Here is a 268,204-nt window from a genome sequence, read left to right as displayed (position 1 = left end):
GGACCCGGAACGCAGCCGGGCTGCCGGCCGGGTGTTGCCCCCACGTAGTGATCTGGGAGATCAAAACACAGTGAATGCTGCTTTGTGCAGAGCTGTTGTTTTCAAGGAATCACAGAATGGTTTGGGTTGAAAGGAACCTCAAAACCCACTCTGTCCCACCCCAGCCACAGGCAGGGCTGCCCCCCAGCAGCTCAGCTGCTCAGGGACCCCATCCAACCTGGCCCTGAACACCTTCAGGGATGGGGCACCACAGCTTACATGGGCAGCTGTGCCAGCGCCTCACCACCCTCTGAAGGGAGAATTTCCTCCCAACATCTAACCTAAACCTTCCCCTTGTGCTATTGCTATCAGCATCCGTGTAAAAAGTCAGACCTCTTCTTTTTATAATCTCTCTTTAAGTACTGGAAGGCCACAATGAGATCTCTCTGGAGCCTCCTCCAAGCTGAAGAAACCCAGCTTCAGTGCCTTTCTTCATAAGACAGGTGCTCCAGCCCTCTGATCATCTCTTTGGCCCCCTCCTGGACCTGCTCCAACATCTCCATGTCCTTCTTGTGCTGGGGCTCCCAGGCCTGGATGCAGTACTCTAGATGGGTTCCCCCAAAAGCAGAGCAGAGGGCAACAATCCCCTCCCTCTCCCTGCTTGCCACCCCTCTCCTGATGCAGCCCAGGATACTGCAGGAGTACACTACTGGCTCACGTCTAGCTTTTCATCCACCATTACTCCCAAATACTTCTCTGCAGGGCTGTTTTCACTGTATTCTTCTCCCAGTCTGTATACATACATACCTGTGACTGCCTCAACCCAAGTGCAACAAGACCGAAGTAATGTGTTTCATCCCTGGAGGAAAACCCAGGAGGAACTCAGCAGCGCCTGGCTTTCCTGGAAGTAGCTGTCCCTCAGGAGGGAGAAGCAATGCTACGTGGCAGCCATCCCTCACACTCAGCTCCAACTTGCATTGCTTGGTGGAAATATTGGAAATACACTCTGGAGATCATACTGCAGCACAAACCTGGAAAAGCACAACTGGAACACAGCTTGGATCCATGTCACAGAGAGCAGGAGAGTGTGTGGTGTATGGGACCACAATGTGGGTGCCAACACTTTGGACACTGGGATGTTCAGTAGTTGGCATCAACTGAAAACAACCTGTGTGAAATGGTTAATAGGAAGTTATCTCTCCTTGTTCAGGAAACACAGGCAAGCTAAACCTGACAAATAACCAGATTCAGACCTCCTCATAAGGTAAATTGTCAATTTTAATTAACCAAAAAATGTGTAATCCTTTCATTTGTCATGCTGTGAACTGCCTTACTCCAGCCAGCTCCGATGCTTACATTTGCAATTCCCTTACTCTGTTTGGTTCTATGGTATCAGTAGGGTGGTCTTGCATAAAAGCAGGAGCTTCCCCTTCCTCCAGGACCTAGCAAATTAAAAGTGGGGGGGGAAAAAAGAGCTTCAGGGCAGGAGCTACCTGTGAATTTGTGCTTAATCCAGTATTACTGCGCTCGTGTTACTATCACTTTATTCTTGACTGCAGCCTGCAGTGACGTGCAGCTGGAAGGAGTCTGTTGTCCACAGCCTCTAGCTCAGCATCAAAATGAAGGAGTCCTGGGCGTTCACATAAGCACAAGGAGCAGCAGTTCACCTGGTATTTAAAAATCAGTTCAGAGCAAGTACTTTAATCTCTTTTGCAGGTAACCATCCCTCTTCCATAAAGCCCCATTTCTTCCTGAAGTAATTTCACAGACATCAGATCCCAAGCACTCTTGAATAATTGATGGCCTAGGTTGTAACAAATCTTTTTCATGAATATCTATAACCTCCTGCCAATAAATAATTAACTGTTCATTAACAATACTAGGGATACAAAAATGTTAAAACAAAAGCTTTTCATTTCTTTAGTTTTTAATTGATTCTCCCTACATATTTCCTATCACGGGAATGATGAAATTTGATCATAGTACCAAGTGTTACAATATTAAAAAATTCCAACCAGTAACATGACCAATAAAATTTATTAAACATTATATTTACAACTATTTACATATCCTTCCATAGATTAATATTAAAATAGACAATATACAATTTAGAATTTTCATTCAAAGGCATTTTGTTGGAAAAAATAGGCTCTATTACGAGACCACCATATAAGAGGAAAAAAAGTTGTTGCTTTTTTTTTTTCTTCTTTGTTTGCTTTGTCTTTGTTTTACACAAAAATATTTTCAGCATAGTAAGTCATAGGTATGGCGTTACAACAGCAGACTAACATGAAATATGGTTTTGTAAATGCTACAGTTGTTCAGGTTTCGGTTATTGAAGTCAAGGAGCTCAGGGTTCTGTGAAGCATGCAATACGGGTCAGTTTCAACTCTTTTACAGTTATGGTGATGAAACAAGCAGCTAAATCAAACACATGCCATAGTAAAAGAACTGCCAACCAGGAACACACTACACTTAATAAAAACGACAACTTTGGTCCAATAAAACATTAGACAAAAACAGTTTTACAGTTAAAATATCTATTTTGTACAGGTTTGAACATTAATTACAAGACTATTTACATTTGCACAATATGTATAAAATAAATTATTTAAAAATGAAGACAATATTACATCTTTTTCCAAAAAGAAAAAAACTATACAGTAATTTACAAAATACAATAAGATTAATAGACTATTTTCCTCCAAGTCTGATTTTTCTTCTACAGACTTTTCATCTTATTTTTCCCCCCCCTGTAGCAGTCCCACTGTTACCCAAGTTTCATGATACAAAGCTTCCTAGCAGATTTTAGGTATCATTTTGTTTTGGTGGCTGTTTGTGTTACAGCTGCCAGCGCTGTTAACTCACCATGTTTCATCATCCTTGTCAGCAGTAAGCCCTGAAGCCATAGGCAATTTTGTAATACAGGTAATGCTATTTTCTAGGAAACTGACTTCAGAATAAGCGTCCATCTCTGTGTTGTGAACAAGACCCCGTGCCACATTTCTCTGAATAGTTATTGGGAAAGGCAGTATTCTACATTAAGTGTTCATTAATAAAGTGTTCTGTCTTAAAAGAAAAATACCTTTGTGAATCGCTGCACCTCAGTCTCTGGCAGTCCAAAGGCAAAAGCCAGTAGGTACTGGTTGTCATATTGGTGTCAATTCAAAGTCGTCATTAACATCAACAAGAGGAACGTAGAATTCCTGAATTTCATAAATGCTGATGGATTTGTACGTAGCAGGATCGAGTTCTTGTAGTTTAAGCTGCCACTCCAGTCTTTGTACTGCATTTAAAGCTGCTGCTTCATGCTGCTGCCTCATCAAAAGGCACGTCTGTTTTGGAATGCAGAAGGAAGTTATTTCAATATCAGAAAATGCTGCAGCACGAGCTTCAAAACAGAAAAGACATCTACGAGCCTCTTTGGTGGCAGCACCTGCCCCAAGTCTCTATTTAAATAATCAGATTATTCCATCACAAAGCTCGTTTTTTTGTTCTGTTTTTGTTTTTAATATTAGCAGACCTTCTTTCATGTTGCCTTTATAATGTGGAATCATGGAATCATTTGAGTTGGAAGGCATCTTTAAAAGCCATCCAAGTCCAACCCCCCTACAACAAACAGGGATATCTACAATAACTTATGATACTGCATATCACACATCAAGTGCTTATCACATAACAGATGTATTTATTCATGTACTGATTCACATTTACTCCTGTCATCTTTGCAGTGACATCAAAGGCACTATTTCCCCTAAAGATAGGGAAAGACAAAGAGCAATACCTTTAATTTGTCAAACTTATCATCGACATCCTGTAACCATGACATAAACTGTCGCGCGTTGAATCGATCCCTCACTGATGTTTTGCTGTCATCAGTCTGCAAAAAGAACAAAAAAAAACCCCACCACCTGTAAGTTGTTTGATAACTCGTATCAGACGTGCTTTAAAACATGAAAACATACTTTGTGGCACCTTCATAAACAGCACTTCCTTGGAAAACTCAACTCCAAGTCAATGTATCAAGGTACATGCAAGCATATGTCTTGATCTCCCTTCCCTCAGCTAGCTGCTCTCCAGAAATGGTTATTCCCAGATCCCCTCAGGTTAAAGCTAATCACTGCCCTCTATTTTTAAAATTGGAGTAGGAGGCGTCAAGATTTATGCCTTAAAATCTTAATCAGTAGAAGGCAGATCTTCCACAACATTCTCTTTTTGTTCTTTTTAAAATTCAGTAACAAATCAAACAAATGTCCCCGCAGGGAAAAGCAAAACATTCATCAAGAAAATCTTAAGCAATCCGAGTTAACTGGCCACACAAGTATTCAAAACCAATTTAAGTAAAAATTACCACAGAAATTTGCAAAAGGGATTTTAAAAAGCAAGAAGGCATATCTTATTTGTCCTGCCCAGTTAAATCCATTCATGTATTTAAAAGCTACTTAATGAGTCTGGAACACCAAATTTGTCCATTGTGAGAAAGTAGACTGTATAGTTTTTGCATAGCCAGATCATGCCCCTGTAATACTTCAATAACCATCACTAACCAGCACAGGCCCCTGTTGCATTTTTAGAAAAGAAAGCCTCCCCTTTTGCACGCTGCAGGAGAAAGCAGCAATGAGAAAGAATGGGGGAAAAAACTGCAAATGCTCTGAGGTCTCTAGAAAACTGCTGGCTAAGATTACAGATATTCCCCAAAGGAAATGCAAACAGAAGGAGCCCTCAGCAACACAGGTTTCGTGATCCTGAACTGCAGGTGTTTTGCTGGGCTGTAACCAGCCTGCTCACCACAAATGAGGGCCTTTTTCTTCCCTATCTCTGCTCTGCTGCAAATGACCACAGGGAATGGTCCTTAAGGTCTGCATAACATTAGCAGTTATAAAAGCAAGCCTCAAAACACCAAGAAATCGCTCAGAAGCAGTTGTGAGAGTGTCATTTTCCTACAAAATAAACCAGATATTTGCTTACAAATCTTTGTCAGCTATTTGCTCAAGTAAAAGAAAACCGAAATGAGAATTTATTTTTTTTTTAAATCACAGAACACAATTAAGAGGTAGTGAGAGTTGTAGTATTTTACTACAACTGCTGTAGCGAATAAAAATGGCCAGAACAGCTGCAACACTTTGTGAAAGAAAAATAACCTCTCCTCCCATATAGATCCCTTTTGTTTTGCAGAATTCAAATACAAAAATCAGCTTTTTCAAAATCAATTGCAACATGACAATATAAAAATGCAGATCCATGCAGAGCTCAGATGCACCCTCAAATTCTAAAGAGGGTGCATCTCAAAAAGGGACAAAATACTCCCAAGGACACTAAACTCCAAAACCAATAATGACATTTTGCTCATTAACAAAAGAGAAAAATCTCTTTTGAAGATGATGACTTAAAAATTTGGCAGTACAAAGCTTTAAATGGGCAAAAACCACAATCTTCATAAACCTGGTATTTTCTACTGAGTTGCTTTGTTCTGCATGGTTCTTTAAAGGTAGAAAAAAAGTAATGGCACAGGTAGAGGAAACACTGGAAGCTGTAATTAACATGTAAAGAGTTACAGCACTAAAGTAGAATTCCACACACGTCTGACACGTAGGTGTTTCTTTGTATAATGCTCAGCATTCAATGCATCCAAATGTTTATTACATCTGTAATAGCAAATTTCTTCCTTGTGTTATGTCTCCTCAGTTACCTAACCAGGTTCTGAGTGCAGTTTCTACTCCTCTTAGTTAGTAAACCTGTTCACAAAACACTGATGCCATCAAACCATCTTCTAGATAGCTACAGTAAACTGGAATGGCAATGGAATTCTCTCCAAACACTCATTTTAAGTCAGACTAGAAAGGTACATTGGTCTGAAATTTACCTGAGCATCCAGGGGCACATTGTAAACTTCGGCATCCAGCAGAACAGTGCAGGCACTGAATGGTAGTGTTTGATTAGCTAGAGTTCTTGCTGCTCGGTAATGAACACGGAGGACTTCTTGCTCATTAGAAACAATAAGCTTTTCCTAATTAAAAAAAAATAATACATCATATATATCAACATATAAACATTTCAGTTTGATTCATAAAAACGCTTTTGCATTTAAACTCATTGAGAACTTCCTGTAGGGACCTACAGCAAGCTGGAGAGGGATTACTTACCAGGGAGCGTGGCAGTAGGACAAGCAGTAATGGCTTTAAACTAAGAAAGGGTCGATTTAGGTTAGATATTTGGAATAAACTTGTCACTATTAGGGTGGCAAGACACTGGAACAAGTCACCCAGAGAAAGTGTGGATGCCCCATCCCCAGAGGTGTTCAAGGCCAGGCTGGACAGGGCTTTAAGTGACCTGGTCTAATATGAGGTGTTCCTTCCCATAGCAGGGGAATTGGAACTAGATGATCCTTATGGTCTCTTCCAACCCAAACCATTCTATTATTTTAACTATGTGTCTTCTACCAATACAGCATTTATTGTTGCTTAAATTCTTTTAATTCAGATGCTTTGATTCTGAGATTGCTAACACTCCTTAGCCTTCAGAACTAGAGTCTACAGCTTTCTTCCCACACTCTGCTGCCCCTAGGAAAAATCTGAGCCACATCTTAGAGCAATTAAGAAGAAAAAGCCGCTGTCTTACTGGCACAAGTATTCAGTTAACAATCGTTCAAACTATCGCTGAATTTGTCATTACCTTTTTTCTCTTTTTTGTATTTACAAGTTCTTTCAATTCAGAAATTTAGTTAAAAGGCAGTGTAGTTCTAAAGCAGTGTTCAACTGAGCAAAGCCTATTCACTGAAAAATGAAAACCCAAGATTGAGAAATGATAGAGAAAAGTAGTTCAGTCTTACCCTTTCAATACTGTGCTGTAAACGTAGTTTCATCCTTACAACCTCCTGTTGTTTAAATAGTTCCTTAAGTGGGTCTGACAGCGAGGGAGGAGGTGTAATCTGTGGAAAATGTTTTATAAATAGTATAACGAGTATGTATTTCATGTATGTTTAACACTGCCTGAATGATTTGACCATCTATTAAAAAAATAAAGGGGGGGGGGGGTTCCTAGGGAAAAATAGGAGTTTTGTACATTAATTATATAACTTTAAATCATTTGCAATGAAAAGTTTTAAGGCTTCTTTACCAAAAAGTTAATAAACTTGCCTGCTTGCAATGGCATTTCAAACTGTTAATGCTTTTAACCAGTCACAGCCAACATATCACAGCTATTTTTTAAAAGGTCTATGCATTAGAAGATACAACTTGCTTTCAATTTTCTATAGCACAGCTGTTCATTTTGAAAATAAGGTAAAAACTGCCTAACCAGCCAGTTTCAAACTGCTACACAACACACACTTCACCTCTCTCCTAATGAAAATTGTTTGGCTCCCACAGTACTGAGTGAGGTTTGACATCTCTTGCCCCTTTGTGCAAGCCATCATTATTAAAAGCAAACCCCACACTGACTACAATAACCTGCCTCAGCTGTAGTCAATTTCAGCATGTTTAATGTTCAGTCTGAGGTATTTTGCAATCTAGATTTGCCAAGAAACTTTGTATTCATGACACACTACCACACTGTTGTCCCATCTTTTCACTGAAGTAAGACAAGATGGTCATAATTACACCAAGCTTTGATGTAGCTAATATTACTAAAAGTGAATCGATCTTTCAGAAAACTCAGTGCTTCAGCTAATAGAGAAACACACAGCTTAAGCAACACAAGCAGACTGCCTATAAAGTTATCCAGAAATAGAAATTTCACAGTTGACAAGCATCTGTATCACCTGAACAATATAAAATTTCATTATCAACTGTTTTTCCTTTGAATTCAAACACCACGTAATTTTGCAGGAGAAAGAAGAATTAACACCACTGGAAATTACTGGAAAGAATTTAATTACACAGGCAGCTAACTTGTATGGACTTCTATTAATAAATGTAAGAGAACTCTGCGCCTGTGAAGCTGCTATTGTACAATAGCTTCTATTGAAAGTAAAAGCATTTTTCAGGTCCCAGAACTCTTCCATTACGTTACTGATCAACAACAGATATATTTTCTAACCAGTACTCAGAAAGAAAATTAAAGTTTCACTTAATCTAGCAATTAGCAGCTTTTCAGTAGCCTGTATCACTAAAACCCATGGCACAAAATGTTGTTTCAAGCAGCAGGTGGCAGCCTAAAACTGTAAATCAAAATGCACTGATGTTAAGCTCTTGCTGACTGAGATTTCTTTTGAAGGGCTCCCGATGTTAGCTAACCATGCCTCGATTCTGTTTCAAAACTAAAATTTTGTTTCTTGCTTTCAGGAGTTAAGTATGCATTCTAGAAATTCAACCACGCTAGAAGAAGCCACCCCGCACTGAGGGCTTCTAAACTGCAGTAATAGTGGTCTTCCAGCAAAGGCTGAATCCCAAATACCCCAAAGCTACTCTCTGCAAACACTATTAGCAGTATGAAAGGCAACAGAAGGTTCTTCTGACCTCAGAGATTACTACAGCCTCTGTCTTTGAAAACATTAAACTAAGCACAGGACTGAATTTGCTTACTGTAATTTTCCCAAACAGTATGTTTTTCTGTCTTCTTGGAAAGTTTGGAAGAGCCTCAGCTACCCAGCTCTGCAAACTTGATCCCAGCAGTCTGACACCACCTACTGGAAAATCCCAGACTGGGAACCAACGCTGGATTTGCACAAGAGAAATAACCTTCACAGCCTGAAGGGAAACTGAAATAAAAGGTTTTGAGGGAAACTGAGGAATGAGTCTCACTCATCTTTGAGTCAAAGAGACTGCTAGGAATGAGTCAATTAAGAATGTGTAGGGAAGAGATGAACCTGTATGGTGGAAACACAAGAACAGAGCACGAAACTGGATGCCACAAGCAAAAAGTGGCCTCAGTTTCCTGCACAACCTGAGTAAGTTATCAAACAAGTTTTTTAAGGGGTCCAGGCTCCATATAGAGCATGATGGACAAGTGACTGCTGCCTTCTCGCGTGTTCTCTAACCCTGAACAAATGTCCAAGAAAAATTCAATGGTGCTCAGCCCTTCAACACTCTGATCCACTGCATGAGAAGGCAGCCTCCTGAACAGTTTTGTTCAGTAATAGTTAGGCAGCAAGATGTATCTGCAACATCTCCAGCACATAAAAATAAATTACAAGTTCCCTGCATGTTTTGCATCCTTCAGATCAACAAGAATATTGATGCTTCATGCTGTAAAACCTGTAATTCTCATTTGCGATTGCTACAAGAGCACTAACTCAGATTCACACATATACAGCATTTCCAAGATTATTTTTGTGTGCCCCTCTTGCTATCCAAGTCAACTGGCTTACTATGCTATTTAACATTTAATTAATTTAGGAAGTAAGTATCTGATAACATCACTAAAACAAGCAATACCAGAGAGACTGGACAGAATTCCATTTGTTGGAAATACGTCTGTTAGATAGTCAGGGGAAGCTGGAAATCTTGGCATCTCTCCTCAGGAGGCAGTACAGACAAAGCTGACAGAACACCATTGAATACACTGATGCAGCAGTCCAAAGACACCATAGCTAAGTATGATTTAAATCTATTCTTAGAACATTCAGATGTATCCTTCCATTTTGAATTGACCTCATGTCACTGTCTTATATTTGCACTGGCAGAGGGAAGCCACAGTTCATATTAACTATCACTACTGCAACCTCAGGTGATCTGGGTCATAAATTACTGTATATAAACAAAGCAGAGCAAAATCAAACTTGAAAGCACCATCTCCTGGTTCCCACCTACAGGATGTTTGAAGTTCCTCAGACAAACAACAGCTTATCATTAAAATCTCAATGCAGAGAACAAGCAGTACATTATGTGAACTACTCTGAGTCTCAGAGCTAAATAAATTTTCTTCTTGTAGACATTCACACAATGATACAGCAATAACTTAAGAAAAAATATCTGCCTTCCTACCTATGAGTGAAGCAAAAATCAGGTTAACAGAGAATCATTAAAGAACTACTTAAGGAAAAACATAAAAGCAATTCCGACAGAAAGGTCATTTTATTGTTGCACATCACATTATGCATCGAGTCACTTACACTCAAATGACTCAAAACTATGAGGGTAGCTGATGTGCCAGAAGGTGTGCTGCTGCTATCCAGAGGGAGAGGATGGAGAAACGAAGTGGCAGAACCCTCATGAAATTCAGCAAGGAGAAGTGCAGAGTCCTGCACGTACAGAGGAGCAATCTCAGGCACCAGTATGTGCTGGGGAACTGCCCAGCTGAAAAGCAGCACTGGAGTCCTGTTGAACACCAAATTGAACATGAGCCAGCAAAGTCCCCTTGCTGTGAAGAAGGCTAATGGTGTCCTGGGCTGCCCCAGGGCAAGTACTGCCAGCAGTACCGGTAGGGCCACATTTGGAGTGCTGGGTCCAGTTCTGGGTTCTCCAGCTCAAGGGAAACATGAACATATTAGAGACATTCTTACAAAGGACCACATGATGATGACAAAGGGACTGGAGCATCTCTGTTATGAAGAGAGGCTGAAAGATATGGAGCTATTCAGCCTGAAGAAGAAACAGCTAAGGGGAATCTCAGCAATACCTGAAGGGAGGGTGCAAAGAGGATGGAGCTACACTCTTACCCGTGCTACCCAGTGCGAGCACAAGAGGCCATGGGCACAGACTGGAGCACAGGAGGTTCCCTCTGAGCAGCAGGCAGCACTTCTGTGCTGCGCAGGTGACGGAGCACTGGCACAGGCTGCACAGAGGCTATGGGGTCTCCTCCTTGGGGATCTTTATAAACCACCTGGATGTGGACTTGGACTCCCTGCTCTGGGTGACCCTGCTGCAGTGGGACTGGGAACCCAGAGGGCCCTGCCTGCCTCAGCCATGCTGCGATTCGATGATTAACATTCCATTTGGCATAAGTTACCTAAGAAATTACACTACACAATCATCTAAATTTATTCTCATGAACTAAAGAATCCCTACTACACATAGTCAGAGAGACAGGAAGGAGGTATGAGGAAGTACTTAGAAGTTCTTCCTTCTAGTCCCATTTGTGATGGGGAAATGAGCTTATTGCCAGGGTAGAAGGGCCATTGAAAAATATAAACTACACTTCTTCATTTCCCAATAATCTCAAACTAAGCATTGACATTTAATGCCAAACCTGTAAGCTGTAGCTTGGAAACTGCATGTAGTTGGCTAGTAGCTGCCATAAAAAAACAAATACATCTCTGCTTCTGGTGATAAAAATACACTACAAAAGCTGAAACAGCAACTGAGAAAGATTTCTAGACCAAGGAAGGCCTGGTATATTGTAGCAAAGTTTAGGATACATCCTAGGTCACTTGCAGATCAAATATAATAGTAACCTTATGCGCATCTTTCCTCCCATAGTTTTCTCACAGCTAACTTGCTAATTTCAAAGAAATCCATCAGCTCCTATCTGAGAGAGAAAATGTTACAGGATATACATACTCCCTCATGCAGACATGGGGCATATATGGTGGAAAAAAATGAGAGGAAAGAGCTTCCACAGTAACAATGACTACCTCTGGAATGAAGCAACACAAATTTTAAAATGTATTTTTATATACATTAAATTTCATTTACAAATTTACAAATTTAATATACATTGAAGTGTTCACTGCTTAATCAAAAAGGATCTTCAGCTCTACTGGAAAAAGCTATACTGCATCTCAGGTAGGAAGTTATCTTCAGTGAGTCAACAGAATAGCTGGTCCATTCAGAAGTACAGAGCCCCAAACCAGGTTGCTTACAGAGCTATTTCATATGCACAGACCAATCAGTTTAGCAGGTATTTCTGCTATCAAGGGTTTACAATATTCTCCCTACTCCTCCTAAAATTGGATTTTTCCTTGACACATCCTAAGTAACGTACATACAATCCAATACTATTGAATTCTGACATTATCAAGATACTGTATGTCAGCCAAACAACTGCTTTAGGTAATCAATGATCTCTCACTATTCCAGCTATTAAGTGTATCAACTGAAACCATTCAAACAGGTTCAAGCTCCTTTTACTTCTATACTAGACAAGGTTAACTCTGGGTTAATCTCTAATCAGTTAAACTCTTAAAACTCTAATCAGTTAAAGTACATCAAATGAAAACCACCTTCTATTCCCAGGAGCAAGAATGTGGCTAGCAAAAAGCCCCCAGTGCACAATGTATTGGGTCTTCTCCATCCCCTCCACCTAGAACAACAAGCACAAGTGTGCTGAAGAACAAAGAGCTACCCTGATTGCACTGACTTCAAACAGAGACTAGCAGTAACCAAACCACTGTTACACTGTTATCTTTGATCTTTGAGGTGTAGTGCCACAGTAAAAAGTGATACTGACTACACTTCAGCCAATTCTGCGCTATACTGCACAGAGGACTCCCAAATTACAGGCCTCTTTCACAGCTGTCATTAGGAATATGCCCAGCAAATCTATAGAGAGCTTAGAACTAAACAAGTGTCCCCGGACTACAAATGGTCTTCAACAGAAAGGACTTCACATGAACTACAATTCAGAACACTTTAAATTGATGGATGACAACAGCTGGGACACAGCATATTATATTCGCTGCTTTGGTGAGTATTAAGGAGACTGCAACAGCTAGCAGGCACTCTCCTGCTTAAAACACTGGTAATAGACTTAGTATCTTAAAACACTGCACTTCCACCACTCTCCAAATAAAACAGCTTTGAATAATTAGTTTTACCCACACTATTGTTGGTAGAAATTTGGAGAAGCTCTAAACAGCTGCTTCAGTTTTAAAAGCGTAGGCATTATAGTAGCAAATACTTTGAAATATTTGTGTGTCTTTTACAGGTACTATACACGATGGTTTATCTTGTAATGACTTTGACACCATTGCTTGTATGTCCATCAAACGCTGCTTTTAAATTCGTCGTTACCAGTAAATGTTAATTTGACATATTGCAACTTAAGATTTTTTAGCTCTGGTAATCAGAAGCAAGTTAGGAAGAAAATGAAAGTGACAAAAACAAACAAAAAAACCCAGTGTCTTTCCTTGAAGTGCATATTTAAAGAACACGTTACTTACAGTTGGAATGCATATCTTGCTCAGGGGATTGCCATCCAGTAGATAAGATCCGTTGAAGGTCACATATTCATCATAATATTGAGGTGCCTGAGGAATAACACTGCACAGTAACTTACGCTTCTCTTCTATCTTTTTTCGTATGTGCAAGTATTCAAAATATGGATTTGCTCTCTCAGAACAATACGGCTGGATCTCTTCAAGTTTCAAAGAATCAACAACAGCTGCCAGTGACTGCTGGGTTTTCTCTTTAGCCTGCAGTAAAGAAGGGTTCGCTTGCACAGGCTGAGGTACACGAGACACCTTTCTTTTACGTGGATGATGTACCTGACCATCATCATCTTCAGTTAATCTAATCCTTCCTTTCATAGATGCTAATAATTCAGACTCCTTTTCTAATGTCTGCATGCAGCCAACAGGATTCTGTTTGCCCTGGTTTGCCAGTACATTTGCTCTATTTCTTGTGATTCTTTGAGGTACTTCTTGCTGTTCCATCTTCTGATCCTCAGCAATTTCTTCTTCTAGTTTAACTATTTGACTGTATTTATGCACCTCTTCTTGTATAATCTCTTGTGAACTATTTTCTGCATTAGATAAAGAGTACTGCAGTGCTTCATCTGTCAACACATTCTCTCCGTCGGCAGTGCAGGGCTTTTTATTAGATGAATCGTTCATAATTCCCTTTGACATTGCTGAACGTAGATCACAGAGATCAGTGTCAGCTTTACTGTTAACAACATGCACAGAAATCAAATTTTCTTGCTGGTCTTTTTCATTCCTGATGTTCGAAGTATCCACTGTGTTACCATCCACTTCAAACTGAGTATTCCTGCAAACAAGTTTATTGAACGCATATGAATTTACATTTAACTGTGAACTGCCATCGGATTCAGGAATATCTTTTTCTAACACCACCACAGGTAAATCATTCACCCTTTCACAGGTCTGTGAAATATCCTTCACAGAGCTCTCAGAATATACAGCATGTGGTGCATCAGCCTTGTGAATGTTGGAAGGGATGAAAACATTTTCCGTCTCTCTGGTGCTACTAGCATCTGTATTGATGGCAGAACTTACAGTTTGAGCTACATTTTGTTGTACAAGTAAGGAATCTTGATTGCTAATGCCTGGTAAAGAAATGTGTTTAGATCCATCTGGAAGTGGCTGGATGGGTAAGGAACAAGGTGACTGTGAAGGCAAAAACGATGCAGATTCTTGAGAACTGGAATTTCCCTTGATCTCAGCATGCTGGGGCAAATATTCAGCTACTTTTTGCTCTTTTAATGTCCGGTTTTCAGAATTATGCATTGCTACAAAATTATTATTATCTTGCTCCGATACATCATAACCTGAGCTGCTACACTCATTGTTTATTGAATTAAGTTTGTCAAAAGGCACATCCCAAGGTTTGGTTTGCTGAGTCACACTACTTTGACTACATGGTTGTAAATGAATATTGTATTCTTCTGAGGGATTCATCTGAGCAATATTTTTAGTGGTACTCGTACCCACTGTTACCTGCTTGTTGCTAAAAGCTCCAGTTGGAGACGACTGCAAACCAGAAAAACTGCTTTGAATATCTCTTTCAACCATGCTACACGGGAGTTCTGGTTTAGGAGAAGTGCTGGGATAAGTCTGAACTGACATCTGAGCATTCTGGTTATTTTCCTCTGATGTTCGAGGCGGTTTGCTGTGTTCAGAAACAGAAGCAGGCATGCTGCATCTTCGAACCTCTACAACAGGTCTACACTCATTTAAAACCAGTTTGAAGTCTTCAAAAGATGCTGATCTGATGTATGCTGGTGGAAGCCTGTTTGCAAAAGATGGCTTCATCCGATCAGGCAATTCGGCGACACCATCGGTCTCTCTTTCAAGAGGGGCTGGTGATTTGGCAGCTGGCAAAAACGATGGTTGTGAAAAAGACATTTGGGAATCAGCGCCTTCTAGCACAAAATCTGAGTCATGTTCCATTGAAGGTCTTGGAGTAGTTACTGTGGTATGGCAGGAATCCTCAGAACTTGCAACTGAAATGATGGACACTGATCTGGAGCTCTTGTCACCTTCTGATTTGGGGGATTTATTTGAATTATCCAAAACCAATAAAGACTTTATAACATTTACATTTCTTGTATCTACCGACTGGGATCTACTACTCGTAGCTTCTTTCTGCTGTTTCTCCTTCACACAAAAATCTGGCAACTCTGAGCTTTTTGAACGAGTAAGTTCTTTGTTTTTTACTTCAGGTAATGACTGCCTTTGTTTTTCTTTTATCTTGCTAAGTTCTAAACAAGCTCGACTTCGTAAACGTTCCTTCTCCTTCTGTTTTATTTTTTCTTTATGTTTTCTATGCCACTGCTCAATTTCCAGATCTTTAAGGCTAAGCATTCTTTCAAAACTAGTTTGCATTAAATCATCATTGACTAACCTTTTTTCTTTAGGTCGAACATCCTTTGGTGCAGGAGATGTTTTAGGCTTAAGTTTCTCATGCTCGAGTTTTAGCTTAAGTAAACTACTTTGATGCTGTTTATGCTTGTCTCTCTCTTTGTATCTGTCTATATCTTTATCTTTTTTATCCTTCTCTCTACCATCTGGAGTTTTCAAGAAATCATCTTTTTGCTTTTCTTTCAAAGACGTCAGTTTGTCATGCATTGATTTATTGCTGTCTGTAATGTTGCACCTTCTTTCTTCTTGCACGTGTTTTGAGCTCACTACTGTTGAACTCTCTTTGTCTCTGGATTTGTCTCTTCTTTCAGGCTCCTTTTCCTTGTCTTTAGTTCTGTTTTTTTCTGACTTAGTATATTCAGGTTCTTTTTCAGACTGTTTGACTTTTCTTTCAATGCTGTGCTTTTCCTTGCTGTCAGCCAAATGTCTGTCTTTATCAACCTTTTCTTTGTCATGCTTCTTTTCCGTCTTTTCTTTATTTTTTTCTTTGTCATCAAGTTTCTTAAGAGTACCTGTGCTTTTAATTTTATCGTTTTCCTTATGGCATCTTTCAGCTTGCTGGGAACTGGTCTTTTCCTTTACTTTCTCTATATTTTCATTCACTTCTGCTTTCTCTGTCTTACACTCGTGTTTTATTTTTTTCTCTTTTTCCCCGCTTTTTCTTTCTGTCTTTTCAACATCTTTTTCTTTGGCTGAGGTTCGTTTTTCTTTATTTTCCTTTAAATTCTTTTCATGCTTTTCAGTATCTGTTTCTTTTTCTATTAAGTGCATGCTAATCACCTCATCTTTAACACTTAAGCAGAACAATTCCATTTCTTTATCTGCAAGTATAGTTTCTTTTTCTTCTTTCGCGTCTTTCATTTTCTCATCCTTAAGAAACTTCTCATTTTCCTTTTTGTTCTTCTCTCTCTCCTCTCTAGCATTTCTCTCCTTGTGGAACTGTCTCTCCTTAGCTAACCTGTCTTCCTTTGCCACAGCTTTATCCAACTTCGATTTTCTGTCTGAAGGAAGAGTTTCATGTTCTATATTTAACAGTGTTTCTTCACTTTCATCACTTTTGAAAAAATTTTCTTTCCAAAATTCTCTGTCAAACTCAATACTTCTTTGGGACTCTTTAATATTGTGTTTATGTTTTTCCTTTTCCCCATCCTGTTCCTTCTTGTCCTTATCTTTTTCTCTTTCTTTGTGCTTTAATTTATGCTTTTTAAGTGCTTTACCTTCCTTGTCAATCTTTCTCAGAGTATACTCTGAGTTCTCAAACGTAGGGCTATTATCTTCATCTTTAACTTTAGAGCTAGATTTTTCACCAAATTCTAACTGAAAATCTTTCTGATGATGCTTGCTTTTTTCTTTATGCTTACAAGATTTGCCACTAGAGCTTTCTACTAGATACTCAGCATCCGCACTGTGATCGCACCGAACCAATTCAGGCTGTAATGCTATTTCAGAGCCTCCCGGTGATAAGCAGGTTTTGGTGTTTTCTTGCTTTAATGCTGTTGCTTGCTTTTCACTTAATCCACAGGGATGCTTAGGAGATTTGCCAGCAGCAATATGAAATAGTTGTAAAGAAGAATCTTCTTTTTGGCTGAAAGACTTCTTAAATGTTTCTTCATCTCTAGGTTTATCTAAAGAATCTAACCCCGAAGTAGTGATATTTGTTACTCTAGCATTTTCTTTTTCTTGTTTTAGTTCCTGATTCTCTTTATTTTTACTTTGATTTTTTACTTTCTTTTTAACTTTGCCTTTTTGCTTGTGTTCATTTGTAACAACACATTCTTTCTTTGCTCTTACATCAGAACTTGAGGTCTCTGAAACAGAACAAGGAGAGACTACCTTTTTGTCCTGGAGTATTTCTTCATCTGAGCTTTCAGAACTTGAATACAAAACTCTCGATGGCTTTTGTTTCTTGTTTTTAAGTGATTTTGAAAACGTAACTTTTTCTTGTTTCGCAAATAAGCTGTTCTTTTCAACTTCTGTTTCATCCTCTTTCCTTACATCTTTTCTAAGAATATGTCTGTTATCAATCATTTTCTTCACTTCATCTTCATCATCATCTTTAAACTCATATTCATCAAGTGCAGGTGGATGTGGTGCCTTACTGTGAACAATTTGTTTGCTGCCGTTGGCTACAGAATCTTTTTCCACTTCTGAATCAACATTTCCCTCTACACTGGAAGGATTTACAGATGGAGCTTCTTCAGAATCTACATGGAGAAAACCAGAAATTAGCTGAATGTCAATGGAACGTTCTCATTAAGTTCAGGACAAAAGGACAAAACTGGCAAACTTACAGAAAATAACAAATAACAGAATATAATTAGAAATGTGGCCTATTCAAAACAGCGAGCAACACTGCCTTGGTCCCTACCACATAACAGACTGCCCTGACAGAAACTATAACCAAACAAATACAAAGATTTCATAATGTACAGTTCCTACCAATATCCTCAGATATCTTTAAATACACATTTTTAAATCCATTAAGGCCTTTTGTATGCAGCAAGATTCTTAGTTTTTATAAATTAGGATTATTAATTTTTCAAAATAATTGCAAAACAATTAAGATTGAAGACGCAGATGATAGACAGCGAAATCTTAGGCAACAGAAGTCAAGTTTATAATTCACAAGTTCCTGTACATTTTATAAAAACACTACCCTTACTTTAATCTTCACTTGTAACCATAAGATGCTTACCACATCAACAAAAGGGCATAAACATCAGTTACACTGCTTTACAACTGAAAGAAGACAAATCCTCAAAACACATTACATATGTTCTTTCTAGAATTAAGCTTTTCAAGAAAAATCAAAAGAGAAACCAATGTTCTCACAATTTACAAACGTCACGCAGGTACATAAGCACATGGATTACCATTTATATCCCAATCAAATAAAAGTAACACTCTAAGTTTAGTAAACCTCATCTTTAATGTGTAGTACCTGCATAACCCCTTTCTCAAGTGTGTCTTTCTGCTGATGACTCATTCCTCAAGGAATTAATCAACTTTTACACTTTCCAACAACTAAACGATATTCTCCTTCACATGAACTGTCAAAGTACCTTGTTTCAACAGTAGGTGAACTTTAATTCTTAAAAGACAAAGAGCTCCTATTGTAAAGAAATTCCCCTATGAATTTTTAAGCACCTGATGTAGACAGTCAGAAGTCTGCTGGGCTTTCATTCACTGCAACTGGTCTCTAGTATGTAAGTGCACGGCATGAAACAAATATGCTGTACTGACTGTCCTGATTTGCAAGTTCAAAATTGCAAGCTGAACTTGCAATTCTAGCTGAACTTGAATTCAGTTATTCAGTAATTGTACAACTGAACAATGGAAATCTCTCAACTGTTTGCGAAGTTAGATTTTACACAACATACGCAGTGCTATCACCACTTGATCATGACAAAATCAGTACTAAAAAGTCTTTCAGAAATATTTCTGGATATATTGTTCCCTCCAAATAAGGTTCTTCCAACTCAAGTCTCTCCAGCTGAATTTATCATTTTGTTGTTTTTCTTAAAGGAAGAGAAATCACAATATCAATAAAACAGAACTAAGAAGATCCTATTATCTTCCTTATTATCTGTAGCATTCAGAACGTGTTACTTGTTTGTGCTATCAGTTTTTTTTTATTCCTGGTTTCTTAGGAAGCTGCAGAGAAAGCTCTGTTCCTCCTGGAAACTATATTCCCAACTAAGAAACACCCTGAACAGACAACCATTGATGAAACAATTAGTAAGTAGTAGCAAGTTTCTATTACACATGTGGAAAAATATTCTTCTTAAGATCAATAGTTAGGGCAAGCTTTAGTAAATTCTGTGACAAAATGCCATGACTATCCCTTAAAACAGGATAACTATGCTTTGCTTTTCAAGCTATTTTTTTTTCAAGCTATTCTTTCAATATGCAAAAAAGTCACAACTACATAGGTCAACATGACTACTGTGCTTCAAGTATAGAAAAACACTGAATAAAAAGCTTGCTTTTAAAGAAAATGAAGTTTGTCAGGGAAAACTAAAATGACTCTAACAATCATGTGGCATGAGTACCTCCTCACGTAACTTTACTTGAAAAAATATGAATTCCTTCCTCTGTGATAAAGAAAAGTTTGTGCATAGCACTCGAGCAAGTTACTCATGGTCAAGAGTCTCCTGTTTCCAAGGAGACAACAGTTCTTTCCATACCCCAAGAGGGGATACCTTTCCGTGACATGGCAGAAATAAAATAGGGGTCAAGAATCCCTGCCTGCACTTAAACAAAATACTATCTGGTCACCTTTACAAGTCAGTGATTCCTCCATGAGCAAGAACTTGTTTACTGAGCAAGTATTATGAAGTCACCCCCACGTGAAATTCTTGCTCCCAGTTCCTCTACTGAGGATACAAAGTGACTATGGGAATATTTTTCCCAATAAGACCTCTTGAAAACATCTCTGTACTCCAAATAAAATAAATTAATAAGTAAAATTAACACAATAAATAAAACTGATAATATAAATACTGTATTATCTCATATTTTGCTCCAACAAAATCATACTGAGATAGAGTTGATTTGGAGGGTGGAAAGGGATTAATGGAGAGAAAAAAAAAACCACAAATACATTATGGATAATTCAATTCAGTAGAAAGATCTGAAAATTATTTCTAAAAGTAGAAAACAATCTTAAAAATTGCACTTGCTATCTGCAGCAAGTCTTCCTAGGTAACACTATGCAAAAGATTAAAACCATCAAATTTCAGATTAATTGATGCACTGAAAGAAGTATGCAGTGAAATGGGTATTGTTACCTGAGCAACTGTCCTCATCATCAGAGATAGGTACCTCCCTTTTCAATAGCATTTCCAGCTCTTCAGTTTCAGCTACATCAACTGGCCTCTCTCCGTGCTTATTGGCCTGAAATGGATTTCCACCATGTCGAAGCAACAACTTCACAATCTGCAGCATTAAATAAAGGAACATTTAGGTTTTCCAAAAGCATTAATTAACCAGCATAAAAATGGCTCCACTGGTCACAAAAGGTGAATAATGTGAAACTGAACTCCAAACTTCTCTCTGTGAAGTTGGTATCATAAATGAAGACTTCAACAACTAAAACGCAAAGACCAAATATCCATAATCAGCTTGTTAGAAGAGCAAATGGAGAAGAAAGTTGTCTGTAATTAAACGGATACAGTAACATCAGAAAGAAACAACATGACCCTTTTTATTCTCACTGTTCTGGGATCACTTCACAGAAATCACCTGGTTTCTCACCTACCAAACTCTCTATTCATCTGAACTTAACCCACCTCATCGCTACAAAATGCGTACCACTGAAATCTAACAGGACAAGTTTTTCAAGTAGCAATATTACAAGTTTCCACGGCATTTCAGAAAAGTTCTGTTAGAATCTATGTGTCATTGGAGGAATAAATTATCCCTTGTCCCCAACTGAATATCATAGAGTGACATTATCAGTGTCTGTCATTAAGAGCAGAATTATTAAAGTTGCAGTGATACTAAGGCTGCTGCATCTTCATCACATATCCAATATCAGTTACTTTTTATTGTTTTCTTTTGTTGTTTTTTTTTTTGTCTACATGATAAAAATGTGAAAATTTAGCAGACAGTAATATGGTTGCAAGACACATCAGCATTTTTTTGACACGTAACGTCACTGAGACAATCAGAGATTCCAAGGCCAGACCATGCTGTACTATCTCAAGCAAGCTCTATCTAAAGGCCCACTTTTGTTTTGATATCCATCAGATATGATTACTAAATCATTAATAAAACTTTCACAAATCTTATTCTTGTATTTCTCTTCTCTAACATTTCCACAAAACCTTTCCAAACTGGATAGCTTGTTTGAAAGGTACATTTTATCTATACGTAGTTTATACTTTCAATTTTATAAAGCAAATCACGCACAGTAATTAAATGAAGGAGACATAAAAAGAGAGAAGACTCATTGTTGCACCTAGTTTACAGAGAACAAATTTGGAAGCATGTAGAATGTCTATGATACTCCCTTTATCTTCTCTAACTCACCATGTGTGAGTACTGAAAAAAATAGTAAGCATATACATAACATCGTTCTGTTTCAAAGTCCATAAACATAAAAATAACTGTTAATTTTTATATGTATATATAAAATATATATAGTAAAACTATGCATATAACAAACAACATAATAAATACATAGTATTATTATAATGCATAAAATATAGAATTGTTTATAATTCACAAATATTATACAGATTAAAATAATATTATGCAAAATATCACATACTATTATCAGATATATAGAAGGATAGATGATTATAAATAAAAGCATGTCTTACACTCTTGTATGAACTGAAATAAAAATCATTTCTTTAAACTCGCAGTATATGGTTTGGAAACATTTTGTTATTGAGAATTCTACATGATATAAATCTCTTAAAAATCATTAAGATATCTATTTAAAAAGTAAAAGTGAAATTTAAAGCATTTAAGAAAGCAGATACTGGCAGAAAATACCTCACAATAGAGTTATGATGAAAGCAGGATGGAAAAGCAAACCAAAAATGCTTTAAGATGTCCCCAAGACAGCAGAAACAGTATTACAAAACCCCATGAGACTAGTCAGAATAGTAAGGATTTGTTCTAATGATTCAGCATTTCAAGCCACTTATTTGCTTCCCTTACTCTCACAGCACACTCACATTTCTATGCCCACTACTAGCAGAATCATGAAGTGGTGTATCATCATCCAAACCCTGCGTGTTCACGTCAGCTCCTGCTGCAATCAGGACTTTAGCAACATCATAGTAACCAACATTACAAGCTTCATGCAGTGGGGTCCAACCTACAATAAAGAGTGGTAAATATAAGTTTGAAATTTAGGAATTAGTTTGGTTTTGCTTTCTCCTGTACTGTAGAGCTCTATGTCCTTGAAACACTTCAAAATATACTCATAGACTAGTGCGGGAAAGGGTAACACCATCCATCCAGTGAGCACATGCTTTACCAGTCTTACCCCTCACAATGAGCTATAGATTTTTATTTCCACATCAATAATCTTAAATTTAGTTGCTTCCCATTTTCTGCAGTAGAGCCTCAAGCGAAGATGATAAATCTGTATTTTCTACACTCCATACTTCAATCTCCTCTCCTCCACTTAATTCCTCCCATTTCATAGATACCCTAAACTTCCAGGCTGTTCTTCAATAACTTTCTGAAGTCTAATTCTGAAAGGAGACTCAACTTCCACTCTATAACACAGCCAGTGCAAGTCTGGAAGAGTTTATTCACTTCAACTCTACATTCTGTAAGTCATGGTCTCATACCTCTGTTCAGAAACTCATGATTTATCTAGTCCTTCTTTAAGGAAATTTCTTACCTTCATCTCTCACTCAACTTCTGATACTTATTTAAAAATATATTTTTATATATGTTTTATTTTATATTACTTATTTTTATTTTATATTACTTATTTTATATAACTTATACTTATTTAAAAAATAAACAAAAAAATAAAAATCAAACCAACAACCAACAAAACAACAAAAAAAATCAACCATCACCACCAAAAAAACCCAAGGCTTCTAACTTCTTCTGTAGTAAAACACATCTTCCTGATCTTCAAAAACTATTATTTTTTCCATCATCACTTGGTTCATTCACTTCTAGCACTGCCTGGCTACAACCACTTCTTTCCATTTTCTTGACATTTGTCTTTTTTCCACTCATCCACACCAAAAACATTATTTTTCTCTCAATCTTTCGATCTCTGTCTTCTTCCTCCTAACAGTGACATACTTAATTCTCTCCACAGTTCATACTTCTGAGTGTTTTATTGCTTTGCCTTTCTATCCTATCAAAATATCTAGCACGCCAACCCTAGTCCTGGCTTTCTCTCAACATCTGTTCCCTTTACTCCAGTTCTCACACAGCAACATTATTCTGGCAGATACTGCATGAGCAGGGTACTTCCTCCATTACTAATTCATTTTCTCCTCCTTTCGTTCCACCAACTTCTTAGCTAAAAAACTCTTTATTCTCTGGGCTTTACTACACCCCGAATTCTTACTTTTCTCCACTCATGACTTACTCCTCAAATCTTCTCCTTCTTCTTGACTTCTTCCTTTACACAGGAATTTCAAGCTCAGCCACCTCTTCTTCTCACTTTGGATTACCAAATAGAGATGATCCCACTTGATCTATTTCTATGATTCCTTGATCTATTATATTATCTATTCACATCTATTCCAGTGCTCTGAACAAAATTCCCAATGACTTGCTCCTAATTGATTTCCAGAACAAGCTCTCAAGCGTTCTCATCTTTTCTCCTACATCTAAAATTAGTTATATGTCTGTGCTGGATCTGCCTGGAATGAAGTTATGAAGTTAACTTATAGCAGCCCATATGGTGCTGTGCTTTGCACACACCAGTGGTTTGACTACTGCTGACAGGTGCTTGCAGTATTAAGGCTTTCTCTCTCTCTTTGCCCTTCTCCCCCACATAAACAAACTGGGAGTGGGTAAGAAGCTGGGAGGGGACACAGCCAGGACAGCTGACCCAAGTGGACCAAAGAGACATTCCATATTTATGAAGTAATGGTCAGCAATAAAAACCTCAACAAAAGGAGTAAGAAATTAGGGATATTTGTGGCTATAGCAGTTATCATCCAAAGCAAATACGTTGAGGTCCAGGTTCTCAGGAACTTGTAGGACATCGCAAAATAGTGAAAGAATTCCTTTTTCCTTTGCTTGCACATCCAGCTTTTGCTTTTCCTATTAATCTTTTTCCCTATCTTCTTGGATCTTCTTGATTCAAGATGTTTTTTCCTTATCTTTCTCTATTGTTCTTCAAAAAGGGGCAGTGAGAGAGTGGCTGGCTGGGCATCAGGCAGCTGGTCAAAGTTAATCCGTAACATCTCCTTTTCGAACTGTTTCTATTCCCCTTGTGATTCTATGGTTCTGCCTTCTTCTGAATATCCTCGTCTCCCCTCACAGCTTCTCCAAAGATCCCACTGGATTCTGCTTCTGCTTCCTTTCTCTTCCTCTATAAAGCAGCCCTGGGCAGCCTCATCTTCAAATACAAATTCAGTCACCCCAAGAAATCACTGATCTGTTTCTTATCTACAATAAAAAGTTCAATCCATCTCAATAATATTTTCTCTTGATGTTAGCTAATCATATCACACCATTCTTAACTTTACTGAGACCTGCAACTTTACCTCATCTCATTATTCCCATAGAGAATATAACTCTCCTTAGAACCATTCAGGCTTACAATCTGAGCATCTGTAGCAGGCTGCTCCACAGATTTAGTTAAAATTCTAATTCAGACTTCCATTGTATTTTTGCTTCCATTATGCAATGACTATAAAAACTCTAAACTGGTTATTCTGCTAGCTCTGCCAGTTAACAATACCAGCAAGCACTCTCAGTATTTTCTTTATTCCCTTGGGATGCCATGAACTTTGTCACATTTCCTTCAAGTTTTATCCTCCATATCGAGAGCACAGCCTTTTTGGAAGAAAAAAAAAAAACAAACCACCAATGACGTTACTCTTTTTCTTATTTCCCTGCCTTCCCATAATCCACTTACTCCCACTGTGAATGTAAAAAAAAACCCAACACTTAATGGCTAGAGATGAGAAGCAGACAATTGGGGCAGTTCATGATGCTGCTTGTATAACGTGCACTTACCATTCATGTTTCTAATTTTTTTAGCAGTTGTCTTTGCATGCAAGAGAAAAGCAACTACTGAAACCTACCTTTTACAGAAGCCTCTTAGATCCCAACCCCACAATAACCCTCTCATCTCACCCAATCCCACATGCCCTGGTTTATTCTTTCATTCCCTTCACTGTTTCAATCCCTCCTAATTACCACAACCCCCTTCAAAGCTATACATCTCTATCCAATACACGGCTTCTTACATCTTTTCATAGTGGCCAAGGTAAAACAGCAAGTACTTATCTCAGTATGTAAATGCATTTCATTTGGTATCTGGCCAATCAACAACTGGCAATTACTGAACTCTAACTACAGATTGTATCTTCTGCGGAGATATTACTCGGGGGGTCTCACATTTACTCTGCTGTTGTTTGTTGGTTGGTTTTTTTTTGGTCTGTTTTGTTTGTTTTTGTTTTGTTTTAGAGATGCAATTACCAGGAGACTGTGAAAAGGAAAATACGCAAAAACTCGCCATCAGGTTCTAAAAAATCATTTAGGAGGTCTTACAAAGAGACAGGCAGTACCGACATTTCTGTATCAAAAGGTTACTAAAAGAATACCAAAAAAAGGTAAAATATCAAATAAAGGGCACTACAAAAATACGTTACAGGTTACAACTTATCCTAACATTTATCAATCAGTGATGAAATCAGATACTTACGTACCAAAACTAGTGTTAAGCCTCGATGACAACTGTAACGTACCCCACATTGGTTCCGCTTTGGTGCATATTAGCTGTTCCAGTAAGACAATGTACATTACATGCTACCCTTTGTTAGTCTTTGCTTGTCTTCACATGTTCTATAATCCCATTATCAGTCATAGACTTTGCCTAGTATAATTCTTCAAAATTCAGCAAGCATGCACACATTTTTATACGGAAAGGTCCTATCCACAACTGAAATCTCCACATATTAACACCATATTAGTAAGGAACCATGTACTAGCAACCAAGTATCACCATTACTATCAGAAAAAAATAAATTTAAACTTTTCTTTTATTTGCATACAGCATGTCAACTTAAACCTGTGTTAAGAGCTTCAGCATTAATTTTGAATTTGTACAGTTAGGCAAACATATATCAACTTACCTGCAAAATCTTTTACATTCACATTTGCACCTAAACTGATAAGCTCCTTAACTTGTTTAACATCCCCTCTAATTGCTGCCATATGTAAAGGAGTTTCCCCTCGTTCATTTCTCTTGTTAACTTTGTCTTTCTGTCTTGAAGAGGAGCTTGGAGTTTTCTTTTGTGCTGGTGTTGTTTGCAGAGGATGATTCAAGTTGGAATCTACAAAGTAAGTTTTTAAATGGTCATTTATACTTACTCAGCAGTGTTTTTGCTTCATTTTAATGCTTGTATTCAAAGATTATAATTACTAGTGAATAATAAGGGATGTGATTGACACTTCAGATGTATCAACACAATGACTACTTGCAATGTAAAAAAAATGCCTTGCAAAGTTTTACCATTTTAAATATAGGTTTCAAGAACAGATGAATCCTATCCAAACTACAAAAGTTCACATACTCTGATACAATTTTTTTCTAAAACAAGACAAAGCACCACCAGTATTTCATATATGAATAGACTTTTCCAGCATGAGAGAATAAAGAATATGCATTGGTCCCATACAGTACTCCAGAGGAGCCTTATAAAGACACCTCCTTTTGCCATGAAACTGTCTTCCCCTTCTCTACATATAAACAGTTTTAAATATAGTGGGACACAGCTATCTGGCTCTCTTTCTTAAAAAAAAAAATAAAAAATAGAAAATTAATAACTAACTAACTAACTAAATAATGCAGCTTCTCACTTTCAAATGCAGATTTTGTAAAAGCACCTGTAAAACATCATCATGCATAAAGATTTTTTTATTTACAACTGAGCCATGGACAGTTTGAAATTCCAAGTCAAAAAACAATGCATCTCCTTCCCCCATTAAATCCTGAAGAGATTATTCAGCTTCCTTCCAAATGAAAATAAAAATAGATATTATTTCACCTTAAATAAATGTATGGTACTATATCCGGGTAAATAATCAAAGGAAGAAAACTCATTTTCAGCTTCTACAGCTATCATAATGCAAACATTTACACACAACAAATACAGAAGGTCAAGACTTTTTTAGCAAGTTTCTCTTCTACAGAAGATAGAGTTCTACCAGAATTAGTAATAATTCAAAAGTCTTCCAATCAAAATCAAGGATTGTAGGAAAACTGCTGGGTTCATAGTATTCTAATGGGGACAGAATTAGACAAGGAGAAAGAAGAAGTGTTAGCTTTGTAGGATCACCTGGACTGTTGTCTCTTGCTGTCATCTGCATAAGAAGTGCCATCTGTTTGCGCTCTGACAGAGGATAACCAAAAAGAATGCTAACTGGCGTTGATTTCTTATTTCCAGCATCCTTCTTCACTTTCTTTTTCTCCGGACCTTCCTTCTCTGGAAATATTAATGTTAAGAGACTCAAACTGCTGTTATACTACGACATTTTTCTAGAAATAAAACCATCCTTTCAACATATGCGAACTGGAGACTGATGACAGCTGGTAAAAAGCAGAAACTGCACCTCTGAACTGCTGCATTTGCATTACATTTGGTTAACTGCTTCAATCATACCAAGATAAAAAGCTAACAAGGAAAAAGAAGGAATGAATAAAAAAATTATAAAAGATGAAAAACCTGTTTCACAGCAGTAAGACTATCTAAGTCACAATTCTAATTTTCAGAGTATCAAGTCAGATACTTAACAAAATATTTAAGATCAGCTTTTTTACTTTCAGCCTCAAATACAGATTTGACACTCTCCTTTAGTTTTCCTCTCTTAAGACACCATGTTAAAAAGTGAGTAAAACTTCATACTTAGATCTGTTAGATAATGGATAAATCATTGTTTTTCTTAAGCTTATTCTGCTAGTTGAAGCCAGAGCAATTTCTTCTCTAAAATACATATCCTTCAAAAACATACAGCAATTTCATATATTTTATATACATAACTTCTTTCATTTTATCAATACTTACTAAAGCTCTTTAACAATACTCCATGCCTAAGCTTTCAGCCAGGAGCTAAAATCACACGTTTGAATAAACAGATAATTTCTAAAGCTGTTCAGTACCTATGAATTCTCACTGATCTCCAGATCAGTTAAGCGTGCTCTGAAATCGGATAACTTTTTAATACCCTAACAAAAACTAGAACTTTGTGCAAATTAGAAACTTTGGTCTGTCTTCCATCCTTTTCAAATATTCTTCCTTCATTCTTCCATATCAGTTTCTCCTATACCAATCAGAAGCATTTAGCTTGAAGTACAGCAAAACAGCTGATTTGTGAGTAGTGACTAGACAGCTTTTAAGTGGAACATCTCATGATCTTAATATAAGACAAGCACAATACATCTCAATCCATCATATTTCTTGTACAACTATTCCACACATCTCCCTGTCTGGTAAGTATTTTTTGTCTGTGTTTTCTGGATATAGATATTAGCTTGCATTTATTTAAGTCAAGACCATTGATTTCTTCCAGTTATCTCAGCTTTCCAGGCAATTGCTCTTTTGCTATCTTGAAAAATTCTTGTTTCTATTTTCCAAGTAGCTTACATTACTTACATGTTAGATCTATAATATATAACTTTTTCTTCAGCACCACTATTGCTTGAAAAGCAGACTTGGTGTTTTGGATGCTTGGTGATTTGGAATTAAAACTTTTGAAAGAGTTTTTTTTTTTTTTTAAAGTCTAACTGATACTGACAAGAAGAAAAACCCTGGAGATTATTCTAAAATAGACTCAAATTAACAGAAACAACATCTCAAAATTCTGAGTAAATAATTCCCTTGGTTGCTTTCTGTAAACACCAGGTTCATGATTAGATCTTTTCCATAGATCATGTTCATTCTGCCATAACCTCTACTTTTGGCAGATTTTCCATCTCCCTGCTTCCCAATGGGCCTGTAAAAAGTCAGACATGACTCCACACCCTACAGTGATATGCAACACCATTGCACCCTCCAGACTTGACTACAACTCACAAAGAAATAGGCAGAATTTAATAAGGAAGAAGAACCGCTGTTGTCCACTTCGTCTTCTGTGACTGGCTGAGGTGCTTGACAGTACTTAAGTACTAAAATGTGGTTATAGATTGTTAATTATTAGTTAAATAAGTGCAATCGCCACACTGATCTTTTTAGTTCTTAGCAAAACATCTTGCATTTATTCTTGCTGTAACTGATTTACCATTTGCTAGGTACTGTTCATCCAATTTTCATTAACGTTAGTATTTTGGGTGTATCAAGGCTGGGGGAGGACGCTAGCAGCAACCTTATTTCATTATTATCCCTATAATCTACATTGGTCTTTCAGCTTCCTGTCCTACATCTCAACCTCAAAATACTTGTGTGACAAAAGCTTTATTGAAAGCCTGCCATCTGCGAAGAATGAAAGTCTTGCCAGACTCTCTGAAGTAGACTTTGCTAACTTTCTGCAGAGAAGGAAAAATTAACAGACACAGCATATAAGAAGCTTAAGTCCCATTGAGGTCCCTAAGTATGAGCCATTCCATATTTCATTAAGTCCTGAACCGATCCTTGTTATCATCTGCTTTTCTGCACTTCCGTCTTCAGCCCTCTCTGTGCTTCTCTTTGTTTCATTTATTTCCCTTTAACTCATTTTCCGCCTTCCTTGCTCTCTCTCTAAATCTCATCTTCTAAGCTTGATTACATAGAAAGGCTGCAGTAATGCAATGCTCTTCAGGCACAGGAAGGCAGGTAGGGAGTGCACATCCTAAATTACAAAGTAACCAAATATAAACAATTATGACCAAAATCATTTAAGAATGGAAAGCTACAGACCTATGTACGTATTAAAGAACCCCTAAAAATATATCCATCATGGTTAAAAGGACGCAAGGAGACAATGAGATCCCTTTTACATATGTGAACGTTGAGATTTTTATAACCTGTGTGCATTTCACATTTCTGAACATCTAAAAATACATTCGACGCTGCTACCCTATTTGTAGAAAATCTGCATATAGGAGAACTTAAAGGAAAAACTACAATGAAACGAAAAAGTTTCAGCTTTTCACTGTCATTACGCCATTGCCTCTCTAAGGATAACATGATCTGTATCCTTCATCATTTAATGTAGTACTTCCATCAAAAGAATGCATTTCTGTTTGTCTGGCATGATTTGCTGTTTCATAGCTTATGCTATTTAGTGCTCATGATTCTCTTCCAGAAAAATGCATTCATTTTCTTTCTGAATTAACTCCTTGCAATTTTGGAGGTACATTCAGCTTGGAAAAATAACATATCAACAAAATAGTGAAATAAATATTTTGATTTTTTGTTTTGTTTTTTAATATGTGTATTATACAGGTCTTTATCTGTTTTCCTTTCTTTTCTAATCAATTTTCTAGAAATATTACAAGTGCAATTTACTCACATATCATATTAAGCTTTGCCAAACAACCTCAAGGTCCTACTCAATAATCCAACTCACTAATGGATTAGGCTTTTGCAAAACATTTCTAGATGTCACCAATTACAACTACCAAATAAAAATGCAGTTGTTCTCACCAAGTTATGGGACCTTACCGGCCAAGGGACACAACTATTAAAATTCATATTAGAACTCATAGGTGTTTTCAGAAAGCCTGCAAAGCTCAACACACAAAATGAATACAATCAATAACAAAGCAAAAATAAAAGCGTCTCAAGACTGCAGCAGGTGCACCTGATAATTCATTTGCCACAGTCCATCCTGTAAGAAGATATTCTCTGCAATGATCAGGAACTTCCATTGAACTTACTGCAAAATATATTTAAGATTTGTTCTCACTGCTCCAAGACCATCATCTCACAGAACACTATGCTTCAATCAGCAGGAAAATTCCAACTTAATCTGGAGCCCTGACCATTTAGATACTCTTTATCTTGTAGCAGAGAACATTTCACAGCTGTCTTCTTGATGTCTGTATGATTTTAACGATAATAACCTCCTTAACAGGCAGATATTATCAGTTTATAGAGAATTTCACTGTAAAACTGCTGAAGCCTTAAAAAAACAAAACAAAACAAAACAAACAAAAAAACCCAACATCAGAAGGTTACTGTTATTATTATCATTATTTAGATTTTGATTACTTTCTGTTTTCAAACCCTATACCCCAATATATATCCTTATATCCCCTATATATAACTTACGTATCTTCCTTCATATTCGCTTTCTTGCCACTTTTTGGTGTTTGTCAGTGGTTAGAACACCAGGGAATTTCTTACTTGTTATTAAAAAAAAATCAAAATTCTTCAAATGGATTCATGGTTAATTAAATTAAGTTAATTAAATAGCCTTCATAAAATGCAGCCAAATCTACATGGATAACACTCCTTGTAGGAAAGTAATCTTTCAATCCAATGTTTACAAAATAAAGTTTAAAAGTAATATATTTACGTGGAACAGGGCTTTAGGTGCTTTTAATTTTAGGACAATTTAAGCATGATAGATTATATCCCAAGATAACTAATATACCTATTTTTCTGGATTTAAATAACTTACAAATTCTGGGTCAACTAATTTCTAAATATTTTAGGAAAACAAATTGGTAAATAGCAGAAGTTATAAGAGAGCTACGTGAAACATACATACAACAGTTTTTTCTAGTTGCCATTTAAAGGTCCAAAGACATGACTGCATTGTGTCTGGATTATCTTAGAGAAAAAAACTGAAGTAGTCAGAAAACAAAATTGACTTCCTACTGTAAACAGAAAATCTGGAAGACAATTTCCAAGGAAAGACAGACAAATTAGTGTCTAATTGTAACTCTTGCTGGTCAACTGTGTAACAAGATTACAAAAATTAAAAAAAAAAAAGAAACACTTGCGCTTATCTTCATAATGGAAAGATTTTTTCCAATCTGCAGTTACATTCATTACCCTAACACATTTTTTTTCTCTTCAGGTTAGTAAAATGGAGTGAGCAAACAAACTTCTTTGAACAGCAGCACTTGCTTCTTGTTCTCACTCTGATGCAAACATGAGTTATTTAAAAACAATCTGACCAATTACATTACTGAAAATTAAAAAACGACATTTAAGTATTGTGAGTGATGGTATTTCCATCAAATGATGGCTTTTTATTGGACAAATTCTGATCAAAGAATTTATTAAAGAAGGTATGAAAAATGTTTCTTCTTCTGCTATCAATCTCACCAGTTTTATACAAAGCTGGCATGTAGAATGTTTTGTAAGATTATTGGAGATTAGCTTCAATAAGGGCTAAAGCTACACTGCAATTAAATTTGGTATCTATTCATCATACCTATCTAGCTCCATAGCATTAGCTTTTTTGTGGCAGCTTTTGATCACAGAACAGGGATGTAGCAAGAGAGACATCAACTTAGGATTCAAACAAGGACAATACATTCAACATTCGGGGGTTGGACTCGATGATCTCTGGAGGTCCCTTCCAACCCCTACAATTCTGTGAACATAGATCTGCTCAAACAAATAATAGCAACATACATAATAGACACAGCCTGCACAATAAAAGAAACTAAGACTAGATTGCTGTTGACTGCAGATAGGCATATAGTGCCATTCAGTAGTTGTCTCGTTGGCCCTTTCAGAAGGCCACAGATCTTGCATGGCTCGTGCTAGATGTCAGCTCTTGGCAGACAGCCACCAGAGGCATCTGAACTGGCATTGCATGACTGCATTAGACAGCAAGATTTGGTCCTAACTTGTATGAAATTATTAAGGAAGTAACCTAAAATCTAGACTTGAAAGTATTTTCCATTAGTTTACTACAGCAGTTTCTTAAGCAAAAGAAGTCTTAAGTCTTCCTAACTCAACAGCAATGCATTCAGAAATTTGCAATGTGTCAACAAAGAATCAGAGAACAAGCAGCAATGTTTGCTACGCAGTGGTTAAAGCTAAGTGCCCTCTATTATTCTATTAAGTATTTCTCACCGTGCTTGAACTGCTTTCATAATATCATTCATGAGATAAAAGCTAAAATGACTTCCAAATATATTTAGTTCCATGAAGAGAAAGAATTACGATATAATATCAAGCAATAAAATCAACAAATCAAATGTTGGAAGTGTGCTTGTAAATTAAATATGGTCCTTTCAGAACCAACTGGTATTATGAATAGTGTAAGACATCAGAATTCTATAAACACGCTAAAAACTGAACTCTAAATCCAGAAGTATTGTTTTTATAATGCAGCTATTTTTAATTTGGATTTCATAGCACATTTTCTTAAACAGAGATATGTATGTAACAACAAAGAGCCAAACCATCTGCATGAAACCAATCCTAGACAAAACTTCAGCATGTACATCAGTATTTACTTCTACCTTGCATTTAATTCTACGCATGTTAACAGAACTTTTCTTAAAAAAAATTAAAATTGTATAATAAGCACCATATGAGAAACTGCTGTACCGAACCTACAAGAACACATCTTCTGGTGGCCTTACAAGAGGGCATGGTCATTGTCTTGCTGGCAAAGGAATTCTTGCTGGACTGTGGCATATATCTGATCACTTAACCTAAGAAGTAACAGTACTCTTGGACTTACAACACCCAGATTCTTTCATTATAACTAGAAAAGAGCCATATTTTGAAGCCCTGAAATCCATTCTAATAGAATATACAAAAGTCAGGAAAAACAATTTGCCTGTGCAGAAGAAGCATCCTGAATTGATCGAAGGAGATTAAACTGAAATAAACGTTTGCTCTCCATGGGTAGTTCAGATAGTTCCATAAACTTAGCAACTTCTTTTACACAGAGGACAGAGCATCTCCCCTTCTTTCCCACTCTCCCAAAAATGCTACAGAAGGCTTCAAATGAAGGCACTTACATTATATTTTCATCTGTTTACTCGCTTAAGCAAATGGACTTACAGAGATGACAATAAAAAGAAAGACTTATGAATAAAATAGAAACAAAAGAATGAGGCTAGGAAAGAACTAGAAAATACAGATAAACTACACTAGCACACAAGCTCTTGGTAATACTTGAAAGGAAAAACTTATCAGACAGAGATGGAACAATCAGAAACAACAGCTGTACTTACTATCCTTTTCTATAGGAAAAAAAAATCATTATAAAAACATAATACACAATTGATTAAATTAAGATGTGTTTTATCAATAAATAATTAGTCAAAGAAATAAAAAGGTTCTACCTGTGTCTGAATTGCGATCTTCATTTCTGGATGGACTAATAGTAAAAGGAAGTTTACGTTTCATGGAAGACTTTTCTTTCATCTCCTTCCCCACATCACTCCTATCCACTTTTGGAGATTTGCTGTAGGATGCAATCTTGTCCTTGCTCTAATGTAAATAAAAAGTATACTAAGTAATTTTTGCATATACCAGAATAGTCTCATAATGCATACAGACTGCAAAGAGTGCTACATAGAAGTGTATGTGTATGCAAGAGTGTGTATTACATAGTAGATCATTTCAAAACGTTTTAAAGTATTTTTACTAAAATAACCAATGACAATTCTTTCTTTTTAAAGTGAGAATCTTCTGTGTTATATGCATTTCCAGATACATCATTGTGGAACTGCTGTTCATTATTAGAGCCTTGACTAAATGCAAAGGAACAATACAAATTGGATAAGAGTTTGCTAAGTCTTACAGTCTTTAATGACCACCCCAGTTTGCTTCTCTGACGATAGCACAGTAATCACATTAAAAACACCTTAAAAGCTCACACTTCAATTCAGACTGTGAACTGTAGTACAGTAACAAAAACCTCTAAGAGCTTTCCCCTGCCTCCACCCTATCCACAAATTCACCCCTGTACAAAGCTCTCCATTTCAATAAGGATAATAGCGTAGTGTATCAACTTCTGAAACAAAATTTACTAAGATCGTAGAAAACCTATGAGAAAATTATTCAAACTGGTATCACGTTCAGAAAAAAACAAGTAAAAGTTATTTGGAATGTTCAGATGCAGAACACTGGGATTTCAAACTTATAAAGCATACTTTATGAGAAAAACAGGATGGGCACAACAGCAACATCAAATATTTCATAATCTAGGAGGTTGAACTATGAGGAAAAAAAGCAAGTTAGTGAGACGACTGCTTGGGAGAAACCTCTGCAAAGCCCAAAGTTTTTGCTTACTAATCAAGAGACAACACAGACAGCATTTTCTCTCCACCATGTACTAGCTGCATCATCTACTCCATAGCTCTATTAGTCAACAGATGATTGAGTAAATACACTAGTAAATTAATTTTCGAAAGGTGGAAAAGGAACATCCCCTCACTTGACAATCTGAAAAACAAAAGGCTGCTGCTTCTCTGATTAGAGAAAACTAGAAGCAACCCCAGGTAACAGACACTGTGAATATGTACACGTAATAAAGCATACTGAACAGACTAAAGGGCCTCTGAGAATGACAGTAATAACCAGTGGCTGACTTTCCAACCCACACAACTGGGCAAGAGAGAGAAGAAAAGAAAATTAGCAAGTGAATAACAAAACAACTAGCAGATATGAAATGTGGTCTAATTTGAATAACAGTCTAAGCAGAAAACAAAAGGAATAGAATTGAAAAAAGGTTACCCAAACTGTTAGAAGTAATTTACTATACAATCACAAGACTGCACATTAAAATTAGCTCTTAACAGCTTCTTGGATTAAACTTCCAGTAAAGGAAGGCGAGAAGATGTAACAAGTGCTATGGGTTAGAACATGCTCTTCAGCTTGAAGAGTGAGTATTCACTGTTTCACCTACTTCTGGTCCTGTAACAGCACAGACATCTCTTCTGTAGCATTCAAGCAAGGTACAAAATTCAGCCAGAACAAATCTATTAATTAGTTTCAGGTGATCTGTGAAATGAAACTACAACAAAGCTAGCATCTTTTCTACATGTGATTTAGAACATTCGTGGATTTTCTAAGGAAGGTCAGAAAACTACTAAGCAAATAAAATACGGAATAAAAACAAAATAACGTTGAGATACATAAACTATTGCTCCAAAAAGAAAGGCATTGTACATTCTCATGTTCGCTACACTTACAGAACATCTAACGGTTTTAGACTGCAACAAGAGACAAGGAAAGGTTATTTATCCTCCCACTTAGCATCTAACTCCACATCAGTCACCATAATTAAGTATCAGAACAAACAGCCCAAGGAGACTGTGAAATTTCCACCAGTTAAAGCTTTACAGAAAAGATCTGGCCAAGGTTTGTCAAGAATCAAGCACAACTTACTCTGCTCTGGGGCAAATGGATGAACTAGAGCTGCACATCTCAACATTTAATGCATGCCTCATTGGAAGGTGTAGCAACAAGAAGAATTTTTGGTGTTAGCAAAACCATCCTAGATGCTATGAAAAGGACATCTGTAATCCGTTTAACAGAAACAGAAGGCTAACAGCAATCAGTACAATCTCTTGATATCCTATTCCAGCTCTATTTTCTGGTACATCTACAATCAATGGCAATACACAAGAGGAGACAACACAGTCCCATATAATCTGTAAACTAGCACATATACTAAGCCTCAGAAGAAAGTGTTTCTTTTCATCTATCAAAGATAATTACATACTGAAACACATTCTGCATGGTATTAAAATGGTTTTGGGAACAAATATTGTTGGAGTCCTCTGAGATGAAATTTGCTTCTTACAGAATGATGTTTTTCTGCTTTGAACCACAGATCTACCATTTACTTCCCGATTTCCATTTAAGTTCTAAAGTACAAATTCAGATAAATTAAAGTTTCCTTATGTTCTCACCTTTATAAAGTATTTCATGCAAACACTGAGTGGAACGCCTGCTGTACACACTCTAGCCAGTTTTTCATTTAAGCTCCCAAGACAAGCAATCAAAACAGAAATACATGTACCCTGAAGCATATTTGATATAAGCTTCTTTTTTGTTATTGTGGATGTTACTCAATTACTTTTTTAAGCTCTGAAAAGACCTGAAAATATAACTAATTCACATAGCAATGTACTGGTTGTTAGAACAGCATAGTAAGCATAGTATCAACTTTCACTGGACAAGTATTAAAGATTAAGTCTTGTAACAACAGAAACTTCAGTACATTCCTCTGTTCAGGAGCTAAGCTAATTTCATAGCCAATAAAAGCTAAACATTTTATCAGCTGTGAAAGGAAAAACAAATCCTAAAAGCATTTTTCTTTTGTCTTAATATACTAACCCCTGGAATACATTTATACCATATCTTCTGGCCATTACTTAGGGAGGTTAGTCACAGCCAGCGTGGGTTGACAAGGGGAAAGTCCTGTTTAACAAATATAATCTCCTTTCATGACAAGGTTACACACCTAGTTGACTAAGGGAAGCTGGCTGATGTAATTCTTTGGATTTCAACAAACCTTTTAATAGTGCTTCTCACAGTATCTTCCTGAAAAAAAAAAAGCCAGCACACAGCAAGAAAAAAACATAATATAATGGGTGAGCAGTTGGCAAATGGGTCAGATGCAAAAAAATATAGTAAATGAGGTTACATCAGGCTGGTGGGCATCACTAGTGGGGTGCTGCAGGCCTCTATTTTAGAGCCAGTTCTCTTTAATGTTTTCATCAATGACTTGGATGTGGGACTTGAAGATATACCGAGTAAGTATGTGGATGACGCTAAACTGGGAGGAGCTGTTGACTCCCTCAAGGGCAGAGAGACTTTGTAGAGAGATCTTGGCAGATGGGAGGAGTGGGCAATCACCAATCATGTGAAGCTGAACAAGAGAATGCCGAATGCTGCACATGGGATGGAGTCACCCCAGATAGATGTACAGCCTGTGGACAAGAGGCAGGAGGGCAGCCCCACAGAAAGGGATCTGGGGTTATGGCTGACAGCAACTCAGACCTGAGCCAGCAGCGTGCCCTGGCTGCCAGAAGGGCCACCCACAGCCTGGGCTGCACCAGGCCCAGCACTGCCACCAGGCAACGGGTTGTGTGCTCTGTGCTGTGCCACCTCACCTCCAGCACTGGCTGCGGGTTTGGCCCCACTGTATAAAAAGGGCATCAAACCATTCAAGGGCATCCAGAGGAGGGCTACAGTAACAGTGAAGGGTCTAGAGTGCACCGTGTAAGTTTAGGTCCCTGTGTTTGCTCAGCACAGAGCAGAGGAGCTGAGGGGAGGCCTGACGGTGGCTGCAGCTCCTGACAGGGAGCGGAGGGGCAGCGCTGAGCTCTGCTGTGTGTGACAGCGACAGGGCCTGAGGGAACGGCATGGAGCTGTGTGAGGGGAGGGCAGCTGGGGGTGAGGGACAGGGGCTGCAGCACAGGGCGGTGGGCATGGAACGGGCTGCACAGGGCTGTGGGCACGGCCCTGAGTGCTGGAGTTCAAGGAGCGCTTGGACAATGCTCTCAAACACTTTGAATTATGGGTGGGCTGTGTGGAGCCAGGAGTTGGTCTTTGTGGGTCCAACTAAGGGTATTCTACAGTAGTTTTTCAGGGAGTGGGGTCATTTAACATTACTGTTCATTTCAGAGATAAACTGTTACATGTGAAAATAATTTTATATCAGGACTCCTTTGCCCACAATGCATTTATGAGCACATAGGAGAACATCTGTAATTGAACTACTTATTTTCTGTTCATTTACAGTCACTGAGATTAAGCTCCAGAAGTAGCTCAGAGATATTTCTGCACCAATAACAAACATGTATAATGGGACACAGAAACAAATAAAAAGACATTTAAATGCCAAAGTGCGGAAGTAGCTTGATTGCACTGTTCTATAAAAAAATTAAAGAAAAAAGCCAAAGCTACGTGCAAAGTAGTTAGAATGTTTTTGGTTTTTTTTCCTTCCTGTTTTAAGGACCACTGATCATCTGAATGTTGAAGACCTCAGGGTCCTTTAATGCTAATACTAGACAGTGACATCCCTCACAGCAGTATAAATGGTCATTCATTAGTCACACAGCACTAAGAATACTGGACAGACAAGAAATTGTTCAGATTCATCAAAATACTTCCTTGTGAAAATACTGCACTAAAGCAAAACTTTTGCTTTAGTATTCTTTATACCTGGATCATCATCCCCTCCCTTTCATTAGGTTAACTAACCTGTAACATTTTAATGAAGTTTTTAAAATCAATGTTTTAATCATTAAATTAACAGTCGCGAATATTCACATACTAGGAAAAATCTATTCTACAGAAATTACCACTACTTTCTAAAGATACTTCACTTAAAATTATCACTATAAATTCAGCCTTTGCCACTTTTATGTTTTCATACAATATAGATTTGCCTTCACAATTTTCTCTGGTTGAAGCACAAATTTCAGTGTTATCCTGTTGAATTTCAAATAACATAAAAGGCTGAATCAAAAAAAAAAACAACACACATTTTAGCAACATTTTGTCTGTTTGTTTCCTAATACAAGTGAAAATCCTCAGATTATTCTAGTGCCAGCTAAATACTTCTGCCAGTTGTCTATTAATGTGTTAAACAGCACGTGTGACTGTTAAGTGACTGTTTAATATCTTTGCCATACATTCAATTTTTCTCAAAATAAAGGTAAAGCTACCAAACTGTATTTATTACACTAAAAATGTGGACACAAGGATGTTAAGTGCAACACAGATTTATGTAATTTTACTTAACATCTCACATTTTCCATATTATGTGTTATTTGTAGTAGTATTGTATCATACAATCCCAAGCCAAAACCTACATTTTGCTCATCTCATGCTACACAGTGTTCCAGGATGGATAATAAGACTGAATGTAAAAATGCAAGCAGTTTACCAGTTTATTTTTTGGTATCGATGTAATTAGTTCATCATTATGTTTCCATAGCCGTATTTTTGGTCAGATTCCCACCTCCTCCTGGTCTTTAACTAGCCAGTGAATGCAGCATTTCTTTGAAAATTAATCTCAAATACTGAAGAATGTAGAATCTGAACTCAGCACACTTATGCATATTTCTATCTCATGTACTGTAGTCTTTAATAACACACCTTTCTTTTTTACAAACCTTTCATCAGAACCAAAGTGACAATGAAAGGGGTTTATATGACTACTAAAAATAGAATGTTACTTTATTCCTTTCTAAAACAAATAAAAATTTGCCATATTTTTGCCACCTCTACTACCTGCTGACAAATAAAGGACACCATGTCCATTTTTCTGATCCCCAGAAAAATTATCAACTTTGTGCAAAAGGTCTGTTACTTATGCACAGTTCTCTTTTGCCAGAATGCATCCGTGTTTCAGAAGCTTTGCTATGCTTTACGCAGTTGATGGGATATGGAGGTTAAATGATCCAGCAGATGCGTGCTGCTACTGTTAGTAGCAGAAATGGAACAACTTATGGGGATCACAGGCAGGAGATTCCTGGAGAAGAAGGTCTCAAGGCAATCAGCAAATACTGAACTGGGAGCAAGCGTCACTATTAAGGCAGCTCCTTTGGCAGTGGCTGCAGATTCAATGGCCACTTCAGGACACTGGCATCATTTACCCACTACAGTAACATGCAAGAGGGAGAGGAGGTGAGAGTCAGATATAGAGCACAGAAGAGGAAAAGGAGCCTGAGAAGTAAACTCATTTTGACCAACTGATCTATTTTTAACTTAGACTGTAGAGCTGTTTGTATGCAAAATTCAAAGCTGATGAAGAAAAAAAATGCAATATGCACTATAAAAATATGAATACATATATTTCTATATATTTTTATAAGCAAATGCATTTCATTTATAAGAAAAAGCTTTTCAAACCATATATTTAGCAAAGAAATACAGAAAAAAGAAATTTAGAAAACCCTCTATTTTTGCTTAGATGAAAGTGAAAAGATGAAAACTCATTTTAATCTGTTATAGATTTTTTTTTCCTCTTAAACTCACAAAATTTGAGAGGGAGTTGTTTTTCTAGCAATTGCAGTTGTTACTTGTACCATCAAGATTTTCAAGGGTGTCAGAAGGTTGTTTGTTGTTGTTTTTTTCAGAAGTACTTCATTGACAAGATACTATGCCAGAAAATACTTTTATCAGATTGATTATTTAACTAATAAAAACCAAGAGCTTGCCAAAATGCATCTTACTTCCAAGAAAGTAAATAAAAAGACAATACTATCCACTAGATTTGACTGCAGTAGCCTTTCTATTCGTTCCAGTTTTAGGCCCCCAGAATTCCCTTCTTTTTCTAAGTGTTAAATTTCCCAGTATTTCAGTTAACTTGACCATATGCCAAACAGAAACAAGAAGGGAATAAATAAATATTTTTATTCCACCTGTTTAGTAGAAAGCCAATTTCCTTTCTGCATTTTACTCCGCAGTCTTCCTCTTCATCTAAGTAATTTATTAGAGCTAGCAGAAACGTCTGCCTTTGCCTCACTTTACTGGGGCCCATAAAACAAACTGAGAAGAGACTAAAAAGTCTAATGCTCTGTATAAATCTTTTCCCATTTTTTCATCTCCCTATCTTGTATGCACTCATCAAGTGGTCTTACAGGAAACATGGACTTCAACATAACAGTAAGTATGAATACAGACACAGTCTCCATTTATAAACATAGCTTTAAACATTGCTTTGGAGAGAAATGGATTGTCTCCACTGGGCAAAACACAACTTAGAGTAATGTTTCTTATTGTGAACTGTATCTTTTGTTATACAATAGAGCTAAACTATAGCAGTAACTGAGTTATTTGCAACATGATTCAAGAAGTTACAAAGTGATGGGATACTTTACATTTATGAACAAACTATTTTCACTAGTGTTACTAGGTCTCACATATCCTTTCATTTTCCATCACTCAAAACTGGACTGTACAGTTTTAACACAAACTCACTTGCACAGGTGTTACTCTTAACCCTTCCACAGCATTTGGCTTTCAAATCATCCTAGCAGAGGGAACAAGTTCCTGTCTTACAAAGGAACCTAAGACACTTGTTTGCTCTTTGGTCTGCACTGTCACAACCCTTCAAAAATGTTTCATGCGTTTGTTACAGAGTAAAGCATTGTAAATTTAAATTAGATATGAATCCTTGTTCTTGCAAGTGTATAAAGACTTCATACGATATAAGATATGAAAACCATGCATTAACTTACATTAAAAAAAAATTCAGTTTCCTTTTGAACTAAGTTGCAAGCTGCAACAAAAGACTTATATTCTGTTCCCAAATTTACATGTGAAGGCATGTAAAAAACTGCATTAGATTTTTTTTTTTCTGTGCATTCAGAATGAGAATATAGATAAGTATTTATTTTTCATGACAGCAGGAAAAGCTGTGATGCAATACATGTTCTTTATTTCACCAAACTTAAACAGACATGAATATAATTTTATTACCTTTCTTGCAGTTGGTTTTTCCACCATGGTGCTATCACTGTCAGAATTTTCTATTTGAGCTGTTTTTGCAGATCCAGATTTGGGCATTTTATAGCTGTTTACTAGCTGTATCTTGTATCAGTGGGTTCATCGTGTGTCTGGAAAAAGAAAAAAAAACAACTACTAAAACCAATTCTATAAATAATTATATAAATTACAACGTCATACCAGAAAATAATGTTGTTACAGCAAATGATAGCAGAGTTAAATACTGCTCCAAAAAACCAGACTAACAACCATATCTGACTCCAAGTACCCTGTTCAGCGACAGCTCCCACCCTAGAGTGAAAACCAAAACCAGAAACACAGCTACCGGTGGAGACAGTAGCATCAGAAAACCACAAAGTCAGATGCTGAAGTGCCTCATACTTCTAACCTATGTTTCTGACAGACAGACAAAAGCTTTCAGGTATTTGACCTCTCTCTGCAGTTCAACATGTCACTTTGTTTTATAGGCAATAAGACCAACAGAACACATAAAATCATTTTTGGCCAAACAGTCAACAAAAGCTTATCTTTCTAGCCCAGGAAACTGAAATATTGTCTATCTAAAACATTTTAGAAAAGTGGTCCATCTTGGTGAAGTGCTGATGGACCAAGAGATATATCAGAAGAAAAATATGTTAAACGTTTCAGAATGTTAAAAGGTTAAAAATGATTTTAAAATGCTTCTGGAAGTAGAAACTTTAATTTCCACTGTCTAGCATATTAATTACATAATCCATCATTATAGGTACCTGTGTACGAAACTAAAAGCTCTGTGGTATTTCAACTCTGTGTCACACCAAGTGTCACAGAACGGAATTCTGAGTTTTCTACGTTACTTGCTGTTATACTTTGCTGCTTCAATACAAGCTAAGCGCTTTTAAAACCTGACAGGAAAGTCAAGTTGTCCTAAAAACTTATGTCAGGAACATCACAGAAAACTGCTTTTCACTTACAACACTGCCAGCAGTATCTAGTCTGGTGCTTTCTAGTATCATTTATTATCTCTTTAGGAGACACAAAGATTTTAATACAAAGAAAAAAGTTATGATAAGCTGAAGGGCCAAAATATCCTGTCAGCACACTAGAATTTTTACTACACAAGCCATGAAGCACTATGATAAGAAAGAAAGTCAAGACAAAAAAAAAAAAAAGAGGAAGAAATATTGCAAACACTATGAATTCTGAATTGCAAAAAAATAAAAATAAAAAAATAGAGAAGATCTAACACTTCTCTTCATGTTCTCTGGTTAAGGCAGTTGCCAAGGCATGAGCTACAATGAGCGGTGAATAAGCAGGGCAAACTCAGCTCTCCACTTAAACAAAAGGCTAGAAGGAAATCTGGCAAATAACATTAGAAATTTAACCTAAAGAAATGTGTATCAAGATCTCTCATCTGACTTGGAGAAGGTCATGAGCACTCATTTCAACTCTCTGGAGGTGTGCTGTTGGTTCTTTCACTCTGCTCAGGCTTGTTAAGAGTCAAGCACATTGCTAAGCCACTATGGACTGCTCCTCATAAATCCCACAGAGTGGTAACATTTGTGGCTTAGCTAAAACTCAAAAGCCAATTCCAGCTCCGAGTGAAAACCAAGAGATCTAACAAAAAAAGTATGTCCTACAGCAAGAAGTGTCATGACCAAAAACCCCTACAAAATCATCTGCTGAACTCATTCGTCTGACTTGCACTTGTAGGAGTGCCAAGAGGAAAAGGTCATGTGAAAATTAAAACTGCATTTGACTTCATTTTAAAAAGACCCATGAAACACCCCGAGCTTTGAGCTGACGTATCGCGCTATAAATATTTTGAGGATCACACTCTTACTGAATCTAGTAGTAATTATTTAGCTAATGTCAGCTAGGTTGTTTCAGGTGTGATGTTTTCTTGCTGCTTCACAGCTAAGATTTTTGGGAACATCGTGAAGAGAATTTGCCACTGTAATAGGACCAGGGCTGCTGTTTTGGTTTGATGCAGGTAAATAACTGGTATATTCTAGCATATTATGTGCTGGACCTGCCACTCAAAACTTCCAGATTTAAACATATTTCTACCCCTCCACTCCCTCCAGAAGACCTAAATGTATGAGAAATTGTCTTGCAGAGTACTTGGTTAAGACGAATATGAAGTACATTACAAAGTATCATCTTACTTCCTTATTCCTGCATAACAGGGGAGGAAGAAAAGTTCAAAATGCCCAATTTACATGTCAGAAAACAGTAAATGCCATGCTAAGTAAAGTATGCTCCTTTCCTTCCTTTCTCCACACTTAAGCATTTTCTTTCAATATTAACCATAAGCTTATAAAAAACAGGAAGTTTCTAATTAAACTCACACCTACAATAACCTGAATCTCGACCTCAGAAAAAGGAAACCTGGGGAGAGACTTTTTATGAGGGCAGACAGCAAGGGGAAATGGCTTTAAACTGGCAGAGGGTAGATTCAGACTAGATATTAGGAAGAAATTCTTTACTGTGAGGGTGGTGAGACACTGGAACAGGTTGCTCAGTGAGGCTGTAAATGCCTCCCTGGAAGCATTCAAGGCCAGGGCTGGACCAGGCTGTGAGCAACCTGGTCTGGAGAGAGGTGTCCCTGCATATAGCAGGGAGGTTGGAAGTAGAAGATCTTAAAGGTCTCTTCCAACCCACACCATTCTATGAGTCTATGACTATGTCAATATAAAAAATAAATACAGTGAAATTCCTACTACTCTGCTCCTACCCAAGACACAACAGAGTAGCGTACCTCCTCATTTAGGGAAGTGTCAGTATGCAGCACTAGTGGCAAAGAAAATTATTGAAGTAATTATTAAAGCATACTTCCATGCCTTTCATTCTTTGTAGGTTGGTGTTGTTTTTTTGTTTTTGCTTTTTTTTTTTTTTAACAGTTGCAGGAACAAAAAAGGTTATCAAGTCAGTGGAGAGCACACTAAAATTAATCTATTTCACAAAAAACATTTCTTAATCCTACAATATGCAGTGAGTTAGTATCCTCACTGACAGCGACTGCTGGTTATCCAACACCCACAGTACTACCCTTAACAGCAAGTATTTTTGCTGTTTTGCTGGGCTTATGAAGAAAACATATGCTACAAATATGCTTTTGCTCAGTTAGTCTCTCAAATCCTAACCTTCGGTTGCAAAACCTCCAAAAATCACTGTTTCAGTAACCACTTTGCAAATAAATTAAAAATAAAATAAAATCATTTCAGTAACAGTACTGCTCATAAACTGAAACTGCCATTTATTTTGATAATGTAACAAAAGGGCCTCCTTCCTGTCAATATTTTCATATACCATAATGACAACTACCTTCAAACTTTTCAGTATGTAAAAACTATTACATTAATTATTTCTGACTGCATATTCTGCCTTCCTTTCATTGCATTTTCTTTCCTTCCTTTATACCTACACTACTTGACTCCCTGAAGTTACCTCCATTCTTGCTTTGATTATCCTTCCTTCCTGGCTTGAAATGCCCTTCCCTATATCCTTCTGCTTATGACAGTGAGAAGCCCAACTAAGTGACAGCTTAGTAACATTTATTAACATCAGCTTGGCTCCATTCCTCTTACAAGTCTTTCTCACAGTAGGGGCTGAACCACATGAGCTGAATAAGAGCTCTGCCTTCATGAAAGGCATGGCATCCCTATGTGTCCTTTCAAGTCTTGCTACACAGGAATTTTTTTTTCTGCTGGTTTTTTTTTTTTCCCTTTTTTTTTTTTTTTTTTAAATTTGTTTTGTTTTTAAATAGTGTCATTTTAACTCGTGTTCTGAACACAGTCACATTTGCATTCAAAGTGAAAATGTAGAACATTAGCAGGTTTTTCTAGGGAAACCTATAACTGCCTGCTTTGAGCTTCCTTCAGTGATGTTTCTTAATTTAATTACCGGTTCAGCAAGGAAGTCTTGATGGCCCATTTCAAATCATCAGAATCCTACATTTGAAAGTTACATTCTTTACATCCAAATTGTTCTTCTTTGTCACAACACCATCAAAACAAGCAGTTCAACACTTGGTCAGATAGAGAGCACAACTGCACTTTTCCTCTTACAAATGGATCCTTCTCATGCTTTCAATAAAACACAAGAACTTCCTCCTGCTTAATAAACTTCCCTGCATATAACAAAATCAGATACTCTGACTGCTTGGTCTTTATGACTGGATGTCTTTCCAGCCCATTTATTATCCACTGTCAGCATCCAATTACTCATAATACCGCATTAAATTTTTCTCTTAATTTTCCTTAAAGTAAGTTAAAAAAAAATCCCTATTTTTCTCATTAAAGTACCAAGGATACGCATTTTAACAGATCTACAAATTATCTAGGATTGTTTGACCTAAACAAGATTTTCAGTTAACCAGCTACAGAAAACTGAAGTTACATGAAATCCCCAATACCTTCAAATCACTATATTAGCTTTGTATAAACTTACACTTAGCACTAAGGCAAGGGCATGCCTTCACACATGAGAAACAAGGAAAGTATGCAGAATTCCAACAGAGCTGCTGCTGTTGCTCAAACCCTTTGAAACCCTTCTTACCTTCAGCTCAGTTTCTTGAGAAACTGAGGCCCATGTGATTGAGCTGCACCCATGTGGGTGATTCACCAATGGCTTTCAAACTCAAACACTACACCTATCCTTGAGCTCTAGAAGGCATATGCATAAAAAAAAAAACACAAACAAGGAAGCTACCATAAGGCGCCTTTACTCTTCTGCATCTCCCTTCTTTTATCTGCAGAAGGGAAAGAAAAACAAAAACCAAACCACCTCTCTTCCAGTAAGGATTTACTCCAGACTGGAAAACAGTGAATCAACTGTACAAAATTTCTGCTATAAATATTTGACAGGAGTAGTCCAGAATGTTTTGCTAAAATTAGACTTTCAAAAATGACAGCTGAGGCTACAACTCCATTACTGAGAAATGCTGCATTTCAAGAGCAGATCTGTAGAGTAGCACAAATTTAACATTTGCCACATGTAGCAGTTTTGCTCTGGACTAGGCCTAGTGCAATCCCATGTACTAAACACACTTCAAAGGCTGAAGCCCATTCAGCACATTCCTGAGTGCATCTCTCAGTTTAGCTTTGGCTAGGAGAAATCAAGCACCAAAGCTACTCCATAGAGCAAACTGAACTACAGCAAGGAGAAACGCTGCAGACAGTTATTCTACAAGTACAGTCCTGATTCACCCCAAGGCACTGATACAGATATCTTCTTAGACATCATCTCCTCCTTCCCACACCTCAAGACTTTCTCTCTTTCAAATTTATTTCAAAATGACTGATCTGACCTAGATCTCAGTGATACTGAAAGTCTGTTAAAGAAAGGAAGACAAAAAGTTGGTGGATGAGCGCAAGAGAGAAGCCCAAGAACAGCCAGGGCATGGTAGGAAAAAGTCAACATTCAGTATTTTGCTCGAAGAAATCCAATCTGTATGTACATATTGGCTAATTATGAAGCATGTTGGTAGCCCCAGCCCAGCCACACCAAATGTTATCAGTATGCTGGTGGGAGTGACAAAGGCGGTAGAGGCCAGTTGCTCTCGGCAAAAAGGAAGAGAAACAGCACAAAGGAACAAAAGCCACAGAAAACTGTGCATTAAATACACACACACACAGGGTAAGGAGCAGAATTTAACCAAAAAGTTATTACCAAAACATATTAATTTCACTAAGTTGAATGCCTTCTGGCTTCTTGCAGTTTCTCCTCCTCCCTACTCACTTTCCATCAGGAAAGGGCAAATGGCTTAAGCATTTCATTTCACAGTAATAGCATCTCTAAGCAAACAATTTAGAGAAGTGCTTTCTCCAAAGGAGAGATTAACAAACTAGCAGTGCCAGTGATACACGAAATATCACGTAGAGACATGTAGCAGCACTGTCAGTTTTCTTCTTCCAGAAGTCATTATAAACTCTATACAGTTACTCCAGCACAACCCTCTGCTATACAACAAAACACATTCCAGTCAGATTTCAGTGCATGCCTTAACTGAGATCATTAGTAACTGCTTTGTCATCCCTGATGTCCAATAAGAAGGCAGAACAAGAGCATTATTTGAGATATTTTAGTATGGATTTGGAGACGTGCTAAGAGGAACAAGACCAAGAAAATGGGACAGCGGAGAAAGAGCATTCAGGTCCAAATATGCAAAGACACAGCATTTACTAGGAGCAGAGGAAAGCCCAGCAGATCAGAACGGTGCTTTTCTGGCTCAGCAAGTTAAGCATCGCACCTATGAAAGGAACAGCTGTAGTTCAACCTGATAATTCCCACACAGTATGCCTGCGAGCAAGCAAAGGTTCAGACTATCATAACAAGAGAATACAGCTGTGATGAGGAAATAGCAGACATACAAACCTGAGAGGATAGGTAGGAAAGGACCAGTAGGAAGGAGAGCACAGTACATCCCCATGATCAGCACACAAGATTATTTTCCCCTCAATGTGGAACACAAGCCAGAAATACCTACGTCTTGGCATTCCTGTGGCTCTGTAAAAAATCTCAAGTATTGCATCCACTTTCAATTTGAACGGAGAATGACCAACTCAACCACTGTCATCAGCTTCCCAATAACTCCTTGGATAGACGTAGAGAAACGAAGGCTTAGATGCTGCTTGTGTTTTATGGAAAGGACAAGACAAAAGCAGAGGACAGGATGCTGCCCAGAGCATGGAACATATCTACCAACAACCGCACTTCAGAGCTTAAGAACGGAACTTACACATGGTTCAGTGTTTCAAACCTACTAATCTCCATCAAGATAACAACTGGACTTCATGTCACAACCAATAACTGCAACTAGCAGGAGGCAAGTGCTGGAAGAAGGTGTGAGCGGCATTATCAGAAGACAGAAATAACACTGGGAATAAAGTCAGGAGGAAGGCAAGTGAGAAATGACACAAAAACCGAGAAGATGGAAGTCATGCCTGCCTTAAGAAGGTGCAGCAGAGGCTTAACAGACCTAGACACAGCATTCTGCTGGTTCCACCCAACCTGTCCTTTTCTGTCTGTTCCTATCCCACTCCCCCGTCCATTTTCTTCACACGCACAGCTACACCACCCACTTCATCTCACACTTTTTATCTCTTTGCCATAGTAGAGAAAGCTCAGATCCAAAAACAGGGTATATGGAGGGACATCTTCCAGATAAGAGTTATAATTTCACTCAAAGACATACTGTGACATTCTCACAATTTGTATACTCTTTGATCACCTGGAAATTAACAAGTTCTACAGAAAGCAGGCATCAATCAATGTCAGCCAGTCAAGAAACAGACAGATTCCCCGAATTATGCTCTCTAATACAGCTCACTTCAGAAAAGAGGAAGAAGATCCTTCCAATAGGTGGCCAAGCCCTTTCCTTCTTCAAAAGGATCAGGTACAAACCTGCTATGAAAAATGGCCTTCGAATAGTAAGCCTATCCCATTTAAAGATCTCATTAGAACATTATACAAAATACTATTCTGTGATTTCAAAGTGAATGGTGACCGTAGCCACAAAAGTACTAGCCTCTGTATCAAGGTTTTATTCAGCAGCCAAGGTTGAATGTGCTGCACACATTCCTTCTGAGAAGGTTTACTGAACAATCAAACTCCCAAGATGCTCAAGTCAAAGCTGACTAGGTTCTCTACACTAACAGATTTTTTCCAAAAACATGCAACGTGTTAGACAGCTAGAATGGACTAAATATACACTTATGTACGTCCAACCTGGCAAGCCTGCCTCCGGCTACAGGCCAGAAACATGCTGCCCTTTATAAGCTTAAAGGAAAACTTATTTAGGATACACTTCTTGTATACGGTGCATACTAAAGGACCATCAAATACAATGAACAGAACAATTTACCAGGCCCTTTTTTGACTTTCACTGTGTGGTGTCTCATTATACTGGCAGCTCTGCTCTCTAGCAGTAACCAGTGGATGAACACCACTGGCTTTAAACAGCACACCAGTTCTATTTGTTGGAGAGAGCGGCGCCTAAAAGTCACTGTACGCATCTTTTACAGGCAAAAGATGGCAGAACATTCTCATTTCTGAAATATTCACAAGCTCTTTTCACACGTAATCACAACAGTTCAGCCCATGCAGATTCCAATGTCAGAGTTACAGTGAAAGAACTGCCATCTAACACATATTCTCAAACTAACAGTGCCTAAGGCAACAGTCTGTTGCAGAATTAATTGTAAATGCAGTAGCCAGTACGGACATGAGTCACAAATTTGGCAGATTTTGCAGAATTTGATGACAAAATGACAAAACACTTTTGGTCTAGAAATGGGGAAATCTTCATTATTAGAATCTTCCTTTAAAACCTGCACCGTATTTGAAACGACTGTGGCTAGAACATGCAACACTGAGATCAGTTTTACTCCATTGCTACAACTATTTTGCAACCTCTTAAGAAGTGCCTTACTCCCTTCTCTCCACAGTAATTCTCTCTGTTTTACACAAGCTGCTAGAAGCAAAAAAGCAACCATCTAACACAAACACACCTTTTCCAAATGCTGTGAGAAGACTTGAATGTGTATTTGGAGACTCCTCAGATCCTAGTTAATATATGGAACAGATCAAAGGACTTTATCCTATCAGAGTGCATTTCTACACTTGAATTTGAATTGTAGAAATATTTGAGATTCAAATACATTACAGAAAGACTTGTATAACTCCTAAGAAAAACAAAATATTTTAATCTCATTTTAAAAAGGTGCCCTTGCACAGTGAAATAGGAATGGGCAGTGACTACTCACTATCTCCAAAACAGCTTTATATATATGCTCTAAAGTATCTTCTCATAGCATGCCAGAGTGCACTACACAGGGAAAGGATGAAGTCCCCAAAAACAGCTGACACTCAGGCAGCAAGAAAGATTTTCCAGTACTTCAGCTGGAACTAACCACTACTTCCTACCAAAATAAAGAATGTATCTAATAGTCTAGGAATTTCTACTAGGAAGAGCAAAAAAATGAGGACGTACAACTCAGCCCTATTCAGAAAAGAAACTAGAATCTCTGCTGAGATTTTGTTGCACTTGGTTGTATTCCTACCCAGAATGTCTTCAACTCTGTGTTTTAAAAGCCTGAGTTTACCTATGCTTAGTTTCAAGTTGCAGACACTTCACAATACCCTACAACTTATTTTCAATGCATTTAAAACTTCATAGCCTCTAACAAATACTCTGTATTAAAGTGCATGACTGTATCCACAGATAGACTTTTAAGAAGTGAGAAATTTATAATGAAATACATACTTACTGAAGAATACAAAAGCTTAAGCAATTATGGAATATTTGGTGTTAGAAGAAATATTGAGAGGTCATTTAAGTCCTGTAGTTGACTGGTCAGTCAGATGTTTGCAGCTCCTCTCATACCTTACAAAGAGCAGGCTACTACCTAAGGAGGAAAAAATTGCTAACAGAAACCCTGGCAAATACAAGCCTTCCTCTTCTTGACCAACTGCAGGCACCTATAAATCACGCAACAGGGTTATTATGCGAGTAGCATAACATGAGAAAGAGAGAACACTGGCCCCAAATTTCATTTACAACATCTTATTCACTCATCTAAAATACCACCCATGAACATGCCTTAGAGATTTGTTGGAGGCATGGAGTAGAATTTTAAAGGTACTACAGATAACACCATCCTCCCATAACAGGTGAATCAGAGCAAGAGATTGCTCCTGTCACAGTACATCTCATCATTAGAAAGATGCCTCTGACCCTTTCAGTTTGGATGGCTGGAATATTTACTTAGGACAACACTTAAACACCAACCAAGAAAGAGCCGAAACACCTATTGCAGTAGTGCTGCGCATCACAGTTTTACTTCCATAATCTACCTGTTAGAATTAAACCAACAGACTGACACTGATTTGCTTCTGGAAGTTAATAAATAAATAAATAAATAAATAAATAAATAAAAAAGATGAAACAAAACAGCTCTATAGTATCCAGTAACTCCAAGTTGGTCTTTGGCCTTCAGCAATACTTTCATTTGCTAAAAATTCCCTCTGAACTGAGACACTACCTTGGCCCGAGTGCCCCTACTGAAGTATTTTAAGTAACACTCAAGGCAAAATGTGGACTTCAACCTTCTGTGATCACTCTTACTACTGGCAATTGCAGCGCTGTCACAGCAACTGAAGAAACTTGCTTCTTTTGCCATACAAAAATCGTTGACAAATTGATGAGGAACCACCAGCCAGAAACACACAGAAAGATTCATTTGCTTCTAGAGGAAAATAACCTATTTGTCACTCAGACTTTGAGTATTCCTTGCTATTTCAGACTGCCTTGACTACTGCTTTCCTAGAGGGAAGGAAAGAACGTTCAAACAAAAAACAAACAACCTCACAAAGAAAATCAAACCAAAAAAAGCCCCTTTTTCAAGAAGGAACCTTATATTGGACAGCACCACAGACATACTAGCCATAAATTAAAACAGAAACTAAGAAGTTTCAGGCTCCTCCTGCCTTCATAGGCGTTAACTTATTTCCATTACTCTGCTGGAAGATCAGAACACTTTATTTCTTCCATTTTACAGATAGCAACTTCGGTTCACAGAAAAATTTAAGTTTTAGTAACTTGTTACATGCACCACATACCGACGACTTGATTTTTCAGAGTATTTCTTCTTACACAGCACTTCATACTTGGTTAGAACAAAAACAACTACTAGTTACTAGTTTCAACTTCTGTAAGCAGCTGCTGCAAAACAGAAAAGGTAGAAGAGGGTATCCACAGGTGAGAAGAACACTTACCAAATATTCCTAAAAAGCCTGTACCTTATAGTTTTTCCAAAACAGATGACAAAACCATCAACTTTCAGGGATCCTCTCCCTGCAACCTCTTCCTAAATTAGAACCTTTCCAATCTCTACTTCACTAGGACTCCTCTCGAACAGTATTTGACACTTTGTGATTTAACCCAGAGACCCACTCTACCCATCAAACAACGTGGAGTCTCACCAAAAAAGTCAAAGCATAAACACGACCCACCACCTCAGAAAGACAAACCATCAATGCTAGTCCAGCATATGGCAGACAGCACTTCTGACACAGTGTAACATGAAGGTCAGTGATACTGAACTAAAAAGAAGACATCCAGATCGGGACAAAAAGCACTTGTTTCACTTTTGTAACACGCTCCCATTTCCTTCCTTCACCCTCTTCAAAAAAACCCAAGAATCAAAAAGATTCTGAGGTCTTCCCACTGCAAATGTCACTCTGCACATCAAGGTTATGAAAAACTAAAACCAATTTGTTGATATCAGATGTCCAAGCTCACATGGAATTAATAACTATTATTTCTTTACAAAGCACTGAAAATCAGAAAATTATCAAAATATCCTCACAGGTGCTGTGCTTAGCATATAAAAGCCAAAAATTATAAACAGAATATAACAGAGGAAAAGGTTCCCAGCTATCCATAAATGATCTTTTATGTCCTCCCACGTAGATAAGTGAAAATAGAAGAAATAAAGAAAGCAAACATGTTAGACTCTAGTTGGTTCACATCTACTTTAGTGCCTCACAAAAGCATACTAACTGTTACAGCCTAAGTATCCAAAAAGGTGTCATTATCAAAGGACTGGATGCTCAACAATTCTACTTAGTTGTTTACTAAAAGAAATCTACAGAGCCAGGGAAACGTCTGTACAACAGGTAGCCTCTGATTTATACCTCAATTCTATAGACACTTCTATTGAGGACATACTTCCAGAATGCAAGTCCTACCAACATTAGATTACAACACTATCTATTCCTTCAGAAAAGCCTCTGCTATACTGTAGGTTTGCTTAATAATAAAGCACGAGGACTGAATAAGCACATTGCAAATGAACTTTCAAAACCATAATCTTAAGTAATATAATTTTTGCAAAGAAACTGAAAAAGCATAAGATGATGAAATCTGTTGCATAAAAATGGCATACCAGAGGGTTCCAAGAATGGCAGAATCATTATCAGTAATTCAGTACTGTCTCACTTTCTAAAAACAACAAAGAGATAAAGGAGGCAGATGCTTCTACTGACACTATCTTTTCTCCTATTTAATTTAATTTACTTTTAATATCTGAGAAAAGTGCTGCATTCAAAGCATTTGAGTTAACACCTTATTGCAAAACTGATTTTAAGTGAAGCAGGTTAAAATACTAAAGCTGAAAGTTTATGGTACCTGCATAGCACTGACCAGATGACGTTTACTTCAAAGAACAGCTTGGAATGATTCAGAAGCAAAATATCCTCCCTGATCTCAAAAGACTTGTGTAAAAGTTTCTTTTTATGCATATAGGTAGGTGCACAACCTCTCCCTGCCTAGGAGATACAAGGCGTAAGCAGCATACATTTAAGAACAGGGATATCTCTACCAGCATCAACAACAAAACAGAAAGAAGCCAACAAAAGCATTCCCTCTCCCCAGAACAGTGACAAACCTGCTTAACAGAAGTCACTGATACTGACACCCATTCCAGTCGGGCTGGAGCAGCTCCCACCTAGCGACACCAGATATCACTCCTTCACAGACACCATCCTTACAGCATTTCTCCCTGTGGGCCAGTAGGGAACTGCAGCCGGCTGAACCTGAAGGATGCTTGTCAGCACTGCTTACTCTCACACCCATTTCTCTGCTCCAAGACCAACCCCACATCTGTTCACAGAAGACACAAGCATTACTGGTTTTACATATGGCTGATCGTTCTGCCAGGAAGTGCTGGCAAGAAAGCAGATGACAATGAGAATCACAAATACAACTGCTGGAAGAAATACTTGTTTTTCTCCTTGAGAGGATTCTGCTGGATCAAAAACATTATAAGCTTCTTTTCAAGTATTATCAATATTCGGATGAATATATCAGAAGAAATACTCTTATCAGTATTTACGCTCTAGATATTTATTGTTTATCTTCTTCTGCAGTAGAAAATAAGGTCCTTTCACTTTCAGTTTTCCACTCAGAAGCTTAGTGTGAGTTGCAGGCACTGCAAGAGACTTACCTTAGTTATGTGCCAATACAAACAACACAGAGAATAAATACAGGTGTTTGTCTTCTTGGAGGAGGAGGGAAAGGGGGAGAGAAACTGCAGACTGCATATTTAATAAGCAAGATGAAGTGCAAAGAAGTCTTTCTTATAAAAGTGCAAGCACTTTGTCATTTATATTAAAAAAAAAAAAAAAAAAAAGACTTCACTGAGAAATAGAACTCAGCAGAACGTACCACAGCTTGACAAGACTACCACAAAAGAAGTAATGCAACGAGGCTGCATCCTCTGGTGACTAAAAATGTATTTTTCCTGACTAATTTCATTACCTATAACAGTTGGGCAGGGAGGAAGGGAGACGGAGGAAGAGTTCTATTTGAAAGAAAGCCACTTGACAGGGTTAGAATCTATCAAGCTTTCAGCAAGGAATCCCAACAGGCTAACTAAACCTAGCAGCATTTTATTCACACAGTTAGGCTGAATTCCAGGTTCAACTAGACACAGCTCTGAGCAATCCACTCTGCCGGCCCTTCTCTGAGCAGGGGGACGGACTGGATGCCCTCCAGAAGTGCCTTCCAATCTCAGCAAGGCTACGATTCCGTTCCGTGAATTAGAAACACAGCTGTTCTTTAACTCAGAGGCTGCATGTCCACCGGCAGTTCTCTCCTCCTGCCGATATGCTCAGCATATTAAAAGGTTTAAGTCTGTTACATTCTCCAGCAACTTATGCCATGAAGTCAGGGCAGCATTTATTCCAACAAAGAACCCATGCAGCTTCTGAGCACTGATGGCAGAGTCAAGTTAAATCACATCATTAAGACAGCTGTGTAGAATACACATCGGGAAGCATCCTATTTTTATCGAGGCCCATACTTGCTGTCAAAATAAACATCTACGTGGAAAAACCTTCATCTCCTTACTCTGAGAAGCAGACATACACAAGCTCTAGAGTGCCTGATGGGCTTTCTCTTCATTCTAGACAGTCTCTCTAAATAAAGGAATTTCTTGATCCTATAAAGAGGAAACCTAGTCTGGGAGAGAAAAGGAAGGAGTCATGCTTGCCCAAGCATCAGGAGCTGAAGACACTTATTGCAAAATCCATGATGAGTCTTGCCTTTTGATCTACAAAGTCTAAAAAACTTGCATGTTCACAGGTGCTTCCTCTTGACTCTTATTTAGGATGAGCTCCGGGCTCAAAGGAAGCACCTGCACAGATGCTGAACATAATGATACTCCCTTTAAGCTAAATGGAGAAGTGGAGTTGTAAGCTTCAGTTTTGATCTACTGCCTATTCCCTAAAGATGCAACAAAATAAATCTTGGTCAGCTAAGGCTGTTCCATCAGCACAATGTTTGCCAAAGAAAAGCTTAAAGCAAGTCGATGACCAAGTTTAAATTTCCTCTACAAGGATCTACAATCCCTTTAGAAACTTAGTAAAGACCTGCAAGCCCAGAGATTTCAGGTCCATTCTAAACAATATTCCTAGAATCTCTGTAATTTCCATTTAAGCCTTCATTAGCTTCTCTGATAATTAGCTAATATAGAAACAGGAAGACCCACAACTGACCTGCAGCATTCCAGAAGAAACACCACCTAAAGCACACAGAAGCCCTTCATGGTCTAAAAGCAGATAACTGCCCAACCCATTCCTTGTCCTTCAACTTCAGCAGGATCCAGCACAGTAAATGGCTTGTTCATGTGCGTCTGATTATTGGTGACATCTCAAACAGCAGATGAAGGGAAAAAAAAATAATCTTCTGGCTAGACTTACAGCTCTCCCTGTATAATTGAGGTTTTTGTTCTGGCTATTTTGTGAAGGCATGCAAAACTTCCAGCAGCCTTTACTGCCGTCTCATGGCCATCACCATGTATCATATAAGCAACAGAATAAAGTAAGTTCCCTTACGGAAATAATTTTTCTTGGTGGAAGAGAAAGTGGTGGAACAGATGGAGAGGAAAGGAGATTAGTTAGAACTTCATTTGCATACAGTGTAACTATTCAGAGCTGCAAAACTACAGTGAGTAACGCACTCAACCCTCACTAATGTTCCTATGTCACTGGGAAGTTGAAGGGTAGGAAGACATAGAACAAGCTATTTTCAAGACAAGATTTTATATTTATTTATTAAGTTTTAAAAAGTAATATGACTGTCAATATCATATTAGAGTTCGCTCTTCTCAAAAGAAAATACTAGGAAACAATTTTTCCCCTTTTTCTCTTATCTGCAAACTATAAGAACCCAAATTAGATTGCTAGAAAAACACAGAGCACCACAGAAAGCTGATTTCTGTCAGTTAGCATTCTTTGTTGAACAAGATCTTGAAGCGAATGTAAACAAGAGAAAGATATTTCTGCAGCACAGCTCATGAAGCTATCTGTCTAATCAGAGCTTGAATAGTTTGAAAGGCCAGATATCCATTAAGTAGGATGTAAAAGAAAGAGGTGGGAAACTACTGGAAGTGTCTTAATGCAAGCAAGCTCGTTGCTGCTGTCATCAAGTGATGGGAATTCATTCAGATTTCTCCCAGAACAATATTCCACGAACAACAAAACGCTACTTTCTGCAACCTGAAGGCAGGGGAAAAGTGCTTTCTATCTCTATTATTTTCCAGCCTCACTGATGCAAGATGGGGCAAGAAGAAGGTGGTTCCAGTATCCTTAGCTTTTGCCACTAACATAAATCATATTTATGTCTCTGTATGGATTATGACTTTTCTTGGCATAAAACGGAGTGAAACCAATTGCCTTGCAACACTGTATGCTCAGCTGCTTCAGATAGCTCTGTGAAGCTGAGCAGAGTTTCTTCATTTGCTGCTTGCAAAAGATAAAAGTACAAGCTGCAGATAAAAGGACGCTTTGTCAGACCCAGGCAGATAACCCAAAATAAGCCACAGTGAAGTCATACCAGCTCTCAATGGCTCTCAGCCTCTCTTTAAATTAATGTTTAGGTTTTATAGAAGGCAACAGTAAAGGTCCTCAACTCCATAGCTGAGCTACCAAGCACAGCTCAGGGATCTGCTTGAGGATCTTCCCAGGATTTCTCCAGGTTCTGGAAGAATAACTAACTTGTAAGGAAAAAAAAAGACTATGTTAGCTGGGCTCTGACTTCTGCTATTCTGTTAATAAAACTATTCAGTGTCATAATGCAAAATGCAAGATAGAGTTTGTGCTAATATTTATTTCATGCCATCTGTCACTGGAGTCTAAGTAGAATCTAATGATGTAGCTAAAACATAAGAATCTGGAGACTAAATGACCAATCAACATTTATACTGCTCCATCTGCAAAAGAACATGCAAGAGAAAGAAATGCCAAACACTCACATCTAGCTTATTTCTTCATAAGATTAAAAAAAAGTCAGAGGTAATTTGTTCTGGATGTGAATATTAACACTGGTAGCAGGTTAATCATTACATATTTGGTGATCAATAGCTCTTTCCAATTGTAAAAGAGGACCAACGACACTGGTCTTTCAGGCAATTTCACCATACTAAGATAGTCTGAACATGGCAAATGACTTCAACAAGCAGAACTTATTTTCAGGCACCTGAAAGCTCAGCACTGAGGAAGAAACTCTAGCTCAGCTATTCCCAGGTGCCAGTGCTTCAGCAAGAGTATGCCCAGGACCCCCCTACCTTGCAAAGTTAGAGCTGCAGGTTTCTGAGTTTTGTAGCAATTTAAACAGATCCCCAGTGACACAAATGAACTGCTGCTTGAGCCTGCAACCGATCATCTGTGTTAATAAAGATGGGCATTTCATTTTCAGTATATGTTATTAATTCTAACTTAAGTGGTAACAAAGTAACACCCCCAACTAACACCAAATAAACCCTGATGCTTCATACAGGCAGCATTCAGGCTGCTTATTAAAAGTCCTTTTCCTCAAAGAAGCTGCCTATTGCGCAAGCCTGGTTGGAATAAACCTTACATGAATGTTGCTTGTTGCATGCAGCTTGCTTTCTTACACAACATCTGTCCTAAGTTTTGCTGTCTGTAGTATTCAGAGTTCACAAATAATTTTGAATAATCATCTGAGTGGGCGAAGAACACACAAAGAGATGGCAATGGATATGCAGAAATCCTTCTATCTTTCAGATCCAGATGTCATCCTTCTGAAAGGATGAACGGCTCTCTGACCACCCTCTGGCGCACCAGCCAGCCTCACAGCTTACTAGGAAGCAAATCAGAGAAGGGACTCGCACACCATACAGCAAAACACTGACACCACCACGGTCCTCTGGGTACTGAGAAAAACAACTGTACTCCTCGACTTTTTAAGCTTACAAGATGTGTGCAGGAAAGACAAAGCTTTTAGGGGAAAAAAAAAGAAAGGACAGTGAATGGGTTTAGTGCTGCCTTCCCAAAGCAGCATTCTGCCATAGCTCAAACCCTGCAATTTCACCTGAACAGTTCTTCAAGCTCACACTGTGACCTACAGAACTGACACAGGATGAGACGAAGACTGGCTGAGAATCTGCAGTTTTAGCTAAAGAATTAAGAGCGGCGAGTAACCTCCAACGTCTGCACAAGCCTGAAGAAGTCACAACAGGTGAGATGCCCTGAAGTCTCACATTATTTTAAAGACCTACTACTCCAGGGACCCCATCCCACTGAACTTGAGTTGGCAGTGGGTGCTAAGCCCTTCCCAGCTGCACAACCCCTGTGGGCAGCTCACCACATCCAGCCCTAGGGGCTGAGATGTGAGCAGGCTGCTGACAAGCTGCATGCTGAAATCTACCCAAGTGCTTCAGAACCAGGATAGTGTCTTCCCTCAAATCTTCTCACATTGATAACGGTGGATTATTGTAATGAACACTAATGATTTCTTATAGACACGATGACCTCACCCTTCCCCCTCATTCCAAGATTAAACAGTTTTTCCTGGAACGCTGTGACACTTGGGCTGCCGCACATCTGTCTGATAGCTTTGTGTTCCTGCGAGCATCACAACTCACTCGCTGCTCTTTATTAGTGCTGCTTTATCCCATCGGCTCTTCTGGAACTCAGAGGCATGAAATTCCCATCTCCTTCCACACCCACAAAACAAAGGTGCAGAATACGGCAAGGGCTACCGGGCTGCTTCCACAAAACACCCAGCCGGTCGTGTGGGAAGATAAACGGAATAAAAGGCAATAAAAGGAGTAAAGCGGAATTAAATGGAATAAAATAAATGGAATAAACGGAATAAAACGGGATTATTTCGCTCCCTACCAGCAGCCCGGTCCTTAAAAGCGAACAAAAGCACGCACACGAGCCGAATCCGGCAGTGTCACAAGCCGCCCGCCGCCGTGCCCGCCGCTCTCGCCCTCCCTTTGTTGCCCGGTGCCACCTGTGCCGCGCCACGCGCGGGCTCCACCTCACCGTGGCCGCGCTCCGCTGACAGCCGCCCGCAGGGCGCCGCGGCCGCCGTCAACGGAAGCCCCGGCTCCGAGACGGGCAGCGCGGCGCGGCCCCGGCGCCGCTCCCCGGGCGGGCAGCGCCCCGCCGCCTCTCTCCCTCTCTCTCTCTCCTTCTCCCCGCCTGCCTCCCCCCGGAGAACCGCCGCCCGCCGGCCCTCGGCCAGCCCGGCGGCGGGTGACAGCGGCGGCCATGGCTCCGCGCGGCGCCGACGGGCTGACAGCCGCCGCGCCGAGCAGGGCAGCACCTGAGGGTTGCCCCGCCGAGAGGAGAGCGAGGGGCGCGGCCGAGCCTTACCTCCTCCCGGCCCGCAGCTCCGCCGCCGCCGCCTCCCGCCGCGCGCAGCCGCTCAGCCCCGGCCCCGCTGTGGCCGTCGGGTTTGAAAACAGCCCTCCTCCTACTCCTCCTCCTCTTCCTCCGCCCGCTCCCTCCCTCCCGCCCGGAGCAGCCGTTCCCTTCCCCCGCCCGCCCTTTGCACAGCGCCGCTCCCGGAGCGCAGCTCCGTGCGGTGCTGTTGGCCGCGCCCCGCCCACGTGGCCTCGGCCCAGGCACGGGACGGGGGGCGGCCGTTGGGCTGGCGGGGGGCGGGCGCGCGGCACTCCGCTGCCTGGCGGGGTAACGGGACCCGGGGCTGGGGCGCGGGGGAGATCGGCGAAGAGAGGGACGGGGCGAGCGGCGCGCAGGCGTCGCGCCGTTCCGGGCAGCTACAGCCGCGGAACGTTCTGGAAACGGCGGCGGTGTGGCCGGTACCGGGCGGGGATGGGGTAAACGGACGGGGCACAAGCACGGCCACGGAACGAGGAGCCGCCCCGGACCGGCGGCCGCCTCCTCCCGCCCCAGAGGCGCGGCCGCTCCTTCTCCAGGGAGGGGTTTTCCGGCGGCGATGGCGCAGTGAGTTTTAACAGCCGGCGCAGTGAGCATGCGCGACCCGGAGGGCGCCGCGCATCCAAATGAGGCGGTGCGGAGCGCGGTGCTGGCGGCTCGTGGGCACGGGGCGGGCTGTCAGTGCGGGTGCCTGAGGGAGCTGGGCCTCTGTCCACCTCCGCCCACCTCCGCCTGGCCGGTGCCTCGCTTCGTTTCCGTCACCCATCCCGCTCCTCCGGGTCTTCATCTCGTGAGGGAGCTACGGGTCTACGCTCCGGAGCCGGGCATGCACTGCAGTGTGAAGCTCGAGCCCGCTGCTGGTCTTTAAACAGAAATATCCCTTAAGAATTCCTTCGTGTATACTATCCACAAATATGACTTATTCAGAATCAAAGGATGCTTTGAAAATTTAAACATTTTTAAATTGAATGGGCAGGTGTTCTGTTACTTTACTTGAGCAATCTATGGGGTATAGCAAGGAGTAGTAATGTGTCTCTGTGATAAAAAGAATAATTGAAAATACGGTTCTATTGCTCTTTCCTAGAACCAAAGGTGTGTCAGAATGGCTTAGGTTGGAGGGGACCAACCCCATGCCATGGGCAGGGCTGCCACCCAGCAGCTCAGCTGCCCAGGGCCCCGTCCAACCTGGCCCTGAGCACCTCCAGGAATGGGGCACCACAGCTTACATGGCAGCTGTGCCAGCGTCTCACTGCCCTCTGGGGGATTTTCTTACTAACTTAAATCTCTTTTAGTTTAAAGCCATTCCCCCTTGTCCTGTCGCTCTCAGACTGTGTCCTGTTCCTCGTGCCCCCCATTTCTGATGGGCAGAAGTGCTGGCACAAATAGAGAGGCAGCTAAGAAGCAGGTGCTTACCTCCTGTGCAACGTGCTATGGGTAATCATAGAGCCATAGGAGTTGGGAGGGACCTCTGGGATTCAAGCCCAATCCCCTGCTAAAGCGGATTCCCTCCGGTAGGTTCCTCAGGAAAGTTTCCAGGTGGGCCCTGAATATCTCCAGATGAGACTCCACAACCTGTGCAGGAATGCCTTACTTTCATGAAGGCTAACTATTGTTGCGCATCCCCTACATGGCCTGCTGCTGGTAGAGGCTGGCATCACATAGCCCAAATGCTCCCATGCTGCACGTCATGTTGTTGTTTAGGTAAATGTGTCTAATTTGCTTTCAGGAGTTTATTGTACTGGTCATGTTTTGTAACACAGCTGCACAATCCTTTCCTCTCTGATGCAAGCAATGCATCATGTGCTGTCAGCTGACCAGAAGCAGGTAAGCAGATGCCAGTGACCATGCAATAAAAGGGAGCTGCATTTACCTCATGTTCTTTTATGTTTGGTTGATTACAGAGGTCATTGCTTGAGGTGCAGGCAGGCTGACGTGCAGGCAAGCTACAGACTGTCAGCCCGAGTGGAGTATTTCCCAAGGCAGTAAGTATTTCCCAAGACAGAGTGTTTGTTCTTCTCACAGTACTATATAAGGCACAGTATGATTCATCCTCCAGCAATGACAGGCTGCAGGTGTAGTGCATGCTGTAATACTGCATACTCCTTGTACAGGTATCGTGCAGCTCCAAGAGCTCCATTTAAGTTGGTGGGTATTCACAGGGAAGAATCTTGGAATAGCTGCCTTTACATTTGTTTCTTCTCCTTGGCTCCAGAGACCCTCCTTTCCACATAGCACAGCTGCAAAACTCCTTTGTAGCTGAACTGTGTTGACTTGTGCAGTACTTCCCTTGATCTGCCTTCCCAAGCCAAACATCTTCTATCATCAGCTGTGAAAACTACTGGGCTGAATCAAGATAAGCATTGCAGCAGCTGGTCAAACTGTCGTGGCTGTAACTGAAAGACTGCAAATCTCAAACTGAAGTACTAAAATCTGAAGATAGGAACCTTTTGCAAATTCTTAGAACAGTGTCACGCCACTGAATGCACGTGTGCTGGCATCTAGCAGATAACCAGCAAATCAGTTCATAAGCCCACTTTAATTTACTCTACAGACAGAACTGAATATCATTGCTTCTTCCTATTTGACAGGATAGTTCCAGGTAACATTTTTCAGTTATGGAGGTCACAGAAATCCTTTCCATTATCCAGTGTCAACTAGTGGAGTTTCCTATTACTCCTAACTTTATTCCATCTTTACCAAAGGAAAAAACTACCACCCACTCTCTGCCCAATGGATTCTTTGTGTGTCTTCTGCTTCCATGTTAGAAAACTCCAGTTTTCTTTCCCAAGACTCAACCTATTTTTCTTAAAACTTTCTTTGCTCTAAGTTGTCTCTTTTCCCCACCACAGTTAAAGTGCTTTTACTTGTACAGAATGAGTACAGCATGTAAATTCTTTCATCTTTCCCTCAGAAATAGGTTCTGTTACTGCAGCTTTACTAGCTTAAGGAACACATACTGGCTTTTGTTGTAGTTAACTCATTTTTCATTTAAGTCACCAGCCATGACTTTTACAGTTCAAGGTACTGAATAGTAGAATTGAAACTGCAGAGCTGTTTTATTTATTTGGCATGTTAGTGTCAGCTGCCTGGAATTATTATCAGTAATCTACTATTTAGGGTTGAGAATAGTGGAAACTGTCTCTATAGTATCTGTATAATCTAAAATCCTTAATACTACTAGCAAAAGCAAAAAATGTACCTAGAGCTATTCAAGGATATTGAAGAGGATATGGAAATATTAATTACTGCACTATTCTAGAACTCTTCTGCAACAATCATTTTTAAAATCCTCACATCCCTGCATAAATTATTGTGAAATTCACTGTGTATTCTGTGATTGGATTTACTATTAGTGTAAAATTCTAATAATTTTGTAGCTAGTAAGCAATTGCACATAACCAGTATTGCAGTAGCATGTATATTTCTAGTTGAGATATTTGAAATTTTTAAATGCTTAAATTTCATCAAAACCTGAACTTGAGATGGTGACAGAGTAGGAGTTACTTGCTTTATTCCTCTTCAAATTATTTCAGTTCTATAGCTGCCCCTACACTATTCAATTTGAGCAGTGGTGTATTGGGTTTGCATCTGGCAATAAAGAAGTTATTCTTTTTCAGGCAAATGATTTGCAGATCAGTCTTTTTTTTTTAATTGCCTTTAGCATTTTTTAATCAGGAGATATACTTCAATTTCACACTTCTATATGGGTTCTTAAAAATAGCTTGCCAAATTTGGAATTTGGCCAGCTTTATTACTTTTTCCAAAGTAACTCAAAAGTAGTTATAAGAATTTTTAGTGGTAAATGAAAAGCTGACTGATGCATCACTGATCACAAATGGACTCATTCAGCAAGTCCCTTTGCGGTCTACAGAAGCACTTTTTGATAATCTGAATGATGATTAAGCATCGCAGCAGTTCAGATCATGGTAACCAATTCCTTTTGCTTCCTCCCTCTTCCCTCCCAAATATTAACCTTACGTCATTTTACTGTGATTACAATTACTTTATTTCCAGACAGTTTAACATATATTACAAAACTCCTCAGAGGTCAGCTCGAACTCCAAAACCTGGTCCTTTGGGTGGTTCAGTCAGAGATGTTAGGCCACCAGCTGGCTCACAAGAAAAACGTCCGCTCCTGAAAAACAACAGCAGTTTCACTCGCTGCTGGTATTTGTATGATATTGTATTCATTCACTACTGGTATTTGGATACTGTTTAATCACTGGATAGAATACAGTTACAAAATGGCTTCAGGCTGAAGCCACTTTTTTCATTTGTTCTCATTCATGCTTCAGAAATGTGGGATGCTACCCTTAAAACAAAAGGCTTCCAAATTCAAGTAGTGTCAAATAGCTTTGCAAATGAAATGCAAGATAGGATTTTTTATTTATTTATAGATATGCAGAAAAGCAATGTTGGTTCCAGTAATCCCAAAAGCAAAATCCAATTGTATCAGTCATATTTTTGTTAAAGATGCATCCCTGTATTTAGAAAATGTAACTTCAAGATTATCCTCGTACTCTAAAAAAAATAAAGTTATAGCAGTAGGAATAAAAAAGACACCTAAGTCAAAAGTGCCAATTAATTCTGCCATTCATACACCTGTGTATTTGGACTAACACTGAACAATAGGAAATAATAAGTATGTAAAGCTCCATAATAAGCCTTTCACAGATGTCAGATCTTTCTGGTATTTGTTGACTTCCATCATCTAGGCAAAAAAACAACCAAACAAACAGAAAACAATGGGCAATGCCATTCACCTATTAGGTAATAAGTCAAAACTGATGCGTTCCCATTTGATTATCCTGTAGTCTGTCATCAGGAACATCACATTAGTCCATCCACTGCTCTTTCTACATATTCTAAGTCAAAAAGATCTGCAAAGGCAAATAGCTTTAACAGGAATTTAGTTTTCATTCTCGAGAGGAGAAGCCTTCAAGTAGTTGGCCACTGTTATACAAATATGGCGTACCTTGGGCCGGGTTTGGGAACTTTACCAGCCTTTAGCTCATCAATTATGTCTTCAATATCTTTGGGAGTTAAATCTTCCTGTTAAAGAAAAAAAAGACGATAAAGAGTCAGCAAATTTGTTAATTGTATTAATTGCAGCATTTACAATTAACCAGATTAGTGGTTCTCATAGCTGAGATCCTATCATAGGTAACTTTGATCCTGTCCATTAACATACATGTAACGGGTTTGAAGAATCAGAAGGGCTAACACCTTAATTACGACTTAAAATATAAACTTCAATATTGTTATTATGTATAGTTGCAGAAATTATATTAAAACAAACTGTTCACAGTGGTCGTCTCTAACATGGGCTTGAGGTTTTGGCTTCCTTAGTATATTAGTGAGCTGGATCTTTAGCTACCCATTATATGCAGTGTTGTTGCACATACTGCAAACTGGCACTGGTTATGACAAAAAAAAAAAATACTGGGTGCAGTATAACAGAACAGTTCTAAAGAAATTAAATAACCCTTATTTAAATGCTCTATTTATTCAATGCATAAATTCCTTTGGCATCCAAGTGGGCCATAATTCAGAAGTCTAAAGCTCAAAAATAGCATTCAGCCAGGATCATACTTTCCAACCGACCATTCTAAACTTACTACATATCTAATGAAAAATTCCAGATTTAGAGGTAGGCAACTATTAAAAATAAATAATAAAATAAATAAATTTAACTTCACACATCATTGTGGAAGTAAAGACAGTATCCAAAATGAAAAATACATGCATTTCATTTTACTCTTATTATCATGTTCCCTTTTTCCTACTATGTCAAAGTAGGAAAAAAGTAGTTTAACATACTGGAAAGAACACACTGACCTAACCACAGATTCATTGATGGCCTGTGAAAAGACTGTTGCCATGTCGTAACAGCACTCCCAGTGTTTATCTCTGCTCAGAAACGATGGAGCTATTAGAAAACATGGCTTTTGTTCTCTGCAAACACATGGCCTTCATATACACTGGAAATTGTAGATGTTGTAGAAGAGAAGGAACAACCATCAGTGTGAACAGCATCAGTGATATGTCATCCAAAACTATTACAGAAGGCTTTGAAGAAGAGGCTGATAAGAAAAGACTTCCAAATCATAGAATCATAGAATTGCTTAGGTTGGAGAAGACCTTAAAGATCATCAAGTCCAACCATAACCTAACTATTCTACACTAACTCTAACAACCCTCTGCTAAATCATGTCTCTAAGCACCACATCCAAATGGTTTCTAAACACATCCAGGCATGGTGGCTCAACCACCTCCCTGGGGAGCCTATTCCAGTGCTTAACAACTCTTTCTGTAATGAAGTTTCTCCTGATATCCAACATAAGCTTACCGTGACGCAACTGGCTTTGAACAGATGCCCAGAATAAGTATGGCCATTACTTTACAAATGCAAATAAAGGAAGGCTTGATAAAAGAAAAATCTGAATTTGCTTTCCATCACTTGGTAATTAAGTAGTATTGTGTAGCAGATACTTCAGAAATGCAACACCACACATCTTCTAATACTTTTTTTTTTAACTCTTCAGCAGAAGTCATCACTTCCAGCTAACAAGTATTGGGAACTAACCCTCTAGATAATATTGTAGAATTTCAGTGATTTCTATTCTTAAGCTATGAAGTAAGAAATTTTGCCTCTTACAATTCTTTGTATAGATAAGATATTCTGAAGAGGATCAAAATTTTAAAGTGGTACACCTGAAGAGAGGCTCTGAAGAAGAGAAACAATGCAACTTCCATTCAGCATTTATATTAGCATTCAGCAGAACCAAATAGTTGTTAAATGGGAGAAATGGCACACACGATATAACAACCTCATGCTTAAAAAAAATGAAATACCAAAATCAGTGTTTAGGTGTGATGCAGTGAGTTAGACACACACTGCCATTCTGTATGGTTATCCATACTGGTAACATGTTCAATCCGTGCTATGAACTAACAATAAGCTTCCTACTTCTGTACAGTAAAAACCAACTGGCTGCCCAAGTGACTGTCAGTAGAAATTGTATGCTGTCAAGCACTACATTTTAGAGCTTTAGTAATCATTTATTAATGCTAACGTTCCATAATCTTAGCTCTGAGCATCCTGCTTAGTGGTAGTTTGGACTTTTGTTAACTTTACATTCTTGCAAAGCCTTTAAAAACATGACTGACACAAAGTTTTTCTTTGCAGCAGGAAAAAAGCACTACAGAAAATAACATTTTGCTTTATGCCACCAAATGCAATACTTTCTGGACTTTCTTCACAGTGTCTATACAACCCTATGCAGCAGAAATCTTTTTCTTCCATTCCATTATAACACTGCTGAATGACAAAAGCAGGCTGTTGGTGCATCGAGAGTATAAACTGTCTGCATTATTTCAAATGACCAAAACAACAACACAGAAAACCTACAGCAAAACATATACAGAATCTTGTTGAATCTATACATTTTAGGAGAGCTGGTTTCACTGTGTGGAAGTGCAAAAACAAGCTGACTTTCCAGCAGATGATGCATTTTAGTGACTTGTTGAGTGAACGATATAAATTAAAATTTGGAAACTACAGTGCAAGGCTGTGATATACAGCTGCTTAAAAAAAACCAAAAGGAAAAAACAACAGTCTCAGTCTGAAAGCCACCTGTGAGAAAGTTCATTCTACTGTCTAAGTATGCCAAAACACTACTTCCACAAGAATATCCATGATCTCATCATCTCATTACAAAAACAGAAGCATTAACACAGTGTGTTTGTATAGAAAGCAGGAGGCACCAGTACATTATCATACAGATGAAGCGTTCTAGGAAGAAGCCAAGAAAGTAAAAGATACTGAGTTAAAAGCTGTCCCTGCCAATAGGAATTCAAAATAAGAAAACCAGAATCTGAAAGAATGGAAACAGCCTACCAAAGAATTTTAGTTTCTTTATATATATATATATATACACTTACATATACACTTATACATACTATGTATAGTACTTACGTAATAGTTGTCATTTATTTGTACCATTGGTGCATTTACACAAGCACCTAAGCATTCCACTTCTATCAGTGTGAAGAGTTTATCAGGTGTTGTTTCCCCAACTTTAATACCTTAAAAAAAAAAATAATTAGGTTCAGCAATGGGTATGGAACAACATTAGAATGTTCATTATTGATCCCATCATAATTTTCTCATTATTTGTACTTCAGCTACCAAAGCACTGATACAGTTAAATCCTCTTAGACAAGTCCAAAAGTTTTCTGTTAAAGGTTCTAATAAACTGTGAAGTCAGTCTTTGGACACATTTTTGAGAGCAGACTTACAGGTTTGTTTTATTGAAAAATAATCTTAAAATGACAGTTCTGAAAAACAAAACAGCTCTACTCAGGAAGAACTGATATGCAGAATGGAAAAATAAGGAAGACAGAGCTTTCATGTGTTGTTGATATTAAACACATTCATATTCATTACTGGATCTCCAAGTTAACCAAGATGTAAGCAGTAAGACTTGGTACAAATTCATAAACAACGTCCAAGTTATTACACAGAAGCTTCTTTCCTGAACAACTCTGTACACATGCTTAGCTTCCATGACGTGTTTCTGTCCTAGTGATATCACCACTAAAGATACAGAACTTGCCAGAGGGCAGGTTACCAAAAATAACATCTGAGTCTGAGCTTGCCAGAATAGTCTGTGGAACACCAAGCTGCAAATTTCCTCCACAGTTAATAGAAAGGAGCAAAAACTAGTAAATGTTTGATTGCAAATCAGTAAGAACTACACAAACGACCTTAATTACAAGAAGTTGCCCTTCCTTTGATTTTTCAAACCAAGTTTTAATTAAAATTAAACAATTTATGCAACAACAAACCAGGACAAATTTAATCTGAAGATGCCTTTTCCAGACAACAACATAGGAGGAGGAATATTACAAGCAACTGCTCTGCAGCTCTTAGCACCGTGGTTCTAATGAAACATCAGCACAGCTTCTAAATGTATAGAATGGGAAAAGTTGTTAGTTGTTGACCTTACCCTCTCTTTCCCTCATAATCATTCAGTGAGAGAAAAAACACAAACCCGAGAGTTCTCCTTACACCTTATATGATGCAGAACTCTCAACTCACTTCTCCCATGAGAAATTTATAAATTCTATTCACTATTTATTTATAAATTCACTATTTATTTATAAATTCTATTCAAGTAGGTTGAAGAAAAAGACTCATAAATAAGTTTCATATAGCATGTGCCTTAAAAATCTCATTTTGCATATAAAGTGATACAGCTTTTAGAGTCTTCTTCTGTATATCGGATAGGGCTTAATTCTCAGTCCAAGAGTCATATTAGAATAATTCATTTCCTAGCAAACTGCTTTAAAACCACTTGAAGACCACTAATTGACACTCTTGACAATGGCCTTATTTGTCCTACTGTACTGAAGTATTTGGATTTGGCATTTCTTCTTCATTTTTGAATGTGTTCAAGTGCTTATTTGATGATAATTTCACTCCAAATACTAAATATTCTTGCACTGCCCCCACCATATGAAGACTTTTGCTTCAGTTAGATAGCAACGCAAACCAGTGTAAAAAATACATACGCGTATATAAAGAAGGATATTACAAATGTGTATCATACCAAGTTTCTTCTTTATGGCTTCTAAAATGCTGTCAGAGTCTCGCAGCATACAAGGTGTGGTAGTGCAGACCTGGATATGGTATTTCCCAACAGGTTTACGATTATACATTGTATAGAAGGTTGCTACTTCATACACTCTCATGGGAGGCATTTCTAAAATTTCTGCGACCTATAATAAGGGGAAAACAGACACTATTTGAATTCTCAGAGGGCATCAATAAGGCATTTATGAAATCATTTCAGTCAGGTCACCTGTTCTGTATGTGCAGTAACAGGGGCTTTGGTACTCCAAGTAAATAGAAAAATGGGGATGTGTATCAAAGCACAACTTTGTGCACTTTTCTTAAGTGCTAAGAGAAAACACCGGAGTTACTCTGATTGGAGTCAACTTTGTCTGAGCACAAGCTCCACTAAGCCAAGGATTAGCACAGTAAGAAACTCAGGTCAGTCCTCGTCCAGCATCATAAACAGGCTAGTTTCAAGGATCAGCTGGATTCCAGCTTTCATTGTCAGCTCCAGCTTGTAGCGTACGTGCACTCTTGCTGTATGAATGAATGAACTCATATGAATCTGCCCACACTAACCCACTTCAGCTTTTTATCAAAGGAAACACGTAGAGGCAGTACTACACTCACCTAATTTAGAGACAGCAGGCTGCCTGGGGTACCTGGGGTACTGTAACAATAGCAGGCCTGGCCCTAAAAACACCACTGAATCACAGCTAGCAAATACACAGTGATGCACTACTCGTGAGCCAGTTCTGGTGCAAGTATCCTTTATCTCATTAACCTGGAACTCTGGCAGACTGTTCAGGTTGAGAACTGACTGTATTTCCTAAAATGTAGCTGTTTTATATTCCAGTACCAAGCCACAGAAAACATGTGATTGTTTTAAAGCCTTGCTTCAAAGGTCATTCCAACATAATACCACTCACAAAATTAACAAACAAGACTTATCCCATTCAGTAGTGATGGAGATTTGTGGCTTTATCCTATGTAGTAGGAACAGTAGCAGACAATTTGCCCTTTTATATGAGTACTTCACTCATACTCAGTAACTTCTATAATGATCACAACCCTCTTTTAGCTTATCTTGACTGAACTTCAAACATTTCATTTGAAAACTGATATGCCAGCCTGTAACACAAAGTGAGAGTAATTTGTATGAACAGAAAAACTGAATTATTTATTGCTATTTACTGTCACTGTGGAACACTGCAGCTGCTTGCTTTTTTTTTTAAACAATATTAATAGATAATTTGATAAGAAACTAGTCTTACTGATATTTGCTATGAAGCATTATGAAATGCACATTCCAAACACTACATCACTGCATGCTTCGTGGATCTTTCTACAGGCCTTGAGATGAAGTACAATCCTGGCCGTGCATAGCACCACTGATGTAAAGGGGACATGAAAAAGCATTGTCATCATCACCCTTCTCTTTCCTCCAAATTCAGCATGAATGTCTTTCAAGTTTCTGATGCTACATTCAGGATAATTCTGGGAAGAGCCTGTCTCATTTAGGCCCACATAATTTTTGTTCTGTTCAGTTCCTAGCAGTGAGGTAGCATCACATAAACAGACCCAAGAGTTTCATGCATTATTTTCCCTATTTTTTTTTACTGCAGTCTCAGAGGGAATTCTTGCAATTCTGTGCCAAGTGTAAATTCCTGCATAAGAACACTTCAATTAGAAAAAACCAAACAGTTGTATTCTACTATTACAAGTCAGATTTTATGCTTGAAAGATAATTCAGCACTAAATACCTTGTTCATAGCCGATATGGGCAACCATCCATGCTGTCTCTGAGCCAGATCTAGCACTGCCATGACAGCTGCAGATTTGTGTCCCCCTGGGTAACTGCTTACGATTGCTTCTATTCTCTTTAGAAAGATTAAAAAGCAAAAAACAATCAGTGATAAGCTAAACACAAAGTTTGCATATTTATGTTTTTGGGTTTTTTTTGTCTGCCTACCTTCTTGTTTTCAGGTGTGAACTCAAAGGGAGTATCTGGATTATTCTCAGGACTATCTCTGTGCTTCAGAAGAAGAAGAAATAGTGTTGTCAGGAAATTATTCAGGACAGATTTACCATTACAAATTATTTCATTAGACAATTACAGTGGAGTTACCTCAATAAAACTCATTTGATACATTCCAGATAAAAATTTAATAGTACTTAATCATAAATGACTAACCATCTGTAAGAAAGTCATCAGAAACATTCATAATTACTTCATCACTCTTAAATAAGAAAATATTAACTTATTCCTGTTATTTCCTATTCAAGTAATTATTTCTTCTGCAAAGTGGTGTCACTTTCAAAACAGACATTTGGAACAGTTGATGTATTTTGGCAATTGCGTTCAAACTCATCACAAGCAGATTTAGGAGTCCTTTAGTTAATACCTTAATAAACAATAATTGCCTATTTTCCTTTTCTCATAAGACACAAAATGCCAAAAACTTAAAAAAAAAAAAAAAAAAAACACCAACAACAACAACAAAAAAAAACTACCAAGTATCTTGCTACATAAATAGAATGGCTGAATGTACTAGTAAGCTATCTTCACATTTTCAATTTTTTTTTTAATGGATTTCAACTTCTTAGATAGATTTCATGGAATCACAGAATGTCCTGGGCTGAAAAGGACCACAACGATCATCCAGATTCAACCCCCTGCTGTGTGCAGGGTCGCCAACCAGCAGACCAGGCTGCCCAGAGCCACATCCAGCCTGGCCTTGAATGCCTCCAGGGATGGGGCATCCACAGCCTCCTTGGGCAACCTGTTCAGAATGGAATCAGAATGGAACAAGCAGAACCTTCAATTCATAGTTCCAAAATATGGCAGTTTATCATATTACTTGTAAGGTGGTCTTCTTAAAAAGCATCAAATGGAAATCAGTTCTAATTTGTGTGTTTAGAAAATACAAGTTTGGAAGTCTTGAAAAAAGTGACATTTTACTACAGCACAGTTTTAGTTCTGATCCTTACTCCCTAGAGAAGCCTATGCAGAACACAAAGTTGCTCATTATGGTATCTTTGACATACCCATAGCTGAGATTAATTCCAAGCTTTACGCTGTTTTCAAACTGTGAACATTTCAAATTAAATGGAAAGCGTACACAAAAACAAGCTGTACTCAAGGTTTATAACTAAAAGAAATACATGATCAACTAACAATTCAAGCCTTTAAGGAAATGTATTTAGGAGGAAAAAAAGAGACCTACTTTGACATTCACTTTAATTCTCAAACAACCCAAATTTTATAATTCCCACATTACTTTCTCTTTTCCTTTTTAAGAACTGAAGGATTTCATGAACGATTTAACATTGCAAGAAACTGACAATACAATAAGATCTATCAGCAGTCAGAATTTGTATGGTTCATAGCTATTCCTGGATTTAGAAATTTTAACATAGAAAAACCCCAAACCCAACTTCCATTTCTCTCTGGTGTTCCAGTGATTAATTCCCCTGGCTTATCCTGTCCATATGCTCAAGCAAACAGTACTACTGCCACTGTCAAGTTACAGAATGGGTATCCCTTCTGCAGCTGGGAGCCTTACAAAAACGCTGTCAGTACGTACTTCTCTACCTAGAATGACTTGCCTTAATAACTTAATTACCAGAAATAACTGATTTGCTTTGAACAGTGTAAGCTGTTACAAAGTATGAATGTGCTGTTTGTGTTGTCTAGAAGATAACATAAAACAACTTTTAGGAAGATGTTGCCTCTATTTTAGACTGAATGTTCAAGATAAAGGATTTGACTCATCTTATGTATTGCTGAAGAGGGTTTTTATCCCAGACATCCATACAGACTGGAAGAAGCCATCCTTGAGAGCAGCCCTGCAGAGAAAGACCTGGGGTTCCTAATGGATGAAAAGCTTAACATGAGGCAGCAGTGTGCTCTTGCTGCTCGAAAAGCAAATGGTATCCTGGGCTCCATCAGAAGAGGGGTGGCCAGCAGGGACAGGGAGGTGATTGTCCCCCTCTACTCTGCACCTGTGAGGCCCCATCTGGAGTACTGTGTCCAGGTCTGGAGCTCCCAGTACAAGAAAGACAGAGCTGTTGGAGAGGGTCCAGAGGAGAGCCACGAAGATGATCAGGAGCACCTTTCCTACAAAGACAGGCTGAGGGAGCTGGACTTGTTCAGCCTGAAGAAAGGAAGGCTGCAGGGTGACCTCATTGCAGCCTTTCAGTACCTAAAGGGAGCCTACAAAGAGGAGGGGAATCAACTCTCTAAAAGGGTTGATAACTGCAGGACAAGAGGAAATGGTTTTAAGTTCAGAGAGGAAAGATTTGGGTTGGATATCAGGGGGAAATTCTTTACAGAGAGAGTGATGAGGTGGTGGAACAGGCTGCCCAGAGAGGTTGTGGATGCCCCATCCCTGGAGGTGTTCAAGGCCAGGTTGGATGGGGCCCTGGGCAGCCTGGTCTAGTATTAAATGTGGAGGTTGGTGGCCCTGCATGTGGCAGGGGGTTGGAGATTCATGATCCTCGAGGTCCCTTCCAACTCTGGCCATTCTGTGATTCTACCGGCTTCAATAAAAATTCTTAAAAAAAGAGACTGATGCAAAGTACTTCCAGTCTATTTTTTTTCCTCCAGCTCATAATTTCTTTCCCTTACAGATCTGCTCTAGGTCTTAGCTGCACAGATAATCCATGATTCATGAGAAGTTCTTCCATAACTTAACTTTTCCTCTTGAATGTGCATGCCCATTTTATCTCAAGCTGCTGTTTTGCCTTCCACAGTTACTGGACTTGCACTTCAACTCAATTTCTTTAGCAGATAAGTGTATTTGATTAATTAAACACTTCTCTTATTGTCTCGAACGCTTACTTCATGTGCACCTTTTCTAAACTGATATTCCTTAAATGCCCCCCACATATGAATAAGTACAATAAAGGCTTGATATCTGAATCTACAGGCTGCCACAAGTGCTGATTCTGTGCAGGTGTACACTATAAACAAAATGTCACAGCTTTTTGCACGCTAGTCTCCAAAATGGGCTTTGCCTAATTCAGTACTGTGAACAGTCTGCTAGAGCTTATAGTTCCAGACCTTCTGAGCTGCTACAAATTTGTCAATCACACGTTCCCTCATCTTCCATTTATCCATGTGACACGATTTATCTGGGACTTCCAGTAGCTGATGAGCTCCAAAACTGTAAGGGTGCTTTCCTGCCTTTGTTAGGATACAGACTGTGAAGAACAAACTCAGACTTAACACATGACATTGAGTCCAGAAGAACTGAGGCTGGCGGAGCCCAGCCGTGGCTCCAGCAGGGCCACCCAGAGCAGGCCCACATCAAGACAGCTTCTGAAGATCTCCAGGGAGGAGACATCAGAGCCTCTGAACCACCTGTGCCAGTGCTCCTTTACCCACACAGCACTGTGTGCTCCTGGTGTTCAGAGGGAACCTCCTGTTTGCCACCGAAAAGAGCATGGCTTTGTCTTTCTTACATTCTCCTGTCAGGCATTTACATACACTCAGATGTCTTCAACAGTTCCAGCTCTCTAAGCCTTCCTCATAAGAGAAATGCTCAAAAAAAGAAAATACGTTAAATCTTCCTCCTGTACACAGATAAGTACAAACTATTATGCAAGTATCAGCTAAAGCTATTTCCTGAAAACCAAGGCCAAACTCTACCCAGGACCACCAGGTCCTTCTCTGTAGAGCTCCTTTCCAGCAGATCATCTCCTAACCGGTACTGATACATATGGTTATTCCTCCTCAGGTGTAGGACTCTACACTTGTTCTTGTTGAACCTCATCAGGTTCCTCCATGCCCAGCTCCACAGTCTGTCCAAGTCTTGTTGAATGGCAGCACAGCCTTCAGGTGTGTCAGCAAATCCTCCCAGCTTTGTATCATCAGCACACTTGCTGAGGGAGAACTCTATCCCTTCATCCTGGTCACTGATGAAGACATTGAGCAAGACCAGACCCAGCACCAACCCCTGGGGAACACCACTAGTTACAGGCTTCCAAGCAGACTCTGCACCACTAAGAACAACCCTCTGAGCTCTGAAGGTCAGCCAGTTCTCAAACTACCATGCTGCCCACTCATCTATCCCACATTTTCTAAGTTTCATAACATGGATGTTGTGGGAGATGATGTCAAACACTTGCTGAAGCCAAGGTACATAATACCCACTGCTCTCCTGCCAACTACTGAGCTAGTGATGACATCATAGGAGGCTATGAGGTTGATCAAATGTGATTTGCCCTTGGTGAATTCATGTTGATTACTCCTGATAAGAAAGTAACTAGAATAATATAGTTTTCCATGTACACTACAAAGAAGTTGATATATTACCTAAAAGAAACCTGACAATTGATGTATGCCCTGTGGTAAACATGGTTTAAGTGCCTATGAACCAAAATGAGAAAACTGTATCATTTGCAGGCAAGAGGATGTTTAAGATTGTTATAAATTTGTATTAAATCAGCAATAAAAAGAAATTCATCACTTCTTTTCCAAAGAGAGAATACCCTATACTCACTATTGTAGCAGAACTCAAGATATAAACATCCCCTAAATAAAGAATGGTGTAAGTGCTCTTAGATCTAAGTATTTCACTGACCATCATCACAAGCTAAGCAGTAACACAGCAGTCAAACCTTCTGTACAGAATAGCCCTGTGACAAAGTCCACACCAATGCAGTTGATGTGTTGAGGAATCTGGGCCCTTGTGCTGATGGCCAGAAAGTAACAAAATGTAAGAACTAAGGTTTAGCTGTTACAGAGGATGAAGACAATAAATTAAGTCAAGACTGAGATGGTGTATGTGAAGAAAACAGGTAACTATTGTAAATAAAAGCATTTCTGAAAGTAGCCCTTCCCCTGCTATCAGAAATAGGGTAGATTTGGATTACCTTCCTTAGGCTAAGTGCAAACAATCCATCTCATTTAAAATTTGACATATTCTTTCTGGAAGTGCGATACAGTTGCCTGTGATGGTACCAGATTGGATTTAATGATTGAGTAATCTCCCCTTGGCTGTTTCACAATCAGCATTCTTTGCAAAACAAAACCAGGTGCTCCTATGTAAACTGACATACAAAGAAGACCATCACAACAGGAGGTTGGAATTTCTCCCAGGTACACCCACTGTTCCTCCACAATCACATTTTAACAACTTTTGACACTGCAGAAATCACAGCAGACATCTTCAGTATCTTTCAGTAACTAAAGGAGAAAGGAGTAAGAAAGAAGGGGACAGGCTCTTTAGCAGGGTCTGTTGTGATACCACAAGAGGAAAAGGGGAGATTTAGATTGGACACAAGGAAGTTTTTTAAGATAAGAGTGGTGAGCCACTGGAACAGGTTGCCCAGAGGGTGATGCCCCATCCCTGAAGACATTCCAGATTAGGTAGGACCAGGCTATAAGCAACCTGATCTACCTGTGTGTGTCCTGGGGACCTGCACCTGCCCTGGGGACAGTTGGACTAGATGATCTTAAAGGTCCCTTCCAACTCAAACAATTCTGTGATTCTATGGTCTTCTTGTGATATTCTAGAAAATAAGGTATTTATGTTTCCTCCTCCCCAGAATCTGGAAAAAAACAATCTTGAAATTTCTTGTGTTAAATTACATCATAACTTTGCACTAAAAATTGCTCTGAAGATTTTAGTTGTATTTAGGGCAAACAGTAACGTTCACACAGAATGACATGCAGCTATCTACCTCCCATAGCCTTATGGCCATCACAAAAACAAACAAGTCCATCGCCCCACAATTTTCTACGCTCTTCTAGAAAAAAATACATATATGATGGAGAGTGGAAGATAATATTAAATAAAACAGTTACAAATCATAAGCTTACTAAAGCACAAAACTTTTCTACCTCTCTTTTGCTCTTTCTGTGCTCCCCCCTCCAGCAAATCGTTAACACAGTAAGATAAATCTTGCAAAAAGCTGAAGACATTACAGAGCATCTAGCATCATACTCCAAACACCAACATTTATTAGTGTGCCAAAGACACCTTTTGCTTTCTTCACCCACCTCAGACTACTCTTAAGGTTTCCTAACTTGTCAGCCTACACTCATGTTTTCTGTACTTCTTGAGTAACAGCTCTCACTCCATACATTACCAATGCCTGTTCAGGGTTTGGAAAAGCCTACAAAGCATGTACTATAACCTCATTAACTTCATCCAAAGTGAAAGCTGTGGAGACAGCTGCAGAAAGACCAAAAAAACAATCCAGCCAAAAACACTGAACACCTGCTTCCAACAAATCAGTTGATTCTCCAGTACAGTGCTGATTTCCAATAAACAGAGGAAAAACAGTAAATTTGAACTTTTGAACAGCTGTTGAACTGAATTCTAGGTGCAGTTTCAAATGCAGCAGAGTGGGAGAGAACACTCCTCTCAGAGATGCTTCAGGTTCTCTTCAGAAGTAGACACACAATATACCTGCTTTTCATGTTTGTATACACACACTTTTATTTATGCAATTACTGTTACTGTATGTATAACAGTAATGTCTAATTGCCTCAATTATGAATCACTACTCAACTTATTGTATGTCATAAAGCATTAACAACAACTGCACTTTTCAGCAGCTAGTGAAGGTGGCCGGACATGGACTTATGGGTAATTCTGTGGCAAACTGCAGAAGCCAAGAAACTGGGTCCACAGGAAGTTTAGTGTCAAGTTACAAATTAAATTAATTTCAATTGGAAAAAAAGAGGAAATATTGTGATAAATTTAAACAAAAAAATCAAACATTATACAAATAAGTAATCCAAGTACTGCTAGCATTGCTAGTACAGAAGTTTTCACTACATAAAATAGGAAACACTATGCCAAGAACTACAGTACAACCTTTTGACAACATATCACAACTCTAATAACAATTATAGAATCACAGAACTGCTCAGATTGGAAAAGACCTGAAAGATCATCAAGCCCAACTGCAACCTAATCAGATTGCCCTAAGTTGCACCCATCAGAAACTTCCAGGAGGATTAAGAAAAGCATATGCTAACCTCTTGTTACACATCCCCTTTCCAGCAAGGTAGAAGATGACTTACCACAAATAAGGCTCCTCCACTTGAACTGCATGCTGGTGTTCTATGTAAGTATCGGATTTGTCTCATCTACAAACAAAACAAAGTTGATGGTATTGATAGCCCATAACTTGCATATCCTTTTTCAGAACCAGTTTGAGTTCTATTTTAGTTGTAAGCCACTCATTATTTTGCCATCCCTAATCAATTTAAATCAAATCAAGAGAAGAATACAATGACTTCTACTGTACTGCAAGAGAGCATATTTACTACACTGCCCGAAGCTATCACAGTGTATCAAGAGAATTTAAAGGACTGAACTTCAAACTGGTAAATGTTCCACCAGTTTGAATACAAATCCTCATCAAACTCTTTATGAAGAATTTTTCAGTTTGTTACTCTGTACCACTGGTGAGCCAAACATCTGGCAAAGGTACCAACAGTACTGAGGCTTTTCTCATTTACACCTTACTACAGCTCTCTCTGCTGACTAACAGTGACATCAGACAAAAGACGATACACAAAACTAAGCACCTTAAATACAAGAAGAGAGACCAATAATACAAGTCACTCTCACTTTTTATAGTCTCTGCCTGTGTCTGCGATGATGAAACAGATCTGTTTTGCTGTAAAAGCAAATGAAACATTCCAGCATTACACGGTCCCACCTGCCATGTGACAGCAGCGGTTTCCCCCGTCACACAATGACTCCTTGCAGGTGGGTGGATGTGCCGTGCAGCCTTACAGGTACTTCGCAGCACGCACCCATTTCCCTTTTGCTCTCCAGTTCTGGCTCGCCTGCGAGCATCAGGCAGGAAAACAATTCGCTTCCTGCTGTTGTCAGAGACCAAAAGGCACTCTTGAATCCACAAATAACTGTAGTGCAGATCACTCCTGCATCCCTTATAGAGTGCACTGCACCAGCCCGAGTGCTCACAGGGAGCCACATGACAGGGCACACTCGGGCAAAACCCTCAAGGCCGCAAGGGGAGCACAGTGAGAGGAATGGACCGCAGCCCTCGCACTGTGCGCTCCATCCCCGAGGCCAGGCCTTACCGCTCTCCTCTGCGAGGGCAGCGCCGAGACCCTGCCCGCGGCCTCCCGCACCGCGCGGCCGGCCGGCTACCCCGCCACTACCACACCCTGCAACCGCCCCCTTACCGAGCGCGCGGCTGCGGCCCGCAGAGCAGCGCACAGGAACATGGCGGCGGCAGCGAAAGGCGCCCCGGCCCGACCCGGCCCTCTCCTTGAAGCCTGCGGTGCCCTCCGCGCAGCCACAAGGGGAGCGACACTGCGCATGCGCCAGCACCACCCGCCTGCGCGCGCCTGTCTGTTGCGGCTGTGGCTTGAAGCGTCTCGGCTGGGGTGCGGGACTGGGTGGGAAGGGAGCGGCTGGTCAGTGCGTACGCAGTGCCTATTTGTCGCTGGTACAAACGGGAATTCAGTGCTAAATCCGTCCCTCGTTAATACTTCACAGAATCACAGGGGTTGGAAGGGCAATGGTTTTAAACTGAGACAGGGGAGGTTTGGGTTAGATATTAGGAAGAAGTTTTTCACACAGAGGATGGTGACGCACTGGAACAGGTTGCCCAAGGAGGCTGTGGATGCCCCATCCCTGGAGGCATTCAAGGCCAGGCTGGATGTGGCTCTGGGCAGCCTGGTCTGGTGGTTGGCGACCCTGCACACAGCAGGGGGTTGAAACCAGATGATCATTGTGCCATTCTGTGATTCTGTGACCTCAACAGATCAAATTCCCTGCTAAAGCACGTACCTATGGGTGGCACAGACAGGTGTCCAGAGAAGTCTTGCAGAGCTCTGTAAAGGGAGATTCCACAGCCTCTCTGGGCATCCTGTTCCAATGCTCCAGCACCCTTACTGTAACGAGGTTCTTCCACATGTTAGTACAGAATTTCCTGTGTTCTAGTTTTACTCCTTGTCCTATTGCTACACACTACCAAGAAGAGCCTGACTTCATCCATTTGCCTCCCACCTCCCATTAGGCATTGTATAACCAAGATGTTATAATTGCAATATACTCAAAAGAGTAAGGCAAAGCTGTATAACCAAGATATTATAATTGCAATATAATCAAAAGAGTGAGGCAAAGCAAACAAGGATCACAAAAGAGAATAAGTAGAAGAGCTTACCCTTGGGTTGAGCTCACTAGAAGATATCAAAGAGGAGGATCTCCAGAAGAGATCCTTCCCCTCTGGTAGCCAGCTCTTAAATAGGTCCAGGAGGGGTGGAGCCTGGCTCCACCCCTTCCGGCAGCACAGGTGAATTGCCTTCACCTGTGCTCCTCTGGCTGACTCATGGCTCACCTCAGGTGATCAATCAGAGGTTCAGGCCGTGACTCAGCAGTTCCCATACAGGCATTATTACAGACATATCTGTAATAAAATAGGGGAACATTTCAGGATCTCTGATGAGTTTTTTTGGTCTTCAGACTTCCTTTCTTCCCAAAAGAAGCTTGGTTGATTGGGCTATGTAATGTTAGGACCATTTGTATCTATGTTTTGACCTCCCTTGGTCAGAAAAAGCAATACTAAACATTTTATTGTCTTGGTCTTCAATAAACATTTTCATTTTACAATATGATACAGTACAAATATTGGAACTGAAGAAAAAAAATAATGGTTCTTCCTAGGTTAAAACAAGTTGTTAGAAACATTGAAGACCCTGTAATGTTGAGATCTTCAAGTGAAGAATGCAGAATTAGTCCTTTCACTACAAAGAAAATCCATGTATTTCAAATAATAATTCAGAAGAAAGTATTTTATACCGTTGAGTACTCAAGAGCTGTAGATTTGCCAAGCATCAGCCGATGTGCTGACATCTCTCACCATATGTTGTGATGTGCTTATTTAAGCTTGTGATAGTGATAAAGGTACATATATTACTTAGGATCATTGAATCTTAGATGTATTTTCAGCTGCATAGTTTTCAAAGATAGACTGCTCATTTTCTGTGTTTTGAGTGGTACTAATGTAAGTTATGGCCAAGCTACATGTTCAGAAATCCCATTTCTGCTTTGTTCATAGAGACGTTCATCTCACTGAACAATAACATATCTACACAGCATTCTGTGAACACACTAATCTCCATAGATAGAATGAAAATCAAGTGGTCATATTAGAAGGCATGTGCTTACATCACTTATGAATACCTTGAGCTGGAAAATGAAAAGATTGATTCCACCATCTTTCCTCCCTCCACCCAGATTGTTAATTCTGTGAAGACTCCAGCCAAGGTGCCGGGGAAATATGGCCTGTCATGAGAGATGCAGTCTGGCTGGAGAGCTCTGTCCCTGGAGGGAATGAAACACTGACCTCAGAGGAAGTGACTAAGGACAGATGGTACTGAAACAACATTGTCTGGGTCACTTTAAAAAAAGAAAAACATTTAGATTTTATTTGAAATGTAAGAATTATTTTTACTTATTAATGAAAACATGAAAGCTTTCTAGTAGATAAAGTGGCAGAGCCTTCTAATCTAATACAAATTCAATGGTGGAGTCTCATTCTTGGAGGTATTTAAGAGACACTTAGACATGGCACTAAGGGACGTGGTTTAGTGTTGGGACTCTGTAGGGTAGGTTGGCACTTGGTCTTGGTAATCTTGGTATTCCAGCTTAGATGATTCTATGATTCCATATCCTCCTTCCCTCCGTGGAGGAAACTCCCCTGCACTCTTCACTCTGTCCTGTACTGTGTTGCTCAGTGATGCAGCCTTATGAAATTCACTCCCTCATATGTTGCCCAGTGAAAATCTATCTACCTGTATGTCATTGTGGCAACAATTGTAATCTCTAGTTGACAATATGAGTATCAAGCATTCTCTATCTGTTTTTTTATGACGTTTTCCTTCATCTAAAATGCTAATGAACTTTCTTTCATGTGCTTATTTCTGTAGGATGACCCTTTTTAATTCATGTAAGCATTCAGAAAGGCAAGATAAGCTACACTAGAATAGACTGAATTTTATTAAAATAGTTTAATCATTATGTTATGGGTTTGTACTGCTAAAAGACCCAGACATACAGGCATAAACATATGCATGTATGTATTTGGCAACTGTTAATGTAATTTAACAGATAATTTTCCATTTGCACAAAGCAACTAGAATGCAGTACTAACTGTCTGGTGAGATTACCTCCTTTTACATTTGGGTTTACTGTAATCAGTGCTTGTCTTACTGCTCCTTCACTTCCTCAAAGCTGAGAGCTGCTACCAACGTTTGTAATTTAATTACTACTGCTGGTAGTTCATATTTTTGTTGATATGTTTTCACTAATTCCTAGGCCTCTTTTAAACCTCATTTCCGTGTTCCTCTTTTACTCTGAGATGAATTCTTCAAGCACTGCAAATACAGGCTGAAACAGAGCAAGTATCACAGTGCAGCAATGTTCAGGAACAGATTAGAGATTCTGTTGCTAAGCCAAATTTTTAGATCCTGTTGAGAATCTGCCCTAGGCGTATGGTCTAAGAATAGTGAAGGCTGTGTATAATTAGAACCAGGGACTGTTCCTGTGCAGATAAATTTATAAACATTTACTTGTACGATATAAATTGCAAATACATGATCACAGTCATTTATTAATTACCAGAGTTAGCCCAGCATCCTTTTTTCAGCTGGACTTCAAGAGTGTGTCAATAGAGTAGAAATAAATGCAATTGGAAGCATTTATAATTTAAACTCAGTCTATTTATCAGATGGCAATACTAAAAAAAAATAAATGAGAAACAGCATGACCTTGAAGGGGAGTCCAGCATCTGCAGACTTGCCCTTTGGCTGTGTGTATTCTGTCTTCTGCACACTGAAGTGAAGTGCCAACACTGTCCACTCAGTCCCTAATGCATCATCACAAAGCACGCACGTGTAACTATTCACATGGACACCAATACCCACGAGGGTCTTCTTTGGACCACAGCTATGCTAGACAACTCCTTTTCCAGTATGACCTGTTAATAAGAGAAGCTGCATAGGGAAAAAAAATGCCCTGTGTTTACTGTTCTGATAAGGGTCTGGAAATTCAGCAGGTGTGCATCCTGCAGCTTCACAAGCTCCAATTGCATGCACTGTTACAGAAGAGATGGAGAATGCTATCATTTGCTGCAAATATAAACTAGATAATTATTCTTGCAATCAAATAATTATTTGCTGTGTCATCAAATTTCTTTATTAGTGCATGCGTTATGCCAAGTAATTGCTGTTAGGCTTTTGTTTCAAATGGAGGCATAGTAGGGACATTTAACAACTATTATACTACTCTGCATCTTGCAATACAAAAATAAACAAATCAGCTTTAATTAATCTTCAAACCATTATTCAAGTACAGGTGTTTGCTGTATAATTTCTGACACTCAAAAGCAGTACTTCCAGCTATAGCAGAGCAAGTAGTATTGACCAATCTTCCTTGAAAACATTAAATTTTAACTATTTTATGATGAATGGTCCAGTATTAAATAATATTAACAGTAAGCAACTTGCAGTGTGGAGACTGTTAATGTTAACAAGCCATTTGAAGAGATTCTCCTGAAAACAGGTCATCTGGAGAGAACATAAATACATCAAATGGTATCACAGACTTCTAACCACATTAAAAAACCTTCAATCAACTCTTCAGTTCTACTGTCAACTGTGAAGAAAAAAAAAGACAAAAAGAAGGGAGGAAGGGAGGAAAAGGCTATTAAGATCTTTCTAAAACTTCAGCACCATACACTAGTAGGTATATATTTAACCAGTACAGTGTTCTATTTTAGAAAGTGTGAAAACTTGGGGGCAAACAGAAGAGATCATATTCAGTAGTGGAGACTGAAAAACACTGGAAAACAACCACTCTCCATTGCAAGCCTCACATTTCAACACTCTGCAAAAACCTGGCTTACATATCTAACAGTGCTTTGGATGAAAATAATTTTGCTGTCCATGCAATAGTTTAGATTTGGTTCATTAATAATTCACGTGTACTACAGAACATGATCTAAGACCCATTTCCAAAGCAAAATAGTAGCAAGGCAAACAATGAGCAGCCTGCTCATTTAATACACCTCAGAACTATAAATATTAGAATATCCATTTATTAAATCATTATTATTATTATTTATTATAAGGAGCTCTTCCAACAAAAGATGACTATATGGGCTGTGGGAAGGTTTTACATGGAGGTGACTCAGCAAAGCATTTTTTGTTAGAGAAGCAGCTGTGGAAGGACTGAGAATGGAAAGAAAATGGGAAGTATTGTGGAACAAGAAAAAAAGAATGCAAATGCAATGGCTTAACCACAGCACTGAACAGCTATTGAGAACCACACTGGAAGTAAGCACCAGAGATTAATGCTGTAGGGTGAGGCTGTCCAGAATGGCAGTAACCCTCACTATACCACAAGAACCTGGAAGGTGTAGTGCATGTTACAGTGTCTGAAAATACACTTCTGAAGAAGGGGCACAACACTGCCACAGATAACCGGCCATATCTGTGCTGGTGGAAAGTGATACAGTTCCACTGGAGGAGAAGGAGCTAAAGTGATTTTCCTTATCTGAGGACCTGTTCACCAGTTTGTAAGATATGAGCTTTCATGGCCTATTGACATGTTTCAGTTCTTTTGTTCACGATCACTTTGCTTCCATGGCTTCTGTGCTGCAGATGGCAAACTTGCATCTCTCTTTACAGTCCATGCAGACTAAATGGTATCAATACCAGTGAACAGTGGAGAAAAATGATGAAAATAAGGTCAAGAAGTATTGTCTACCTAATATGGGTAAAATGCTTGCATCCTTTATACAATACCCTCTGCATGAGCAAGGAAGATTTACACTAGCTGTGAGGCCATGAATTCAGTGAAACACTGATACATGGTGCAGCCAGTTACTTCATTTTATATAATAAAGTCTAAGATATATTTAAAAGCAGTATCATCTGTGCTTAAATTCAAAGTGGGCTTCCTTCATAATGCAGTCTGTTCTGTATACAGGTGGCATTTCATAGGATTAGCAACAACATGCAGTATGTTTTATTTTATTTTAAGATGTGCTTTTAATGACACACTGCACCATATACAACATGTCTGCACAATGCACAATCAGGGGGAAATTCTTTACCCAGAGAATGGTGAGGTGCTGGAACAGGCTGCCCAGAGAGGTTGTGGATGCCCCGTCCTTGGAGGTGTTCAAGGCCAGGTTGGATGGGGCTTGCTTGGGCAGCCTGGTTTAGCATTAAACGTGGAGGCTGGTGGCCCTGCATGTGGCAGGGAGGTTGGAGGTTCATGATCCTTGAGGTGCCTTCCAACCCTGGCCATTCTGTGATTCTGTGAATACGTATGTTCCCATATGTAGTTTTAGTGTTACTAAGGTCTCTTGGGCAAGCCCACAGTATAATTTGAAACATTCTTCAACCAATAGATTAAGTGATGGAGAAAGATAACTTAATGGTGTTAGTATTTGCTCAAAGGCTTTGTGCAATCATTTATGTCCGTCGATTACATTAATACTTTCTGCAAATTGCAAGGGCAGTTGTTTCAATATGCTGTAGCTGTTTAAACTTTACCTTTCTGTGGAAGTGTATTTTATACCATGTATCGAAGTGGAAATGTTGTTTAAGTTTTAAAAGAATCCCTGAACTTTATACTTCCATTTCCACTACTCACATTAGTTAGAAATATGTAACAATCACATAAATGTGCCCAAGCAGTTATTTGTCCTGGGAATGAAATAATCATACTCGGTATACAACTAAGACTTTGCTTTCCAAAAATTATTTTTTCAAACATGATTAGGAATTATTATCTTTATTTTACAGATAGGAAAATATGAAGTAAACATGCACTGACCACTGGGCAGCCCAGAGAAACCTGCTGGTGTGTGAGCTGTGTCCATGCACCATGCTGTTGTTGTAGTCTGAGAGAAACTCTGTTCCCAGAGATCAGGCATTCATAAGCCCCAGGCTGTAGCATGGAAAGGGCACTAGGAGCAAATTATTCCCAATTAAACGATTAATGGAAAGGGATGAGGAGGTGAATGTGTTCACACACAATATTAGATACTTAAACAGGCTAAGAACATGAGCTCCTGTATTTGTCTGAGTCTCTCCTATGTGTAGAACATGCAAAAGCTGCAAGGAATAACAACCTCCAAATGGTCTACGCAATTCAATTCTACATTTTTCATTGCTTCTGTATTCAGGTTAATTTAAACTGAAGAATGCTGTGTAAATAAGCAAACTGTTGTAAGAGACACTGCTTTTCTCTTCAACTATGAAAAACTGGTTTGACTTCCATTGGCATCTCCTGACTTTCTCATGTTAATCATCTGTGAAGTGCAAACACCAGGCGGAAAAAGGATCTGCATCTTTCAGCATCAGCTTTGAACTTTCTTTATTCAACAGGACAGCTAGAACTGTAATTAGGTGCAGCTAGTCTTCATTATTTAGCTCATTTATTATTTATTTATGTCTTTTCCCACAGTGCCTTTGAATCTCACATCTTGTGCTGACTGAGTGTTCTGTTTGCTTCCACAAGATCCAGGTAACATAGCAGTCACAGTGGCATGACCCTTGATTCATAAACTGGGATTAGAGTGCTAAGCAAATGCAAGTGAAATGGCAGCCCATAGCATCCCAAGGAAAAATGAATTATGAATACACTCTCTCTGCCTTTTAGTCAAGCAGAAATGAGCCCCCACGTTCACAGTTACTACCTGAATGTATTGTAATTCTTGTCACTGCCTCACGGCAGTCTCTCCCTGCCTCATGCTGGACAATTTTTTTTTTTTTTTTTGTCATTTTGTGGGTAGTTTTATAAGCAAGTTCTTCAGGTCTTCTAGGAAGCAAGGAAGGCAGGTATAATTTTCAGTGGAGATAGAAGCAGGAAGGACATGATGAGATAGAGTTTGGGGCTATTGTGTTGTTAGCTCCTGAGAGTCTGTGTACTTCAGGTTTATGTTGGTTGGTTTTTTTTTTTTTTCACAAAAATCATGTATGACCAAAATGGGGACATCTTCAGTAACAGGGTGCTTTGCTTTGCCGTACTCTGCAAGAAAGAAATCTATTCTGCAACATGCAACTTCCATCTTTCCTTTCAAGGAGGAGACGCTTTCCTCCTTGAATCCTTGTCTGTGAAGAACTAGCAGAAGGAAAGGCAAGAACTTGAAAACACCCTGGTGAGTTTTGAGAGGGTGAGGTTGAAGTGGAGTATAATATAATTGTTAAAGTAGATTTTCAGTTTCAGCAGTGCTTTTTTTTATTTGTTTTATTCTAAAGAGACTAACTAAAGATTTAGACTACAAATTGACTTAGAATTAGGGCAGTGCAAAAAAAAGGAAACCAGTGACCTACTTAAAAGAAATTAAAATGCATTAAATCTCTTGGGGTTGAGGTTACAAAAAAAAAAACAAAAAACAGACTCATAACAAAATAAACCCAACACAATAAATGTGTGCGTGGAAGGAGACAACATCTTCATTTCTTCCCTAGAGGCAGCAAAATTCTACCAGCAGAATCTGACTCCTAGTCAAATTATTATTATGCAGTTATTATTATGCACTTTGTACGGATATTTTTACTTTGCCCAGACTTTTAGGTCACTGACTTTCTAATGTGTTAGTATCTAGTCTAAAAACAGATGATTCTCACCCTGAAAAGTATCCTAGGGCACAAATAAGTTTCTGCCATCTTTGTTTATTATCCTGTTTATTCAAGCAGTTGCACCGTATTTCAATAGCATTTGCTGTTTTTATCTTTTATCTTTTGTTTGGGTTTTTGGTTTTATAATTTGCTTTCACATAGTCCTCAATCTGCAAGACCAGAATATCTTTTTCATTTCTCCTTTTGCCTTGGATGGTCCTTCCAGGGCTTAGTGCTTCTGTTAGCATGGCTCTTGCTATCACCATGTCGTATCAGTCTTCCATTGCATCCAAGTGCATCTCTAGGGAAGGAATCTATTTCATATAATGCAAATCAAAGCATGTACATCTTCTCAGAGCTACCTGCACAACTCTATGGATAATAATTACAAGCACAGGAATTACATTGGTCTTATATTCATATCTTTGAAAGTAATTAAGTCTGCTGGGGACAGGCTAATTTGATACCTCTGTGGATCACTAGATCCAGCTGTTCCACATGTCGATACCCGTGCTGAAACAAATGCCTGCCCTGTTGGCAGCAGTGTCCTGGTGCACAGATTCTGCTTACTGCATGAGAGCCTCTCATGGCTGTGTCTCCTGCAGGCTCACACCTTTCCAAGATCCAGCACCAAACCCGGGTGACAATAGTGTGACTGTACTAGAGCCTGTGCCATTCTTTCACCACGAAAAGTGTTGTGTGACTTAATATCACCACACTGGGACAGAAAAAAGAAACAATTCACCAAACTCAAAGTTCTTACTTGGCTGCAATACGCTATTCCAGCTGTGATAGACACTTAATTTTCAAATTTAATGTTTGTTTTCTACTTTTAATCATGTCCCTAATGAGTTCATCTCATCTTCTCTTTCTTATGCCCACTGTCTTTATTCATCTTCAGTCTCTTCCTTACCCCCGCACTCTTCTTCGGTTTATCCTCTTCATAAACCCAAGCATAATTTAAACTCTTCCATCTTAATCAAAACAGCATCCTCAAACTTACCTACCTTTCCTATTTATTGCCTCATCATCCTTTCTTCACTCAGCTTACTTAACAAACAACTTACAACTGCTATCTGAAGTTTCATCAAAAAAACACTTTTAGGCACCTTCTGATCTTGTTCTTCTCTGACATCTGGGTTTATTATTTATCTCAGTAACTATCACATTCTTTGCTCTGTAAATCTTTCCCCGTTCACAGCCATTGAGAGTACTGTAGCATAATGCTGTTTTTCCAAATGTGGGCATAAAATTCCTGCAATTATTTGCCTTTATATTTCACAGAATCAAAGATGGGCTGCCCAAGCCATGTGGAGAGTGACTGCTGGGCAAGAGAGGAGCCTGCTGGCAGTGGAAGAAGGCACAGAGAATGGCATTCCGGAGAGATCAGAGCAGGAGGATCTTTGTGCCCTCCTTACCTCATCCCTTAAAATGGTCGTGCTGGCAGCAGCCATGCTGATGCCACCTGATAGGCAGTCCCTCATAACCTTGTGCAGCCCAGAGTTCACATGCAACTCTAACAGGGCACATGCAGGTGATGGGCTGGCACCCTAGTGCCAGACCCATGGCAAGCAGCGGGAACAGGAGCACAGTTATAATGTCATAAGTTGAGAGGTCATAGGTAGATGCTTCTGGAAAGATATTCGACTACTAGACCTTTTCCATTGTCATATCCTTTTATTTATTTATTTATTTATTTATTTATTAAATAGTTCTGGAAATAAAATGTTTGAATAATGAACCTTGTCAGTTGTCACATCCTTTTCATCATTCATTCATTCAGATAGAATTTTGTCTCTCAAAATGATGTAGTTGGTTGTTAGATGGTTCTAACATCAATTTGATAATTTTCTGTAAAAATCAAGATCTGGATTCTTAGCTCTAGAGACAGACAAAGAAATAACAACAGTAAAATAGTAACTGTTTATTTCAAGAAATAGCTTCCCTTATGAAGCCTTATAAGTACTTCCTGATTCATAAAGCTATCAAGCATGAGTTGTACAACTTTTCAATATTTTATGAAGTCAGAAGGTCACATTAGATATGCAATAAATTGCCAGTGAGTGATATCTTGTTGACAGGAAATCAAAGTGTGATTCTCCTTGCAATACACAGGTGATATCAAGGAAAACAGCATTGAATCAGTATAGCCAGAGAAATGAGTCAAAGCAATCTTGCTATACAAGAACACTTTTCTGCACATTAAGCAGAAGATGAACAGCTGTTTGGACTTGGAGATGATACAACCCTATTGTGGGCCAGCTTCCACATATGGCCAAGGAGAGAAGATACGCTTCTTACTTTTTGCTGGTTACAGTTTCCAGGATACTGGGTAAATCCTGATCCCAGTGTCAGCCTCAACAACAAGAAGAAATTTCTAGCCCCTGAATCAAAATGTTAATTCCTGAGAGCTGAGGTGGAAAAGCTTTAAGCACTACTTGTGGCCAAAACTTCAGAAAACAACCCTTGTTGTGAACAAAACATAAAGCAAAACACTGTCCGTTCATGTATATTTGTTACCATTGTTACCATTGACTTACCCATTTAAGTGACTTATATTCATATTCAAGGCCTCTTTCCCTATATACAGCTGTGTTAGTAACATTTAAATTTCTTCTATTCAATCTCCATTATGACTCAACTGCACAACAGCTATTTCTATGTCAGAAACTGAATGACAGTGGGAACTATGGGACCCACAAACACACCAGGTACCATATTATCACATAGACCCTGCTCGATGAAATCCGTGGCCCAATCTGCACTGTGCTGTAGATACTCCCCTGTGGTAGGCAGGAACATACCTTGACACTACGCATCAGCAGAAATACTCATCTCCACTGCAGGCATAGAAGAATGCTCTCTTCATCCTGAATGTTGTCCTCATGTAGAGCACAACATTCTCAACAAGAGATTGCTTGGCTTTAAACTGCCATCTTGTATTTCCTACAAATTCAGCCATCTCAGCTGAAGGATGGCAAGGTATGCAGCAAGGCCAAACAGATGGGAATCAATGGGTTAGCCTCGTGTGATTCTTGTGCAGACAGGGCTGTGGTTCTATGGAAAATCAGCTCGTCAGGTACTGCTGATCTGCCAGGATACTTTCAATCCCTTTGTGTGTATTTTAATTCTTTTGTTACGCTAGGATACCAGTCTGCACTATGCACTCATTTCATTTTCAGATGAATACCTTCATGTTTCTTTGTTCTGAGCAGAAATTTCCTATATGTATGAATATCTAAAACAACAACATTTCAATTCTTTGTTACGGTTCTTTGCACTGATCTAAAAAAAAAAAAAAAAAGAAAAAGTGTAACAGTTAGGACTGCTGGAACAGATACCAGCCACGCTGATACGTACTGTTGTGTCACCTCCCTGTGCTACCCCATCTGTCCCATATGTACTTCTGTCCTCTCTTGCTTAATATTTAGATTTAAGCTCCTGAGAAAAAAGATAAGAGGTAAGAAAGGCTTTATTCAGAGAAACTACCCCAGAAACAAAAATAGTTCTAATTGTGTATTTAGGTCCTTGAAAAAAAAGGATTTTGGAAATTACTGTAAAGGCTTAAGTGGAAGAGTGGCATAAAGGGAAGGGGAGACAAATCCCAGTCCTATCATAGATTCATTCTTTTCTCACTCAGTTTTTCATCCGTTCGTGGTATGGATGATTCTAAGGTGCCAAATGTAATATTTATAATCTCAAAATCTGCTCAAATCACTAGCTGTTCAGCACTTTCAATGCTGTCTTTCCCATTTTGCATGATCTGTAATTGGTGTTAAGATATTCCTATTTATTCTGGAAATACAAAATGTGTTACTTTGCTCTTAATCTGCATAGACTGAAACCATCTGCTGTGGCTCACAGTTGAAGAACAGTAGATTACATATTCAGTCTAGTACCTACATCCAGCCCTCATTAAACAAATAATCATTACTGCTATCAAGTTGTAAGCTAGAGCAGTGTACAATTACAATCTTATATTTAAGCACATAAACCATTCATTCTTTTTAAAACAACTACAAACAAACAAACAAACAAACAAAACCAGAAAAAGTAAACTCAGTGAAATACATATTTGTTTTTTTGCTGATGCTCCTGATGCTCAAAAGGCAGCTTTCAGTGGCTCAGGTAGAGGATCAGTGGAGGTTCCCCTCAGGTGTAGTAGTGGTTCTGACTGCCACACTGAGCAAAAGGTGATCTGACAAAAGAAAGTCAGTCTGTACCCACTAGCAGGATTAGCTACTTTGCCTCCACATGGGCAGGAAGCTGGAGTCACCAGGAATAGCTGTGCAGTAAGAAAACCAATTTGTAAAATAAATTTGTTTGCATTGCACCCAAGCAAAAAAAAAAATATGCCCCAAGCTGACTTGATTTAAAACAGAAACATGAGGAATCCTGTTTGCCTTGTACGCAGACATAGCACCAGATAGTTTGCTCTAGGGTAGCAAGTGAAATATTGTGTAATGACTCTTTACTAGGTATAGTTAGACAAAAATAGTAGAGCTAAGATATCCGTTCCTGGCCTGCAAAAACTTGAAGGAATCAGATGGCCAGCACACAGTCTGCACTACTGTCCACAACAAATGGACTAGAGGAATAAGTAGGAGCAGAAAGGCTAAATGTTTTAGAGCAGCATTTAATCCCCATTTAGTTTTTTCCCATGATGCAAGTATTTCTCCAGCTACCCTTATGTCTTCTAGAACATATTTTGGATGATGATGATGCATTCTTTCTGGAATTATTTCCTTAATTCATTCATTAATTATTTCATTAATATTCATTCATTAATTAATTCAAATATTTCCATAATTCATTTGTCATATTTGTCATATTTGTACAACTTTTTATAAACACGATACGTCAAATTGTTCTCCTGTTGATGTAATTTAGCAGACTTCAGTTAGTTTTAGCTTGAAGGATTTTGGTCCAGTCCATTTTGTTTACAGATTTATTCAAAATTAGGGAATATTTTTAAAACCAGATCTGTGCCTAGCTTCTGGCTGGCTGACCTTATGACTGGAAAATGCCAAGGCCTGTTTTTCACTTGTGAAATATGGCATTTATGCATAAATGTAGGAAACGTAGGAAACTTCCAGCTCCTTATCTTGAGGTTTTTGTTGTACGTTCTATATGAAATCTTTCAACCATCAATTTTTAGCCTAAGATCTCCAAGGAAAATGTTTTCCCATCCTTTAATAATGCAGGTTTCCACATAGTAATATTGGTCTGACTTCCTGGGGAAGCAACACACAAGGATTTAATTGTTGAAAGGAGGAACTACAAACCTTCTTAGTGGAATCAATCTACAGTCAGCGTAAAGATGCCAAAACTTGTGCTGTCTCTACATATAGTATTGTAATCCTTGGGATGTCCCACGGTGATTTAAACAGTTTAAGCTATGGGCAGATCTCAGATTTAGATCCCTTAAAACTGCCTTAAAATCCAAAGGTACTGTAGGATCATTCTCACACAGCACAGCATCTCACCTCAGCACTTATATCACTGCATTTCTTATGTGTCATTATGAATATAACGCCTTCTCCTCAGTCTGGAAAGTCCTGAGATATTGAGCTTTATCTTCACAGCATTTTAATGATTGGATTAACTTTATGCTAGTTGGGTTCTAGAGGTCTGAGTCTTTACAGCTGAGCCATACAGCTGCTGTCATTGTAGGAATAAGGTCACTTGACTTCAGAAAGTATATAAAAAATAATCTCAGCTCTTTTTATCTCATATGGTACAAGCAGCATGCTTGGTAAGGCAGCCTCACATCTGACTTACAAACACGTAACTGATACCATACTCAACAGGCAAAACTGTAAAGACTGAAACTCAGTGAGGACATTTGTAAGATGCCCAGTTCACTTCAAAAGCCACAAGAGGGAAAGTTAAAAGCCTCGGGGTTACTTCCTCTTAACGACCATGTGAGAGTTAAAGAAAGTGGTGGTTCAAAAGCTGACATCTTTAAGACTGCACTATAACCTAGTAGCAGACGTCAGCTCTTCCTAGAGGTGATGCACTTACCTTTCTTTGATCTTTACGGTGAATACTGCATTCAAAACATCTGGTAACCAGTTCGTGTATGGGGGAATGGCTCCTCAGCCTTGTTATCTAGTGCCACCCAGTGGTCATCTATGCCAATTGCTCGGGTGTGTGGTCTCCACAAGATGCCGAATTTGAACTCACCAGACAAGGCGATGCCTGTTTTCTAAACGTGAATCTCCCTTCTTGTAGGCGAGGAAAGAGAGGAAGAAACTGACCTATGTAGCTAAGTACAGAATCAAAGCATATTGGCATACCGGGCTGGTAGAGCTGACTTTGGTGGTTGTTGGAAAGTTGATTTTTTTCAGTGATATTTAATGGGATGGCAGATATTACATTTTAAAAATTATTATTTATGTCTTACATTAAAAAAACAACAAACAAACAAACAAACAAACAAAAAACATGCACAATTGCAGGAAATAAATGGTAGCATGAACTGCTATCCGAAGGGCTCTTGACATGGACTTGCAAAGAGCATTTTGCCGACAGTGGTTGCGTGAGTTATGCCCATTGCCCTAGTGAATGTCATGGAATATTTTGCACTTTTCTGTTATGTATATACTAGACCATACATCTGATAGAAGAAAATGCAACTTCCATAAATTTGTGAATGTCCCAGTTAAACAGCTCAGAACTCCTGATTTTAATCTGAAATATCCTGGATAGATTGGATGGCAGCAAAATGGTGTACTACACAAAAATTCTGTTGGCATTCCTTTCTTCACTGATGTCTAATTTGGGGTTCATTGTTGTGTTGGATACACTCATTTTAAATTATTGGAAATGAACTAATTTAACCTTTGTAGCATGGCGTACTGATAGTCAGCTGAATATGAGCCAGCAGTGTGCCCAGGTGGCCAAGAAGGCCAATGGCATCCTGGCTTGTATCAGGAATAGCGTGGGGAACAGGACTAGGGAAGGAATCCTGCCCCTGTACTTGGCACTGGTGAGGCTTCACCTCAAGTAGTGTGTTGTTTTGGTCACCGCAGTACAGAAAGGACACTGAGGTGCTGAAGCAAGTCCAAAGAAGGGCAACAAGGCTGGTGAAGGGCTTGCAGAATTGCCCTATGAGGAGAGATTGAAGGAACTGGGGATGTTCAGTCTGGGGAAATGGAGGCTGAGGGAAGACCTTATTGATCTCTTCCAATATCTGAAAGGTGCTTACAGTGAGAGCGGGGTTGGTGTCTTCCCACTGGTGACAGGATGAGGGAAAACAGCCTCAAGTTGTGCCAGGGTAAGTTTAGGTTGGATATCAGGAAAAACTTCTTTATAGTAAGGGGTTGTTAAGCACTGGAATAGGCTCCCCAGGGAGGTGGTTGAGTCACCATCCCTGGATGCGTTTAAAAAGCATTTGGATGTGGTGCTCAGGGACATGATTTAGCAGAGGGTTGTTAGTTCGGGAAGTATGGTTGGCTCGTGGTTGGACTCACTGATCTTTAAGGTCTTCTCCAATCTGAGCAATTCTATGATTCTATGAAGTGTCCAGATGTGTACAAGAGGAAACAAAGGGGCCTTGCTTCCATCTGCTTAGTAAACAAAATTTATGTGTGAGAGTAGATAATTCTGTTTATTATATGCATCTGCATTTTGTTATTTAGCTACAAAGTCAAATACCAGAAAGGACCTAAGTCGAATATTGGGAAGAAATAACTGAAAGGCCTTTTTTCTCCCCTGCCCCATGTTTTAGATTGCAGTGCTTAAAAGCATCACACTTGAGTTAAGGGCAGTAGCTATTTTCTATCTCGGGAACGTGTCACCGAAGCATGGTGCATCAAAGCAGGAACTTAGGAACGCTACTGGGTGTTCTGAAGCATTCCCAAACTGCCAAAACACTTTAAATGTCAGAAGAAGCGTTATGCAGCGACCCAGTCGATAGATGGCAGTGCTCTCTCCTGCTCTGAGAGACGAAGTCGGTCAATTCCACTGCATTCTGGAAAGTCAGCTGAAGGTGGGAACCGTCCCCATTCAAAAATCCTCCTTTTTACATTTCTGATCATGTATTGAAATGCAAAACAGATGTCAACAGTAGACAGTGTGCAGTCTTTCCAAAGGGCAGAACACGTGACTAGAAGGAGGATGGAGATAATACCATGCTTTGCAAATCTGAAATACACCCTGAAAAATCTTTGTTTATAAAATTACTCTCTAATGACAGTGTGCAAGTTAGAATGGAGAAGGCACCAGGTGCTCCTCCTCATCCTGTGCCATCCTCCTTTGTCAGAAAGGTGTCAGCAGAAATCGCTGCAAGAAAAAAGGTCTGTTTGCACAGCTTGAATTTCGCCAGGAAAGTGGACAGCTTTTTGCTTATTCTTTAGCCAGAAAGCTGAGGTAACTTTTGCCACAATCTATATCAGCTGACATATTATATAGAGGAACCTGTCTGCCCTGACAGGCAAGAAGAGCAGCTCTGGGAAGCTAGTGCCCTAACTACAGGTGTCCTGCTGCTGGGCAGTTGGACTAGATGGCCTTTGAAGGCTCCTTCCAACCCAAATGATTCTGTGATCCTGTGGAAGAGCTGGGAGTACCACCAACTGTTACGAACGAACTTTATAACTTTAAAGAGAATGTGTCCACATTTCCCTCACTCTGCAAGGCTGGAGCAAGATATTTTATGCTGAGGAGGAACTTCATGCAAAATGAAAACTGGCAAACAAAGTTTTCCATATAACAGAGGGAGAGCTGTGTGTCAGATACGTCTATTTGCAAAGCTTACTCTTTTCTTATTGCTTCCCTGTAACCAGAGTGATAACGTGTAACAGGTCTGCAAGAAGAAGAGCATGCTGAGGAGTCCCTGCAAAATATGCTGCCTGAAGCAATCCAACACATCTTTTGTGGTTCAGGGAATGAGTGCAATGACACCGCAGTGTTTCAAGACAGAAAATTACGTTTGGGTGCCTGATCATTTAAATGATAAGGAGCTTCTCAACTGCAGAGCCAGTGTCTCTCACTTGAATATGCCCAAAGAGAGATAACATATCAATGGATATATTGTTCATATAAATTTGAATTCATACGCTCAAATTTCCCAGGAAACTGAGACTTATAATTTGGCACAAAACATACTTGTGTTTTTACCCCTGTCTGCAACATTTACATTCAAGTAACAGACATCAAAACATTTGGCTACAAGGATAGCTTTGGGATTTGCACACGTAAGTACAGATATATATCTACGGAGCTCAACTTACTGAAAATATGGCTCAATTATTGCTTTCTTTCACGTGGAAGGAAGAATCATGAGGCACCAATTTGTGTGTAAAATTCTGGGGATGTGCATTTTCACACAATAAAAATATGAAATAAACTGTATAATAGGAACATACTACCATCATTTTAGAATCCTGTATCTCCAGGAGAAATTAATGACATTTTCTTTATCATTTTAACATGTTAATGACTCCCATAATATCTGAATGCATCCATGAGACTTCAGACCACTTAATCATCTGTAAAGATTCTTTTCCACATGATTTTTGTGTTTTAGAACTTAAAGTGTGGTCAGAAGACTATAAAGTCTGGCAAAGCAATTACCTCAGCATTGGATCTTTCCATCTTCTCCTCCAGTCCTGTAGATAAGCAAGTGGATGTCTTGCAAAACGTTAGAAGATGAGTACTGAGCCCCAGCACTGCTTTTACTTGCCTGGCTCATAAACCTCTAGTTTCCTGCTGCTGCATTCCTTTGTCATTCCTACTCCAAAAAAGAATTCTCATCAGTAGGCCAAGCTCTCTGTGTAGATGTTGGATATTTGATTATTCCAGGATAGCTTGAATTTGACAAAGAACTAGCAATCTTGACTCACTCATTTCATCAGTGCTATGGCCTGTCCTTGGAAGATGGCTCTGATGAAGTACTGTGTGAATATCCAATGACCTACTGAAAAATAATTTTTCTTAAGACAAATATAGATATTATAAGCTTCCACCCCCCGCCCCCCCCCCATTTTCACAACTCTAAGAGATTCCTAAACTTCTCCAAGCAAACTTGATTTATTTTCAGAACTCGGCAGCTCCTCTTATTCATACATGTGAGGACAGTTTCGAACAAGTAAGAAATCTTAATGTAACCAAACCTTCCTTCACCAAAATGAGAATGAAGAGCAGTGCCAAAGCCAGCAGACATTTTTATAAGCTAACTTTTGCAAAGCAGTAGCTTGTTAATGGTAATTTCTCATCTCCCTTGCTATCTTGCAATTTATTCCTCTGCAAAGACATTTTTGGTAAATTTACCCAAAGCAAATGTAATGATGATGTTATATTAAAAGCTGCCAAGCTGGTTAATCTTCAGAGGTGATGGAAAGTTTATGGAGAGAAATAGAGCCAGTGCTAGCCTCTGGTCACAAAATATAAAGGTGTTTATTTTTAACAACATGATTGAAGGTTGTGCTTCACAGCCTATTTTCCACACTATTGCACTGAGGTGTTAGACAGGGAAAAGGCAACAACCTACATGCCCAGTGCTCCCTGAGTGGTATTAGGATCTCAATGTCAGAACTGAAATAATATTCCCCAGTACTTTTTGCTAGGGAGGAACTGTTCTTCTGAGATACTCATACTCAGAATCGTGTCCTGATAACATAACCAAATATGATGCTGGCCTGACCCACTGTTGAGCCTTCTCATTCAATAGGCACCATGAGGTATAGCAGCTTATTCAATTGTGCTTTTGTGTTTTGTTATTAGTGGGGAAAAAAAATATGCTATTGCAGAACTAGAGTTTATTTAAGGATGTTTACCTCCGGGGAAGTTTATCATCTCTACCGGCTTAATTACATCACTGAGAGTAAGCTAATTTTAGTCCCTTTGTGAACCTCTATGTGCTTTCAAGCATGTTTTCGTTTTTGGCTTAAAATGGTTTTGAAGATACATATGCTAAACTGAGAAGTGACATTCTAAATACAGTGAAAAGCTACCTACATATGTTGCTACACTGTTTCAGTAATAGCTGTTTAACAGTATTCCTGTGGATGTATTTCCCTTCACAGGCAAATTTTGACTTTATAACAGAGACTCTATCCAAAAACACTCCTTTTTTATTTCCCTGTTGTAGCAGTGCCATGAATTGTGTGCCTGTTCCAAGGCAGGAAGGGAGAGGAGTGTTGATCCAACACGTAATAGATGGTTATGTTGGCTGTATAACTAATTTCACTAATGGAAATTTCACTAATGGAACATAAAATCTCACTGATGGATTCCCACTGGTGATTTTTTTAATAGACAGCAGCTCTTTGTAATACACCATTTCTGACTGCAAGCATTTGCAAATTACAGGAGAACCAGAAAATACACTGAGACACCTGATTCTCAATCACCACAAAGATACCCAGTACAATTACTTGCACAAAAATACATAAAAGGAAATGGAAACATAATTTACCTTTAGACCTTTACTCCATCAGAGTGACATGATTGACCTGAGAGCATGTGGAGCCGAGTTTAGAACAGAAACGGCTGTGAATAAAGAGAGAAAACCCAGTATTACTTGGAAAGGTGCTAACAATTGAGAAAAGATATAACTCCAGAATTGCACTCAGTACAGAAAAGGGATGCTGAAAAGGGCAACAATTTTGCACTCTGCAGTGGTGAGGCTGCATCTTGAGCGCTGTGTTGAGATGTAGGGCCCTCACGACAAAAAAGACATTGAAGTTCTGGAGCATGCCCAGAGAAGTGCAGTGAAGCTGTGAAGAGTCTGGAGCACAAGGCTTATTGGTCTTATCTGGGGGAACTAGGATTGTTCAATCACATTGACAAAAGATTCAGCATGAGCTAGCAATGCGTGCTTACAGCCCAGAAGGCCAACTATACTCTAGGTTGCATAAAGAGAAGTGTGACCAGCAGATTGAGGGACGTGATTCTGCCCCTTTACTCCAGCCTTGTGGGACCCCACCTGGAATACTGCATCCAGTTCTGGGGCTCCCAGCACAAGAAGGATACAGGACTGTTGGAGAGGGTCCAGAGGAGGGCCATGAAGATGATCGGAGGGCTGAAGCACCTCCCCTATGAGGACAGGCTGAGAGAGTCAGGGCTCTTCAGCCTGGAGAAGAGAAGGCTACAGTAGGACCTCGTAGCAGCCTTTCAGTCCCTGAAGGGGACAGGAAAGCTGGGGAGAGACTCCAAAGCACATGTAGCAACAGGACAAGGGGAAAAGGCTTTAAACTGGAAGACAGTAATTTCAAACTAGATATTAGGAAGAAATCTTCACTGTGAGGGTGGTGAGACACTGGAACAGGTTGCTCAGTGAGGTTACAAATGCCCCCTCCTTGGAAGTATTCAAGGCCAGGCTGGACAGGGCTTTGAGCAATCTGGTGTAGAGGGAGGTGTCCCTGCACATAGCAGGGAGGTTGGAACTAGTTGATCTTAAAGATCCCTTCCAACTCAAACAATTTATAGTTCTGCAAGTTTGCAGAAAAAGAGGGGAGAACTTATCACCCTACAGTTCCCTGAAAGGAAATCATGGCAAGGTAGGGATCAGCTTCTTCTCTGAGGTGACAGCAATGGAATGAGAGAGAAGGGCCTTACACTGCAAAAGGGGAGATTCAGGTTGGAAATTGGCCAAAAAAAAAAAAAGTCTTCTCTAAAAGAGCAGCAATGCAGTGGCACAGGCTGCCACAGCCCAGGGTGTGTGGTAGAGTCACTGTCCCAGAAGATGTTCAAGAACCATGTGGATGTGGCACTGATGGACATGGACAGTGAGCATGGTGGGGGTGGGCTGATGGTTGGACTAGGTTGTCTTAGTGGTTGTTTCTAACTTCAATAATCCTCTGATTCCTTGAATTTTAGATATCTCATCTATAAAAACTTTACTTCTCTACTTAGAAGTTACGGTGTTTTAATATCTTGCACCAGATTTCTGCTAAGCCCAAGAAGAATATTACTATGTGTCTGGTAAAAGGCATATTTTACTGTCCCTTGTTTGTGATTGGGGGTGCAGTATATACATATAGATATTTCTGTGTTTTTATGTATATTTACATACCCAGTGATAACACTTTGCAAACTAATAGCAACATCAAGACACTACTATTGAAATATCAGACTTCAAGGACAGCTTTGATGTCTGGGTATATAAATACAGATGCACATGAAGCTCTAGCTTCCCAGAATCTGGCATTGACAAAATTTTAGGTCAGAAGAAAGGAAGAACTAGAGAAGCACAAGACTTAGCACAAAACCCTAGGGAAATACAGCCCTTACAGCAGAAGTGTAGACTGTGCTGCAGGTATCTGGAGGGCCAAAATTAGGGTGAACAGAGGCCATCAATACAGCTGTTTCCCATCACAACACGGAATATGGATGCAGTGGCTTTAAATTCAAACAACTCAGGGATCTGTTGCTATGGCAGCATCAGATGTCCACTGCAGAACTCCAAATAAAGATGATGCCATTCCAGTCCTTCCACAAGTGCCCATTCTATTTCAGAATAAAACATTGGAAAGCCATCAGATGTCAATGCTAACACAGCCCCTGCACTGAGTAAAGGTATTGTTTTCAGGAAATACAGTTCACAGCACTTAGCCTGATGAGAAAAAGCATGACTCATAACACTGAAAAATGTTTTCCAGGGCTTATAATAGACTGCAATTAATATTGTTCCTGGAAAACAGCTTCTATTGTTACGTAAGTCTGCAGTTGATGATTTTAGGGATAACATAATATTTCTGTTTCAGTAAGATGAGAAAATGTTCTGTAAAAAGAAAAGGAAATGAACGGTGTTTTATTTATACTTATGCTAGTCCAACTGCTAGCAGAGCATCTTTAGCATCTTCATCCTCTTACTGCCCTAAGCTCTTTTAATCCCAGGGATCTTGCTTGTCATCACTGCAAACATTTTTTGCAAAGTAGGATGTTATTTGTGTATGGCTGTTGATTTAACCATGAAGACCAGCTCACTCTTTTTTTTTCCTCCAGCTTGTCACTTTACTAACCTGTTTCTTGCCACATGGAACTCAAAGAGGAGTTTAAAAAAAAAAAAATTTCTGCATGGCCATGGAAGCCTGTGAGCAGGAAGGTTGATCCCTTTAGGTTAGGAAAAAAGAAATAAATCCATTCAGTGCTGTGACACCAGATTTCTTGAAAATTCTGAGATGTTTCAGGCTTACAGACTGTTGTGTACATTTTGTTCTGAGTAAGGACCACAGGGTAGGAATAAATAATTTGTACATACATATGAGCAGCCTGAAAGCGTCTCCTGATTAATCACTAAGTAAATAAATTCTTTACTTCCAGAATCAGATTTTAGTATATAAATATATTCTCTTCTGTATAAAGTTCATTCCCAGAACTTGGCAGGTCTCTGTGAATGCAATGAAGACAACATGAGTATCTCATCACATTCACGTTAAGACTGTACCCCACATTTCTTCTATCTCCATAGGAGAAGAATGACATTTGCCTTCATGTTATGGTGGAAAGAACTGCCAGCAACCTCTCTCCAAGACCAGAATTACTCAAGTTAAAGGGAAAATAAATCCCCAAACACATGCATTATTAGTGTTGCTCTGGAAATAATATTCTTTTCTTGAGAACCAAGTCTAAGACTCGAGTATAAGGGAAGTAAAGGGAAAGTAAAAGAAAAATGAATGGTTCACTGAAAACTATTTCTTGCTATGTTTACCTGAAACTTTTCCAGCATTGAACTGTATAGTGTCTTATTGGTTAATTCATATTCTTAAATCTACATGCTTCTTTTAACAAATATAAGGGTTGAGCTGGATGTATCCATGATAGGTCCTTCTATATATTAAAATAAAAGCAGAGCTGTCAAGAGTCCCAAGAGGATCTACAGAGCTTGTTCAGAGGCAGGTAAGCCTCATTTTTTGTACCAAAAAAAATTTGTAGAAACTATAACAGACTAAAAATCAGTGACTGAAGTGTAAATATGAGATAGAGGAAACTCAGCACATATTTCATTTACAAACTTATTATGGTCTTTTGAAGGTGTCAATGAGCAGATAATTACAGCTGTTTAAACACATGGATATTCAAAAATCTTTCAGAAAAAAAAAATCCTTGCAGAAGACACGTAAAGCTGTCACAGTCTAAGACAGGGATTAACACTGTGTCAAAAAATAGGAAAAAAATGCCAAGAATTAACATTTTGTTTTTACAGTCAGATTTCCCATTTCATTAAGTTCTTGATATTCATCTCATAAGGGTTGCACCTGAGCAAGGAATCCAAGAAAGGCAGAGTTGATATGCAAAAACTGAATAACTTCCACATGAAAAGAGTAAGTAGTCCTGACCTCTTCAACTTGGAAAACAGTTGTGAGAGGGAAGGAGGAAATGTGATAAGTATGATACCATAAGTGATGCAAAGAGGATGATTAAGGAGTGACAAATCATTATTTCTCACAGTATGGGAGCTACAGAACACTCAGGGAAATTATTAGGTATCAAATTCAAGATCAAACAAAAGCAAGTTCTCTTTCTATGGAGGTCTTAATTAAGTCATTAAACTCAAATTTGCAGAACATCATTGAGCTAGACTTTAAGTGGCTTCAAAAGTAATTTAGAAACAATTATTAGTGACCCTTCAGCTCATTACATCCTAAATACTAGGATTTCTCTCCCATGATTCATTGCCATTGGCTGGTGTGGCAAACAGAAACCTTGGCTAAAAGGACCTAAGCAGATATGACACTTTGTTTGAATCTGCCTAACAAACAAGCCCTTCAGAGCATCCCAAATGAGCTAGAATTGCATGAACAGCAAACAAAATGTTAGTATACAGTATCTTGACAGAGTATTGTGGTAAGTTTGGCACTGTGCTACTTTGAACCGATTTCCAGATAGTACCCAAAAATTAAAGGTTCACATGAAGAATCTCCTGACTCAAGGACTTGACTTTTGTGTTGAGACTTGCTGATGTCTCAAGCACTTGAGTGGTCCCAGGCAGGTGGAGTTATAGCAGCACAGTTTGGGTGAGAAGTAGCCTCACAGGTAAGCAGCTCTAAAGTACTGGGAAGCAAAAGCCAGCTGAGAGCAGCCAGAGCAGGCAGGGACAAAGGACAGCTGTCCCAAGCAAATAAAATGCCATGCTTGGATCAGCTGGCAGCTCCAGCAGTTGGCATAGTACCAGTTTTGTGGAGATTTGGTTTGCTACTCAATTAGAAGCATGGTTACTCTGAAAGAATTTTAAGATTAAAAAAAAAAATCCTTCTGGTTGGGCCCAGTAACAGATTATTAATGACTTTGAAGACACTAAGTTGAGGATCTGACTTCTGATACTTATGCCCTGGTAGTCAGACATTTTGATCTGGATGTGACATATTAATTTCTTAACTGTTTCCCAAAGAGATCTAAGCATTGTAGATGAAAAACAACTACAGTAAGACAATATCATTTTGGCAAACACCTCTAATTAAGAACCCAGAGAATTTTGATTGTCCTTATGGACATTATGACTCACTGCTTGTGCCTTATTGCTATGAATAAATAAACAGATGCTAGTTGCTCAGATTAGCTTCACAAATATATCTTCCCACACAGCTACATAAGAGAGATGGTATGGATTCCTGGGTTATTTATCATGTACATGCACTCTGCTCACAAAGAAGCAACGTTGCTTTTGACAGATCCTTGAAGATAGCAGGCAAAGTATTCACAGGTAGGCCAATAACCACATACAGAAGGAAGAGCTGAACTCACCCTATTGATGAAGGGGCCACTTCTCTAGCTGCACAGCACTCCCTCTCAAGAAGCAGCACAGGCACAAGAGCTGTTTTCTCTCCAGTGGCTGTCCTTAAAGGAGCACAGAGTGGCTCCACCCTGGGTGCACTCCTTCCAGGCACAGGTGCAAACAATGTGCCTGTGTTCCCTGGGCCAGGCACACCCCTTCACAGGATGCTCCATCACCAGCTCAAGCCCTGAGCTAACAGGTCCCATATAACATGAAAGGCTACACGCTATCCCAATCTTTTGAAGGGAAGACTAGTTCTTTTAGCTAAGAAATGACGAGAGGAAGTTTCAAAGGCAGCATCTGTGGTATCTTTTTCAGGCAGACTAGCAAAAACCCACTTTCAGATAGTCACAGCAAACAAACACAAGTACATAAAGCTGCTTTTTTTCCCCCCACTCTTGGTTCAGCACTCCTTTCTTCCCTAATCTAGTCCAGAAAGGTGGTACTGGGCCCAGCATCACTTTACATTCAGTCTCATCAGCCTACTGTAGTTTGACCCTTTATCAGGTATCATCTAATGTGAGCAACACTCCTTCCTGTTAAGTGGATCATGTCTAAATAAATCTCAGTGCACCATCTGGCACCTGAGTCAGCAGCAGGCACTGGCTTCCTCTTGAGAGGAAGAGTACCATTTGAAATAAGCAAACACTTTCCTTTTTCTGGGGATAAAACTAAGTGAAGTCCACAGACTAGTTAAAACCTTGGTGACCAAATTTGCTCTGGGAATTGAAAGCAAAAGACAGTGGGACAACGTTTAGAGTATGGTTGACTTATCTTGTGCAAGTCTATACATTAGGATGCTAGAATGTTCTTATCACTGAGTTTTTCTCATATGTATATGAAAAACAACTCCCTGAATTGTCAGATTTCTATCTGAGCTCAAGCTCCCTTCTCCCTACTTTTGGTTCAGTCCAGCTTTCTTTCCTTTATTTTTACTCATCTCAATCATGTAGGATTATGAATCATGTATTCCCCACTCTATATGTTCCTCCATTTCCCCCCATTCTATTTTACCATGGTCAGAGCAAGTCTGCATTCTAGATTTTACTTTCCTTTCCCTTCAATTTCACTTGCAACTCCTGGCTCTGAGAAGTTTGTAGTCTGCTCTCAAGGTGTATATAAGAAACAGTGCTCCTTCATTTTCCTCAGTATGATCTAGGGAGGTAGACTTGATTTCTTAATGGTAGTAAAGTACTGTATACAAGAGAGGAAGAAAGAAAGTCCACACTCATACTGCAGAGCCCACTCCCAGAACCAGGTTTGAATGCAGCCACAACATGCTGTAGTGCCATCCTAACGTGATTCTGAAAATGTTCTGAAGAAGATATGGCCATATTCACTTATCACCTCCAACCCTGAAAGTAAGATTGCCTTCTGCACAGCTTGGTGCAGGGAGTGCTAGTCCCTTCTGACAGCTCGGTGCTAGTCATCTAGGGACAGAACTGGTCCCTAGGTGACTAGCAGATGCAACTGTAACACGCTGCAGTGCAGAATGTGTGGAGTTGCAGCCTCAATAGCCATAATCACAATATGAGGTGGAATGGGGAATGAGGGAGCTGGCAGAGGAGAACAGAAGAGTTTCGTTCTTGCTTCTAGTTCACCCTGGCACCTTCCCCATTTTCTCCTCTAAAGGATTTTAAAGTGGAATGGGTTTTTGATGAAGTTGTTAGTGCTGAGAAATTAGCAACAAATGCTGAACAAGCATTCCATCCTGTTAGCTTAATGCCCTAGAAAATTTTGAAGCAGAAGCCCTCAGGTTTTCATTTTAGATAAATGTGACCCAGGTGAGATCTTTATCCTTGGACTGCAGGCTTCAGTTCAGGCTGCCAGCATGCAGGGAACATAAGAATTGATTGTTCCTTCTGTCTGGAGAATTAAGACTTATGTGCAAGGAACAGTTGAAGTGCCATCCTAAAGCCAGGGTAGCAACTGCAGTAGTTTCTTCCCATTCAGTTATAAACCCACAGAGGTTTGCCCTGCATAATATAGTAATCTCAGATAAGATTTCTGATTAGCTACCTATTCCTTCTGCTGTAAATATATGTTGTTCTGCCAGATTTACAGAGTTGTAAAATGCATGTATATAAAAGGAAAATTTAGGATGTAAGCCTCTAATAGAGACGATGTATTCTGGCTCACTTTGGGAATAAGTATATGGATAAAGTTACAATCAAAGAGCTAAATGAACAGTTTATTCCTGTGGTTCTCACAGATGATCTTCCTAATACATTTCAACATAATTATTTTTTACTTGTAGAGCACAAATCTCACAGGAGTGCCACCGAACTCAGTGCTACCCCAGATCCTCTCTGCCTCTGATTCTTTTACTGCAGTTAAGTAAAGTGTTGGAATTTTCTGAGGAGGAATCATGGACTTTAAGATATCTGACATGCTTCCCAAACCTCTTTGAACTTAAGTAAAAACAATATCCTAGATTAGATTTGAACCTATTATTACCAAGAAACATCACTTCTTGGGGTGTTATCAAGGGAAAAAGTGAAATGAGTGCAGGGGATCAAACCTTGCTCCTAGTTTTATCTGTGACCACGCTGACTTAATTGAAAAAATCTTAAGAGTAACATAGGACCAAACATATCACACCATGAGGAAGAGAAAGCAGGATTGTTAAAGGAGTTGTTGACTTCCTAGAGTGAAGGATGGGTGTTCATTCTATGACTTGCTTTGCTGATAGCAGGCTAAGTTTTTTATTTAAGCCAGTCTACACCTCTTCTTTCAAGAGGCATAATAGGATGTACGTGTGTTAGCCATATTCTGGTATCATACTCAGTGACCCTTCAGAGGAATTTAGACAAATAAACATATTTCTATTGACTCAGATTTGATCTCTACATGAAAATTTCTTGGCACTGTCCTTCCATCTTCTTAGGAGGCATCCATGAAAATCCAGGTACCTGGCATTAACCTCACCTGTTTGGAATGCCCTATTGGACTTCTGTTGTAGACATCACTACATTCATCCCTGTCTGTGACACAGTGCTGGCACATGTATAATCAACAAGCATACAGAGAAGTTAAGCTACAAAGATTATCACATTAGAGAAGAATAATTAGAAATAAATGGAAAGCTTACCTGTGCCCTAGGCTCACAAAGAAAGACTCCAAGAAGAACAATCTTCAGAGTTTCCTTCCTCAGTGGCAGTCAGCCCTTAAATAAGGTTTAGTAGAGGTGGAGCCAGGCTCTGCCCCTTCTGATCACACAGGTGAATTGCCATCACCTGTGCTCCCACAGTTGACTCATTGCTTGCCTTGGGTGATCAATTAGAGGTTCAGGCCGTGATTCAATATTTCCCATACAGCATACTATCACATCTCAGCCTGCAATAGAAACAAATGAGTTGCTGATTCCTTTCTTTCTCAAAAGAGTTGGGCTGGGGAGAACCAAAATGTTAAGGGAAATACTTCAGGTGACTTTTGCATTTTAAAAACATTTCTGAGTGAAGAATTTGGTGCTGATTAAGAGTCACGTTTATTAACTGTCACATTCCTACAACTTGAAACCCTCTGTCTACTAGGACAAAGGAAGTGCGAGTCAAAATTTATCTGTCCATTACATTTTTCAGTTCATTTCCATATCCTTGGATTCTTTGCCTGTGTACTGAAATAATAAGGATCCCATCTGTAAGAATTTATAAGAATGTAGCTATAATATCTGTTGTTTGTAAAGTTTCTACTACCATTTATCATCTACTGCTTACACTGTATCACAGCAAAAAGGAGGAATGATGGAATTATACCAGAAAATGCAAATTAGAGAAAAGGAGGAAGATAATCAAAGATCCCAATCCATCAGAAAATATACATGTATCAATGAGTATTCTCCATCAATATCCATGGGCTCTGAATCATCTTTTGAGGAAGTTTGCTCCTTTTTAAATCTGATATTTATTCACAACTCAGGTATGCTTATGACTAAATAGCAAGAAATCTTACAGTTTCTAGATAGCATGAGTATCGAAACAATGCTTTGTATTTTTTCTGAGTATATTATTTCCTGAGTATGTTTAAATAAGACATTCTATCAAAATCAATGATCTATGCAAAACTATAAAGGTCACTCATCTTATTTTCCATATTTGCTAACTTCTGTATTGTCTCACTTAACCGGTTAAAAAGATGATGATAAGAAAAGATGATGCTGCCTACTATAGAAATATGGCTATCAAAATATGTCATGCCTTTAGAAAAAAATCAGAAGGCTTATTATTCTCATCACTTACTAGCAGGAAGAAATAGAAGGAGAGAATTAAAAATAGATTAGGTCACTTGAGAGATGGCAGAGTATCTTTTTTTCTGCCCTTATTTCAATGTAAGGTCTGTAAGAAAACAAGAAAAAAGGAAAGAAAGAAAAAAGTGAAAATCAGTCTCTATGCCTAGAGATGAACGGGCCAGACAGGAAAGCCTATGATGAAGTGTCATCTGCTAGCACAAGATTGTTTCCTGAGCTGGAACTATCCCAGGCAATGGGCTTTTACATTTTAACAGTACGTATTGTCAGTCTACAGTTCACTAGTGATTAAAATATATCTTTTTCCTCTTAGACCGTTCTAGACTTTCTTCAGTTTTAGCACCCAGTTCCTTGCTGTTAAGTACTTCTGTCTTTCCAGACAGTTCTTCTTTCCTTGGTATTTTTATCCTTTCTATATGAGACTGTCAGAGCCTCTCAAACTTGGCTTACTGCTGTTCTGACTGGAGTCAATATGTAGAGTGCTCTATGTTACAGCTTTTTGTTTGTTGAAGTCAGTGGATATGGCTGTTTTCCTGACAGGTGCTATGGAAAATCTGAACTGTTGTTTTTGGATTCAACTTTGTATGGAAATTTACAATTGCTTGTGTTTCTTGGCAACTGGAGCAGCAAGGAAGAAGCTCTCACATGCAGAAAATCAGCTATGACCTTGTTTTGGAATTTAAAACACAGTGACACAAACTGTGTCAGAAAAAAAAGAAACAGGAGAAGAAAAGTAAAAAGAAAAATGAAATCATCAGCTCACATTCTCACAGTTTCACAAGCAGTAAACACAATCTTTCCCACTGTAATGGTAATGTGAAAAAATCAAATAGGGTAATAGTTATTTTCCAACAATAATGCTGGTGTTGATTTTTAGTCAGCACAGCCTATGCCAACATCGTGCCTAATTCAGCCATTTTTAAAGGTATTGAGCTCAAATTAAAATCACTCTCATGTAGGCAGTTCTATTTGCCCCTACACAACCTGAGCTCCTCCCACTCAACTCTGCCTGAGAGTGGAGCTATTAAGAATTCAGTGACTACCCCCAACATCATGATTCAGATTCTCAAGGAAGCCTTCCTCAGAGAAAGGGAGAGCTTGCTTTCAAGTGCCTTTCCACACTGGTTTCAAAAGTCTTGTTCACATTACAATGGAGTCATGTCTAAAATGAGGAGAACAAAGCAAATTATATCACATCTGTAGTCCAGGAGCTTGGTCTCGCAATCATAAATGCAACCTTATTTCTCTTATTTCCTGGTACAATAAACATTTTACTTAAGAATAATACATTGCACTTTTTCCTTTTGTGCAAACCCAGAAAATCTTGCTAGTTGAACTAACCCTTGATAACACAGAATGAAAAATCTTCCTTTTTCATAGATGGTACACATTTTTAAGAAACTGCCCAATGAAGGAATATAGAATTTTATTGCTATGACTGTTATATCTGTACCTTAGATTATCTCCTGAGATGACCACTTTGAGATTATTCAGAGAGGAACACAATGTTTTTCATTACTTCTGATAGTGACTGAGATGTTGACAACAGACCCCCAAGATTTTTTTATAATAAGTTTCTGTGAGAGAATGAGAAAATCATCATAGCTTCCTGGATGAATAAACAATGCACAGAAGCAAGAAATCTGCATCCTTTCCTCAGAGAAGACCAGGAGGGTTCAAGAACTCTGCTCTGCCAGGAGCTTGCTGCTACTTGTTCCAGAGCTACCTTGGTGACCTTCCCATGCAATTCCATCTTTCCTGAGCAATTTGATGTCCAAGCACCACTTTTTGAGTACCAGTGATCTCAAATCTCTTGTGGAACAAAAGGATAAATATGTTGGAGTCCTGACCATAGTAGGAGGCTCTGCAGCTTCTTTGCCCACCACCAAAGTGGTTCATTTGTTTGGGCTGAAGGCCAGCTCTGATGTAGCACAGCCATCTAATCTAGGGCCGAACTGCTAGGAAAAGAGTTGTGTGGAAAACTGGGATAACTCTCTTCAAAAACATTCCCCTCCTTGACTTGGGAGTTGCACTAAAGGCCCTTGGTCTTTGCCTGAGCTATCTGTAGTGGTCTGTGCCACTCTGATGCCTTGGTGATTCTGACCCTGTCTGACTCACTTGATTTTCCAGCTTGACTTCAGTCTTGCCTTGTCCCTGCAGGTTCTTCTCCGCCAGTCTGCAATCTTGGCAGGTTTGGCTTAACATCTCAGAACTAGCTGTGTGCTTTATATTTGATACTGAGGGACTGCGCCTCACCGGTGTAGATAGCACAGAGAAGAAACCTGACAGAGGAAATTTTAAGAGCTAAAGTCTCAGCTTTGCCAGAAATAATCTTAGATTTTAAACATTCACACTTGTAAGTTTTGTCAAAGCCAACATTATTTGGTTGTGTCTGAAGAAGGAGAGAAAGACAGATGTGTATGTGAGAAGCAGGAGCCATGAGCTGAGGAAGCCTGGAAATGAATTCAAATTGGATTAAATTAAGGAATGCAAACTAATGCATTGGAGAAAAATAATCCTACCTATACTTGCACAGAGATAGATTTATCATTACCTATTATGACTGGGAAAGAAGTCCTGCAGTTTCTGCATTTAGCTCTTTGAAAACATCGGTGGAAAGAAAAGAGCAAATCAAATGATAGAAATTACTGAGAAAGGAGGAAGTAGCAAAATAGGAAACACTGCTATGCTCCAGCATCAATCCATGAATAGTGTGTGCAGCTCTAATTCCTTTACCTCTAAGAAGATGGAGTGTAACTTAAGCAAACAAGAAATAATAATGGAACAAACAAATACACAAAAAACAGAAAAAGGATGATCTCTTTCTTGCAGTAGCCTTGATATGGTAGCAAACATTTACGTGATTTTTTCAGTGGCCCAAACATTCTTATTAACGATTTCAATCCCTTTGAAGCTGGCTGTGAGCAGAACTCTGCATTGGGTTATAGGCACTTTGGGTTTTCTCTGCAGGCAGTTAGACAGAGGTCCTTACAGTATTCTTGAGGCAGTTTTGACAGCTTTGTCTAGTCATGATTAGTGCTTATTTTAGACAAAAGTATGTCAAACATATAGCTAGGAAATTGCTGCAACCATCTGTCCACACAAATAAACTTTCCATTTTTCATTTGTTTTGCCAGCCAAAGAGCCATCAGGACGCAAACTTTTATGTCCCATATGGACCTCTCTCACGCAGATGAGAAAATGGAGCTGTTTGAATTACCACGGATGTGGACAACAACTGAAATGACAAACCTTTCAGTCATATGGATTTTCTGATTTTATTGCAAGATAAATATATTCTTTCTACTTCCTCAGCACTGGTGCAGCCATACATGGATTACTGGGTCCAATTCTGGGTTCCCAGTACAAGAGAGGTGTGACCATCATGGACAGAATCATCAAAGTGCCACAAAGATAATGGGAACTGCAACATGCCTACTATGAGGAGAGGCTGAGAGAGCTAGGGCAGTTCAGCCTGGAGAAGAGGAGACTTAAGGGGATCTCATCAACGTCTGTAAGTACCTGAGGGAAGGTGCAAGGAAGGCAGAGCCAAGCTTCTTTCAGTAGTTCCCAGCGCCAGGACAAGAGGCACATCTGAGCAGCAGGCAGCACTGCTGTGCTGTGCAGGTGATGGAGCACTGGCACAGGCTGCCCAGAGGCTGTGGGGTCTCCTCCTTGGAGGTCTCCAGAAGCCGCCTGGCCGTGGGCCTGGGCACCCTGCTCTGGTGGCCCTGCTGCAGCGGGGCTGGGACTGGGGGACCAGGAGGGCCCTGCCTGCTCAGCAATGCTGGGATTCTGTGATAATCTGGTTAATGCATTCATTCACTTTACAAATATTTCAAGTAAATACAAACAGTAGTTATTCCTTTTTTAAAATAAATCAAATATTTTACACACTTCCAAATCAGTAGCCACTGTATGACCTCACAAATTTGTAACAAGGTAAGTTCTTTTCCTTTTAAAATGTAGAATAATTCCAATTTATATAAGAAAGAGAGAGAGAAGAGTCTATCCCTATGTTTCCAGCTGGATGTCTTTATATTCAAATTGTCTTTCTAGATTTCTTTTTCCCTTTCTATACATTTATTTGCAGTAGTTGTAATCATTACAAGTATTTCACAGTACTGAGGAAGCTTCAAGCAGTGATCTACTAAGAAAAAAAAAAGCTAGTTCCCCTTTCCAATGTTCAACCCCAAACCATGCCACTAAACAGGCCAGATTTTTCATCTGCTGTCATGCTCCATTGCACATTCCAAAGAAATCTAGCATTAGAAAGTGGGAGCTGATATCTCTGGCAGTCAGAAATCAAGTAGGCTTTAAGTCTTCTAGGGAAATTATTTTGTGGAGACAGTGCTTTAGAAGTGTGATAGCGCTACATGTTGCAGAATCCTCATGTGTTACCTATCACTTTGTCAAGTGTTTGTATACGTGGCTCCTATGTTACAACAAACTTGAAACTGTAACCAAAATGGGAATAACTGTGCTCGCATTAGAGATTTTGCCAAATCAGCTTCTCACGACCTACTAATACATTTCATACTTTGCTGATAGACTACAGAGCACACCTCCTTCCTTTGGGAGTGTCATCACTCAGCAAAATGCTAAAAACAGCTTCAGAGAGGATTTAGCATCACTAGTACTGTATGATTATTTCCTCTGTATGTATATGTTTGTGACAGTTTTGGCAGCTGCTTTGGAAAATCGACTGTACATTTTCCCTTGACATTTCCCTCCTATCATTGTCTAAAACAATGAGTTTTGGACAAAATTAGGTCCACGTAGGGCAATAGCTGTGTGGGTTCAGCTGAGATAACAGAAAAAGTTTTCTTCTGCTCGCTGCTACTGGCCCTGAAGCTGCCAAATCCCACTCCCTCTGCTGCTCTGAGCTCGGCAAACGGCCCCAGCCATTGTCAAGCACTGGGGGTCACTGAATTTGGCTCTGGGAATTAGAGCAGTGCAAATCTGAAAGCACTCAAACAGCAAAGACCGAGGGGCAGGGCCATAAAAAAATCTGATATCTACTGACCCGCTTATGTTCAGAATACAGAAATAGGTATCACTGGATGTGTGAAAAAAATTTCCCTTTGTGCAAAGGGTTCAAGAGGGAATTCAATCCTCTTTCTGAGAGACAATTTCACACAGTTCCTGGTGAGATAAAGATTGAGGCTCAAAATAGTTACAATACAGTCTAGAAAAAATTGAATTAGAGGCAAGGTAAGTGAAAAGGTCTTTTTTGTAAGCAGTAGAAATATACCCCTGAAATTGAAAGAAAAATACTGCTGGTCTGAAATTGGTCTGTATTTTTAAATAGAGTTTAAATAGGACAGATTTGAACTGAGAGAAGTACACAAAAAATAAATCTAAAAACAGCCAGCCACTATTAGCAGCTGCCAAACATGCCTTGGAATTCTGATATAATTCAATGTGGTCTGGAATGGACCCTGTACTACAAATCATAGCCCTCTGGTGCCAAGGTAATAATGAGATACGTCAGAAACTGTGCAAAAATTAAAAATCAGACAATACCATGGGCACACTGAACAGATATAGAATTAAGGACACTTGGAGGACTCCATCAGAGCATACTCTCTAGTGAGCTCTCAAGTTATTTGTCCTCTTTTGTCCCCTGGGCTCCTCTCCACACAGCCCTGTGATCCTGGGTGCTGGCGGGGATTTGAACTAGCAGAGTTCTGGGAATCTGCTGGCAGGCGTATTCCCTGAAGTTAGATTTGCTCAGCATCAAAGGAATAGGTTTGGTCTTCTCTCAGAACTGAAGTGTGTTTTAGTTACTACTTGTGTTTCAGCATAGCCAGGGGAAGAAGTTGAGAACAAGGCCCCAGCAGTGGTAGACTCCTTCTCTTCTGGATCAGCAACGTTCCACACAAATCAACATGCTTCATGCTTCCAAAGGTGATGCAAGGTCCTGGATCCTCTGAATCCTCCTTGTGCCTCCTTGAGAATCTTTCATTGCAGTTGAGTCTAGATTAATGAACATGTCAAGTGTCAGTGTCTCTTGCCCAAGTGTATTGACTAGGGATATGATTCAAACGCCTAGACAAGGACCTCTGCATAGCCATTCGGTCGCAGACATTTACTTATCTAGATCCAGTGGGGAGGCCAGGACACATCAACTGCTCATCGAGGTTCTGTGTGCCATGTCTTCCAGTCCTGTGTGCTTCTTAGACTTCTGAAGGGATCTCAGATGGTAATAGATGCCTGTGTGTGAGCAGCTGAATTAAGTCCCAGCCCAAGCACATCCTGTCTGGTCTCTGGAGGGATCTTTGCCTTGCAGCAGGCCACAAATTCCATGCGAACTGAGTAACAGAATGTCAAATGAGAATCTCAAATGACACAGGACAGCTAAGATTTAGGAAACTGAATTGACTTTTTAATCACCTTTGTGACAATGGTGCCACAGAGAGCTGCCTTGTCATAGACGCCTACAGTGTACGCACCTAAATTTAGGTGTCTGAATCATGTCTTATAAATGCAGTTTAATCACAGCACCAAGGCTGCTTTCTTTTTCTGGGTTGTAGCATCCATGACCCACTTGAGTTCATGATCTTAAGGAATATGGGCCTGGCAGTAAACAGTCAGGACTCTAAACTTCAGAAGAGGGATATTCCAGCTGTTTAAGGAATTATTAGATGGAATCCCCTGGGAAACTGTCCTTAAGGACACAGAAACAGAACAGAACTGGTAGCTCTTTAAGGATGGCTTTCTGAGAGCATAAGAACTCTCCATTCACCATCAGAAAAAATCAAGTCAGAATACTGGCATGGCTGAACAAGGACCTGCTAGTCAGACTGAGGGATAAGAAGGAAAAGTACAGGCATAAGTGGCCTGGGTTCAGGGATTCCACATGGACATGAGTATGGAGATATGGATTTGAAAGCTGAACTATTAGGTGAATAAAGAATTGCTTGGATGGTCACAGCCAATGTGTTATGGTCAATGGCTCTATGTCCAGGTAGAGGCCATGCATGTGTGATACCCCCCCAGGGGTCTGCTTTGGGATCAGTGCTCTCCAGCACCTTTACCAAGGACTAGATAGTGTGGATTGAGTGTACCCTCAGCAAGTTTTGCTGATGACACAAGCTTGTGGTGCTGCTGATAAAACAGAAGGAAGGGACACCAACCAGAGGGACCTGCACATGCACGAAAAGTGGGCCAGTGAGAACCTAATGAAGTTCAACAAGGCCATGTTCAAGGTGTTGCATTCAGATCAGGCAATCTCAGATATGAGAACAGAGTAGGAGAAGAATTCATTGAGAGCAGCCCAGCAGAGAAGGGCTTGGGAGTTCTGATCAATGAAAAGCTGGACATGAGCCAGCAGTGTGCACCTGCAACCTGGAAAGCCAGCAGCAACTGAACTGCATCAAAAGAGGGGTGACCAGCCAGCAGATGGAATGTCCTATCCAGAGTACTGCAGCCAAGTCTGAGGCCCACAGCATGAGAAGGATTCAGATCTGTTGGAGTGGGTCCAGAGGAGGGCTGCAAAGATGCTCAAAGTGCTGGAGCACCTCTCCTATGAAAAAAAGACCAAGAGAGCTGGGTTTGTTCTGTCTGGAGATGATTCTTCAGTCTAAACAATTCACTGTACAGCACTAACATGACACGAATCATGCAAAGCTCCAGGTTAACTCCTTGGTATAGCACTCTGCATAGGATCTGCATATATATCCACATGTAAAAGCATTCAAAAGAGTACAAGAGCTAGTATGAGCAAAGCTAGTTGCAATAAAAGAAATTCAGGAAATATTTCTGGTTGTTAAAAAAAGGCACCTTTTCCTGGCATTGTTTCACACAGTTCATGAAACAAATGAATAGGAACACCTTCATATAACTCTCTTGCAGTGTAGTACTGTGTTGAAACAAGAGCTGATGCATACATTTCTTCTAACTTCTAGAAAGTGTTTTGAAGGTACTTAGCATAATTATTCTCGTGTAATTCAAGTATGTACCAGACCTTGCAAGCTGTATCTCCTTCCCTAGAGATTTGCTGGGCAGACACATATTGAATCTTGAGTTATTTTCTGCTATCAACGTGCAGCTTGTGGCTGCAATACCCTATTTCAGCTTAAAGCTGTAGGCAGTACTTCATGGAATTTTTATTTCTGCTGCTAGAGCTACTCATTTCTCACTGATGGAAAAGGCACTCAAGGCACCAAGAACTCATCTGCCACTGCTGGAGGGGAAAGGCCCATAAACACTTCCTAGTGTCAGGAGCTTTAGTTTTCATATCACAGTCTAAATGGCAGAAATTCAGCTTGCTCCAGCATGGTATCTCATTGGAGCTGCCCCTGTACCTCCAAGTCCTCCTGTATAGGGTCCTCAAAAGCCAGATCTATCATACCTGGCAACTGGTCTGACACCTACCTCTAAAACTGATTCTGACTTCCAGGAATGGCTGCAAGTGGATGTCAGGTACCAGGTCGCTGCCCAAGATGCAGAAGGCCAGCAGTAATGATGCAGGGACTGTCTGCCAGCAACAGCTGTAAGATGAACACTGCAGCATCCAGTTAATGTGTGACCAATGAAGTATTTGTAGCAGGTTTGTGCTGATGAAGGAAGCAGTGCAAGCCCTTGGTGTGGGATGGGATCTAGCCTTTCTGTGGACTTTCCCAGATGTAAAATATAATGCTGCCCCAGTGAAAGGACTGGATAGTTAATTATATTTTCCTAGACTGAGTTAACTGTATCTCCACCCTCTTTCAGTTTTCTTAAGTATTCCCCAGTTATGAGATCACAACTGTACACTAGCAAGATGTGAACTAATTCATATAAACCCAGGCTTTACCTCAACTGAAATTTCAAGAGTAAATTCTGGAAAAGGCTGGCTGGTTTTGTCCCCGTTGCTGCTTAATGTGGAGTACTTGAAGGTTGCAACTGTTGAAAGTAAAGTCATTGGAAACTGTTCTTGAAATAGAAAATGACAAGCAATAATCAGCAGGAGATGGCGTCTGGTAATATTTGTGCTATTTTGCTACAGACATTCCCATAAGCTTGGAGGAACCTGAAAGACCACTGGCTCAGTGAGCCTCAGAACTTTAGCACATTCTCTTCTTTAAGAGCCTTGTAATGTGTTAAGACTGCTACTGGAACTCTTTTTATTATAGCAAGAAAATACCTCTTCCCTGAAGAGCTTACAATTTACATAAGGCAAATGTTGTACATTTTCTGTGTGTTTTCTCTAAATGTACTACCTGTTGCAAATTTAGAATGGCTCAGTAGATGGGGCTGGAATTATTTCCCATTAAGTGAAAAGTCCCGTCAGGCTCCATATATTCAGCCAGCAAAGTGTTTGTGGGAAACCCTATTTTTAAAAAGGTTCTTTAAGAGGTGTTTGGAATTACTTGTGCTGCCGTGGCACAGAATTTGTGTATTGTAAACTCAATGTATTTTTCACACAGATTTTGGAAGATTCCTATCAGCCCCTGGGTTTTGAGCGATTTCTGAACTACAAATGAGCTTATATGAATAGCGTGAAGAAATGATAACCAGCAGCTGTCTTGTTAGTGGTTGCGTGATCAGTCCTTCAGCTGCTACGCTAACTTTGTACACAAAGTCCAAGGACAGATACAAAATGCAGTCCTTACAGTTTCATATTCAATCAATTTGTTTTCAAAGTTAAATAAATAAACACTTTATGAAGAAACGTATTTTGTAAAAGGTCCTTTCAAAGCCAATTGAGCTATCCAGGAGCTGATGTATCTCTGGAAAGAAGATTTCCAAGTTCCATAGCGTGAGTAACATGCTGTACCTGCTCTGGGATCACTCTTTAAGAGAGAATTGGTGCCGATACACCTTGCCTGCCCCACTGTTACAATGAAGCCCATTTGCTCCTGCATTAGACATTGCAAAGAAACATTCTATGTCCTTTACTTTCTGATGGGAATTAGCTTCTGTCTCTTTTTCTTCCAAGTTCCATGAAGACTTGAACACTTCAGTATTGTGAGAGCTGTCAGGCAGCAGGTACTACTTATAAGCCCAGTTTAAATGACAGAGTACTCATTTAGACCTTGAGGAAATCTTAGGCCACGTCAGGTTTCAAAAGCCAGTAAGGCCACTGAAATACCTTAATGTATTCAGTCCAAATTTTGGAAATAATCCTCTGAAAATAAGTAAGGACCATTGTGACCAGTGGCAGGCTGAAGCAATTGACCAAATCCTTTCCCAGAGCTTTTCTCCCTTACTCAGATTCTTCCAGGGACAATTCTGTGCCTTTGTCTCGTATCTCTGCAAACAAACGTGCTCTTAAAGTATGTAACATGGTAAATTGTAGTGTAACTGATTATGGGAAACTTGCAGGAAAATTTTATATTTGCCTTTACATGGCTGTTTGCCAAAATCAGCAGGCATTATAAAATGAGTGTGTAAGAGCCAGAAATCCTCCAAATAGGCATGCTCTTATATGCACATTGAGATAAGCCCAGAACAGTTATTAAAATGTGCTTTTGTCAGTTATGGTTCTAAACCACATCTTTCAATTATTACTGAGGAAAAAAAAAACAAATAACAAAACAATGGTATTCCATAAATAGGGCTTTTGGATAAACCTTTGACATCCAGGATTACATGATTTAGCCTCTAATTTCCAACATCTGCTTTAGATTGACCAGCAGATATTGTCAATACCAATTATCCTGGGGCTTAGCAGCTAAATCATAACTGTGAATCTCGATGATTGCATGGCTCTTAGCCTCCAATTTCTGAGCTGTTATTAACAACACCACATTTAGTTGTGGCTAATAAAACTTGGCGTTTTATTAAGTTTAAGGCATATGCAGATTTGCAACAATCTTGTTATTTTCTTTCTGATGTCCTTCAGCTGGATTATAGTACAGTTTGCATTGCTTTGCCCATTGGTGGGTGAAATTTTCTGTTAGTCATCCAAGTGAAAACCAATGTAGAGAACTCTGCATGAAGTTGACAGTAAAAAAATACTGCATGCAAGAAGAAGAACATGTGCTTTTAAGAACACTACTGATAATGTTGACACCTCTTCCAAAGCCCAAACTACTTCTGGAGAGCAGGGCTTACCTTTGTCTGCCTACTGCTTCTCTCCACTGCATTTTTCTCCTTTCACTGACTGTGAGGCACTCCGCAGCTCTGCTGGCAAAAGGGACAATAAACCACACACACACAAGGGCACAATGACTTTGGTGTCAGCAATAGCATTCACTAAAGACTAGAGGCATGATAAAAACAATAAGGTTCATGGCTTTTTGCCAGCTGGCAAATATAAGCCTTTGTAAGACTTGATCTGTAGGATGAACGTAGAACTAAACAAAACATCTCTCTTCCCTGTTCTTAGCTAGATGAGAGCCAACATTTGAATAGTTCAACTAGTGGAAAATGTCTTAATAGGAGTTAAAAGTAGTAATGTTCATAGAGGTATCCTCTTCTTCAGCGAGCAGTCATCAAATTAGAGAGAAGTGTTGCTCAGGGTAGGTTACCTCCTTTGGAGTATGAGCTTGTGTACAATCAATGAATGTACAGCTGTTATAGTTATGAAGTATACCAGAGAGCCTGCCTACGTAGCAATTACATCAAAGCAGAAAAGATAGGATGCTTACCTGTATCCTAGGCTCACTTATGAAACTTCAGCAAAGTGGATCTCTAGAAGAGATCCTTCCCTACTGGCAGTCAGCTCTTAAATGGGTCTAGGAGAGGTGCAGCCAGGCTCCATCCCTTCGGCAGCACAGGTGAATTGCCTTCACCTGTGCTCCCGTGGCTGACTTATTGCTCACTCAGGTGATCAGTCAGAGGTTCAGGATGTGATTCAGCAGTTCCCATACAGCTTGCAAGGAGGAGATCCTCTGCTTCACGCTGAAGATCTGTAACATATCTTATTTCTACTGACTTTCTTCATATAGAAACTGCAGGTCCCAACTTTTAAATCCTGTTTCTCAGAGGTAGCCCTTGGATATGTATAAGCACCAGAAGCATACTCAAGAACTAGGAGTCACATCCATATCCCCCATATGGCTAGTGATGAAAGAAGCTACTGAGGACTTTTCCTGCTGCCAGAAGTGTCATGGACTATAGGTTCAAATTTTATTTTCCATCAGTCCTCAGAACCATGTTTAAGAAACTCTCATTGGTGGTGTGTATGTCAAATGCTGTTCCCATGCTTCTCTAAGTGGTTGATTCCAGGTCAACAGTTTCAAGAGGTGAGAGAGTTCAAATCTCCTGAGAAGAGAAAAGTACAATCCATGAAGGTGGAAAGATTGGGTTATGGAACAAATCCTCATCTGGATGAAGCAATCTGCTCAGATATAAGCATTTTTACATATGGAGGAACTGTAGCTAGGGGCAGAAATAATCCACATTTTTAATTTAACTTCATGCTATGTCACAATTCCCATGTTCAATACAACATTACAACTCTCTGCAGAAGATCATGTATCTTCATGATATCTGGCTAGAAAATTAAAAGAAAAATATTTTAACTCATTTTTTTTATATGCAACATTGCATACTAAGACCTTGCTTTTCTCTAAAGCATAGAAAAAAAGAAGGAAAGTATAATTAGATGTCACAGTGCTGTGATTGTTTCTAATTCATTGGACAGATTAGTTGTCAGCAGGATAAATGAATAATCCATAGACAACTCATATTACCATATTTATGTGAGTGGGATTTCTAAAAGAAAAACAGTCAATAAAAATGAAATTGAAAATGAAAATATTGCTACAGAACAATATTACAAATGCATGCTACAAGTGAAAATAAGATGTAATAAAAAGTGAAATGTGAAGGCTTTTAGATCTTCCTAGTATTGTTTATAAGTTATATTGTTTATATGCCAAGTATCAGCTCAGCATTTACAGCACGCTCTCTAATTTAATCTGGTTTTTATTTAGACATGAGATGAGTGATATGGGTACAAAATGAGTATATCTTAAAAATATGTATACTAGTTCTAATAGCAATGGAGAAAACAGTTTGTTATGCTTAAGCAAGATGCACAGTCTGGAATAGATGTGGGCATTTGTAGAAGGCATTTTGAAAAAAAAAAGGTCCCATCTCCTCAACAGGGAGGACATTATTTTTAGAAATCAGGAAGGAGAAGAGGAGATGATCTAGTTATCTAACAGGATATAAATAAGAGTTTTTGGGGAGATAAACAATGAGCCAACCTAATCAGAAGGGAATAATGTTCCCATGTTAGACCAATAGGAATTCTCCCCATTTCCCCCCAGTGACATGAAGGAGTGACAAGTAAAATTTACACAGTGCCACATGGGATATCCTGTATACATCACATTTCTTTGACCAGATTTTGTCTTCCTGTTCTCAGTGAGTTTGCTTTACTTATCACACCAGAAGGTTAGGCCAGTCTGGGAGGCTTGAGATGATACACCACACAAAATACCAACTACTCAGAAATATCAGAAGTTGGGTAAGAGCTGCTGAATTGGTGTTTGTGTTGAAAACTGAAGACTAAGAAGTCTTAAATGTGGGAAGGGTGTAGTGCTTCACAGACATGGAAAATACCAATTTCCAAATACCCATCAGTCCATGTAAACACTTCTGTAACTTAGTGGCCACATAATCATGGTGGTGAGCTCATAAGAAGAAGCATGAGGTTGTGATCTAGAGGAAAAGCTGTAGGAGGTCTGTATACAGAACACATCAGTCAGTAAAACAACTCTAAAAACACCCTGGGGTTAACACCCCTCTGCATGCATGGATCTCCAGACACTAACAGAATTTCTAGGGGACACTTGTAGAGGAGCCTTGCAACCATAATGCTGAATTAACTTGCTTCAAAACCTTATGTCCTTTACATTAAGAGTACTGTCTGCTCTAAACACAGCAAACCTAAGGCTGAACACACTCACAGATGGGCAAATCAGGAGCACTGCCAGCAAGAGCCACAGAATTTCCTTAATGAAGAAGGAGTGAGTGACAGACTCCGTCCTGGATGCATCCTGTGAGTAGAGCATGTGACCCATATTTGAGTCTTATTCTGTAACGGTAAAAGGCTTTTTGAAATCCATTTAAGTCTATTAGTGCTCCCAGAAAATTGTGCACTCACTCATTTTCTCAAAATAAATATCCTGGACTTAATGGAGCATAGTGTCCTTTTACTACCAGTACCCAAGAACTCCAATTATGCATTATTAAGCTATTAAACGGAACTGAATGAAAAGAACTGGCACTTACTGGCAAGATCACTCTTCTAAAATGCCCTGTAATAAGCTATGGAAAAATTAGCAAGCAGTTATAAAACTACCATCTCCTACCAGCTGCTATCATTTGGCTTTATCTAACAGTTAGAACATATTATTTATGAGCACATCTTATGCATGCACACATATACACAGAGGGACACACATACAGAGCTCTACCTGTACTGTCATACAATGAGCCAGCTGGGGATTTCAACCAGCCAGCTCACACTCCTGATCATGTTTTAGGCTTTCTCTTATGAAGACAACATGTCCTCTGGAGGACAATGAAATTCACACTAAAATCAGATTGCATGTAGGGTTCTACAGACTTCAGAATGTAAAGCAAAAACCTTCCTGAGCCCCCAGAGAGCTGACAGTGCTGACAGTGTATTTTGGTAACAAATGAATCAATGCTGGAGCTTGTATCTGTTGCATGTAGGGAGTATGAAAAGGGGGAAAATCAGACATGATAAAATTTTTGCACTCTCATAAGGTAATACAATCCATAACCTCAGGAATTCCAAGTAAAAAAGCTGATGACAGCACAAAAGGCTTCAGGGAGATGCAAACGTCACAAAAGATCTCTAATGCCACATCTGCTGGAAAAAAATCAGAAAATAACAAAGTTATTGCTGATTGCAGAGCTAGCCTATTCAGCCCCTTCTTTGTACCTCTTAGAGTGTGTGATTGTTTCATGCTAATGGGCCTGTTGGTGGCACAGAAGACCATTACAGAGTGCTGCCCACATCGACAGTCCATCGTTGTGATCTTTGCTTCACACCAGATCTACGGTAAAGCAGTGCCTTCATTGTGTGGCCTGTTCAATGCTCAAGTGCATTATCGTATATTTTATTTCTTTTATTACTCTTTCTATTTTTGTTTTTCAACATTGATCTTATGGGTGACAAGCACTCCCGAGTTATGACTGAGTTGCTTCCTCTCTTTCCTTAATGCATGCATCAAAAGTACGTTTGGATCTGCTTGCTCCAAACAGCCATGGTACAAACTGAAAAGAGCAAATAAAAATCTTTATTAATTATGCAGAGCTGATGGTGGAGCTGAGCCAGTGCTACTATCCCTCTCTATATTTAGCAGCACAATGTAGTCCATCTCCATGGAGTTTTATCGTCAAGGAGCCCAAGAAGAAAATAGTCTCCCAAAAGGTTATAATAAAATACAATCTATCCCTCACCACATAAAGTTGTAACCCACAATAGCCATGCTGATTACACCAACACACAGTTACAGATTTATGACAGCAAATACAGTTTTTTCCACTCGGTGATGCATTCAGCACCCATTTAATGCAGTGTTGATACGGACTATTGCTGCCCAAGGCACCGAGGCATAATCTGTTCATCTGTCTGACTCAAGGAGAAGCACTGAAGCCTTTCAGATGCCATCAGACAAGAAATTGGCTACAGCTACAGTTTCCAAAACATCACACAAAGGATTTGATGCCCAAATCCATGCTTACATTCTTTAAATATTAATAGTCTGATCACACGTTTGCTGAGCATTGGTGATCTCTGCCACTATTGAAATCACAGCATCACAGAATTGTAAGGGTTGGAAGGGACCTCTGGAGATCATAAAGTCCAGGTTCTCTGCAATAGGTGGGGAAACGAAACCACCTTCATCCACATTTCTTCACATACATGAACATATCAGCACGTTTGGTCTAGGAAAATGAATGAGGCTTTAGGGATTTTTTTTCTGGCATAGGGTTAGGATGATGGCTGATACAGGGAGCATCACGTAAAATAACCTCGTCTTGTTCCAGCAGCCTTTGATCCTTCTTTCCTAAAACAAAATCAATGAAATACATTTGATCGTTTTTTAAGCTGAAGCTCCTGATAATCACAACCAAATATCACATAATCGAGGAACCCAAGCTCCTGGAGAGGTGCTCTTGGCAGAAAAGCGGGACCCTGATGGGGGCAGCTCTTGTCCCCCGCTAGGGCCCGGCCCGGTGCCCGCGGCGGGACGACGCAAGATGGCGCAGCGGGAGCGCCTCGGTGCGGCGGGCCGGTGCCGGAGCCCAGCCCCGCTCCTCCCGCCGCTGGGCCGGGCTGTGCGTATAGATGCCTGTGTATACGGAATGTACACCGCTGCGATTGAAACGCGGGGAGAAAAGGGTTGTTCAGAAGACAGGACAGATGACAGACAGAGGAGTAGCGGCGGGCAGATTAGGAATTAAAGAAAACAAACGAATCAGGCAGCCCTGGGATCAGTTTCGTGCTGCTGAGTCACCGCCCGGCAGCCCAGGCACTGGGGTGACTCTGCTCATTTTCAGCTGCGTTTTCCACAGCCCTAAGGGAGGTGGGGTCTCCCCTCTCTGCGTGCTCTTATGGAAGATGGTGAAACACTAATGCAAAATTATGATTAAAGCCCGATACATAGCAAAGGGCAGAGATGAGCTGATATTCCAGGAAAAGGAGCAGTAAGTAATAGAAGAAAGACTGTAAAGACATATGAACAGCTCAGGCTGTTCTGTAGGTAATAGGTAACAGTGACAGCACCCTGAGGGTGAAGTATGAGAAGACAACTACAATGAGGTTTTTCAGAGCAGTATATCTTTTCTTAGAACATGAGGCAACAAAATACAGTAGAAAACCCTCAGAAGACAAGTTGTCTGTATGTGTGTTATTATTAATGCAGTAGGAAAAATTGAAAGTGTCTTTGGCTCTAAAGATCTGTATACATCACCGATCTGCTAATAATAAGGGCAAGAAAAGCAAACTGCTGAATAGTGCAAGGAATAATGGATGAACAAAAACCCTAGGTATAAATCTGCTAGTAGGGCAAAGTATGAAGCTATAGTAGCAACCTGCTAAAATTAAACTAGCTTATCTGAACATTAAGTGTACCTCCAGTGCACCTTAACTTGATTCACTGAGGATGTGTTTGGGATGCAGTTGACAAGTAGTATTTATTAGTGGGTGAATAGGCTGAATATGAATATAGAGAGAAATAAATGATTGACTGCATTGTTCATATCCTCATAGGGACACAGTGACACTGTATACATTCTTCATGTGCAGGTTGCTCAAGTTACCAAATGCTTCCTATCAGAAGGCTGCACAACCTCTACTGCAGTCTCAGCACTTCGTGCCTGTTGAAGGGAGCGGCTGCTAGAGCTGTGCCAAACATTTGGTGCCTGCTGCACTGTGCCATTCAGTGAGTACCTTCATTGAGAGTACAAAATCAGACAATCACAGGAGAGTTGAGGAAGGGCTCTCTGGGTCCATCTGGTCCAATTCCTGCTTCAGCAAGGCGACACAGAGCAGGGTGCCCAGGCCCATGTCTGTACAGGCAGGGACCATTAGGACCTGGAGACCAGAGTTCATTTGGCCAGACCCATATAAATATTGTATTTTAGAAAATGGGGGCATGGATGAAAAAGCAAAATAACCCAAGAGAAAGTCCTAAAGCTGAATGCTCAATTCTATGGCAATAATTGAGATCTTATCTCGAATAAATGTAAATAGTCAAAGCCTGCAGTAGGTGTATAGAGGCTCTGTGATGTACCTTATTTCTTGTATTTCTTCTGTTAAAGATGAATTTCAGAGAAAGGAAAGCAAACAAAACCAGTTGCTATTGAGGTTAGCTATGATCTGAGTACCATACTAGGTGCCTGTTTGCAGAGGTAGTCAGGGTAGAACCTGTTTCTTTTTTGTGCAAGCACACCCTGGGGCTGGCTGAATACAAGTTGGTTTCTGTAGTAAATAATACCGACCTGAGGTTTGCTTCTGTGTGGAGTGGTTGAACTATATGCAGGGGGAGTTGGAACTGAATGATCTCCTGAGGTCCCTTCCAACCCCTGCATTTCTGTGATTCTGTGTTGATGCTAAGCTGTGTGAATACCATGAACTTTCACAGCACTGTGCCCTCTCTCTTTATCTCATACAGAGCGAGGCTAGGAATTCCAGGCAAGGTTTGCCATCTCTACACTAGAAAGCAGGAGCTTGTAGACAAGTTGTCTGGCCAGGACACCAGATCTCAGAAGACCTGGAGAACACAAGAACTTCAGAACTTCAGGTGGGGCTGAATAGATTGGAAAATCATCTCTGCAAGTTCAGAAGGGCGTGTGTGTGCCTCGGGTGATATTCTGAGGAACAAGGAAATCTGATGGGGAAAACATCATGATTTAGTTTATAATAGTTACCTTTTAATTAGCAGCACTCTGCCTCTTCACCTTGTCTGAGGTGTATTGGTTTCAAGACCTTTGTAGGAGTCATTTCTGAGACTGGAAGGATTATGTAGTGCCTGCCTGACAGTTTACATAGGTGGATTTCAACAGGATAGAAGGCAGTAAATTGTTGTGGGGGCCTACAGCGCTGTAAGCAGATGTAAATGTCAGCCCACCAATACTTCAGAACCATTAAATGCCAACGCTTATTGATTAGTATGCACTTTCTCCTGCTAATGGCACTGATTTGTGAGCAGCTAAGATAGCACTCTGGCATTCATTATCCTTTCACTGACTTGAAGGGGACTCGGCTAATTTTGCCCTTGACTTCTCCAAAAATCCTTTGTAGTGTTGTCAGTGGTCTGCAGATGTGAGTTGCATACGCCGTGGCTGGAAGAAAGATCGAGTCTAGTGCCAACCGCAGCACTGAGAACGCAAACAGCAGCTGTGTGTAAGATGCTGCTCATATTTGTGTGTAGTTAGAGAGCTTGGTCAATAAGGAGAAGAAAGAATGAAGAATAAAGGCTGACAAAGCCTCTTTCTTCCCCGTCCATGCCCAAACCCACACAAACACCCGACATTTTACACTCTGTTGTGTCTTGAAAGAAGTCCTTGAGCTATCAGCCAGCATCTTACTCTGCAAACTCCTCAGAGAAAACAGACTTTGTGTTTCCCTTCCCAAAGAAAGGGCAGCATTAATCCCTTATCACTAATGAGAGTAGCAGAGAGAAGTCATTGGATATCCCCCAGCGCCAAAACCTGTGGGCTTAGATCAGAAAAACAGTCTTCCTGTGAAGCAATAGGCTATGTCCCGAAGTCAGCTGCATCTCTTATGCCTGGCAGAGGATGGGCTCTCAGAAATGCATACAGAGAGCAGAAAGGAACAGGAGTGGGGGTTATTTGAGCAATCAGGCCCAGGAGCAGGATTTGGTGGGCAGGAGGTCCGGGGGTTGGAGATACTGAGCTCTTCCTCCTGGCTGCCCTAGTGGGGCTCTCTCAGGATGAACGATAGAAGAACAATATTTATTTGTACCAAACCCTGGTCCCTCGTGCTAAGCTGTGAATCTGTGTAAGCCTGAAGGCTTGGCATCTGGAAAGAGGAAGATCTGTGGTAGGAAGGGAGGAGGCATAAAGAATGCATGTTAAAAGCCACTAACAATAGCAACTGCAAGGTGCTAGACAGCGTGAGAAGCTGGTATAACAGCTAAATACGTGGAAAGAGGATAATATGTCCTCTTCTGGCACTTCTAAAAACAGTAGCTATTACTTAATTTTACGTCATCAAAAAGGTGAAAGGGACTGCATTTTGTCACTTAGAGCCACTTCAAACAGCCAATGTTTTCAGAGGAAAGCTTAAGAACTTCACAGAATTTCAAGTAAATCCAGGAGAATGGAAAAATATTTGTTCTCACTTGTCATCACTCAAGATTTGCAAAAGCCTGAACATCTCCTGACTTCCTCACTCTCACAAACATACAAACAAAAAGCTTTTTGTGTTGAGAGCAAATGGACTTTCTGGGAAGAACAGGGAAGAAAAGATTATCTTTGTTATTAACATGGTCACTCATTTTCAAAAAAGCTTTCCCCCCCCCTTTATAATATTTGGGAATGCTGAGGTGTAGATAGAGGTCAGAGGCAGCTGAACAGCAGAAGGGTGAGACAAGGATGCAGACAACCCCCTTTGTCACCCCCTGCAGTTTCACAGGTAGATCCCCTCTGCATCTAATGGCTCTCAGCTGGAGAGCAAAGCATAGCTTTTTATTTTTGGGAATTCAATAACTTTGCCATAAACACTATTGAATAAGAACAGGAAGAAAAAGAGGAGGAATAGCAGGGTACTCACGTGAGCAGAAGTTATCCTTACAGCTGCATAAGAGCTTAGCTCTTAACTCACTGCTGATACCAAGATATAAAGTTGCTGAGTTTCCCCACGTGCTTGGAGGTCAGCTGCATCAGCCGCAGCATATGTGGGAAGGATCTCATGCAGTTTTCGAATGCACAAAGACATACCCTTGGGGAAACAATAGCCCAAATGATGAAACTTTAAGAGAGTGAGAAGAATTCATTAGTCATAAAGAAGTCCTGATGAGCCACCCAGCCACTAGGGAATTTAAGGTCATTCTTGTCAGTAAGAATGCATGTGAATTTCAAAAGCATGTGAAAAGAACCGAATGTCTCAAGAAGTGGATGTGAAGAAGGGAGTAAACAAAGGGGGCTAAGCTTTGTATTTTTAAAACACATTAAATCCTCTGCTGAACTAGAGATCTGACACCTGAGAAGTAAAACAAATCTGTGCGTTTGCCTTTCAAAGGTAGTTCTCCACGTTCTTTTGGTTGGTTCCAAAGGAAGATGCACACCAGTGTGTTCAAACTGCTTTCCTAATTAGAGTGAAATCTGACCATGGGACTCCATTGTCACATTGGGGACTACAGCATAATACAGCTCACAAATCACGATTCACAGCCTGCTCCCCTATACAAATGTTGTTTAGCTCTTGATTCATCACTTTCTTCGGTCAGCATAAATAGTTTGGCATCTGTGCTTGGGACTTTTGGAACTGCCGGATTCCTTGCTGGAAGATAAATAATGAATGCAGAATTTGAAGACATTTGTTCATAGTTCCCTGAAATAAGAGCACCTCACAGAAAAAAATGTTATTTTTTGATGTTTGGTTTTTGTTCCAAAGTTTTTGAACAGAGGGAGTGGATTGGTTCCGCCTTCAGAACTGAGCTCAGATTTGCATCCCTTAGCAGTTCCCTACAGCAGTAGCTTTAAATGTGCTTCCTCATCCCTGCTGATTCCATCTGCTCTGCATAAAGTTCTCTGGGCCTGAAGTGCATCTCCTCTCCATACAGGCCCATGGCTCCTCACCTGCTCTCACACACCTCTCAAGGCAAATGAGTCTGGGTGGTTGGTTTTATTCTTTTTTTTTTTTTTTTGTAATGACTCAAATCAAATTCAGGAGTTACCCTGTTGGAATCATTCATTGCTTCACCACTGACTTGCTGGGACAGGTAGATAAATGTAGTGTGCTTTTAAAAATGCTGCCACTGATCTTTCTGGGGTTTCCATTTCTGGAAGCATTAGAAATACGTAGTGGTATCTCAGTATATTTTGCCAAATGCTGGTGTATTAATTTGGGAATGGACATACTGAAGTGATTTTTAACCCAGCTTGGTAAGAAAACGAAATTCAGGAGGTCAGAATTATGTATGTGTTGTAATGTTTTCATCTGCTATGCAGTTTGAATCTGTTCTATAGTTTCAGTCAGATCTTACAGAAGGCAGCCTGAAGTTCTTTGTTCTATCAGTGTCTGTTTTCAAGAACACATTAGTGTGAAGTCAGACCTCATTTTGGAGAGAGAGGACAGGAAGAGGAGTGAGAGAGAAAGTGATCAGTATCCTGATTTGCACAAGGCAACAGCTGGCAGTCTCTCTTTATTAGCCATTAATGAATCCAAGCCTTGGTCGTGCTTACATTACTTTAGATTTCCAAGACAGACATGAGGGAAAAATTACAAATGTTATAAACAGTATGTTAAGCAGTGAGCAAGGTGAGGTGTCTGAGATGAGACTCTGGGCATAGTATTTAAAAATACTATGATACACAGTACGTCAATCCTCTAAAGCCACATTCAGTATTTTTATAACATATAAGCACTGGTTTTCTACATTTATGGAAAATTGTATGAGGGGAATCAAATCTGGAAAGTTGTCCACTAACATAGTGAGTGTTGTTGTGTTGTGTGTCGTTCATCCACAATGCACAATAAACAGAGAAGACTGCACAGCGACTGTTACTCTGGCCATTAGGCGTTTGAGTAATGAGATTTCAAAAGCTTTTTGCAGGCTTGGTGTTACCCTGGAAGATCTCCTACCCACTATTTGTCTGCTGGACAAAGCACATTTCTTTTCATTTACAAAGTGATTTAATGCACTGGGGGCTTTGAAAGAGATGAACTAAATATCAGCAATGACAGAGAGAGCTGCAAATTGCAGATAGCCAGAATCATTGAAAGCGCTGCAGTTACACAAGTTCCAAGGCATTTATTTCTTTTTAGTCAAATACACCATGACAAGCAGTTTTGCAAATTTGCAATTTTAAGCAGCTACATGTAGAAAAGCACTCAGAGTTTTCACACAAAATGGATGAGAATGTGTTGCTATGTTTTTATTTGCCAGTGGTGTAAGAGCCAGATAAAGAGGGTGACATATTACTTCTACACCCATTTCCATTCCCAGAACACGTGTAACACGTGTAACCCCTCAGCTTTAACAGACAATCTCTGGTGCTCTTGCTTGGAAGTTATTGCCCCCCTTTGCTCTGCTCCATCTGGAGTACTGCATCCAGACCTGGGGCCCCCAGCGCAGCAAGGATGCAGAACTGTTGGAGTGGGTCCAGAGGAGGGCTGCAAAGATGGTCAGAGGGCTGGAGCACCTCTCCTATGAAGAAAGGTAGAGGGAGCTGGGCTTGTTTAGCTTGGGAGAAGTTTCCAAGGAGACCACATTGAGGCCTTCCAGTGCTTGAAGGAGCTTGTAAGCACAAGGGAGAGCAACTTTTTACATAGTCTAGTAGTGATAGGGCAAGAGAGAATGGCTTTAAACGAGAAGAAGAGAAATGTAGATTAGATTGATAGAATTAAATTCTTTATTCAGAGGGTGGGGAGGCGCTGGCACAGATGCCCAGAGAAGCTGCGGTACCCCATCCCTGGAGGCACTCAAGGCCAGGTTGGATGGGGCCCTGGACAACTGAGCTGCTGGGGGGCAGCCCTGCTTAAGGCATGAGGTGGGACTGGGTGGGCTTTGAGGTCCCTTCCAATCAAAGCCATTCCAGGATTCTGTTTGCCTTTGTGCAGCACCTTAAGGGCCCACAGTCCTGCTTCTACCTCTCCAGGTGTGGGGGCAGGTAGTGTAAGACTTCAGGGTACAAGAGGGCCATAGCTTCATGCTAGGTGACATCTTGGTCACCATTTCTCTCAGGGTGATCATTCTGATGTCTCCTCATTTCCGCCACTTCCATCAGAGTTTCTAACAGAACTACTCAGTCTCGCTGGTTTTCTGATGAATTCTGGGGTACCTCAGAGTGAGTAGCCAAATAAATAAGTAAATAAACGCATTAAACTTTTAGTTTAAAAAGAAGATAAAGGGATTTTAGCAAGCTTTTGAGGCATGAAGTTCTGCAGACAAAGCTAACACAGGGCATGTGACTGATACATATTTGCAGGTAGGAAGCTTAGAATAGGCTGAACCTGGAGCTGTCCTTAAAAACTGAGCTGGAATTACTCAATAAAACTCTTGGGTCTGACCATCTTGGTCCTGGCTATGGTCCATTGATCACAATAGGATTTAAGAATGCACATCACTATTTCACTGTTATTTACGAAATATTAGAGCCAGGCTTTTGAAACAATGGGTTAAATTAGTCCTTGCGTATTATTCAGCTGAGCTGCTTCAGACATTTAGTCAATTGCAGTAACACACTGGAAAATGATCCCTCCATCATTCTCCATTTATTCACACCAAAATCTCAGACTTCTGACAAAATACAAGTATGTTAATAGTCGCTCCAATGTGGGTGTACATCTTCAGACAATTAGATGGAGAACAGTGATGTTCAGAGTGAAGTTAAAGGAGGATAACAACTTTTAGTCTTAAGCTTAAAAGGATAGAGAGATCTAACTAAAGTCTCTTTATTACCAGATTCCTGAGTCAGTCTTTCTGAAACACAGGTATATGTCTATAGAGTTTAGCATGCAAGACCTGTCCTTCTGAATGGTCCCCTACAGTTTCACAGAGTCACAGAACCATAGATCGTTTGTTCAATTAGAACAGTAACTATCTAGAAAAGAAGGATACAGTGTCTGCTTAAGAATAGGAAAAAAAAGAAGAATCATACGAAAATGTAGTGTGAGCACTGCAGTATGAATTCAGCTTTCATAATGGACCACTGGGAAATTTTTTCTCTTTCTCTTTGTGGGAGGTCACAGTGTCCAGCCTGGTGCAGGTGCCCCTGTTGTAGTGTTGTGAGCTGAACTGGACATATGGAGCTGGTTGGTTTTGCTTCCTGCGTGTTTGTGCATGAATGAGCTGGATGAATTTCTTCGTCTCACATTATTATGGAAGATAGTTAGGAGTCTTAAAATATAGAAGTGATTTCTTTGGAGTTGTATGTGCGCGGCTGGCTAGGACACAGGGATAGGATTTATTAGTATGCAGTGTGCAATAAGTAGCAATCAATACTTCAGTCTTGGCACGGTTTAACTCTGCAGAACAGTGTGAAGATGCAGTTTATGCCAAATAGCAGCATATGATTTAGTGCAGCACAGATGTACTTGGAATATTTTAATAAAAAGAGGGGTTATGGAAAACATTTGGCAGTCTTGAGCATGTAGCAAATATTCCATTATGTACTGTCTATAGCAGTATAGCTGAGTATGTACATATAATGTAATAAAAAGAAGTTGCATTCTCGTCTTGTAGGAATTTTTACCTTCCATAAAAATATGCTGATTCTTCAGATTTCTAGCAGGGCCAGACTTGTCTTGAGGCACATTTATGCTAAGCTCCACTTTATTTACAGTTCTTGAGATAAGACATAACAGTTCCTAAGCTTTTGTCTGCCACAAGTTCTGCAGTCTCCAGTTAAAGACTCTCTAGGACAACAGGAGGCTGAATGTTGGACTCTGAAGCCCAGATGTTTCTGTTCTCATCTGTAACAGAAGAAAAAGGATTTTTATTCCAATTAATCTGGTTTTGGATTAGGCAGCGTGTCAAAGACTGTCGCTATTGTGATGATATTGCCTCCTCATTTTATCCATTAAGCTAATGCAATACAGAAAGCATGCATGTTACAACTAAAGCTTAGTTTATCCTTTAGTGTAGCACTTAGAAGGAGCTTACAGAGTAACTGTATTCTGCTCTGCCTTGCGTTGAGCACTCTGGGTACCTCAGCAGTATGGATGCTTCTGAGGAGACACACATCTGAGAGAAATCCCCGAGCCAGTAGGGATGGAAGAAGAATGCCTTCATTCAACTTGAAATACAGTTCATTTCCTCACTCTGTTCAGGGGTGTGAGCAATAGTAGAGTAAATAACCTTTTAAGGTACAAATAAATGTGCAAATAGAAACCTTAGTAGAGGAGATATCATACTTAACAAGTTCTGTTATACCTACTTGTACACTGAGTAAGCTACTCCTTTCTGCATCAGCCCATTTTTTCTTTTCATCTACTGTCCTTTGCAGTGTCCACTGTCAAACCTTTTCCAATGTCCAACCAGTGTTGCATTTCTAGCACATGAAGACTGTCAAGAATTAAAAAAAAATGTTTGAATAATACTATATGTTTAAAATTTTAACTTTTATTTGTTTGCTGATTTATTTTTCTGGCTTATCAGTGGCATACATAGTCTGCAACCACTATGCCAGACTAGAATCTCATTCAATTTTGAGAAAAGTGCATGTTCTGCCACAAAAAAAAAAAAGAAACAAAAAGAAAAAGAAAAAGAAAGCTGTATGGTACTGGCATTCCAACTTCAGTGCTTGTAACCTAGTTTTGTATTTGAAGAATAAGAACCAAACTGTGCCTCTTATTTACAGAAGGTTATGTTGCATGACGGATTGTGTTCTGATTTATGTCATGGCTTTATAGCTGCATAAAAGCCAATGAAAGGCTAAATATTGAAAATCCATTCTCTATAACAAATCACTCATTAAAGAGAAAGTCTGAATTATTTAACATGTATTTAGACAGTGGTATTATTGAAAGACTTCTTTATAGAAATGTAAAAACTGCTGATCTTTGACCAGCTGTCAGTATTTTCATATGTTAAATTTCAGTGTTAAAAGTTGGCTTTGCTTTTCAGGTTGTTTTGTCTCAAAATATTTTCTCTTAAAAATGCTGTGATAAATACAATAGGGATTTTTGTGTGTGTGTGTTTTTTAAACTTTTGGAGTTTAGATGACATATTACTAATAGCAATATACTTGAAACACATCTTCTTGGTAGTAATGTCTTATCTAATGGTGATAGAACCTTTTGGTGCTCTTACTGGATGAAATCAAGGAACAACAACATTGTTTGGGCACATTCCACTTGCCCATGTTATCTTATAGTAAGCCATTTCTGCAGCCTATTTAAAACAAAATGTGATGACATAACATCTAAAAACCCCTCTGAGACTTCAGTAATATTGAGACAGATGATGTTTCTGATTATAAAATAAAGAAGCATTACAATATGTCAAAATGGAATGCAATGAGTAATGTGTGAAAAGAGAAGTAAGATACAGGAATAATAATTTTGGTTTGTAGATACACTTATATGCATCAAGTACACACATGCACATTTCTAACCTGTGTGTTTGAGCACATACCAGCAAGAATTCAACAGTACTCTCTCATTTTCATATCAAAAATCTACCAAATATCAAGAGTCCCTGTTAGTCCTTCCACTTCTATTAATTACTTAAGGGCTTTTCTGGTGGAAGAGCAGGAGTTGTGTCTGAACAGTAGTTGTAGAAGAACATACCCAGATGTGAGTGGGCAAAGCATGCTTCTTTTTCCCATTAGTAACCAGTGATCAGACTGGTATAAGTGCAAAGGTGTAGGAAGCCAGCAGGTTGATCCAGCACCTTGAAAGATATGACTTTCAAGAAGGACAGAATGGGAGCAAGTAGGAATTAAGAGAAAAAGGGACTTAAGTTTGGTATGGTAGCACAAGAGGTGCTGAAATGTCAGAACACACAGATGCAGCATCTAGAGCTGGTATTAACTGAAGGAAGAGGGTGAAATATTGAAGTGGTGAGAAGAAACTGTTCACCAGGACTCTCCTATCTGTGCAAACATGGAAGGAAAGATGAAGGAAGAAGGTAATTATGGAAGAAGAAGATTGCTCAGTGAACTTGCTGTGTCGTAGTAGAGCTGAACTGAAATTAAAGGATGCCAGTTGGTAGTTCTGGTGGACTGGAGCAACAGGAATATCGCACAGGGGAAAAGAGGATATGAAGTGACTGCTGCAAAATCTGCTCTAGGCTTTGAAAAAGGCCTGTATTGGAAGCTGTGTTCCTTCAAGCTTTAAAAAGGCCTTGAGAGAAATGCTAAATGCTTCAAGTAGCATATATGATAATGAGGTTGGGAATGCCAGTTTACGTACTGACTATGAAGTAGGCTTTTATGATCCTGTTGTATCAATGCTTTTGTTCATTATTCCCCTGCAGTATTTTGCTGAAATGTCACCATAAACACAAGCATGACAACTCTGTTGGCTGTAGGAGGCTGTTTGGGATGCTTGACTCGCGAGCATCTGCAATTACTTAGAGTAGGCTACTTAATAGCCAAATTTTTCTGAGAACAGAAAATTGCATGAAAATTGTATTGATGGTACAAGAACATGAAGATGGTATATCTGTGTAACAGGAGCTGAATTGAAATGGCTTCCTTGCTCTGCACATCTCTTCAGAAAGATGCTGTTGCTGAACTGAGCTCACTAGGAAATTAGACTGGTAGATTAAACAGTGCTAGAGAAAACTCCTTGGCAGATTTCTTTTTATGGGGTTACACCTTTAAAGTAGTCCCTGTCATCACTGTGATCCAGGTCAACTAGCATCTCCTTTCCAAATTTTCAGGCACATTTAGCAGGAACGTTCCCAACAGGATTACCCTGTTTTGAAGGCTCTCACAGTTAAATAATGGGGGCACATGCATTCCAGTTAGATTGCTAGAGGATGGTCCTGGGGACATTTCATGATTTTTTTGTTGATGTAATCTGACTGGAATAGTCTAATAAGTTCCATTTGTTTTGTTTTTACGTAAACATGTGCTGCCACTCCTTTAAAATTAAGGGCAGCTTAAATGTATGGACGACTATATCAGTGATAATTCTAGGCTGTTTTTTTCATATGAGCAGGTGTCTGACTCATTAAGCCCTTGGTGCATGTATTCATTATAATGCACACAGATGGACGTGGTAGGTACCCAGCAATTAGGGTAATGCATAATTAAATGAAGCTGTGCTTAACTGTTGAGAGTATTCAGAGATAAAAGATAGTCAAAAGCAAGTCTTTAGTGTCCTATTTTTAAATTTTTATTTCCATAAAGTACATCAAAGTATTTTATTTAGGAGACCTGGTACCTTTTCTTAGGAAAACCAAACATTTAACATTTTAATAATAAAGTTGAGCATAATGCATATCTTAAAAATGCTGTGCTTGCGTTAACCTGTTTAGTCCTACAAAGCTGCTGTGAGAAAGGGCAGTATTTCTAGATGGAGGTATCAAAGCTGAGAAAGTCCAAAAGTCTTATAGGATTTAGAATAGGAATAGTGAAGTTAAAGCTGAGACCACTAGAAAAGTAACCTTATTTAGTTTGCTAATCCCAATTCAGAACTTCTTCCCCAGCTTTGCAGGCTGGAGGATGACAATATCTGTACAGAGTTCCAATGAAGGTGACTCAAGATGGTACGAGTGCAGCAGCAGGCATCTCTTCCCAGTCACAGCTTCAATGCAGAATTTTTATTTTTTTTAATTTTTTTTATTTTTTCGGGTTTTTTTTTGTTTGTTTTGCATGATTCAGTTTCAGAACCTGGTACATACAATAGTAGATTTTCCAGTATCTATGACTGGAGATGCAGCAAAAACTGAAGATCTATATTATTAAGACTGTACTTTGAATTGAGAGCCGAGGAATAGTGTGTATTCATGTAAATCTTAATCAAATAAACCTTCTGACAAGGTTAAACAAAACCTGATTTTTATTCTGGAAATAGATCATCTTCAAGAATTTTCACAGGTTCTTGTCATAGCATAAATTTCAGTCTTTGTGCTTGCCAAAAGACGGGTATCTTGTTTCAGGTTAAATTTGGCTAATATCCTCAAGGACATGCAGTCAGTACTAAGGAGAGTAGATTAACAAAGAGATAGATGGAGAGACATTTTTAAAGCTCCGTAATGATTTTTTTTCTGTGGGGTTTTGTATATCAGACAATCATGACAGCTCTGGAAAGAGCTAGTTCTCTCCAGAGCACATGCACCTTGTGCAATTTCTTCACCCATCACCCTTTGAGCTGCTTGCTCCTCCAAAGGCCTTGTGCATTCAGAGGGAGAAGGTGGACTGTGGTAATTTTATCTGGGGGTATACGCTGATTGCTACAAGCAGTGTGTGTGCAAATTTCTCCTGCTTAATGAGTCCTCTGCCTTTTTCTACTTTGGCAATGAAGAGAAGGTCATCAGTGGTGGGTCTATCCATCAGTGGACAGAGGAGATTGTTTGCAGTAGAAATAACAGAGCTTAAAAAAGGAAGAAGAGGTCAAGGGGTTATAAATGTCCCCAAGGCTGCCTGGGCCAAACCTGATCCTCAGAAACACCTTGAGACGTGTGCTGCAAATGTCTGGCTCTCGTGCTGTCATTCTGGCAGGCTGCAGGCAGAGGCAGGTGCTGACCAAAGCCATCTTCTGATGTTCACTCAGGAGTGGTTGTGACCTACTGGAAGGTATTCCATTTCCTGGGCCTGCGGCACCTCATGGACACTAAGGAAGAGGGAAAGATTTGCACTAAGTTGTACATAGGCAGGTGTCCTTCCTCTTGAAACAGCGTGGCTACAGAGATTGTAGATATATCTTAAAAAAGCAGAATTTGAGTCTCCTTCTTACAATACCAGGCCACATGCAGACACTTATGTACAGCAGCTAAATTTCTCCCATTTCAATTCCATCTGCAAAAAATATGAATTTCATTAAGTAATTTGTAGACATACAATATTCTCAATCCCAAAAACATTAATTTAAGGGCCTTGGTTTGGGTGGGATCTCCAGGCAAACCACATTTGTTTTATTTATAATTAGGAGACCATGCATTAAGATTTACCATGGCATTGTTGTCCATTGATTGCAACACACATCCTAGAAAGGTCTTAACTAAGAACTTAAGGATGCAGTTTCCTCATTGATGGGGATTTCTCTGAGAATCTCTTTTTTTCTCATGAGTGCCCTTTCTTTTCGGAACGTAGGCTGCAGAAGAAGGACCCTTCTGTTTATTAAGCACAGGCCTTCACTTTAATGTGCAACTGCATTGTATAATACCATGACCAAAATTTAATCAAACTGTGTCCTAACGTTGCTTCTCATGCAAATAGTATTGAGTGCAGTTGGAAGGGACTATAGGAATATAGGATGGATCAGAGCCTCAGCGTTTCCATGATTGTTTAACATAACAAAAGCTAGCAGGTCAAGCAAGCTAATGGAGAGCCACATGTTTAGAAGGAGAAGGCAGACAAAGCATAAAGCCTTCTAGGATACAGTGAGATTCTGTGCCATGTGGTGGAATATCTCTGGTTTGATGAGAACAAAGCACCCCTTATTTTTACAGAGGCTAAAACTGGTTTTAAAAGGGAATGAATACAATAAACACTTGTATTACATCAAGAATGACTCTCATAGGTGTAGGGGAGATTGTTTGAAAGTGTATCTTCAAAGTGAAACTTTACACTCCACTGGGAAATGGAGCAATTTTTTTCCTGACAAGCATTACCCTGAAAAGCCTGAAATAAGAGTTTCTGATGCAGATAGATTGCTCTTTGAAGAAATCCCTGAATGTACAGAGCAGTGAGAATGGAATTTGGAAAGCAAGGGGAGAGGGATTTTTCAGTTAATGTATGCATCTTATTTATCTCTGAATATTGCATGTTTAGAAATACAAACCAATTACCACTGAATGCCACTGATAATGTACGAAAAGGAGAGACATTTTGAAAGTGCCCTGCCTATTTCTATTAGTAAAAGAAAATATTTGCAGAGCCTGTATTGTAAAATTAGTGAGCTGCTATTGGATGAAAATGGCAGTGAACTTGAGAGGTTTTCCAGTCTACTGCTTTAGCTGTGTATTTGTCTGCCACAGGAATTATAAATTAGATTCTCCTTGGCAGTGAGTTCTGGCTTTTGCTATGTTGGAATGCCTACCTAGCACAGGCACCTCTGTGAAACACTGCACCATGCCCTTTCAAGAAAGGTTGGTGCTTATTAGCCTGGGCAAAGCATTTGCTTCTGGCTCTAAGCTGGCTTCCTACACAACAGGTAAGGCATATCTGTCTTCTGCTACATAAACATACATTGAGTGAAACTGAACAGAGTTAAAATATTTTAGAAAGCCATTTCATGCTGAGACCTACTTAGACCTATTTAGTTCATCTTAAGCTGTCTTCCCTCAATTCAGGATGTGTCATTTGCTGAGGTAAGCTAAAGTAATATGAAGTGGCTTTAAATCTGTACACACATGCATGCACTCAGTTTTGCAATGGTTTAACTGAAGTGTTTTTCAAATCAATTTAATTGATCAGGTACAGCCTATGTATCTTTCCAGGCAGTGAAATCCCGCTGCTTTGAGATTAACTGGACTTCCACCACAATAGTCAGGCTTATCTGCAGATAACCCTGTTAGAATCTGTAGAATATTTATGCTGTGCCAGTGCTGAAAGTGCCATATAGAAAAAGTGAGTTATAGACACAGAAGCTTATCAGGAGGCAGGATCTGGATTAACATTATCAATCATCAGCTTGTGTCTTAAGAGTAATTATAACTGGTAATTTCCAAACTCATAACACCAATGAACTCCCCTGAGCCCTGCTTCCCTATGAATGTCTGAAAAAAATAGTCCACACTCCAAGAAAAGAATAAAGCCCCTAAACCTCATGTAAATAACAATGAAAATAATAGCATCAAACTTCACTGGGAAAAAAAAAAATGCATTGAACTATACCATATGGCAGTAAATCATTGGTCTGGATATAGATAAACCACAGGGCAAGAATAAAATATTCATAGCAATTAGTGGTATAGGCAGAATAGAACCCCCTCTTTGCACTTGCCGTTGTTATGGTGATTTCTTCTCCCAGCACTCACTCTTCTCCCCCCCGATGCCATTGGCTCTCTCCATGGCTTTCCATCTGGCTCTTGCTTTCTTGTTTATCCCAATGAAATTAGCTCGACTGCTCATTTGTCACCTTGGAGGTGTAGTAGCTGTGAACATGTGCGGTGCAAGAGAGCAGGACAGGCAGATGGTGCTTGAGAATAGATAAACAGACAGATGCATTAAAGAGACAGCAAAATGGTTGGTATGAAATAGTGTCTGGAAGATGATGAATTGGGTTTGAGTGTGATGAGACATGGCCACCTAACATATGCAAAGAGTAGTGTTTTCTGATGCTTGTTTTCTTTTAGGCTGTGGGCACACACTAGGGGTTGCTGGAGCTCATGGATCAGAAAATCAAAGTTACCAAATTTCAGATAGTATGCTGAGACTTCATGTGGATTGCTGGAAAATGTGATATTTTCCTGGCTGCTTTTCCTTCAGAAAATGAAAAGTACAGATCCACAAATCAGCACCAATCACTTTGTTATGAATGCTTGCTGTTTGTTGTAGAAATAGCTTGACTCAGTGCACCATTTCTGAGGTCTGTGGTACCTTATTTTTGTGCATCAGAAAAATGATAGTTTCATTACACCCACATTTCTGCATCCAATGCACTGCTGATCGGAACTCACGTCAGAATGATTGTGATCAAAAATCTATTGTCCAGAAAGGAACAGTGAGATTTATCCTAGAAAACCACCGAGGAATTAAAGCCACAGGTAGAGGAACAGCATAGATGGAGATAGCAGATATGAGTAGAGAAAGAAGAGCGACCATATCTAATAACGTGACCTGTTTGGCCAAAAACAATCTTTTGGCCAAATCAGATTTTTAATACTAATGAACATGACATGCATACGTGTATGGCACAAGAAAAGTACCTATTGAGAAAGGACACACCGAATCACACCGAATCACACCAAATCAATCACACCTGGTTGGAAACGACCTGCAAGATCATCTAGTCCAACCACCCTCCCATTCCTATTGGTACCACAAACCACATCTCGTAGCTCCTCATCCAGACGCCTCTTGAACACTGCCAGGGATGGCGACTCCACCACCTCCCTGGGCAGCCATTCCAGTGCCCTGACCACCCTCTGAGAGAAAAAGTTTCTCCTAGTGTCCAACCTAAACCTCCTCTGGTACAACTTCTGGCCATTTCCTCGGGTCCTACTATTTGCCTGGGAGAAGAGGCCAGACCCTTTTGCACCACAACCTCCCTTCAGGAAGTTGTAGAGTGCAGCGAGGTCTCCCCTGAGCCTCCTCTTCTCCAGACTGAACAATCCCAGCTCCCTCAGCCGCTCCTCATAAGACTTGTGCTCCAGACCCCTCACCAGTTTCATTGCCCTTCTCTGGACACGCTCCAGGGCCTCAATGTCTTTCTTGTAGTAAGGGGCCCAAAACCCAGGCAAAAGCAGGGGATTATTTTTTTTCAGAAATTAACATCACGTTAGTCTTAGTTACTGAAGCCAAATTCCTGTTTCCTTAAACCCGAATGGGGAAGAATTGGATACTAATGTCCAATAGTTAACAAACTTTACTCCAAAAAAATGTCAAAGCAAGATTGCCAAGTTGCAGCTGTCTAGACTCATGCACAAGCGGTCACACATACACACACACAGACTGGATTAATGAAAAGGCAACTGTTTAAAGAGGCCAGCAGTGGCACTTCCAGCCCCTGTGCACTGTTGGGAGAGGGGGATGGGCTGGAGCTGGAAGGTAGATAGAGAGGAAGAGCAAGCCCAAACCTGTGCACCTCATAATGGAGCAAAACAAGGATGTGGATGAGGAGAAGAAGGGATAATTTTCAATATCTATTAAAAAAACCTTCCAGTTTTCCATGAACTAGACCTATAAGAAGCAGTGATTATATTTGGTGCCATTTGTTGAACTGACTTTCCATTGCCCCATCCACTCTTGCAAACGTAAACTATCAGTTTTAAACTTCAATTATCAGTTATTTAATGTATTCCATTCTCAGCTGGTCACCCCAAAGGGTTATTTGTGCACAGATGAGTTTTCAAACAGCAGCTGGAATAGCTGAAGCAAAACCTGGAGCTACCTTGAAGCCTGATTCTCCCAAAACCAAAATGCATTTCACAAAAATGAAAGCATACCTTGTTAGAGTCAGCAGCTGGCCATGAAGATAAAACTTACCCATATTTTTTATTAAAACAAGTTTTCTGCTCGTGCAGAGTGCCATAGTTCTAAGTGCTGTAAGAGCACCAAAAAGTTTGAGAGTCTTGGAAGTTACTGGGAAGCTCCAGATTGCACCCAGTGCCAGATGTGCTTCTTTCTCCATGGCTAACACAGATCTCTGCACGGGGACAGGCTCCATGCAAGTTTTCAGCCAATCTGGAACCATGGGCCTGAAAGTGAGGATGTTCCAGACTTGGTTTTGTTTAGCTCCTTAATGCTGCCAGAGCTGCAGGCTTTCCTTCCACGGAGCCAGCAGCGCTAAGCCATCTTCCACAATGTTCAGTGTGCATTTCAGATCAGGGAACACTGGAAGAATTGTCTGGTGAATACCTTCATTTAATCTTCATTTGTCATCACAGGGATAAGCACACTGCTTCTCTGAACTCTCCACAGCGCACAAAGCGTAGGCTTAGGATTCCTGAAGTGTCTCTTCATTCCCTTCCACTGACTTCTTTGTCTTTGTTTTGAGTTTCAGGGAAGCAAGATGGATCTGTCCATATTTGAGCCATACTGGTTCTTCTTTCCTTGAAGCAAAATATCTCTCTAACGCAAATAATAGATGTATGTGGGGAATTAGAGTTGATGTAAGGCTAATCTATTGTCTCAGAAACAGTACCTTGATATATTGTGTACCTTGAGCCCCAGATGAATTATTTTTGTCCTTGGATTAGTTTTGAATTATGTACATTTCTATCAGATCTCACTTGAAGATGAAACACGTGAACACATTCAACACACTTGACACACCTCAGTCAGCCAGGCCCCAGACATCTCACTGCTACACCAGGAGCTCCCAGTGAAGGGCAAAGCTCAGCCACATTCCTTGACGTGATGGATCAGACACTGCTCTCCCCACCTCAGCTCTGTGCTTGGACAAATAAGCTTGAAAGCTTCTGCTTCTGTGAGATGCACCCTTTTACACTGTATCTAGCGTTATACGAGATGAATTCTCCTAGCTCTGTCTAGTTTCGCTGAGAAATTCTGTTTATGCCAAACATTTGAGGACATAAGTTAAGAGCTGCTGGGCTACCTACTTAATTCTGCTTCAGCTGACAGACATATCAGCAGAACCATACCTCTGAGCAGCTTAGAAAGGTAAGTTTAAGATTTAGAGACTACAGCTGAACTGTTTGGAGACACTGTGTTGAAGTGATGGGAGGCTGTATAACCGGTGAATGTAGAGCTCTTATAGTTACGAAATATACCAGAGAGTTTGGCTAAGCAGCTATTACACCAAAAGATAACAAATAGAATGCTTACCCATATCCTGGACTTGTCATAAAACTCCAGAGGAGGGATTTCCAGAAGAAACCCTTCACTGGTGGCAGTCAGCTCTTAAATGGATCTAGGAGAGGTGCAGCCAGGTTCCACCCCTTCGGCAGCACAGCTGAATTGCCTTCACCTGTGCTCCCATGGCTGACTCATGGCTCACTCAGGTGATCAATCAGAGGTTCAGGATGTGATTCAGCAGTTCCCATACAGAGGCCAACAGGCTTCAGATATCTAGTGCACAAAAGGGAAAAAAAAAGGTAACTTGGTACATTAAATCCAAAGTTTGTTTTAAAATAAAAACATGGTCAATTTCTCTTGAAATTTCAGTTTGTCCCTTTCTATAAAGGGAGTGGCATACTGATAACATTTTCATACATAATATGATTTCCTCTGTAAAACATACTTAAGAATTAGGAAATGGAGAGGAGAACGCTGTATACTAAAGGGATTTGCATAGATCATAGCTTTATTAGTGGGTTTACTGGTTCACAAATAGCAAATAAGATTCCCTAGCACTCAGGCAATGAGAAGCACCCGCTGGTGGAGCTACAATAGTATCATTATGTTGATGCATTTCATTCTCAAAATGAAATGATGGGCTTTTAGCTTTAGGGTCATTTTTTTCTAAGGAATTTGAAGGACATATTAAATGGGATGGAGAAAGGAAAGAAACGGTCAGGAAGAACACACCCTCCAGCACAGTTTTCTTCAGGGCTGAACATGAAATCCAGGGTTTCCAATATTGCTTCAGATCTTGCAGGACAAATAGATTTCATTTTTATAATGAAATTCCGTATTTCTAGATAAGTATGTATTTCATGTTAATGCTCTTGGCTATGACCAACAGCCAGAGCACACAAAAGAGATTTCAGTAAGAATTTTTTAATTAACCTGTCTGAACAAATGATAAAACATATGCTGGGGGGCTGTCCTGCTACTCTTCTATGCTCACTGATACGTGGCAGATTGATCTGTACTTCAAAGTGCTGTGAAACTCAACGGCATCTGAAAAAATATTCATTTCAAAATCCTGACTTTCCTGAGGTACAAGCTCATTCTCATACTGGTATGTTACTTCTTTGTAAATTACATGCCAAGCTGAATTTGTTCTATGAGTGTGAAAACCAGGAGGATGTGTCATTAGGCCCTGTGGAGAGCAGTGTACTGAGGATGGCAAAGGCATGGGAGCAGCCTAGTATCAACTGTCAGGCCCAAGGGTTGTAGTTGCATCCTCTTATCATCTATGATTTATGTATCTTCTTAGCCCTTTCATCTTCTGAAGAGAGAACTGACAACATCTGGCAAGTGCTGAAGAGTACTCGGGAGCATGGATACTGTCACACTGAATAAGGTAGTTTGTCTGTTCGTGACCAGCCATTCTCTCTGCAACGCATGCATCTGTTCTCTGAACGCATGCCATACCACATGCATCAGGAGTTGGAAATCTTCTATAAGGTCTCCGTGGGATCTGAGTGTAATTGTGAAATCTCTACTAGCATAGATGAGTAGTGACTGACTCGTGTGAATCACTGCAGTTACTGCAGCTGTTCACCATTACGAGTAACAGCTTCCCAGTTTGACATTTTTTAGCTTATCACTGCTTGTTTTTCTTGCAGTATGTTAAATCTTCCAGGTGAATTTGTTACCTGGGTAATGTTATGACAGTTCTTCATGGAATATACCAGAATGGACAAAAAAAACAATATGGAAGTATAAGAATATTTTTTGTTTGATCAAGGGCTTACAGCAGCAGTTCCTTTTAGCACTGTCATGTCATTTGAAAGATAGGAATATTGTGCTAAATTAGAGGTTACTTAGTCACAGCCTTTACGTCTGCAGAAGATGATTTTAATATGATTGCTCTTTTTAATGAGTAGGTGTGATGCTATAGCCTGAAGGTATGGCAAGATTTAAATGATGGCAATTAGTCCAGGAGAGAAAAATCAAACTAGGAGAATATGAGGTGGGAGGTTTCATTTCACAGAATCCCAGAATTGCAGCATGGCTTGTGTCTATCTGACCTACCCTCTGCTCTAGCAGGGCCACCCAGAGCAGGGTACCCAGGCCCATGTACTGGTAGCTTCTGAAGGTCTCCAAGGAGGAGACACCACAGCCTCTCTATTCTGCTGTGCCAAGGCCTTTTTCCTGCATAGAGAGTGAAAAGATAAAATGAGACCAAGGACTGTCTAGTCTGAAATTTGTGTGTGGAGTATCCTCATCTTTAGCCTTTTCACTATTTCTATTCAGTGTGCCATGGTTTGAAGAGCTGCATTTTATGCCTTTTTTTCATCCAGTCAGCAGAGCTGGAATGAACTTGGTGCCAACTAAGTGACAACTGATATCTGTGATTCTATGAGTGACCAAACTGGATCCTTACCAAAATTCTTACTTTGACCCTGTTCATGGTAGATTGCCATAATGTAGTCCTAGAAACATATATGAAGCCTGTAGTAGTATTTTTGCATCTGCTGATTTATTAGAACAAAGGATGGGTCACACACTTTGTGGTCTTGGAGAGGAGTAAGTCTTACCAGCATAGCAGAAGCACGTGCTTACTGGTTACCATCTAACTTTCCATTGATAGCTTTTAGGTATAACAACCTATTAGGCACTTTTTCCATCTAGCTCTTCCAGGGAGTACTCTCTCCTAGAGCAGTTCCACCAAGGCAAACTACCTAGAGTACTTAATTGTTCTAATAAAAGGCGTACCTTTCTTTCAAACTCTTACATTCCACTAAGTTTTGATATTTCACATTACCAGGCATGACAATTACTTTGCACTTTCCTACGGTTGGAGAGTAAAACAGGTCAATTTGAGAGTAGTCTGGAACACGGAGTAGGTAACAATACCGTGAGACAACAACAGTCTCATTAACTGCATGTGTGCCCTTCAGCAAGAGAAAAGGTTTTTAAAACACTCATAAAAGACAAATCCGAAAACTCAAAAATGCTTTGGATGCCTACAACTGCAGTCTGATGACTCAATATTAACAAATAGTTCATGGTGAAATCAGGTCGACTCACTTTGTCTTTTTGTTAAATAAATTTTCCTTTTCAGTGTATCTACACTGAAAAATTCTGCTTAAATGGGATGATTCAAATGAAAAATATGTACTCTGTTCCATTCTATTGCTTACATATTATTGTTGCTGTGTCTTTACTAGGTGAATCACTGGCATTTATGAGATTTGGATTAAGCATAGTTTAGAATTCATAATTATAAGCCTGCTCTGTTAATGATTACCAGTTTAATTCTGGAGAGTAGTCAGACACTGTTCAAATACTTGTGCCAAGATTTATAATATATTAAGATTTTGTACAAAAGAACTCTCACTTCTTTACCTAGATGTACTAAATAAATGGAAAGGCAAAATAAATCCTAATAACCGAGAGCCTTAAAGAAATGCAAAATTGGATTAGAGGTGTTCTCCTGGAAAAAATTCCTTACAGGACAGTTATGCCTTCAAAGTAAGTTTGTTTGTCCCTCTGAAAGAGTATCTGAACTATATCACCTCACTTCTCAACTGCTGTAGAGATAATAGAAGTGAAATAGCTTTTGGGAATCTTAGGCAAAAGTACGCATTAGTTTAGTCTAACATGTTTCTAAATAAGAAAGGTGGAGCTGTCTGCAGGCCAGTCCAAAATGTGGTAAACATGTCACCTGGAATGAAAGAAGAATGAAACTCACCCTGAGTCACCCAGGCTGCCAACCTCACGCTAAAAGGGAAAGAGAAAGACCTTACCATGTTTCATGGGGTGTGTGGGGGGGGAAGAACTGCACTGAGAAATCAGCAATGATTAACAAACATTATTTAAACACAGGGTAGGAAAATGAGCAGCTTTCCAAATAACTCCCTTTACTACAATAGCCAAGTGGAAAGCAAGCCAACTCCTTTAATTAGGATATGATATCTTGTTCGCTTGTTACCTCATCAGCCAGCTGCAACTTATCATAACCTTGTTGATGAGCTCCCAAAGTAGAGCATATTTTATATGAGGCTGATGCAGTACTTACTACTACGGTGCTCTATAACCAACATTGTTAACACTAGTACTGCCACTAATCCCAACAAAAGTTTTGTATTGGAGACAATATTACCCCCAGGAAAACACATGTACATACAGAGCTAACAAATAAGCCTGGTTATATATTAACTTAATAATAAATCCTAACGCAGTTGGAATCCAGAAGAAAATGTATTTTCTTTCATCTCATGTTGCATATGGGGGAATGGTCAGATGACATGGAGAAAACCTTATGCAAGGTCAGGCTTACCCACGTAGCTAACGTTGAGAAAAGTATAACAAAAACCACAGTAAGAGTGCCTTCTGGAATCAAAATTTTGTGTACATTGCAGAGAGGTGCACTTCCCTTGCCTTTGAGACATGTTATACATTATTTATTGCCCATGAATAATTTGCTGGAACAGTCCCTGTGCACCTTCTGTTATACAGGCAGCACTGATGCCGAGAACATTTCATCACGTAATGTTCACCTCATGGATGTTTCTGGAAATAAGTAGGTACTTCAGTCTGTTACAGAGCTGCGGTTTTTTCCTTCCTCTCAACAGAGCAAAATGGATAGAACCTTAAATGAGGTTTAATTGAAGATAAATATAGCTGCACACAAATTTCCTGGTCTTTTGAGATGATCTCTTTGCTCTGTGTGTCAGTTTAGGATTCTTGCTTCCTCTTTTCTTCTCTCCATTTTCAAAGAGATTTAGTTTTCATGATTGCATGTGGGCAGTTTGGTGCAGTGAATCACTCTTGCATTCCTGGTAAATTTGTAAAGAGTATTTGTCTTCATTCTGCAGGAAATAGGAAGATCAAATAAACGTTTCTTCAGCTCTTCACAGCTCAAGGTACTTCCTTCCAGGGTTGGTTTCATCTTTTCTCCCTTTCTTTCCTTCTGTTTCACCACTCAAGAACTTGAAATACTCAGAACCTCAAAGCCCACCCAGTCCCACCCCGTGCCATGGGCACGGCTGCCCTACAGCAGCTCAGCTGCCCAGGGCCCCATCCAACCTGGCCTTGAGTGCCTGCAGGGATGGGCCACCACAGCTTCACTGGGAAGCTGTGACAGCGCCTCACTGCCCTCTGATTGAAAAATCTCTTTTATTTTAAAGCCATTCTCCTTGTCCTGTCACTGTCACACAGTGTAAAAAGTTGGCCTCCCTCCTGTTTATAAGCTCCCTTTAAGTACAGGAGTACCATTCAATCTTCCTGATCAAATATTGGTTTTGGGTGCAAGAATGATGACTAACTTGGGAAAACAAGTCAACTACATAGCACCTTTTGGAGACAGACATCTGCCTAACACATGGGCTTAGGTTTGAACATCATATTTTGAAGTCCATGCAATAACATTAAGAATTGACTTGACTATATGACATTTCATATCCGATTTCAGTTGACCCAAAGCAAATAATCTGATCTCTACTAATGATGTTGCTCTGAAATCCAAGTGTTGTTTGGTTTTTCTGTTGTGGATTTTTGTTTTGTTTTTGTTTTTATATCAACATCAATATTTGATGTTGAATATTGTAAGTATTTAAGCTCTCAAGAGCGAATTAGGAGAATACTAAGAAAACATGTTAGAGCAATAATGCACCAAGAGCTACTATGTGGGTAGTATCCATAATAAGTAAGATCAACAATATATTTTACAACAGAAAGAGAACAGAACCAAAGTAGGCAAGTATTTGCCCCTCAAGATAATGTTCCTAAGCCATCCTTCTTTTTTTTTTTTCTGGGAACCTTCTCAGTGATGGGGGTGAACAAAAGAAGAAAAATATCAAATAATTTGCAGAGTAAGCATCATGCAATAAAGCAAAATATTCCTCTAAGGGATAACCTCCCCTCTTTTATTTAAAAACACCTGTTTCTCTGCTTCTGAACTTTTACCTTGTGTTGGAGGAGAAATGCCTTCCAAGAATAGTGCCTGAAGTCAAGCATCACAGTAACAAAAACTGCCAAGCACAAGGCACGATATACTGATACTATGTGTTTGATGTGAGAGGCTGGCTACAAGTTCTGCAAAGAAAACTTTCCCCCTGAAATATGGAAGCATTCCTAGTCTGACTTCATGCAGAAAGACTTGTGAAGTCTTCAGCTTTGTTCTTGTACTTAAGGCAAGAGGTAGAAGGGAAGAAACAGCATCTCTTTTCCCAAGACATGGCCCTTGCCCACTCTTGACCCAAAGCATGTCTTAAAAATTGCAGCAAGCCATTCTAAGAGTCTGTTAAAAGCTACCTTCAAAGAGAGCCAATATCCTTTGTAATAAGGTGGCCCAGATGTTTAGCATCTGATGGACAAATTTGCCTTTCATTCTCACAGGAGCTGATGTTTGGGGTTCAGCCTCTCACCAACCTTTGTAGATAACTTTTAGAAGTGCTTCAGAAAGGAAAATGTTGACATTCTGTATTTCTGCATGAAAATGTGAACTACCTCTACTGTCTGCTACTTCCAAGAATAGCTACAATGCCTGCTCCTTCGTACAAGTACCTTTTGTCTAAAATTACATGCATCCATGACCTTCTGTTCACACCTGTCATCCTTGTCTATGCCCTTAGATGTCAGTTGCTTGCTTCTGGCTGGGCATACCGTAACCTGCTTCAGGAAGACATTGCTCCATTAGTCCATGGAGTTTCTTTATCATTCACATCTTCCCTCACTCCAAACATCATGTGCAAACCAAACAAAACTTATTTTAACAAGACTCAGAGACAAGGTTACAAGTAACGTAGGAGTTTAACATAAGCCAAGCCTATCCACAGTGAAAGTTCTTTCTATTTGCCTTGACAAGTCACACCCAGAGACCCTGAAGCATCTTTTAGCTTTGTGTAGCCAAGGTGTTGAGGTCATTAAAGTGTTTTTCTTGTGTTGCTACTCAGTGCAGCTGGAGCTACTAAAACACATTGTTTTAGTAGATAGCAGTTGTACATATGTTCTGTACAGCTCACAATCTCAGTCTGTCTCACTGGCTTTCTATAGACCACACAAGATGTTATTAACTTGAGAATGGGTTGTGCTACTTTTCTGTGTTACAAGTTTATTAATGCCAACAGAAATGAGGTCTCTTCTTACCTTTGTTTATGATAACTCAGACACTACAAATTAGTTTAAGACAGAAAGAGAGAAACTGAAACTGCTGAAGGACTGAAGCATGACTGCAATTACATAAATCAGCACAATCAATGTGTAAACAAGCATGCAGTCTAACAAGGCTTCTTTTCTAAAGATTTGGAATGAACTCATTTAGCATCTAGTGTCTGACAAATGTTTATAGAACTTATGTTGTATACTGAGGATTTGAAACAAAGCCTAAAGAAAATAGCTACACAATAAACAATTTATTTTTATAATGGTGCTGGTGCTTATTTTTATGAGAGCATATGGTGAATGTTTAGAAGACAAATCTATGCAATACTATTTCACCTCCAATATGCACATTTTCCAGTGAGTGGCTCAAGGCCAAACAGAATAATATCCCTTGTGGGGTCTCTCAATTGATTCAAGACAACAAATTTAATGTGAGCTGCCAGTCATTCAGTGGATTCTATAAGTTGAGCACTTTCCCAGATGTTAACCTCCATGGGACTAAGCACTCCCCTCTCTCTGGTTCATGGGGGGAGAGCTCCTGTGATACCTAGATGTATTATTTCTGATATTATGCTTATTTACAGTTGGGATATTCTCAGAGCACAGAGCCTCTGTGACATCTCTGTACTTAAGAAATCCCTTAAAACAGTGCTTTTGCTCTTATCAAGAGTTAACAAAAATCAAAGCCTGTTTGTCTGTAATGGCATTTTCCACCATAATTCTGCCTTATTCCTTTTTGAAACCAGAATCCTGTAACAGGATCAGGATGAGTGGGTGCCCATGAAAACCCTTCCTTGGCAAAGCTAACTGAAGAAACAGGATTGCTCTACCACTGTTTAAAACGTTTGGAACTTCAACTGGTCTTCAAAGCATTTTTCTTGACTATCCTTGACTACAGGGAACACTTTGAACCTTCCTTCCTTCCTTCCTTCCTTCCTTCCTTCCTTCCTTCCTTCCTTCCTTCCTTCCTTCCTTCCTTCCTTCCTTCCTTCCTTCCTTCCTTCCTTCCTTCCTTCCTTCCTTCCTTCCTTCCTTCCTTCCTTCCTTCCTTCCTTCCTTCCTTCCTTCCTTCCTTCCTTCCTTCCTTCCTTCCTTCCTTCCTTCCTTCTTCCTTCCTTCTTCTTTCTTTCTTTCTTTCTTTCTTTCTTTCTTTCTTTCTTTCTTTCTTTCTTTCTTTCTTTCTTTCTTTCTTTCTTTCTTTCTTTCTTTCTTTCTTTCTTTCTTTCTTTCTTTCTTTCTTTCTTTCTTTCTTTCTTTCTTTCTTTCTTTCTTTCTTTCTTTCTTTCTTTCTTTCTTTCTTTCTTTCTTTTCCAATGCAAGCCCCTTCTCCCCCGACAGAGTGTCTTTCATGCCCAAGGCACCATATTTTTTGGGCTAATGGCCCAACTATAGAAAAGCATTTGTTGTCACATTGAATTATCACAAATTTAGTATAACATAGCTGAAATAATGCAAGACTGATAGATATTTAACAGTCTAGGAGGCAGTTCCTGGAACAAAAATCCCTGCAAATCAGATACAGATTTCCTTTGATTCTAAAATACCTCTCACCAAAACTTAACCTTTTAATCATGATGAAAATGGGGAAGATTTGTCCCTCTGGCTATGTTTGGAAATTGAATGGAAGGGAACAGAGCTTTAGATAAACCCTGTTCTCTGCATTGCAAGTCCTGCAGATGTGGCTGACTGTGCCCCATTCTGTGCTGCTTTCTTTCCCCCACTGCTCAAGAAGCACAGAGTTCGTACTGAATTGAAGTGCCTGGACTGAAATCTCTTCCTGAGTCAATTCAGTGGAATGAGCAAAAACATTCTACAAAGAATTTTGCCCATGGGCTTTTTGCATGGATGTAAATGCTTTCAGGAGCTGCCAGGAGAATCAAGCCTTGCAATATACTCTTTTGCCAAAGTTTTAAGATCAGGAAGAATGTCTGGAATGATCCAGAGTCTTAGGGTAAATCTGACAGGTTTGCATTCTGGTAAAGAATGGGAAGTGGATGAGCATTAGATTTTGACTGTGAGTAAACCTGAGCTTCTGGCCTGGACTTACAATTGAATTAAAGCTATGTGTAAATTAGTCCTAATGCTGAGTGGACTTTTAACAATGGCAAGGCTTGTCCTCACAATGGGGCTTAATGTTGCTTCTGTAAAAGTAAGATGAAAGTTAATATTGGGCACTTTCTTGTCCTAGGTTGGATAAAGGGTCATAGAATCATAGAATTACAGAATGGCTTGAATTGGAAGGGACCTCAAAGCCCACCCCAGCCATAGCAGAGTTGCTACGCAGCAGCTCAGCTGCTCAGGGTCCCATCCAACCTGGCCTTGAGTGCCTCCAGGGATGGGGCACCACAGCTTACATGGGCAGCTGTGCCAGCACCAGCACCTCACCAGTCTGAGTGAAAAAGTTCCATCTAATATCTAATTTAATTTAGGGAGCTGATGAAGATTGTCCTAGAAATAGAGCATCAGCTCAAACTTGAGCTGGAAATAGAAGCATAGAATCATAGGCTCATTTAGTCTCCAAGGTCTTCATGCCCTGCCTTTAACCTGACTGTCCAGGTCACCAAATCACGTCCCTTAGTGCCTTAGGGAACTGCTTAGGGTGAAAACTGTGGGATGGCTGTAGTCAGCATGTGGGATGTGTACACCCATGGAGGGACAAGAGGGTTGCACTTGGGAGGAGGAACAGCAGCAGATAAAGGCATCTGCTAGGGTCCTAGTTTCATCACCACAGCTTTCAGAGGCACAGTTAAATCCTCCGCCACTCCATTTCTTATGAAGTGATGAAGGTTTCAGATGTGCCAAGTCAGTTATGTTTCTTTTCAGCGGAGCATATGTAGTCTTTGTTCTTTTAAAATGCGGTGCAAAATGAATTAGGACACCAATAATGAGTAGCCTCGGTGCAAACCTCATAGGCTGAGAAGTGTCTCTCAGACCCGTGTGGCCTTGTGCCCTGCTCTCGTGCCACTGCTGTCCTGCAGCAGACATGGATCCTGCTGCCAAAGCAGCTGCAAATGCCTGCAGCTGCTGGCTGAGTGGAAAGCGGCTTTATACATGTCATGCTCCCTCCCTGGCCATCATGCTGTATTGTCCACTTGGCCAAATCCCTCAAGTGTCTCAACTGTACATCGGCTGGAGAGCTGGTAAGAGCAAGGAAGAAAAAAAATCCTATTTCTATAGAGAAATGACTGAATTGCCAGCAATTCTAGATTCCAAACAGTGCAACTGAGAAAAGCTATTGAATCACGAGAGGAAGAGGCAATCTGTAATATTCGGTGTCTGCTTTCTTCCTGTTTCTAATTTGTATGTTTAAAACTTCAGTGAAGCATTATGAAGAAACACAGAGGTGACTTTTGAGAAGAATAGGGAGGGTTCATTTTTTAATAAATCAAGCAAAATTAGATAACAGGACTCTCAGAGTGTGATTTTTTTACTCTCCTCATTCTTCTGGGCAGAATTTATCCTCCTGGTGTAGATGCTGGAGGAGAGTATGATTGCAATGGCACAGCTGCTCAGTCATAACCAGATCAGTATTACTTAGAAACATCTCTTTTAAAATTAAAGTTTTGATCTCATGAGGCAGGCATGTGTTGTGGGTTAACCCAGCAGGTAGGTAAGCACCCCACAGTCGTTTGCTTAACACTCCCTCCACTCCAGTGGGACTGGGAGAGAAGTGGGGGAAACAAAACAAAGTAGAACTCATGTGCAGAGATAAAATCTATTTTCTAAAACAGAAAAGGAAGAGAAGAAAAAAAAAAAACAACAAGATAATAATAATGATAGTTATATATACAAAACAAGTGATGCATGAGCAGTTGCTCACTACTCACCGGCTAATGCCCAGCCAGTCCCCCAAACAAAAGCTGCCCATCAGGCCAATTCCCCACCATTTTCAAGATTTTTCTTCATGATGTCACATGGTATGGAATATCCCTTTGGACTGACCCAGTTTAGGTCAGTTGTCCTTCTTCTGTTTCTTCCAGCTCCTTGTGATTCCCTCAATCTGCCTCATTGCTGGTAGGACAGTATAAGAAGCCGAGAAACTGAAATATCCTTGGCTCCATACAGCACTGTTCTGCAAAAACTAAAATGTTGGTGTGCTATAAACATTGTTTTTTTACTAAAGCCCATCGCATCATACTGGACTCTAGGAAGAGAAAAACCAACTCTGTCCTGACTAAAATCAGGACAGCATGAAAGAATCACAAGAATGCACAAAGTCACCCTCAAGTATTGCTACAGCCAGCATCCTCATTTCTGAGGACAACCCTCATTTTGCAGGAGTATCTTGGCCGCAGTTTCCCCCAGAGGAAAGCAAAGCCCAGCTGATTTTAGGACAAGAAATAATGACATTAAGCTGTACCAGGGAAGGTTCAGGTTGGATATTAGGAAAATCTTCTCAGAAAGAGTGGTGAAGAATTGGAACAGCCTGCTAAGGGTGGTGGTGGAATCACTGGCGGTGTGCAAGAGCCGTGTGAATGTGGCACTCAGGGATGTGGTTGGGTATGGTGGGAATGAGTTCATGGTGGACAAGATGAACATAGCAATCTTTTCCAGCCTTAATGATTTCATGATTCTTTGAAGAAGCAGGGAACACAAACATAGGCAGATCACCAATACTCCTACTCCTGCTGCCCTACTCATCTTGCTCCACTCTGCTTCCATGCTGATCCCACTGTGCAGCAGTGTGACTGAAGTGAATCTGGGCACCAGGGAGCTGCAGCTGGGGCAGTAGTGTTGGTTATGACTTGTCTCCTTGGGAGTTGAACTGCTTTTTTTGGGACCTCTGCCCCAGTGTCTTCTCCTTGACCAGGAGCAGAGTCCCCTTACAGAGGCTGGAGGTGACACCAAGGCCACAGTGCCTTGCTCTCAATTTTAGGTTGTGAAAGACAAGTTTCAGTAACTTTTCTTAAGGCACTTCACAGCTAAAGTGCTCTGCAACATCAAGAGATCTGCTTAGTTCCAGGGGAATGCTTTCCTCATGCAGACTGGTTGGTCTTCTCTAGCCTGATGGCCCCTTTGTGCTTCATGGGAAAACACACAGACTCTGGAATTTGTTATTAAACCTTGCCGTTGGTCCATTGTAAGAGCAAAGGCAGCCTAGCGAGATCAGCTCAGCACAGGAAGGAGCAGGAAGGTGCTGTTTTCCAAGCCTTGCCACACCTCATTAAATACAGCATTTAACTTCTAAACCCCTCCATTTCCCAGCTGGCCAAACAGCAGCCATCACCACCCAAGAAGCAAATGACAGTGTAAGCATTGTCTGGGCTCATGCAGCATCCAAACAGGGAAAACAGTTTCAAAATTCCAACAGTTACTGAGAAAAAAAAAGACTTAAATTCAGATGCAGTCCTTCTGGTTGTTCTGGCCTGTTCTGGAGATGGGACATGAGACTGTAGTTTCATATGTCAGCCATTCTTTTTTTCACCTGGGGTGTTCCCGACTCCTCCTGCTCCAATCTGCTGGGCCACTCTGGCCCTGTGGGTCAGCAGCTTTCCCACTTCTCAGTTCCCACTCAAATTTAAAAATTGTAAAGACATCTTGACAGAGAGCACATACCTCTGAAAATGGCCAAGATGCAGCCAATTACAGAGCATCCGGACCGCATTATGAGAACAACTGTTAAGTTGTTCATTTCTTGAAATGGACAGATAGAAATGGATAGAAATGGAGAGACAAAGAAATACCCTTTTCCTGCCTGTGCTTGCTCAAATATAATTACAGTGGCAGCATCTTCCTATGCCAAGGAAACAACTCCTTTTTCTGTTGGTAGCACAGCATTGAACAGAGGTTCCTGCATTCATGTAAATACGAGATCCCAGTAAAAAAATCTTGTTAAATGAAGTGAACTCACAGAGGTGCCTGTGCAGAACTGGACCATTCTGGGGCACTCCTGGCCCCACTGCCTCATTCCCACAGGAAACAAGGGCCAGTTCAGACCTCAGCATGCCCTCATCTGAGGTGGAGACACCTTGCCTTTCATCTTTCCCTCTCCAAAAAACTTATATTGACATGTCTGTACTTGTATAATTATTTTTTGTGTATATTCATAATAAACAGTCTCCACTTCACACAGGTCTTCCCCGAGGGAGAGGATGAGCACATGAGTTATGGGACAGATGTTAGTCATGTTGCACATTAGCCCATGGGAGGGTGGTGTTCAAATACTCGTGTGGTTAGTGTGGCAGGACTAAATGGAAGAGAGAAATACTTTCGGAGGTGTCTGTTTTTGTATAACCACATCTTCAGGGGAGATGAGCAAACAAAGCCTTCTTCATTTCACTTGGGACAGAGGTCTTCATTTCCATTTCTCACCTGGAAAATATGGGGCTAACTAGTTCAAGAGATACATCCTCCCCCAGAGCGTTTGCTTCAACCAGATTGCCTCTGGGCTTTCCAAAATCTCAGAGGACACCACTATCTTTTGCCCGATACAATTTTTATCCTCCTGCTCAAGCTGTTTCCCAGCAAATCCAATTGATGAACTAAACCCCATTTCACTGTATTTAAATTGAGATACCTGCATGTTTTCTCTGAATTCTAATTTGGTGTAAAGCATCTGGAGGACTAATTACTGTTCCCTATGTCTTCTGAATATTACTGCTGAGGATATAGGTGTCTCAGAGGTTTTACAGAACGTATCGTCTCTTACTGGCATAAGGGCTGTTTTTAGCTGCCATAGCTCTTCAGCATTTAGCAGATGTTTTGTGTTTTTACAATCTAGTGGCACACTATAAACCGATTCTTCAGTGGGAAGGATTTGCATGCTGTTTGATGTACGTGCCAGCTCGTGGCCTGCTGCTCCCTAAAGCTAAGACTTGCATAAAGCCTGCATCAAAAGCAGCTTTACATATGTGGTAGCACGCTCAGATGCTGGCTGGAAAAGGGTAAGGCTGTGATGAAGGTTGAAAGCCAATGCACGTATTTTTTGATAGTGTCTGTATGCTTCATCTGACCAGATACGGAAAAGGAATGGGAATTTATCAGTGCAAATGATTTCAAAACAGAAGCGGCAACAAAATAAAAAAGCCATGACTTCTGTGCTATTTCCTAGATATTTCTTCAGTCACCACCTTGACCACTCCTTCAGCAGCACAGAAAGAAATACTAGACTTTAATCACAAAGACCTACTAAGTAGATTAAAGGGCAATTTTCACTGTTCATTTAACTTATCTGTAAAGCTCTGCATTGTATTTATCTTCTTAATCTGAGCTGAGCTTTTATGCACAAATGCTGTTTAAAAGGGAACAAGCGCTGTGTAATGACTCAGCTCTTTAATTTTTGAAGAACAGCTTTGTGCTAATCTGCAATTAAAAGTTGAACAATACTGACATGGGATAGGAAGCGAGGCTAGGAGCTACGGAGAAGTCCAGCTGGTCTTCTTCAGCACTGGTCTGAAGCATACCTCCTCTGCCCTGTTTTGGAGAAGGATATGCCATAGACCATGCAAAGACTCCGCTTTTACTCCTGTATGTATGCATATACAGAACATTCCTGTAAGGAGGTGTAAAAAGATAAAATGGACTTTCTGTTTTAAAGACAGACAGACAGGTAGATAGATAGATACAAAGATAGATGGGTAGATAAATAGATGGATAGGTAGGCAGACATATATATATTTATCTGTCTCTTTTAGAACCTTGCTTTCGAAATATACATTTAATTGTGTTCTCTTCTGTGGCTGAATCGGCTGTTTATAAATGGCTGCTCTTTAACTTATGTACTTTAAGAAAGATTGAAGTCCCAGTGTGTTGCCTGATGTGTTTTATTTCTGAGCAGTAGCTGTGGAGGTCCTGCCTCCAGGCGGCTGGCAACGAATTTTCTGCATGTAATGCATTATTTTCTGTTTAAACTATCATTTCTAGGCTGTAATTACTGTCTGCACTGCAATATGTACCAAGGCTAATCAGTTCATCTGTCAGTGCTGTCTGCTGCCCTGACAAGAGACTCAAATCATTGCAGGGCCGACCTGATAGATGTCAAGGTTAAAAATGTCTCATTGCTTTTTCAGATTGGCCGTTCTTTGCTTTAAGCCTGACACAGGCTTCAGAGAAATGCATGTGAATTTTTAATCTAGATTTTACTGTGTGACCTGACTCCCACAGAAAGAAGTATTTCCAAATATCTAATGCTTTCTGGTATGTAGGTCACAGTCAATTTAGTTAACTTGTTAAGTAGCTCAACTGATAATTTAATTTTGGGGCAGGTTTAATTTTTTTAAATTGCATTCAGGTCAGAAGTGGCCTCAGGTGACAGCGGGCTCATTCCTTACCCATCCCGCTTCATTGGGGAGCCGCCTCCGCCTAACCTGAAGAACCAGCATGGAGGGATCCTCTGCACGGCTTTGGGGTGGTTTCTGGGTAACTTGCCCAGCTGGGAAGAACCAGATGGTTTGGGCCATCTACACAAACCAGTCCGGCCACTGAGAGCCAGCCGTGGCTGATCAGGGCCTTATAGGAGGGGGTCCACAGCAGGTGGAGGTTTTCCAGTTCTTCAGGAAGGATTAAATTGACTCACAGGGCTGCTAATCACTTAAACCCTGAGCTCTTCCGACAGAGAGCTCAGGCAGATTCTGCTAAGCAGGGAAACATTGCTGCTAAATAATTTAGCTCTGTGCTGGGAAGATACACTATTTGCTGAGTAAAAGGGAGATGGTAATACCGATGTAGGACCATTATCATAGAATTGGTTGGAAGGTACCCTTAAAGGCCATCTGGTCCAACTCCCCTGCAATGAACAGAATGCCTACAGCAGATCAGGTTGCACATGAACAAGTTATACCATCGTGCTGCAGCTTCTGAAAACGATTCTGCTTGTTGATGTGAAAAGGCTGTGTAATTCAGGAATGGCGTCCCACTCCCACCCCCTAGGGGAAATCATCTCCAGGACCATCGCCATTCCAGGATGTCACCCTTGGCAGTACAAGCTCTGGCTGTGCAAACTCAAGGCTGTTTACCAAGTCCAGTAGGGAATGGCTCTGTCAGTGTTGGGTTTCCTGCCAGCCAAAGGGGCTGATTCTGACAGATGCTGTCAGTACTATTGCAGTCGAGGCCCATGCCTCATGAGTCTCACGTACTGCAGCACAGCTCACGGTTTGCTTCCACTGAGCCATAGTCGCAGGCTTGATCTCAGGGAAACCACCATCATGCCTGTTACTCCCTAAACACAGCCTGGGTGCTGGTTCCCACATGTTAGTTCTGCTGTTCTTCAATTCTTATTGCTCCTTTTCTCTTAGCTACTGCATTGCTCTATTACTTTATAGAAAATGCCTTTAATAAGTTTTTTTTTTTTTTTGCCAATATAACTGCACATCAATTCCTATTTGTAAAACATTTAAGAAACCTGTAGAACCTGATGTATTGCATTTTATGTGCGAGTTGTGAAGTTCTGATGTTGTCAGAAGCATCACAGACTGAGGGAAACACAGACATTTGTGAAGGCAGGGCTTTGGTTTTGCCTAAGATGTGATTTCCATGACAAAACACAATGACATTGTACTAAGAAAAGACCCTCTCAGAAGTCTTTGGTTTTGTCATGGAAATAGTTGTGACAAAATCATGGCCTTCATTGTTCTTCCTCTCATTCATATATGCAAAGTGGATTTTTTCCTGTCCTACCATTGCAGTCTGTGGAAAATCTAGCAAAGAACAATACAATGCATGTCTTCTCTAAGACAATATCAGGAATCAAGTCCATGTTTTAAACACTAACAGTCTGGAACCATAGTCAGAATAATAAAACAGTAGAATAATAGAATCACAGACTGCTTTAGGTTGGAAGGAACCTCAAAGCCCACCCAGTCCCACCCTGTGCCATGGGCACGGTTGCCCCCCAGCAGCTCAGCTGCCCAGGGCCCCATCCAACCTGGCCTTGAGTGCCTCCAGGGATGGGGCACCACAGCTTACATGGGCAGCTGTGCCAGCACCTCACATCCCCCTGAGTAGAGAATTTCCTCCTAACATCTAACCTAGATCTCCCCTCTTTTAGCTTAGTCATTCCCCCTTGTCCCACCACTCTCAGACCATGTAAACATGTTGGTTCCCTCCTGCTTATAAACTCCCTGCGGGTCAGGTACTGGAAGGACACTTGTGATAAAAATTCCCCATGCATCTAAGTTACCTAAGCCACTTACATGAGAAAGAAATCAGTGAGACTTATATTCTTAATTGCCTAAGCACTTAGCATTGCATTTCTTGGGAGATAAAATGGTGGCTCCTCTCCTATGTATCACCAGTTCCAACTTTTTCAGCATCCAAAAACAGTATCTACTTGCAGAGCATGATATCTTGGGTCCAGTTTGGTTCCAACCAAAACCACAAGAAGGCCAAGCCAGTTGAGCAGTGCCTTTGGGATGAGCTTGTCCACTTGCAAGCAGCTCTGTGTGCTGCAGCCTGACCCAGAGGGATTACAGCAGGGAGAGAAGCAGCTGCAGAGTGAGGAATGTACTCGCGTCCATGAAAATTTCTGTGTAAACCTCATCTAAAGTTTTACTGTAGGGATTAAAAAATCCCATTATAGTACATTAAAAAAAAATTAGGATTTAGCAAGACAAAACAAAATGTACTGGTCCTGGCATTTATTAAAATTCACACTGCACAGCCTAGCTGCGCACTTCCCCTAGTGTAGTATCTGCTTACATTGCTCGGTCAGACTTACTGCCAGCAAGAGACGTGTAAAACTCAATATCCAAACAACTTTTTTTTCTTCCTGTTAACATATCCATCTATTTGCAGTTTTTTTTCCCTTCTCAGATCTGTCCACCACCTGCAGACCAGCCTTGGGATACGGCGGGCCTGTGCCCAGTTGAGAACCAAGGGCGTTTGTGCCACCCACTCCGTGACCGCCTGCAGCTCCAGCCCACATCTGGTGGTTGCCAGACCAGGGATGTCTGAGGGGCTTCTTGAGTCTGTGCAACCCTAGCCCTTACTCTGCCTCAGGGAGCAGTGCCTTCCTTTGTGCCAGCTTCAAGTGGAGAGGTCCTGCTGGATTTGTGCCATCCCTCACCCAAAAAATCTTGCCCTGATCACTGAATGTTCTCAGGATTTCTGTTGCCAATTTTTCAGGTGATGCTGATATTGGTTGGCGCCTCCAGAAGGTGTTTGTGCACCAGAAAAAAATGAGTAATGAAAGGCAAGGTCCTATCTCTGCTCTGCTAAGGAAAAAAAAAGGTCATTCTGAGCAACAGATGTTGATTTTTTTAATTCAAAGACACCAATAGCAGGACAGTAATCTCCCTCACCCAGACCTGAGGGCAGTGTGTCTCATCTTCCTGCAAGATGGATTAGAAGATGATAAACAGGGAAGAGAAGCAGACTTTGCTCAAAGCCATTAAGCCTCTCCAGAAAGCAGGCTGGGGTATGTGGAGACTGAAAAGACATTAGCTGTCATTTCATATGAAAATTATATGTACTCAGCTGCTTAATAGTACTCTGTGAGGTTGCAGTGATTTACTTCAAAGGAAGTCAAAGCAGGTGAACAGGGATCAAACAGGAGATGTGGTACCTCCAAAGGGAGCACAAGGCAGCTTGGGGGCTCCAGATATTCGGGAGAGTAAGGGGGGAAGATACACACCTTGTATACATGGGGGTTCCTCTGCGAAGACAGAAGTGCTGCTGGGATGGGTAGTGCATACCTGCTCCTACCAGGCTGAGGGAGCTGGGCATGTCAGCTTGGAGAAGAGAAGGCTTTGGGGAGACATCACTGTGGCCTTCCAGTACTTGAAGGGAGCTAACAAACAGAAGGGGGTTCAACATTTTACACAGTTTGAGTATGATAAGACAAGGAGGAATGGTTTTAAAACAAAAGAGAAGAAATTTACATTAGGCACTAAGAAGAAATTCTTTACTCAGAGGATAGTGAGGCGCTGGCACAGCTGCCCATGTAAGCCGTGGTGCCCCATCCCTGGAGGCACTCAAGGCCAGGTTGGATGGGGCCCTGGGCAGCTGAGCTGCTGGGGGGCAGCCGTGCCCATGGCACGGGGTGGGACTGGGTGGGCTTTGAGGCCCTTTCCAATACAAAACATTCTATAATTCTATGATTTCTATCTCTGTCAGCCTTGTCAGGAGAATCTATAGCAGAGGCATCTGCATCCCCTTAAACTAATTTGTGTGGCAATTTTCAAGGCTTCTACTGCCCTGATTATTCATGAGGCAATAATTCAGCTACCATACAGACATGGAGTGAGCACAGACCTTCTGAAAAGGCTTTCTATTTTGTCTTAGAATCGTTTAAAATAACCTCAGAAGTACTATAGACCCATTATTTATGTTATGATTTATGTTAGTAATTACAGAATGTGATGGAGTAATGGGGGAGGAAAAAAATCCCCCCACCTCAGCAGCAGCAGTATGGGAAGATAAAAGCCCTGGTGTTTCCAAAGAGCCAGTTGAAACATGAGACATTTTTTATGTCACTGAAGTTGCTAATTAGACTAGAAAGGAACCTATGTTTAATTAATGTGATTCTTTTTAAGGTCACACACAGAATTTCTATGTGTGCTTAACCTCCTCCTTCCTGCTCTGCTATGCAACCGCTGCTGTCCCATAAGCAGTTTACCTGACAAACCGCAGGTAGCTGCTTATCCCCATATCCCTTCCTATTTCAGACTGGCAAGTAGCTAATTCTCTAGGCTGGCACATCCTTGATTTGAAAGGCAAATGTCATTTCCTGGTCTTAAAGCTACTCATCAGCCACCTGAATCATTAAAAAAATTTACAGCTGTCACAAGAAGCAGAGCAGCATTTCTGCTCACTGGTGTCTAGCATTGCTTGTTCATTTGCAACTTTCAACTTGCTTCATGTAGGAAAAACAGCTTTAAAGGGAGCAGTGAATCCTCCCCCTCTGCCTTCAAAGCTACTGCTGGTAATTAAGATTTTGGAAATAAACAAGGATCTTTCATTTGTGGTTTAAGCCTTCTTTAATAACCACTGTGACTCTACTTTGACCTTCTGAGCAGCTCTTATGCATGCTCCTCTTTCCCTGCCCAAACTGAAATTTTGGCAGCAAGTCATGAAAGTGCTGTAGCCACAAGATTTTCAAGCACTGGAAAAATAAGTGAGGTGGACTCTGTGTATGATTTTAAGGATTCAGACTTCTGGGGAGGCCAATGAACAATGTTAACAGCAAGGGTTTGCAATATCTGTGAAGATAATTTGCACACAATAGAAGCACTGCTACCCATGAGCAGCACTGGACACCGCTTCATTTGGTGGGGGCACCAGACAATAGGACTTTTCAGTCACTATGGGTCCCAGTAAGCAGCAGTTTTCATAATGACAACCCTGAGGTGGCCATCTCAATTTTGACTTAATGGCCACAGACCTAACTTGTGGCAGAAATAAGACCTTGAGCAGGTGGAGCTTGGGAGCTGACCCAAGAGTTGGGGTTTGCTCTCATTCAACAGCTGAATTAAAGTTCCTAGAAAGCCAGCAGCAGGACAGGATGAGAGGGACTTAACGCTCAGCAGAGCTAATGAGGAAGGCTTCTAGGGATCCCAGATGGTGCTTTTAAGTAAACGAGCATCAGAAAGCCTTGGCAAGGGAAATCAAGCGGGCCCCTTCAGCCTTGAGATAACTAGTCAGAGCAGACCTGAGGCTCCCAGAGAAAGTGCGTGGCCAAACAGATGGTGCCAGGCAGAACTGACAGGAAGGTTCCCCCTCTCAGGAGGGCACTTAGTTCCCAGTGCTAGCCACCTGTTTTATTCAAGCCCAGTGTGGACATGACACAAATTTGCACTAAGATTTGACAGAGGTTTTTGATACCTCATTAAGGTGGCTGTTTCTCATTCACATGAATGACAGAAAGCAACAAGCAATATCACCTCAAAAGGGATTGAGGAGATAAGTCCTGCTATCTCAGTGAGCAAGCTATTGTGCAGAGTTCAGTGAGGAAATGTGGAGACCTTCCCATGGCCCAATCCAGTACTTGCATGAATCTCTGGAGCACAGGATATTTGGCTTTGCCATGGCTTATTTCCTGTCATAGAACCATTAAGGTTGGAACAGCCCTCAGTGCCATATCCACACAGTTCTTGAACACCTCCAGGAACCCCACCACTTCCCTGAGCAGTCTGTGCCACTCTTTCTGAGAAGAATTTTTTCCTGATATCAAGCCTGAACCTCATCTGGTGCAACTTGAAGCCATTACCTGTCATCCTGACTGGAACAGGATAAAGACACATTTTCTTCCCCTGTGAATAAAGGCAGAGTTTGGGAGCTGCTTCTCCTAAGTAAAATGAACTTGGGAAGTACCATCAGAAATAATCACCATGAAGCACTCAACCAACTTGTAAATACTGAGGGTTTTATTTCCACTTCACATGGTCTCCGACAGACTCCTAAACAAGGCCAGTTACAAGTTGGTATGCCCAGAGTTCTCAGTGGTTTTCCCAAAATGAAAGAAGTTCTCAGTAAACACTGTACATAGCCAGTTGAACTGCTAACAATAATTTAAAAACTCCTTTTGTATAGTCAATGCAAGAATATCAACAATAAAAGTACAGTACAGGTAAATTCACGACAATATTACAGTGGAACAGATGGACTCACGTTTATGTGACGGCAGAAGTACAGTAGCAGTATGTACATGCACTAAAGTGCGAGGACCCAGAGGCATGCAAGTCAAGTATCGTAGGTGTATTTTACAGCTAACGCCATACGACTTTCTGAGGCATTCTTTTTTTACACTTTTTCTTGTGTATACCTGTATTCTCCTCCATTTCAGCTAATGCAATTCTAGTGAACTAGCTTAATGGCTTTCTTCACTACTTAAAAGGTATTGCTTCAGACAGTTGAAGCACCTTTAAGAAACTTACATTTAAAAACTGATAACACTGACATTAAAATAGAATAAAATTAACTTAAGACTCTAGTTTCACATGACGAGAACAAAAACAAAAACAACCCAAAAAACCCAAACTGAAACTGAAAAAATAACAGTGCAAATATAACCGAAAGGCAGTCATTATTTGGAGAGAGCGTGAGCACGTATTCAAATTCCCTTAAAACTTAATTTACATTTTATTTTAAATCTTACTTTATATCATTTTTATTTTTATTTTTATTTTTTTTTTGTTAATATACTGTATGTAGAAAAGATGGAGACAAAAATAGTTTTCTCAGCTATGAAAAAAAATTAAGTTATTACAGGCACATTAACTGTTTCATTCTAGAAACACCTCGGTTTCACGGGTCGGACATTCAGCAGCTGCGTTTGAGAACATTCTTTGACCTCCACTACGGGACTCTTCCGTCAGGCCCCCTGCAGAGGCCAGCCCTGGCGCGGTGCCTGCAGCCGCTCACGCCAACTGGTCTCCCTGGCTCACAGCCTCCACTGGCGGCTCCTTGCCTCCACTTTCCTTTGAGGAAGTCAGGTCTCCGGTTGACTGTGACTGTGAGGCAGTAGGGGAATGTGAAGCCCATCGGGATGGTGGGCGCCGGTTCGCTGGTCTCTCTGGCCGGGAGAAGCAGGGTTCAAGGGATGGGGCTAGTGCAGAACAAGGCAGTTCCTTGGCAGCCAAAAGAGCAAAACAGTGGTTAGTGACTAGCATTAGAAGCCACCTGGATGTGGAAATAATTAAAAAATAAGTAGAATTCAAGCTAAAGCTAAGCATCTGTCATGACCCAGGACAAAAACGAGCAGTGAACATCTTTCTGTGTATGGGCTCCGATATTTGTGTACATGTCTGTGATTTATGGATCAGATAAGGAGAGAATGAAAGAAAGAGGTCTGGGATGAACTGAAGTAGCTGACAAGCTTCCATTTACTAATTCTTTTTGAGCTAGAAAAATACATTTGCATGATAATATCACGATAATGCATTATACTCATTGCATTGCTCCAAGTGTAGGCCAGGTCTGGCATTTGGAAGTAAGGTGAAAATCAACTACTGATTCCTGTCTGCCTCAGATTTCAGACTCACATGCAGGAAAGACCTCTTTGTAGTAGAATAACAACTGTAGGGCCAGCTGTGACCACCCTCAGCTGGATTAAGGATGAGGCTTACCTCTAGATTTCAACTTCTGGAACATCACTCCTCACTGCCAGCTGGTTTTGCTTGAATTACAGGAATCAGTGTTACTGTACATTAAAGATGACATTTACAGAAATGGAGGAAAACTGAAATTATATTTCTCCACCAGTTTTCCACCATTCAGACTACCTGTCCTACTAGAAATCATATGCACTTGTTATTTTTAATCCTGGCACTAGGTTGATAATTGCTTCTTGTATTTATGGGCTCTGCTAACTGCACAGCCAGGCTTCTTGCCTGACTCTCTGTTCTCACTGCATCAAGGTGACTGACTGTAGGAGCAAGCTTGGCTTGTAAAGTAAAAATTCTGAATTTCTCTGCATACTTCTGCATTTATCAAAACAAGTCAGAGGAGTCTAAACAAGTCAATCTATAGATCTGCATACATTGAAGAGAGTGAAATAAATATCAGTCTATACAACAGAATACAAGCTGGTGGTAATGAAGAGAGAGATCAGGAGTGACACAACGCAAAAGACAAGCTCTGGCACAGTAAGCCAAAGGGAAGCCAAGGGAGGAGTAAAACAACACAGTTGGAAGCAGCAGACTCAGCACAGAGTTTCAAACAGAGAAGATAATGGAGAATATTGGGTTAGGTAACATGATGTGATGGGCAGTGAACAAACACGGTGATATGCCATCGAACGTCTCGGTTGGGTTGGGATGTTACATGACAGAGAGACTGATTTCAAAGACATGGAGCAGTAGTACTGGAAATGGAGCCCGTGCAGGTGTGTGCAGTCTGTGGAAAGTGCCTCAGAGGGTTGGGGCAGGGAAGCCTTGTGAAGGGCCAGAGCTCAGTGTCTTTGAGCAATACGCGACCAGCTCAGCTGCAGCCCATTCCCAGGCAGAGCCATGCCTGTCAGCCCTCAGTGCTGGGCAGCAGGAGCACCGGGTGGGCGCTTGGCCATGGCTTCAGGCCTACACATGCACCATCACTGCACATCCTCTCCCCCCAGCCCTGTGCTGCAAGCGCAGATGTGGCCCTCGCTGAAACATAAACCAGTGCTAAGGAGAAATCTGACTCCATGTCCTTACTTCACCCTATCCCGTCACTCCTGGGGTCTGAGAGCTGCCACTCATTTTTGGTATCTTTGTGCATAGCTGTACCTACCAGCCATGCAACATGATGAATCCAGGCTGTGTAATTTGTGAGCTTTGCTTTTGACTCCCTCTAACAAGAAGCTTAAAATGGCATCTTCATAGTGCTGCTTGCTTCTGGCTGCTTTATCCTGGTTTCACAGCAGTAAATGAGAGTCAGCAGTGTATAACAATATTTATTTCCACTGCTGCCACCCAGTTGGTAAGTGTCTTTGTGTACGGAATGGTTTGGGTTGGAAGGGACCTTAGGGACCACCCAGTCCCAACCCCCTGCATGGGCAGGGGCACCTCCCACTAGATCAGGCTGCACAAAGCCCCAGCCAACCTGGCGTTGGCCAGGTTGGAGCATACCCACAGATGTAGGCCAGCTTGTTCAGAATGGCAGGTTTAGGCTCATCCTATCTCATTGGTGCCAGGCACTTGCCCAGCGTAACACCATGCTACACTGCCATCTTGCAGAGGAGGGAGCGGCAGCCCAATGCTGTAGGTATCATGTTGGATGCCAAGCAGAACCCAAGGGCAGATGCTAACTTTCTCAGAGTGTATTAAGGAAATCAAGCCATCTAAAGGGAACTGCCAGGAGTGGTTTTTGAGATCCAAGTGTCCTCCCTTAACATGTGCAGCTGCAAAAGCTAGTCATGTTGAAAAAACCTGACATCCTAGGGGTGATTTACTTTGATGGTTACTTGAGGAGTGGGTGGAGAAGCAGCACCTCTTTTAGCCTGGAAAGAAGGTTTCAGTTTTAGTTTCTAGCTATTTCCTAGGTCAGGCTGCCAGCCACTGTGGCTATGCCTACATGAATAAATACATAAAATAGGCAATTTTCTGGCTCTGAGGCTGAGTGAATGGTCCAGCCAGCCAGCTGGCACTGGCCAAAACTAGAAGCAGCTTAACGATGGAATGTGACTGTCAGCCACAGGCTGACCCCCTCCCCAGCCCTCTCCACCTGCTGCTACAGATACAGCCTAAGGGAACACAGCAGCCAGAAGCCCCACACAGGAGTGTAAAGTGATAAAAAAAAAAAGTTAAAAATCTGAATATCCCCCCAACATTTTTGGATACTGTAAACTGGTCCTCAGAAGAAAAGAAAAAAAAAACTAAAACAAAAAACCCAACCACACAAATTCTGACCTGTGTCACTTCTCCATGACCATGCACATTCCCTGCTCATGCTACCACAGGAGGTAGCAGTTTGGGTTTCTATTCTGAGCACCCCCAGACCATTCTGTACAAAGGACTACACGGAGATGTCAGGTGAGCACCACTGTGGCTGGGGTCATTTATTTCCTTTCAATACCACACTTGTTCAAAGTGACCACTTTCAGAAAGCTGTGGAAACAAGGTAGAAAGGACTTACAGCAGTGAGGCAGGCAGGGTTAGAGTCCCCACGGGGCAGTTAATAAGACAGTTTGGTTCTGGACAGAACAGACAGAAAAGAAAAAGAAAGCAAGTAGGTTGGAAAGAACTGTTTTAATCAATATATTTTTTTTTCTTAAAGAGAGGGTTTCGTGCCAGCAAAGAAGTCTCCAGATGTTACCACCCATTCAGATCATGTTACCGCTGTACCAGAGGGAAACTAATAATAAAAGTAAAAGATAAGCCACCAGCAGAAAAAGATTCAGAAAGGAAGGAAGCGAACACACCAATCCTTTACAATCTTGGCACAGTCTAGAAGGAAAACAATCCAAACATTTCTACTCAGCAGAGAAAGACATCCATTATCCTTTGCTAACCTTGATTAAGGCTATGGGAAAAATGATGTTACCATGAAATAGGAATAAAGCTGTGTCTTTTTTTCTTTTGTCTGATTTTGAGAGAGAATTTCTGCTTAGAAAATCTTTAAAAAGCATAAAACCCACTTATATTTATGTTGCTCAGAAGCCTCTGAAGGTTTCATGACAACTCTTTGCCTCAGACTTCTTTCCTGTTCCTATTTAACAGCGACTCTGGGAGAGAGACTCAAACAGAGCAAAAGCTCTTTAATCCTGGCATCACCTCCCCTTCTCTGCAACATTCCCCCTCCAATGCTGAGCCGTTCAGTAGCAAGTGCGCGACCACTGCTCCGCCCTCTACGTGGATCCTTGGGGACGGTCCTTCCGCAGCGCTGTCTTCAGAAATGGGTCTGAGCCATTCTGTCCCTCTGACTGGGACAGGTGTGTCACCTCTGTCATTTATGCCCCCGGTAGTCAGAGGAGAAGGACACTCATGCTGCTTCTATGTTGTTAGTTAGGGAAAATTATTCTGCATTTTTTAATGGTAATATTTGTAAATCCCATGATATGCAAGTAAGATGGTGGTTTGATGAATTAGCATGGTAAGAGACTTCTAGGCTAGGCTTGATATGAATTTATTTGTAAGCAGCTCTAGGCAAGTCAGAAAATACACTTATTATTGTTATGTATGCATATACACTCACACGCATACATACATACGTATGTGAATGTATAAATATACATATGAACTAGACTTCACATTGCAGCAGTAATATAAAAGTTAATTGCGTAACTAAAGCACCCCGAAGCTCAAATTAAGAAAAAATCACCAAGAGGTGCTCCATGTAAGTTTAAAAGTCATCAATATACCATGCTATGACTGCATGAAATAGAAGAAAAAAAGACGGTGCCCTGTGGTGAGGTCACTTGTCTTGGCCAGAAGCAAACAGGTGATGGAGAAGCAGGGATCTGTAGGAGGGTGGCAAGGGCAGCACTGACATTGGGTCTGCCCCAAGCACAGCCTGCCTCCTCCTCGATCATCATGTGCTATGTGCAATTTTTTGTAAAGTATGATTTATGTGGCCAGGATAATACAGAAGTAACCCAAGGTATGTGCAAAGTCTAAAGGCAATTGTGGTACTGTTTGCAGCAGTGAACCCACACTTCATTAAGGGCATATTGTAAAGCATCAACTCATATAGGAAAAGATAAGCCTATCTTGGTGTGACTGCCCACCACCTTCGTTTTCAATGCACCTGTGCATCCAGACAGCAGTCATAACAACTGGGTAAGAGTTGCAACGAAGAGCAAAGCTTAGCTCTGAGGCTTGGAACTCAAAAAATGAGGCAGAAGATACTGAGAATTCACAGACAAGGGCAAATTTTTGCCAGGCTGATGGTCAATGAGATTTTACTAAACAGCATTGACGTAAATCTCTCCATGCATCAAACTCAGGTACTGATGCTGGTTGTATTTTGCCAGCAGCAATTTGTGGTGGTGTGGGATGGCATCCATTTATTTATATTTGAGATCTGCTGAGACATTTAAAAGATGCAGGAGGAAATCAAGAGTTTTCAGCGATGCCTGGAAGGCAAAGCTGAGTTGAATCTGTAAGAGTAAAGCATGTACTTTCTAATAAGGAATTGTATGTTCTCGGTATTTCAAACAAAAAACAAAATACATACATAGTGAGAAAGAGTGAAATAAATTAGGCTTTAGTTCATTCTGAGGTTTGTGCACAAAGCTTACTTTCGTTCACCATTACTTAAAATGTGCACATGGTTTTTTTAAAATGTACAAAATTCCTTATTGACATCTGTTTAGACAAAGGGAATATATCCTCAGCTTTGGATGCTCTGTTAGGCAAAAAAGATTGTGTTCCCTCAACGGCACCTACAAATGATCTGTTGATCATGTCCATTACAAGGAAGTTGCTTGTACAAGGCAAAATGCAGAACAAAAGCCTCAGCACTCAAGTTTCCACAAATCCTCCATCTCAAATGTTGATACTGGAAATGGGGTCTGTACCTTCCCTTGAGGCTACCTGAGGCAGGAGTGATAGGGAGCAGACCCAGCAAGGTCCAGACAGCATTCTGGGACACCACCAGGGTCAAGAAGGAGCTGTCCCAAAAAACCACTGGGATGCTAAAGGGATGGCATGGAGCTGAGAGGATGAATTCTCCTGCATGTGTCCTGGTGAACACACTGACCAGCAGGACACGTGCCATTCTGATGCTGTACTACCAGCAAGAGCTGGGCCTAACTCAGCTTCTGCAGTGCTTCTCAGGGCAAAACTCCATCACACACAAGGTTTGCCAGAAACAGACTTAAACTTGGTAACTGAAAGAGCTTTGTCCATCATTACACGCTCTGTTTTGGTTGATTGCTTTAGCACATTACTGGAAATGAGGATCTGACCCCAGCACTTGGGCATACTTGCTGAGACAGACGATGGCTGTTGCACTTGTGACAGTACAACAAAATATCAATAAAAAAAAGTTCCTAAGCACTGAGTAGCTTTGTGCTTAGACTAGCTGATTATCTTTCTTTTTTCTTTTTCTTTTTTTAATATGACGAGGCAGCAACAGTCAATACCAAATGCTATTTAATCACATTCATTCATGCCATTTAATCACATTCACAGACCAGAGCCAAACTTACTCAGATATATCCAGAAAAGGTATGCTGAAGGACCTGAAATTTTGGTTCAGGGTACTGAAGTAGTTATTTTTCATGCAAACTTGCTATCACCCAATGTTCTGTAGGAAAAACAGCCTACCTTTCCATCCAGCATAAAAAAGAAATTTTCTCAGACATAGAGACCCTAGAACATCTGTAATGCATGGTGTGTTTCGTAACAGAAACCCCTTATCCCAGTCATTCAGGGGAGAACCATCTTTATCCTGTAAAGGATAAAGCTCTACTGATATTTTCAAGCCTGATAAGCTGTCAGGATAGACAGTCAATTCTTTAACAAGTTCTTCAGAGACTAATCCAATAGTTTCACGACTGGGATTTGTTGGTGGTATCATGCAGGACTAAGATATTCACTGAAAACAATTGGCAGGACTGTAAGACACTTCATAATGCATTTGATCAAAGGAGAGTGCATTTAGCTATAGGAGGAAAAACAAACAAATTCATTACCTCTATGGACCCTGGATCTACTTTGACAATTTCTCCTGTGCTGTTGTCATTGCTAAGATTTGGTGGGCTGTGTGAAGGTAGCCTTCTCTCTTCTTTTAAGGCATGCTCCAAAAGTTTCTTATTCAAGATCCTGGCAGCATTTTCTGTAAGTGTATACCCTGGAGGAGCAGATAAGTCCTGCCTGATACTTGTCACCTCAGTCCCATCTTCCTTTTGTGTCTCTGTACCCAAACGGAGAGGACTGGGTGATCTGCCACGGGCATTAGTACAAGGTTCCTGCAACGGGCCCAGCTCTGGTCTGGGTTCTGCTGACCTGGATCGGCTGCTAGACCTGGGACATTTTTGGAAGGTCTCATGAAAGATGGGGCTATGGTCAATGATGTTGAACAAACTGGAGAGGCCATCATTGATGGTGGTATGGACAGGACTCTCCCTTGTAGTAGTTGATCGAGCCCAAGCAGACTCGCTGAATCCTTTCTGAGGTGTGCCAGGCAAAGTCCTGTTATTTGGCTGGTCTGATTTGGGTAGAATTTTTCTTTGCAGCTTTGGAGAGCCATATTTAGGGGAGCAACATGTGCGTTCAAACTTAGCCTGGACCTTTTCAATGACAGGGGTCACTTGCCTGCTTCTCAGGCTTCTGGATGGTGAAGAGACAGGCGTGGACCCCCCCTTTGGTGTCAGACACTTGTGTGGACTGCTGGTGATATTGCGCAGGGTTTCTGTCTGCAAGCCAACACTGATGGTCTGGGTGGTCTGCGTCCCTGTTGTTCTCATGCCATTGGTTTGACATGCAGTGTCCTTAAACTGAGGCTCTCCTGAATTAGAGTTAGAGCGTATCGCATTTCGGACAGAGAAAGCAACCTCCTTCATATCATCGCTCATGTTTTTGGACATCTCCAAGCTGTGCAAGGGTGAGGCAAAGCCCACAGTAGTGCAAATAGGACGTTCAATGGGATGAAGACCATTCTCCAGAAAATCCTTATGGTGTTTGGTCAGGTCACAAGACCATCTTCCAAACATGTCGGAGGAAGGACCTTTTGTGTCAGCAACGTTCCCCATAGCTTTGGTCATAGAAAACAGGAAATCTGGCTCCACTTGGTTTTTCCCTTCACTGCCAGTTATCACTGAGTTATCAAACCTACGGACCACTGGTGGGCTGTGGAAGATCCGAACTCCCATTTTTTCAGTTACACCATGACTCCTTGTGGGCTGCTTCTGGCAGTGCTCAGGGCTTGTCATGGTGTTGGTTGTCATTGTGACGCTGGTGGTGAGGTACCACGATGAGGCCTGGAAGGGATCTGGAGTAGGATCATTCCCAGCTTTCCCAGATTCTGTCCTTTCTGTCCACCCTTCTGCAGGCTTCTCGGTGCCCCCCCCTTGATTCCTGGTGCTACTGTAATCCCAGTTTTTGTTGAACTCCTCGATGTATTTCAGATCATCAGGAGACAAAGGAGGGGTTATGTCATCTTTGCTGCTGGATAAAGGCAAGTTTTTTTCTGGTAGAAATGGAGAAATATCCATTAAGCGTTGGAATTCTGACATGGAAGAAACGGACATTGCCCTGCAGAGAGGAACACAAGAGTACCACTCATAGCCTTGAAAATTCTCACAGAGCTACTATTTTCAAGAGAAAACTGAGAAAATTCAACTTTTACTATCTGCTTCTATACAAAACCACTTTAGTTTTCTTTTCATTTAGACCCACTTTTCTTGTTTTTTTTTTTTTAAATAGCTGTGAAATGAAAGCATTCCTGATGGGTTATTAAAAGTACTGAACAGTTTATTAATGTTTCTTAATTTACTGCCTTCTCATGGATTACTGCTTGGCAAATGTCTGAAATATGAAGCAGTATACGGTGCATTTCAGAAATACATTACCTACAGAAAACTAGTCTTTATGACAATATGAGGCAGACTTTTCAAAGCAAATACAGAGCATTTCTGACTTGCTGTGAAATCAGCAAGTCCACCCCCACTCCTGAGATTGCTCAGGATGCGGGACACACAGCTGAGATGCAGTTACATTTAACAGGCATGCTGTATTTTGAGAGAAGGGAGTCTCTACATGATAACAGTGGATTTTTGGCTTTCCCACACGTCATCAGTTCCTACAAATCACAGACTGAGTTGCCCTACTGCTTCGCTATAAGGAAAAAAACAACAAAACAATCTTTCTCAATGGGACTTCTTAAAAAACATAAATGAGTATAGTTATGAGAGTCAGTTCAATGATGTCTCTGAATTTGGATAAGGTCTCTTTGGATGAATGCACTTTTGAAGTAAATCTCCTACTCAGATGCTCTAGTTTGCATGTGGGGATAAAAACGATCTGGAAGATACTCTCCAGAAGCACAGGAAGGCACTCTAGGGCCAGATGGGCATTCAGCCCATGAGATCAGACCAGAACTAGTTCAAAGCAAAACATCCTGGACATGCAAGAGTATGTCAGGTCCTTTTCACCAATGGTTTTCCTCTATATATCTATGTCTACAGGTCTGTACTACCTGCTAACAAAGCAGCAGCATTGTGAACTTTCAGACAGTTTGATCTTTATGCACCACAGCTGAATGTGGCCCAAGTTAATCGGAGCAGAACAGAAGCATATTGAGACAAATTAATCCCTGGCTAAATCCATTAATCTGGATTGCTGGCTGATTAGGAGGTGGCACAGCTATGCCTGGAGTCTGTGCTTTAGGCACAAGAATGCCAAAACTCTGGTTATCTGACTGTTTGCTGTTTTTTTTTTCTGCAAGTTTTATTCACCTTTGAAGATTTCCTTTGTGTGTTTCTTCCTCCTGAAGAAAAACAAAAACAAACAGTGTAAGTCATTTCTGAACCTATTTGTGGCATTAACTTGCGGATGTTCTGTCATTCACTTCTAGGTGGTTCTACCAGGTATGTCTGGCTTTAAAAAGCAGCTTTCTCTCAGATAGGGAATCTTAAATTGCCTCTGAGAATACTCTTCTCTTTGCACATAGGCAGCAAAATGGTCAATCCCATTAGGATGACAGCCTGCACACAGAAAGCCTGTATGCTACATCTAGAACAGCCTTGAACCTGTACCTATGGAAAAAAAGACAGCATTTGTATCTTCCTTCCATTTGCAATTTCCCCGCTTGGCACTGAAATAGAAGTAAGCTGCAAATGGCTTTTTTTTCCACATGTACAATGTATTGTTTTGGACTACTTATTTGTAAGCGAATGTGTTCATGGAATGAATCTGCTTCATGTCAGAGGCCTTGATGTGCTGAAATAAGAGATAAAATGTGATCCTTTGACATAAGATTTCAATATATGTTATTTAGGAACCATCAAATGGCACCATATGAAACCCATTAAGATGGCTATATTAAATGCATGGGAAGACTATTACTTGCTTCATAAGGGGAATACCTACAGTTTGCTAGTGGCATTAAGATGTTTTTATGGCAATTACTTCTCTGTGACAATTAGTTGTTGCTTTTTTTTTTTTTTTTTTTTTTTTTTTTTTTTTTTTTAATAGATACTGCTGAAGCAACTTCTTTGCAGTCATTTTTTTAATTGTTTACATTTCTAACATAACAGGAAATACAAAATACGATCAGGAATAAAAAAAGAGTATTAGTGCTTATTATTTTTATACACACTCATGAATTCAAGTACACTGCCAACACAGAAGTGTATTTTTCATTATAATTATCCAAACAGAGCACTGTTTCACTCAGCAAATACCCTCTCGGTATTCATCCAGAGTCAGAGAAAAAAATAAGAGTTTTACTCTGGTGTAAGTCTGGAATAAATTTGCTGGCTTCAGTGCAGCTATTACAGAGTGAATTTGATCTAAATGAATGGAGAATCAGGCTGAAGGCTGGATTGACTTTGCTACAATTTGTACCACAAAGAAACACAGTGGCAAGGAACACTCAGCAGCCTGCAATTGCCTCTGTGCATCCTTAGTAAAGCTACTCATTAAACTCCAATCAGCTTTGCTTGAACAAACCCAATGAGGCAAAATCACTTTGCACAGGTTTCACCAAAGTATGTTTTGAAAGGAAGAAGCTTTGCAAATATCACCAAGGACCTAATTTTGCTGCCAACACTTTTGTCAGTGGTGGTAACATCTGAAAATGGAAATCATCTGAAGGGGTTTCTGCTCTTAACTACCAGGCTGAATTGAAAGCAAAGAAAATGGCAATCAGAATGAAACACAAAATGGCAATGGTATCAACATTTTACACAGAGCACTTGAATGTATATGAAATAATCAGCTGAGAGATAATAAATACAGAATCCCACATTGCTCCCCAAAATTTTATGCTACTGGAGGGAGGAAAATCTAATTGGAATGCATATGCAGTGCCAGCTACCCAAAATGTAAGAACTGCAGCCACACTTCTTGCTGTTCTTAATCTTTTTTGTTTTGTTTTGTTTTTTTTTCTCTCAGAGAACCTGATCTCCCAATCCTTTAGCTAAGGAACAATGCTATACATCTCAAATAAATGCTTTGGTCAAGTTTTTGCAGGTTTACATGGTCCAGTCAAGACACTGGTGAAACTTTGTTAGTCTTGGAGGAAGTCTGATATCTGACCTGCTGACAGGCTTTTTTCCAAAGTGGTCAACTTTTCAAGCCTCAGTAGAGGCTTGTAGATGTATTTTTTATTGGAAAGCTTCTGCTTCCTGTTAGCTCTAAATGTGTCCAACTCAAGCTCTGATGTGCTCAGAGCACAGGCTGAACATCTAACAAAACTATGAAGACCTGAATCCAGTGAGACTAAGAATGCTGTGGAGTAGATTTTAGCAGGACACAGACTACATTCCGTTTAGATGTTGTCCTAAGGGACACAATTTAGTGAGGAAATATTGGTGGTAGGTGGACGGCTGGACTGGATGATCTTGGAGGTCTTTTCCAGATGATTTGATGATTCTATGATTCTCTGATACATTCCCTATGGTCCAACAGCATCTCTTAGCATGGTGTTTTGGATTTCTGCAGCTTTATGGTGCAATCTGAGGTCAGATACTTTACTGATGGTGAATACTTCTATTTTTACAACATCTCATCTCACTTCCTCCCACTAACCTATTTAGGAGGCAGCCACAATGGAGGAGCCTGAAGTAGCTCTCTGTAGCTTCAAGTTTTACTAGCAATGTATACCCATGCTTCTTCCTATTTATACATGTATTTACAAGTGGATGAGATGGTTTAAGACCTTCTGGGCCAACACGTTGCATCTAATTTGTTATCGTACATAACATGAATGGCCACCAGATGATGTAATCTTTGGGGCCTTCAGATCGGCTCCCCGTTTCTCACATTATATACACCGTTCTGATCGGCTCCTAACAAGGAACAAACCCCATTCGTTAACAAATTTCCTACTGAGTAACTGCAAGCAGTGACTGAGACACAGCGTTTCATTTTTGAGAGCAGGAGTGTGGTACTAATTCTGACACAAGACAACAGGCAGGCTTGACAAAAGTTAGAAGTGCGCGTACTTCTGTTAATCCGGTCACAAATTTCTCTCGCTCCAGCTGCCGGGAGCGATGTTCCTCCGACTCATCGGGGGAATCAAGAGACAGTGACTCCAGGAAGAGGTTCTCTGTGGCGCTGCACCGATCACTTTCCTTCAGCTTGGACAGTGACCGGTCATCAAACTGAATGGCATCTGAGTCAGAGTAGGATCTTGACCCCATCGGACGGGGCATGTGAAGGTTCCCCTGGGTTGTAAATGGACGAAGGTTACTCTCCTTCTGGTCACATAGAAAGCCCCCTCCTCTTCGTGGGCTCACTTCTTTCTGAAGCTGGAAACAAAGCAGATTGGAAGGAACAGCAATTATTCATGCAACGTATGGCACTCTGCATTTCTTATCCTTCCCCAGGAGCAAGGCAATGCAGAGAGCTGGAGGGCTGGCTGAGATCACTGCATGGCTCCAGGCATGCTGGCTTTGCTCCCTCGGTCTTTTTCCAATGGGAAATGGACTTAAGACTTGGATGCTATTACTCACAAATGATTAAATACATATTTACTTTTGATTATTTACACGCATCTTGCTTTACCTATATACATATATATATATATATACACACTGCATAAATGCACACAAAATCATGCATCTACCTGTAATCCAATTTTTAAAGGATCAACTCAACATTGTTATTTAAAAGCAATCCTGATATGAGATCGTACCGCAGAACAAGTAGAACCCAAATAAGAGTGAGTGACTTTGAATGTCATGAAAACAAAAACAAATTCTCCTCTCATAAGCAATATAAGACTTGCACTTTCATGTACACCACTCATCTTGTTTACAGAGGTGGAAAATTTCTCTTCACAAAAGGCAAAAGCTTTGTTTTAGAGATGGTTTACTCCTAATGCACAACTAGAAAGTTGACTATTTCTAAGAATAACAAATTTTTAAAGGGATGAATTAGGCACGTAAAACACTTTTAAGAAAACACATATATATAGAAGGACCATCAAAGTTATTCACTCTACAATTTGCAAGAACTGGATGAAGAGAGGACCAATCACTATTGACATTGAACTAGCATCAATGTTAGAATTAGGTTATACGATCAACTTTTGCTCTAGTTGTAAATACAATTTACAGTGGGCGAGGTGAATGATACATTCAGACACAGTGAATAACAGCAGCAATCTGATACATAATTCCCATGATTTGCTAGAGCAATCTGCTAAGGTTACTGAGAATAACCTGCAAAAGCAACTTATTTCCTAGGTTCCTGGGGACTGAAGATCTACAGAACAGTCTTCTAATGTTGTATTCATATAGGAAAATAAACCAGCACCACACTGCCTAATGTAGATCAAATGCAGATTTTAGTCCAGGTCCCAAATTGCAGAACTCGCACAAAAATGTAAGTGTATCTTCAGTGTTTTGTTTATTGTTCACAAAAACTGAAAGTGTTTTATTAAAAGGAGCTAACTTAAGACGTCCTATAAAGGTAGGGTCTGGAGGGTGTATCTCAAGAGATCCTGGAGTAAAGCACTATCCTTGTAGTTTTAAATATTTATTGGTGAGAACTGTGCAGAATTAGGTTTAGGAGCACAGTGGAGGGAGATTCACTAAGGGAAAACAAATGACAGCGAACTTGAAAATATAAAAATAAACCTCTGAGCTCAGAAAGAAGTAGGTCATAATAGTTTTTTATGTGCAAGTGGTATTCCTGTAACTATCCAGGGTAAAGTGTTTGATATATTTTATACATTGATGTGAGCTTCCCTCTCACATCATACTTGCATTATTCATCAGCTATGTTAAAGCAGACAGGCATAAAGCATTAGTAGGAAATTTGGCACACATGCTTCAGTTATCTCTTAGACTCTGTTCAAATATACACACTGGTGTAGTCTCCTCATCCTCCAAGTATCGCCATACATGGAATACACACAGAAAAACACTGAGAAGGACTTCAGAGAAATACTAATTGCTCCCACGCAAAGCAGGGCATGACTGCAATCTGAGAGGATATTCAGCAAAAGCCTGCAAATATTTGGAAGCTTCCTGTCACACAAGGAAATGTTTGATTATAAGCAAAGATGGGATTATGAAGTTTTGCAGGCAGATAGCCAAGATCTCAAGAGCTATTTCTGGTCATCTCATCCTCTGAAACTAGCTTCACATAATATTTTTTATTTTTCTTATCTATTGCTAATATTGTGTACCACTCTTGCACGGTAAATATATAGTGGGACTTTAGAAGATTCAGAATAGTAAAAGAAGAAATCAGCTCCAGGGTTTTTTGCATCTATTTTGCAGACTCTCTCAAGATGACACTGAGATGTTATGTCAGGTTTGAAGAAAATTAAAGGCTAGGTACCATTAGCAGGGATTTCTCTTCTCCCTTCAATGTGCCTCATTCCCAGGGAATAGACTAGGCAGTCTTGAACAAGGCTAACTCCCTCAGGCTACAGAGGAGACACTGAAGAGATAATATTAAAAAATACGCTTCACAGAGACAGCAGGATAAACATCCAAAGAGGTACGAGTGACTCTAAGCAAAAGCGTATACCCATGCCCTTAGTATACTGGGAAATTTTTTAACAATCACTTAGTTCTCATTTTGCATGAAGCATCCACAGAAATTCAACAGTTAGAAATCAGTCTAGTTAAACAGGGAGATCTCAGCCAGTGAAATATGGGAACAAGATGACTGATGAAGAGCTCAGCTATACCCCTTCTTAGCTCATGCACATTGGTTATTTTATCTTAAGAGACATACTATAATTCTGCATCATAAGGCATTGTAAGGGCTAGTTCATAAAGCAACATGAAGTATTCTCAAAAACTCTCTCGGATGAACAGCATATCACTTATTGGTATTTTGAAGAAACAACAATAATCTTTCTTGGTTTGTAAAGCTTTCATATTGGTCACCACCTACTCAGATCTGTAAAATACCTGTGGAATACAACATTCACTTAAATGCTTCTCTGAGGATTTAACAGCCATCACTTACAATGAATTTTAGTTTTGTACTCATAATATTTATAGCCTGGTGGCTTTTCTCTTCTTGTTGCAGCCCAAGGATGAGACCATGAGACACAGACAAAGAACCCTTTTCAGAAACCAGTCATGAAGTTACACCACACTTTCATCAGCTTAACACGAGAAGGTACTTTGTAGTTCATTCAGACAGCACTGCTCCCTAGAGACCATGCACAAATGTGATGCAGTTCCATTTTTGATGTCTTAAAGACAGGAAGCATTCAGTTAACTGAGCACCCACAATTTCAGTTGTTTTTCTTACTCTTCCTGTAATGCATGACTCAGAGAAGAACATAGTTCAGTCAAAAGTGGCGTATTATTTCTCCATCATTAAACCTGATTTTCCATTTTTAATTTTTCTTTTTCTTTTTTTTTTTTTTTTTTTTTTTTTTTTTTTTTTTTTTGGTGTGGCTTCAAGCCAGATAATAAATCCATTAAGCATAATTTAGATCAACAGTTTCAAATCAAGCTCTAATACTATGCAGATGAAAGTGCAGACAGGCATGAAAAACGAGGGCATAGGTATGTAATTATCAGATCTGCAAATGATAACAGAGGTGTGCACAAAATGTGACCAAGGTCAGAAATGTCTTCCGAATACTTAGCATTGCAAACTGCTTATTTGTTATCAGTCAGAGCTCTTCACAAATAGTTACAGTAGCTGTATCTTTGGTGGCAAATTCACAGATGAACAGACTTTTCTGGCAGGAAACTGTATATCCAACCTTGAATAACCCTGCGCGTGGGATTGAGTGTTTAAGCACGAAGGGATGCACAAAAGCTTTCAAACAGAATGAATCAATGTGACCGTGCCTGTCCAGGGTAATGGAAATGAAGCAGGAAATGGCCTTTAACCTGGAGCTGATTTCTCATAGGCTTTATAGGGATTATGAGCATTTCCCCTTTGCTCCCTCGTGTATGTGAATTGTTTTGTATCTTGGGAAACACTGATGTATCTAAGGAACCAAAATTGCTCCTATGCTGGTCCTTAAAATATTTTTCCTTTGAACTGTTCCTTGACCTCGGTCTGAGTGCAGTAATAATGTAATACCTCATACTAGCAGCCAACCATTGCCCACCCCAACTCCAAAGCCGACTCCTCACCTGCTCTATTCGCCTGAGCAGCTCTTTCTTTTGGCGTTCCCATTCTCGCCGGTCTCTATCAAGCCTGTCCAGGAGTTCCACCTTTTCTCGGTTCCAGTTCTTCTCACTGTGCTGGATTTGCCAGCGGAGGTCCATCACCACACCGTGAGTCTCAGCCAGAAGCTTCTTATGCTCCTCTCTTTCCCGTTTAAAAGCTCCCTTTGCATCAGAAGTTAGGCCTGTTTCTCCTAAGCTGCTCTCATTCTTCCCTTCCAGCTGCCATTAAAACAAAATGTTATTAGGACATCAAACTTTCTCAGGTAAAACCCTGTCTCAGGAAAGGAATTTGTGTTAGAGACTTTCTGCCCACAGCAGCCTTCAGCAGTGTGTTTCTGTATACCTCCTCATACCTTCCAGCAGGGATCGGCACAGAGAGATGTATTGAGATCATGTCCCCCCATCTCTGCAGATCACAGACTGTTGTATGACTGTTAGCTGATGACACCTTCTATTCCTTCTCCTTTACTTCATGCTGGTGGATCAGCTCAATTAGATCAGGATAGCTGGCTCAAAGTGATAGGATCATTGGAAAATGTAGTTGTGATGTGCTGGAAAGGGGTTTCCAACCCAACCCCGTGCTTCTAGCTGACCACTGCTAGACTGTGGTCAGAGTGAAAAAGGTGCTCAATGTCACTGTGTTAGCTCAAGAGAGGAAAGAATTTATCCCTGAAACTTGACCTTTTGTTTATAACTGAGTAGATGGGTAAATGAGTCAGGATGGGTCTGGCTATGCAAGCAGCCAAGAGAGAAGAGCACTAAAAACTCATTTCTGCCTCTGAAGTTGTCTTCAAAAGGCAGAGATAGCAGGTTTCCTAGGAAACGTGCTCCTTTAGCAAGAAGGGAGGACAGCACTTTCAAATTGTGTAAAGCAGAATGTAAGCTCAAACTCTGTGATCAAAAAGAAGTTCAGACTGGATTAGGGAGTGCAGCATATTTGTCTTTGGAACATCCTTCCCAAATAAATGGCAGGGAGGCCATCGCTTGAGTTGTTTGCTGGGCTGCAGAGAACAGCCTGTTACAATCACACGCATTACAGGGAGATTTTAAATACTTGCAACTCCTACCACTTCCAAATTCCTACCAAAATACTACCAATTTCCAAAGTCAGTTATTTTCAAACCAAGCAAGTAACCATAAAAATCAATTACAAAAGAGCAGCACCCTATGGACAGGTTGGATGGGGCTTTGGGAAGCCTAATTTGGTGAGAGATGTCCCTGCCCATGGTGAGGGAGTTAAAACTAGATGATCTTTAAAGTCCCTCCCAATCAAAACCATTCTGTGACTCTATGGATGCTGACATACCATCTTCTGACCCTTAACCCATTTATGCAGTGTAAATTTGTGGAGCCAGAACGGTGCTGAAAACATTTGACTCAAGTGTGTGATATTTTGTACAGGCACAGATGCTAGATGCTGATGGGCATTCGTCTGCAACTGTTCACACCTGTAAAACCTTCCTGAAGGTAAATTTGACAGCAGCAAAGCATTTCACTCAGTATTAACTCCAGAACTCAAGCTTCAGTAAACAAACCAAAAGGTAGGTACCAGAGTTAGAGCAGAAGAAATAACATCAACTATGTGGAAAATCTTTTTAAAAAAGCAGAAGAATTAAGAGTATTGTAAAGATGGAATTCAGCTGGAAAGATTAACAGGATAATTAATTATATATTATTGAAATGTTTTTTTTCTTTCCTTGAGTTCACTGTTCTACTGATGCTCCACTCACTTAGTGGTAAAAATCCCACTGACATTGGTGGCACTGGTGAGCAGGTGGGTGCAGGAGAATTGACCAGTAGATAAGGGCATGGAGGCTGCCCACAGCAGTCCCAAAGTTATTCTGCTGCCAACCACAATGCTTTCCTCCTGCCCTTTGGAATTAGTGGTGTATACCCTACTTCTACAATCCTTGTCTGTAAAGAAAAGGCAATAATTACTTACCATAATATATTATGTGATAAAATCCAAAATAGTCAGAGACTCTAAAATGACATAAACTATACTGTTTTCTTACATCTAAGCCTGACAAAGAGCTACTCAGGACTTGTTTATTCACCTTTCAAGGACCGTTAATGCCCCTGCAGACTTTGTGTCTTTTAGTAGGAGCTCTTAGCAGGTGTTGCTGGAGTGCCTGGAGTAAATTCAACCAGGCTGGAGTGCCTGGTCTCCACCAAATAACTCTGCAGTCTCCTGGGGAATAATGCCACTTACAGTAGTAACTATGGTTAACATGCTAAGTTGCCAGACATACAAATGCCTGCAATAAATTCTTTAGCCAGTATGAAGCTCAAAAATACTAAAAGCAAACCCATACGTAAAAAAAATGCTCTGTTGCAACAGAGTTTGTGTGATTACCCTATAAAGCAAATTCCTTCTTCCATTTTTTTTAATCTAGAAGAAAAATAAATAGCAAAACGTTGAACTCCACTTATATTCTTTCTCCCCTTATACCACTGACTTCTTCACCACCACTGAGCAAATTCTCAGCCTTTCAGCTAGCAAACAAGAAAGGCAGTGCTCCTGAGGCCATGCTGCCTGAAAAGAGCAGGAAAGCCAGTAAAGGCAAGGAAGTGAAAAAACGTGCTTCAGAACAGCAATACCAAGAATGCCTGGCTGTACCAGACTGCCTTGCCCAAGCTACCAAAACACTGTCAGTTATCCTGTGTCAGTCCACTCATCTAGACCAGAGCCTTGCTGCTTGCTCCATTTGAGAAGAATATGGTAAAGACAAAGGTAAGTCCAAAACCAAGGCAAACAAGAACAATTTCCTGCTGTTCTATGATTTGGGACACAAAACATTTCCCAGTTAGAGGTGATGCCTTTACACTCAGAAGGCAGTTCTCAGTGTCTGGGGAGTCCTGTCTCTGTGTTTATGACAGGGCTCACATCATAGAGGAAGGGTTCATCAGTGGCTCCTTAGCATGAAAATCTAAGTCCTAAACCTGCTGACTGGTAAGGTGGCTGAACGCCTCTGCAATAACTCCATAACTTATGCTCCCCCTCAAGGATCCCCAAGCTTGATTATTGGTTGAAATCCTAGTGAGGGTCCATGTCCTTATGTGCCAGTTCTCAGTACATGGGCTGGGTTTGCTCATAGTTCCCAGAACACCGGGAGTTTTCACTTCCACCAGCTGGGGGCTGACAATTATTGCGGCTCTTTATTGCTCAGACTTACCAAGATTCCATACTTAGGAGCAACCTCATTATTTATCTTATTTATTTATCTTATCTTATCTTAAAAACAATGCCTAAAAAGCCTTCTGCCAAATAAGATGTACGTTCATTTCTGAGAGCCAAGACTTTTATTTTAATGATACGCAGTGCTAAAGCACAAAAGCAGCAGGGAGCAGTACATTATCAACTTGTGTATGCGGTGCTTTTGTAACAAAGGAGTTTTCTTCCTTCCTTTTGCTCTTTCTTTCCTGTACAGAGTTCAAGCATTAATATGCAAAATCATTGTCAGTAACCATTAATTAGGAGGTGACTCTTGAGGAAAACGCTCTTGCTGACTGACCTACTGCTTCACAAAAAGGGTGGAAAACAGTGACAGTGCATACAAAAGTGGAGACTAGAAAGGCCATGATTCTCTATGGGTTTGTTAGGGGCTGGACAGCCCTATAGCCCCCTGTGGTGGGAGTACTGCACAGCCTGCTGCTTCATCACTGCCAATCAAAGTGACAAAACGACATCCTTCAAAGCCCTCCTATACACACACCATGGCAAGCTTGGCTGTTCAGCTAAAGCTATTAGTCCACATGTTGGGATAGAACAGAAGTCTGTTAATGTGACTATATGGAATGCTGATAATTTAGGTGTTCTTTACTAGCTCTTCCCATCTCAAATATAACCAAGAGCAAAACCCCCATATTTTGAATCATTAGTTTGAGTCAGTTCCATACTTACAATATTTGCAATTCATGTTTATAATATTACTATTTTTTTTATGTTTAGTTTTTTAATTGCTTCCTTGTAATTGTGAGCAAATACAACAGACCTCAGCAGGACATGAGCACTGTTAGCACTATCCCAACTGACATTCTTATGATTTACGTGCTCTCTCTCTGCTGCTTCATAAGGAATCTCTTTTTACTGTGAAATATAAATGCAGTTTGGGGAATCTGCTGAGGAAATTAGTTTTATGTCTTAAATATTGATCAGTTTTACTCTTTTCATTTGCTTGAAAAAAAAATGCAAAAAGTAACACCCACAGCTCAGTAATTAGAATACATTAGAGATTATTGCCAGTAGAGCAGTGGGGATGGCAAAGAGCCTGACAAAGCCCCCAGAAGGAATGGTGTAAATCTATCTTGTCCCTGGGCAGGGAGAGCAGCACTGTGCAACAACCAAAATGGCAGCCCTGAAGTAAATCACTCATGCAAACACGGAACATGCGAGCTTTAAATTGGCAGTTAATTCTCAAAGTAACTTTCTCTAGGTTTTGTTCTTCATTGCCATCTCTAGTTTAAGGTAAAACTGTCATCCAGGGTTTATTCTGGGAGGAACAAAAATGGCGATCGATTTTGTTTCTCTTTTCAAGTGACCTCCTCTCTGGAAATTTGCATGCACTAAGAAGCAGCTGATCTGAACTAAGAATTTGAATCCACTGAGAGAAAACTGCTAAAATGAAAAGCTTCTTTCTTCATTCTGGGGAACAAGTTTACAGTACCTGTACAGAAAAATAAGTGCTCACATTTCAGCTCTGTGCGTCAGAGTGAGTCTCCAGACAGTGCTGTGATGTTCAGTAAATCCTCCTAAATACATCACCCTCTCAGCAGCAAATATTTTTATTATATCTGTCTTCTGCAGAGAAGCTCTGCAATTGCAAATCTTTTTCTCAAGATCTGAACTTACTCTTTCCCCCACTCCTCCCTTTTTCAGTATGGTAAATTAGAGCTCTTAAGCCATCAGCTTTAGAAATGAACCCCCGTGGACTTTTTGCTGATTTTTGTTTGTTTGTTTGTTTCAGAAATTGTACATCTTCACTGCACTGCAGCACCCAGCCCAGATTTTATATACGTAGTTCTAATAGTAACTCAGAGCTAGAGCTTTCTCTTCAGCAGGGTCCCACCCCTCACTAACAGGAGATTTGACTGGCTGGCTCAACACTACAAAGCTGATCTAATGCTTCAGAATTGTTAAGTCACTCTTTTCTCCCATGCATCAAATACTGCAGTTCTTATGTGCCAAGGCACAGTGATGAGATAGTTGTCAGTATGCCAACACCAAGACATTCTCTGTCCTATAAATGCCAATAAGAACAGGCACCTGCAAGTCTCTTTACTGTAGCCGATACATCACCAGCCAGCTGTGCTGAGAACATATAGCTAGAAGAGGCTCAGTCCCTTCATTTTTACTTACATTACACAGTATCTACTAACAAACACTCATACTGGGACAACTAGAACCCAAGAGGCAACTCATGACTCAAAGCATTGCCCAGGCTTCAGGGGGGCTTTCAGGCAACAGGCTAAAATGAATAAATATAGCAGCTCTTCTGACTCTCAGAGAGTCATTAAATGACTCCAGCATCCTTCCAGGGTGCTGGACTTGAGAAAGTACCTGTTCCAGATGGCACTTCAGCTCAGTCATTTCCACCTCCCAGGCTGCCTTGTCCAGGGCATACTGTTGCTGGAGCCCCTGGCGCTCGCGCTCATCGTCCCGCAGCTCGGAGCGGAAGTCATCCAGCAGGCCCTTCACAGCACTCAGCAGCTTCCGATTCTCACTTGCCTGCCAGAACAAAGCAAAATATATGTTGTCACCAGATGCCTTCAGCCTCCAGTTTCACCTGTAAGATGAAAAAATGCCTGCACATCCATTGCAGTAACAATGCCTTTCGTGCCTATATTTTAGGCCATCTCTAATAAAGTTCTTTTAATACAGTAGTGCTCGTCTCATATATACACTCATAGCTCAGAATCAAATCTCAAGTGTTTGCAAACTACAGATTGCGAAAAAGTGACTCACTTGTAAAGCTTTTTGTATTATCAGACAAAATTACACAGGGAAAAACGTGAGGTTTCGATTTGAGTGTCTTTGCTAAGGTGTTTTGCTAGTCTGCACCTCACACTTATCCTCAGTTCCAGGCAGCTACACACAGGTGAGCTCTGCAACAGTACCCTCTTTGGTACCGAAGTCACAAACACCAGGTAGGCTTCTTTCCCTCCTGAAGAACATGATCAAAGCACAGATCCCATTTATGCTTTGTTGAGAATGCCTTGGTCATATTGAAAATGGTCTCTGTGCTGTTGCACTAGCCAGAAGCAAAGAACAGAGCCAAATTAAAAGTCTAGCCTAGCAATGACATCTGATCTTGGCAAAAATACCAAAAGACACAGATGTATATGCATCTAAAATCTCTGAATATTTTTTTTTCCTTAGTTTTGGCATAAAACTTCTGCAAATTCTGGGAAGATTTGCAAAAACTGTCATTTTGATGTTTTTAAAAAAGATCATTCTGGATCATTATACATATATATATCTCTGGAGATTCTCAAGTCTAGCCTGGACGCCTACCTGTGCGACCTGGCGTAGAGAACCTGCTTTGGCAGGGGCGTTGGTCTCGATGATCTCTAGAGGTTCCTTCCAACCCCTATAATTCTGTGATTCTGTGATTAAACAAAAGGTATCCTCCAATATATATATATTTTTTTCAACAGTTGAATTTGGAAACAGAACTATGTAACACGATTTATTTACCCAAGATTCTAATCAAACGCTCCCAACGAGCCTCTCAAAGATCAAGGAGCAGCCAGAGATTGTATCTGACAAGTTATTCTGAATAGAAAAGACTTTTAAGAAAATTATTATTGATTAGCAGGCAGGCACAACGTGCGCAAAAAAATGGGAAAGCTTACTGAATAAACTCAGCATTTGATCACCTAGTCCTAATGAACACACTAGTTTCCTTGGAAAGGAAAGGAAGTGGAAAAGTCTAACTCAAATTAGCTGTCTCAATTCTTGTATGATAATCTAATTCATTCTATTATTTATTTATTTTGTTCAAGTAGAGGCTTCCTGCAATTCCTCTTTTCTGGTGTCTCATGAAGTATATACACAGGGACTTCATTGCAGGCAAATCCACTAAACATGTACAAAAAAAAAAATCGAAATTGTTTTTAAAGTATTTTTTTTTCCCCCTCATGACAACACATATAGCATATTGTGCATACAGCTAAGTTGATCTCATGTGCTGACCAGATTTTTGACACCACTGACCCCTGTAATCACTAGTGAGACATGCTGTGGAACCTTTTTTTGTTCTTTAAGAAACAAACAAGCAAGTGTGCTCTACTTTTTCCAAGCCATTTGGTTCATCAGCAAAAAAAAAAAAAAAAAAAAAAAAAAAAAGAAGCCAGACACAGAGAAATGACTGCAGGTGCTCACTGACTGACGTACAATTTGTTTGGGCTAATGAAATGTGATGTTGTATAATGTGGGGTTTTATAAGAAACAAACTCACAGAAGCAGAATTAATTCCATTAACATTTAATGCCAATTAGCAGTTTGCTACTATACAGCAGCAGTCTTCATCATGCATATAAGATTTCCTACTTTGCAATATGTAATGAGATTTTATATTTTCACCATGAATTCCCATTCTGATAACCAATTAAGGCTAGATTCTCCAAACAGCTTAAGCCCGTTGTGTAGTAATCAGAATAAGAGCTCTTTTGAAGATTTGTCCTTAGCGTCACAGTGGGAGCTGCTGGGTACTATAAGTGCTTCAAATTCCGGCCTCACTCAATTCTGAATACCCTGACCCCACATGTTTACAAAGTACTTTTATTCAGGAGCCACATTCTGTGCTTTTCGTATGCTTTATTTGGCAAAGTAATCGAAAGGCTGCACAAGGGAAATGAGGCAGAAGAAAAATAAACCCAAATACAACTGAAGCAAACTACATCCCTCATTCCCATGCATATATTTTTTAGCTTTGGAGTACTGCAAAATTAGGTTTTGTGAGGAAAGTAGTGACAGACTAGTACAGAGAGGTGCCAAGAGAGCATCATTACAGGTTTATAGCCTACTGGGATGAGGACACACATTATTTCTAGAGGTATTACATCAATGTCTCTGTTATGAAGACAAGTACCCCAGGTGCCCCCTGGGCTTGCTGGGATTTTAATTAACTTGCCAATATATATCCAATTTTGGTTGCATACGCCTAATTCCTGCAGAGATGTCTCCTTTGCATGGCTTTGTATTTACAGTTTGAATTTGGAGAGTTCTGTGAGGCTATTTTTCTGTTTTGCCAATCTGAGAGAACAGATGAAGTACTTCTGAGACAATGTGTTCTGAACTACAACACTTAGATCTAGACATGTCTGAGATTTCTGCTGGTGAAACTGCCAAACAGTTTCTGCATAAGTCCCACAGATACCAAACAAAGATTGTTACAGTTTTCCTGTTCTTCCCAGAGATGTCATGCAGGCAGAAGAAACGGGGCATGACTGTAATTTCCTGGGCAAGCTACCCTGCAAGGATCTGCCTCTGTAGTACTGACCAATTGGAACAGAAACAGGAAGGTGTCCAGGCAGGTTTTGAATATCTCCAGAGAAGGAGACTCCACAACCTCTCCTGGCAGCTGTTTCAGCACTCTGTCACCCTTGTAGTGAAGAAGGCCGTTCTCACGTTCAGACGGAACTTTCTTTTTTCTGGTTTGTGCTCTTTGCCCCTTGTTCTGTCACTGCGCACCACCAAAAAGAGCCTGGCCCCAACCAGTTGACTCCTGTCCATTAGATATTCATAAGCATTGATATAAGCAAAAGTGAAGCCACATCTTGATGCAAATCATTTTAGTATACTTAGGTCTTTCTTACTATTCTTCTGGGCTTTTCCTTTACTGTACTTTGAAAACAAATACTGCATGAGCAAAAACAAAGGATATAATCAGGGACTTTCTTGACCTCCCCCCACCATCACCAATATATATGAGCATATTGCTTTTTAATGCTTTTTCCACTGAAACACAAATGTATAAACTCTTCTTCTTACTTCCCTTATCTTACACATCCAACAGACTTTTCAATCCTTCTACTCAGCTGTACCAAAGCACTTCCTTTTCTGTAGCTAATTCTCCCTCATCTCTTACTACACACATTGAAATGCTCATTTATAGCAAGCCCGTAACAAACCCCAATTAGCCTGCTTGTCTTCTGACCTTCACCAGGCTTCCTTCGTGGCTCCTGAACCTTGCCATTTTCTTGCCTAACACTTCCTGCAATGTGCCCCTGCTAGCAGCTAAGGGACAACACCACCTCCATGGAGAGCCACATAAATGTCCTAGACAAGTGAGACAAGTATTTTCCATCAAGTTGAGTACCACAAATCACAATGATATAAAATCAGAGACTGCTTTTTTAAGGTCTTGGGGTTTACAATTTTTCTCAGAGCAATTTCACTCTCCACAAGAAAGAAAGAAGCAACAGAAATGTAGACTGAAAATACAAGCTATTAAATATTAACATTAAATATTAAAAATAACAATGGATTACCTCAAGTTACAGGAAGCCTTTTCTTTTTTCTGACCTAGTCCTCTCAACTACTCCTAGGCTATTTGAAGACTTCCTTCCTAATGTGAAACAAACACTGATGCATTTCATCTTGAAACTCATCAGGCAGAAGCAGCAACTTACGGCTCTCCTGAGCAGTGGCAGACCTTGGAGACTTCCAGCTTCACCACTCACCCTGATTTCCCCATATAAACAGTGCTTGCTTCCAGCTGAGAGTTTAAGGGACCTACTGAAGACCTCCATACCCCTGAGTAGTTTTTTTAATCGCTGTCTGACCAGACAGTGTTGTACTGGGAAGTGAGTGCTGCTGAGTCCACCCTTCAGAAAGGGTGTGCTCTGGGTCAACTGATACTCTCAGAGCTTTTGGACCTTAGATTACACAGGTGAAGTGATTTTTCACTCTAGTTTTGTTCAGTTAATAGATGCATTAACAAGCTTGCATTTTGGGGTCACATGTGAATTAAGTGGAGCTGCCAGTTTTAAGAGAAAGCCTGTAATGGTGTAAAGCAAAGTCCAGGTTTCTGAGATTGCCGAGTGAGGGGAAGGAAGTTTGCAGGACCAAACTATCCACTACAAGTGGACAGACAATTCAAGTCCAAATGGTACTGAGGTGCTTGAGGAAAGCCTTGAGGGCATGGGAGGTGCATGCTTTTTTTGCTCTCTAGTGTTTTTAATTCAGACAGAAATTGTACATGAAGTTACACCTCAGATTAGTGAGGTTGGTTGCAATGCAGTTTATGCATCTCCAAAGCACCAATCTAACTGTACTAAAGAATGGAGATTTACTGCTTGCTTTGTATCTATTAGACCACAGACAATAAGTAGACAAATTGTATGTCATCCTGAGGGTCCTGAGAACTGTAACAAAAAGACACCATCCCCAGAGCCTGTAGTGAGACCAGCAAAGTAACACAGTCACAGGAAAACAAGTGTCTGAGTGCTCTTGCTGTGGAGTGGGCTCCCACGTCAGGGGCTGGGCAGACATTGAGCATAAGGAATAAACCTTCAAAACTTTTTTCATTAGATTTGTGTTTTGCACAGAGTTCTTGTTCCATTCGCCTTCTGACTGCACAAATATAAAGTGCATATGAAGAACAGATAGAAGCCTTAACTTTGTCTCCTTTGTATGTGTACTGCTATTGATAGGACTGCTGGTATACTCAATGCAAAAAGCTGGCATATATGGCACACGTAGGCAGGGCACCGGGGATGTCAAGGAAAAGTCAGCATGATTTGCTTTTAGGTATCTAAAAACAAGTCCAGTGACAGGAAGGAACTTTTGCATTGCTTTCTCATCATCTCTAAGGAAAACATTAAGTATATGTACTAGTTTCTTAAATAATTTAAAGGAAATAAAATCTTCTCTACTCACTAAAAGCTTGACAGTAGAATAGAATAGATGTGCTCAGAAAGATGAGCATGTGAATTCTGCAAACCATCACATACTGATAGATGTTTCTGGGCAAACAGCCACAGGAGGAAATAGGATTTTTCACTGATAGCATCTGCCAACAGGAGAACAGTAATCACATGACTCCTGATTAAATATAAATATAATGGACAAAGTCCATTGTAATTGCTGTGCAGCTAGCAGGATTTTTGCAAGTGTGATTTTAGGTGACTTAGCACAGCAGCAGAAAAAAAAATAAATGAATTCCCTTGGAACATCCACAGTTTCCATTCCTACGACAAGTTATACAAATGGTACGGTACCTGCTTCTGCTGCTGCAGTAACTCTGCAGTCTGCAGCTGTGGTCCGTGATCCGTACTTTCTGTAGTGGGACGCTGGGAGAAATCTGTCAGTGCAAACACAACATCCTCTTCCTCCTCCTCTCGCTCCACATCATCCGCCTTCTGCTCAGACTGAATGCCAAATTCTGGGAGGGCTTCAAGATGCTCGATCTGAAATGCAGGAGATGGGACACAGCAACACTCTCTTTGCCAGTTACTTAGGTAGAGAGAAATGCAGTATGGTGGGTCTAGTCTGCCATGCATCAATGAAAAACCATACAGGACACTGGTGGTATTGTGTAATGAAAATGTAGAGATCAGGGAGTATCCCAGTCTAGCACTTCATATTCTCTACTGTGTTAGCAAATCATTTGCTACCAGTAATGACTAGAGATGGATTGATTGTAAATTACCCAGTCAAAAATCCAAACAATAAAAAGAAAAAAATGAAAGCTCTTCTGATACTAGACAATGAGCTATTTTATACACAAGCAAATTAGTACTGCTGAAATAAAGCAGAATGGAATTATTTCTAAATAGATACTCAGCCCTTGTTTTTGACTTATTATACCACAGCACACTTTATACAGAATACGTAACAGTGGAGCTACTTCTACTAGACCTTTTCTGCCAAATGTAGAAAAAGACTGAAAGACACTTGGTATATAAATATCTGAAACACTGAAAAAATTACTTAGCTGCCTTAGCAAAATGTTTCAGAACTGCAGGATAATTCTATGATCCCCAGAATTCTGGTTAAAATGTCAGAATGGGTAAGTGCATTTTTCTTATTACGTTTCCTTTATGCAGGATATGTGAAGCAAACTGTAGTTCTGGGTATGCAGCTTGACACAATACAGCAGCACCTTTTCTACAGTGCACTTTCTGCCATCACATCCCTGCTAAGACGTGTCAGCTTTGGGATTCCAGGTTGTTAGTGTGCTCTTGAAATTCCTTATCTTAATTTAGTTGCTACTTGGAAAATTACTTTGATGACTACTAGTGTACTGCTCCTGCCTGGTGATAGACGCGTGTATGAAGAAAAGGAAAAAACAAGAATGATTCACTGTGAGTTCCCACAAGACTGTATAATTCTCTTGCCAACATGAAAACAGAGCTTCCCTCCATCTGTATTACTGAAGGCTTTATAAGGAACACATTGCACACAATTACAAAAGAACTCAACCCATCTTAACAGATTTGACTCCATCAGCTAAGATATTTTTCTTTCCAAAAATTATTCAGGGTTATTATCTTAGAGACTTAATTAAGTCTTCATTTACTATGGGAGATTTTTTAAGGCCAAATGCTTGTACTAGTTAAGGGTTTAGATTTAAAGATAGGTGATGTGTAACATGAAGACAGAATGCAAAACATCCTTTAGCACAAACCAATAATAAGAAAAAGTTTTGTGTTTTATTCGAACCCTCTTAAAATCTAAGTTTACTTACAGTTGGTGATGCTACATCATATTCAAAATCTACAGTTAAAGAAAGAACATCCAATGCAGTTTCATTGGTTAGTGGAGGTGGGCCAGTTACCTCTAGTATGTCCTCCCCATCATCCTCCATTTGCTTGCCTTGCCGCCAGTGTTTCAGCAGCCACTTCAGTTTGACATACACGAGGAAAGTGTCCTGCTTGAAATGCCTGAGTTCTTGCTGCAGCAAACTTTTCTCCTGGCTCCAAGTCTTTTCTTCCAGTTTGTTCTGCAAAGTCAAGCTCTGCACTTCCAAATCTTTCCTCCTCAGGGTCTGCATATGCTCCTCTTCCAGCTTTAATGGAACAACAGACACTGTGTCAAAGTGCTGGTGGTCTCCAGAATTTGGATTTTGTTGGCTGAGACAAATTGAAAGATCTAATTTTCATCAGTTGTGAATAGGTACCCAGTTTGGTTCAACAAATTCCTCAGCAGTTATAACTGTCACATTGAGGAAATTCAGGGACAGCAGCCAATAAACTTAGCTTAATAACCATATCTAAGTAACGTGCCGTGGAATTGGACAGTATGTTTACTCTAAGGATGCAAGAGAATTCTACTTTTGCTTAAATGTTTTATACTCAAATTTTCTTCCCTCTCTTGATTGTATCCCTGCAGTATATTCCTGGAATAGGTACCACTCTAAGTGCTACACACATCACATCTGCTAAATGTATTTGAAACTATTTCTAGGAGATGGGACCGCAATTGCCCTTCAGACAACCTGAAATATTATCCTAATCTCCTTGGCTACAGACTCATCCCTTCCTCTGTGAATATACCTCCTTCTCCTTCTAGAAGGGCAGTGCTCCACACAGACCTGCATCATACTCATACATCTCTGAACCTAGAAAACAAATACTTCTAGGTCAGGGACACAGGCAGAATCTGAAGAGACAGAAATAGGCTGCACCTTGGCCTTCAATATGTCTCAGTTTCAGTACCAGAAGCACCAGAAAAAAATCACTGTTCAAAGCTAAGACATCATTACATCCCTTTCAACACAAGCCAACCTGAAACAATATTCTTTAAATGCGATTTCTCCTTCAATATGTCAAAATCAAACCACTACACGTCACTGGCCCCATAACACTTGTATAAGTTTGTTGTACAGGATCTCTTCTTCTACATGGATGAGATGGCATTTCCCCTTCAACCAAGCTGTTGAGAAAGGTCAAGAAAGGTCAGAAAAGGAGTACAGAGCCACTGCTTACAGATGCCAGTTTCTACAAGTTTCCATTTTATAGAAGAGCTTTTCCCTTGCCTGACCAGCTCCACAATGAAGAAAGCCAAACTAACGACCATAATGATTTAAGGAACATACCCTGCAAGAAACAACACACGAGGATGAAGAATGCTTCATGGATTTTTCTTCTGCAACCCTAGCACTTAGTACTGCTAACAAATATATGCTTGGTTTTCATGGCAACCTTCAGGTGTTACTGTTCCATACTAGACTGTTTACTAAGGACTCTCCTGCCCTTTAAACGATGTGCTCTGGCATAACACAAATTTACAACATCTGTGCAACTATGCATTAATACATCCATAACATTGATCTAAATGATTTGGAAGATTTTTATAATAAAAATTGATAAATAAATAATTCTTTAAGGAAATGTAAGGCTTGTAAAATATTCCTGATTAAATTATTCACAGCAGTTACTAAATCATACGGGTTTAAAATGCATCTTAAAAGTACTCTGAAACAGTATCAGGTAAATGGCCCAAGAACATACATGCAACTCCTGATGAAACTCACAGAGACTATACAGTGCTACCACACACCAGTGTCATGTCATTAAGTATTGCAAAAAAATGAGAGTAAAAAAGGAGTTCCTTCATTTATATTTAAATTTTAAGGAAATAAATGAACAGATTTTGTGTTGATGCAAATTCTTCCACCAAATGAAGCTATGGTTAAATACAGCAAAGACTTATGAGTCATTTCCACCAGAAGTCCTGGAAGACGATAAAAAAAGGGGAATAATATCAACAGGATGGCCATAATCTGGAAAAAAAATAAAGAATCCAGGAGACAGTTTTATTATTCAATTTCTGCTAGCTGAAAGCATGAATGAAAGCTTTGATTTTGCTGCATTTCTCACTGTTTTAATAGTCGCTATGATCACAGATTCTTGCAGAAAGTCCAGGTAGAGACAGCAGAATATTTTTGTGCTTTTTCAATGGATAGCTACTGCAAAAGAAAATAACTTTGAGGCGGGCATAACATCCAAAAAGCATTCATGGCCAAGGCAACTGGGAAAGAAATCAATTTACGGGTTTCCTTCAAAAGCAAAGCCTCCATGAGGAAGCTCCTATTGAGATCAACTAAACATTAAAGCTACTTATGAAAAATGAGAGATACCACTTGGGCAAAATGCAATTAGCTGGCATAAGCATAAATACTTAACATTATGCAGTAATTGTGCTTAATTTAGTCTGAGAATAAATTTAAAAACAAAACTTCTTTTAAGAGCCAAACAGCCTGCAAAAATAAGTAACGTTTGTTTTGCTTTAGGAGCTAGAGATCACAAAAGGATTAGCTCATATGTTCTAGCCTTCAAAAAGGCAGGGAAACCCATATAACAAAATATGATTTGTTCACCAATTACAAACAAGAGGTTAGAAACACGGGGCACTGAGGGATACAAAAGATCCTGTTTGGTGTCTCAGTTACTAAAGTACAACTCCTCCAGCTTCAGAGAAAAGCTGGGTTTTCTTTGGGCTAAGAGGGGCCTGGAATAAGGCACAGAACCCAACATGCCTTCAGAGATCAAATGTACCCTTCCTGTCCTCACAGAGGGCTGACAGGGCTGATATACTCTTCTCTGCACTATTCCTTATCCCTGCCTCAATTTCCACTCCTCTGTTGAGGTGGCCATCTGGCAATGTGCCCCCCTTACAGCTCAGTTTTGTCCAGTACCATGGACTCTTTCTAACACAGTCTACACACTGGAAGACAAAACTGCTCTCTAACAATTGGAGAAAACAGATTCAAATTAGCAAAACAGGTTTTTTGTGCTTGCATTTCCCCAGCCTCCAAGCTCTCCCAGGGAGCTCAACAAGGCTCCACCAGGACAGCATGGTCCACGCCACGAGTCATGGCCACACGTCTCCCAGCAGTCGGGTTTCGTATTTACCTGAATGATCTTTTCTGTAAACTTTTCTTGCTCCTCCTGGTGAAGTCTTGCCTCCTGCTCAAGCTGAGCCTGAAGCTCCTGTATCGATACACTCTGTACAGGTAAAACATGGGAATCCCTCAGCTGATCAGCATGACAAAAGGATGGGCTTAGCAGAAAATGGGTTTTGGTTGTGGAAAAAAAGGGAAAAAGAGAAGAACCGCAGGACAGACATCTGTACAACTCATGGTTATCGACAGTTAAAACCAAAGCACAGTGTGCAAATAAGGAGCAATGTCCTAAGCGTGTGTGGAAATGTCCTGTGTGGCTTCTTATGAAGGCTAAAGCTGTGACGCTGGTGCTGCCTGTAGCATTCCTTCCTTTGGGCCTCTGCTCCAGGACAGCACGAGGAAGTGAAACAGCTCACCATGAATGCCATCTGCCAGACCAGCTCCTATTTGCAGGATTCCATATTTGGTAGCATATATTACTTTGGTAATCAGAGCTATTGAATTTTAACATCTCTGCAGAAGATGTATCTGATGTACACATTTTGCACCTTATCATTTATTCATTTGCAATACTTCTGATTAGACAGTTAATGGGACAGCATTTATTAAAGCAATTAAGCATGTAAAGTTCTTTTCTTCAGACACAGAGCAGCTCTCTGCACAAGTTGACTTAATTCTGCAATTTCAACTCAAAAAAAATTGCTCCACAAATGTCACAATGACGAATTAGGTGCGCCTGAGATCTGACCATTATGCTTAAGGATCTCTCCTTTAGGTCAACCGCTTTTTTAATCTTAATAATTTCAATTTTACTTTGAATATAAATTTGCACCTCATCCGCTTTGCTCCTGACAGTTACTTAATTCAAAAATAGAGACCCAAGAAGGTAGAGTCACAGACCTTGCTATTTATGCTGCACTAATTAATCTTGCGGCACTTAGATTCCCGATCAGCACTTTCTGTGTCCTCCATTTTGTCTCTCTTGCTTTGGATGCTTTGCCTGCACAGGCATGCTGCTCAGCCAGGCTCTCTGCACACACCAGCAGTGCCACCACAGAAAACACTCTGCCACCAAACACCTGCTTCTCTGAGTAAAGACACACTCAGAGAAGAGATCCCCTCAGGCTTCAAAGTTCCTTCTCCACTGGATAATGGATGCTGATGTAGTGCCTGATCTAGTGGTTGGTAACCTCACCCAAGGCAGGGAGCTGGAACTGGATGATCTCCGAGCTTACTTCCAACCTAAGCCATTCTACGATTCTGATACCCTCACTGACTTGTGCATATCTGTGTTATGTGTGAAGAAGTGACGCCTTCAACACTCCAAAAGGCATTAGAAGGTGACCAAGAGCGAGCTGACACATTTACTGTCTCACCCACCTTTTAGGTACGTGGTAAACAAGAACCAGTGTACCTAGTTAATTCTGGTGTAATTTTAAAAATGTGTGTTTCCGTGAATTCAAAATCCCTCAGAATTGTGCCAAGCCTATCTGGCAAAAACAGTTACACGTGGCAACTCCCTTCCATGGGTAATAATCATGTAAAAATATCTTGTAGTTTGCCTCAAGAAATGAAAACAGCACAATTCTCGTAAAAATTCATATGTTGTTAATTTAAAATATACATGAAGTATAACTGATCTTAGCGTGACTCTCTACAGTCATAGAGCTACGTATTTTGGCAGTTAGAAAGGTAATTTGTCTTTGGACTCCTGAAACTAGAAACTGAATCAGAGCAGCAAAAGCTTCAACCAGGAAGGTAAGGTTTGGACTTTTTCACTATTCACTTCACATTTACGTTTTCTAACAATTTGCTACAAGATCACATGTTGCAATTTAGACTAATGCTAATTGTGATTACACAGTTACATATACACTGGGAATATCTTTTGTCTGCAAAATTAGAACAAGAAAATGATAAACCGGTGCAGTTTTTTTTAAAAGCATGCAGCCCATGCAAAGCCAAGTTCCAGGAAACCTGGACACTAGGATTGCGTGATAGCTTCTGAAATTACTAGGAAGAGATTAAATGCATCATAAAGGCAAATATACTATTACATGCACACTTAAGAGTGTAAATCCTTTTACAATTGCTTTGCCTGTTTAAGTATGATATATTTTTATAAGTGGTAAATGTGCTGAAAAGCAGTTAATGCATGACTGCAGAGCTGCACAACATTCTACTTCCAGCACAACCTGAGGGCTCTTCATAGCCTATCATTTCACATAATGCCATGTCTATTAGGAGCAGTGGGATTAGTACTGCTCAAATCAAGGGAGATAAGGCTGCTTAAGGGCCTAATGGATTACTGCTAAATGTCTGAATAATAAATGAAGAATACATAAAAATGTACCAAGTGATATTTGTATATGCAGCTCAGGCACCTGACAGTGCATTGGTGGATGCTTGTATGCTCCATATAATCAGCTGGATTCAGTCTGTGGCACAACTGTGGTTTTGTTTTGTTTTGGAAAACAACACTGCTACAAAATTAACACAGAAGTTGATATCCTGCTGACTTCAATTCTTTGTCTCCTTTTTCTCAGTAACAGGTGTGCTACAGGAGGAATAGAAAATGCCCTGAATGTGAGGGCCACCACACAACACATTGACACCACAGTAACAGACACGAACTCACTAGAGACACAGAAACACACTACAATAGGAACTACAGGCTAATGCTACTCCATCAAAACATCACAGAAACATTTGAACTTCATCTGCAGCTCCACAACAACCAAAAGTTTTCCAATAAAACCCAGTTAGCACTTTTCCACACCTATTTCCACCCTTGTCATCCCAAACAGATGGAACTAAGTCCTTCTGCTAAGCCATTTTGTCTCACCTGGTATCTCTCCAGAACAAGCTAATCGATGCCGCTGTCTTTACCACATAAGGATATTTAATGTCATCCACAGTTTGGGGGTCATAGCCACAGCTCATTCCACCAACACCTTTCTGACTTTCTTGCCAAGTTGAAGGTTTTTCAAGCTACTTTCTGGCTCATACATTCCACATTTCTGCTGACTGTTTTACTATGATTACCATGAGGTATGGCTTGGTTTTGTTTCTATGATTTTACCATAGCTAATTCAAACCTCTGTTTGTCTCTGAATTGAATTGTATACAACAACCATGAACATTAGATTCCACAAAATCATTCTTTGCAGCCTTTTTTCAAAATGGATGGAGCACCTTAAGGCCTGGGGGGGCAAGGTGGAAAGATGCTCTCCCGTGTTTGTGTACAATTGCAAGGAAGACTAAAGAAGAACATTTTATGCTGCTCACCTGCTGCCATCTTAAAATGCCTTAGACCACACACTCTAAAAATGACTACTTTTTTGCACTTTATACCTGATTATTGCTTACATACAATAAAGCAGATTGATAGGAACTTCCTTTTATATTACTTTTGACATGCAATACGCATCTAACTGGATCCTCAGAGGCTACTTCCGAAGATGTATTTTTATCCTCCCCCATTTAAAAATATATGATCTATATTCCATTTACAAGTGCACAACAGGTACTGTGTGGTTATTTCCCTGTGCTTATATGAAGAGTCTCCGGCTCTATGAAAACACAAAAACACTTTGCTCCCAGTCTTTGTAAATCCATCTCGCTGTATGGATAGTATACAGATTTCAGTTAGGGCTGAGATATCCAGATTTACATCATAAAGGGTCTTTTAAGTCATTATATGGTCAACCTTTAGGGAACATTGCATAGCAAGAAAGAACACAGTTCATCAAAGTAAATTATTCTTGCTGCCCCTAATCTTGGTGGGAAGAAGTACAGTTCAGCTCATGCTTGTCTTTCTTCTTCCCGCAACTTTAAATTGGAGGCACAGTGCACACTAAGTTATGCAACTTTTTATGTCATGCCTATATATATATATATATATATATATATATATATATATATATATATATATATATATATATATATATATATATATTTTCCTTTCTTCTTCCTCTTTTTATTTATTTATTTAAAAATAAAGAAAAATCACAGTGTAGAAGAAAACATCCACTATTTCCTTTCTGGGAAAACAAAATCTTAAATTAGGGCAGAAGAAAAGGATGTGCAAATTTTCAGTCCACGGCTGGAGCTGCTGCGAAAGCCACCCAGCTGAAAAGATCTCAAGGGGAAATACGGAAGTTGCACAGCAGGAGTACAGCCTCTAAAACTATCTAAAAATAGAATATCCAAGATACAGATCAAAATTCTGACGTGTCCAAAATGGATCCATACTGAAGATTTGATTCAAAGCAGGTGGTAAAGAGACTTGCCTAACTTGAACATCGCTGTACCTGATTGGTTCACACTTAACCCAGAAATTAATTCACAGTAATACAGATGCTTCATATTTCTTTTGGGCACAATAGGTAAGAAAAATGGATAAGCAGATTAAGAATGGCCTAGAAGAAATTATTGCTCAGTATGAATTCTTCTCATCTACTACTAGATCTATCTTATGGAAAACTTTCTTCTGAAGACATGCTCTCATCTTTCCTGCCATACCTGCTTTTATTCTAATTCTCTGGTGACAAATCAAACCTTTTAAGTTAAATCAATGATTTTTTTTTCATAAAATTCGAGGAACTGAAATTTCGTGCCATTTTTATACATACAAACAAATTTGTGAGCTTTTAAAGGTTGTGCATGAAAATAATCACAGTACCCAAATGTAAAATGCAAAGATGAGTACTTTTGCCTTAGGTGATACACACTCAGTAAGTGCAGAAACGATACCCTGTCACTGAACAATCAGAATCTGCTAGGAAATACGGCTATATTTTAGAACATCTGGTATCAAACACTGCAATAAGATGTATTCAGTCCTTTGAAAGAGTGATTTTTTTTCTTCTCTAGAATGTCTTGTTATCTCTGAATAAACATGAAAGACTCTGCAGCCCTGATTTAAAGAAGCTGCATTTTGTTTATGGCCATTCCACTGGTTGAAATTCACCAGATGAAAAATTATTTATTGCATTTTGCACTGGCTTCCATTCACTGCCATATTAATCATTTGATTATACCTGGCATTTACTCCACAAAGCACTGTGCTACCCTTTCTAGTTCCTCCATGCCTTTCAGTTGTGGCATCTCTCGCCTGATCACTCGCCTTTCTTTGGGTGGTGAAAAATGGTTTCCCCCTCCCACCATAACCCCACTCTGCTAAAGTCATGAATAATGGATTGAACATCCACCACAATGGTCTCCAGCCTCCTGCAACAGCAGCTGAACAGCTTGTTTCAGCATGAAAACAAAGCCCTGCTCTTAAGTCAATTTCAAGACATAATTTCCCTTGGACTATGGCTCTAACCCACCTCTTTAATACGCAAATACATTCTAATAATACTGTTGCACTAACAACTGCAGTGCAAAGACCAAACAAAGGCAGATGTTTACAGTTAGGCTACAGGGTAGTTTCAAGCAGAAGTCAGTTTGCATTCATTGTTCTTAATCAAACAATTAGGCTCCTGGGATGCTTATTTTTAAAAACAGAGAAAATAGCTAAATGGAAGGTGCTCAGCATTGCTTGGGACATTTTCAACTTAAAATTCACTTTGGAAAAGAAGGTTTTGCTTGCTTATAATGAAATCGTTTGCCTAACTGAAATGAAATGTCACGTTCAAAGTCCACGCACAGTGAGAAGACCGTCAATCAATACGACTCACTGAACAATGCGATCGTTTCATAAACTGAAGCAGATAGTAGCTTATATGTGGGAATGGAAAGATTTCCATTTGAAATGTCTGTGGTAATTAAAAAAAAAACCTTTGGTATTTGAAAATTATTTTTTTCCTTTTGTCTGGCATAAAGGAATAGTAGATTTTTTTTTTTTTTTTTGCTAATGCAGTGCATGATATTAGAAAAGGATTAAACTGATAATATTCAGAATTATCTGGAGGAATCTTCTGCTTCAGATAGCATTAACTGTTAAAGACTATAGGATTTCTACTGGCTGTCCACCCACTGAAAAGTTTCAGTATAAAGCAATGCAGTGTTCTTTGTTGTTTAAGTAAACCTGACTGAATCAAGCACACTGTTTTTAAAGATTTTCACATTTGGGACATTTAAACTCCATCCTTGCTCACCTTTTGAGCACATACCCACACCAACTGGATAGTCTCTACCTTTGATTATACTTACTGGGCTCATTCCCATCAGGCAGTGGTCAGATCTACTCAACCTGTGTTTAAACAGTTTTCTGTGCACAGTTTACATACCATCTCATCTCAGGAAAGTAAAGAGATTGTGCCCAAACTACCCAAATCTCTCATCTTAACAGAGGACTCACACATGCATGGCAATATAATAATGTGCCCAATCTAAGGCAAGAGGGAATTAACAAAAATGACAGAATTTAAACAGAAATATTGTAAACATTTCCTTTCATCATTTTCCAACCTAATCTAACATGACTACAGACCAACACAATTGCAAAAGGATCCACACTCAACTGTGCTCTAACTGATCTTCCCCTTTTGCAGCTGAAGAAAGACTTCACCTTTCAGCCAGAGACTTACAGCGTCCTGGATTGAACAGATATCCTTTCTGAGGCTTGTTATGGTTGGTAAATGTGAGAAGTTGACAATCTCCTAAACAAATTAATTATTCAGCGCTACCAAAACGCTACACTATCAGGGTAGTTTAAAACACACAAAACAAAAGCCAGCGAAGAATTACCTGCGTTAAGATGAAGAGCCACTCTCTCTTTGGCATTCAGTACAACATGTTGCTGTTTGGCTACCAGCCACCCTGACGCTCCCTCTTCCTACCCCTGCTTTGTGGTGCTTATTATCACTTACTGACAAACACAGCTGTGCCAGTCAGCATTCTCCTTTTTTCCAGATTTAATCAGGGGCTTCAGACTTACTAAGGCCTCTTTGCATGTGTCTTTAGCATTAAAAACATGTTAAAAATCCTCCCTTGCTAGCAACTACTTTACCCACCACAGTTTCGAGGTGGATTTGGCCTGCTGGTGGCTTGCAGAAAAAGTTTCCAAACTTGCTTCTACGAGGACAGGCTGGAAATTGTCTTTTTCAAGATGAGTTGTCTGGACAATCTATGTTCATGAGCAACTAGCTAAAGAGATACTCACTGAGGTTGATATGACCTCTGCATGGATGACGATTTAAATAAAAACTGATCAATGTCTTTGATGAATGGAAAAGTACTCAACAACCAAAGCAATGGAGAATTCTGCTTTAAATAAGATTTTTCTTGTAAGCTGAAAGTTGCTGTGCTCCCATGCACGCCAGCACCAAACCCTTTCCTGCATAGAATACTGCTATACAAAATGCAAAGTGCTCTCTATCTGTAGTCTTTCCGGATTGAAAAAGATCCAACAAGGTGAAATCTGGAGTCACAGAAGCACAATTTGATGTTAGAGACTAAAATCTCTAACAGAGGCTTTTTTGTTACTATACTAAATTGCGCTTAGTCCCTGAGCCACATTTTCTCACTTTGCAGAACTACTGGGAGCAGGTTGACCAGTCCACAGTCAGAAACAATGTGCTTCTCTCAAATTATATGAGGGAGAAAAGAGGTCACCAAAACTTTCACAACACAAGTGCTGTGTCTTGCCCAATTTACTTCCCCAACCCCTGGCTTCTATTCCTTATATCCTGGCTAAGGCAGCAGGAGGCAGTGAACAAGGGGGCTGCTTTGCTGACCTCTAGACTGAAACAGCCCTTGTCTCCTGGCCTGTAGAGTTTTATGTCTCCATCAGCTCTGCGGTGTGGGTCGGTGATGACTCGCTGGTGGTGAATTTCTCGCTCCTCTCCACGATCTTGTTTGAGCTGCCACTCCTTCTGATCCCTCAGTTTGGACTGTTAGGTGCATGGGCAGTTTGTAATAAAAGAACAAAAGGACAGGAGGGAATAAAGAAAACAAAAATGGGTAAGGTAGACGACTGAAAAACTACAAGACAAAGAAAAGCGTGAACAGAAAAAACAACTTAAACACAGTGGCATAAGAAAGTGAAGAGAACAAAACTAAAATGAGGATGAGCAAAATGATGGGCTGAAACATCTGAAAAGCAAAAAAGAGAAAGAGAGGAAAAAAGAATGCAAACACTGGTTATGAGGCGCATGCAATGAGGATGCATGAGTCAAACCAACAGCAAGCATACAAGTCATGAAGGATACGGGATACAAAGCTCTTCCTTCCTTACTTGTGCTGTGCAGAAAAGCCATATCCAGTGTGGCAGCTGTGGCAGTTTAGACATGCGCCCATAGGCAAGGCTTTAGGCAAGGCAGTCCTTCGCTGGCTACAGTGCTTCTCACCCGCTGCTCGGTTAGGGGAGTGAGCTGTAAGCAGGCTTTTCAAAACATATCACTTAGAAAATGGTGGTTGGGTTGGGTTCTTTTGGCAAGGCTTTTGAGAACATGCCTGACCCTTTCACCGGGAGAGCACAATAAAGACCTCCACGCATTTCTTAGAAAGGCTGCTAAATTACTTTCATTAGGATTTTTTTTCTTTAAATTAATCTCCTCTTTCACAGGGAAACACTGCTGTCACAGACAAAAAGAACACAGACCTCCATAGTACCAGTGGATTAGCTTTTTTTTTTTTTTTTTTTTTTTTTTGCCATGAGGAACCGCCTCGAAATTAAAAGAGTTGTGCAAACAAACAAAAGAAAAATCCTATAAAAGTGTCTGTTTAATATTACACACTTTAATATATTGCAGGTCTGAAATCATAACAAAGCAGCTGTGAGGAAAATTAGCTCTAGGGTAGCAATGCCAGCAAGAAACAGAAAGGATAAATAGAAAGAGGACAAACAAGGGGCTGACCTACCTGAAAGTCTGTGATTAACTCCTTCCCCAGGTTACCAATGGGAGAGTCTCGTGACATAGACGTCATCGTGGATAGGAAACTAGAAGACTCTGTGAGATGGGGAAGAGGTGAGAGGTCCTCCACCTGCTCCTTAAGGCCCTCCCCTATGTGATCAACCTTCTCCAGGAAGGTCTGTAGCTCTTTCCGGAAAGATTTCATCCTGGCATTGATGGCATCCAGAAGCTCTGGTTCATGCTTATCTTCTTCCTTTCGCTCATCACTTTTGAAATCCTGCTCAGTGGATGGGCTGCTGGTTATATGCACCTTTGCATCATAAATCAAGCTGTCTGTGTCAGTGATAAGACGATCTACAGTCCTTTCAAGGCGTTCAGCCTCACGTTTGATGTTAATTAAGGACTCGGTGTCCTCTTTAGCTCGCATGAAGTCAGTGGAGCACAGGTCACTGACTTCTGACGGCTTCCCACTCCCAAAACCTGATGTCTTCTCATAAATCTCCTCGGAGTCACTCTCACCCCCAATCGGCCCCTCTCTCTTTGGCTGGAGCGGGCGACCTTCTTCACTGTCGCTTTCCTTCTTACCCGCATCGCTGTCAGCATCGCTGTCCCTGGGGCTGGAAGTGCGCAAGCCCAGGTGGGAAGCAAGGTCATACCGCTGCACATTGGACATCAGGACCCTGTTCTCGTACTGCAGCTTCATCACTTTCCCGCTCAGCTCATTGATCTGCAACCTGGCAGACTTCAGCTCCTCCTGCAATGGCCCGCCGCACTTGGACGCTGCATCCTCCAGCCAGCCCGGCTCCTGGCCTGGCTCAAACTTGAATTTGTTCAGCTCATTGGTTAGCTGTTTGTTATGATCCTCGATTTCGGAAATTGACCGCCTCAGCAGTTCTGCTTCCTCTTCCACAAACTGCAGGTGTCGGCGCAGTTCCGTGGCCGACTCCACAGAGTCGCCGTAGGGTGAGGTAGGAATGCTTGAAATGTGGTCCCTGCTGAGACACTCTTTCTCATACTGGCACCTCATATCCTCCATCTCAGCTTTAATCCCCCTGTTCTCCACCTCCAGTTCCACTATTTTCCTGCCCAGTATGTTGGCCTCCTCCTCCACCAGCTTCAGCCGAAGCTTCAGCTCAGCCTCTCTGGTACTGGGTGGGCCTCCAGCCTCTCCTGTAGGTAGAGGACTGTCCACATCTCCATAGATGGATTTGTATTTCTGGAGCTCCTGCTCCAGCTCGTCCTTCTCTCTCCCCAGCTTGGCCATCTTCTTACGCATCAGCGCTGCTTCCTCTTTGGCAAACTGAAGCTGACACTTCAAATCAGCACTGTCCTCCTGCCAAGAACAAGTCCCCCACCAAAACAGCATTAGAAGAGAAGCACAAGCAGTTGCCCGTTTTCCAAAATCTTTCCTTCCCACCCTCTGAGCCATGTCTGCTAGGAAGACAAACATTACAGAGACAGTGCCACACAAACCACACAGTTGACACGTTTCATGGTTTGGTCCTGGTTAAATTTGCAAAGCAGCTTGACCAGAGTTAAATAGAGAAATAAAAATCAGGTGCGAGTGTTCAGTGATGCAGAAGTGCCAGTGCAAAGGTGCTCATTGGTGCTCAGTGTTTAATTTTTCTCAAATCCTGAGCAAATTTTGTGGAAAACAAGAATGACTACATTGGACAGGTGTAGAGATTTGTTGGCACTTTATTTTTCACGCTACATTTGCTCACTTTTATCATGAAATTATTCATGAAATTAAAACTACTCTAACAAATTTCCCTGTCATAATCCCAAACCTTGGGCTTCTTCAGCTTGTGAAGCACAAAAACACGTGCTAAGCTGCACAGTTGTCCTGCAAAGTGAAGAAGCACTTCACTGTGTTCTTTAACTGGATCTCACAGCACTGTGAGAAAAAGATGGAATACCTAGCTCCCTTTCAGCATAGGAAGCACTACTGTTGTCATTGCTGTTGTTATTATTAGGATGGAACAGCATGTGACCACTCTTCCTGCTACAGACAACTACTCACAAGGGAAAAGGAAAAAAAAAAAAAAAAAAAAAAAAAAGGAAAAAAAAATCATTAAATCACAGTCATGTTCAAACCCATCCCATGCGGAAATCTGCACTATTTTCTAGAAGAACCAGTGTATTAAATAAGTGTTTTTTTTTTTTGTTTTTTTTTGTTTTGTTTTTTTGAGTTGGGCATTTTGAAGTCCTAAATGTCACTCTGATGAAAACTCCAGTGTGCACTGTGCTGTAATTGTGCTGAAATAAGAGATCAGGATAAGTAAATTCTAAGCTGATGAACAATTTCTTTGCATGAATCACTTTCATGAATTGTCATGGAGATACAGGCACTTGGCCTTATAAGAGACACATTTATCAGCATTAGCAGCATAATGGAAGTCAGGCTTTGAAAGACGATCTCTGGAGACAGCAGATTTCATCATTGTTGTTAGGCCATGTGGACATATGTGCAATTATCTATGGAAACTTCGATTCAGTCTCTGTGGCACTGTTGTCTTTCACAATCACCATTTTGTTACAATTCCTAATAATGGCAACCAAATCCAGAAGATTACAAGACTGATGTTAATTGTTCACCCAGATCAGCCTATTAGAAGCAAAAAATAACAAAACTAATTATGGCTCAGCAATCTGAGGAAATAATTTAATTTCTAAAGTACACAGTCTTTGCACATTGGTAATGGTGTCTTTTATGTTACCTCAATTAATTTCTCCTCATCCTATTTAAATATATACTAATTACGAATTATGTTGTAATTTTAGCTGTTCATACTGTGTCTGTTAATACAGACACAGAAGTAATCAATTGCATATTTCTAAATTCATCATATTTCCTACTGATTTTGCTTCAAGCTTCATGTGATTTTAGAATACTAAATAGTGGGGAAAAAAAAAAACAACAAACCCAACTTATATGCTAATTCCATCATATGGTTAAGCAACAGTCAAAGTTCCTATTCGTGTGTGGTTTTCTGTGATAAGCCGAAGTCTGCTTATCAGAAAGCTGACATCAGCTGACTAGCTAAAACTCTGGTTGTGTTTCTGGCCACTTTCTGGCACTAGTAATGTGAGTTCTATATGAATGAAGGCAAGATACATATAACCAACTACAAGTAGAGTCCAGGAGATGTTTTTTTTCCCCATTCTCTCTTTTCGCATATACACATCTCCTTGCCATGCTGACACATATGTGCAAACTGCTTTCCTCTTGATGAATCTGAATTGCAAATTAAGTATCCCATAAAAGATTACAAGGAAAAGTACATACAGAGCACTGCTGTAAACATCTCTCAAATATTTCCTTACTTGTCTGTTAAAAGCTTGGAAATAATTATATCTGGCATTTTCCTCACTCTGTGATTCAGTGTCCTTCTCCATGCTTGCTGTCCAACTTTGGCTGCAGGAGCCTAGTAGGCAGAGCGACTGCCTATAGCAGCTGCAATGATGCCCAAGGTGATGAGCAGTCCATGTGCACATCCTACCCAGGGCTCTGAGGGGTACAGGCAGCTCCTCCAGCAGCTGGTTGGATTGATTGCAAGCAGTACCAATAGCACTCACTGCCTCATACTTGACACAACGCACTGTGCATTCTGAAGCTTTTGATGCAAAGGGAAGAGCTTCAGTGGATCTGGGATCAGGCCCATCACTGCAACACAGCTCAAACTCAAGGCTTTCATGGAGGTAGCATGTTATTGCAGCAGGACAAAAACAGTTATAAGTATTCTTCTAATGACGTTATTTAATTGCTAGGTTTTGTCTATAGAAAAAGATAAATACCACATTTGTATTTTTTTTTGAAAGAGATGAAACAAACAATATATTTTTCATTAAACAAACACAAGCCTCACACTGAACAACAGAGCTGATGGATGTTAATCTCGCCTACTAAATATGGATCCCATCTCAAAAGGTGAGAAAGCTTTAGATCATCCATGCTTCCCAACCAGGGAATGTGACTACTGAAAATCCCATTCCCCAGACAGCTTTTTTTTTTTTTTCTCCCAAAAGAAAAGAATGGCCAGGAGAGATTATCAGCGAGATCTAAACATGCCAGAAGGGTAGGATCCCAACCTTCATGCATCTGTCCCTCTGAAACTTTGTGTACAGAAATATCAGCAATTTCTTGATCAGTTGAAACCAAGTGGAAGGAGCAAGAGGGCAAGTCACCCACACAGGCAGGTAGAGTTTTGAAATGCAAGGCAAACCACGGTAAGGCCAAATCACAGAAATTACTGTTTGTTACAAGTTAAAAACAAATACAACGAAAGCCAAAAATATAATTAAAAAAATATAAAAAGAAAGAGAATATAGTCTTTCCATTGTTCTGGAGGAACAAGAAGTTTAAGTCCCAAGGGTTGAAAGCTGGGCTATGGCTCAGCCTGAATGTATTTCTGTATTTCACATCCAGCATGTGGACACTTTCCTAAAAAATGTAGGGCAGACTGCTTTAAAAAAAAAAAAAAAAAAAGACAAATGACAATGCAAAAATGTAGAGTCATTAATGGTGCTCATCACTGGTTTTAGGGATTATCAAGGATAAACGGGAATTGATGATTGCTGATAGTGCATATTTGCATGCTATTGAACCACACCTCTTTACAGCACTACAGAGAGATGCTAATGAAAAAAAAATAAGTCAAAAGGAGAAAGCCCAGATGTGCCCCTAAAGAGTCTGCAGTCTAATTTAGGCAAATGGAGAGCATGGAGATAAAGAAATGAAACTCAAATGAAAAAAAGGAACTTAAATTCATTATGCAATGTAAATGATGTGATGAGTACAAGGAGCTGATCAAAAACTCCCAAACATGATATTTCTTTTCTGGCAAGAAGACACAAAGATAGATAGAGACCAACACCATCTCCTCTACCACCACCGGCTCACAGGAGCTGCCAGGCAGAAGATGGGGAAGCATGTCGGGGTTGTGGATCCGACGACAGGGCGGTATAACCAGCACCCAAGCACCTGGTGAGCACCAGACTCCTACCTTGCGCTGGAGAACCACTTTTCTCTGTGTTTTGCCTGGTGCCTGGTACTTCCCAGGAAGCTCCACTTTGCAATTCTGCTGAATAAAAACTTTTTTCTTCAGTACTGCTAGAGGCAGGTAAGCACGACTAACAACTCTGCTTTTACATGACTTCTAGACAATCAGTTTAACATGTATTTCAGCTGTGCCCTGATGTGGACGTGATGTTGCCACTCATTTTTATGATGAGCTCCCAGTAAGTAATAGCCATATCTGCTCTACGTTATACATATCTGTAGGTATGCAGGTGCACAAATTTACACAGTCTAAGTCTGTGGCCACTTTTCAGTCACTAAATATGTAGTAGGGACAAAGAGAAAGACAAAAAGGTTCATAATGCAGGCTTAAGTAAGCCAAGCCTTCAACTCCAAAGCTGTTTTGTGTCCAGCCTGAGGTATCTCAGTTTAGGTGTGTGAAACTATTTTAGCTATTTAGGGTGGCTACCCTTGAAGAGTAGTGCTACGAACTTGCCTGGCTGTGTCTGCACTTACCCCTATAAGCCATGCCCCAGGACCCAGAGGCTGTTGGACCAGGTTGGGCACTTGGTGTGGTGTGCTCTTGTTTCAAACAGCACATTCCTCTGAACCAATACCCAGGTTCGCAGACAGCTCTGGGTAATGCCCTAGAGCTGGGAGACTGCTAGGACATGCCCTGACTGGATAAAGCATGTCACTATATAAGATTCTTTCTCCATCTTTCTTGCCCTAAAGAATTACTTGGAAGAAAAAAAGTGGCTACTTTGTACAGTGCTATCACAGTGGTTCTCATTTTCAAATACAAATCCTTTGCTTGCATGGTGTACACACACATGTATACAGTGTAAAGTCTTTTTCCCTGGGTGGTTTCTGGAATCATATTCTCGTGGTGGAGAGCTGACTCTGGGTTACTCCATTAATTTTGTGAAGCCCTTTAAAAGGCTTTCAGAGGCAAACTCCTGAGCTCCAGTGTCTGGATTTGGGCAGAGGAAGCAAGCACATGAATTCATTCTCTCTGCATTTTTCTGTATTTCCAGGAATGAGAGAGGGAAGGAAGGACAGTGCCTCCCACATACCCCAAATGACTCAACTGTGCCTTCATTTGTAATTTCCATGTGCGCACACATATATGTACATGTATCTTACATTTGCAGGAAAACAAATTTCTTCTGATCTCACTGATGACTTAACTCCCTGTAACAGGAGATGTAGGAATAAAGCCCGTGCCCCATTTTAAGGTTCAATTAAGCTATACTTGTACACACTCCACAGGGATGCTAGCTCTGCTGTACCCTACAGGCAGAGACTACAGTTCCCGGACTGCCCACCACACCCCTTCAGCTGCACATGGAGCCCATTTCAAGTGCAGCATGTTCTAATTTATTACAGCTATTATTACAAATCAATGGGATTTTAAGGCTCCATCGGCTCCAAGGAAAACCATACGTCTCGGTTGTGTGCACTGAGCCTGCCAAAGGGGCAGCAGGGGAGGCTCAACCTTTCTCTAGTGAAGATAATGATGCCACTCTTGGCTCCCTCTGCAGCTAGGGGAAATGCTATCCGCATCCCTCTATCTATAAACAGTAACCGTATGGCTGCTGGGAAAGGCTTCAACTCCCACTGTCAGCACAAAAAACAAAGGAAACACAGCCCTGAGGAGGACCAGCCCAGGGGACAACAAAAAAAAAAACAGTGTCCGGATGCAGATAAAGGGTCCAACTCAGGCTCTGCCCTTTACCTGAGCTAGGGGAAGCAGTAAAATTGAACAGTTGCTGCCATCTGAGGACCGTGCTGTCTGCCAAGCCACTCCTTAGTGCAATGACTTTGCCACCATGTATAAATTTAGCCGTTCCCTAAGCTGCGATCCAATTACTATGTGAGGCAAGGTGATTTTCTCTTCCTGTAGGAAACCTTCAGCCTGGCTCTGCTGATGAATGTACAGCAAACCAGAACGCTGCATGGTTTCGGGATCATACTCCTGTCCTAAATTGCTTCTCTGGGAAGTCTCAATAGATTAAGTCCTAATTGCACTCTAGTTAATGCGTCTGATGGCCCTGTCAACAGCCATAAAAAGACATGTTGAGTTCTATCATGTGATTTAGATCCAGATTGCACATTCTCAAAAACCTTACCTGGGTAAATGGTTTTTTTTCTTTGTGCATTTCTCTGCTGCCTCTTCTCTTCAGGGAACTCTGAAACAGAAGATTGCTGGGTTATTGATAAGCCAAGCACTGAGTCTGCAAGTTTGGCAGAGCCCACCATCATAAAATTAAATAAAGGGAAAGCAGGGATATTCTCCCGAGCAGTGGGGGTTTAATTTTTGGTATTAATCACTAAGAAAACAAAATTATCAGGGCCTTGTCAGTGGGTTTTCTAATGCACAATATTTCACTCACACACACAAAAAAGAAAGAAATAAAATCAGTTAAAAGTTCACAGGTGAGAAAACCTCTTTTTCTTCTCCTCTGGACCACCACAATTTTTGGCAAAACTTTCTTTTGGTATGAAGCAATGATTTATGTTTGATTAATCCAGGGCAGAAGTCCAAGAATGTTACTCACAGTGGATGTGAAACACATTGTGGAAACCTCAGAGGAAAGCAAAACAGAAAAATGGAAAGTCAAGCACATTTAAGCTATATGGCATAATGTTGCTCATGAAACCTCTCACCTCTAAAGCACAGCTATTCTCAGGAGGAGTAGATGAAGCTCAGCCTAGTGTTTCACCAACCCTGCCAACCTTATGTTTCAGCACCAAGTTCAAACTGCTTTAAAAGACAGATTTATTTAGAAACCTCAAAAATTTGACTTTTGTTGGTTGAAGTATGTTAGTGTCACAGTAGTACAATAGATGTTAGGTAAGAAAGCAGCAACCTGGAAACCGCAGACTTGCCTGATTCAAAGCTGGCTACACCACTCTGCTGGCACCCAGAGTTTCAGCTTCTCTAGAAACTGCTCCATGCACACAGGAGATGCAAATACGGGGCTCTTTGGCTTGCAGTGCTCCCCTTCAGGTACTTCAAGATCCCTTCATAGCAGCCTATGCCTCTAACATGGCCTTCAGTAGCTTGTAACACCTTCGCGATCAGAAAGTGCTCTGCTTGCTTGTCCCTCCAAGAAGCAGCACAGCAAGCTTTGACACAGCTCAAGAGAAAATAGGATTCTTTCAGTCAATAAAAGTAGAGAAGGCTTGAAGGATGATGCTTCCTAACAATCAGCCCAACACTGTGTCCTCTTCCACTGACTACTTCACTCTACAAGGGGCAACGCTGATGCAAACCTTTGGCTGTCATGAGCTTGCTTGCACCAGTGCAGCTCCTGTATCCAAGGGGCAGAATACCCAACTCCATACCCAATGTTAACCCAGGGCGGGACTGCACATTTTTGGGGTGTATTTGAAGTTTACAGGTGCATAAGTGAGGATGCAAACTTCAAATGGGCTGCCTAAAGAAGCTGTTGTGCCCCATCCCTGGAGGCATTCAAGGCCAGGTTCGATGGGGGCCCTGGGCAGCTTGAGCTGCTGGGGGGCAGCCCTGCCCATGGCACAGGGTGGGACTGGGTGGGTTTTGAGGTCCCTTCCAACCCCAGATATTCTGTAATTCTATGATTCCGGAGCTCAGCTAGGCTCAGTACAAGGTCTGCAAAACACAAGCTCAACAAAGAGGGATAAGGAAGAGGGAGAGGCATCCTGCTAATTAGTTAAGGTCCATTTTACTCCTGTCACCAGCTGACTGAGAACACGGTGTGAGCTTGGGGATACACACCGTGCAAATACAAGCAAAAGCTTTCCGTGGCTTTGTGGCTTCTGACTGTTAAGCTACGCAGCTACTACAAATTATAATTATGGCACGCTAAGACAAATCTCTCCTTCTGCTCTTTGTTATACACAGTTAAGTAGTTAACACTCATTCATATGCAGCACCATATGCCCAAGACATATTACAGTTTGGTTTTGCTAATCTGCTCTCTACTTTAATCTCAGGAAGTCCTATAACTAATGAAGCTGTGTTAGAGAAATGTTCTTTTTTTTTTTTTTTTTTTTTTTTTTGGTAGATACTGAAACAGTTTAAGGAAAAAAAGACATTAAACACTACAAACATATGAAAACCTGCTACACAAGCTTAGCCAGGATAAACAGTTACTGCTTTCCCTTTTTCTATTTTCAGTGTGGCATTATTCTGGAAACAGAGATGTAACTGCAAGCAGCTGCCAGCCACTGTGCCTGCCCCAGCCCCCAGGTCAGTGGGGCTGGTCAGTGTGGCTGAAGAGCCATGGGGGCAGCCCTACTCTCATAACCTTTGCTCTTTGCGACTTCAGGCAAGAGTAGCATAAGCAGCAAGCAAGAGGATGCTGTCTGGTTGCTCATTCATTTTGTAAGTTCTTGGAGTCAGAAAGGAGTTTGTGCAGAAGCCTCTGTTCACAAGAACCAACAATACTGGAGATGCAAAACCTTGTGCTCGATACTAGAAACATCCTGCTCCGACCAAAGCAAAGAGCCATGGTTGGATACATCCACCTGAGAAGCTGGATGGGTTGTGGTATACAGCGGGCAGTGATGGACCCACTGCTTGGTTGTAAGGAGTAATGCATGGAAAGTAAAGGGAAGGGAAGTAAAATATAGGTAGGAGAATTGGATCACATGATAAGAAACATGCAGGTAGCAACCTGGCCTTGGGAGCTTCACTCTTCACTGAACAAAATGGATTTCACAGATCCAGAGTAACAAGCTTTTAACATTATGCCATAGACAGGACCTCGCCTCCAGCATTTTCACACCAATCTGCTGGATTTGCATGAAAACCTTCTGATCAATGCTGGATTGGCAGAGTGCTTTGTACTTCCATCACGCAGGGGCTCAACTCTAGCTTGTATTAGAGTCTCTGTGGGCTATCGGGGGAAGAAAACCCACCTGTCAGTACAGGATTACAAACACAGGGATGGCCATGAAGGACTACTCAGACCAAAGTCCCCTAAATCCCCTTATGGGAGCAATGAAAGGTTTCCAGTGTGCTGCTGTGAATCTTGGCTGCATGCGTGCGTGCAACACCAACCTACAGCGCTGACGTTTCTGTAGGACTGAGGGCAGGGGATGCCACTGAAAAAAGAAATAGGTGGAACACACTATGAGCCCAAGTGATTTAAAATGGTACAATAAAGGCGTCTTTCTCTTTGAAGTGCAGGAAATCGGCAATAGAAGCTGATATGAATTAACACTGGAAGGAACATTTCTATACTACTTTTTATACTCAAGAGACTAACCAGAACTGGCTGTCTACCAAAATGTTTCTCCATTCCACTCTTAAACAAGACTTTATTAGTCATCTGGATAACATAACCTCTCAGGAAAGAGGTTACTCAATGGAAATTTTCTGCCACCACAGTTTCACTGCAGTTTGATTTTCACCACACCTCACAGCTACTAAGGAGATTTAATACACAGGGTTAATAAATTGCCTGGTGTTTTAGAAGTTAAACTTTCCCATAAGATCATTGGATGTAGTGACTGCAGTACTAAAAGCAGGAAGAGATACAATTATTTGCACTTCTCCTAGGAGCACTGAGAGAACAGGAAGAGATGATTTACATCTTTCATCTTTCAGCACAGATCTAGGAAAAGTTGCAAACCGAGCAATGAGAGCAAGAAGGGAGAGAAAAACTGCCCATGTGGGGAACAGCAAGCAGTAAATCAATGGACTTTAATGAGAGGTTCAGCAAGACACTGGAATAAGGTGTGAATTAACAGAAATCATAAATGTTGCATGTTATATACTATGAGTTATAACACTGAGCCAGGATCTGGGAAGGCTGGGAATAGAGCTGTGGACAGGAGGCAGTAAAGAAGGACTTGGAAAAAAGAGAGAATCAAGAGCTTCTTGGAGCTGTCAGTCTGTCATTTTATTTGCTGCTATTAAAAGGAGTGAGGCATTTTGGGTGCAGCCTGGCATCAGCAGGCAGATGCTATTGTATGTGCATCAAACTGAACCTGCAAAATCAAGTAGTCAGCCACTGAAGTGACAATGTCTGCAACTTAAAAACAGAGAGGCTGCCTCGGAAATTCTGGCCCTGAAGGCAATTTCTGTCACTGTGATATGTGAGGAATTATGCACGGGCATCATGGTGGTTTATGAGTTGTATAAATAATGTTCTCTGCACAACGATGGCTTGCTCCCAATTGCTTTGAAATGGATTATCACAGATTTCATTTGCATTTATTAGAAATAACTGCCAGTGAGATCTCAAAAAAAAAAAAAAAAAAAAAAAACCCCACCAAAAAAACAACCCCTCCCCTCCCCCCCCCCACCCCCCCCCCCAAAAAAAAACAACCAAAAACCTGCACGAGTGACCAAACTCACTTTCTCTAAATGCCCCAGAAGCTTATACAGGCTGCTTTCAATTGACTGTTTTCTGTAAGGTAAAAGCTTTAGGGCTGCACATCGGCATTTCCCAGTGAGAGCTACTTTTGGTTAGATGCTGAGCCCCCTCAGGTCTAGTAATGAGCAAAACACTCGGCATCACAGCACATGGTTGGCTCTAAAACCCCATCATTGCACTGACCACTCCACAGCAGAAGTCTAGCTGAAGGCAACGCTGCTCAGCAGGAATGTGAATCAAGAAAAAGCCAGTTTCAGTTCCAACAGGCAGTCAGAAGGTGGATTTATTCCCAAGTGATGTGAAGCAGTGTTTGTTAACTGCAGCACTAATCACTGCTTGGGAATGACTCACCACTGGTGGTACCACTGGTGTTATTTGGGCACTGTGCTGGACCACATGAAAAGGTTACTAAAGGATGACAAAACCCTTCTCCAGAAATCCCCATCCAGCTCCTCTGGCCACTGCAGACAGCTTCATTTTTTTGGCAGTTTCTGACTTGCCAGCCCCAGCATTCATGGGTGCAAGATTTTCCCTCTATCCCACTGCTTTGGAGCTACCCTGGTCTTGCCCAGTTTGGTAGATAAAAGACAGAAACTGTGCAGAGGACTGACACTCAAAACATCTGAGATTTTGTTTTGCTTCTGTACTTCAGTACTACACTGGTCACTCAGTGAGGATATCGTGGCAGATCTTCCACATGGACTTTCATTTCTATCTATGGGATGGCTAATGGAATGGGAAAACACAACAAAATCCTAATCACTTTTCAATTGCTGTAGGCCCTTGCAAAGGATATCTCGCCAAGCTGTGATAATACTGGGTTTGACGCAAGTGATCTATATCTGCATTCATCCCCACGTGTGTTTCATTTACTGGAAACCTCCAAATACTGTGATATCCATCATTCACATGACCTAGCAAAGCAAGCCATGTCTGAAATATCATAAGCATTACAGTTCAGAATAAAAGCCATCCCTTGAGTAAAAAAGCAGCAAAGCGGAGCAGCTTTCAGCACCGGCTTAAATTTCCTTAACCATTGTTTCCCCTATTGTGCTGAGCTTATGAATAGGGGGCTTTGGAAGAGCCTCTTTCTTTTGCTCCTTTTACCAGCACACAGCATCAGTTGTCTCCCACGGATTCCTGGTGCCTTCTGCATGCGGACTGATCCCCCAGCTATAGCAGCCAGACCGGTGCTTACAGATAATTTGACACAATTGATCAGGAAGAAGCAGCAGGATTTTGCTGGCAGCCTGGAGCCCTGTGCTGAGCAGGTAGTACATGGGCATGGGAAGACAGCCAGGCTGGCTCACAACAGGCTACTTCCCCTATTATTTGCTCCATGGGGTCTGAAGAGAGAATCATTTCAGTTGGAAGGGGCCCTTCAACATCATCTACTCCAACTTCTCTGCAATGAATAGGGACACCTACAGCTACACCAGGTTGCTCAGAGCCCTGTCCAGACTGATTTATCCTGTAGGATAGCTACATGATAATCATTATATGAACAGTTAGTGAACAGTTACAGCACAGTGATGTGATAGTTGTTATTAACACAGTAACTGAAATCCCAGGACAGAAAGGTGAGATCCCAAATTCTGACAGATATTGCTGCCTGATGTGCTGCTGCCCCTGTGCCAGCTGAACCACAGCCACTGATCATCCCACAAATGGGCCATGAGCCACATCAGATCATGCCTCTTTTGGGAAGAGGTCATGCAAGAGCTGGGGCATAATCCCAGAGTATGCACTGGGCACTGCATGCACGCAAACATAGTTGCCCCAAAGCTGCCTGCTAACACATAATTCATTCTCTGCCATAAGAACATACACAGTGATGCAAGTCTGGTGCCTGTAGTTCAGGACAAGCCACAGAACACTGAGAAAGAGATGTCCCTGGCCAAGAAGTGAAGGGCTGCTCTCTACTCCTGTGTTCCCTGAGAAATGCCTTACAACTCACACAGGGACAGACACCTACTCTCCAAATGCTTGAATACAGAGCTCTTCCTTTCCCTGTGACTGACAGAATTTAAATACAGTGATACGTTGCTGATGGTCCCAGTTTTTAAATAGGTCTCAGTGCACTGAGAGAAACAAACTGCAGTTTCTCAGTGGTGGAATGAGCAGAGCTGTGCCTCAGATCATTCTTCTATAGGAAAGGAGGGGAGCACAGTGAAGCTCCAAGTTCTTATTGGGTCAGGCGGTTACTGCAGCGATTCACAGCACAAGGAGGGGAGAAAACACACAGCTCTGAAATCCCTGTAGTGCCCAGGGCACAGGGATAGAAAGTAAAAAAAAAAAAAAAGTTATATTTTTGGAACTCTTAGCAGAGAACAATACACAGAGCTGCACAGCATTCTGCACTTCCTGTACTAATTTATTGACACTATGGGATTGTTTATCTCATTGCGGAAGGAAAGAAATTTTCTCCACGAGTAGACAACTGTAAGTACAACTATATTCAATCACCCTTGGATTAGAGCAACTTGCTGTTTCTATTAAGTATTAAACAAAATTCTAAAGAAATAGAGAGATTAAAGGCCAATGAGATGATCTCCAGTGAACATGTCCCAGATAGGCTTTGTAATCCTCAGTCACTCATTTGTTCTTTCAACATTTTAGGGACACTGCACTCTAACAGAAGGTTTCTATTTTTCATCTAGATGCTAAATTCACACTCCGATACTTGGTGAAATTTTTTGACCCACAGGTAATTGCTAACTGTAACATACATTCCTATGTATCACTCAATGCACATAGCAGTTTACTGACAAGGTGATGTGTCACCCCAAAGACATACATATCCATCAAGCTATGGGAGTCACAGTTCAAGCACAAATAAAGTTAGTTCTCAAACAATGAACAAGGCCACCAATTATACAATTAAAACTCAAGCTAGAGTTACTACCATGGGACAAAAGTGCTAGGCTACTGAGGATTCATCTGGAAATGGCCAGTAGGCAAATAAATTATTTGACAATATGACACCCTCATTTCCTTAGGAAAATCAGTCTACATAATTGTGCCATGAGCAGCCCTGAAAATACCAGATGAGAAAATCTATGTGATGAACTAAAAAGATGCACTTGGAAAGAAGTGCTGTGCAAGGGGAGGTTCAGGTTGGATATTAAGGAAAATTTCAGGAAGAGTGGTGAGGTACTGGCATAGGCTGCCCTGGGAGGTGGTAGAGTCACCAACCCTGGAGGTGTTCAAGCAAAGGGTAAATGCGGCACTGAGGGACATGGTTAGTAGGCGTAGGTGATGGGCTGATGGTTGGACTAAATGACCTTAGCGGCCTTTTCCAACCTTAATCCTCATTGCTCTCTATAACTTCCTGAAGGGAGGTTGTAGTGAGCTGGGGGTCGGCCTCTTCTCTTGTGTCATTAGTGATAGGACCAGAGGGAATGGCTTCAAGCTACGGCAGGGGAGATTCAGGCTGGACATGAGGAAGTATTACTTTTCAGAAAGGGTGGTCAGGCACTGGAATGGACTGCCCAGGGAGGTGGTGGAGTCACCGAGCCTGGGGGTGTTCAAGGAAAGGCTGGATGTTGTGTTGAGGGACATGGTTTAGTGGGAGCTATTGGGAATTGGGAATAGGACTGGATGATCTTTTAGGTCTTTTCCAACCTTGGTGATTCTATGATTCCAATGATTCTGTTATTCTATGATTCCAAGTGTAGGAAGCCCACGCAGGAACATAGAGCATTAAACACATGAAGTGCACAGAAAAATTATAAAGATGGCTACAGATATCACCAGCAAATCATTCCAGTGTGAACTGCATTTCTGAGGGCACTTGGATCTAGGCAGGCACTTAAGCTACTCCAAACTATTACTCCTGCTCCTGGAGCTATGACTGCCAGGACTTCATTGCCATTACTGTAGCTTAGAGGCCCAAACAGGCTTGCCTCCACTCCTCACCAGGATTTGAGGCAATACAAAGGTACAAAGGGTTGCTCTGGCCCCAAGTGCTGTGGCACAAAATGAAAGGCATGCAACGCATCACCACTACAGTGTACATTGGGAAGGAAGAGCCAGCTCTTTGCACTCTCTCACTTCCCACCGTGACACCCAGGATAATGCTCCTCTGCCCATCCTGTACATCCTACCCTCAACACCCAGCCTTCCATTCTTCCCCAGCATGTGGAGAGCAGATCTCTGGGGCAACAGCTCCTGCCCGAGGAATTTGCTGCTTCAACTTTGTTCTTAATTGCACCCTACTTGGGGCCTAGCTTCTACACCTCCTTACAACACAGACTTCCTTATGAAATCTGACACGTTACCTCCAGCACACAACTGGAGCTAATTTTTATCAGCTTCTCCTGCTGAAGAAACCCAAAGAACCCACCAGAGCATCCCAAGGAAGACAGCATAGCCAGGAGCAGCCCCGGTCCAAGGCAGAAGGCAGCAAGTGACAGCATCAGCACTGTATTACAACACTTCCCTTCTCCCATTTCCTAACCTTTCAATGACTGTATGTAAATACTAGTCATATTTTACATGGTATTTTTATTATTAGGATAATAAAGGAAAACCAACAGCACTTGGTTTTGACAGCTTTCTCTTAAAGGCGATAAAATGATGGCCTTTTCGTTCTACTTCACATACCTGCCATAAAATGTGGATTTTGCTGAGAATATACCCATTTCATCAATGAAGAGGAATATATAAGTAACTAAATATCTGATGCTACTGTGGACTACAGTGTGCCAAAATGACACCAACATCTGCTTTTTAACTTTTTTTTCCCCCCAGAAATCCTCCTCATTTTCATTAACCCCAGTGAATCTTGGACTAGGGCCTCAGGCAGAATGAGGTACTGGCCACCTTCTTTGAAAAGGAAGCATTCAGGAGCCTGGACAGCACAATGTGGACACTGCAGACAGATATTAATTGCCACTGATCCACAACTACTGCTGTGCTGCTGTGATTAAAAGCAAGACAGCAGGGATGCCTAATAAGAGGATGCGAACAAGACACATCGTGACAGCAAGTATGCCAGCTGAAGACTGTGTTGCCAACCCTGAAGAAAAAGACTTTCTGGGGGACCTGATAACATTCCCCCTTATCCCGAACCAGGTACAGGCCTTTGTGCTGCTGTGGGGATGCTGTGCTGGATGCTGCCCCAGCACTGCTCCTCCCTCAGGTTTACCTTCACCAAGATCCCTGGGCAGTACTGGGCTGGCAGCAGCAAAGTGACAAGACGCAGGGTGTCTGAGCCCATCAGGGGATCAGCTCCTGACCTGAAACGTGACAGCTCACAGAGAATAGGATGTCTTGGGTGCAGAAGATTAATGATGACAAATAATGTGTATGCATTAGAGTGAATAATGGCAGCCCAGTGGATGGAATGCCAGAAATGCCACTGGTTTTTTTAGACCATTATTTCCTCAGATGGCAGAAAATACTACAGTGGTACATTCACTTTTCATTTTCCTTTGTTAAAATACAAAAACTGTTTCTCTCTACCATTTCAGTGCAGGTTACTCATTTCATTCTGCATCCTCACCCATCTGGAAAAGGCAGCTCCTTACCCTATCCCAAAGGGTGGCATAGTGTCACTGCTTAAAATAGAGGCACAAACAGCTCCCTAAATGACACTCACAAAGAGCTGTGTAATTAGCAGCCTCACAATGGCCAAGCTGTGACATTTGAAAGAAAGTGGCTTTTGCAAATCTGACCTTCTCCAGGTATGTTGTGCAGGGCAGTCAGAACATGCCAACATGTGGCCACATGACAGCTGGCTTGTACCATTCTTGTTCAGTGGCAGCAGTGAAAAGCAACAGCATCACACACATACTTGGACAAACCTGCCTTCAAAATCATTGCAGGCTCTGGATAAGCAGCCAGGCATTGCCCAGCCCCAAGCACACACACTCCCACGTGCTTCGGGACTCACCAGTGGCAATGCCAGAAAAGCTCTTAGTGACCACACCAAACACTCTGGCCAACATTCAGTTTCCCAGTTTGGTGTCATTTGTGTCTTTTTACTGTGCATCTAACAAGGATGAATTTCCAATGCATTTCCATAGAGAAACCTGGGAACGTTGTTCGGACAGTGTTCCCATTGTTTGAATTTTGGATAGTCCTGTGTTGGACTCAGTGATCCTCATGGGTCCCTTCCAACCTGAAATACTTTATGATTCTTTATTTATGACTTGTTTTCTGTCCTGTACAGCACTACATATCTGTATCATTCTATCACTTGTTGCTGTGATTCCAGTAGTGAGTTGCATGTGCTGTAAATTAAGTAGGCTCTACATTCATTTGAAACAATTCATCAAGGATTCTTTTTGAAAACTAAGTATTTTAGAATACCCTGCACACTGAGACAAAAAAAAAAAACCCTCACTACCTCTGACTTAGACAATAGTAACAATAAATCCAAATTTTTATTTCTACAGAACAAGTTGACTCTGTAATATTCACAGCTCTTCAGGCTTAGCAAAGCTGTGCTGCACGTCCTGATGCAAGTGGTTCATTGTTAGTCACGCAAGGCCTCCGTTCAGTGGGAGAATCACAGCCCTATTATGGCCAGGACCAATATTTATGCACACTGTCAGATTTCACACAGCCTGTCTGAATGGCATGCCCTCCTCTGGCCCTGCTTTTCTCCTCTTTAGGCGCTTCTTTCTTTCCTCTGCATTCTGACTTCAATGTTGCTTTTCATAATAAGTGGGAATTTAACCAGGGAGCCTCTCAGCAAACTCGCATATACTATTTTTCAGTTTTCACAGGGAATCCCAGACACATTCATTAAGACCCCGGGCTGAAACGTTTGGTCGCACAATGAACCTGCATGGAAAGACACTTGCTGGCAAGAGCTCAAGAGCTGAGCTCTGGGTAAGAGCCGAAGGAATAGAGGAGGTTTTTAGAACTTTGTAGTTACTGCAAAGAATAGTCTGAAAATACTCCAAGCTACCAGCTGATCACTCTTCTACGAAATACTTCAGAGAGCCAATTTGAAAAGCTTTACTCTGAACCTACTGCTATTCCCCCAGATTTTTCCTTCAAATACCATTCTCTATAACAAGCCCAGAGAGCCCTTACAACATCCAGGGCTTTGCTCCCTAAGGCTCTGGACAGGGTGCCAGGTATCCCCCCAGGGCAGCACAAAGGGATGGCTGCCCCCAGCACCGCAGCTGCACCAACATTCCCAGCACAGAGCAGTACTGCTGGATGCACTGCACACTGAGAAACTGCACAGGATCTAATGCGAGAATAATCTGCAGAAGCAGTGTTTTCCTTTTGGCTGGATTTTAACAATGAATGCAAATGCATATAGGCTTTTATAGGCTGAATGTTTCTATTCAAATCTTTGCATTCAAAAGCTTTTTTTTTTTTTCCTTCTCTCAAACACCGATCATGAAAACAGAATCTGAAAAACAACCCGTTCCCTTCGGAATCAGTATCTCAGCTACAGCTGTGCAATAGTGTCACCTAAGGGGTTCCAATTTCTCAAATAATCTCTACATCTTATATTTTTACTTGACTATTTCATTCATCTTCAGTTGAAATCAGAATAACCTCAGTGCAGAAATCCTGCAGTTTTGGGGTGTTAGTTAGGACACCAGCCTGAAAGCATCCTGTCAGATGGCTGTTTCAGATTAGAGATAGCCTGGCATTTTCAGCTCTCTGGCAATTTTTAAGTTTGCAGTTTTGTTTCCTGCTCTTGCTCTCCTATCTGGCAATGTGTTATGAGAGGAGATCAGCTCAAATTTCACACCCCATTGAAGTCTCTTTGTCCTTTCCCACATGATGTGCTAGCTGCACATTGCAGTGCACTGAACAAAGAGGGATAACCAGCAACCAAGTGGCCCAGAGCCCACAGTGCTGATGCACATTTGTCCAAACCATGCAAGTTTTACACCACACTATGCTTGAGTGCTAGTGCATACATGCTTGTGTCTTTATGTACAGTTGTAAAGAACAGAAGAAAAGCTAGCTTTATTTTTCTCTTTTCCTTTGAAATTGGATATTTATGATTCAAACAACCCCTCAAATAAATAGGCTTTCTTGCATAGCCTTGAAGAGGCTGCACAGTCAGCAGAGTCTGAGAGTTCGGCTACAAAGGTCACCAGACAGATGGAAAAAAAAGGAAGAAAAATGTCCTGGAATCATCCCCATTTGGGGGTGGGAGAAGCAGATTATTTGTGAGATCACAAATTAGATTTTGTTACAGCGCTCTTCCCATCCCACAGATGGATGACTGAAGCAGTAGGTGCAGGCACGGAGCGGGTAGCAGGAATGCCAAGTTCTAGTTTTACACCAATTTTAGTAGAACTGCAGTTTCCTTGCATATGTATTCACCTTACAGGATTTTTGCAAGGATTAAATCTTTGCAAGGACTAAACCTTTGAATCTGCCTTTGAAAAAAATCTGCATTTTATATGTAGGATAACAGCTATCATTAAGGTCACTTGATTATTCTCCAGGCAATAGAAATTAAAAGACCAGCTGAGAACTATCATGTAATTACCCTACATTGTGTTTAGGAAAACTCTATCATTCTTGGATAAAATCTATGCACAGTTTGGTGTAATTTAAAAAAACAGACAGGTATTACAAATAAATGTACCTCAGATGATTTTGCAGTTACACAAATAGCAGTCATAATATATTCCTCATTTTCCTTTGATGTTCCCACACACTGCACACTGCAAACACATATGTCATTTCACATTAAGGCAGCTATCCTGGAAAGGAGTCAAATGCAGCATTGGTGCTAATAGGTGCAATTTGGCATAAGCCAGCCATGACGCAGCTGCATTTAACAGAGATGAAGTCGCTTTGCAGATCTGTCAGGTTGGGGATGTGTCAGTTTTACACCTGTATGGTAAATCTATGCAATTCTGCTCCTCTATTTAATTCTATACTACTGACTTCCTAAATGCAAAGCATTAAATCAAAGGAGGTTGCGTACAAAAAAAGCAAAAAAAGAGTATAGATAAGGAGGTTTCCCACAAAAGACAATCATGTTTATAGCTCTAAGAAGCTGCTTATCAGCCGTAGTCCTGCAGACAGAGCCATTCAGATCTCCCTATTTTAAGGTTTGATAGAAGAATAGGTAGAAAGAGGTACTTCAGAGGGCTGGAGCACCTCTCCTATGGAAGAAACATTGACAGAACTATGCTTGTTTTGTTCGGAGAAGAGAAAGCCTCACTGTAGACTTTCAATACTTAACAGGAGCACGTAAACAAGAGGGAGAATGATTGTTTATGAGGGTGGATAATGATAGATATACAGTTAACAAATGGACAGTTAGAAGAGTAGCATAGCTAGGATGGTATTTTACAGGTTTATAGTTTGAAAGATTTTTGTGGTAGAAAGAGACAATCAAAAATTAAATGCTCACCTGTGTCCTAAGCTAGCAGTAGAAAACTCCAAAAGAAGGAATCTTCAGAAAAAGATCCTTTCTCAGGGGCAGTCAGCCCTAAAATAGGGTCTAGAAGAGGTGCAGCCAGCTCCACCCCTTCCAGTCACACAGTTGAATTGCCTTCACCTGTACTCCCATGGCTGACTCAGTCCTTGCCTCAGATGATCAATCAGTGGTTCAGGCTACGACTCAACAGTTGCCATACAGATAGGACAAAAGGAAATAGTTTTAAACCGAGGCAGAGGAGGCTTAGGTTAGATATTAGGAGGAAGTTTTTCACACAGAGGGTAGTAACACACTGGAACAAGTTGCCCAAGGAGGCTCTAGATACTCCATCCCTAGAGGCATTCAAAGCCAGGCTGGATGTGGCTCTGGGAAGCCTGGTCTGGTGGTTGGTGACCCTGCACATAACAGGGGGGTTGAAACCAGATGATCGTTGTGGTCTTTTTCAACCCAGGCCATTCTATGATGGCATGATTCTATGAAGACCGTCAGGAAGAGGAACAGCATGTTGAGGTTGGTAAAAGGGACTGCTGCTGGTATGAAGACTCATGCAGAGAAGCAAGTATGCCAACAGGGGAAAGGAGGATATCCCTCTGGGACACTGGTCAGAGGATCTGTAAGGGTGCACAGCTGCAAAGAGAAGTGGATGCTGCAGACCCTGTGCCTGTGTAGCACATCCCTGCTGACTTCTGCCCCTGCACATCAAGATGATGAAGGCTGCTTTAAGAGGAGGAAATATATTCAAGTAATTATTAGTTGCTACAAGTGGTTTCCCAAGATCTAGAAGGGTCCATATCACAGTGGAACATGCCTCAAAAAGGGTCCTTCCCCTTTGTCTGGGAATGAACACATAGGGAAAACCTAATCTGGAAAAGAAAAGTTCTATGGTCTGAAAACCCACACTGTGGAGAGGAGATTGGCTGTAAGGTAAATTGAGCGACAAAGGCAAGAACAACCATGGATATGTGTAGGTAGAATCTGGCTTAACTACAGTGAGAACTATCTGACAGTAAGAGATAATAAATACTTGAAACAGACTTATACTTGGAAATAACACTTTGACCAGCAGCTAACTAGGCTACTTAGGTGCCCCATAACCAGACTTGCTCCCCCTGTCCTACCAGTACTTCCAAGCTCTTCTGGAGAAGCACATCTTCTGGCAAGGAAATGTCCCACCTCTGCTCTGCAAATGCAGATAAGAAGCCATGCTCTTGTGCACATCACAAGAACAGCAAAACGCTTGTCTTATCCATGGCCCAAAACCTGCCAGTATGTCCCACTATGGGTTGAGCCCTCAGCTTCTGCTGGATTCCCACAGCAGGTTTTCTATGGATCGATTTTCACTTGCTTTGCAGGAGTACACCAGTAGCTCTGAGCTCTCCTGAATGCCACGCAATCACTGGATTCAATTTGAAGTCCCTAAAGAGCAGCAGTCAGCCCCCCAGACACAGATCTCCCAAGCAGTAGGGTGCTACAGAAAAAAGAAAATGCAGAGAGGGCATTTAAGAAGTCTACTGCTAATGAGTGAACCATCTGCCTGTCTTCTTTGTGAAAACTGGCTGTTTATTCTGACAGTTCTTTTTCCCCAGAGAGATTCTCTGCTGACCTTATTATTTTAAAGTAATATAATTTAATTTTAATGCTAGTGCTTGTTGGAATAATTAAAAAAAAAAAAAAAAAGAGCAATAAAGATATCTGTAACTCTCTTAGGAAATGGAAAAACAAAAATGTACAAGGTCAATGAGATACAAAAGGTGGAGGCTACCCAAGCTGTGAGGCCCCACCACAAAACAAGCCTAGCTGGGGATAATTACACCTACTCAAAGAGAACTATGGCCACAGCTGTTAAATGAGTGACTGATACTGAATTCTTCATATGGGATCATTCTTCAATCCCAAATGAAAAAAGATGCAGAATACAAATTAAAAAAATCAAAGAAGAAGCTCACTGTTGGTAAAAGCTTATCATCGATACATAAACTGGGATGGAGCCTCCTTGGTCTGTCTTACCCAATTTATATCTCCCAGAGGAATGGGTCCATTTCAGGACAGCAGACTGTCCTTGAATGCCTGTAAATGTGATCATTTCAGTGGAAATGTAAGACCAGGATACAGGCACTAATCAGGTTGTCCAACCATCTTCCGGTATCATATCTCCAGTGCAGACAACACCAGCTGTTTCAGAGGAATGGGTAAGAAGCCTCATGGAAAGTCAATAAGAATAGCCTACCAAGTAAGGAAGTCTCCTCCTTGTTCTTAACAGCTATAGATTAGTTTCAGTCCTCAAATATAAAGATTTGTAGCCCTTTCAGGACTTCAGATTTTTTGTCTGTTTTCAAGCACTGTTGTTACAATCTCAAATAACAGCAGAGAGGTGATGCCTATGTTCCTTTGGCAAATGTGAATATGCTATTTTTTTTGTTTTTATTTTTAAGAGTATACTGAATGGCACAATGTGGACTGAGCACACGTGAGTGGTTATTTTGGATCCTCATTCCTTCTGACCTGTTGTCTGAAATCAGCAGGCATGGGACTCAAAAATGAAGTCAAGGAAGGCTGTTCCTTTTTTGGGCGGGATGGTAAAATTAGGTTGCATCTCTCCAACCTGTTTCTGATATTCATTTTCCTATCAGCTGAGCCTGGATCTTTGTGCATGGTTTTCTGCTAGCTAGTAAATAAAGGACACTGCAATTGCACTCACATTTGAACTTCAGCAAGACATGCATTTACCTGAAGCAGACTTTGCTAAGGAGCTTTGTCAACAGCAGCATGAACTGAAGTTCATTTTGTAAGACTTACGGAATCATAGGAGAGACTTGTGGCAAAAGAACTGACATCCTGTGGCCAGAAACAGAGGCTCACAAGAACATAAAGCTCATAGCTATGTGCAGCTATTTCTTCAGCCCCTATTCCTTCAGCCTGACAACTTCCCATCAGCCTCAGAGATGCCTGTGACACACAGCTCTGGGACAGCAGCAGTAAATCATGTGTAAGTGTAGAAACCAATGGGACACAAGAGCTACATCTCTTTAAATAACTTCTTAAAAAGAGAAATCACACACCTCAGGAAGCTGCATCAGATGACTGTATTAATGGGAAGAAGCTGCTCACCCCTATTTTACATAGTGTGCTAAGCAGCATAAAGCTAACAGTTACCAAATATTTTCTTTGATCAAGAGGCATAAGATACCTGAACAGAAACTGCTAAGAGCAACCAAACTGGCACAAACTTTTCTTCTGATGAATAAAGTTTAATAGACTCATGCTTATCTTGCTGCTAATCCAAAGCATCTTGAATATGTCCTGTAAAGGCACTGTGGACAACTGCTCCAACCGAAAGAGGACTTCAGAAAATGTTTTCATCTGTTCCTCATTACTGCAACTGAATGCTAAGTCTGAAAAGATCTGGAAAAATGTACTTCCCACACAGACATATTTCCCCTTATTATTGTCTCTGTAAGTACTGAAAATGCAGCTGAAGGCGTGAACAGCTGCAATAATGGAAACTACAATATACTGCTTATGCAGTAGTGATGCTGGAATAACTGGAGCAGTGTGCAACATTTATTCCAAAAGGAGGAGTTTCAAGAGAACTGAAAGAGCAGATTTTCCTGCTCCTCTAAGAAAAGTCAGTACTCCAGGGGCATGTGTTCTTCAAACGATAGGACAAATACTTCTGGTTTTACAATCTAGTGGAAGAGAATAAAAGCCTAACAAAACCTCAACAATAGCCCAGAGTATGTCTCAGCAGCTCTATTCTAAGTTTTTCCCTTCTGGGAACATTAAACTACATGCCAATTTAATTTTTTTTCATTAAGAGATGAGCTCTAATGGTACCAACGGCACTGTGACCTAGGAGGGAGAAGGATTAAAGGCAGCCCAGTTACAAACACTGGCACCCTCCAGCAGAGAGATACTTTTATTGGGTTTGAGAGTGGCTGACCAGGAGTGCCAAGGCTATTGTAATAAAAAGCTAGACTTCATAAAAATGGAGATACTGTAAAAAAATATGGGTGAAATGTTATCTGACTAAAGGCTATATTATAGTAAACACGAAGGCCCGCAGAGGATCAGAAGAGCTATGACAGGTGGAGAAACCTATCTAACACAATTAGTGAAAACAAAGCTCAGCAAACACTTCTAAAGAGAAGATTAAATTTTTGTCCAGGGAGGGGAACTTGCAAAAAACTGAGTAGAAACTTTTTTCCTAGACTGCCATGAAAACTATGGGGATTACTGCCTAAAATGGCATTTTTATGGGATGCAGGGGGAAGCAAAACTGGGATTTGTGTAAAATTGATCTGATTGGCAGTTCAACAGTTTGACAAGATTACTACCAAATTTTTCAGACTTGCTTGCTTAAAGTGGGCAGAAAAATAAGTATAGAGAGAGAGATGGTGCCACTACACCACTGTTACTTTTATCTTTTTCCATTTGACATTGCTAACATATCTCCATGGATGTTTCCATAATAGCGCAAAGTGCACTACAACACTATATGCTACATGCCCAACATCTATGTATTTTATTTACAGGGCTGACTAAGACAGCATAGATACTTCTACTTACCCATTACAGCCTTTACTAGCTATGCAATTTCACTTGAGCATCTCATCAAAATTGAGGCTCCTATTGCATACAATGAATGGAAAGCATGTGTCTGTCTGTTTCCAAAACATTGGGTGAAAATTCAGTGCTGAATTTTCTGGTGTTCCAGATGGGAATCAAATACAATCCTCAATGATTACCTCAAGTTATAAATGTCAGCTTACAGTCTGTGAAGAATTTTTCCAGAGGGTTAAGAAGGTACATAACTTGAGTTAAGAAGGTACATAACTTGAAAGGACTACTTTAACTTGAAAGGCCTAATTGATCCTCTCTCTGTATAATTCATCACTATAGTCAAAATATGACAAATCACAATGACTTTACCCTGTCTAGCCTGATTTCAAGTTTTCAGTACAGAGAACACAGAATGAATGGAGACATAATCTGAAGACCTTTCTCTACATCTGTGTACAATGACCAAGTAGAAGTGACTTGCTCTTCAGTGACATCCCTGGTATCAATAGGTATCCTAAGAATGGCCATTAGCAGTCCACATGCTCCTCAGCAGCAACGTGACACTTTACTGGCCACACACAGTGCTATAGTTAAAATTTCAGACCACATTCAATTTTAAGTCTTACATAAAATGCAATAAAATTATCTTTGAAATCTGCTGCTTAGGTAAAGAGAGTTGACATACTTTGCAGAGCTGACTGAAATGTTCATAGAATCATAGAAGGGTTTGGATTGCAAGAGACCTTAACAAGCATCCACTTCCAACTCCCTACTATGGGTAAGGACACCTTCCTCTGCCCAGGGCCCCATCCAAGCTGGCTTTGAACACCTCCAGGGATGGGGCACCCACAGTTCTTTGGGCAGCAGTGCCAGTGCTTCACTGCCCTCTGAGTAAAAACTTTCTAACATCTAATCTAAATCTCCTGTCTTTTCTGTTTAAAGCCATCACCTCTTGTCCTATCACTTCATTCCATGACTCCGTCTCCTTCTTTCCCATAGGCCCTTTTAGGAGCTGGAAGGCTTCTGTAAGGTCTTCCATGAGCCTCCTCTTCACTCCTTGGTAAAATCCTGCTTCAAGTAATTGAGAGATTCCTGGAGGCGACTGTCCCTGCTATCATCCATACTGCCTTACTCCAGTGCCCACAGAGAAATGCACTTTCTGCTTTCTAGTTGGGCCTTCTCACAATCACTATCCATGCTTCTGACATAGATTTGCCTGTTTCTGTTCTTTTTGGACAAGGATCTCCTTGAGTTAACCATAAATTTTAGAAACAGAGCAGAAATTATCTAAATCACAGCACATGGTGCAAATGTTAACATGTTTGGTACACACACCTTTCTGGAAAACAGCTAGAGCAATCTCTACCAGAATGCAAAAAGCAAATGAATCCAAGATAGAAACTGATTTTTTTTCACTATCATTGCCACATGCTGGAGACTGGTATGAAAATTCTTGGTTTACAGAAGTAATTTATGAACACTCATTTGACAAAGAGAGTATCTTGGAGAGAACAAGGCAGCAGCCACGTTACAGGAGAATCATTGGAAGATGGAGATTTGCAGCTGTTGCTCACCTTTTCACAGTTGGCAATGTGTTCCCCTGACTTTCACTCATAGGTAGGAGACCTGCCCACAGTATCAGTTTATGCCACAGATTTGAGCAAGACTTTATTTCAATCTTACAATGGTCTCTCTGATAGAAAAAGTTTTTCTGAAGAATTTGGGTATATATATTACTAACTGGAAGTTTTAGTTATAATCAAAAAACATTTCCGCCTTGCCAGGTCTTGGTTTTATCCCTTTCTACTTTTAAGCAGGTTTTCATTTCTCCTTTGAATGATACTTTCGCAGGAACAATAGGCTTCAAGTTTAAATCTCTTTATTCCTTGCTTTCATCCTTTCCTTATGAAAAAAGTACCATAGAAGTAATGCAAATGCAGGCCTTCTTGCTATAGGTCAGCACCAGAAAAATCTGAAAGTATTAGCTTTTTGTATAATACTCCTTCTGTCTGCTAGATACATTAACATTTGCAATGGAAAATGTTGAAGACCTCCCACCTCCAGCTGTTCAAGAATTTCTTGTTTAACATCCACTGCAAATTATAACAGATTTGCTTGAATATACACTAATTTAATCCCTGCATCCTCAGATGAATGCTCTCAGTGTTCTCAAAGGGCTAAGGAATGGGCATTGTAGAACAAGAAGTTTGTTAACTGCTCTGGAAAGTTCTCACTCGAGTTTCTCTGTACTTTATGCTTCTCAGTATTCACTCAGAGAAGGCCATGCAGAATTTCTCTGCATAAAGATAGTAAGCGATCTTGCATTTTCTTGTTTTCCACTCTCTCTGAGCAGAATTTATCCCAGCTGATGCCTAGGTGTCACATGCACAGCACAGGAAGGATTTACCTGTGTTTAAGAAAGTCCTAGAAGAACATACAGGTAAAATAAAAACACTTTTCCAACCACTTTCAAACTTCAAAAAATCTTCAAGTGCTTTTTTCAAGCCATGAGTAGTGAGCAGGGAGTCAAAAGAGCCTTGGTGTTGACATCAGTAACTCCCTGCTATTCCATGTCCTTGAATGTTGGCTGAAAGGAATAGCCTGCAAGCAAGTTCAAACCTTCCCATTTTCTGCCTTTTTCAGCTTCTTGGTAAAGCCTTCCCCTTATCACCCTTCCCATCTACCATTTGAAGTCCCACTGAACAGAAAGAACATGAGTCAGAAGTAGATATATCAAGCATACCAGATTCCTGAAAAACAAAACTGCATTTCACTACTGAAGAATAAGGTTACTTGCAACTAAGTGTTTAATCCCTAATTGCCTGAATCAATTCAAAACAAGTGATCTGATGGGAAGAGAATACTTCCATTTCAGGTAGCCTTCAATTCCTAGATCCTCCATGTCACCACCTACTGTTTCACATATGTGAGCAAGGACTTCTACATCAACCCTACCTACAAAGTGGGCAAAGAATCTCATTTCAAGATTGTCATTATTTCCAAGCTAGTGCAGGGAAAACTGATTCTAGCCTGGGCTTGGATCCATTTTGTGTGCATATATCAACACTGCTCCATCTTTCTGTACAACAGATCTGGGGTGACAGAAGAAGCCCAGTGGGGAGCCCTCTCAATGGAGCAATGTTTCAGGGAGGGCAGCATTAGGAAGACACATCAGATGTCACTTTTGTGGGAATGGATGCAGTTCTCAGAAGTGTAGTACCCTGGTTCTAATAGCACCACCCTATCAGGCATGCAGACCCCTGTTCAAACCATTCTGGTGAGGCTGGTGGGCAATGCTAGTGTCCCATGGAGCAACAACCAAGGCATTGGCTGACAAAGCTGCCTACTTCTGCAGGGTGGAGAGGAAAGGACAGGCAAGGAGCTTTTGTTATGAAGCTCTGCCTGGAGACTTGGATCTTGTGGGAAGCAGATAGACACTAGTTTATGTGTTAGTCTTAGATAAACGTCATTCAGTCCTTCCTGCTCAACTAGCCTAAGGAGAATATGCAGTAATACCCCCATTCCTTTCCTAGTGACAGAGGACAGAATGAATAACAATAAAGATGTAACAAAATTCTAGAATCTTCCCAGTTGTGTTTTCCAAGCAGTACTGATGTGGCATGGCATTACCTCTTGTCCTCATTTCCACAACAGTGTCACAGCCTATACGCCTAGCATCTGTTTTGTTTCATTCTTTCTTTCCACTTTCCACCCATATGAGAATGATTTTTATGCTCTGGTCATACTTATTCCTTTCTTTCTTTTTCCTACATTAAATCTCGTGAGTCTAGTGAGGGTATCAATAGACTTTATATAATCCCTGCCCAGCAAAGTTAAAAACTCAGTCACTTTTAACCCCAGTCAGTGATCAAAGAAAAGGCTGGGCTGAGCTCTGGCCACAAGCATGGGTGCTGAGTAGTTCTGCCACTAAATGGAGCCCGGACCCAAATCCTCCCATGATGCTGCAGCCCACAAGCAACTGCAGATCTGTTTTGCAGCTGTTCCTTTCAGATACCTACCCACACAAATCCTGTTTACTCCAACTCTGCTGGGTAGGTATAGAGCAGCACTAAATCCTATTTTACTATTGGCAGGATTAAGATTATACAACAGTGACGGTAGCCTAAACCTTGCTAAAAAGCCTTGCTAAAACCATGCATCAGCTAAAAACTGGACCCTATGACTTGCGAGAAATTCCATAATATTACTTTCATTTAATTCACCATTGGCAGAAAAAAATTTAAAGACCTTGGTTTGTTTGAATTACAGATGGTATGCTCATCTAGTGGTTTCCATTAAAAAAAAATAATAATGATCCATCAGTAAGCAGCTAAATGATACAGCCTACTTAAATTTATTTTACCAGAGAAAAATTATACAAGCAACTGAATTACTAGGATGTACTATTTTTAATTGAAGTTCCTGAGGAGATGAGAAGCTTCAACGAGTGAAGCCAGATATGTCTGGAAGCTGTACTGAGAATAAAAAAAATCTGTTGCCAGAACACATTACAGGGATAGCCTTTTGACATTTGAATGAGGATTTCCAGTAACTCAGATGGAGGAAGATGATGAACCTGGGCTTTCGGTCTATGGCCAGTTCAGATGTTCAGTATCTTCTACTGGGAATTTGGGGCTGGGAAGTTTCTCATCTTCAATGAGCCTGTTTTTAAGTAAGGTTATGCATATCAGACTGAGAGACATCCACACGTTCCCTATGGGAAAGAAGCTGGGGATGATCACTGATAGTACCTCAAAGAAAAAACATCAGAAAATCTTGCAGGAAATCCCTTCAAGCTAATGGTATCCTGGGTAAATCTCCAAATTCAGTGTTCACAGAAACCCTAAATCCAGTGTTGTCTTCATTTCTGAAAGTGGTGGTATTATTCTGACTTGCATTACAGGTCTGGTTACTTGTTACATATAGATGCGTGCCTCGTCTCTTTTGAGTCTTCCTAAATCCCTGCCCTTGGGTGACAATCATGCAGCAGTGAGTTTCACAGGCTGGTGACTTGTTTACACTGTCTACCAAACAAGTTATTTTGTAATAGATTCTGCCTCTGGCAACCCTCTGCACCAGTAGAAAAGTCACTTGGTCTTGGAAGGAGGCAGCAACGTAAACAAACAGCAAAAACACTTTTTCTGTAGTAAACGCTGAAGAGAAATGATGGGGGTTTAAAGATTGTTTTAAAAGCTGTGATTTGGTACCCCAAAATGGCAGAAATTCTTTGGCCACACACACATAATACAACTGCAAGATGAAAACCAATACAGTACTTAAAGATACTTTCAGAGCTATTCCTAGACAAACTTAGTGGTTGAGAGGTTACCCTGAGAGCATAAGAATTCATTGCATATTAGCTGGGCCTCAAATCTCCATGCCTATCCCTACTGAAGAGATTAGGAACACCGTCGACAACTGAACAGTGTTTGTTTAAAATAATCATATGTCCCACTCTTAACCCATCAGTAAGCCTGGAATAAATCACACCAAAAACTGCATGTCATGATTTATTAAGTACCGTGAATTACAGCAAGAGTCTCCAACTGAGCCAAATTGGTAGCCCCAAATATAACACTGAATGTCAATAACCACCCTGACATCCCTCTTTTTCATTTTTGTGAGTATGAAAGAGCTAGTCATACACTAAGCAGTGATACTGTCATACAAGACAGCCCTGTGCACTCCCAATCTTTTCTCAGTAACTCTTTTATTTGTAGTAGCTGTAACAAATAGTAGTTTAAATTTATTTTCAACGTGCTCTTTCTTCTTCATGCATGAATCTTTTCCTGCTACTATTTAAACCCCCCTGAAACTCAGAGAGATTGTCATTGAGAGCAACAGCATTAGCAGAGGATCTACCTTGTGTCTGAAGTGCATCTCACTCTGCCATCAGATAGGGCTCCCTGGATGTAGCTGAGTAGTGATTTGAATGTGGCTATTCCCTAACACACCCAAATATGAAAGCAAGGCATCAATCTCTGTTTATGCCATCACAAGGAATGCTGTCAACATCATGAGATCATCACAGGAAATTCACATAGCAAAAAAGTAGGGGATGAATAACACAGATACATGAAGGCTTCTATGCAAATAATCTTCATAATGAAAAAGGGGATGTCTCTTCCAACCTATGCTGCACCAAAGAAGAAATAGCAATTGCAAATGAAATACAGAGTACTTGTATTTCATTAAAATAAGGAAGGAAATTCTGTCTGCCCTCTGATAGCTGTGCCAACTGAAAGTGAATTTATGGCATAATTGAAATTACATTCCTTGTCTGCTACTCACTTGCTTTTGCTGAGCGTCATTACAGTGAAGCAATTTATCAAGTTTTATATCTAAAAGAGCTGTTATGTTTCCACAATCCCACCCTTTGCACCATTGGCCTATGAAAATCTGGGCATTATAATCTTCTTCCCCCTCCTGGTTCCCTTTCACAAAAAAACCGCATTAAGAACTGTGATGGAAAATGCAGACAGCGCCTACAATCCCGGCAGTTATTAAATCTTCTCAGAATTAAGACATACTTTTGCTGCTACCGCTAAATTTTCACTTTGAGCATGGCTCCAGCATCCCTTACTTTAGCAGCGTTTAGTAAATGCTCCCAAAATACCAAAGAGCAGAAGCGGACAGAAGAAGATAGGCAGCAACATGCAGCAACATGCAACATATTTGTTGCAGGAAGGCAACCTGCAAATGGCCAGGGCATGGGCACTGGGAGGGCTGCAGGGCATTCTGCAGGGGAGCACTGGGTGCTTAGTTCCCCCTGATGTCCAGCAAGCAGAGGCAAGGACATATATTCCCTTCCATGCCTTGTGGCAGACAAATGATTTACACAGCTGCCACCACAGGCAGAAGTTGGCGGGTTGGATGGTGTCCTTGGATGTATTATTGCAAGAACAGGCTAACTGCACTGATTACAGTGGAGAGTGGCAGGTCTGTGCCAAGGAATACAGTCTGCTCATCACAGCACTTTTTCTACAGCTGTTTATGAACAAATCTGATACCATACTGAGGTTTTGGGACCAGCAATCAAGAAGAAAACTAAACAGACTGACTTTGAAGGCCTGCTTGTTCAGTGAGCCCCAGACGCTGCTTTACATACAAGTTTCAAGAACAGAAATACTCTTCTGAACTAGCATGCTCAACCTCACCAAATCGAAGCTGTAATTGGTTACCTGTTGCCACGCAGCTGAATTGACAGTCTGGAGCAGACAGAACAGTTCTGTAGATGGGGAAATGGGACTGCGCAGCTGCTAGCCCCTGCACCATGGGGGCAGGAGTGAGAACTCCACCAGAAGGTGCTAATGGAAGGTTTTTAAATCATGTAAACCCAATGCTTCAGTGTACACACAGTTGCAAGATACTGAAACCTTGACATTTTATTTGGCTGCATTCAAATTACCTTAGCAAACCTCATGGACTTTTTTTTTGCTATTGAATGCCCAATTAAAGTAACTGGTTTAAAGTAACTAGGCTTGGATGCCTACTAGTAGTTAGATTTCCCTAGACCTGTAAGAATAATGAATTGAGACAAAAAAAACCCCTTTTCATTACACGATCTGCCTCCAGAGATTGCCACTGTTACCTGGGAAGATTTGACATGCCATCGTTGCAGAGCCAGCTTCCCTTACAAGCTCCAAAGAGGCAGCGACCTGACCTCTGACAGCTCCAGGGATCCAATTCCCTCATCTCCAATCCTTTGGAAGCATATAGGAACTGTCATCAAGTCTCTCCCATATTTTAACACTCACATGATTTGAATGCTAAAGTCCATTAAGCTTAACATAGAATTATTTTCCTTGCTTGCAAGGTAATGTGGTATTTCAGTGTGCGTATCTTCATCATATCACTACCCAATGCTGCCTTTTTAACATCCAGCCATGGAAAAAACCTTATGTCTGCAATTAAGGAAATAAAACAGAGTGGAAAGACAAGGAGCTATTTTACCACCTTTAAAAGACCTGTGGGTATTGATGACTAAATGGACATCTGCACATTACTGGTCAAATTCTGCACCTCCTAGTAAAGGTGGAAAGATAAACTGTTCCCAGTATGCATACTATAAAAGCCCAGTTGTAATAGCCGTAACTGCTGTCAAGAACATGTAAATGTACAGTCACTAATGATTTCATTGTTAAATCTTTCATTTGAAAATAATAGTCTGTACTTTAATGGAGAAAATAGAAACTCCATAAATCCTTAATGATGCCTTGTCTCTTTTATGCTGGCAGTGTCAGATGGTAAAAACAATTTTTCTTACAACTGTCAAACTGGCGACCTGGTTTAAGGTTTTAACCCTTTGCAAAAGAATTCAAAGGGAGAGTAGAAATGTTATTAACAATGCCGTTGTTTGAAATAGCTTGATTACAGATAATCAGCTATGAGGCACTGTGACACAAGAAGCCCTGACAAGCAAATTAAGACTAAATCAGAAGTATTCCAAGAATTTCAACTTCTCCTCCTCCTCTACAAGCCCCACGCTGGTTATTATTGCATCTCCCTTTCCTTGCAACCCTTCCTTGTTAGACAAGAGTAAAATGAGACCTTGGTGGTGGGAGATGTATCCAAGCTATTTCCTTTCAAAATTGCTCCAGCGTTTCCGGAAATCTCATATTATTTCCATTCTCCTCTCTGAGCAACCGAGCCTGACCCAATTGCAGGGCCTCAGGGCAAGGGGTAGGATGGCCATGTGATCACCAAAAAAGCTTCAGAACAGGAAAGGAATGGAAAAGCTGGCCTCAGATTTAAAGATCAGACTGCAATATGATAAGAATGACAACCTTTGCATTGTAATTAGTGCTCCCGTCCCCATCAATTATGTTAGCTGATGACCTGGAATAAAGGTGCCAGGATCCAATCAACAGTCGCAGTTAAAGCCTGTTAACAGGCTGTCAGCTTCAGTTGCCGGAATGCCTTTATTAGTAACTAGTCCCACTGAAATGTGGAAAGCATTGACAGTCTTCATATACTGTGAATTACATGCTGATTGCTCTAAGAAACTTACCATAATGTACAGAGCAACTGAGCGACTTTTTTTTTAATCTTTCTTGATTTGTTGTTTGCTAAGAAAACTCATGCAAGAGTGCTTCTGAGATCTTCCTATTCATATTACTTGAAGAAGTGTTGTATGTTATGTGCAGTATTACACTGTGAATACTTGTGGAGCATTACTTGTGGATTACCATGTCCACAGCCTTTCTGTTACTGCTGGTTCTAAGAAAGCTGAGTGAGGACATGAAGCATGCACGAAACGCCCATGCAGCAATACTTGTCACAAGGCTCTCCTCTTTGCTTGGAAAATGCTACCTTCCTTTGGAGCAAGAGTCTGACAAATTTTCTCCTCATCTTCTTGAAGTAAAGAAACTACAGTGCTGAAAATCTCCACAGCACATATGCACACTGACAACATCCATGAGTTAAGTACTTGTTTCTTGAACAACTCCTCTCTGCCTGTGCACACTGATGGACATCCTATTCCAACTGAGCAGACACAAAACCTCACTCAAGAGTGAAATAACACTCTGCAGGACAAAAAAAGCCAAACCACCAAACAACTTTAAAATGTGCTGACATATTGTTTTTCACTTTGCCTGGTCTTGCAGTCTACAGTCAGGATGAGAACGCAAGTGAAGAATCATCCCAACTGGAGAATATTCCTGCAGTACTTCCAGGGAAACTGAAAGCAGGTAGAACCAGAAGCAACATAAAATACCTTTCTGTTCAAGGATTTGTGTGCTTGCTGGAAGCCGTGGCTACAGGGAGCAAAAATTTCTGGCAGCAGCTGTAGAGTAACTTTTTGAGCACAGTATCTCAGCTTTGGGTGCTGCTGGCCTGGGCTGTGCCTGAAGTTCTGCTCACCGCAGCTGCCCCTAGCCTGAAGGGCTGGTTTGCAAACACCAGAGATCTGAGTGTGACTTAGCATCCACATCTGCAATATGCACGGGAAAAGCAAACTGTGCAAGAGTCCCATCAAGGAGGCAACTTCAGAAGGGAAAGGTGAAAAGCTGATACATCTGGCCACCTGAGGAGATGAAGGATGTGAAAAAGGAAGGGTGGTGCACTGGGCACTACAAAATGCATTCCAACACTTCTTCAAAAAATAGTTAATTTTTTTTTTTTTAGTATAGTAACCCTAGTTTCTTGTCCCTTTATTTCCTTTGTGAAGGCTACTCAGAAACTAGAGTCACATCCCCTGACAGCTGACCACAGTGTAGCACAGTGGAGAACTTAAGAGCTACCCTTTCATAATTCCAATTCACAGAGGTCCAGGCACAACATTAACTTATCTCCTTACCCCTCCATGAGTTCTCTGTCTCCTCCATCCATACATATGGATGGAGTTACAGTGATACTGCAAAAAGGACACCCTTGGGGTGGAAATCTGAGGACTGAATTTTTTCCCCATAATAAAAGACCACCCTACAAACATAATTTCTTAACATAACATCATAACTTTCATAACATAATTTCTTCCTCCACAGGAGTGATTTTCATCATTTCTCATCCTGGTTAGTAATGTAGGACCTACTTCCCAGTACCTCTCCAGACTATTATTAGAACCTACCCTAGAATAGCCCAGTTTGTGACACCTGCAGTGAAGTGCACTATGTCTCCTAGCTTTGGAGAACCTGTTGATCTGCTAATCAACAGATTAATAAAAGACAACATAAAAGACACATGACCAAGGCACTGGGAAAGCAGAAGGACCAGACTCATTACAACTGGAAGAGGAAATGAAAAATTATCCTCAATTATTTTTGGCAGAAAACTGCATTATATGTGACCACAAACATTAAGGAAAGAAGTAAAGAATAAAATCTTATCTTTTCAGACTGAACTCTGCCTTACAAATGTCTTTTATGTCTTAATTGGTTTGTTCACTCCTTGGTCGCTATAAAATCTGCTCCTCTGGCACCAGCAGAATCAAGGGTGAGGTTTTTTTCCGAATGCTGAGCAAAGTATTGTTGAGATGAGCTGCATTTGCCCATCTCCACCTAAGCCCCAGTTTCTACCAGCACAGAGGACTGTAGCAAAAGCCTGCTGAAGAGATTGAGCTGAACTATTTTGGAATGATCCCTGAGAAAGAGTCTTTAAATAAACCAATACGTACATTTGGCAGTCTCAGATGGATCATTCTGCTCCCTCTGCCCACATAGACATTATGCTGACATCCCTAAATATCAACCCACTTTGCCTTCTTCAGCTAATATAACTAGTGCAAAACCTAAAACATTCATATTCAGACAAGAATATATTAAACCCTTTCCTCAATATTAAAAGCTTTTTCTTTATATATTAAAACCTTTGCTCTACTTGCTTGACTGACTCTGCTTTTCCACTGTGCTTACTGCAGGCAGCAGAGCGAGAAGGGAAGAAACAGCCTCAGTACTGCCATTCAGTCCCAGTATCTAGGAGTTGACTGGGGCTTATTCATAGAATTATAAAATGGCCTGGGTTGAAAAGGACCACAATGATCATCTAGTTTCAACCCCCCTGCTATGTGCAGAGTCACCAACCAGCAGACCAGGCTGCCCAGAGCCACATCCAGCCTGGCCTTGAATGCCTCCAGGGATGGGGCATCCACAACATCCTTGGGCAACCTGTTCCAGTGTGTGTCACCGTGCTCTGCATGAAAATCGTCCTCTTAATATCTAACCTAAATCTCTCCTGTCTTAGTATAAAACCATTCCCCCTTGCCCTATCACTTTCAATCCATTTGAACAGTCATTCCCCCTCCTGTTTATACTGTTCCTTCAAACACTGGAAGGTTTTTTCAGTACAATTCAGTCCCTTTCAGTGGCTTCTGCCCAATTTATGGCTGTCTGAATGTCAGGTGGGTGTCCAAGGAGAAACACCAGGCTTTGGTGGTAGCACCAGGCATAGGTAAGCAGGATAGCCCAGTGCTGTAGTGTGTGGCAATGTGTGACAATGTGAAACTTGGCAAGGCAGCCAGGTCTTGTCCCCTCATTCATACTCTGACAGCTTGAGTAGTGTGATGTTAATAATTCATAAGTTATCTGTGCAGTAAGTTATATTTTCCTTTTTAAAATGGAGCTAGAGAAGCAAGTGTTAATAATTAATCTGAGAAGAGAAATAATCCATTAACCCTTTCAAAGAAGGACAAAAATCAATACCTCTGGCATTCCAGAGCAGCACGGACATTTGCAGGCAGTGCTGCCCCAGGGCTGCCAGCACTGTGTGCCAAGGCCCACTCCTGTGTGGATCACCACCACTGCAACGCCCACAGCAACACTGATATGAAAGCACCTTTCCCAACATTCCTGTTCTCACTGTGCCAGACTGTCTCTTTTTCTTTTCCACCCAGCTCCCCAGAGCTCCAGATGTGTGGATAAAATTACTGGGGATGTGATAGGAAAGCAGTTGGCGGTCACTCCCCACCAGGCAGCCAAAACGCAGCACAGCAGCTGTGTGTTGCAGGAGCAGCGTCTGCGAGCTCACCCAGCAAATCACCAGTGCTTCTTGACAACTTTAGACTCCCTTTTTCACTCAGATGGAGCTCCCTGCTGTGCGTGGTCCAGGCTGGTTCCTCTGAGCCTGATGTCATACAGGCGCAAGACAGCCAGAGCTTTCTGGATATCACCAGAAAGTGGAAAGGTGAGAAATAGTCTTCATCAGCTCTGCAGTATGCTCACTGTGAATATTCCGCCTTTAAATCCCAGCTTGTGCTCACCCAATAATGATGAAAATACACTTGCCCTGGGACAAAGCCTTGCCTACACTTTGGCCAGCACAGCAAATGGTGCTGTCTTCATCAGTTGGAACGGGATTCAGAATTTGAAGAGCACGCCATATTTTCTCCCCAAAAAACAGCACTTGAGGACTCGCTACTCAATTTTTACAAGACCTTGCTAAGGATATGTTGACAGAATAAGGGAAAATATCAAAACCAAGCCCATATTTTCCCCATGAATGTTTTATACAGACGTCACACAGGCTATGCTTTGTTTGCACTGTCACTGCTGAAGCACACACGACACACAGCGGGATTATTTTTGGTAACCGGGTAGAGGATGGGGGAAGGATGTACAGCCTGAGCTTCGTGGAGGTTATCTCCATGCCAGCTCCTTCAAGAACAGCAGTTTTCAATGACTGAAAGCTTTCTGCTATATACTAAGAAAAATACATGACCAATGGGGCATAGAGGAATTTAGTCATTGTACAAAGGTTCTATTATAGCTATGTATTATCAGGGCAGTCCTCCAGCTATGGCAGATTTGAAGGATATTTCTCCATACCCAAAGGCCAAGGGAGGCCCAGCAGAGTACAGAGGAGCAGAGATGGGGTGATCTGTAGGAAGGCCACCTGCGGAGGCTCTGCTCCATCTGAGTAACAGGAGGCCGCGTTATCTGGGTGATGTAAAACTGGATCTGATAATCAGCATTACTATTGAAATTCCTGACTTCAAATATTATAGTAGGACTGAAAAGCAACATCAGATGATTGCCTGCAAGTGTGGTCAAATAACAAATAGCTAAAATATAGCTAGAGTAGAGCTTGATGGTAGTTTATTTGGCAAATCAGAATTTCAGGTGCAGATAGTGCTCTGTGTGCATGCAGTGTTTATGAGAGGCACTAAACATTTTGGCATAAGAGACTGGCACTAGACATTCTGAAAACTGTGGTTTTGTTGAAATGTATGTTTACATTTTCTAAGAAGGAAACACAGGCAGTAAATTAGAAGATGTAGTGTTCTTCCTTGAAAAAAAAGCTTCTGTTCACTGATAGTGCTTCCTGTCTTCTATGCATTTTGAGTAGAGGCAGATCCATACCCTTGCCTTCCACCAACCCTCAATGTGGGCATCAGCACTGAGCAGAGCATTTCACTACTTCTACAGCTCCTGAAATGCTGTAATGATAATAAATCATTCACTATGGTTTAAGTACTAATTCATTATTTATCATAAAGAACAAAAAAAAAAAGAAAAGAAAAAAAACACAAGACAGTGATGCTACAGTAAAATTTTCAGGCAGTTAATGGGTTTTGTTATGATTATTGCAGAAGACTTCATTACTTAGAACTGTCACAAGCAGTAACTTCTAAGCAGGGGGGTTACTAAGTCAAGATGATGATTTTGCTCAGCCCTCTTAATGTTATTTGAATTTGTGGCTTGCAGGTCTTTTCTTTGTCCATTTCTCAGAAAATTTCCACCATTTAAAATCACTGCCAACTAAGAAAATGTATACACCACAGAAATCAGACATTTTGTGTCAGAGTCCTATTTCACCCTTTTCAGGACAGTTTCATTTAGGAAACGATTGCAGAACTATGTGCTAATTTAGTAAATGCACATGAACTCCCAACTAATGAAAATGTGGGCAGTATTTTCTATAGAAAAGTATACTTTTTACCAAAAATAATTTCTCTGCTTCTTGTATATTACTTTACACTATGCTTGTGTGTTAATGCAGTTGAGAGAAGAGACTTCAGACTGAAATAATTTAATCATATGCCGTATGGATTGTGTGCTACTTAATATGTTCAAGGTGATGAAAATCAGGCCATCACACTGAGTTCTAGAAAGCACTCTGCAGATTTCATTTTGCTATATTATAATGAGAGAGCTATAGTACATTCTTCTATCATAAACATACTCTCTACCTTCAGTGATGTTAAACAGAGCAGTGCATACATATTCTGGAGCAAAACTATTCATAAATAATATACTCAAAATATATTTCATTTCAGGTATTTATACCACTTTTGAAAGTATCAAAAGCAGCTTTTCACTCTGTTGAAAGGAATATGCATTTTAACAAAAAATGACTTTGTCTTGAAAACAACGGTTCTCAGACTGGGCCTCCAACACCAAGTACTGCAGGGGTGGAGAAGAGGGTAGGCTCAGGTGCGACAGCATCCCCATCAGCAAGTGATCCTCAGATGAGAGAGTCTTGGGAGAAGGCATTGTATTAGAATGTCCAAGGGTAACCTGGAAAGTCCCACTTATTGCATGCACTGCTTCTCATCTCTGTTTGTATCCTAGGGAAATGTTAGAGATTACTAACGGCCAATGGATTTCCACTTCTCTCCTCTCATGTGGAAATAAGCGGAAATGTTTTTTCTTGCACTCTCATGTTGCTTCTGCCTTTCTCTGTAACACCACCAGTGGATATGAGCAGCAGCAATGGTTCTGCACCAAGTGGCAGTGATTCCCCAAGTGACAAGGGCACCTGGCCTGCATCATGACAGCCTGGAAGGCTGGAGGCAGGGATGGTGCTCCCTTCCGCCCCTGCTGCTTCAGTGGCAATACACAGAGATTGTCACCTGCTCAGCATGGCTGTCCCCCAGCAATAAATGCCCCTTTCTTCCCAGTGACACAGTTCTCATTCATTTCTTGCTAAACCACAGCACTCATGTCAGATCTTCTGCAGCTGCTCCCCTAATCCTCCCAAGCCTTTGTCTGCCCATCCCAAGCAGCTCATGATCCCATGGCACAGCTTCTTTCTCTTCCCCAGCTTGCAGCCCAAACCCAGACAAAGGACAGGCAAAAAATACACAATTAGCAGCTGCAAGTAAGAGAACAGCTCACTCCCAGAGAAGCCAGAAGCAGGTCCTGTGCCTTTTGAGCTCATTTCTACTGTAAATAGCAGAGGTGGTTCATTCTTCCCCAGGTACAAAGGTTTAGAGAGAGCGTTATCCTGGGAGATACTACTTGCAAGGGAATTTGTTATCACCTGACACTTTACAAACATGATTTCACACTTGTTTAAACTTCCAGATCATCTACTTGTGAAACATCTTAGTTGAGAGACTGCCTCAAGCTGGGGACAGAGGGCAAGAACTGTTTAAGCACTTTCCAGAGTGGGGCCAAAGAAATAAAGGGAAAATGTTCCCTAGAGGTGCCTTCCTGGCTCCAAGGAAGTGACAGTTAGGATGGGTTAGCTGCAGAGGGAATGATGTTCACATCTCAAAGGAAACCCACGTGCTGTTGTCAAAGTTGAGCTTTTGAGAAAGTTTAGCATCTTTGTAGATGCTCAGGAGAGAGCTGCTACAAGTTTTGCATCAATGTTTTAGAGCCTCTGATTAAGGGAATGTTTTCTGCCATGATTTAAGTAAATCTTAAAATTAGTAAAACTAAGTTTAAGTGTACAGAAAAATAAACTACTGTCTTATTCAAATTAATAGAATTAATACTCAGCAATGCATGAGCTCACATGAACGTAAAAGAATTCAGTTTACTGAACTGGTGGAAATCACTGCAGATTTAAAGCAACACTGGCCTCTCCTTCTGGTGCATGGAGAATATATTTCTCACATCGTTTTTTAATATAGCTTGTTCAGAGTTAGAAGACGAACCAGTTGCAGGACAAGAAAGCTTATCTTTTATTAATATGTGAGTAGAAACCATTTAGCAGAAATGAGCCATATGTACTCTGCAAGAGGCAAGGGTACAGCAGAAAAAACATTGGATGATACAATTAAAAAGTGTATGCTAATGAATACAGACGAAAATTTGTAATTACAGTTATATAAGCAACCGGTTCAGATTTGTCCTAACTTAAAAAATTGATTTTGCATCCCTCTACATATTTACTTCTGGAATTTCCATCATTTTGTCAAAGAAAGGAATGTTTGGAAAGAGTTTTCTGAATGCTTCGTGGTCAAGTTAAATGATCAACTTACAGCAGCATTTCCCATGAGCTGAATTAGGAAACAAGGAAGGAAAAAATGACAGTTGAAGGGATGCTGCTGAATTGATGTGCCAGTGACAGAGTCATTTGTTTTTTAACTCTACTGGCTCTCTATTTCCTCAACTGCTCCTGTTAATAACCTAGACACCTAGATAACAAAAGAAAAAAGCATGCAAACCCTGGCAGTGATGCACATACTTATTCACATTGTGATGGAACATGGCCTTTGCTTTTAAAGCTCTAAGGAAGCAGCAGCTTTGATAAGTCACAGAAGATCCTAGCAAATTCCTAGAAGGGGCAGCTCTCAGGGACATGGCAATTTTGCAAAGGATGTACTACAAAGAAGCATTCACAGCAGTAGGAAAACTCTGAAGCTCTGGAGAAAGTAATAAGCAGCTGCCACAAAAAAAAAAAAAAAAAAAAAAAGCATCAAAGGGAGGCCCCAAACCAGCTGAAAAGACCGGAGTAATAATAACAAAAAAAGGAAAACCGAAAATGTAGGTGAATGTAATTGTGGGAAAAGAATTCAATGAACCACTTGGAGTACTGCAGCACTTGGAAGCAGACGGAAGGAGAACAACTTGGCACCACCAGTAAAGTTAGGAAATATTCAGAGAAACACTATTATCCAGTAAAAGAAATAGTTTCAAAAGAACCAGTGGAAGTATTTCAGGAAAGAGTGATTAAACTGCACAGTGGGAAAAAAAAAACACACCATTAAAACTGGGGGATGGAGAGAAAGAAGAAAGGAGAAAAAAAACAATAATTAGGGGAAAGGAAAGCTCCATAATATCTTTTGGTTAAGAAAACTGAAAAAAATGAAGTGGCATGATTTAACACAGTGAATGCCAGACTGCTGATGAACACAATTAGAGAATAATGGTTTCTAATTAGCAAACCTAAAAACCGGATAAAATCCAGAACTGCTGCTGAAAAGGCTCATCCATACCTCAGCTCAAAACACATCTATGGGAAATGCTGAGAAAGGCTGCTGGGACACAGACGCCTAGGGAAAAATGAGAGAGAGAGAGAGGTGGTGTTTCACCTGTGATCAGGAGGCTCTTAATTGGAATTGTCAGTGGAAAACAGAATATTTTGATGACGACAAGGTGCCAGCACAAAACAAAAGAATCTAGATGTATTTTTTGATAGATCTTGCAAAAGCTTAAGAGAGCACATTGTGAACTGCGAATCCAAAAGCATCTGGGAAGGAAACTGCATTAGCTGCAACGCAGCAGCAGAGCAGGAGATGAGAACACAGCACGGGCCATGACAGATACTTCTTGTCAACCTTCCTCTTTGTTGTAATGTTGCTTCTATTAATTGCAAAGCTGAGAACTGTTATTTAGTGACTAAGCAGGAAAGCTTATCTCCTATCTACTGAAATTATGCAGTTGGGATAAGGCAAAAATTAATACCCCAGCTAAAACTGCAGGGCTTTCCTGAAGGAGATTAAGAATTTTATCTAGATTGAGTAAATCTGTATTTATTTCACACAGAAAAGTCCAGCTGAAAGTATCACACAAGATAGAAATAGGCACTGGGATGAAAGAATACATACCTCCTCTGAACCTCATAACTGTTTAGGAATTCTTCAAAAGAACATTATAAAAATGAAGGCAGCTTTAAAGAAAGATTGCTTTCAGAGATGTGTACAATTCTGATATGAAAAGGCAATCAATATATATGCTATTTGCTGCAGAAAGAAATTAGACCTGAGGGAGTTGTATAGCAGGACAAAGCAGAAGTTAGCACTGAATTAAACAGAGAACATGAACACAGACATGACAAAATCTTTCTATAGATCAGAAGACAGATGAAATGGGCTGCAAGCAGTCAAGGATATTATGGAAAATTAGCATATGGAGACAGTAAGCTGCATCAGGGAGCGAACGCTACCTAATGGGGTCTTGGGCAGTGCTCCAGGGCTGAGCAGAAAGGATACTCCTCTGAAGTGCCAGCCTGTGGATAGAAAAGATGCACAGGCAGAGTGGAATGGGAAGAAGCTACATGGCCTTTGGGTCATTTTTCTCCTGGCATATAAAGAACTGATTTTACTCCTGGCATGACCTTAATACATTCTTTCAGAGCTTTGTACATATTAAATGTAAATGTAAAGAGGAGTCTCTTCCAGTAGTTATTTGAACACGTTTTTTGGGACAAGAGAAGTGGGATTTTGTTGTTATTGTTGTTGTTTTAATTTGTATTTTTCAGCCATATGTAAACTGCTTTGCAAACACTCTAATATCTGGCACAAATGTCACTGTGTTTTCCAACTTCTGGCTCATCTGTCCTCATGTGACCCATGGAGGATTTAAACCTCCCTCTTCTAACCCACGGTGACCTTGTGACATTTTTTCTGCCTTTCTGATATAACACCAGTCATGGTATGAAAACCCATCTACTGTGACTACTACACCTTATGCTTTACTGTGCACCCAGATCACAACGAATACATCCCATCATTGCACCACTCCTCTTTTCCTAGTTCTCCACCAGTCTTTGCCTCTAAGTGGGGGCAATTCTGCTTCCAAAGTGAGGATATCTCACTTTACTTGCACAGAAGAAGACAGCTGAGTTTTTTGATCTTCCCTGCTCTGCTTAGTCATCTAAGGAGTAAATTCAGCCTGGTTAGAGTTAGTTTGAGAATCCACAATTCACAACCTAGTTTCTCGAGCTGTTTATAATCCCAAAGATCATCAAGCAGTATCTAGCAAACTGCTAGTTGATCAACAACAAACAAGACATTAGGTATTGTGGTGACGTGGCATTTTTGTGTGAAATATACACTGAGTACCCTGTAACATGCTATCATGTCCGTTAAGCACAGCGTTCACAAACAACCTTGAGAAAGAAGAAAAAATATCATTCAGTCTTTCCTTTTGTGTCCTCCTTAGAGGATGCTATCATAGCAATGCTGATGTTTACAACTGCTGATAATCTGCTCCATTACGTACAAAATGCTTCAAAACTCTTATTCTGGATTGCTTCATCCTCGGAACTCAAAACACAGAGAAATAATATAGAGTTTGTTCTTAGGAAACTGAAACGGGCCTTATGCCAGTTGACTTGCAAACATTGTTTGAAAGATTAAAATAACACATAATTGCACCAGCTCTCTAAATCTGACCAGGGCTCAGAGGATAAATGCCTTACCTCATTAAGTTTGAATGTTCTATCTCAATCTGGTTTAGAACTGAGCAGCGGCTGAGAGCTGCCAATCTGCTGTACAAACAAGAGAACAGGAATACTGCTACAGGCCAGGATACAGACATATTTAGTGTTTGGCTCTCCTTTACTGTCTCCTGCTCCTAGCTCACTTGCTCCAAGGATCATCACTTCACCCAGTACGACTACATGTCAGCTCCAATTGCGATGATCCCTCTTCTCAACAGTGTTTCTGTGCTTGAAGTGCAATGTTATTTATATATTACAGACCACATTCCTGCTGCCTAACTCATGCTGGTGGCTCCCACTGTCACCACTGAAGAGCAGCAGCCAAGGCAGCAGCTTGCCTATCCAAGTTAACCTCTCAGGGATGAGTCACGCACACTTCATTTGACTCTAAAATAGGTGGAAGTCCCGGTCTGGGTAAAGGGGAGTCAGATAGCTGGCCGCAAATCAAAGGCAGCTTTGCTCCAATAGGAAGAGGCTGACAGGAGCTGGTTTTAAAATGAGACAGAAGCCCTCTGAGGAGCCCAGGACAAGGCACACAACACCACTCACCTACCCCTCTGCCATTTGTAAATTACCAACACACCTGAGATGCACAACAAAAGGAATGAGACCTTTTAGACAGTTGCACAAGCAGTATCTGCATGCATGTCACACAAGAATTAGTCCTGTGTTCCAAATTTTCCATCTTAGCTACCAACACTCTTCTGTACAATTTTCCCGATTATCGCTTACCTCTTTTAGCTTGTCCAGCTCATTTTGCAGCGTCTGCTTGGATACCTCCACCTCAATGATTTGCTGCCGCAGGGCTTCATTCTCATCTTCTGCTTTAACACGTTTCTCCTCCACACTCTCCAGCTCATGGTGCAGTCTGACAGAAACATCTTTGGCTACCTGGTCAGAAAAACACAAACACGTGAAGAGGATCCACGAGGAACAACACCTATAGAATGTTTCCTGCAGAAGAAAGGATCCAAAAGACAGCCAACAGATTTTCAATTCAATTACGAGACTGCCGATTAAAGGCTCCAAGACTTCTGAATACCAAAATGAATATTCATTTCTAATCCAAGATGAACACACATTTGATTATCCATCCTCTCTACATTATGATAAGGCAGTGTCATGGACAGCAGGAGGAAACAAGCAGATATGAAGGCTACACATCAAAGTCCCAACATATCACATGGATAAAATGAAAGATATAGTGCTTTATAGTTGACAGGTCATCCATCAAAGCCACATCCATGCAACAGTCTCATCTACCCAGATTAGCTTCTCTAGCAGCAATCATACCTTGGCAGGAGCGATAAGAAAACAGAAATATATTCTAGCTTAGGTTTTATGAGTCCAGACTAACATGAAAGAATATTTATTACCAAACAATTCAGAACATTGATTCATTGCAAAATGATGAATTACTGAATTACAAAAATTCAGCAAAAACAAAGCAAGCAAGTTAAGAAACTCATTATCAGGGTTGGAACTTCATCCTTGGGGTTCCTTCCAACTTGAACCATTCTATAATTCTATGATGATCTCTTTCATTTGGATCTATGGACAAGATCAGGCATGTCCAACCTGTGACCCACCCTGGCCCCAGGTGCACAACTTTCGCTCAGCAACAACAAAACATTGGTGCACTACTAACCTCATCTGGGCTGAAACCAAGGCATGGGGAGGGTGTAGTGCAGTGCCAACTCAAGCTACGCCAAATAAGTTTATGGATTTTGATATGCTGGCTAAGCAGTTCTGTAAACAGTGAAAACAGTGTTGTGTAGCTGAGAATTTGCTCTAATAGTGTTACTGTGCTCTCAGTATTGATTGTAGTTTCCATGGAAACTCAGTGTGGCCTAGGCAAGCCAAGACATTGGATACCCATGGCCAAGATTTTTGCTGAATAATCTGTCACTTCTATTATGATACGGTTATCATTTGGTTCCTGCCATAAAAGAGAGAATTGAATATGACATTTTGAAAGGTTTGATCACTTGATACGTCACTCAGATTTCTACTGCTGGGAACCAACAAATCCAACTTCAGAAGGTTTTATGTTTTGCATTTTCAAGCACCAAATGCTTACTACTTCCAGCCATTAACCGTTTTCAAAACAGCTACATGATGGCGATAGTTGGAAAGATAACAAGTAAAGCTAGATAAGCATCATGCTTATACAAAGCTTAGCCATGATGGAAACATTTCTGAAAAATGTGAAAATTGTTTTAGTATGAACACTATTTCTACTTTTTTTTTTTTTTTTTTAAAAACAGGAATTTGTTTATATGGGAATAGCATTTCTATTCTCTGTCTGTTCCTCTAAGACATTGTAAGAGTCTGTTCCTGTATGAGAATAGCTTGTTAGGCAAGAAGAAATGAAATGGTGACTTTTTTTTTCCCCAGTTATTGACTTAAGCAAGAAGTGAAAGGAAGGAAACAGTATGAATTGGGAGAAGCATATCAGGGTTTGTTTGTACAGTTTTGGAAATCTAAGGTTTTGAGTAAAGCCAGTGAAACAGAACCCTCTAAATCTTTCAAGTGCAGCAGTATAATTTCAACAGCCTTTCTTTCATTTGAGGCTAAGCACATGTTTTTTACTTGCTAACGCATCTTATGATGAGAAGATGAACATTTGTTTTCCACTGCTGACGAAGAAAATTGGTGCTGACATTTTGAGAACTTCTGCCTGTTTCATGTGTCACCCTCACTTCCTTTACAGGGAGCCAAACCCCGTTCTGCTTCTTTTTGCTGTGAATACAAATCTCTCACCTACCTTTAAATCTTGTTCCAAGCTCCTAATGAGCTCTCCATCCACATGGCCTGTTTGTGCAACTTTCAGGCTTTTCTGTTCTGCTTTCCTGAGACGATATTGCAGAATGCGGCAATTCTTGTTTGCCCGGTCCAGCTCTCGCCGGAGCTCCTGCAGCTGGTAAACATCTTCCTCCAAATAACTGTCGCGCATTTCTTCCATTTCAGCCCGCAGTTCATCCAGCTCATCCTGGGAAAAAAGGCAAAACAGTGCTCCATCATACCTCTAGATCTCACCCATGGGAGCAAATAGGAAATGCGGTCACTAGGATACCACTAATAAGGTGATACGGATTGCAGTGAGCAGCTTCAGAACTCATAGGAACTGAAGTTTCATCCCGACATTGAATAATTAGGCTGAACTAATGAATACTTGTTACTTTTCTTGCAATTGCTTCAATAATTAAAGCCAGACCAGATGCTTACCTGTCTCCTGAAACTGGTAACACCTTTGTTTTACTATCTCTAATTAAAATAACAAACATGCGATACTTTGCTACTACACGAACCAAGGCCTCGACTTCAGATTAGAGTAAATCTATCTAATAAAGAACCTCAGCCTCTCTGTGTGAAGTGTATTTTTAACAATCTGTGACTCCTAAAAACAAGATTGTCCCCTACCTTATGCCAAGTGTAAAACAACCCTGTATGATGATGCTTTCCTACCTGAGCCTAGCACCATGGGCATGTTCAGTGACAGATAGTGGGGTGCAAGAGAGAGTGGTTTTTGGTTATGTGTGTAACAGGACCACAAAATAAAACTGAGGCCGTGGGAATATGGCCTGGTCAGCCCTTTCTGGGCATCTCGAGTTGCCCCAGTTCCACACTGTTCCATGAGAAGCTCATGCTCTCTCAAGTCAGATTTAAAGATTTGTGGCTGAATAGGATAAGCTCTATCATTCTCATTTGTTTAATCTCTGCAAGGCTGAAGATCCTGGGCTAAAACTCTTACAAAGGTCTTCCAAGCTCAGGGGTACAAACCATTCAGCTACTGTGTGGGAGGAAACCTCTACTAGCTTTGAACTAATTTTGAGGAAAAAAGTAAAGAGCGAGGAGAAGGACTTATGAAATGAAGTACCAATTTTAAAATTGTTTTCTTTATGTTGCATTTGATATTATAAAAACCACATTTTCTGCAAAAAACGTAACTTGAATAAGTTTCAAGCAAAAATTGCACCTGAGCTGGCAGAACTGCCATTTCAGTTCAGACTTCTAACTGGCACCTGAAATACCAGGGCCACCTGAAGCCTATTTCTCATTCATCTCACTCCACTTGACCTTTACCAATAGACCAAAAGAAGACACGTCCGGCTTCTGTATCCTTATTAGCATAGTTATGTTGAAATTGGAGCGCTACTCCCACAAAAATCCCAGCCACATACAAAAACTCAAGTATTTCACAATGATCTTTTAACTCAAATTAGCTGAACCAGCATAAATCACACTTTGGGAAAGCCCAAAGCTTGTTGTTTCTGAAATGCCCACTCCGAGCTCAGCAGCAAGGCTCTGCTCCCACGAGCATGGCCCTCCAAGGTCTCCACACAATTCTCCACAAAAGCTCAGAAAGTACAGACAGCTTTTCTCCCAATCCCACCAAATTCCTATGCATTCTCAGCATATTCAGATTTCTGCAGAGTTAAAGCTAAGGAACACCCAACCCTGCCTGTGACCTGCCTGGGGCAGCTGCAGGAGAAGGGCATTTGTGCAGGTGGAGGAGCCTTTGGGTGACTCCCAAATGAGCTTCATCAAGCTGGAGCCATACCCAGACTGCAGAGTAAAAGCACAGCAACAGAAGTGAGCTCTGCAGCAGTGACATATTCGGAAGCCCTACAATACCACGTGGTACTCAATACAGATGGAGATGCAGAAGAAAATGCCAAGTTTTTAGAAATTGGTTAGAGAATAACAGTAACTGTTGAACATAAGAAAAGGAGTGCATTTTTGTGTTAGCAGTATATTAGCCAGGTGTTTTGGCTTAGGAGATGGTGCCAAGAGTGCAGTCTGCAGCTGTCAGAGCTAATACAGCCCTCTGGCATGAATAGGTCCAGAGTTGTTGCTTAAGGCTGTCTGCAGACTCAGGAAATGAATCAAGTACAACCAGATTTAAGCTCAATTAACTTTTAAAATCATCTTCAGAACTCTAATGTTAGATAAATAATTTGGTTGCAAATTGAGATTTTTTTTTTTTCAACACAATTCTGTAATGAAGGAAAATATCTGTTACCACTAAATCCATGGGATCTAGTTTATAATCCTACATTTATACTTCAAGAACGAAGCAATGGTTTTAGTGTATCAAGTGGCCTGCAAACTGTAATTTTATTACCTATCTCTTAAAGTTATTTCTTGTCTATGTACCAGTTTCTGGAATTAATAAATCTGGTCCGTTTCTAACAACAAGTAATCCACTATGTTTGTACTCACAAAGTATTTATTAACACCAAATTTGGAAACAGAAACCATCATCATTTCGAACAAGCCAACCCCTGCAATCAGCATCCCATTGAAACCGGCGAGTCACAAACCCTCTGTGTGGGCACAGGAGCTCTCCCTGCCTTCAGGTCACCCTGTGCATTAATTCAGAGTCCTTCTGCCTCAAAAAATTCTCTAAAAAGTTGCAAGCATTTTATTTTTTTCCATTCTCAAAACTTTTCTATAGAAATCAGAACATGTTCTAACCTTCATATTCAGCAATGCAGAAACCTTTGGAGGAGTTTTAAAATGCAGCAACACACATTCAAATTCAAGGAGGGAAAAAAATGAGTCTGTGTAGGGAGCAGAAAACTGGCTGTGCAGGCTGCAGCCAACAGCCACTCCTGCTGCACTTCCCAGGGCCAGTACCTGAGGGCACTGCCAGTCAGGGGAGGAAAACTCATCGAATAGACTGGGCCTCGTGGGGCAGCAAGATGAAGGCCTGTTTTTGTATATTAAACATACAGGTATGGGAACAGGTCCAAATATATCATCTCTTGAAGTATCAGAAATAACCATTCTTTGAAATGCAGAGCAACTGCATGTCCTTCAGATATTGCATGGCAGCACAGAAACATGGATCCTGGGGTAGACTTTTGCTAGCTGCAGAACAGACATGAGCTTGTTCTCAGAATATGACAACAAAACCCACAGCACTGAACTCAGGCATCGAAACCTCGTGTCAGCACCTGCTAAGTCATAGCTGTAACAACTGTACCTATGAAACCAGGACAGCTTCCAGTCCTGCTCTGAAGCAATGTGTGCACAGAAAAGAGAGGAAGCAAAGTTCATTTGTCCACACCGTTGGTGTGGAGTGATGCTGCAGGCCCAGATTAGCATGGTAGGGGTTAGAGGGCATGGTGGTGATGGGTTTACAGTTGGACTAGATGGCCTTACTGGTCTTTTCCAACCTTAATGATTCTACGCTGGAGACATCAGGCATGGTAATGCAATCCTCCAAGAGCCAGCAAGAGCAAGAAGCCTTTTCCCTGTCCCTAGCAGACATCTGGGTGGGAATTCCATTGACACATTCCATTGACACAAATGTGAGGCTGACTAGAAGTTTGGCCAAAGCTCCTGATAATTCCAATTCCTGACTTCATTCAAATATACTGTTATTACTGTTATTATTGTGAGTGAGAACTAAAGCTTTCTCTCAAGAGGCGTTGAGTTTCATACTGTGGACTTTAATTTTGTAGAACTGAAAAGAGAGACCAGAATAAGCACTTAAGACTAATTAAAATAAACAAATAAGGAAGCCAGCATCAGTCTTTGTGCATCTAACAAGTGGGGAGCCTGCTCCCTGCCTTAAACAGGGAGGACCTGCTCCAAGATCCCAAACCTGTAATTGAAGTTCCAAGGTTAAGAGCAGGTAGAAGCTTCACTTCTCTGTATGCTCCCATAGGGAATGAGAACCTCCTCTTGATCCCCTTTAATTATATGGTAATAAAGTTATAGACTTCAGAAAGAACAGCAGCAAGCAAAGAGTCCCACAAGAAAACACATCGTTTAGGAAAAAGCTCAACTGCTTTTCTTTCCAGATGTCATGCTGGTTTTAAGAAAGGGAGAACGGAAATGTAGGAAATAAAGACACTTCAGCTGGCAGCAAACTAAATTTGCAGTAGAAATCCAAGTTGATTGTGCTCCTAGCTCCTGAATCTTGCTGCTTACTTGCTATGAACGACTTCTTAGAGGCCAGCTGTTTGGAGTCTAAAAGGGGTCACCCACCTGAGGTCACGGGGTGGCTCTTCAGCACAGGGACATGTGTACATAGCCACTCTACTTGTGGGATTCCCCCAGACTTCAGAGGATAAGAATGAGGATGCACTATTGTCATGTCCACCTACTGAATCAAGGTGTATTAGCTAAAAGGTGAAAGCGTGGGTGCAGTTTACATTACATAGCCCAAATGAACACTGATGATGCTGTTGCATACCTGTACCATGCGAACTGAAGGCTTGCCTGTCAGAAGAGAAGCCATTGCCCCATTAAGACCTTTATTGATGTCATACATTTTTAATATTGATTTAATTCACAATGAAGTATAATTAAGGGTAAATTGCAGGAATCTGCTTTGTTTGGGATTCTTAAAAAAAATAGATATTAGAGTCAGCTATTACACTGAGTAACCCATGCTCACAGCTGAGTCATTCCCCCTCAAAGAAACAGAAATACTTGCACAACTGACTGCCTGCATCTACCTAGCCAGACTGTCTGAGATCCGCAATGAGGGCTGAAAGCACATTTCCCAGCCATGCCCACCAACCATGCCCTTGCACAGCCCATGGAGTACACGTGGAATTATACAAGCAGAGAGCCATGGCACCAGAGGTGCTCCAGATATGCTTCATTGCTGCTGAGCCCTCTGGACAACCTGAAAGCACAGGAGTAATGGATACGCCAGTGGACAAAGAAATAACAAAACCTTAGGTTTCCTTGAGGAAACAGTGCAAAGTAGACCCCTGAGCTACATACTAAAATGGGATAGGGGCCTCAGCAGCAGCTGAGCTCAGGTCAGCCCGCTGGCCCACTTGCAATGAGCCGAGCTGCTGGCTGAAAGAGGAAAAGCTCTTAATTCAGAGCACAAATACAGATTTAAAACTGGAATGCAATCTTAAGTCCAAACAAACAAAATCTTGGAAACAACTGTCAGGGAGAAATCACGCACCGATAATAGCATGAGAGAAATGTAAGTACTGAGTGCTTTAGTATGCATCTGCAATTACGTATACTATCAAACTGAAAGTTTGGATGATCTGTTGAGTAAAAATGAATCAGTGTCCAGATGGTAACATCTGCAAACCAGGAATGTATCAGTGTCCAGGAGCCACATAGTAACTAAGTAACACCTGCAAAAAGGAGAGATTGAAACATGCAAAACCAACCCACTGTACAGTATTTAAAGCAAATGAAGGTTGAAATTCAATTATCTATGTAAAAAAACCCTATTTTTCAATTTAGCTAGGAGTCACACTTACAGCTTATGCCAGTACCTCTTCTTAAAGAAGAGGTTATTTTAATAAACTCTAAGTCAAATGAGATGACAGTGAGGAGAGATGGAAATCACGGTGGGCAATTGCTATGGTACCGGCACAACCAGGAGTTCTAGAAAGTCCTTGGGAAATCTAAGATTCATACATTGTGATTTTATGTAATATTCATTTATATGTCTTAAACATCTTGAACCATCTTTACGTAGGAGATGGTGTTACTGCTAGGGAATAAACACCTTCCTCTTAGCGCTTCACCAACTGCAGCAGGGATAAACATGCTCTAAAAGGCTTTAGCTGCAAATAAAGCAGCAGCCTGCAAAACAAGTTCAGGAAGCCCTGGAGCCTCTGGCCACGCTGGCTCTCACACTGACCTGCTCTGTTTGGGCACCGCTGCTGTTCCCATCCCAGAACCTCCTCCGCTCTTTGCCTCTGTCACGCAGATGGGGGCAGCCCCTATTTTGGGAACCCCTGCAATGCTCGCTAGGGGAAACATTTGGTCCCAGTGCTTTGCATTATTTTGCTCTGCACAGATCCCTGAGATCCGCAGGTGAAGGTGAAGTTCACCTCGAGAGGATCTACTGTTTCAACGGAGCTGGGAAAAGTAGGATAGCCTCATATGACACACACTATGCATTGAAACAAAAATGAGCATCCTGGAGATGTATCTGAGAACAGTAAGGTGCCAGGAGTGGCCACTTAATCACTTTATATCCACTACATGTCACAGATAAAAGTGAACAGAGAAAGAATAAAGACTAACCAAGATAAACCATATTATATCTATGAAAGAGAGTTTAGAATACATTTTTGTGCAGGTGCACACTGCAGCAGCACTCAGGGCAAGCTGAACTTGTACCAGCACACTCACAAACAGCGCTGCAAAGTGACATGGGGCATTTTCAGGACAGCGAGGAGTGCTGTGCTTCATAGAGAAGACTTTTTCAGATACTGGCTATGAAGGGCGTAAACAGAGAAGAGGCACATGTCAAATTTATATTTCATGACTAAAATATCATTGCCGTTTCTGCTAGCAAGCTTATTTAATCAGAACAGCCTGAAACAAACTTTTGCCAAGATGAAGCAAGAACATTCTTAATTGCCAGAACTCGGTCCTTCTTCCTCAGGATCCCCGATCCTTCACAGGGACTGACAACATGCAGAAACTCTATCTGTATCCCCCAGGATTTAAACAGAGCAGGATGGCTCTCCAAATGCTGAGCCCTCAGCGCTGAAGGACAGCCCCTTGTGAGGGCACTGTTTGCTCTTACGGACAGCACTGCCTGGTGGTCATCAAGCCTGCACTTTCCCTAGCATCTGCCAACAACCTTCAGGCTCCACAGAGGCAGCCGCCACAATAAAACTTCAGCAATAAAAATAAAACTCAGCAAATAAGTGACACCTTTTACACACTGCTGTAACATTACAGCTTTCCTGCACAGGTAGCTGCAGTAAGGTTATGCAAGAAGTCCATGAAACTGAAATCTGAGATGAAATTTAACAGACTAGAAGAGAGTCTTCACAATGCAATCCTGAGCCAATCCGTGCAAGTGCCTTGCTTTGCAGCCAGCTGGCATGAAGCCACGATGGGAGGGTCAGGGTGGAAGTTAGAAAAATGTTCTTTACCAGTAGGTGGTGAACATGGAAGCGGCTGTCAGGGCCTCAAGTAGAAGAACTGCCTGGACACTATTCTCAGATACAGGGTTTGAATTTTGGGTGGTGTTGTATGGAGTCAGGAGTTGGACTCCATGATCCCTATGGGTCCTTTCCAATTCAGGATATTCTGTGATTCTACCTCTAGAGCCAGATCCTCCTCTCCAGTAAAAGCACAGTGTCTGGAAACACACAAGGTGCCAAATTTCAGCATTAAGTAAATCTTCGTGTATATTCACACTTATATACACACATTACATTCTTAACGTGATGCAGATATGAGAAAGATAAGTGAGAGTCCTTCCTAAGTGAAACATAAATTCCCCTGAAATAGGCTTTAAAATCATGTGCACTTACTGTTGCATTCCAGATGTGGGGAAGGAAAAGGAGGAGTGAAAAGTACAAAATTTGGCATATGGACACGTTCAGGAAATTAACATGTTCTTCAGGGATTTATCTAATCATTTGTCTCCTCTGGGCTGACAGCTTCCCCATTATTCCGTCACCCCCTCCACTTAGACAAGAAACAAAGCCCACTCTTTTACCAGGCAAGAGAGCTGCCTTGTAAGAGACACAAGGAACAAACCCACAAATCAACAGCTTGTGCAATGCTGTGGTTTTAATTTGCAGAAGACTAGAGGAGTGCTTTCATAGACTTCCTTAGCAAGGGAAAGGAAAGTTTGGGAATTCTCCTGGTCACTTCTGAGCCACTGAGCCTATTCCAAATTCCAAACAAGAAAGGAGCAACGCTTCCAAGAAGCGCTCAGGCATTCATGCACCCAGGCAGCCGTAAGAAGAGATAGACCACACAACCATTTCATAGATCATTAAGGTTGGAAAAGACCACTAAGATCACCTAGCCCAACCATCAGCCTAACACCACCATGCCCACAAACTACGTCCCTCAGTGCCACGTCCACACAGTTCTTGAACACCTCCAGGGATGGTGACTCCCCTCCTGAGCAGCCTGTGCCACTGCTCACCTCTCCTTCTGAAAAGGCATTTTTCCTAATATCCAAACAGCAAAATCCACTGGAAATCAGCTAGGACACAGATCCCCTAGAAAGCAGCCTGCGTTGTTTTACCAGACTCTACAGTACTTGTAGCCTGAGGTTGAGCAGGGTTGGGTCCCTGCTGCAGATGATAAAGGCATCAAAGGGAAAGACCTGAAGCCACATGGAGCGAGAAGCTTGAAACACTATGAAATTAAGTTCTTCATCTAAGTTTCATCACCGCCAAACCCTCAGTCGCTAGACTATCCCTTTTTTCCCCCACCTTTGAACTGTTACAAATTGTCTTACAAATTGTAAGAGTGGCTTCTCTTACAATTATAAGAAACAGGTGGACTGACACATTCTTCTCAAGGGGTGAAAGTCTTAGTGCAGTACTTAGGGAGATCCTACAAGGCAAAGAGATGTTCCACTGCTTTCCTGGGCTCCCGTGGGCTCTGGGCTCCTTGACTTCTGCCAGCAGCACCAATTTGCCTACTCCTAACAGCAGTTCCTGTTATCAGCCCAGATCTCATCCCTTCTCCTCTTGTTTCTGAGCTGCCAATTAAAACAGAGCCTCTGACGAAGGCTCTCTGTGCAACTCATCGTTTAACAGACTGCTATCACACTTCCATGATACAGCCTAGTGTTTTTCATCCAGTGAGTGTTATGAAAGCTCTGCTATGTCCCAGTTATTTTATCAGTTAAGCTCTGTGTTATCCTTTCCTAGATGACCAACGGTGCCCCACAGTATTTCAGGCATACCTACAGACCCACACAGCAGCTGTGGATCTATATATTATAATGCCTATAATGGTTTTGTTTATTCAGTTCTCAAGGAAACCAAACCCATTCTGCCCACAATTCCACACAGACCAGAGATTTGCATGCTCCCGCTCTCAGGACACTCCTGAGCTACTGCAACGCATTTGAAGCCTACACCCTATTTCTCTCCAAACACTTTGTATTTTCAGTATTGAGATTTATTCCATGACCTCAGCCTTCATTTTTTCTGTCATTCCCAAGGGCCAAGCCTCTGTTTACATCAACTCCGGCAAAGACTGGACAAAACTTCAGGTTTAATAAAAAAACAACTTCGTGCCACCTGAAAATTTTGCTGCATCATTGCTCACTCCTTTTTCCATCTCACTAAGCATCACCAGCCCCGGGGACCAACCCTGCAGCATCACTCGCACCGTTCACCTTCTGCTGCGCCGAGCATCGTCCCTTGGCCCAAAGCCCTCAACGAGAGCGGTGCGCACCGCCGCCCTCCTTCTTCTCCCTCCCGTGGCTGCACCTCATCTGAGCAGAACTCGTGGAGCCAACGCCGTGCCCACCAGCAGCAGGCTCACACCGTAGGGTAGTTGCGGTTACGGGATGATGCGAGTTTATTTATTTATAGATCTTCACGGACGCGGCCTCCCGCCGTGCCAAAAGATCATGTTCTAAGCGAAAGGCTCCCTCGGGGCAGCGCGCTCGGGGCACGCCCGCGCTCGGCTGTCCCGGCCGGGGACCGGCGCTGCCCGCCGCACTCCCATACCCTCGGCGCTCGGCTCTGCCGGCGTTATCCCGGCAGCAGCGCGCAGCCAGCGGACTTTCAGCACTAAGTCACACAGAGCGCTGTAGTCCTCTCCCCATCAAAGGAGGAAACGTCTTTCTCAAGCGTATTTTAAAGGGCGATATTGAGGAAAACAGTTCCTGGAAAGCCAGGGTTCGCTGACCACCGGAGCGTTTGATGGAGTCCGGGTAGCGCCGAGCCATCGCTACGACCAGCACAGCACTGGCGCAGTACGTGTTGCACCGGCGTTGCACCGGCCTTTTCCCACCTCCTTTACAGAGCGCCCCGAAACCGCCCCCAGCCCTCCTCTGCCCTTTGCACCGCGCCGCAGCCCCCCGCCCCAGACCGCTCCCCGCAGCGCGCTCACCTTGAGGTACTCGTTCTCCGAGCGCAGCTCCTCCACCTCCCGCTGCAGCTCCTCTGGGGCTGCCCGCTGCTCCCCGCGGCTCGGCGCTCTCCCCGCGCCCGAGGCCGTGAGTTCCCCGCGAGGACCGGGGAGCGGCAGCGGTGCTCCGCGTCCGGGGATGTGGACGGTGCGGGGCGGCTCGCGGTCGCTGGAGCCGGTGCCGGACTCGGCGTCGCTGCTGGCAGCCGGGACCTGGCGCTGTTCGTCGGACAACGGCTCGGAGGGGCAGTCGGAGAGGTCGGAGCTGCTGTCCGTGTGCCCGACGCGGGCCAGCGCCGCCGCCGCAGCCGCATGGCCTCCTCCTCCCGCCGCGCCGCCCCGCTTCGCCTTCCTGCCCTTGCCGGGCGACGGGGCCGCCTCGCCGCCGCCGGGCTGCCGTCCCCCGCCGCGGCCGCAGGGAGCCGGCTCCGGCCCGCGGGGCGCCCGCTTGGCGCAGGGGGCGGCCTTGACACCCGCTCTGCCGGCGGCGGCAGCGGCGGCGGCGGGAGCGGCCTTGGCCCCCGGGGCGGCGGGGCGCCGGGAGAAGCGACCCGGCGCGGAGAGCAGCCCCGCGGGCGGCGGGTGGGCACCGGGCTGCGGCGAGGGCGGCTGCGGCGGGGGGCGGCCGGGCAGCGCGGGGGATTTGGGGGGCGCAGG

The 268,204-nt window shown here is 40.7% G+C and overlaps 3 protein-coding genes and 3 long non-coding RNA genes across 22 annotated transcripts; all 6 read right to left on the bottom strand.

Moving 5' to 3' along the window:
• Positions 1–299: 299 nt before the first annotated feature.
• ANKRD12 (ankyrin repeat domain 12) lies at positions 300–61,278 on the bottom strand. Of its 4 annotated transcripts, XR_007375631.1 has the most exons (14): positions 61,165–61,278; positions 42,469–42,605; positions 34,365–34,512; positions 27,466–27,612; positions 26,260–26,460; positions 22,147–22,289; positions 20,248–20,395; positions 13,019–17,661; positions 6,809–6,907; positions 5,843–5,986; positions 3,764–3,859; positions 3,065–3,314; positions 1,473–1,646; positions 678–1,147 (listed from the first exon to the last, which is right to left on the bottom strand). XR_007375631.1 is itself a non-coding variant. In XM_048938557.1 (12 exons), exons 2-12 carry the CDS (start codon positions 42,553–42,555, stop codon positions 3,129–3,131), a joined length of 6,042 nt encoding a protein of 2,013 aa, XP_048794514.1. In that variant the 5' UTR covers positions 42,556–42,605; positions 61,165–61,278; the 3' UTR covers positions 1,998–3,128. The 4 variants fall into 4 exon arrangements, 2 of the variants coding, with proteins under 2 accessions (XP_048794514.1, XP_048794515.1); XR_007375630.1 differs by having other exon boundaries at positions 300–1,646; XM_048938557.1 differs by lacking the exons at positions 678–1,147; positions 1,473–1,646 and having other exon boundaries at positions 1,998–3,314.
• Positions 61,279–61,524: 246 nt separating this feature from the next.
• NDUFV2 (NADH:ubiquinone oxidoreductase core subunit V2) lies at positions 61,525–81,140 on the bottom strand. Its single transcript, XM_048938586.1, has 8 exons — positions 80,988–81,140; positions 79,851–79,916; positions 72,783–72,845; positions 72,574–72,690; positions 70,806–70,974; positions 69,170–69,279; positions 66,167–66,243; positions 61,525–65,326 (listed from the first exon to the last, which is right to left on the bottom strand). The coding sequence occupies exons 1-8, from the start codon at positions 81,123–81,125 to the stop codon at positions 65,233–65,235; spliced, it is 834 nt and encodes a 277-aa protein (XP_048794543.1). The 5' UTR covers positions 81,126–81,140; the 3' UTR covers positions 61,525–65,232.
• A 15,647-nt stretch (positions 81,141–96,787) lies between these two features.
• On the bottom strand, positions 96,788–109,305 carry LOC125690357 (uncharacterized). Of its 4 annotated transcripts, none has more exons than XR_007375634.1 (4): positions 109,256–109,305; positions 100,864–100,937; positions 99,021–99,363; positions 96,788–97,730 (listed from the first exon to the last, which is right to left on the bottom strand). It is a non-coding gene; the product is annotated as an uncharacterized LOC125690357 (long non-coding RNA). The 4 variants fall into 4 exon arrangements; XR_007375633.1 differs by having other exon boundaries at positions 96,788–97,554; XR_007375635.1 differs by having other exon boundaries at positions 96,788–99,177; positions 99,290–99,363.
• A 9,939-nt stretch (positions 109,306–119,244) lies between these two features.
• LOC125690361 (uncharacterized) lies at positions 119,245–122,026 on the bottom strand. Its single transcript, XR_007375645.1, has 3 exons — positions 121,990–122,026; positions 121,454–121,525; positions 119,245–119,299 (listed from the first exon to the last, which is right to left on the bottom strand). It is a non-coding gene; the product is annotated as an uncharacterized LOC125690361 (long non-coding RNA).
• Positions 122,027–138,920: 16,894 nt separating this feature from the next.
• On the bottom strand, positions 138,921–146,247 carry LOC125690358 (uncharacterized). Its single transcript, XR_007375636.1, has 3 exons — positions 146,147–146,247; positions 144,845–145,429; positions 138,921–140,491 (listed from the first exon to the last, which is right to left on the bottom strand). It is a non-coding gene; the product is annotated as an uncharacterized LOC125690358 (long non-coding RNA).
• A 22,134-nt stretch (positions 146,248–168,381) lies between these two features.
• MTCL1 (microtubule crosslinking factor 1) lies at positions 168,382–267,922 on the bottom strand. Of its 11 annotated transcripts, XM_048938564.1 has the most exons (17): positions 267,530–267,635; positions 257,466–257,690; positions 255,431–255,589; positions 216,688–216,747; positions 214,542–214,619; positions 209,543–210,868; positions 208,417–208,572; positions 200,742–200,834; positions 197,663–197,893; positions 196,104–196,292; positions 190,438–190,605; positions 184,842–185,096; positions 180,723–181,028; positions 178,011–178,042; positions 175,248–176,808; positions 171,746–171,803; positions 168,648–168,762 (listed from the first exon to the last, which is right to left on the bottom strand). In XM_048938564.1, the coding sequence occupies exons 2-16, from the start codon at positions 257,661–257,663 to the stop codon at positions 171,765–171,767; spliced, it is 4,851 nt and encodes a 1,616-aa protein (XP_048794521.1). In that variant the 5' UTR covers positions 257,664–257,690; positions 267,530–267,635; the 3' UTR covers positions 168,648–168,762; positions 171,746–171,764. The 11 variants fall into 11 exon arrangements, with proteins under 11 accessions (XP_048794516.1, XP_048794518.1, XP_048794524.1 ...); XM_048938559.1 differs by lacking the exon at positions 171,746–171,803 and having other exon boundaries at positions 168,382–168,762; positions 267,530–267,920; XM_048938561.1 differs by lacking the exon at positions 171,746–171,803 and having other exon boundaries at positions 168,382–168,762; positions 214,542–214,616.
• Positions 267,923–268,204: the final 282 nt, after the last annotated feature.

This window comes from Lagopus muta, chromosome 3 (genome assembly GCF_023343835.1).
Source record: "Lagopus muta isolate bLagMut1 chromosome 3, bLagMut1 primary, whole genome shotgun sequence".
Taxonomy (NCBI): domain Eukaryota; kingdom Metazoa; phylum Chordata; class Aves; order Galliformes; family Phasianidae; genus Lagopus; species Lagopus muta.
The sequence above is the reverse complement of the archived record's forward strand: the minus strand, read 5'-3'. Positions and strand labels throughout refer to the sequence as shown.

Bases quoted from the DNA above. Each gene is read 5' to 3' on its own strand.
- ANKRD12 (XM_048938557.1), bottom strand. From the start codon at position 42,555: ATGCCCAAATCTGGATCTGCAAAAACAGCTCAAATAGAAAATTCTGAC. The intron at 34,513-42,468 runs GTAATAAAATTA...TATTTACATTAG, and splicing joins AAAAACCAACTGCAAGAAAG to AGCAAGGACAAGATTGCATC. The intron at 22,290-26,259 runs GTAAGTTGATAT...TCTTTATTGTAG, and splicing joins GAATGTAAAAGATTTTGCAG to GTTGGACCCCACTGCATGAA.
- NDUFV2 (XM_048938586.1), bottom strand. From the start codon at position 81,125: ATGCGCAGTGTCGCTCCCCTTGTGGCTGCGCGGAGGGCACCGCAGGCT. The intron at 70,975-72,573 runs GTATTTAGTGCT...CCCTTATTATAG, and splicing joins CCATATCGGCTATGAACAAG to GTCGCAGAAATTTTAGAAAT. The intron at 65,327-66,166 runs GTACGCCATATT...GTTGTTTTTCAG, and splicing joins GTTCCCAAACCCGGCCCAAG to GAGCGGACGTTTTTCTTGTG.
- MTCL1 (XM_048938559.1), bottom strand. From the start codon at position 257,663: ATGGAAGAAATGCGCGACAGTTATTTGGAGGAAGATGTTTACCAGCTG. The intron at 190,606-196,103 runs GTACCGTACCAT...TTGTTCTGGCAG, and splicing joins TACTGCAGCAGCAGAAGCAG to GCAAGTGAGAATCGGAAGCT. The intron at 185,097-190,437 runs GTACTTTCTCAA...TTTTAATGGCAG, and splicing joins TGAAGTGCCATCTGGAACAG to CTGGAAGGGAAGAATGAGAG.